The sequence below is a fragment of the Anser cygnoides genome, chromosome 1 (assembly GCF_040182565.1).
Source record: "Anser cygnoides isolate HZ-2024a breed goose chromosome 1, Taihu_goose_T2T_genome, whole genome shotgun sequence".
Lineage (NCBI taxonomy): Eukaryota > Metazoa > Chordata > Aves > Anseriformes > Anatidae > Anser > Anser cygnoides.
Genome location: NC_089873.1, coordinates 8,026,200 through 8,314,557, shown reverse-complemented (window position 1 = coordinate 8,314,557; position 288,358 = coordinate 8,026,200). Strand labels below are relative to the sequence as shown.

The window sequence follows — 288,358 nt, the reverse complement described above, 5'->3', positions numbered from 1 at the left end:
TGAAAAATAGAACTAGAAATGAAGATTAATCCACCAGAACGTAGATTCCTATATGTTTAGCTATAGTTAATTATTATGGCCAAAAACAGTACTGGACATGCCATTGACCAAATATGATTCAAAGTTATTTGACACCTATGTGACTGAAGAGAGTGTTATAAACACTGTAGCCACTTGGGACCAAATTAAGACTATTTCAATTAATTGTCTAGAGGATTGTTGATACCATACATGTTCCAGGTGTCCACTTATAGAATGGTGTACTAAATTCCAGTTGGATAGAATACCTGACATCCTGTCCTGAGTCAGCTGTCTTTCACCTCATACCTGTCATCTCTCCCCTCTTGTCAAAGGTATAAACCCTCTGCAGTAACACGTAATTGGCCTTGCGTACAGAAAAGCTATCCGAATAATTGTGAAACATCACAGGGGAGCCTGGATTCCCCATTTCTAGGTGTTAGGATGCACAGATGATGAGAATTGTGTTTTTCCCTTCAGTTCCCTAAGTTTCAGTGACCTAAAATGAGAATCAAGCCTCTGGATTCACAAATCAATTCAGAAACTGGGATTTGAGCAGATCTGATTTCTTTCTCACCATTTTTATCCTGAAATATTTGACTTAGAAACTGAAAAATTCTCCTTGCACTTTAATTTACATGTGTAATTCTGCTTTGCATTGCTGACTTACTCCTGCAGCTTCCTACTCATAACTTTAGCATTTGATTCTTTGATTGCTCAGGTGGCTCACTGTAACAGAGACTATCTTCATTTAGACCAGTAGAATCTTCTACTTCATAAAAAATAGATTATTCAATCAACAATCACTTATATTTACACTATAAGGATTTCTGAATATGTGATACACACTTTAACACAAACTTTGGCTCTGTCACTAGCATGAAACAAGTCAAAATAGATCAAAATAAAACAATTTAATTAATCTAAATCAATTTAAATACAAATTTGGATGAATTTTCTGTTCGATACTTATTTCCCTCGTTTTAGCCTGACAAAAAGCTTATGCTGACTGTCATTCTGTTGATGGATTTCTTGGAAAAATGGTTCAGCTGATAAGAAACCAGGGATGGCATCAATGGAAAGTCATCCCATGAACAGTGATTTTGATCAAAGGTATTACGTGCCTTAGGACTTTGGCAACAGATGAGGCATGACTGGAAGCTTGTATCTAGAGGAACGATTTTGAACACAGCTTCAGTTTTGCAATGCTCAGATTTTGCATTTTTAATTTAAGCCTTCTGAAAGTGGATTCTTTTATTTTGTTAATGAATTTTCTGAAAAGCAAGATCTTTTAGAAAGCACCTTAAAATCATCAGCCAAATTTGTAACCATCAAAGTTCTCAAAACTGTCTGTCCTCCATTATCAGAGTAGGTATTTCTTATTGCGTTTAAATTAACCATTTTTGCACAGATCTCCTAGAAGAACATTCAGAAGAAAACCTCCCTATGCCTTCAGAAAACTAAGATGTCATGTGGAGACGACAACTTCTGACTTTTTGACATTTAAGAGAAGACACATATTGCTCTCCTTTCCTCATTAGATATTTGAGAACGATTGAAAAACAAAAACAAAAAAACAAAGGTTAAGCTTGCCTTCACAGCACTATGTGTATGGAAGAGTTTCAAAAGCCACAGGAAGAGACAAAAAAAAAAAAAAAGGAAAAAAAAAAAAACAGGAAGATGAAAATACATTTCTTGCCTCAATGACATGAAAAAGAATCACACATTTAAAAATTCAGCAGTCCCTTTTTGATTCTTGGCCACAGTTTTCTGGTAACACTTCTATCAGTCACATTCATTTGAAGCATGTGGTGACACATATTGGAGATACGAAGACACAGTTTCGGCATTTGCAATTTCCCATCTTCAAAGTGCTTTTTGGTTTTATCATCAATCTGGAGAAAACCCTGTAGTGTGTGATACAGATTTTCTCCCTTTTTTATCCTTTATTTGTTACCATTATTTTATTTCGTTTCTCTCTCACCCAGAACCCTAATATTAATTTGTATCTATGACAGCTTTCAAGTTTTGCAGAACCAACATCAAATATCACCTCTAGTTAAGCCTTCATTAAACAAAAGTATCAACTGTTATATTTCAATAAAAAGGGAAAACTCAGGTAAACATTGCAACAAAAAGCTTCTGTACTTCACTCTTTAACCTGAATGGACCTGTACAAAATATAAAAGAATACAAGAGCTAAATTAGCATAATGTTGAGTCACCCCTATTGAGCTCCATTGGTTTAGAAAATAATTCACTTTTGAGTACCCATTAGTCTAAATAGATAATTGCAGGGAGAAGAAAAAAGACTACATGAAAAAAAAAATTATTAGAACTATGTGTGAGAGACCACTGGGGCAAGTCTAAAAAAACCTGAGCAATTAGTGGAGGATTGTTGTATGTCAGAAATGTGGGGAAAAAAAAAATACGTGTGGACAATAGATGTTTTGTTCATAAGTTCATTTTTATATATTGATTGAAATGGAAATTTAGACATTCTTCCAGAGCAAATATGCCAGTCTAGTTATTTATGAGTTGTTTCTCTTCATCCTGTTTCCCTCAAACAGAAAGTACCAGTACATATACTTGAAACAATTTTGCAGCATATTGGTATATAACTGACCATGCAATGACTTGCTACCTGGACCTGATCCAGAATCTCAGTAAAAAAAACTCCTAGAAAAGAATCCTTATCAGTGAAGGTCAGTGAAGTTTCACAGAGGTACGCAAAGACATTTGATCTCTGAAAAAGTATTTTCAGATGACATCATACAAACTTATCTCAGTAAACAGGGGAATTGGTTTGAAATCAGCAAATGAAATTTAATAAGAAATGAAAGATGCTACATATGAGAGAAGGAAATCCAGCACAGAAATAAAAATGACTGTGCTGCCACAAGGCAGTATCAAACCTGAAGGAACACAGGAAATAACAAACAGATTAGAAAACAAAATTTTAAAATGGAATATTGCAATGTGGGATGTATTATTAGAAGACTTGTATTTGATGCAAATGTTGTTCTTGTAAGGAATTAGAGTTTAAGAAAGGGTGTGACAGACATTAGAACATCTGAATGAGACTGGAAGAATATGAGAGGTTGAAGAAGCAAATCCTAAAGCAAGATTTTTAAAGAACTGGGCCTATTTAATCTAGAAAAGATTAAAGGAAAACATGATAACAATCTTCCAGTAGTTGTTGTTTTTTTTGTTTGTTTGTTTGTTGTTTTTTGGTAACAGCAAAGGGTGTTAAGAATGGAGTGATCAAATGTTCAGAGAGTTCAGTAGGAGTCAGAGAAGAAGTAATTGGTTTAATTTGCAGTGACAAAGATTTAGATTAGATACTAGGAAATACTTTCTAACTAAAAGTGTAAGGAAGCACTAGAACAGATTACCTAGACAAGTTGCAGAATTAACTTTCTTGGAGATCTTAAAGTAAATATCTGCTAGAGGTGGCCTAACTATATATTACTTGCTTTTTTCAGTACAGAGTATGGGTTTAAAAGGCCAATTAAGATCCATCCAAGCTTTACTTTTTAAAGACTTATGATAACTGAGATCATGAGTTATCCCCCTTTTTCTTAAAGGCTTATTAGAAAAGCTATCATACTTGGTTTTGTTTTGTTTATCTGTTTGTTTGTTTCATCAACCTTTATAGTTGCACAAAAAAAGCTTATGTCGTGTGACCCAAGAATTGATATTCAAGCTTCAGTTTGACTGAAGCAACCTCTGCTTGTACCTTTGCTTGGTGTGTTAGAACATTAAGTAGACGTTAGCATTAGCATGAACAGGGATTTTACAAATTCCCACAGAGACCCAACAGGCTGGCAGAAGTCAAGTATCTTTTGAGTCAGCAGGAAGCTACACATCAAGGCAGTATCATTCCTAAGACACAAGTACCTCCTGTAAAAGAGTTCTACCTTGTTTCATCTGACAGTGCTACCTGAATAGATGGGAATATGTTGTAGTGTCTTGTAGTTCACAGCAAGGAGAGCAGACAGAAAATGATCCCTGCTACACTGGCTAGGAATCCAGTTACCATTGCCAGGATCCTTTCTTGCTTGAGCAAAGCCTACCATCTGAAGAGGACAGGATGGTGAACCCAAATCATACCATCATCTTCAGCCCTTCTACTCCATGTGTACCACCTAGGCATAGAATGCACAAGCACCTCAATAGTAAAAAAAAATCTAGCCTTAAAATATCAAGAAAAGTACAATATATATATACATATACATACTCCATTTTTTAAAAAAAAATATTATTTCTAAATTCAGGAGCTTTAAATTTCAGTCCCTGAGGCGGTTCTGCTTTGGATACAGTTCCTATGAAAGTACATCAGATATCTGCTTGCCTGAATAATGGAGAATCTGACTTTTATTTTTTTTATTTTTCAGAATCAGAAGTTACATAATTTAAGAAAGCTTTGTATATGTTATGTGTCTCTTCTGCCTCTTCTGATTGTTTGCTTAATTAGGAATACTCTTAGAGTCCAATATCTGACTGCAGTGTGGCAAGGGCTGTAGTTCAGGTGGGGGCAGATGGTGAGAGCTGCCCTGGACCAGGGTGGGTCTTGCTTTAGATGCTCCACAAACTGCTGGGGACCTCTCCCTATGGTCCTTGGGGTAGGGGCACCCTGAGCCCCAGCAGCTGGGCCAGAGGGGCGAGGCTGCTTTCAGCACCCCTACAAGTGGTTCTAAAGAGAGACTTACTAAGGAGTAGGTGTCAAAGTCCAGTGATGGACTGACCCACCATTCCCTTCCTCCAGCACTTCAACTTTTTTCCTGATATGACCAAAACCCACCAGTATAGCACTGATGGGACTTTCACAGTACAACACAGGATTTGGCTTATGTCCAAGAAGCTCTCCAGCTCGTGATAGTGTTATAGATCATGCTATATCCCATTGAAGAGCTCCTAGGGCAGTTTGGAGAGCACAAGCAGACCACTAGGTCAATCATGACTTACATTTCATGACATGTGAATGATACTTACAGTTCATATGTCCTAATCAGAACTAGAAACTCATGTAGGATTACTTCATTTTTTATCATGGTCACTATTGGAGATTCCATCTATATTCAGCTGCTTCATAGGATTAGCGAAATTCATGACCAATGTTCTCCAAAATTCTCAGGGTCCCATCCTATACCTGTTAAGGGAGATTTCTGGCTGGGAGATTGCCACAAAAGGAATTATGCACTTCACTCACAAGAGAGAAGCAGCAGTATGTTTATTGATGAAAACAGTGATTTAGCAAAGCTTAATACTGAATAAGACTGACTTAATAACGTTCTAATAGTAAATGTGACATTAACAAGATTCATGATGGCAAGGTCACTTGATTATTTACTGCATAGAGGAGAAGATCAAACTAAAAGCATCAGGGAGACCCTCACATTGAGTCACGAGGTTCAGGATGGAGTCCCTTTTTCTGTCCAAAATCCAAGGAATCTGCATATGACCAGATCCTACGCCAATTCCAGACTTAACAGTTTATGCCTAATATGCACAATCAGCCCTTTACATCACTTAGCTAAGATTACAAGATTTCAGCATGCTTAGCAAATTACTTGCAAAGCTTCAACAAGCTAGCTGTTAGTCACTTACTGAGTATCTATTGCAGGTAAGGAATCTCTTGACATCGAGGAGTAACCTTGAGAGGCATCCCTACACAAGGAGAAGATTCTGGCATGCAGCCTGCTGCAGTAAAGGACTGCTCAATGAGCTCTGGGCTGTCCCCTATTTATGGGGTAAGATGATTAATTACTAATTACATTTGATTACATTACATTAAGATAATGTTTACAAATACCTGAGGTGTGGGAGACAGAGGGATTTGGCCAACCTCTTTTCAGTGGTTTGTGGGGACAGGGCAAGAGGCAATGGCACAAAATGGAGCCCAGGAAGTTCCGCCCCAACATGCGAAAGAACTTCTTCGCGGTGAGGGTGACGGAGCCCTGGGACAGGCTGCCCAGGGAGGTTGTGGAGTCTCCTTCTCTGGAGACATTCAAGGCCCGTCTGGACGCCTACCTGGGCAACCTGCTCTAGGGAACCTGCTTTGGCAGGGGGGTTGGACCTGATGATCTCTGGAGGTCCCTTCCAACCCCTACAATTCTGTGATTCTGTGGTTTGCATATCAGCCATATTTGGTTGGTACATGCTCTGTTAGCCCTTGGACTTACCTTCCCCGAGTCCACCTTGAGCCCAGTTTGGCTATCATGACCAGATGCATTCATCATGGTTGTCACCAATGGTTATTGACCAAGCAGGGTTATGGGCAAAATGTCCGGGGGGGGAGGGGGGGGAGGAACAGGGAGAGTGCACCACCACAGGGATTTTGCACATTATGCTACATACCCAACATGAGCACCAACATTTCACAGAGTGCAGTCACTGAGGTAAGCCTTGTGAAATGCTGATGTGCAGAGAAATATCCTCATTCATTCTTTTGTTACATCCAGCCTTCCAGCATCTCCTGGGTGTTGACAGCAACAATCAGCAGCCTCATTCATGTGATGCCTCTAATAAAGAATGTGTACAAATCGATCCAGAATAGAGAGAGAACTGTCAGACTCCTCTACAGACGAGGTTTACTAAATGTTGTGTAGACATAAATGGAGTTGTTTCTCTCCCTTCACCCCTCCTTGCTTTGCATTTTGCACATGGAGGAGACATGCTGTCATCTGTTAATAAGGATAACACCAACAGTATTTACAGTTAAGACACTGGGTCAAATTCTGCCTTATTTTATCTCTGGAGGAAATATCATTGTACATAGGTGCAAATGTTATATTGAACAGGGAAAAAAAAAAGTGAGGAAAAATATAAACCTGAGTATATCTTGTTTTCCTTCTGCATTTAGCTCCTGGAGTAATGTGAGTGAGTCTTCAACATTTGCGGTTGGTAGAGCTGCACATAATACAAGATTATTGGAATTACAGAAGCCTGAAGTGAGCTGTGGACCAGGGTCAATTTAGTAGCCAATACTCCGAAACTGGAACAATTTATCTTGGGCCTCATTAGAGCAAAGTGTGAACTCACAGATCTATAGACGTGATGGTTCTTTCATGCTGTGTTAATTGCAAAACACCTAATAGTTCACTGCTGGAAATCCATAACACATCGTAGGATTGAATGTTTCCACTGTGGATTTAGCTTTACCAATTGCGGTAAATAATGAAGTGACTGAGTTAAGGGGAAAAGACAACAACAACAACAACAAAAACCCACAGTGTCCAATGTATTTGCATTCTTCAGAGTTTCTTTTTACATGTTCATAAGATAATTATTTGACAAGAACATATGACTGCATTTTTCAGAGAAAAATGTTCTATATCATGAGAGTCATAGAAAAATGTATTCTGGGTCGTGTCCTAGACTCTCCTCAGAGACAAAACAAGCCACTGCCTTTCACTCTCGCTGGGTGACACCAATCGACACTGACATTTGGGATTGAGCACACTTGTCCTTCCATAGCCAAAACTTTTCTTCTAAGCCTTTTCTTCTAATCTGTATTTCCTCACCAATCAGTGGAAAGATGTAGACACTTCTTGAAGGCAACTCGTAGCAGTATAAGACAAATGAGTAAAAGACAGAAGATGAATCACTCTCTAGAGATCCTTCTCCCTCTCTCTACTCAGTGTAAAGAGAGCCAAGAGGACTGCTTTAGTTTAAACACTTTTCAAAGAGCTGAAATTAGATTTGGTGAATCCCACATTAAACCTCTGGTTTTCCCTCTCCTACAGACAGATCCATTATCTATGCAGAAGTTTTCTTTCAGTGGGGATTGTAGGAGTGAGTTTTTCGCAAACATTTTGACCAGATCTATTTTTTGTCCTAACATGCACATGCTTATGAGTTCTAGAAACAAAATTTATAGCTCCTACAAAAACCAGATCTACACACCAGTATAGGGTTTTTACATGACTCTCTTTATAGCCCATTATTTCAGACTTTTTTCTCTTTAACACCATTCTTTTTAGCTCATTTTTGTGAGGAAACTGTAATTAGCTGATTAGTAATTAGAGGCTTGGAGATAAGGTTAAAGAGTTGAGTTATATGTTTTCTGGCCCATATAAATTTCCTTTGACATTTATGAGGTAACTTCACTGTCCCTAGTCCTCAGCAGGAAAACAATTTTAAGAACGAATTATCCATGGGTAATCTTAGTCATAAAATATTAAGGGTTGTAAAGTTTAATAAACACAAGTTTAAATTGCAGTGCAAGTTTAATCACCACATAAATAAATAAATAAATTTGGTTAAACTTCTTTTTTTTCAGTTTAAATTTATGGTCTTTCTCCAAATTTGTGCCAGTGTTGATGATGGAGTGGTGTTCCTGATTAAATTTTGGCAGAGCTTTTAGCATTATTCTTTTGTGAAACTTAAATAAATAAATAAATAAATAAATAGAAAACAGCAAGAACAAAAAAGTGTTGAAAAGTGTTGTGACATTTTGATACATTTTACTTTTTTGGTTTTGTTTTGGCCTTGTCAGCTCATTTAACATTACACCTCCAAGCACCTTCTTCTTGTGATTCGGAGGTATTTTGGTGATCTCAGTTCTGTCCATGAGCTGGATACACCCCTGGTGAAAGGGGCAGAGGTTTTGGAGAGAGCTCCCTATGAATAGCAGGATAATCTTGTACTGGATACCTCCAAGAGTGCATTGGGGTTATGAGGGACATATTTTGGGGATAACACAAATTTTAACACATTTACCTCTTAAGGCAGGCCAGCAGAAAAGGAAGACAGGAAGGCAGAAAGGCAGGCAGGAAGAAGTGTCTCTCTATGGCACTAAGTAGTGTAGTATGCAGAAGAGATTTGTAGGGTGAAACTTTAAATGCTGCAGACCTTCCATTACTGTAGAGTCATTTTTGGGGACAGCATCTGGGATTAGTTCCCATCTGTTCCTGTGGACTGAACACCTACCAGTTGCTGAAGCACAATGAGTGTATTGAAACTAAAACACTGATGTAGACACATTTCATTCCAGAAAAGGAGAAAGCTTGGTTCCTTGTTGCTGGCTCAAGAAACATGGTGTTAGCAGAACCTTTCACATTTTGGAAAGCAAAATAGATCCTTTCTAGAGAGAGAACGCTGACGTGCAGGTGTGAGCTGTAAGTGTGATTGATCAATTGCAAGATGAAGATTGGCAATCAACATGGGCTGGAGGGTTATGGGGTGTTGGATGTTGTCTTTTCCCACTGTCAGACTGCTTTGTTGCTGCTAGCTGAGGAAAGATGCCTGGCTGGCACTGTATCATTTGGCTCCCACCTGTTTCTTTGCCCACCAAATGTCTCTTCAGTGCAGCTAGCACAGCAGTTTCCAGCAGCAGGACATGTCTTTGAGAAAATAAGAGCACACTTTCATTCAAACAAATTAATAGATACTGATGTCCTGAGGAAAACATTCTCAGTGTGAGAAAGGGCACAGCCAGCACGACAAATCTCCTGGAGGTGGGAGGGAAAAGGTTAAGGGCACAGCATAGTCTCCTTGTATATGAGGCAGTGTAACTTCTTGCCTTGGGGAATGCCACTGCTGGAAAGAGGGAGGAGGAAGAAAGAATATCTTAAGAGCTGTCTGCTTGTTTGCAGCTGGAGAGAAATATGGGAAGACTGAGGATACAATTGCTGCTTCGCCCTTTCCTGCTTAATTCCACATAATGGGATGTGCTCTTCTGTTTCTTATTTTGCTGTTGTGTTTAGAGTTTACTGCTCACAAAATACTTTCTGGTAGTGTATGTAGGAAACAGAGATAATTTGGGGGAAGATAAATCTCCCTTTCCTTCATTTTGTTCCAAACACTTGATTGAGTAGCAAAGCACTTGCTCTTTCAGCAGGGTGCTAACCCCAGTTCTTTAATTTTCTGTGCTTTTCAGTACTGGCAGAGAAAAGATTATTTTTTTGTGCTTAACCTGATTCTAGGATCAGGGATTAAGCAGACATTTTACTCCTTGTTCTTTAACAGCTTAATTCCAAACAGTGTAGAACAAGGTGAGTTCTTAGATGACTTTGAACATTTCTAATGTGCGGTGTTGATTCTTTTCAGACCAGACATATATACATATACATATATAATAAATAAGGGGAGGAGGAAGACTGAATGAAAAGCTGACAGGTTTGACAACATTTGCTTTTGTCAGACTGTGCTCACAGAGCTAACCTTGTTGCTGTGTTTTCACTAGCTGGGATTTGACACGAGACTACCACAGTTTGTAAGATGTCTTCTTCCGACTTTGCTTTTTCTTGGCTTTTCATTCCCCACCCTCACCCTCACATGACACTAGATAGCAACAACTATACAGGATCTCCTTTCCAGCTGGTGCATTGCATGCCACGATTACATAGTGTGTAACTAAGCCTCAGGTGTCAGGAAAGCCAGAAGGAAGAAGGTGGGTTTGGATGTTTGAACTTCCATGGGTTTTTTTTGCTACTGTAGAGAGAATCACCCTCTTGTAGAGGAAGAATGAGGAGGAAACCTCTTAAAAGCGTTTCCCAAGTATGCAAGCTGCATCTGCTTCCAGATGTCTTACAACTTTCCAGTGCCTTACAAATCTTGCAGGTTTACAAGGGCCACGGATAGAAACACATATCAGTGGGCGGTGGGATTTTTAATATAAAGCTCGTGTAGAAATGCCTTATACAGCAATTTCTTTCCAAGAAGAGATTCTAACTTATTCTGAGTTTAGCTGCTCATGCAGAAATAAATGTATGACAGAAGAAAGACTGCAGGTGGATTTGAATGACTAATGCATTGAGAAGTGTGAACATCGCTTTCCTTCTCACAGACTTGAAAGATGACACCCTGTAGTCCTCCTTACATGACTCACGGTGGTGTGTGAAAAGGAAGATGTTATACAAGCTCACCCATTAGGATCATGGACTTAAAGCAGTGAATTGGCTGCCGTATCCTCCAGTTCCTGTTGGAACAATGTAGACATGGGCTCGCTGATAGCTGGCATCCTTATTTTAGCATGTTCTTCCAGTAGCTGTTGAATAGCAAAAGGTAAATGCCTGCCCTCATTGGAGTCAGAGGCAAACCTCACCCTGAGAGCAATCCTAGCCCTCTTGAAATATTTCAGAATGCAAAGAAGCCAGGAAAATTGCAGAGACTGAAACTCTGCTGCCAGCTCAGGACTGTAGCAGAGAGGCATTTGGACCTTTCAAGTATATTCAAGCTTTGTAAAGGCTAATGGAAAAGGTCTCTTGTTTCCATGCTCTGTCTAGCATTTCCTCTGCCGATCAATAGTTCAAGACATAAACCTTTTGTAGACAATGTCTGTGGTCAGTGGCTGATAATCCCCTGTTGCAGCTGGGTTAGGTGATTATTGAATTCATGTAGCCACAGATATCCTAGGGGGGCAGTGAAATAGCATTAACCACTACAGTGGTAGGTTATTGGTGAGGTGAAAAAGCATAAACACTGAATTTTGTGTTAACTTCATAAAAACACAGGCATGAATAAGAAACCTGCAATTACGAAGGAAATGGAACACTGTGAATCACGATATAGGGGTTTGTCAACAAATTCACTCTAGATAATTCTTTGGTTATTGAGTCTTTTGACAACAATACAGAAATCTGGAGCTGAAATTAGAAAGCAGTTTTGTAGGCTTACTAGAAACCTCTGTCAGAGCTGAGTTGTATATTTGTCATGCGCTGAGTGTTTCAGTACAATTTAGGATGATCTTTCTTGTCTCATTTCAGTCTCTGACTGGCACTGTCCTGCTGAGACCACTCACACCAGTCTCCTGCTCTGCAGAAGGTGGCAGCAGTACCTACTTGTGTGATAATCCCTACTATGAACCAACTGGACAGGGAAGCACTGATAAACAAGACAAGCTCCACCATATGGCATCAAATACATTACTCCTCAAAACTGAATCAATATGCTGACTGTGAGACTCCTGTGGTCATAACTCCATCTCTGGTGTCCTCCTGAGTTTGTGAACAGCTCTGCACTATTGCAGCTGTTTGAGTTGGCTGGCTCCATTATCTTCTCTATGCTGTCACAGCAGACTGTCCTTGCAAGAGTGTTCAGATAACTGTCTCCATCCTAAGAGTTTTATTGGCAAGAAGGATGCACAGGAAACCTGAATAATTCATAAGAAAAGCTTCCAAAAATATGTTGCTTGGTTTGGGTCTACCCCCAGAAATTAAAATACTTTTTAAAGTGAAGAAATAAAAAAGTTTTCTTGGAAATGTTTCTGCAGTACCTTATGGCAGGTGACTCCCTTATTCTTTACAGTCCATTTCTGCTCTGCATACAATCTCTTTAGAGCAAACTGTGGCTCCCATGAGGCATCATAAACCTGTTCTCTTGGGGATTGTGCATTATGGGAGCTGACAGTCAACGATGCAGTCAGTCAGAAGCAGAGAAGACCCAGAGAAGAAGAGTACATTGCAATCATAACTGCCATAAAGGATTTTCACAATCAAAACATTTTGGTTTGACAATGAGCATGTTTTAGAGGCTATATCAAAATTATCCATGTAAAGTAGACACATTTTGTAAAGTATTTCTGTTAAATACTCATTTTTTTCCAAGGAAAAACAGATTCACTGGAGATTTTCTGGTCAGAAAAATACTGTATCAACACTGAAGACATTCTTAAACTGTCTGAGCATTTAATATGGAGAGAAAAAATTAAAAAAAAAATAATCATTGCCTTTTGCTCAAAATACCTTCTAAATCTAGCATGCAGAAGCAGCTTAATTTCACCCAAAGGCAGGTGGTTCAAGGACAGAGTTCATAAGTATTTGATAAAAACTGTTGGCTACAGAGAGGTAAGAGACTCAAAGTAGCTCCACCACCATGGTGAAAGGCACCTAAATGTCAAATTTTTACCCACTGTGAAAGAGAGTAGCTAGCAGTTGCAGTGCCCCTACTGTTCAAGCATTTATAATTTTGAAAAGTCAGTGCATGGCATCCAATTCACCCAGAAAACCTGTAGAGGAATCAGGAATGAGCTAGAAGCCCTATGAAATGCACAGGGGAAATTCTAAGGGCACAGATCCAAGGAAAATCAGGCTCCGTGTTCCCTGCTGTTACCAGAATGGACCATTCTTTCTCCATCACATTCACAGTTGGTAGCTTGATGTCAAGAATATTTTGCATGCTGGAATGAAGGATTAATAATCATGACACGTTTCTGATACTGTTGTTAATATGAGCATTTGTGTTATTAAATTTTTATGCCAAAGATATTAGACGTTGCAGGGCAGGAAAAGGAATCACACTAGGTCTACGTGGCAAGGTTTTGGTAGCAGGGGACTGCAGGGGTGGCCTCTGTGAGCAGAGCCCAGCAGCTGCCCCATGTCAGACCAGAGCGAGCTTCAGCCAGGAGTTGGAGGAGGAGCCCCAGTGGGGTGGAACAGTGGGGACGAACCCCACGTGGAGCAGGGGCAGAGAGCGACTGTGAAGGGGAGGCAGAGACGAAGCATTAGGGACTGACCACTGCCCCCATTCCCCATTCCCCTGCGCTGCTGTTGGGGAGGAAATAGAAGAGAGTGGAGGGAAGGTGTTTTTTTGCTTGCTTTTAGTTTCTCACTGCATTAGTCTGTTAGCAATAGTCAAAATGTTACATTAATTTCCATATACTGAGTCTGTTTTGCCCATGATGGTAACCAGTGAGTGATCTTCCTGTCCTTATCTCAACCCATGAGACTTTTCATCATAATTCCTCCTCCTGTTCTGTTGAGAAGGGGGAGTGAGAGAGCAGCACTGTGGAGCATAGCTAGCCATCAGTATGAAACTGCCACAGGAATAAATTACAACTTTCTTCCACTTTTTTGAAGTTTTAGAGATGCAAAGTCATGCATTGTGAATTCTTCATAGAAATGTCACTACTAGCCGTCTTCTGTTTTATTTCTAGAAGCAGCACTTATTTTCTGTGGCAGTAGCAGAATGAATATGTTAGCCAAGAATTTCCAAAGCAATGAGTCAGTTAAGATTGGCACTGAAGAGAGGACAGGGAGCAATAACTCCTTCCCCATTAGTACTACCTGGCTCAGCGTGCCTACTCCAAGCTACCTGACTGGGTAGCAATGCCAGCACACACATTACTCTCCTTCCTCATTTTACTCCCATATACAGTCCAGACATATCCATCTGACAGGTTTCCATTTTTAAGTTCCCTAGTCAATTAATTGGCACATTCCTTTAGACCTCTCAGCTCTGGCGTGCAAAGACTACGGTTATTTTTAGAAATCTGAACTGCTGCTTACCATGAGTAGAAAACTCACATTTTAAGAAAATCTGTCACAGTTGTTTTGTCTTCAAGAAAAGCATCACCAGAAACTAAAAGTTGTGTCTTTGCAGCCTTGTGTTTGCATTGTGTGGATCAACTGCAGAGTGGTCGAAAGCTCTGACATTTAATATGAAATTGGTAGGAACATTCAAAATAAGATGAGAGAATGGGACATTTCTTTAGCATCCTGGCAGAGAGGCTGTTCCTGGTGATGTGTTCAGAATTATCAGGAGTGTATCAGTGTTTCCTTATCTCCTTTCTCTCTGACCTCCATCTCAGGGAACATTTACCAACAGCATCTTTTAGGAATTTACCCCTTGAGATTATGGATATTTACTGGCCCAGAACCTCTGATGTGCTCAGACTCCAATTGTGCATTAAAAGAGGAAGACATTAGCCAGGTATGTCATTGCCTGGCAATCATATTGCCATAGTCACAGAGGAAACCAACATGGAATTATAATTCTAATCTAACAAGGGGCCAAATGCAAAATGCTCTCTCTTTCTCACCATATTGACATATCATTCCTTGCTTAATGAGTGAGGTAAAGGCTGCAGAAGAGGCTTTAGAAAGCTACAAAAAGGGGCGAATTGTATGGGTCACTTATTGTTTCTCCAAGTTTGTATCTGACCATAACTCCAGAGGAGAAGAAGCTGAGTTCCCAATAGTCCCATACTAACCAGGGATGAACCAGAATAAAACTGGAAATAGTATGGTTTCTACAGCTTCCCACTGTACTCAAAACCCTGCTTCTACACTGTACAGTGAATACAGACCTGAAGGAAGACTACAGATAGTCCTAAAATACATAAGGGAATGTATATATGTCTCATAAATACAGATACAAGAGACCTGGTAAGTCCTTGTCCTTCAGCTTCTACTGGGAATCATTTACTTAATTTTTGTTAGTTCTACAACATCAACAGAGCCTTGGAAGACAGAGAGGAAGTTTATGGCTCACATTTTAGCAGCATGGCAAGGGCTAAGAAGTGCTTCATCTCACACCTAGTCCTGCTGAAATTTCCCTGCCGATGAAGTAGAGATATTGCTCTATGTAACTGTGGAGGTTTTACCCAGCCTGAGAGCATCTGATCTGTAAATCAACAAGAAGTTAAATATGAAATTCACACAGATTTTTTTATGTTAACGTCTCCTTAGGCAAAAGATTACAGTTTTAGAAGCACCCAAGACTATACCTACACGACATAAAGCTGTACAGCATGAAGATACCTGAACAAGTGCTGAACAAACAAGCTTTATTATGGAGCTCTGTTGTGACTAATTAACACAGCTAGAAGTAGCTATATTAGTCCAGGCAAGCTGCCATGAAAACCTTCTATACTGCTTTTTGTATCCAAGCAAATTACTTTAGAACTACCTAAGGCATCTGGAATGCAATAGACTATAAGGGATGGAAGAACCTTAGTCTCACACATGATTAGAGATGCAAGGCTTCTAAAAGCCTAAGTCACCCCTGAACTCTATTTTAAAGTAGGGATAAGCTTTGGGGAACAGGTCACTTCAGGAAATTGGTCTCAATACAATCTTTATTTAGTAAATTCTTACTGTATTATCCACTAAAATTCTTCACTCATCTCGTCTGGTTTAGCTGTTAAAGAGTATGCAAAGAAATAAATTTTAACAAACCCAGAGAAAGGTGATTCTTTCATTTTAAAGGTTACTGGTATGATCAGCAACCGATTACTTTTTGTTTCATATAAAATGGGTTTATCTCCAACTTCTCTCTTCCAACAATGAATTTACAGTTGTTACCACACTCATGAGCAGAGGCCATAGTATACTTAGTTTTTTTGTTGTTCTTCTTAAAGGCAGCACTATTTCTCCCAACTTTTATCTTTCCAAGAAGCAAAGAAACCACCTCTTGTAATGGGCTGAAGAAGGTAACATTTCCTATTTCTGAAGCTTTAGTGACTGGAGAGTTCATGAACAGTCTTGGAGAAATGTTTATCTTCAAAAGTAGCTGAAACAATGCAAGTTGCTCAATGGATCTATATGTGGGACTATGCTAAGAAGATTATGCATTGAAGCTTACAAATATGACGAGCTGTTTTAGTAAAACAGAAGATATAAGAACTACTGAAGGAGGGGAAGGGATCTGTCTGTCTACTCTGCCAAGATGCTGTCAACCAACATTATCAATTGGTATTTCAAATCACAATATTTCAATTAAAGGACTAATCAGTACCCATACAGAGCTGTGTGAGACTGTCTTGACCTACAGTACTAATCACAGTCTGCAAGGAGTTCCCACAAGCCATTCAAGCCATGAGAACTCTGTTGTAATTGCAAGCAAAGGTGCTACAGATGACCAGTTGCTCGTTTCTGAAAAATGAATCTGTAGCTGCTGGGAGCTGATCCAAAACCCCCACTTAATTTGATAAAAGCTTTCCAGTGTTACTGCTATCACTTACTATTTCTGTTACTATAATGCATAGCAGTTGCATTCAAACCACTAATATAAGTGCCTGACTTAAACTTCCCAGCATGTTTCAGAGAACAGTGGTAGGTGGGTTTTGTTGTTGTTGTTTGTTTTTCTGGTTTTCTGGAGTTGACAGATCTAGCTGTTTGTCTAGTAAGTGATGACAAGACACAGCCAGCTACTAGAGGCATGTAGGATAGCTAGCATACATCTCTCCTAATTTTAAACATCTAGATAATTTTTATATTCAGAAAAGAAAAATAAAAGACCATTGATTCATCTTTATGTGCGCTTACAGCCTAGCAAGCCAACTGTGTCCTGAACTGCACCAACACAGCATGGGCAGCAGGGCAGGGAGGGGATTGTCCCCCTCTGCTCTGCTCTCGTCAGACCCCACCTGGAGCCTGCGTTCAGCTCTGGGGCCCAGCACAAGGACAGGGATGTATCAGAGCGAGTCCAGAGGAGGCCACGAGGATGATCAGAGGCTGCAGCCCCTCTGCTGTGGAGCCAGGCTGAGGGAGCTGGGGGTGTTCAGCCTGGAGAAGAGAAGGCTCCGGGGAGACCTCCCAGCGGCCTGCCAGGGCCTGAAGGGGCTGCAGGACAGCTGGGGAGGGACTCTGTGTCAGGGGGTGTGGTGGTAGGACAAGAGGAGTGGCTTTAAACTAAAAGAGGCGAGATTTCAATTAGCTGTAAGGAGGAAATTCTTCCCTCAGAGGGCGGTGAGGCCCTGGCCCAGGCTGCCCAGAGGAGCTGTGGCTGCCCCATCCCTGGCAGTGCCCAAGGCCAGGCTGGATGGGGCTTTGGGCAGCCTGGGCTGGGGGGAGGTGTCCCTGCCCATGGCAGGGAGTTGGAACTGGATGATCTTTAAGGTCCCTTCCAACCCAAAACATTCTATGATTGTATAATTCTATGATCTTACCTACCACAGAATTCTGTCTCAGGGTATGAACTGAATCCTATCCCCAAAAGTAAGCAGTCTACCTAACTTGGTAGGATGACTACTCTGCTTCTGGCTTTCCAGTACATTCAGTCATCTGACCCACCACAGTAGCTTTGATATCAGTGCTAGGTCTCTTTCTCATTATAGCGATAGGAAACCTAGTCACATACCATGATCTCAGTGTGATAAGTACTGTAAAGATGCTTATTAGTATGTAGTACAAAATGTAATGCATGAATCAGTAGATGGACAGGAGAATGTGAAGTAGCAGGAGATCCTATTAATTAGTATCATGGCATGTTGTCACAATACATGAGCAATGTAACTGCAGTCAACTTTTGTGTGCATCATGACAGAGGCCAATTTTAGGGATTGTAAGGTAGCTTTGCAGACATTCAGACATCACTTCCCAAATGCATCTTAACATTTTTCCAAGCATAAAGGCACTTGATCTACCAATCCTGCTCGTTCAGATCTCCAAGAACACCAAACTGAAAGCAGAAATTCCACTCATTTTGTTTGGGGCATATAGCAGTGAATGCTAGTTCATCTTACATGCAGCTCCGCTGTACAAAGTCTAGACAGCCAAACTATCCATGGAGCAGAAAGCAAGCCTGTTGGCAATACTGTTTTGAGAGTTTCTCACACTTTGTTCCTGCTTCTCTCTATATCCTGTCTTGGAGGTTGCTTCAGCATTTCTTGTGATGAACATTTTTGATAGTATCAGAAAATATAACTTTTAAGCAAGTAATGGACTGTTTTTTCTTTCATTTGTTCCCATTCTTCCCTTTTTTAACTCACAGGCCTCACCTCAGTTCAGAGAGGTCCCCTGACTTCATTAAATATGTTAACCTGGAAACAAGAAGACCCGCAGTTGATTCTCTGCTCCACCAGAACCTTCTTCTGTGACCTGAGGTGAGTTCTCTAATTTCTCTGAACCTCATTCTTCCCAACAGGTGATAACATCAACTTTTCTTTTTCTAAGACATGTATTATAATGTTAAACTTTATACTGAGTCTGAAACACATGGACATGTAAATGACCAGGTATGTATTCAGCAGTGTTAAAGAGGGCATTGACTAAACACTGGCACAGGCTGCCAAGGGAGGTTATGGAGTCTCCATCCATGGAGACATTCAGAATGGGCATGGTTCTGGGCAACCTGCACTAGGTGTCCCTGCTTGAGCATATGGATTGGACAAGATATCTCCAGAGGTTCCTTCCAACATCAACCACCCTGGGATCTCTGACCTCTCTAATTCAGGACATTTTCAGTTTTTTCTCTCTAAATAATTTAACATCATTATTTCTAAACAAGATAAGACTTAAGGTCCAAGGACTTTTTGCATGCCCCCAGCATTTGTGTGCCTCCCGAAGAGATATGTTTAACATAACATCACATCAGTTTGGAAAATTAGACAGGCTTCACAAGGTTTCTCTGCTCCAAAGCTGATGTAATATTTCAATTATTTCAGTCTAATAAAACCCTGTAAACATTGTTTCTTGGGTATCCATAGACCAGAATATTTACAACACCACTGTTATTACTTAACATTAGATATTGTAAGACTGTTGCCCATAAAGATGTTTCTGAGCCCTGAAACAAATCATTTGAATGTTTTAAAGTAAATATTTTATTTTTCTATTTACTCCAAAGCCATCGTTCAGGGAACAAAATGGCAGATTGATACAGAATTTGGAAGGGTTGAGCTGTATAATTTCACTGCTGATAAATAAATCATTTGTTCTCTAAATTACAGCATTTGTCATTGAATACTGATATTCTACAAACAGTTTGCTTTATGGCTCATGAAAGTGCTAAAAGAAATATCAATGCCTGCTTCTTTCCTGGATTTGTTTGACTTAAAGACTAGTGAGGGACTTGCAATATATTCAAGATCCAATATTTTTATTGTTACTATTTGCAACCACTTCTAATAAATTTCTCCTGAAGCTACTAATTTTGGAGAGGTTTTGTTTGCTTTGTTTTGTTTTGTTTTACTTTGAGATTGTTGTGATTTTTTTTCTTATTTTTTTTCTAGGAAGCTTGTTTGCAAGGTGTACTCTATTCACCTACCAACCTGAGTCGGAACTGAATCTCAGAGATGACACCAGTCTTATTTTTCTTAACTAAAAAGAAACATTAAGATGACACCTAACAGCAGCAGGACAGAGTTGAAGTAGACTATCATGATAAATACACATTTGCCAGCCAAGTAACAGTGAATATAGTGGTGTGTTTCCTCTTGACAAGTAATTTAGAAAAACTGGTATCTACTCTGAAAGATCTTGGTCCAAGATTTTAGTGGGTGTAAAGGAGCTTTTCTATAATGTTTAGTGGAGTGGTTAGGGCCTTTCAAGGAGCTGTCATGTTACTTTTGGATATTTTTTCCTCTCCCTAGACTTCATGTCCCAAGTACTTATTTCCTTGTAGCACCTCAGTAAATGTCATTTCTTGAGTATTTGCCCAAAGATATGCCTATGCAGTAGTGCTTGTTTCCAAGATAAAAACTGTGAAGGATAGCAAAAAGGATGCCCTCTAACATAATACAGGAGAAGGCAACACAGCCTGTTCCCGCAGTCAGATGAGTCTATATGTAACACAGCATGTTTGATTCTGCCTGTGTTTGGGTAGGAGTTTCCAGGCTGGACATCATAATCAAGTTTTAAGTGTTTGTGAATAACATTATTCCATTTATCGCCAAATAGCAGAGGGAGTGTGGAAAGAAAGCCGAGGCTATTTTCTCTGTAACCCACAGTGCCAGGAACGTATAAAACGCTTTAATGTCTAGGACTAGAGTTCCATTATAATCAGAAAACTACAGGTAATTCTTGTGAATAAGAGCTATGATTGCAAAAGACTTTCCTATTAACCAATCAATATTACAAGTCTCACTGACTTTTCCATAGCTAGTGATTTGTGTTTCCATACCATGCACCAAACTGTAGTTGCAATTTTTATGGCTGAGTGTGAAATTACAGACATTTTGAATGTGTTTTGACTTTGTTCATCAATACACATTATCCTGGATAATTATTTGGAAGGTATGAAGGATTCTAATATTGAAAAACATAAAGCAAACCTAATTTTGTTCTGGTGGGGCTTCTCCTGAGTTCTGCTACAAAAGAACTCACCGAAGTGCCACATTGCTAGTAATAGAAGAAAATAAATTGTTTCTGAACCAAAGATGCATTCAGCAATCACCGTATTATGTGCTAGTTGAAGTGCTAGCAGACAATAAAACATGACTCTAAACAATTGCTTCAGCCTTATCTTTCAGAAAATCATAAAGTCAAAATGCAGTTTCCTGCAAACAAATAGAGAATGCATTTATAGCGAAACATACCATTTAGTGAATAAGATGCACAGTCAGCCATAACCCCAACTAAGTACCAGACACCATTTGAAGTAAATCTGTGGGTTGCTTATAAGCATACTGAACCAAAATATTTAGGTTATCACTTGAAAGGGTCCCTCTGCTGAGATTCATCCATGAAAGTTGAAAGCCTAGAGGCTGTCCTGCAAATATGATTGTGTATCTATAAATATTCCAGCGTTTCCTGTAATTAGTGTTGCTTGATACTCCATGTTTTAGGATCTTTTATTAGTTGCTCATAACTTTACTAATCATTTTGATTAGGATTTTTTCCATGCTAATTCTCTGCAGGATGACTCAGAATTCACTTGTTTGAACCAAAACAGCTCTAAGATTTTCCTGACAATACTCCTGGTCAATATTAGAAAAAAAGTATAGGGAAAAATACGTTCATCTAGCTCTTGGTTTGTTGGGGGATTTTTTATTTATTTATTTATTTATTTATTTATTTATTTATTTAGATTAGTTGTTTGGCTGGTTTAGGTTTTGCTTTTCTGTTACTATTCTGAACCCCAAACTCATTATTGATTGTATGGAAGAGAAGCTTTCTTACTAACCTTTAGAAATATGTAAGCAATTGCTCTTGTCAGCAGAGATAATGATTAAATTTAATCCCAAATGCTGTATCCAGGCCCACCACATACTGACAGAGTTGTGTGTGTACGTGTAAATACACATGCACGTACACATCCAAACAAATACATTGCTGTATATATGCAAATGTTTTCTTCGGACTACATTCAGTAGAAGAAGCTTTGTCTGGAAAGATGCAGCTGCTACTTGCCATGGATTTGTTGATACACCAGAGCTCTTTGGCATTGCTCCACTGATGCAGAGGATCACAAATGCAGCTTAGACCAGTTTATAGCTGCTTTCCATCATCTGAGATGCACCACGCAGAAAGCTCATACCAGCAGATCTGGTCTTATCTTTATTTTCAGACATTTACAACCCTGCTCAGTCTGTCCTTTCTGTTGATTATCCTTATGTAAACGGTCTTTAGATTTTAGATGATGAGACAGATTTGCACAGTGATTTTTTCCTCTGGAGTACAAGTCTCCTTAGAACACTCCTAGGTGAAATTATCCTGCCCCACAAAATATTATAAAGCATTTTCAAATCAGTATTTTATTACTAAAAATTGGCATTTCTTCTGATAATTTCTAGGAGGAATTAACAGCAAACTCAGGAAAACTAGGTATGGTAATCATGAGGAAGAGCAGCATTAACTAAGTTTGGAGACTGAATGATAGCCTTCAGTCATCTAAGTTTGCACCTACATCATGAAAAATGTGGGATAGGTAATAGATATCTAAATGGAATCTGTGTAGCTCTTCACTTTGAGAATTACTAAGAGTTTGATTTATTAGCACACTGAGAGTATATTTGATAGAGAAAATTCTGCCTAAGCATTATTGTATGCAGCCTTAATGTCACCAGCCCACACTAATATCCAACAGCTGAATGAAACTCAGCTTTTGTATAATCTGAGAATTGCCAAAGTTTCAAAATAAGGAAATGCTAGATAATAAAAGATATTCACTTGGTATTCTTTATGACATTAAACTGTTTAGAACTTGAAATTCCAAGAACTGTGATTTAAGTCTCCCTATTCTATGAAATTTGAAGCAATGTTCTGTTTAAGGATTGAAATGATTATTGAAATGAATTGGTTGAAATGAAAAATTAGCATTTTCTATTGTTACATTGCTCTTTGCAGTTGAATGAATTCTCCTGTCCTTTGGATCAGTGTAAGTCAAAACTATCTCTGCAGATGTTGGTGTGCTATATGATGAGACTGAGACCAGAATCCAGTCAAGACAGGTTCAGACAACTACAACTGACCTATTAGTGAATCAGACTATGAAGCGTCTTGCTTTTTTTTTTTTTTTTTCCTCCAGTATCTTGTTCTCAATAAAATCTGGTATATTGATGGTAAAAATACCATTATCTATTTTGTTATCCTAAAGCTTAACAAAATGGTCATCAGACAGTTCAACTTTCATAGCTAATATCAGTTACGTGATCATAAAATCTAAACTCAGCGAAGAACTCAGGAAGCTAAAAGCCATACAAATTAACTTTGAGCAAACGCATAACAGTGCACTGTTCTGTCCATACCTTCATATTAAGTTACAGCAATTCAGAGACTTACATGCTGTGTAATTCAAACACTCATCCGATTCAAACATCTACAGAAAAGGAAAATTCAAAAAAAAAATCTCATATTTAAGAACATTGCAGTTGAAAGAGTTAGACCTAATTAGCACTAAGTATATATCATAAAGGTAGCTGAAGGGAATATGTTGACTTAGCGTTTATAATAGGTTCATCCCATACTGTACATCTTTCAGCTCCTCTCTTTTCAATTCCTTTAGGCTAATTGCTGTGCAAACATGCTGAAAGTCTTTGAGTAGCATTTCTAAATACGACTGCAACTTAATAATTTGCAGTCCAGTTTTACTACAAAACTTTGGGCCCAGCATTGGAACAGGTTTTAGTACTCGTTGAGTTCTAGAAATTTTGCCCCAGACATCCTGCTGTAACGTTGAAGCCTATAGAGCTGCATATGCCATCATTCCCAGAGTTTGTGACTTTTTTAGCTGCCAGCTTTTTTAAACCTTCCAGGTGGGCTGTACAGCTGAGTTATGGCTTGAAGCCACCAGACAGGCTCCCAGGGTCTGAGAGTCAGGAAAAAAAAAAAAAAAAACACTTCAGGTTTGACTAGGTTTGTGGCAACTGAGGTTTTCTGAAGTTCAGTCTAAAAGAAGTAATTCCATTCAAGTATTCCCAGGATCTCCAGAATCAACGCCCAAGGTCCTTGAAAGCCTTTGAGAGCTGCAGGTCTTGGGAGCCTTTGTGGAGACAGCACAAAATCTGACATTCTTGATCATTTTGCAGCTCCTACTACTGCTGTGCAAGTGACAAAATCATCAGGCAGATACCCTGTGTGCTTAGTCCCACCTCAAGTCTGACCAAGTCCTAAATAAGAAGAAAGACAAAAAACATGAAAACGGGAAAAAAAAAGTTACTTCTTCTGAAACTGAATTTCACTGGCTGCAGTACTTCCTAGTGGGACTGATGGCCTGAATCAGACCACTATGGAGGTGGTGTTTTACCCAGCAGACTAGAAACAGTATATGGAGATAAGAGAGATGTCCAAACTCAAATCCTTCTACTTCATGTATGCTGATCCCCATCCCCAAAGTAAGCTTTAAATGTCAATTCTGAGGCAAACAGGGACAGTCGTTCAGATGAGAATGGCTTTACCCATATAGGACAAAGACTCCTCCCAACTTTTTGTCTTCATCTCTGTCATCCTTTAATGTTCCCATGTTCAGTACTTTCGGAAGGAGGAATTCAGATCTCCCTTTCCTGATACTTCTTTCTTCTCTGCCTCCAAAAGTACAAACGTGATGGTTATATATATTCCTCATATGACAGCTGTATGTTTATTTGTCTTGGAGAGCAGTGGAATTTGAACCTAAACAGCCTATCTAAACCTCATGTGAATATAATCAAGTTATTGGGAAAATAAACACTGTCTCCTCTTGCTGTTTTTCTGTATATTGGGCATGTACGAGGACTGCTGCCACACTGTGCTAGGTGAGAGTGGGAGCTTTTCTCGTTACTGCAGGTGGTGCTTAGGCATGAAATTCAGTCACCTCCACAGCAATGTTTCACTGGTTTTGTATATGCTGAGTAGTACAATTGTATGTGTTTGCCAGACTCTTCTGCTACAACATTGAGATACCAATGACTTGAAATACCCACTGATTCAAGAACATGGGATTTTAAGGTTAATATTTTGGTCATAGATGTTAGAACATCTCATAATTTTGCATCTAGACACTTGCACCATTTTGGAAATTATCTTCTAGGTAGCCTAGTCCTACTGAAAGTCACTGTTTTTTTGTTTGTTTATCTTAAATGCTTCAATTACATTTAAAAATACTCTAGACTTCTAAATCACTCCAACTGGTCTAAAAAATTGTTGCGATCTATGAAGTATATGACGTGTATTTAAAAATGACAGTGTGGAAGATTATTCTGAAGCTATAAATCTGCCCAAGTTTCAGAAGCTAAGAGCATCGTTACTGACTAGCTAGATCGAATAAAATGTAAAGGCCTACTTTCTCCCACAAAAAATCAAGACACCTTCAAATCTAACTATTTCCAATTAATTCCAGCTATGTTATGTTAAGAATGAGGTTGGAAAGGAGACAAATCCCATATATACAGGTCAGTATTCGCTTGCAACATTTTGTCAAAATGAGAATGCTGGTTGTCACATGTAGTGTTAAATTTGAGCAAATATATTGATCATAGGACTGCAGTATAACCAGAATATGTTGATTTCCCCTGTGGAGAGGAGTTAGCTAGTACCGCAGAATTTGTCCTCTTAGTATAGAGATATGACAAATCTCTTCCTGGCAGCAATACTGTGAATAGTCAGAGAATCCATAGCTCAAGGAGATTACTTGGATTCAGAGAAGTCCCAGAAGGAGCCACGCGACTTCAAGGCATATGCTTGTGGCTTCACAGCTATAAGACAAAAGCCGATACCAGTCAGAGCTCATAGACAGCACTTACAGTATTTATTTGTTGAGCAGATAGATATTTCTGTATCTCTTCTCTTACAACTAGTATCAGATTTAATCAGTATAAGCATGAATGGCCTAATAAAACACTTCATGACACGTGGAGAATTGAGCAAAGTTATCTTAACAGAGATGTCAAAAGGTCATAAATGTGAAACAGGATTCATAAAATGGAACCAAAATCCTGCAGTAAGTAATATGTTTCTTTTCCAGTATCATAACAATCAGATTCTATGGCTGAGTATTCTACTTCTTTGTTTTGTACTCTAGGATTTCCATCTTCTAACCACACCCTCCTTATTCTGTTCCCCTGGTGTGTAATGCTCTAAATTCAATCTGGTTTTGTTCATTTTAACTATGTTGTAAGTCTGTAGAACTCCTTAATTTAATTGCTTTGCTGATGCTGCAGCCCTGGAATAATGGACCTTTACACACGAGCTGAGAGGAGCAGTCTGGTTCCATTAGACACACCAGCTCCCATTTGCCTCTTGTTTGCACCAGGCACCACTTAGAAGAAACAAACAAACAAACAACAACAACAAAAAAGAACTAGCAAATCACTTATTGAAAGATGTTTTCAGGTAGCTGAATCATCATTTTTACAAAATTCACATATTCTATTTGGAAAAAAAAAAGTATTCAGAACACTGAAATATTTTCATTTGGTGTTTCTACAATAACACAATATTACTTGGGAAGCAAGATTTATAAAAACAGGTACTAGTAGCAAAAGTGGAGCCTGTTTTCCCAGTTTTTGTGTATACCTCAACTACTGGCACATCCTTCAGCATCTGGAAAACCAAGGTCCAAAGATCTTACCTGTTTTGGAGTAAGGACCAGGATCTCTCTGGATCTTAATTTATACAACTCAGGCTTCAAACAAATTTGAGTTTTTGCTTCTTGGATAAAGATGTTCATTATTCTAAGCCAAGAGAAAACTGCTTCAGCACAACAAATAGCATCTAAATTTGCTTTCTCAATCTATTATTTTTTTAAATTATTTTTTCCTCTATCTTATTTTTGGCTGACCTACCCAGCCAGCTATTTGCACATTTCTAATTAGGACTAACTACAAGGAAGTCAGAGGGCAGAATGAAATGTGTTAAGTAAATTCAGTGAAGTTACTCCTGTTTAACACTGACATAAGTGAGAAGAAAATCAGGTACTCTGCTTTTAACACTTCTGTCATTTGCATCCATATATTAAAAAATTTCAAGTACTGATAGCCGGATCCCCTGTTTCTGTAACTCAGAAAAATCCACTGAGGCTTGCAAATTTGCAGGAGCTGTGATTCTGGCCCAACTATTTAAGCCAGTTATGCTATGCTATGGAGTCCTGTTTTCCCATGGTCATCACTTCTGACCAATTCCAGGAAGTGACGTGCTCAAACACCTGCACCAAGAACTGGCAGTGGCCATGCTTCTGATTGAAAAACAACATCTTGCTCCTGACCCTTCCATTCACCTTAAGTAGACATTATATCCTGAAATATTTGAATCTCTGGTTAAAATTTAGAGTGTGACCGTTCTTGCCGAATTCTCCATATTCAATGACAATTCTAAGAAGCCATGGTTTTACTGCGTCCTCTTTCTTACACTGTTTTGTTTTCAATGAAATCATTAGGAATTGGGTATAAAATATTCACACAGAGCTTTCTTAAATGAAACTTTCACTTTAATCTTAAAAGAAAGCATCTGTTTCTGTATATAACAGATATCACATACGCAGAGGATATATTTGGCATCCATGACTTTTTAAAGATGTATATGTGAAATACCTTCTCAAAAATAATTGTGGGCACAGAAAGGCTCACAATTCTCAAATAAAAGAAGTCATCCTTTTATAATTCACTTCCACTGCCTTTGCTGGGTACCCAGAAGACAGATTCTTCTCCAAATCCAGTTTCTGCTCAGTACAGCATAGGGAAAAAGCCATCATGGGGTAGTCACCAACTCTGTTATATATTATACTCATAATGTGAGAATCTCTTGTATGTCAGCAAGAATTAGACTCTAGTTTTGTTCCTCCATTTGAGCAAAGAAATGCCTGGAGATCTTTATGAGCTGGCATATCTGTTTCAGAACTTGCATTTTTAGTAATCTCTCCTCTCTGCACGGTTCCCAGTTCCACAGGGGATTTCAGTCCACTTAAAATAAGGGCAGCAGGATCAAGCCCCAGCTGAGGATGGGTAAGACTCTATTTTGGTCTTATGTGGATAGATGGCATGGGAGAATTGCAGTCCCCAATTTCAGGTAGATCTATGAACATATTCCTTCACCCAGGAAACCAAAAAAAGGAAGGAAAGACTAGCTATCAGCCTAAGCCAAGATGGATTACTCCTAGGGAAGAAACCTGAATGAAAAAATACTTTCAGACCAGGCATCCAAGATTTAAAGATTCGGGAGAGGAAAAGGCTCTCTTTTTACTAACCCACCTCAGCAAATGTCACATCTTAAGTGCTATGAAATATTGCTGTTGCTTAATGTTAAAGTTATTTCAACAGATCTTCTCCCACCATTTCAAATGGGGTTACTCCTAACTCAAAAACGGGGTAGATAAGGTCAAAATAAGGCCTGGTTTATTATATTTGTGTAAGTCCAGTCAGGATAAGTTCAGAGGTTCTCACTCCTTCTAAACATTTTTCTCCTTTTCAAATCATTTCCTCATATGCTTCGTAAACTCTCTTCTTCCAAGTTAGCAAACTGTTACTAGAATAACTATTATTATTGAGAAAAATAAAAAAAAAAGGAAAAAGAAAGTAGAAAAAAAAGAAAGAACATGTAGTTCAAAAACATAACTAATATATAAATAAATACTAGTCTAAATGAAGCAGACAGGTAAAGGCACTGTACCCAGACATAGCACTGGGAAGTGAATACAAATCATCCTTCCCAAGAACCACACTGATATGCACATCCTTAAAATATCTGTTACAGAGGCAGCACCATCAGATTTCCAAAAGTTAGAGCATGAAACTAGGTTTATTTTTATCTTTGTTATGGTTTGTTCTGCATCAACAACAACAAAAACTCTATTGACTTTACATTCTAAATGCAATAAACTGCTTTTATGAGAGATCAGTACCTCAACTTTACTTCTGCATTTGATCAGCCAGAGCAGCTGTTCATTATTTTGTGTATTTCAAGGCAGCAGAGATTATCACTTAAATAGACCTTAAAACTTGTGGTGGGGGGAGTAATCACCTCAGCTGTTGGGAAACAGATTTGTTTGCTCTCTTAAAATATTGTGAAATGTTTGAATGTTTCTTTGACAAATGTGCTGTTTTGACAGCTCACTCTATCACTTCAAATTAGTGTATAGGCAACAGTTATCACCCTTCTTCTGACTGGTCTGGAAGGTGTCAGAGGCTTGCAGGGAAAACCCAAATGTTTGTTTTACTAGAAGTCAAGACACCTTTCAGAGAGAACACTCAGTTAGGACTCCAAAATGCAGATGTTATTCCTGTGTGCTACTTTGCATGAGTCATGCAGGTCCAGCTATTTTAATGTACTGAAAAATTAAAAGAATTTTGGAGACCGTAAAGTTAAATCTCACTGAGCCCCATAACTCTCCAAAATAGGATAACTGTTTTCTTTAAAAGTTAGCTACAAATTTTGAACCGAAAATTCAATATCTTTTACTGATTGAAATTCCATGACTTCTTGTATGTAGGAACGCAAATTAGGTGATCACAATGGAAAATTCTGGGTGTGAAATCCGTTAATTTTAATTCCTGGAGAACTGGTTAGATACTGAGATCATTTCTTGTCTTCCTGGCCACGATATTAAAGAACATAAATGAATACAAATGCAAGTTTGCCATCAGGTGGGGCCAGGTACTGAAAATAAAGCCCTATTTCGTATGTGTTTTCAAAAGATAAGGGTCTGGCACATTCTGGCTCCAATGTTTCCTAAGGTCAGAGGTCTCCAGATGAGAATTTTCTGTTAATTTCCACTTCATGAAGGCTTAGAGTCCAATTTAAAACACTTGTTTAGAAATTGTGTTGATTGGAGACAATCTTGCTTCTGAATCTTACGGTCATCCAATTAAGTACAGAAACACCATTCACTGTTATTACAGAAGCCCTGTTGCCTGCTCGTGCTGTGCTGGCTGCATATGTATGCAAAAAGAGAAAGATAGTATCTACCCTGCTAATTTTCTAAAAACTGAGATCAGCTAAAGACAGCTGTTATGCAGAGAAATTAAGGGAAAAGCAGGCTGCTAAAGATAGACACCTTGTGAGATTTTTCAGCTGCACTTCTGTACAGGCACCTGAAGTATGTAAGGCTGAGCAAAATCAAAGAGACAAAAGTACTTTAAGCTAGTAGACTTGAAAATCTTGCTGGAATGTATACTTACCTTTAGGGGTCTGACCACCTTTAAAGATCTAGCGTAAGACCAGATCTGCAGCAGAACCAAACTCTATATGTCTCCTCTGTCACATCAAGTATCTTACCCACAGGACCATCAAAAAATGACTATAATAACAATATCTTCTTAAAGGATGTAATGAAAGTTCATGGAGAAATGGGAAAAATAAAGCTCTTATTATAAGACAAATCCTCACTAGTCACCTTCCTGGACCAGAAAGTCTAGAAGAAGCTACTCAGAAAATCATGTGGCAACATCCACGTGAGCAACATTCCTGGCTCTTATTAGCTGGAGACCAGAAATACTGTATTTGGTAGGTTTCCTTCTGACAGCTTCCTTGTTCCTGTCGGCAATCTGCCAGCTGATGAGAAGGGATAACACACTTGAGCCCACAGTGTGGTGTAATGAGGTGAAATCAACAAAGTTTAACACACATCTCTGTTTTCTTCTTCTCTTGATTACATAGTCAGGCAGAAGAGTTTGCAGATGTCCCACGTTGTGTACTAGCACAGTATGTATGGCAGGAAGGTCAGCAGAAAGTCCCTGCTGAAGCTTTGTTCTGACATAACTGACTGTCGAAGGTATAGGGAATCTCATCATAAGGAACATTATAAGTGAGACTAGGGAATGTATCACTGGGCAAAATAACCTTGGGGACTGCCCATCTTTCTGTCTCTTCTCCAAGTTTTTAAATCAAACACAGCCTTCTATTCCTGCCTGTGAGTAATATGTTAGGTTCTGTTTTAAAATATATTGAGTGTTTGTATTCGTGAGGGGACTGAAATTTGGTTGATGTAAATTATAAATCCTCCAGGAATGTTATTTGCTCTCCTTACTCACCAGTATATCTCTGAGCAGATTTCATGGTGCAGTTGCTTTCAGAGCTCTTTAATTTGCGTTCCACGAGTAGGATGCATCCTTCCATTCAGTGCATCCTCTAGGTTCAGTGTACCTTGAAAAGCCCAAGTCCATCCTAACATGCAATTCACTTCTCACCCTAGTAAGGTATTTAGCTATTTAAGTGCAATTTAAATTTCTGTATCATTTTGGAGTTGTCAGGTTAACTTGATCTGAAGAAATTGTGAGCTTGCAATGAAGTGTTAGTAGGTATCCTATAATTAATACCATTTCCTCAACACAGCAGTTGACAAAAATGGTTTTCCCTCAATGTCATTCTTATTTCCTCTTTTTTTTTTTTAATAAAAATCATTAATTCAGAACCTCATATCTGCATAATCCCTGGTGCATAGGATGCTAATTTGAAAATACCATGAATAAAACTTCTTTTGCCCATTTATTGGTTGGCTTGTTACATTAACAAGAAAACTGATAAGTTTAATTACTTTTATGAAAATGAAAGGAAACTATTATTATTTTGCTAAAGCACTAATGGTAGTGCCACTTTAAACTAAACTAGAGCATACCACAAGCTAAGTGACATGCTTCATAGGGAGCATATCAAACAATGGAAGAGAATTTTTATTTATTAGGACAACATTAGCATTTTATGGTACAGAGATTGATTACCCAACCCTGATTTGTTTGTTTCTTGCCTGCTACGAAGTGTTCTCCTTTAGGCCCTTGTATAATTCCCTATTTCCCAACAGCAATAGTGATTATTTGATTCAGTGATAGATTATGTAGCCTGTGTGTAATCAAGAGCTGGTAGCAATTACGTTCCAAATTTAAAGGCTTTTAAAAAGATGTTTACATGGTAGATTTAAAATAATATAGATTAAGTGTCACAGGGCTTCCCCCTGAGATGAAAGTGAGGGATTCTTGTTTGTGTTTTGATTTTATAAATAATCCAGTATCATGTATATCATGCACATTTTATTTATGAATTATTAAGGCAGCATCTCCCTTGTTAAAATCACAAAGTTCTTTTGCCCCAAAAAAACTGTCCAGGTGGGAATTAGGAAATAGCTCTGACTAGCGTATACTCCCAAGTAAATGTAACTCTTGTGTAATTCCATTGATTGTCTTAAGGGTTACTTTTGATTTCAAACCAGTAGAAGCTAGAGTGGGTTGTCAGTCACTCAGAACTCCATTGTTGCTCCACAAGAGATCAAGGAGGTGTTAGGAGGGATCAAAAGCATCACATTGAAGTTTCAAATAAATGTGAAGGTCATTTTGGATTTGGGTGATGAGTAGCAGCTGAGGCTTTAACTGTCTCTGAACAGTTTTAATGGCACAACTTTTCTAACGTACACATTAATTTAGTAGTTGGGAAACTTCAGGTTTAAAGATAGAGATGCAGCTTTTATCTTCTTATTATACTTCAAGTGATCAGGTTAAGCTTTGGGTATATTCACACACAGTCAACTAACATGATTTCACTTCTTTTGAAAAAAAGGCATAACATTTTATACAGCTGAAGATGAAGCCAGTGGTTAGGCCTCGGATAGATCTTTTTTCCCTTGATTGCCTGTGGTTTTGGGAGCAAAATTTCGAACACAAATCAGAAATATCCATCTCTTCCATCACTAACAGTACTGTAAAAGTTATTATTTTTAATTATTTATATCTCAGTGCTATCTTGCAGAGAGGTGGTAGGATTCTTCTTGACTCAGTGCAAGACTAGGGGACGCTGCAATATAGGGGAGCAAATCAGCTGCCTAAAGACAAGTTTCCATAGTATCCTGCCTGGCCTCTAGCTCCTGCTTCAAAAAGGTACTGGCCTTTCATAGGTACTGTGTCTTACGGGCATGCACGTAGCTCAGATATTCCAGGGTATCTCAAATGACACTCCATGACTGTGTTGAGGTAGCTGACATATCCCAGGCACCTACATTCAGGCCAGTTATCTAAATTCCCATACTGGTCAAAGGAGGTCAAATCAAAATCAAAATAGTCTATGAAGCCTAAGGAATGAATCTTTCCATTCTAAGTTCTGGAAAAGGTTAAAAAAAAAAAAAAAAACTTTCAGTAGCTTATCTCCTCCATATAAACAGACTGCACAGTCAGCTGTATCCATATCCATCCATGCAGTAAACACTTTAAGCTCCCACCCTTCCTGCCTGGGATGTTGCTGACTGTACATATAGTCAGTACCATCTCTGGTCATACAGTTCATCTCATGAGTGAAGGAGATGATGGAACATCACATTAATGGGTGCTTAGAAAAATAATAATTCAGGCTTTGGAATGAAACCTAGGAAGTACGGGTTCAGGTCCTAACTCTGTCAGAGGCTTTGCATGCAATCTCATCTAACAGAACAGGGATTATTCATACACAATTTTGGAGTCAAAAGTGTCAATAAACAATTTTACAGATAAACTGGTGTGCTGGTTTTTGCGTGCAGCCCTTTTTCTGCTGGGCAATGTGGTGAATAGCTGCCACTAAAAACCATTAACTGTAAATGAAGCAGAAGAAAAGACCAAGTAGAAATATTCTGTAATTTGATGTAGCACGGTTTGTAGTTGCAGCATGAGTGAAGGTGGTATGACCCCTCCATTCTATCATTAGGACCAAATAAAGATACTAAAATAAGATGAAGGAGTGCAATAACCTCCTCCTTACCTTATTTGTTGATTAGAAGTCACTTTAAGTTGCCTGGTTTGATTCCTTGCTCTCAGGCAATCCACAGAGAGTTGAATCACAAACTTACAAAGCTTAAGTGTAAAGTACTAGAGCTTGAAGGCACAAGACAAGTTAAGTTGGAACATCTTGGAATAGAAAAGAAAGGAAAACTCACCCCAGTTAATTTTGTAAGGTAATTGTTATCTGTACTTGTTTTTCTACATGGTCATAATATAATGCTTCACCCAGTAAGAGTTGTCATTTTAACATTACTTCTCTACACCATACCAAAATGCAAATATTAAATTACACTTCTCTGTCTGCTATGCTTGTTATCAGTGGTCTGGCTGATTACCAGTGTGAACTTACACAGTAGAGAAAATAAGCTCAATGCACTTCTTTCTGAGGAAAACACAATTGTTTGGGAAGATATCAGCTTGTAAATATGTTTTATGTGTATGAATTTATATTGTGCTTCAAAGGAGGACAGAACAGAGGAGGGAACAGAAAGGTCTCATCTTACTGTATTACTTTAGAGAAACAAGTTGCATAGAATTTTCAAATGTCATTAAGCAAAGCTTTGGGTATCCGATTGAGATACACTGGTTTATTAATCAAAAGGAATCACAGAATCACAGAATATCCCAAGTTGGAAGGGACCCACAAGGATCCAACGCACAATCCAACTCCTGGCTTCACACAGGACTGCCCGAAAATCAGGCCATGTGTCTGAGAGCATTGTCCAAACACTCCTTGAGCTCTGGCAGGCTCAGGGGCATGACCACTGCCCTGGGGACCCTGTCCCAGTGCCCGACCACCTCTGGGTGCAGAACCTTTCCCTAACCCCCAGCCTGACCCTCCCCTGTCCCAGCTCCATGCCGTTCCCTCGGGTCCTGTCGCTGTCCCCAGAGAGCAGAGCTCAGCGCCTGCCCCTCCGCTCCCCTCGTGAGGGAGCTGCAGGCCGCCATGAGGCCTCCCCTCGGCCTGCTCTGCTCTGGGCTGAACAAACCCAGGGCCCTCAGCCGCTCCTCATACATCCTCCCCTCTAGAGCATACACCACCTTTGTAGCCCTCCTTTGGCCACTCTCTAACAGTTTTATGTCCTTCTTATATTGTGGTGCCCAAAACCACACAGACTTCAAGGTGAGGCCACACCAGCACAGAGCAGAGTGGGACAGTCCTTTCCCTCAACTGGCTAGCAGTGCCATGCCTGAAGAACCTCAGGGTATGGTTGGCCCTCCTAGCTGCCAGGGCACACTGATGGCTCATGTTCAGCTTGCTGTCAACCAGGACCCCCAGGTCCCTCTCTGCAGGGCTGCTCTCCAGCCTCTCAGACCCCAGTCTGTACGTACAGACAGGGTTCCCCCTTCCCAGGTGCAGAATCCGGCACTTGCTCTTGTTCAACTTCATATTGTTGGTGATTGCCCAGCCATTGAATTTGTCAAGATCTCTTTGCAAGGCCTCTTTACTCTCAGGGGAATCAACAGATCCTCCTAATTTAGCATCATCTGCAAACTTACTTAGTATGCATCCAGATCATTTATAAAAACATTAAAGAGAACTGGCCTGAAAATGGAGCCCTGTGGAACCCCAGTAGTTACTGGCCACAAGCCTGATGTAACCCCACTTGCTATAATTCTTTGAACTCAACCTATCAGCCAGTTATTTACCCATCACATTATGTTTAGTTGTATGCTGGACATTTTGTCCAGGAGGATCCTTAGAGAAACAGTATTGAAGGCCTGCTGAAATCCAAAAAGCATCATCCAAATACATCCACTGAAAAAACAAAATAGATCAACTGTCTTCCCTTGGTCAACTAGGTGGGTAACCTTGTCATAAAAGGAAATTAATTTAGCTAAACAAGTCTTTCCCCTTGTGAACCTTTGTTGGCTATAACCAATAACTGCATTGTCTTTCAAGTGTTTTTCAATAACACTCAGAATAATCTTCCCTATAAGTATTGCAGACACTAAGACTGACAGGCCTGTAATTACCAGGATTTTCTTTCTTGCCCTTCTTGAAAACTGGGACGTTTGCCAACTTCTGGTTGACTGGAACCTCTCCAGATTCCCAAAACCACTGAAAAATAATTGAGAGAAATCTCATGATTACATCAGTGATCTCTTTGAGTACCCTGCGATGAATCCCATCAGGCCCCGTAGTCTTATATGTATCCAGCTGAAGCAGCAAATCCCACACAAGTTCAGAGTTGGCTAGGAGTTTATTGTTCCTCCACTCATGATCCTCTGTCTCAGGGCTCTGGGGGCCCCAGGGCCATCATCAGTGTTAAAGACAGAGGCAAAGAAGGCATTAAACATTTCTGGTTAGTCTAAGTCACTATTTGTGAGGTGATCTTCCTCATCAAATAACAGACCGGTGTTATCTCTGGTCCTTCTTTGGCTGTTAACAAAACAACAAAGCAAACAAACCCTTACTTTAGAGAAACAAGTTGCACAGAATTTTCAAATATCATTAAGTAAAGCTTTCAGTACCTGAGGATTGATTAATTACACTGGCTCATTAATCAAAAGGAAATGAGGTGTCACTTCAAAAGCAGTCCCATTTTTAAGTATTTGTGGTGTTACTGAAAATCTCACCACTCAAAAGCATGGGATGGGAAAAAAAATAAGAAGAAAAAAAGCTATTCCTCCACAGTCACATAAGAAAGAGCAATTGTTCCCAGCATCAAAACAAACTTCTGAGATCCTTTACTAAGTCCTGTTCTTCTACCTCCTTTTGTCTACAAGTAAATGTACCCTGGAAGAAGAGTGCTGATTTTAATACGCGCTTGGACAGAATGAATTGTTGCAGTGTAGTCTCTGTAAAAATGAGATAAAGAAACCTTGTGCAGGAGGAGAAGCATGAAGAGGTAAGGCTTAATGGAGAACAGAGAAGTATAACAAAAAGATATTATAGCAAACCTGTCAGCCTCAGGCTTTCCAAAATCGAGAAGCAAAACTCACACAATTTACGATTAAGAAATATTGGATTCCTTTGCAGTTGTTTCTTTGTGTTGGGACTGTTAAAGAGGACACCAAGGTCCAAGACATCTATTCAGGCACTGAAGTATGGTAACATCTGAAAATAAATGTAACAGCTATTCTAACTGGGAAGCTAGGCTTCCTATGCAGTCACTTGGAGCAATGAAGGTGACTCTGACAACTGACCCAGAGAATGAATATTATGCTGATAGTGGAGGTGCTACCCAAAAGAAGAAGAAGAAAAAAAAAAAGTCTAGATATGAATGATTATGTGGCATTTCTCTTCAGGTTGGATGCCTGACCAAGACTAACTCTCAGCAGTGTCTTCATTCAGAATTCAGCTGTGTTCAGACATTTCACACCTTAGATGTGGGACAATACATCATCCTGCTAAATGACGTTTCAGAGATGAAAAAGGCCCCAAAACAGACGACTTTATATCCAAACAGCTGGGAGCACTCAGTTACAAGGAAGCCACATCTGCTACTGCTCTGTTGGTTCTTTGGGGCAGGAAATATATTTTGATTTGATGACGAATAGGTCCCCAAAAGAACAGCTCAGGGCTACCAAGATATAGTTAATCTACAGAGTGAAGACAAATAATTTAATTATTTTTAAGAGAAATATGGCAAATGACTGACGCATAAAGAGATACACACTCAGGGAAAAATGTTTGGGGAATGAAGGGTGGAAACTCTTTAAAATCATGGTATTGAAAAGCCAATGAAACTGAAAAGGCAGTCATTAGAAAGGAGGGAGAGTCTGGTAGAGGCTGAGGGAATATGAAAGACCTGTACCAGAAGTAAAATGATGGATGAAGATAAAAAGGACAGGGCTTAACAATATGGCAAGTTCTCTAAAAGAATGCTCTGTATACCCTGTCTAAGACAAATTTTCCAGTACAAGGCCTGAAATATTCTCTTTACACTGCTTGTCTTTTGCTGATCTTATCATGATTTAATATATAATTATAATCTGTCAATAGGAAAGGTATATTACAGCTATTTTCCAGAAGAAGGTAGAAATATCATATCCCTGAACAGCATGAGCGAGCCCATTTTTATGAAGAGGGCCAGATCTGATTGCCTGTCTCTTGAAAGTTGCACCCATATAGGAAGCACTGGTGCATATGAGTAAACCTACAAATATGAGTGGCCCCACAGTGTGTCCTCTACATAAGCATTTGAAGGAATATAGAATTGTTACTGGGAATAGGAACCATTTCTCTTAATCTTACAGGGTAGTCACCTTCACTTGGGCTGGTTGCCTGAGTCAATGGAGAGGAAAAGGCATCTTCAGATATCAATTCACCTCATCCTAAGGTAGGCATATAATAAGCAAGTTCAGGATGGGTAGCTCACAGGAGTACATCTACATTATCAATATCTGTCTTTCATCAGATGAATCTTGCATATTCTGTCAGTGTCTTTAAAAAGAAGCTCACAAATGAGAGGTCCAAGGGGAAGTCATCAGCATTTCCCCTAAAAATGATGCAAGAGCTGCTGTCTCAATATCTGCAGGATTTCAGGTGCAGAACAAGCACATCACAAACTCCCTGTGACATGTTTTGTGTGTGGTAGGCTCTGAAGAAATGTATTTGCAAAAGGTCATGAGCATAGTAGGTTGGGATCATGCTTCACAGCTAAGGCAAGCAATGGTTAGGAAACCTAACCATTTCATTGGTGCCAGTATGGCTTAGTCATGAGGTGGGTGCTGGGTTGTTCCACACCATGCAGAAAAACTAAGGCAGGCTCCCAAGTTCCTTGCAGACCCACCAAAAACGAGGGCTTTAAAGGTGCAGTGAGATGGAGTTTCTATTAATACCAGGGCAATCTGAATTAGATAGCATCTTAATATGTCTTCATGCACTTAATTTCTATATGTGAATCTGATCTCCAAACCCCCCAAAATACCTAAAATAAATTTTCTTTCACTGGATAATGAAGGCATTGAACGCTGAAACACATAGAAATCTCCTATACTAAGTGGTAAGTCTTCTCAAAAAGCTGAAAACCTCATTCTCATGGTATAAACTTCCCTTCCACATTAAAAAGAGACATCAACTATGAAAACTGAAGGTTTTGGGGAGAAAAGTATATATTAAAAAAAACATAACTGGCCTAGAGTGTGTCCCGCTTTTGAGATGACTTGGGTTTTATCTTGCTGTGTTTGTTATGATTTTATTAGGAGCATCTTAGGGGTTTATGGTAATAGAATGTCTGAGAGCAATGGATTAAGAAACAGTGCAAGTGATAGACTGCAAAGTTCATTTTATATTCAGTCACCAAATGGCTTTGCAATACATCCCATTCATATCATATTGCAGGTCTGTACTTAATACAGTTATATATGCAGAAGTTTTTGCACTGTAGGAAATAACATAAGGTAAACAGAATTTGTTTACAAAAATGTGTCTTTACTGAAAGAATAGCTGTTAGCAACATTAAAATTTGAAAAACATGAATGCATCATTCAGGGCAAAACAGTATACTTGTCTGTTACAAAAATATTTGTTGCTCTGTCTCTAAGGCAAATAGCGCACAACTGTAAAATAGAAAACTTATGATCTGTTGGTTTTATCCCCGCCTTCAATGTTATTTCTTCACATTTGCTAAAGGAATGCTTTTACTTACATAGGAATGAATTTTAGGCTTAGTAACTTTTTATAAATCTTAAGATTAATACCATTCTTTTGTTTTGTTTTGCTTTGTTTTGCCACTTCTTTTAATTAGAATATGTAATTAAACTTTTTGCAGTCCAGACTTTTCAACTTCCAATTGGCACAAAAGGATTAAATACATGACAGTGACTGGGAAACTACTGTATAAATCAAGGTGAACCAGGTGTGTCCATTACTGTGGTCCTCTGCTGCCCCAAGTCAAAAAAAGCACTAGGGATTTTCTCTTCTTCCTTCCTTCCTTCCTTCCTTCCTTCCTTCCTTCCTTCCTTCCTTCCTTCCTTCCTTCCTTCCTTCCTTCCTTCCTTCCTTCCTTCCTTCCTTCCTTCCTTTCTTTCTTTCTTTCTTTTTCTTTCTTTCTTTCTTTCTTTCTTTCTTTCTTTTCTTTCTTTTTTCCTTCCTTCCTTCCTTCCTTCCTTCCTTCCTTCCTTCCTTCCTTCCTTCCTTCCTTCCTTCCTTCCTTCCTTTACTTCTTTCCTTCTTTCCTTCTTTCCTTCTTTCTTTCAATTTTTCTAATCCTCTCAGCTTCAGCGTCAGTATTAGTAACACTGCAAAGGAAGGGGATGATTTTGTGGCTGTGCTGTGGCCATGCCCCTGGACCCAGCCACGGTGCAGTCTCATGATGGGAAGAGAGGATGAGCATTGCTGCAGGGAGGCTGAAGACCTCCCCAACTACCTTACTACATTCATTCCCACCTGTGTCAGAGCTTACTTCAGGGTTCAGACACGGACATCAACTACAGCATTTACAGAGGTATACACCTAGTCAAATGCCCAGAGTGTTGCTCTGTTTCAGTTGGCCCCCAAGACTCGTTTTACAATTATCAGAGGAAAAAGGCAGTTTAAAAATGTGAATCATCTAACATCCTACATCTAAGAGATATGCCTAAAATTGCATCAATTATAGCGCTATAAAATATATAAATAAATAAAAGTGTTGTTTCTCTCCATTGACTATATAGTGGTCTGAAAGTGATTTGTCCTTTGTACCCACTACACCATAGGAGCTTCACAATCTTGAGGTCTAATTCTCAGCAAGTATAATTTAGAGCTAGTCTGTCAACTGGGATTCTGACCTTTTTCATTCCATCTCAGTTCCTCAGATTGTCACAGAATCACAGAATCATCTAGGTTGGAAGAGACCTCCAAGATCACTGAGTCCAACCTCTGACCTAACACTAACAAGTCCTCCGCTAAACCATATCACTAAGCTGTACATCGAAACGTCTTTTAAAGACCTCCAGGGATGGTGAATCAACCACTTAACATTATAATCTATGGCAAATCAAATCTTTCCTTTGCCTGTCTCATCTGCTTCACCAGTAGCAGGGATTTATTGCTGTGGCTTATGCAGCACCAACCTGACACAACTGCTCCTTGCCTTTGCCACACTCAGATGGGAGATGCCACACATGATTGGATACCTACATTTTCACATTGTGCTTCCTTATGTGATGCACTAATCACTTCAGAAGCCAAAAGCTGTGCTTCTCAGCACTGAAATTGTGATGCACTTTTTAGGAGCAGTGGAAAGGAAACTTGGAAAGGAAATGGAGTATTATCTTGACTGGCTTCAGCAGTACAAGCCAGTGTCTACACTGAGTACGCCAGTGCCTACTGAGAGGCTGTGATATCACTTATGGAGTTGCACTCATGTTTTGCAGCCTGTCCCTCTCCAGGGCCATGGAACTTGAAAAACAACGCTAATGCTTTAAAGCAATAGTATTTGTATGTTTTGACTGACAAGTATTTGTTGCAGTGACACCACATCTAAGCTAAGGTAACTATGCACCACATTTATGTAACATGCATTATGTATATATCTATAAATCATTTAACAATGCTTGTAATTACATAAGCTTGAGAACTATTATGAGCCTTAGCCAGGATTGTATCAGTTGAAGCTCTAACTTCAGCTTTGTCCTTCCAAATGCTTTTCTTCAAAAATAATGCTGTCTTTTTGACATACATTTCTACCTGGAGATATTCCAGTCTGCTGTAGAAGCATCGTCATATTCTTCAGAAATGACTTTTCTAAATGTCCTTGTGTTTATTTGCATTTATATATTTAACAAGTGTTTTATTACTTTGCGTGTGACTAGCAGGTTAGGAAACTCAGAGTTATTCTGACAGTCACCTCTCAACACAGGCCCATCTCAAGCACTTAGTAGGATGTGTTTGTATATGTGTGTGCAGGTAGTTGTAACTTACTGTTTACAATAAATAATGCCAGGTCTTTTGCAAGCACCTAGTTTCCTCTTTCTCTTGTTGAACAATGTCAATAAGACCCATGTTGTGCTGGAAAAGTGCTTTTTCTCTGCAGACATCCTTAAGCCTTTTTATTCATTAACATGCACAGGTTTCCTTCAGGTCTACCTAGCCTCAAGTAAAGGAAGTTAGCTGTAAGCTATAAAACCAGCTAAGCCAACTTCATCTTTCTACTGTAGTGCAAAAAAAAGACATATATTGATCTGTCTGGTGTAATAAGTTGAACTCTCTCTCTGCTGTCATAAAAACAATTCAGGAAATATGAAACAGGCACAGAAGAAGAGAAAGAAAAAAAAGTCTTTTTTACTGGTAGTGTAATATCTCTAACACTCTTAATGTTTATAAGTATGACCAGAAAGGTCAGGGAGTCAGAAATGAAATAGCCCATCCAAAGAATGAGCATTCTTTTGAGCAGGGTCAGCAAAGTATTTCCCATTTATTTCTCCGCAAGGCTCTCTACAATAAGCTTTGACAACATGATAACAGTTGATGAAGTAATCCCGTATCGCTGAACTGGTGGAAGAGGCAGATGGAAGCATACTTTGGGATTCTACTTAATTGACCTTAGGAGTCCTGGAATCCACCTCATACTCATACAAGTCACTTCAGGTACCATCCCATGACCACAAATATTCATGCCTGCAAAAATAGTTGTGAAATTCATCTTTACCATAGTTTATTTACATTTTCCTTCTTCTGTAGTGCGTGCCTGCTGGTCTTACAGATAGTACTTAAGTTATTATTTTAAGATGCTTAAAATCTTCAGTGTCATGCGCTAAGCCAAAAAATGTTCTAAGGTGCAAAAAACATAAAGGGAAATAGTATTTTTTTTCTTCTTTACTGCATCAGGTAAAAGCTGCTAGGGTTAAGAGGACAATAAATAGTCAAGACATAGAAGAAGCACTCAAGGATGGTAAGGCTATAAGAGGAAACTTAAATGAAGGTTTTGCATCAGTGTTCACCAAAGCCTTACTTTACAGGTGACGAGTCTGAGGAACTGTCTCAAATGCAGATGTCAAGAGCAGAGATATTAAAAATAATAATAATAATAATAATAAAATGAACAATAAAATGTCAGACCCAAGTGATAAAGAAATTGAGATATGAAACTTCTGACCTACTGCCCGTGGTCTGTAAGCTATTTCCTAAATCATCTCTGTTACCAAAGGAGTAGAGCATGTCAAGTGTTGTTTAAAAGCATTTTGGGGGTAATCTGAAGAAATACGGACCAATAAATATGTCTGTCAGACCAAAAAAGTGCTAAGGAAACTATGGCAAGGAATAGTATTAATTAATGTGCAGAATAATCTGTTGGGAATAGGTTCTTGATATGGAGACAGCCAAGTCTGAAGAGCACTTTGGAGCCCATAAGCAAAGAATACACTATTTGAATCTTTGCAACCTTTTTGACAAATCCCCTCGTGAAAGACTCTCAAGGATACTTAGCAATGACAAGAGTGCGTAGGAAGCAGTTGAAAATGAGGAAGCAAAGGATAGGAATTCATGTTAAATTTTCACCATAAAGGAAGACTCCCAGTGTGTTCCTCAATGTCTGTTTTGGGACCTAGACATAGTAACATGTCTAGGAAACATAGTCTGGAAAGATCTTGAAAATGATTGACTAATGAGAGATGACACTTGTTCATATAGAGAGGTGTTCAGAATAGTAAAAAGCCAGACTAACAGCTACAAGATACAAAAGAAGCTTACAATATTGACTGGCTGTACAATAAAATTGCAGATGAAAGTCATTGTCAGCGAAGGTAAAACAGTGCAGATGAGGAAAAAGTAACTCCAGCTATGCATATGATACAATGGACTCTAACTATTATTGCTTAGGATAGTTCTCTGAAAATGCCAGCTCAGCTGACAAAACGACAAAGAAGATGTTAGGAATTATTAGGAAGGAATGGGAAAGAGAGAAGAAGGAAGGAAGGAAGGAAGGAAGGAAGGAAGGAAGGAAGGAAGGAAGGAAGGAAGGAAGGAAGGAAGGAAGGAAGGAAGGAAGGAAGGAAGGAAGGAAGGAAGGAAGGAAGGAAGGAAGGAAGGAAGGAAGGAAGGAAGGAAGGAAGGAAGGAAGGAAGGAAGGAAGGAAGGAAGGAAGGAAGGAAGGAAGGAAGGAAGGAAGGAAGGAAGGAAGGAAGGAAGGAAGGAAGGAAGGAAGGAAGGAAGGAAGGAAGGAAGGAAGGAAGGAGGAAGGAAGGAAGGAAGGAAGGAAGGAAGGAAGGAAGGAAGGAAGGAAGGAAGGAAGGAAGGAAGGAAGGAAGGAAGGAAGGAAGGAAGGAAGGAAGGAAGGAAGGAAGGAAGGAAGGAAGGAAGGAAGGAAGGAAGGAAGGAAGGAAGGAAGGAAGGAAGGAAGGAAGGAAGGAGGAAAAAGAAAGGAAGAGGTGTTTCTTCTCCAATTCTTCTTCTACAGAGCCAGCTCTGTCAGGCCACTCTAACAGGAAGTCTGAGCAAAGCCCACCGTCTCTAGCATCTATCTGGAGGTGATTTCACCTTCCCTTATTATATGGGAAGCACGGAGGAAAGACCCATAGGTATATGTCCTTATGAAGTTTGAAAATAACATATCTTTGGAAAAGAGTTTGTAAAAGGCCAGTAAAAGAAAGAGCCACCAACCTCCTCCCCAGCCACCCTTACCTCAGGAATGAAGTAGAAGTGAATGGGGGAAAAAAAGTTCAAAAAAACACTTGAATGTTTTGCTGGATATTGTATTATTACTTCTATAATTGAGGGTATGAACAGTACACAGAATACAAGGCAGAGTCACAGAACAACGCAGAGAAATCAAACTGGTGACAAAGTCCTATTTCTTCAGGGTGCTGAATGTGTCGGGATTCTTTGCAAAAGAAAGAAGACTATTAAACCAATTAAAGAGTGTATCAACTTGCATATGCACAAGGGAGATGGATTAAGTTTCCACTATCAATGTTAATTCTCATATTTGCTAAATTTGGATTGCTTTACAACCTTAAGTTATTCTCCTAACCACATTTACTGGTGTGCAATTTAAATAGAAGTAGATGAAGAAAAACATACAGCTCCCTCAATTTGCATGTATTTCCTCTCTTTTTTAAATAAAAGAGGACAACAGAGTTCTGACTTTTTGTCAGGGAAAAAAAAAAAAAAAAAAGTGTTCAAAAAAAAGTTTTAAAACAACCCAAATGCTATTTTACTCATTACCTGCTCTATTATATTTTTGTGCTAGCAGCAGTTTTCCAAGTACAGGTACACCTTCCTTGTCGGAAAGTGTTTTGTCTTTGTTAATGGATAGTCAAGATCCTTAGCCTCTGATTTTTACTTTTTTTTTTTTTCCCAGTCTCATTTCCAGGAACTTCAGTCCTTTTATTTTAGCTTTCTAACTATGGACTCGCTGTTCCTTTCAGGAGTGCTAGTAAAATTAAATGGTTGAGAAAAAGAAAAAAAGAAAAAAAAAAGAAAGAAAAATAAAAGAAAAATAAATGCTATCAACAGATATCCCAGCCAAGACAAAATCCAAAATGTCTTTCAATAGACAAACACAATAAACTTCCTGTTTATAAATTTAGCCATTCATTTTTAACTAGTGGCAAAGAAGAATCTCAGCAGGACATTTAGACAGTAGTATATCCAGATGGATTCTCAGTGTGAAGGGTGTCTGAAATACACTCACCAACATAATAAAATCAAGGTTTTCAAGCTTGCAAAACAGTGGCACAGGGGCTGTGAGTAAATTTATTTTGCAGGAAGCCCATCTCTTGAGCTAATGGGAAAATGTAGATCTTTTGCCTTGCTCTGTATGTGGTAGGTCAGAGATATGATAGGATTATAAAGGAAATGGATCTGTGTGCCACAGTCCCTGACAGCACTGTGCTACATTTCTTGGCCCGTGCCCTAATTCAGAGTCACAAGCAATCCCTTCTACCAGCCAGTCGATGCTTTAAGTGGCTCACAGCTTGACAGCGTCGCATAACCCCCTAGGGGCAAAGCAAACTTGTCAATAATTCCTAAGCACCTTAAACAAAATATGTAAATGCAGTAATTCCTACAGAGAAGGGAGATGGGGGAAGGGAGAATGCTTCCAAAGACTGGAGATGCTGTTAGGGGATTTTGGGGTGGGGAGGAAGCAATAGTTTGAAGAAGCCAGATTGCTAACCGCTCAAATACTAATAAAGAAAATAATAATGCAGAGGAATGTAAAGGAGATTTATGTCAAAAGCAAAATGTGTAAGGTGATTCTGGTATCTGGTACCCTGTTACTCATGTGGTAGGAAAACGTATCAGGCAGGATTTTGTAGAATGGGATCGTCTGTCTGCATTAATTTAAAGAATATAATAGAGACTAGAACGTGCTACTGTGCCATGTCCTGTCCCGCTATGAGGAAGACCTCTGCTCCTTCTGGGAAAGGCTAGCATCCTCTCAAAAGTCAAATATTGCCTCCTATACCACAGAGATAAGGGAAGACTGAGGGAGGACGGTGGAACTTGGCTCCAGAGCAATGGACATCAGAGGTGGTTTGAAGCATGCTGCACATACCAGGCATACACCAGGCAGAGCCTGAGTTGTGCTCACCCCTGCACCTGTACAAACTTCTGTAGGATTTTGGCTTGGGAATGGCTGGGGTGTAAAAGTAGGATGTGTGCACTAGCATGGACCTGAACGCCCTTGCTGGCAGCAGATAAATGAGGACAACTGTCTAAAGTGTAGGAGGGAAGAAGGTAAGAAAGGCAGAGAAAGACTCTGAAAGAGACGGGAAATTTGGCTGGAGAAAAGGAAGCTGAGGAGAGGGATAGGTAGAGGCATTGATGGTCTTAGGATTTAGAGGAAAAAGGGATGATGCTGTTGCATTTACACAGATGATATGGAGCACAGCTTTCTGCCATGTGCAGGTTTTTTTTGGGTTGAGCCTTGTAGTCAGAGCTTCCTTTTGGCTGAAAAAGGCTCATGCTGCCCAAGAAGTGCCTGAGTAGGTCATTGCTTATTCTTAAGGCATGTTGGTGTCAGGCCAATACCCCAGAAAATAACAGGAAATAACAATGTCACATTAGCATGTCACATGCTAATCAGCTGCAAGAGGATAAGTGTTGTTGGTAGGAAATTACATGGGTGCTTTTAGCAGCATGCGTATTAACCTAAAATCCCTTCAAAACCACTTAACAATAAGAAAAGAAGATATTACATTTTGATGGCAAGCTTCATGATGAAGTTCATCCACCACCAGTGCAGTTAAATGAGAAGAAAGTGCATGTGTGTCCCAGGAAAAAAACTCACTAGATTGTCACTTCTTGGCACAGTGCATAACTGTCCATGGTGATCCATGAGGCCCTTAGGAACGACAGGGTGACCCTGCACACTTTTCATAACTGTGGATCTCCCCTTGGAATTACTAATTACAGTTAAATGTTCCTCTGAAAGCCTTGTGCTGTTGGGCTGTTCCTCTGCATTATGTCAGTGTCACCTACAATTGGCAGGGAGGGATGAGCCAGACAGTGTGGGGCTTTGAAGATCTCCACATCAGCCACCACAAGCTTGCTGCCCATGAATCTCCAGAGATGGAGACTGCCTTGGCCACAGTGTTGTGAAGATCCATTTGGATCCCTGTGGCTACCCAGAAATGGAAGAATAACTCGCCTCTTTCACCAAACCGGTGTTTTGCACCCTGGGATTGGCAGACTCTCAGGAGAACGCCAAATCTTTTCTAGCTGATGTGTGACCCCAAGCCACTCAGCTATGTCAGGCTTCATCTTGTAGAGATGACCACCACTGTCAGCTCAGGTTAACTGGCCACAGGATGGGATTATGCCCAGTCACACACAAAGGAAGCAGCTGCAGAGCTGTTGGAAATCAAGTAGCAGGGAGGAATTTGCCAGAAGAACTCATTGATCCGTGGCCCTATTCCCTGTCCATTTCTGTAAGGTCCCCAGAAAAGGAGGAAAGATCATAGATCTCATGAATTATTCAGGCAGGATGGGTCCAATCCATAGATCACTCACTGACTGTACATGCACACTTGCAATTTTCCTAAAGCATTGCTTTAGGCTTTAATCTGCAAATAACTTGAGCGTGTCTCAAAACAGCTGTTTATAGCAAGTTAGGGAACCCTACAAAGTGCTCTTCTGGAACAGTATCTTGCCATCAAATGTAAAATTGGAAAGTTCCCAGGTGTACAATCTTGAAACTCCTGCTGAAATTCCATTTAAGAAAGATACGCACCTGTTTAATTGTGGTGGTAGGCCTGTTAATTAATTACATTCAAGAGTTTTATAAAAACAAACTCTTCTGCTCATCAAACCTTCCTGTGAGCTCAGTATAATATGATGTGGTAACTCACTTTGAAAGGAATCTATCTTTTAAATTGCTAGAGCTATTATATCACTAAGAGGTAATTCACAAAAGCAAAATATCTCTATTTCAGAAACTTTTAATTCTGCTTTTACTTTATTCTGTCTGAAAGAAAATAAATAAATAAGTAGCATATTAAGACTCCTTCTCTGGATCCAGGTCAAAGACACTGAGGGCTGTTGATTATTTTCTCAGAGCTGTCCCTGGACAGACCTTACGCTGTCTGATTGCTGTGTCTGACCGTGGGTATATCTGCATTCAAGTGTATCGTAAGGTGCACAATTTAGCTTCAAGTGAGCAATTTGCCTAGTAACACCCAAGCACAGCTTATTAGAGCTCTGGATTGCCTTGCGTCGTACCGCTGTGTGTACTCATCTCAGTAACTGACTGTCTGAAAATACATGCTTAGTGTGGGACTGCATCTTCACAGCACCTTTTGCACATAGCAGGTGCCGTCCCCAGAAAGAACAGCAGCACAGATATTTTCCCTACAAAACATAAAGGTGGTTCTGCCCGTCATACACAGGAATAAGATCACCAGAATCTGTTTTGGGGATGACTGGTATAGATGCTCTGATGGATGAAAAGTGACCCCACTGTGCCAGGAGAACCAGCAGAGGAAGAGCACTGGCAGAAAGTAGAACTGAAACCCACGTGTCTTCACCTGCAGCTTGGCCAGCTGGGTGGGTTTACTCCCCTGCTTCTCAGTAGCCATAAATAAGATGGAAATGCAAGGGGTAGCAGCATTAGGGACTGTTACGAGACATTGCATAGCAGCAAGTATGGAAAAAGAATAAGCCATCTGTGCCAAGGATGCTTCTCGAAGCACAGACATGAGTGACCAGGTTGCCTTGCCCCTACAAAAGTTGCCTGCTGAAAATTTTACAGTATCTCTGAGCCAAATTCCACTTGGTGCCTATGGTGACCAATTTCATACACAGTGGGTTTTATATCCTATCCAACCAAAAAGTTACTTTCCTACTCACTTCGAGCCCTGACTACTGTGTACAAGACAATGCAGAATCAGATCCTCCTTTCCACTAGACTTTCCTGGCAATCAGCCTGCAAGAGTGTGAAAAAAAAAAAAAAAAAGAAAAAGAAAAAAAAAAGTATTGCAGACTTGTTTGTCACACTGTGCTGTGATTTAAAGGACAGGAGACTGATTTCCTACTTATTCCAGCTTGCCCTGATGTTACTGCAATGTCTTATGTACTTTTAATCCAATTTACAGTAGAGTAACCCTGAGAGGAACTGGACTACTTCATTTTGCTTCCAGCTTAACTTTGAAGTCCTTAATGAAACAGTTTAACATGCACATCTTAGCAAATGTCCTTGGCTTCCAAGAAAAATACTCTTATAAAATTAGCCAAGCAGCTGAAATGTAATGGGAAGATCACAAAAGTAAAGAGATGTTAAATAACTTAACACAAAAGATTAAAAACAAGAGATAGATTTTGTTGTTTTATTTCATCTTTCTTTGAATTGGCTTAATTTCTTACTGGAACTGGGGCTGCTGGAACAATAGTGGCCCCACGTGAGTTGCTGGATTGCAGCTCCTGACTGCAGTGCCTCTTTCTTTGTCTTACCTGAGCGCTCACGGTGAGCAAGTGGGGAGCTGGGCTGGGGGCAAGCCTGAGGGTGGGGGAAGCACTCCAGGAGAACTGGATGGGTTTTTTTCTCCCCGCTGAACATTCAGAGGTGAGAAATGCACCGTGTCCCGACAGAAGCTGTAACGGAGAGGGAGGTAGTGGGATTTTACAGACACCATCTCCATGCCACACTCTACCAGCAGGAAGCAGCTGCTCACCGTCCCCCCTAGCAGAGAATGAGCAGTGCAGCCACATCTCATTCCAGCGGTGAGTGCCCCATGCAGCAAGTCAATCCATCCACCCTCCCTGATGTTGCACTCACCTCGTGGTGTTTAATTCTCTCTTTAGGACCACGACCTCCCGTTAACATTTTGGGTGGTGTAACCCTTTGGTTTTCAAACTTATATACCACAAAACGTAGTTGTTTTTTTTTGTTTTGTTTTGTTTTGTTTTGTTTTGCTTTCGCATCCAGCTTTGCTGCACTCTGGAGTGCTCTTTCCCCAGGAACAATTTCTCTTTTGTCTTCCCTTATGGGAGCATTAGCAATAGAGAGAGAATATAGAGAGACAACATAGAGAATATAGATAATGCAAGTAGAATATGTAGGATATATGTTTCCTTATCTACCTATAAACAGATATGTTTGTATATTTGGATCTGTATGCATACAAATTATTCTTTTTTCTAGGAGGTGTAGAGCAGAAGCAAAGCTGGAAGAGGGGAGGCAGAGGACGGCGACACAGCACCCTGAGCTGCCTCGGCTCTCGCTTCTGCTCGCGGTCCCCTGCCCGCTCCCGGCTTTTTGAGGATGCGCCAAGGCGCAGTGCTGGGGCGCAGCATCCTCGGAGGGGCGGCACCCCCCGGCCACGTCCAATCAGGCGGCTGAGGGAAGGATGCTCGGGGCAGGGATGCAGGGTTGCCAGGCGACAGCAGCGTCCCCGTGTCTTTTCTCCCCCCCTCCTTTACCTCCTCCGTGTCGTCGTCCCCCCCCCCCCCCCCCCCTCCGGGACCCCACTGCTCTTCTGCCCGTGCCGTTAAACAGCCCCGCAGCATGGGGACGGCGGCGGGTCCCCTTCCAAGGGCTCCCTGCCACAGCCCCGCTCCCGGCCGTGCCAGGAGCAATAGGCAGCTCCCAAGTTAGACGTAGGAACGCAGTGAATGAATAAATGGTAGGGATAAGCCTCAGGCAGCCCCTCCGCAGAGCTACCGCACGCCCCGAGTGCCGGGAGAGGCAGCCTGCGAACGCCAGCCGGCTCTCCCTCCTTGTCTTTGCAACTCTAGGTCGCCTCCTAATTTAAAGCTTTGCGCCAATCCCCTTTGCCCGGGAAGGAGAGGAGATCTAGAAAGATGCCAGGCTGCGAAAGGGGACCCCAATTAGCAGCGCTGGTACCGGGCGCTGCCTGGCCAAGGAGAGGCAAAGTTGCTCGGAGGAACGGGAAGCGGGTGCTCCAGAGGAGAGGGGAAGGGAAGGGGACGATTACTTGGTGATCGTAGTGTCTCCCTCCCGTTGTCCCTCTCTCCTCCTCCTCCCTCCCAGCCTTACCCCCGACCGCTTAGGAGGCCTTGATGAGTTTCCATCGGGATCTGATCCAAAGTGGGGGGGAGAGACCGTGACTGTTCCCAGAGGAAGCAGCTCACGCAAGTTTGGGGGGTGAGACTCCCCGGTGGATGTTTAACGAGCACATCAGGAGGCCCGCGATGCCCGAGAGCAGCTGGAGACCCTCACCGGGACCCACCTTCACTGCACGGTAAGGAGCTGGGCACTGCTAGCCCACGTCCTGGTCCCTGCATCCCACATTCCGATCCCTGCATCCCACATCTCGGATCTCTGCATCCCAGTCCTCACATCCATCCCTGCATCCCGCATCCCAGTCCTCACAACCCTCACCTTGCATCCCGGGTCCCTGCATCCCGGGTCCCTGCAACCCGCACCCTGCATCCTGCTCTCCCGAGGAGATGCAGCCTCTGCCCGGAGGACTGCAGGCTGTGCAGCCACGGGGAAAAAAAAAAAAAAAAGTTTAGAGCGGCGTTTTGCAAAGAGGTTTGCTGATGGGAGCCAGGGGCCAGGAGAGGGTGGTTCTGGGGGGCTCAGGCTGTCACTCCTGTGGTGGGGAGGTAGGGTGCAGGGAGACCCCGGTGCTTCACAGCTGGATGGGGGGAGGTGGGCATAAAGGGGCTGGCTTGCCCTGGGCAAAGCAGCTGTGTCCAGATGTTGCCCAGAGGTACCTGCTCCCATAGAAGCAGGCTTTGGGGGTGAAGGGAGGAGATCTTAAGCATGCTGTCCTCTCCCGTTCCTTAAGCTGGGCTGGAAAGTGCCGAGCCAGCAGCTGGGAGAGCTGTGCTGGGTACCCAGCTTATCTCCCTGGATCTGCTGCTGGGAGAGAGGTGGGGAACCTTAAAGAAAGTGGAAGGGCTTTGCTCCTGCAGAGGTGTCTCCCAGGGACCCAGCTCACCCCAAGGTCCTAAAATTGGAAGGCTTCAAAAAGAAAGGAGAAAATTGCAGGGATCATAGAGTTAATGTAAATTCTCCTTCATATGTGCTTGTATATCTATCTGTCCATGTGAGTATGCATCTAGCTGTATAGGTATATGTGGGTGCTTCTAGAGTTGTTTGTGCTTATGTATGCACCTTGCCTATGTTCCCATGTCTCTGGATGTATGTTTGTGTATACCTATGCTTGTGTACGCTTAGGTGCATATAGGTGTATATGTGTATAGATTCATAGGAATGTGTGTTTATTCCTAGGTGATATTTATCTGTGTGTAGTCCTGTAGGTGTGTGGCTACATATATTTCACCTATGTGTGTGTGTCAGGCTCACATTTCTACAGAGATACACATGTGGGTGTGAGAAAGTGTATCTCCACGATAGCATGTAGGTAGGGTTTTGGGGAATGGAGGATATTTGGGAGACTTTTTCCCCCTATGTTATTTCAGTGCTTCCATGCTTAATGCATACATCCCTGTATTTCAGCAATCTTGATTAAAAAAGATAAAAACACAAGCAATTATAGAAAATCTAGTCATCTTACTGATACTGCATTGAACTATTGAACTGAGCTAAGGATTTGTTGCTAGTTTGTGAGTTCTTTGGCTTTTTCTTGGTTTATGTCACCTGCTGAAAATGTTTTTTGAGCATTTTTTAAATAATTAATTCAAGTTTTAAAAAAATCTATATTGGAAGACTGTGAAACAAAGCAGCCTGGGACACAGACTGGTACCTATTTCATCTTGCATAAGTATATGCCTCAGGTTGATTAAATATGCATGAAAACAATTTGAAAAGCACACAACCCACCTGATTAACTGCATATTTTAGGAGACCTTTTTTCGTTTTCTCCAAATACACCTAGATCATCATGACATCTTCTGCTGTTGTTTATGTAGATAAATGCAAGTAATACGAGAGAATGTAACTTCCTCAGTTACACTGGGAAAAAATGCACTTTAAGCCAGCTTTATTCACACTTAGGGTAAGGGAACGATTGTACTTTTGTAATGTTTCTGTTCACTCTTTGGGTGAAATCATTAACAATCCTTGCAAATCCTTCTTAATAAATGGCTTACCTAAGGAACAATGCAAGTTAATTTGTCCTCTGTTAGAATAATTCATACTCTAATTTCTGTAGCTCTTTTGCTTGTTGCTTTCTTTTGAGAATGACACCGTGCACCGTTGCTCTCTCTATTTCTAGAGTCTTGCATTGTGTATATAAAATGAAAAGTGCTTTAACATTGAAAATCCACCAGTTGTTTTACTGTTCTGTAAATTAAACAAAATTGCATTGTTATCAAGTACACTAAAATGAGAATTTCATCCCAGAGCTAAGACACTTCTGTAATTGCAATTGATCTTTGTCTGGGTGACTTGTACTGGTGACCTACTTATAAGCTTCTATGAATAAAGTAAGGCAAATGTTGACACCTCGTCTAAGAGTAGGATTCTAATTTTATCATTGAAGGAGTGAATGTAAAGCAAGATGCAGGGGTAAAATATCTTTCTGTATTCACCTGATGTTTTTATACTTAACTGAAAAGTAAGGAAGAAATTTAGTTAATTAGACTGGAAAGACAAAAGAAAAGAAATGCACTAGAAATAGTGGCATAATCCAATTCAGTGATAACTTAAGTAGAGCTGAATATGGAAATGAAAAAGGTGTAAGAAAGCATGCCAGCATTTAAATGAAGAGCTCTACAGATGTTTCGTGCAAATGCACTTCTGTCACAGAAGTGTCCCACAGAAAGTAAATTATCCTGAGCTTCACAGAGTCCCATGTAGAATACTGTAAGACCTGAGTGACCCGGTCCTCACTTATGCTGGGGTCAATCTGCATTTTTTCCTTTGAATCTGGTGGGCTAAATTCCCTAATAGGTGTACAGCCTGGTTTAGCAGTGTGATTTCAGAATCAAGCCTAAAGCTTTCATGGGGCACAAGATCCTCCCTAAGAGGATGCTGAACTTGCCACTAGCATCCTGCAGAAAGGACTTCACTCTGTTCAGTTTCAGAAAGCTCTTTCCCAAGCCCTGTAAAATGTTTGTCAGGATTTCTGCCGCTCATTTCTTACAACTTGTACTGTAGTTATTGATCAATTAGTATGAATTTTTTAAGTTGGTAAAACTGTAGGCATACTATCACACTTAGAATGCCACTGAACAACACAGAGACGTTTGACACGCTCCAGGATCAGAGAGCATTATAGTTGGTGTGTGAATAAGTGTAACTACAATCAGCTACATAAGCTCTCGTGAAGAAGATCATGCAATATTGAACAGCTTTTCTTTCTGCTTGCTGATATAAAACTGACAGTTGGTCTTAAGCAATCTAGAACTTAGTCTAGGTTAGAGATGATTATCTTCTCACTCTCCACTTTAGTGCAAAGAATAAGTTTGTACTTTTAACCCCTGCATTTGCAATGCAGCCAGAGACAAGGGTGAGCAGAAGGGTGATGCCACCCTGTCCCTGCACCCTGCACTGGATGTCCAGAGCCTGACGGTGGTGAAGATATGCTCCAAAGATGGAAGGAAAGGAGCGTAGTATTCAGCTGATGTCATCTTCCTACATCTCTGACTGTCACTGTCTCTGACTATGAACATTCAGCCAACTTTCACTGTGATAATCTAGCCCTAAACTGGAAGAAAAATCTGGCACATATTTCGTTTTATGAAAATACAAATTGGCTTGAAAATCATGAGTTTAATCTCAGTAGTAGGAGTAAAATGACAAAAAAAAAAATAGGAATTTCTCCTGAGTATAATGATGCCTGGAAACAGCCTCAGTGCAATTGTCAGATATTTCCACTGAGACAGAAATACAGTTCTTTGTTAGATGTGTTACGGAGATGTGTAACTGTTACGGATTAGTGCAATTTGTTCTTTTTTTCAAGTAAACCCAGAATCCAGTGGGTGACCTAAATGAATTTTCTGGTTTATCTATTGTCCAACAAGGTTCTCTAGTGTTTTGTTTCAGGGATGTTCATTTTTAACAACATACTCCAAGGAATATACTACCTAGCTGTGTTTCTAAAGCAATGCAGCAGATTTTCATATGGGGGTAAATCGCAATGAACCTATTAAAGTCAAAGAGAAGAGAATTTACTAGAGCTTTACCAAATTATACAAAAATAAAGGCTGTAGAACTATATTGCTTTCATCTCATATTGGCCCTCTCAAATACAAGATGATGTAGCTGGAACCATTATCATGCTATTGTTCATAGCTCTGCTGAGATTATGGGAGTGTTTAGGTAGTTAGTGATTGTACTGCTTTTGTAAGAACTTACGGGCTCCTTGCATAAATCAATAGGTTGTATCAAAAACCTATGTAGCAGTGTGGCAGCTTTTCCAAACCTTCTAAGACCCAACTTATCTACATGCATGGTTTTAACCCCAATTACAGAGGCAGCCTTCCCTCAGAGCACTTTACATCTAGCATGTGACTTGACCTTGATGGTACTGATGACCTTGACCTTGAAAGTCATTTTCAAAGGAATCCAAAGGAATACAGGGTGATGACCATGAATATAAACTATATTAAATATGCATCGAGGACAGAGTGTACAGAGAGCATGGATTATAAACACTTCAAAAATGAAATGGGAACTTGGGGAAGACTTTTGGTGGATGCTCTTAGACTCTGAAATGCTCCATTAGAAAGGTGAATAGAGAACAGTCATGAAGACCAAAAATATGTTTCAGGAAAATGGAAAGAGCTGTAGGAGACAAAATGGGAAAAAATAAAGAGAATAAAATAGCTTGATAGGAAAGGAAAGAAAGAGCAGTAAAGACACTCAGATGACTATTCAAGCTGAGAGAAAAGTAAATGGACTGGTAAGTCAGTTGTGGGCTGAGGAGATGTAAAAGCAGATGAAGGCGACAAAGAAGAAACTGACATTGATGAGATCAGAAATTACCCTGTGGTCCAAATAGCAGGACTAAAATATTGCGTGTGTTGTGGAACCAATAACTGCAAAATTTTGTAAGCAAAAAGATTGCATTCAGGCATATTGACTAAAGTAGGGAACAGCATTGGAGATGGTACGGCAAGCTAGTAGAGAAAATGTAAAACTGATTTATTTTTTTTTCCACAGTAATTTGAAGTCATAAGAGAGAAAGAAGATAAAGAAGCTAGGTGGAGAGGAGAAAGGTAAAAGATTTTTAAAGTCCATGATAACCAAGAAGTCTTACAAGGTATCAACATACAATGACCATAGGTGAACACACATCAACAAATCAGGATACCCTTGAGAGGAGGGAGGGGAAACACGTAGTCTTGTACAAGTTCTGGGTAAAATCCAGAGACAGTGCAATAAAAACAAAGGAAGTAAAAGCAGGTTGATGGGTCACTTAGGAAGTCAAGGAAAAAGTAGTCAGGGTCCAGAGAAAAACAAAGCAAGCACACCTGTGGGAGAATGAAGTCAAAAGCTCTTTGGGTGACCACAAAGTCAGTAAATTCATGGATCAGAACTGTGTTAGGAGAATTAGTGTGTTAAAGTTAAGGTGTCCATGAGAAGAAAGATGAAGGGCATTTGGACTTGATAATATTTGCAGGTCTGTTCTCAATGAACTATTATATTCTAATGAATAGAATAGAATAAAAATGAATAGTTAGCTTAGGCTACCTCCTTAAGCAATCTATGGAGTGTAGTATGGGACACCATTTGAAAAGGGCTTGGAAACCTTACAACCCCCTATTTCAACATCTAAATCAATTGCTAAATTGGCAGAAGTAAATTGCTACTAGAAGTTGCTTACAATAGTTACATCGTCACTGTCTGGGAGATAAGATTGTTTTAAGTCTGTTCCTAAATATTGTTTAATCAGTGGAGGGTGAAAAGATACAATATTCTGATTTTTTTTTACCCACCTGTGGCTTTTGTCAGGAGTAATTCAAGTGTAGCTCCCTGCTCCACCAATACCTAACTAACAGTAAGTGTGAGTAGATGCGGGAGCTGTTGGGGAACCCCCAATCTTCTGCTGTGGGAAGAAAGGGCACTGTGAGCCAGGTACACTCCTCTTCTCTGGTGAGGAATACAACCCTATGTAAAGCTAGTGTATGCCCTGAGAGGCTCCTAGATCATCACTGACCTTGCTGTCCTTGACTAATTTGCATAGGGTACACACAGCAGCTCCTGATCATTTCAATATTCAACTCACAGTGCTGGGATGGTTGCCATCTCTTTTATGTAACAGAGTTGTGGTTAGGGCTCCTTACACCCCATACTGGCTCCTGCTTGTATGGGCCACGTCTACCTGATGGGAAACTTGCAGTGGAACTTGAATGAACATTTCTACCTGTATGTTTTATAAAGCAGTTATGGCTGAGCTGTTTCCTGATCTGATACTTCCTGCCTAGCAATTTCTATGTAATTTTTTTATTATTATGTATTTATATTGTTATTATTAATTTTATTCATGGTGGTTGCATCAACCAGTGAAGAAATTATTAGGAAAGCATGAGAAGAAATTGCTCTGATAGCGTATGAAAATGTCACATATACATAACTGTGAGTTAAATATATAGTGAAGCTTAGCCGAAATTGGTTGTCCTGCTGTTAGGATCACACACCCAAAGAGATCTGACTTAAAGAAAAAAAAAAGAAAAGTAATTTCTGGGGATGTTTCCAGAACTCAGACTTTTTTTTTTCTTCTCGCTGCTTCTACATATTTTTTTGAGAAGAGAGGACAGATAAACAGACAAAATGATGGAAGCAGAGAGAAAAAAAAAAAGATATTGTGCAGTAAAACATAGAGAGTTCAGTTCTGAGGTGTTAACATAGTTTGGTTGCTTGGATCTGCTTACATGGTTAAAGAATGCCAAAAATTATCTTTACCTGTAAGAGTATATAAAAATTTGATATTTTATACAAAAACATAATTGATTCTGCTATGATGAGGCAGTTTTTAAAAAAATAAACAACACAAACAACAAAAAAACCTACTTCTTTATAACTTTTGGTGAGATTTTGTTTTTATTTGAGTAATTAGTGCTAGCAGCTAGGAAAACAGCCATAGACTTTCTGGCTTTTTGTCATAGACTTTCAATTGCATTTTTACTAGCGTTCAGTCAGTCAAAAAGACATTTTCACTGTATTTCAACTGACACCAAATTTGTTCCATTGTAAAAGATTTCAGATGTTTCAGTACACAACAGATGAAAACTTTTACCTGCTAACAGATGCTTTTTGCCAGTGTTCTAAACTTCTCCTTTTTAAAAGTAAAAAGGAAAAACAAAAACAAAACAAAACCAACAAACAACAGCAACAAAAAACCACCCTCTGATATCAGTGTAATAATACTGGAATAAAATTTAGCAAAGTGGTGTGAAAATAATATGCTGATGATTTGTACAGCACATTGTTTGCATAGACAGTAATGATGGGCTGGTTTTCCTCATTTTGAAATACTTGTCAAAAAATACTACCAGAAAATGACATTTTACTGGAAAATTTACAAAGTTTTATAGGAATCCTTTTATCATATTTTTCTAAATACTGTAAGAAAACCCTTGTCAAATCTACCCTTTGACTGTTTTCAGTGTATGCCTCCAAGCTCTCTTTTAATTGTGTTTGCTCACTTTCTTCCTTGCAGCCATCAGGGGTTTTAGAAGAGCCCTGACAATGACAATGATAAACAATAAGAACAACAGACAATGCATTTTCTAAAAAAGGCGCAAGCCCATCCTACATGGGACTGCTGCACTAGCCTGAGTTATCTGGCTACTCTCTTTGCTTTCAAAAGTTGAGAAAAGGGCAGTGGTTGCCTGTATGGGAATGGTATGTCAGCACAAAAGTCTGCTTCAGTCACTTCTTTATCTTACCATTATTACAGGGTACATTTACCTTGAAGAAGAGCATTTTCTTTCTACCCCAAAAATAAGCTGTCTGCCTTAAGGTCTTCATGGCAGGACAAAAGTGACTGCTGTTCTAGCAAAAGCAACATGCAGTCCGTGCCCTTTTTCATCCGTTTGCTTGTCAATGCGGCTGTCAATAAAGATCTATTTACATACGGCTAATCCCACAGTTGACTCATTAAGATGATTTTATGAGTGAAAAGGGATGATGATCTAATGGGATAGCTCCTGGAATACAAATAAAGCAAGATAACTTTCAGGGAATAATAATTTTTCTTACTGAAGTGGACTTTAAATCTCCAAGAAGAGAACAGCCCTGCTTTAAACAACCTTTTCTTTTTCACTCAGAAGTGATCTCAGATTAATTGTGCAGTTTAGCTGAACTTTGCTTTCCTTGGTATCCTAGGAGAAAAGCTCTGACAGACTGGGAATTTTAACTTGTTTGTAATGTAAACTCAGTATACTGGTGGTGCTTTTTAACACTCCAGAAACAGTTTGGAGGAAAAAGAAATAAATAAAAAAGCTTTGATCCTCTAAGCAAACAAAGTGGAGAGAAGGATGTTAAAAGAACCATCATTTGTGAAAGGCAGAGAAGGAAAATGTGGGAAAAGTGTCTTTATTTCAGCAGATTCAGAGACTATTTGAAAGGTTATTTGAAATATCAGGCACTTCACCAGCATTAGAGCCCTCTGATGAATAGGGAAATTTGATTTCTTTTCATTGTTTTATCAGCATTTTCAAGATTTCTGAAAACTATGAATTTATCAATGGTATCAGTCAACCTGATCAAGATTTTTCCCAGAAGCAGATACCCAGGATAAAGCTCAGGGGTGAAGTTTTAATGACTTGGGTATCGAGCTCAGATAAACACATTCCTAGTGGCATTATTCATTAGGATGAAAGGAAGCAGAATCTAGTCTGGAAGTAACGCCACCTCCTGGGAACTAGGGAACGACTCGACGCACAGATTTCTTGACCAAAGGGTGAAATGTGATTTGTGGCATTCAGACATAGCACTGGGAAGTGGTGTGACCCAGTAATGCCTTACGTGTGGGACACATTTCTGCTCCTTAAAATGTCACTGATCTTGGTATTTCGGGCAGTAGGTAAAGAGGTAGAGACAAGACTCCACAAACTCCTTTCAACCTGCCTATTTCACATTCATCAGTTTTAAGGAAGGAACAGACAAATAGCTCCTTTTAGACTGAGATACCTTAAATCAATGTCCAGGGAGCGGCTGCAAAGAGTAATGGAGTTTCTTAGTCCCTACGATTTCCTGGCAAGGGCACAAGGTCCCAATTAGAACCCACCCTGAACTGGTGCAGTATCCATTACAGTAGAAATGGATAGAAAAAAGTCTTTTTGATGTAAGCTTCTTCATTTTCAAAGACTTGTACATAATGTTCCATTTTCCTGAACAGAGGAAAATTTTACATTTATAGTTCCCCAGATGATGACATTGGTAGGGACTTCACCTAATACATCTCACCCTCCAAAAACAGCATAAACTAACTCTATGTCTTTCCCAACTGGTATTTGTTGAACCTTTCCCTTCAAATCTACAGCAAGAGAGATTTCACAGCCTTCTGCAATAGCACATGCCAGTGCTTCACTGTCGTTATGATCAGAAAGTCTCTAAAATTTAACTAAATCCCACTTTTTGCAACTGAGTCTGACACTCTTGTCCTGTCTGCCATGGAAATTGGAAGCAGTTTAGTGCTTTCCCTTCCACGCCAGCTTTTTACACAGCAAAGTGTTTGGGGCTTGGCTTTTAAAATTTCATTTATACAATGTTCCCCTCTCAGTCTTGCCTCTTGACTCAATGAAATAACTGCTTTTTTTTTTTTCGTTTTGTACTTTTTTTAAGAATCTTGTTATTCTTGTTTTTCTTTGGACCTTTTCCAGTTGCCCATTTGGATCCATACCCAAAAGATGAGTATATCTGATGAATGACTTGACTTCACTTGTCACGGACAGAACCTTCCTCAAAGAAATCCTCTGTGCCATTTCTTTGTTCTGTGCTCCAAGCCTTACTCCAGCCCACGTTTAGTCCGAAGAGCTCTCCAAATCTCTCAGGTTATAGTGATATTTTTGTTCTGTCATCTTCCAATTTGCTACATTTTTTCTTGACTGCTTCTGGTCATCTCTAGTTGACAGGCACATGTAACTCCAACCAAGCAATTTCCAGCCCTCACAACTACATTTACATTTCAGAAGAAAACTTAGACAGTTTGAACCACCTGGTCCTTTATCTTTGCCATAGGTATCTATATGGGCGATGGCTTCTTTTGGTGCAATCATTACTAAGCAGAGGGATGCTTAACTACTGCATTGTCTAGCACTAATGGTGTTTAGCATGCTTAGCATGAAGTGACAATCATGATCACTATCTGCATCTATGAGCTGATTGTCCACAAGTCAGAGACTAGATCCTCGGGAGCCTGAAACCTCCAGGTTTCATGGTCATCAGGGACTTTGTACTGCAGAAACCCAAGGAGAGGTTTAGTGATTATACAGGGATGTCTTTGCAGACATTTGTACCAGAGAAGCCGCCAAGCCAGCTCCAAGCATCAGAAATACCAATGAATGCTGAGCTGAATAATGGATACAAATATGGGATCAGTGTTTGTTTGGGTATTCCAACTGTAGACCCATGAAAAGGCAGAAGATGCTCATGCTTTCAGGATCATGACTATGGAGCAATGCATCACAAAGTCTCGCATGAGAAGTTCGACTTTGCTCCTGGCAAACCCACACAGAGATCATCTACATTAAGCCTGATGAGTGTGGCATTAGGCAAGAATCCAGAACCTCATGCCCCCTAGGCACACTTTCTGCCTCTTTTGTTTAATTTCTTTTCCGTTTTTAAGACTCAAACTTTACCCTGGCCAACCTAGAACATATCCCAAAATAGTCAGGACACAAAAAACATCACAGATGGAACTGCCACAGGCATTTGCCCCAAAGGCTCCTTAGAGAACCCTTTGCAGCTGTTAGGTTCACGTATATGAGAGTAGCTATTACTACCACCAAAAAATAAAAATAAAAATAAATAAAAATTAGAAATAATAACAACAACAAACTCAGAAAGGGGAAAAAAAAAAAGGAAGAAAAAGGGCGTTAAAAAAAATAAGCATTCACTCAAGTATCTGTAGCAATTCATGGAGCAACTTAACATTACAACAAAAATGTCCCCTCTAGCCTTCAAACCAATAAACATGATGTTTTAATATACCTCAGTAAATTAAAACACATTCACTCCATCTCATTAGTTCCTGGCTGTTAGTTTCCAAACCTTGAGTTCCCATTGAACAGGTAAGCAGCTGCTCTGAATGTCTAACTGGTGTGACTGTATCAGAGTGAAGCCACATTTATGCACAAGAGTAGTCCTTTTCCTCCACCCTCTGTCTAATCTAGTCATGCTGGGCATGCTAAATAAACACTGCATGGGTGCACTGAGCGAAGGGGAAAGTTGCTGTTCTTGTAAGAGAGAACTTAGTACAGTCTGGGATACAAAGACACACAGAGGTACATTCAGACAACCAGTACGATGCAACTCGATGCTCCTTCCCTCCACTGAAAATACACGGCTTCAGAGTTTAGCAATCCTGAAGATTTGTTTGATATGTTGTCTTTTGAACTTAGATCATTTTAATGAAGAACCTAAGATTCACTGTCTGATCATGGTCAGCAGAACCTCGCATCGTAATGCCATTGATTGATGGTCAAGCGTGTTCCTGAGGCCTTACGAAATAGCTTCCGTGTGAAAAGTCATTCATATTTAATCAATAGTAGCCATCTCATCCTATTTTGGAGTTCTGCAAGTTTTTTTTGCAGCACATTTTTAAAGCTCCAAGTAAAAGGTGCTCTAGCATGTCCCATTTTTGTCCATTCCCATTTATAATGTGGTTTCCATGCCAATGATTACAGTGTAATACTAATACCAGTAGTTTCAAAAACAAAAGCACATTTGAAATCATCCACGTTTATCTTTAGAGAGTAAAAGCTGCAAAAATAAATGGATCGAGGAGGATTAAATACTAGGCTAATTGTTCATTAGACAACCTAAGACCGATTAAATGTGTTAATCCATTTAATATTTTTTTCTATTTGTTTCCATTATTATCCCTGCCAAAATTCTTTTGCATGTATTAATTCACCTACATTTACTTATTAACAAAGGAATTTGCTTGAAATGCAGGTCTTGAATCCTATAGTCCTTTCTCAAGCAAAACTTCCGTGACAGCAGTAGCAGAAGGAATTCAAGATGTGATTGGAACTCTCTGTACTGATCTTTTCCTAAAATAAAATTTAAACTCTTTCAATAAGATTAACGTGAATGCATTCTCCATCTGTATTGATTCCATCTACTCTCAATGTTTAATTAAAATCCTTCTGCAAAATTATGCATAGTTCTATGTATTGTCCTACGAAAGTGCTCCTGATTGCCCCTGACCCAAAAGAATTGTTCTAAAATTCATTGCTGAGAGCTGGTTACTATTTTGTATTATTTTTACATTATTTTGATGTGTAATTGGCCATTTGCCAGATACGTGGAACTATTGGTACCTAACTTGATTATCATGTCTTCCAAGTTCAAGAAAAGAATGTTGGTGTGTTTTGTTTTCAGATCAGCTACACTTCAGGATTGCCAGAGTCAAATTCACAAAATAAATTCTGAAGAAAGGTAGACTCATCCTAAAATTACTCACGTAGGTAATACCACAAATAGGGGAAGATGAACAACAGGTCAGGTACCAGTTCAGTAGAAATAGATATAAAGCATATCAGATGCAGAGCATGACTCTATACCATATCATATTGTTGTGGAAAAGACAATTTTCCTACTGGTATGAATAAACAGGAATATTGTCTGCAAGATTTGGAATGTAAACATTATTCTTTACTCATGAATATTAGGGATACATTTGGAATATGGTGCCCATTCTTGAGCATTTTGTGTCAAGAAGAAATATAAAGAACAGAGACAGAGTCCAGAGAATGGCAAGAAAAAGAGTTAGAGGTGTGGAAAAATGGACTTATCATCTGTAAGTCACAGGCTGCTGTTGTCACACAGAAGACTAGGCCTCAGGAAAAGCTTTTAATGGTAAGGAGAGTGAAGTAACAGAATAAATTGATGGGGTGTCTAGGGAGTTCCTATCTCCAAAGGTGCTTAAAAACAAGTTAACCAAGACATGAGTTAGATAAGATTTAAGTAAAGTTGGTCCTTGTTTGGGTAGTAGAAAAGAAAGATCAGAAAGATCCTTCTTCTATAGGTGACCTGAACATCATCCAGGATTCCTGCTCCAGGATCTTACACAAGAACAATCCATATGGCAAATATCTATCTCCCTAACAAGCAAGCAAGCAAGCAAGCCTGTTCTGCTGGACAGAAGCAAGCTCTGTCATGAAGAGGCAGAGCATGCATGTATGCATACAACACATGCCTGGTCTGCTTAATTTGCACACAAACTCATTATGAGTGTTTATTCAGCCCCTGCTCTCCTCTAGAAGCAGCAGCATTCTGCATTATCTTCAGTATAGATGACAATCTAGTTTGTTATGTAAAGACCATTAGCTATCCCTAAGTCTTACTATAAGAACTGTGCAGAAGTGTACGTGTCTACAAAATCCAACATTAAATGAACTCTAATATTAGGAGAACAGACAAACAAGAAATAAAGGAACAACGCAACTTGCACTCTCAACTTTAAAGTCTAGCTTGCATAAGGTTTGATACTCTCATGTGTAGGCAATACACTATATAAGATCCTAAAGTAATGCATGTTATTGGAATATTTGCATAAGGAAATGAATGCAGTAAATCTATTGACGTCGTCAATGCAGAACTACTGTAACTCTAATGCTTTCTGCACTGCAGTGATGATTATGAAACTAGTAGGTATTTTATATTATTAACTCAAGGCAGCATCTTGTAATAAATACTCATAAAACATACTGGCAAATGCATGAACTGCAAAAACATAAGTAAGGAATTTTGATACGTTCTCTATCATGAATAAATTGTTAATACTGCTACCCAGTAATTATTTAATCAAAAGTATACTTAAGGAAATCCTGAAATTACTGAGAGATTTTAGTTGTTAGAAATAAGGGCCCTATCTTCATGTTAATTATTGAAGCAGGGTTAGAGTATATTTTAATAAAAGTATGAGACAGTACTGAAATTCAAATAACTCCTTGGAGGTTTTATGGTTCATACAAAATGCAAAGGAAATCAGAAAGAGGAGATTTTTCAAAATTAAAAAATCTTTCTTATAGAGAGATATAGAATTATATGTCTTCTTCTGAAAAGACATTATGTTTTGTCGTCAGTTTGTAAAATATGCATTATTCATATCATTGATAGAAAAGATATTTAGCCTAAATTACACTCTTTCTTTCCTACCCTGGAATTTTTCTTCTATTCAAAGTCTACTGTATCTTTCATTAGTTAAGTCCCCTCTGCATTGACCCTGGAGAATACTGAGATATTCATGAGATATTCTTTTTATTCATCCTAAATCAGGTGAACAATCAAAAAAAAAAATGATTTGTTATGCAGTATAAATAGTTCACGAACATATAAAAATTTAATTCAGGATTCAGCGGGTCAAATCCTAGACTGTGATAAATTAGCAACAAAGTCAATGCAGCTGCTCCACGTTACACCAACTGGCAATGCTGTTCAATTTGTCAGGTGTACTGCATTTCAATCATTTAATAGCTTCAAGAGATCAATAAGATCTGCAGTTTCAAGTTTTCAAATGTCAGCCTACTTGCTTTCCATACGCTTACACAAGCAGTAGGGAGGAATTAGCAGCAAAATCCTTGCATTACAATAAAGTGTTACCTTCATACATGCTCACAAGCCTGTTTAATTGGGACTGGATACTGCACTCTGACTCTTGACCTTGGTCATCACCAGTGGGAAGCTGCTGAGGAGTTGATAGCGTGAGAACATGAGTCACCAACATGTTATCCCAATCCCACAAGTGGTGTAAATCAATATAACTGCACTATTATAGATCCAAGGATAGAGACAGCTTGTAAATATGGGAAATATGGGGGTTGTGCAACAGAAATAAGGTTGGAAGAGACAACAGAAAATCATTCCATCTATCTCCTGCACCAAAGTAGAGTAGTGTATTATTTCTGGCAGAAGATTGATGAATATTTTCTGGAAAATTTCTGGTGGAGAAGACTCTACAACTTGTCCAGGCAAAATGTCCTAGTGTCACGTTATGTTTATGATCAGAAAGTTTTCCATAACATCTACCCATAACATTTATTTTTACAGTTAAAGTTAATTGCTTCTTAGTTAATGACTGCAGTCAAAGTTCTCCTTTCATCCCTATTAATTTCTCACCTCCTGAACTTGATGCAGCTTTGTTACAATCTCTTCTGGTCACATATGCGATGAAACTGAAACTGATGATATTATCTGGAAAACTGAGAGTTTCAGGCAGTTTTCTGAAACTGGACAACTTCTCATTTTGAATTTCCAGTCAGCTGAATCAGCCACTAAGCCATGAAACACTCATTGTCACTGGATCCTGAAAAGACTCAAAATAATGCTTATGCAAAAACAGAGTCCTAAGTGTGGTGTGGTTTTTTTTTGTTTTTGTTTGTTTTTTGTTTGCTTGTTTTTTTCTCACCAATTGCAGGGATATTCTGTTATGTCTTTTAGTATAAGAAATAAAAATCGGAGACCAAGACACATTTTAGACCACTTGTGCAATTAGTGCAGTGTGTTATAAGAATAAGCGTTCCAAAAGAAAGCACTTGATTCTCTGTTTTTTCTTTCTTTGTTTGTTTATTGGCACAATCATAGGTAGCTTAGTCCTTTCTGAAAGAGAGAAAAGAATTTGGTGGCTGTAGAACCAAATAATCTTGTGTGCTCCTTCATGAGATGATGAACTTTAGCCTGTGTGCTAAGTGCTTTTTAGATGGTACTGAATTCTAGCTGCGTGATGGTTCCAACTAATGATTAGCATGATTCATTGTTTTCTCTTATGCTCATTAAGGAAAATATTTAGATTTTATTAGAGTAAAGGACTCAATGTTTGTTGAAAGAAATAATAGTACTTGAAAAGAAAATTGAAAGGTAGTAAAAAGCTATTGCTGGTGAAAAGGGGGTGATAAAAAAGGTCTTGAGAATGACAGAAACATCTATTTTTCTCTGATAATCTTTTCTCTATGAATGGACTTTTCTGCTATGATCAATATAAGAAGAAGAAATGTAGTTAAATCCCTCAAATTGACTCAGATGATTTAACAGTCACTGTGCTTCCTAAATTGATTATTGAAAAGAAAAGCAATCAGCTCACATCCTTTCTTGAGTATACAGTTACTGGTAACACTTCATCCTCCTTGTTCATCGTTCTTCACTAAGGCTTGGCCTTGGTCCTCGAATAACCTCTTCTAGGTGGCCATGCTTGAGCTGGGGTTGGACCAGATGACCTCCAGAGGTCCCTTCCAACCTCAACCATTCTGTGATCCTGTAATACTTGGAGGCAGCTTCAGCTAAACCTCAGACTAGTGGGCATCTTTTCCTTAAGAGCTCTACAGTACTTTTCTGGCCCATGTTCGGCCTCCATTTGGTATCTGTGTCATTTTCTTCCTGCTGAGAGGAAGGGAATGACCTTTGCCTGCTTGATGGACATGGATATGTGCAGATTTTTCCACAGCTATGGTACCATTGCTGGTTGATAGGGCCAGCAATGCTTTAGGGCCTGAAACTCTTCCTCTGTTTAATCCTCTTATTTCATTGCAGAATCTAAGCACACAGCTTACTGACATCCTTCAGATGTTTTCAAAGCACTTGCCTATCACAAATTTTGTAGTAGCTTCCAGTCTATGGACAGATTGCTTACCCAGTTCTTTTCAGTCTCCACCATCTTCAGGAGCTGGTCCTCTCTAGTTCCTAGCACCCATGTCAACTTTCAGAGTGACATCCAGAAAAGAATACCTGAAACTACAAAACAGGCTTATTTTCTCAGCTCAGATACATTCCTCTGGAGTAAAACTACACTGTGCTGGGGGATATTTAGGCCTGTAGAGAGTACAATATGATCTGGATCTGTGCCTGGCACGTAGGCAGTTGTCTCCTTGTTCTTGCCCACAAGCTTCCCGCTGTCTGTAGTGCTGGGAACCTTGTGCCCTGAGCCCTTGGGGTCATGTATGACTCCAGCCCAGGCAAGTGTGTGGAGAGTGACTGTAAAGGCTCAGCTGATTGCACAACTATGCTAATTACTTTGCCTTTAGGTCTGAACTTCACGTCATTCAGTGTTCCTATGAATTCCTAACAGTTAAACAAATAGTTGCATTTCGTCTCAGATACTTCAGACCTACATCACATTAAAAGTTTTTCTAAGAAGTCAAGTGGTCCTTTCCACTTCAAAACAGATACATGTATTTATTTTTAATCCTTATGCTTGTGATTAATACCAACAATGAAGGTAATATTTCATTTGCTTCACAAACCACATAAAGACCAGAATTGCCTTAGTTCTACTCAGATATCTGGAAGAAGAAGCAGTCTCTTTCCACTGCCTCCTCTTTCATCAGGTTTTCAACTTTGTGAGGAAAAAAAAAAAAAATTTTTTTTTTATCTTTTTTTGTCTATAAACTGACTGTAAAGGGACATTTGAATAAGCAGATCAGATATAGGTACATATAACGTGGCTGTGTGACTAAAAGAATCCCACCTAAATGTCTGTTGCAGGATTCTTGCAGACCAGCCTCAGTTTTATCCATGTTTCTTGCATGACTGAAACTTCGGTCAGAGCCTGCTCTGTAACTGACCTTGTACAAATCGCCACATCAGCGAGAGGAAAACTTGGTGCTGCTGTTTTTTCTCTGGTCTTTGCTAGTTTGTCCTCCCTCATTTATTTCCACAGAAGACAGCTCTGCATCTCTTTCAAAAGGCAAATCTCTCTGCAATGCAAGATCCTCCGTAGGAGGAAGGCAAAGTGTGTCTGATACCCTAAGAAATTGTTTTTAGTATTTGGCGATGTTTATCCTGCAAAAGGAATTATCTCTCCCAGAATTCAGAGTTTGCCTTTCCACTGAGACTGAACTTTTACCACATGTGTAAGCAGCAGATTAATTAAGGTGTGGTGGTTTGGCCCAGCTCGACAGCTGAACTCCACAACTGCTCTCTCACTCCCCCTCCTAAAAAGGAAAGGGGGTGAAAATACGATGAAAAAAAAAAAAAAAGCGGGGGGGGCTCACAAGTTGAGATAAAGACAGGGAGATCACTCAACAATTATTGTCATAGGTAAAACAGACTCAGTATAGGTAGATTAAATTAATTTAATTAATTTATTGCCTACTACTAACAGATTAGAGCACTGAGAAACTAAAAGCAAACTAAAAACACCTACCCCCATCCACCCTCTTCTGTGTCCTCCCTCCAAGTGGCACAGGGGAATGGGGGCTGTGATCAGTCCCTGATGCTTCGTCACTGATGCTCCCTTCATGGTCACTCTGCCCCTGCTCCCCGTGGGGTCCCTCCCACGGGATGCCGTCCTGCCCAAACTGAGCCTGCGGGGGCTGCCCACAGGCAGCAGCTCTTCAAGAACTGCTCCCACATGGCTCCGTACCACAGGGTCCATCCCCCAGGAGCAAACTGCTCCAACCTGGGTCCCCCACGGGTGGCAGCCCCCCCAACCCCCCTGCTCCTGCCTGGGCTCCTCTCCACAGGCTGCAGCTCCGGCCCGGGGCCTGCTCCTGCGGGGGCTCTCCATGGGCCGCAGCCTCCTCCAGGCCACATCCACCTGCTCCACCAGGGGCTCCTCCACGGGCTGCAGCGTGGAGATCTGCTCCGTGTGGGACCCATGGGCTGCAGGGGGACAGCCTGCTCCACCGGGGGCCTCTCCACAGGCCGCAGGGGAACTGCTGCTGTGTCCCTGGAGCACCTCCTGCCCCCCTTCTGCACTGACCTTGGGGGCTGCAGGGCTGGTTCTCACTCTTCTCTCACAGCTGCTGTTGTGCAGCAATTTTTTTCACTTTCTTAAATCTTTTTTTCCGAAAGGCACAGCCAGTGTTGTTCCCTGGCTCAGTTCTGGCCAGCTGCAGGTCCCTTTTGGAGCTTGTCTGGAGCTGGCTCTGATCTGACATGGGGCAGCTGCTGGATTCTTCTCACAGAGGTCACCCCTGCAGCCCCCCATTACCAAAACTTGCCACATAAACCCAAAACATAAGGTCATGGGGATTTTCTACCATCTGAAACTTCTAAATAGATACAGTATGTTTCTTAAAGCATCATGAAAAGGATGTTACTAAAAGGATCACTCTATATGTCCATTGTTACACCTGTGCTTCCCTAAGTGTACACTGATGACCTCTGTCAGAGTCTGAATACTATCAGACATGGGCTTCATAGACGTTTGCTTTAACTTAGTCCAACGGTTCGTAAATTCTTAGTGATAAACTGTTAGATATGGAGTGGGAATTAATCCAGATAAGTCTTTTTGCTTGACTTATGCAAGCAATCAAGCTGTAAGGTCATTATGGCCTGTACGCCTTTAAAATCAGTAGGTCTCTGAATTACATATTCATAATCTTCAGGAATGACAAATTAAAACTGTGTTGAAGTGAGGAAAAAAATATTAGAAAACCTGGCAAGTATTCAAGCCTAGGCACACTGTTCGTCTTCATCTTGTTAATTTGAAAGATTATCATTTCAAAATTTTCTGAAAATACTAAATTATTCTTCCAATAACCTCACGCTGTCAACACTCTGGTCCAATATTAAAGTATGTAAATGTGAAAGCTCTTCTCAGTTTACATACCACGCATATGTGATAACTTTCATCTTAGTTATAATAAGGACTGAACTAGTGATTTACTAAGCCAAAAACTTAACATTCTTAAACTAAAACATTGCTTCCTGTTCATAAAGCTGAATTAGGCTCAGAGCTTCTGTGATTTGAGTGTGGAGGAGGTTACACTGCACAAATTAAAGCAAATACACTTCCCTCCAAGTGATGTTGTCAGAAAATGACTTCTGTGAGACTCAAGGTTTTCATATAGAGGCGTTTGCAGTATCATAAATACCTGTTCTTCCTCCTTGAGTCAGGAGATCCTGAGACCTCAGGACTCTTGTTTTCATTTTTGAACACAGATTCCCTGACAGGGTTCACCAGAGTTTAGTTTAGTTTAAATTCAGTGACTGGTGGGTTGAGTTCTTTCTTTTCTTTCTTTAGCCTTTGCTGTCTTCTCTGTTAGAAACTGTCATGCATTTGAAGCTCTCTGATAAAAGGCTATACATTGCCCCTTCTGCATAAAACAGCGTGAATCTGAGTCTTATAGACCCCAGGAGTAGATTCTCATGATTTCCCCCGTGTGCCCCTTTCTTCTTCTCAAAGCTACCTTTTATTATTCCTCCTCTGCTGCACTTCTCAATGTCTCTCATTCTAAGGTTGGCTCATCTAGAGCTAGCAGAAGTCTTTCTGGGGACTGTCAAGGCTTCGTGGAGATTCCCATGTACCATAATCTTGCAGAGGTTTCACCACCCACTTGATTTTCTCCTCTAAGCCAGCTAAACCCACAATGACAAAGTTATCAGCAGGATCAGGCCCGGGGCATTATAACATATATCATCTGCTAAATGTGTCTTCACCACAGTCAAAAATAGAATCACTTCCTTGGGTTTGGGTTAATATGGTTCATTTTTTACATATTCAAATTCTACCTCTTATTAGTTCAAAATGGTCCTTCTGACTAGCATAATACCTGGTAGAATACCTGGTAGCATAACCAGGTATTAGCAACAATCGCAAGTGAATTCCCTGCTGAACATGAAGAGGATGTGCAATCTTTCAGTCCTCGTGGACTGGGTTATAGTTGTATTTTAGGGTTCAAGTTTGTGGCTGACTTTTCCCCCTTTTAACTACTTTAACCTATGTTCTGTACTTGTATCAAGGGACTGTAATACATACACACACACCTTTCAATCAACATCTATATTAAGAGGGCAGACAACAATTTACATTACAGACAGCCACTGGACCTGCACTGGGACTGCACATAGCCCTGCCTCAGTAGTAGTGGTTCCCAGTACCAACTTTCATGGATGATGCTGTTGCACTGGTCGGTTTGATGATTTAATTTTCCTTCTCTGCGACTGCATTACCAAAATTGGAGTTTAGTATTAGCAGATTCCTGCTGTGTTTCGGAGTGTTCATTTTTGTTAACATCTTTACAACTGAAAATGTCTCTCCAGCATAAAGTTGAGGGATCTCTGCTGATTTTCACTGAATAATTTTTGAGTTACAGCACCACAAACAGCAGGAAAGCAGACCAACTTATCCTTTTGTATCCTTTGAATTCTCAAATCCACCAGTGCTAACTGTCTTGTGGTCACAGATGTATCTATATAGACCAAAGGAGCTGGTTCTGTACATAAAATTTTAATGTCTCATCAGGCTGCATATTTACTGCTTAAATCCATCAAAAATACTTACAGAACAGTGAAACAACTCTCGTCATGATTCATATATTACTAGGTCCAAACAGTTCCTAAACTGCTCCAGTCTAAAGTTAACAGTTTCAGAATAAATCCTGACTGTCAGTGGATGACTACTGGTACAGAACTCATGTCTAAAAATTATTCATTTCTAATATCAAGTTGTGTTTAAAATAGTGTGTAAATATTAGGCTAGACATTTCATGATACTGGACATCTCTCTTTCACAAATATGTCATACTCAACCAAATCAAGTCTGGGAGAACATTAAGGATTTTACTGATATTTTTAAAAAGAGGCAAGTGTAATGAATTGAAAGAGTTAAGGTCATATTTTCCACAATATACAGATGAACAAGCAGCTAAACATTATTAAGATGATGTCAAAGACTGTCATTTTGTAAAGCTTTATCTTTGGCTTGTACCATACATCTGAGCTCTGTGGTTCCAATGCCCCCATCTATGATTTACTCAAAGATACGGATTTTGCCTAATTGTTCCCACAGATCATAGGTTTCATCTGACCGATCAATGTTTTTCTTGTTTTGTTTTTTTTTTCTGGATGATTTGGCTTGGTTTGGATCAGTTGTGTGAGTTGAGAAATGCCACAGATATTAAGCAGAGCAGACAACCTTTGATCTCCTATCCACCTGTTAACTCTCCATTGGATATTTTACACAAATTCCTTGCACAGACCTGCCACAGAAACGAACAGCAGTTCAATGTGCAGAGCGAGTGAGGAGTACAGACAATGCCTTGCAGAAAGCTGGCTGTTGTTTGCTGTTGACAGGCTATTTTTAGCTCACAGACTGTTATTCCACTGAGCAAACTCAAGTCAGGTAAAAGAAAATGCACTTTGCAGGATTATCTGCATAGAGCACTGGATCAATCAGAATTCTCAATACCTTTAATGTGCTCATATTTTTAATACTTGGCTGGCGATGTCGTATCTGACATTGCTGTAGCAAATCTAACAGAACTCCTTCAATGGGCCAGTCATCCTGTTGTATAATAAAATATCCCCAAATTTACATTACGCTAAAATAGGTGCCATGGTAATCTAAAAACAGCCGGCTAGCAATTTGCAAAGGCTCCTGCTCTATTTATTGTTGCAATAAATAAAAAAAAAAAAGACAATCAGCACTTTCCCCTCTTTACCTGTCCCTCACCAGCCCCCAGCTTCTTTTCCCTGTCATCAAGGCTAATGATAGGATTTCAGGTCTCCCACTTCCCAGAGCGAAGAGCCATGACTCATGCACCAGGTTAGAGATTTAGGCCACAGTCTAAATCTCCAATTCCGAGTGATCAATTTAGCAAGTCTGACTTCAGTTCAACACTTTCTGTGCTACTTTCTTTGGGCAATGACAGTGTCAGCCTGTTGTCATCGAGCTTCTTTGCCTTTCAATCTTTCTTGACGTAAGTGTAGGTGGTCCTCCATCAACCAGGGTGTTTCCATTTAAATCAAAAAAAGGCCATGGGAATCTTGATCCTTTTTCTCTTGTGCTAAGAAATGTTACTTTTACACCAGTCATTGTCACTCTTTTTTCTCTTCACTAAACCGTTCCTATTGACCACTGTGGATGCAGATTCTGCTGTAAGTCTGTTGACTTTAGGGTTGCTTTTCTCATAAAAGCAGAAAAGCATGAATCTTAGGAAATCGGTTCTCATACCTAGGTGGATTCAGAGACCACTGTTTGAAAATTGTAATCTTAGTGTTGTTGAGAATTATCAAGCAAGCAAGCAAGAAGAAAGGAAAGCAGTCTTCCAAGCAAAGTTTCAGACAGATTTCTGACTAAGGCTTTGGAAGAGCAAACAGTGATATGGATTAAGAATTTTACTTCAATTAAGTGTTTTTACAGTGCTTTCTTTTTCATTATTTCATGTAAGCTCATTGAAGCGGGGGGGTTGCACTTTTGACTTCCTAGGAAAGCACCTCTCACCCCAGAATTTACCCAATTCATCTTTATGCTGTCTTTCCCAAATACAACATCAACACTATCTGTGCTAAAATACGTTCGTAGAAACGTATCCCACGATGATAATAAACCCTACATCTCCACAACACCTGACACATATGGTGTTCTGGTTTGTGACTGCTGGATGCGATGCCCTACGCACTTGTCCAGTTTATATTCCAAAGATGATGTCCAGCTCTTATTCTGTTGGCTTGTCGGACAAAGTGAAGCAGATCTCCCTCTTCATATTGGCATGACCACTTACCACTTCACTTCTTTTCAGTTCTTTTTGACATATTAAAGCAGAATGATAAACTGATCATGAGAGGACAAGGCTTCTCCCATTTGTTTGCCTGCTGGAAGATTTGTGTCAGCTATTCTCAAACCCCTATGTGATATTAGCTCACACGGCTAACTTCCCCTTAGGCTCATGCAGGTACACACAATGTTTACAAATATGATATATAGGTTTTTGAGCATCCTGAGCATTTTGAGCAGCTGGTATAACTGTGTCAGCCTGCTTCCAACATCTCATATCTGTCAGAAATTTTATAGTGCATCTAGCAAAATCTATCAGCTGCCTCCATTAAACAAATAAAAATGGTCTCATCTGCATGTCATCATACCAGAAACCACAAATAACTGCAATAATCCTAGTCATGCCATGGTGATCTTAGGTCAATTTTTAAAAAATGTCTCAGAGAAGGAGGAAGCTCCAAAGTGTAGCTGTTGGAAGGGTTAGATATCTTACCTGCATGAAATTAGACTTCTCCAGTTAGGGGAGAGGCAGAGTCCTCAGCTATCCTAATTTTAAATACTTCTGCTGGGAGGGGGGTGAACCTCTTTCCCCTAAGGTCCCTGCCTCTCTGCACTGATGAGAGAGGGAGCCCAGGTGGCATAGGTCATTAGGTTACAGTTCTTTGCATGATTAAAACTAAATGGAATTACGTTCACCCATTTTGCTTATATTTTTCACCTGTTGTAACAACTGGGAATAATTTGCCTAACCATCTTTCTTCTCAGTAGCAGTTTGGAGATCTTTTAGTGCTTCTAAGTTTCAGATTTTTAGCACAAACTACGATGTATATTACCAGGGAAAATATTATGATATAGCAGGGGCTTCACCACATGCTTCAGTTGTTTTTATACCCATTATTGCTGTGCCATCGTAATGCAATTTTCCTCAGACTCCCGTGTTATTAACCTGCATTCATCATTTATATTTCTCTCCCGAGGCTTGTTCTAAGACTCTATAGAAGAAGATAAACAAATTACAGATACAGGAATTAATTGTTGCCTCATTGGAGCACCCCAATCAAGGGATTTTAGGAACACTGGTTGAACTGAAGCAGCCTATAGACCATGCTGATGGGAATGGTAGGAATAAGGGTTGAACAGAAATGCAGAAAGGTATAAACAAATAAATACACATATTAGGGCAGATATGAAAATGCAAGCCAGAAAAAGTGACAAAATAACTGTAGACCTCCACGGAATGAGACTGTGCAAGCCAGATGTTAAATACTCCTTCCAGCAAGGTTTGTTCCCTGTTGCTCATGCAGCCTTTTCCACAAAATATGTCACCTCTGTCAAGCTCCTTAGAAAGCTCTGCCTCTTCTTTCTGTTTATCTCCCTGCCCACTTAGGATCAAGCATAGAAAACCCCGCTCCATCCAAAGGGAGAGGGGCCAAAGTGGCCTGAAACCCTCTTGGCAGCGCCTTTCTGGCCCCCAGCCCCAGCCCTGCCCCCGGACAGCTGCCAAAGGCTTGGCAGCACGGCCCTGGAGGAGGGCAAGGAGAGCGTGGGGAAAGGGAAGAAGGACCACAGTGGAAGACAGCATTAAAAGAACAATAGGTAGAGGAAGAAGAGGGACAGAAGAACAAAGCAAATTCAGAGAAATGTGAGGGCACATCAGAACGACTGTGTATATCAAAGAAGCATATGGTGCCTTGAGCCACAGGGGACCCGTGTTGTGCTACAGTGGGTAATGACACAGAGTGACAGACTGTACCTTTCCCTGAAAATCATGTGGTTGAAATGGATGAAATACTTCAGAGGGGAGAGGAATGATTGACGCAGTGTCCATGAGGAGCTCTGCATCGGAGCCACCAACAGCACCCGAGCTAGCTCCAGCCAGATGTGCTAGCTGCTGGGTACTGCTCTGGGAGCACGGCAAGATGCAGTGGGGAATGCCTGGGAAGGGGGAGATAGAAAACTGTGATGGGGCAGAAGGGTATAAAAAGGGCAAGGGAAGGATCCAAAGTTTGGCTCCAGGTTTGCTAGCCTGACCTCAGGCGTACACAGAGCCCATGAGAGGGTGAGAGCACAACTCAGTTCTTTGCTCAGAGCAAAAATAGCGACCGTGAAAGAAATGGGAAAGAGGCAGGCAGACAAAAGAGAAGAAAGCTGGTGAAGAAAGGAAAAGAACATGAAAACACTATCCTCAAAACCAAGGCAGACATGCCAGCCATAGTAATTTCTAGTGCAAATGCCCTGCCTCCACTGCAGCTCAGCAGGGATTTGACCACAGTAAATTTTAGGTGGCTGTGGGTTTTTTAGTTTTTCTTTTGTTTTTTTTTTTGTTTTGTTTTTTTTTTTGGGGGGGGGGAGGGGGCAGGTCTTTTTTGTGTAATAATAATAACGAAAAGGCTCAGTTTAATTCTGCAGGAGGAACATAAGGAGAAGTTTTGCATAGCGGTGACTGTGTTTTACTCTGTCTAAGGAAGAGATTTGTGGGTGGTTTCATGCAATTTCAGTGGTGCAGCTGATAATCCTACAAAACAATCTCTTCTGCTATGTTCTATGGTTGATTTTTTTAGCCACGGCTATCAATCAGATTGCTTTTCAAAGCAGGCAAGTGTCAGTGTCTCTGCTCTGTAGAGGCAGCGCAGCAGCACAGAGAGGAGAAACAACTTGCTGGGAGCTTTGGTGTTGATGTGCTGGCATGACAGACAGAGAAAGGCCTGCACCTCATTTAAAACCACCAGGCAGACTCCCGTGTGGCTTGACTGCTGTGTGGCCAGAAAAAAGGTGGTAATTTTTACATCAGTGAGCTGAAGCAGACTGTGGGAATCTATTTTCGACTGGAATAACTAACAGCATGGGTGGAATTCAGATTTTTTGGCTTGGTTCTGGTCATTCAGTGTATGATTAGGAAGAAGCATTTTGTGCTTTGGACAAGGATATCTAGAGCCTGAACTAGGTACTTCTTTGTTCATTTTTTTGTCCTAATGATAGAAATTAAATCTACACATAATAGCAGCAACAACAATAACCAGAAATTAGGAAGATATTTCCCCCACTTGTGAAAACACAACAGCCTCCACAAATTCTCTTGTAACATCCTCTGTAGTATCTTGTGTTGGCCTCTCTCTGAGACAAATTGCTGGTCAATATTGGACTTGGGTGCAGTCCTGCCTGCAAATGTCTGTGTTCCTAAATAATTTGAAATATTCCCACATACAGCTTCTAAGCCTGTATAGAGATGCCCAAGTAAATCATAATCTTCCCCTTCAAGAAATCTCACATTACATACTTTCTTGTATTCTAAAGAAAAATTCCTTTCAATGCTCTCTTCAAAGCACTTGTATTCTCAACAATGGTTTGTAATGTGCTTATCTTGGCCTTGCTTTCCCAGCTGAGAGGCACAGTTAATTACTACAGCCACAGAGCATTTGCAGCAGTGGTTCTTAAACACCCTGCTGTCCTCAAAGGTGTGCAATCGGTTCGTTCTTGAAATGGCCACCTCAAATAACAAAGTTGGTAGAGATGCTCCAAATGCATTGTTGATCTTACTACGGGATTACGTATCACCCTTCCTACTTCAAATTTCAGGTTTTTAAACCAGGGACACAAAAACAGAAGATGAAAACAGAGCACTTGAATCTGAATTCCATGGTCCCATCAGAAAATGTGCTACGAATGAAGGATAGATAAAGGAAAGCTATTTATTTAGAAACCAGGGGACAAGATTGGTGCATGGATGAAGTTGTTTATTTTCTTATCTCTTTAAATTCACATCAGTGTTCTTTCAATTTATTTTTTTTTTTTTGGAATAAAAAAGGGATACATGTGTGTATCTTGTGGAGCAGAAGGGAAACATCTATGTTCCTTGACTGGAACTGTTTCAGACAGACTACATAACAAATAATCAGCATGTGCACTTCACTGGGGAAAAATGCAGTGTCACAGGGCTCCAGCGAGCAGAATCCAGGATCTTAACCACAACATCTACACAGCTACTGGGAACAGATGTGGCTGGCTGTCTTTTGAGGGTCAGACACAGAGCACTTGCCCTGTATAAGAACCTGGACGATAATAAATCCAACCTTGCAAACAGTGCTGAACAGCCTGAGCTTTCAGATACCTCTGTGTGAATGATGAGGGAAAAATAAAGTCCACATAATCCACAATGTTAAGCAGAAACAGCCTTATGGTAATCCTTAAACTATGAATTTCCAGAAGCTGTTTTAAAAACAAATTTGTACCACTAAATGTTTCCCTGTTCTTGTATTTCATATGTTTTTGTACAATTTAAGGAATTATGTAAAATACAAAGGGAGAGGACGAAGAAAAACAACCAAGCCTCCAAGTCCCTTTAACAAGGCAGTGGAGAAAGCAATCAGCCAGATTCATCATCTCCCATTCGTCCAATTTACACTTGCTGTAGGGCTGACCCTTGTAGCAAAGAAATGCCTGGCAGCTATCGTCCAGTCACGTTAGGCATTACGTTCCCTCCCCACAGACCACCAGTGGCCAATACATTGATTTTACAATCAGTCCAAAAGCAACATCTTTAACACCACACTGGATTATTGCCCCAGCTCTGACTCAGGGAACATTTCCTCTAACTCCTGTGTTTTCCTTGGAGACTTCTCCATCTAAACACTGATCGAGCTCAACCTGCTTTAGCTTTTGAAATATGACAAGGTAATAAATCACATCTGGGGGAGAGCGGGGCATCTGTGTTACTGTGGTTTAGCAGGAAGCCTGCCATACAGTGCATTGACAGCTCTCCTCAGGCAGACGTGTGCATGTCCAAATTGTGCCCTGAGGCCAATAGGCAGGTTCCTTCCCGTGTTCACGAGCCCTGGGGATGATGGGGAAGGGACACAAGTGGCAGGGACACAGATGCAGCAACAGGTTTTCAAGATTAGCCTGGATGTCACAGACTTCCCAAACAGGCCTTCGGCCTGTAGACACCATCCTCCATGGATAAGGCCTCGGTGACCTGCCCCGCAATCCTGCAGGCTGGAGGCAAGTAAGCAGCAAAGCCTGATGCTCAGCAACACTGCAGAGCAGCAGCAGACAACCCCATGAAGCAGTTCCCATGTTCAAAGACACTCCAGCAGCTCCACCAGCTGCCCACCCCACGTAAGCCAGCATGTGTTGTGCTCCTCACAGCAGCTCTCAGACCACGACATTCATTGGGAAATAAGAAACTTTGGAGACTTGGAGCCAAACAGCAAGCCAGTGGGTGATCTTTAGAGACTTCTATCCTGCAGACAAGAAATACCAGGCAAAGTTGTGTCCTACAGCTGCTTCACTGCCAGGCTCATCGCAGCAGGGCCTGGGACTCGGTGTCTAGGTGGTGGGCCCTGCTCAGCAGGCCAGCTCTCTGCCACCAGGAGGAATCCTCTTCTAGGCATTTGCAGCCTGCACACAGCTGCTGCAAGTTTCAAGGGAAATCTGGCCCTCTGCTGCCAGCAGCAATTTGTGCACATTTGCAGGTGTGACATGTTTGCTTCACATGACCTCTGGGAAGGCAAAAGCATTGCCTGGAAAGTGTGTCAGTGATACCACTTAGCACTTAGATTTTTGACTTCAAAGTGTTCTACCAACATTAATGAAGTGAGCTTAAAAATTAGAGCTGAAAACACCCTAATAACATGGAAATGTTGCCCTGGAATGAGAATATAAACAAGAAGACAAGGATGCCATTATTAAAATGAAGAGGGTTTTTTCCTTTCCTTTCCTTTTTTTTTTTTTTTTTTTCTTAATGAGATGGTTTTGCCCAATCTATTTGAAATCTAGCTCATCTGTTAAGCTCAGCCCCCCCGGCCATTTTTTGATAGTACTGTGCTGTGAAATATAGCAATTTGGGATGTAAAATTTCAGCTCCTGTGACCCTGCTGGCCTGGGAGAATATAGTACTCCATTTAGAGAGATTTTAAATTACTTCACTTATAACTCCAGACTATTTTTCAAGCTATGTAAATGTACGGTACAGAGTCCCTCAAAGAAAGCTTCAGACCCTGCTTTGAAGCCCTGAGACTGAGAGACACAGCTGGGGTTTCTTCAGGAGCTTTGGACAGTCAGAGGTGCAGTTTTCATCAGAAAGCACCGTCAGGACACACATAACTGTGAGCAGAACAGATTGGTTTGAACAAAGCAGGCAAAATTGCCAAATACAGGCATCTCTTAAGCAAGACTCCCATTGCTTTTAATGGGGTTAGGGTTTTGCCTGCTAGAATGAATTCCCAGCTCTACGCTGAATTTGCTGTTATAGAAATCCCTTAATCTCTCTGTGGTCCCTTCCCTCTGTGCTCTTTGCTATCTCCTCATCTGCAGATAAGGATGATACTAATGTCTGCCTCCATGGGTGTTATGAAAACTAATTAACTGAGCTTTCAGGGAAACTTCAACAGAAAAGGCAAATTTCTCATGTGATGATGATGCAAATACATTCACGCGTATTTCCCCTCTGTAAAGAAGTAGATTTTGTGTGCATAGAGACACAGATATATATATAAACCCTACCTAACACCTGCCACACCTTTCTCTACATCAAGGCTCTTTTCTTTGCCTTATGTTTCTGTTACAATCCTGCTATTTTTAAATGCTGGGCTTTATTCCAAGGCAGTGTGGGAATGGCAGGTAGGTAGCTGTTAAAAAAAAATAAAAATAAAAATAAAAAAAGAATGAAGGAAGAAAAAAGGAAGGAAGGAAAGAAGGAAGGAAGGCAGGCAGGCAGGCAGAGCATTTCCCTTCTCTTTTTTAATATCATTTTTGTTCTATAACCATTGTCCCTGCCAGTCAAAAAAGCTGCTTGGTTTTTAATGAAAAATCTGAGCACCAACAAATTGCAACCCTCCTTTTCAACACAGACATGCCCTTTGAATTCAATTATGCCTCAGGCAATGCATTATAGCAGACACGCGATAAGTGACACCAAAATCTTACAACAAACACAGCAAAAAATCTCTCAGTGGGCAAAAATAACTCGGAGCCAGGTTTCCTCTTTGGGTACCAGCATCTGTCTGCTTTATCCCACCTGGGCCCCACTGATGCCAGGAGAGCTGAACCCTTTTTGAGCCCCCACGGGTCCCATCACTGCATGTCCCTTGGTCCCCTGCTCTGGAAGGCGTGCGGGACAACGTTAACCCTGAGGAAAGGTGGAGGACCTGCTCTGGGGCAGGGACGTTCCTGGTGGGGTCACTTGGAGCACCCAGCAGGAGCCGAGAGGAGCACGAAGGAAGCAGAGGAGTTTGGGAGGGCTCCTTTCCTCCCAGGGTAATTTCTCACAAGCTGTGTCAACTATCTGCAGTTAGACAAATACTTGAAATGTCAACATTTCCCATTTCGGTGGGGAGAGGCAGCACCCGTTACCTTTGGTTTTGTTGTCCTGGGAGCTGCAACAGCCAGTAAGAGGAGCCTGCCTGGGATTTTTCTGAATGTTTGCAGAAGAAAATTTCTTTGGAAAACAAACACACATGGCCCTGCTGTAACGCAGCACCGGGGTCAAGCTCTGTCCTTTTGCCTACTCCTGGATGCTAATATGGGATAATGCAGTGCCCCTGTGTTATTTTGAGCCTCTGTGGTGGCCAGTGACTCCCAAGCAGCAGCAACTCTGGCGGTGCACAGTGAATGCACCTGTGAATTACCTGGGTGCAAAGCATTTGTATGTATCAGGAGACAACAGTCAATGATGCCTTCTGGTTGCTGGCGGGCAAATATCAAGACAAATTCCATCTAACCTCGAAAGTCATACTGCTATAACCACAAAATGAAGCAATTGCGATCCTGCCTGGGAGACTCATTCTCTCAAAGTGGTTGCATTTGACCTGATCTCTGCCTTTCATCCCTTTTCTCTGCTGTACAGGTAGCTTGGCTCACTGGCTTTATAAGAGAAGAGAAATTTTCTCATTGTAAACCAGATATAGCTGTTCACATCTGAAAACCCTTGCTTATATCAGGGAACTGGTTCCTTTTAGTGTACAGCTGTCATAAGCTTCTGCAGCAACTGTTTTCATTGAAGTTTTAAAGGCGAGAGGCAGATAGTGCTTTACAGAAGAGAGGGCTGGGATGCGCAAACAAGTTATTGGGGTTTAATGTGTTTCTGTGCAGCAGCTGAGCCACACAAGCCAGCTGAGTTCACACCTTCAGCTTGTGGTAAACAGAGGATTTCAGCTACACACGTCACCACAACCTGCTAAGGTTTCTGGCCAGGTATTCACAATAAATCATTCACTTTCTTGAGCACAGCAACTCCATCACATAACCGAGTCCTCCAGATACTTAAAGGTTTAATTCCTTATTTCACCACTAGCTTGCCTTGCAACCAAGGGTCATACTACCTCTTTACGCTTCAAACTTCAGCTGTAAAATGGATGTAACAGGAATGCTCAGTCAAAAGGGTGTTGTAAAGGACAAATGCAATAAAGCCTGGGAGGTGTGGAGATATCCCGGACACCTCAGCTGGTCTGAGGGATGTTTTACACACACCTTTCTGCAAAGAGGAATAAGAATAGCCCTGCTTTGCTTTTGGTCGTTCACAGTGCTCCTCACTATTTATACAGCTGTGGAGCTGACAAATATTTTAGAGTCTTCTCTTTTGCTGCAGTAAATAGAAGTCAACAGGGCTGTGTTGCTCTATGGGAACCAAAGATCCAGCCCGCTACGCTGCTTGTTTTAATGAGAACCTGCAAGTCACAATTCTTGTACCAAAATATTTCTGATTATCTCCTTTGAAAGATGAAATTTTGGGAGCTGCTGTCATATATCCCACATAAACAATATGAAGATAACATCAAACATTTGAAAAATGTGCAAGTACACCAAATGGAAATCTGGTGATTTATCAGGCTTTAATCAGTTCAATATAATTCCATGAATTTTGCACCTGAAGGTCTCAGATTGCCGTCCCGGTTACCTGTACTAAAGCTCGCTTCTGGCAAACGATAATTAATTCTTAAATCTCAGAAGCGTCTGAGTTTCAGAGCTCCCAGAGCACATTTGTATGAAGATTAGACATTGTTTCTTTTCTCCTGTTCTCTTTGAAGTCTTCCCTTTAAAGATTGCAGCTTGCTGTTCAGGCTGCAGAGAGCTTCTCCTGACAGAGACCGCTTTTCCCTGCGCTCACGGAGGCTTTGGGTCTGACGCTGCGCTCCCTTACTCCACTGAAACATACAGAGAGATGCCAGCACCGCCTCGCTGCTGGCAGGGAGAAGAATCGAGCCCTTTGCCAAGCGCGTCAAGTGAATTGCTCACCCCCTGTGGGGGAAATTTACCACATAACAACGCAGTAATTGATATTGATGGTGCGCGTTGTTCGCATTTCATTTTTTCAGACGCTTGTTTTCAGGGTTGTGAGAAGTCGGGTTGCGGTGATCAAAGGTCGAAGCCTTAAGTTCCCTGTAAAACAAGTTCCTCGGGGCTATGCTTAATGTGAAAAGAAATTAGCGGTGAGATTTATAACAGGCACATAACTAAGCTAAAACAGACCAAAGAGGCTAAATTACAAGAGTGAGACACTTCTTATTTACATCCCTGTAAACTGTAAGCAATTGCTCTGATGCTAAACAAACGACCTCCTCCCTGGTTTTAGATGGAGTAGGAAGAATCTGGTCCATAACAAACGCAGCTGAACTCTGCTTTCACACCTTAGATGAACTTCTTACTTCTCTCTCTTCAAGCTCTGTTCTTCTTGATCTTGTCATGAAAGAATATTTTGCAGCTTCTTTTCTAATGGGAAAAAAAAAATTGTGCAGTCAAGGAGAAGTGTTTTTGTTTTTTTGTATTCTGGGGAACTTTTTTTTTAATGTCAGATCATTATAGGTGGAAGAAAGGAATGGAAAGGAAAGATTCCTATTATCCAGTTTTTGTTGTTGTTTATTATTATTATTATTTATTTTCCAGTTTCATACATAAAATAGAATAGTTCATTTGGAAGGGACCTACAAATATTATCTAGTCCAACTGCCTGACCTCTTCAGGACTAACCAGAAGTTAAAGTGTATCACTGAGGGCATTGTCCAAGTGCCTTCTGAACATGACAGGGATTAGGCAATAAACACCTCACTAGCAAATCTGTTCCAAATTTTGACCACCCTCACATTAAAGAAGTTTTTCCCAGTGTCCAGGCTGAGCCTCCCTGGCACAGCTTTGTGCTGTTCCTGTGTGTCCTATCATCAATTACCAGGGAAAGCAGCCAGCACCCCCCTCTCTGCTTCCCTTCCTCAGGAAGTTGTAGAGAGCAGAGAGGTCACCTCTTGGTCTTTTCTTCTCCAGACCTGAAACCCAAATGCCCTCAGCCTCTCCTCACAGCACGTGCATTCCTGCCCTGTACCAGCTTTGTTGCCCACCTCTGGATACTTTCAAGGACCTTAACATCCTCTTAATATTTTGGATAAACTACCCCCATTAGTGAGAAAAAAATAAAAATAAAAAATGAAATAGGCTGACACCTTTATAATTCAGAAATCATAAGGCTGATTCGATAACATATATAGCCGGGCTCCAGGGTCATAGTGTTAAACAGCACAACTTTGCACATATTCCCATGGCTGCCACTACTCTCAGCTGTGCTCCCTCAGTGGCCACTTACCCTCCATGACATCTGTGAGGAAGTCACTGCAGAGGTAAATAAAGGTTGCGCCATCCAGATGAATCCTTGTAGATTAAATTTCTACTCAATGTAATCACAGTAAAGTCCTAAAACACTGGGAAACAACAAGCAATGTTTTACAGTGTGGCCAAAACTGACACCTTACAGTCGGCATCAACAGGGTTTTAGCCAAATCACTGCAAGTCACTGCAGAAGCCTTCACAGTGACCTTACATGGCTCTATGTTCAGTGATACAAGTGGTGCTTAATTCACAAAGCGTCTTGCTCATTAGCAGATATCTTTAAAAGAATGTTATCATTAAATCTCTGTTAGATGCAAGGAAGTAGAAGTGCCAGACAATTGAAGTGCTTTGCTCAAGTCATCAGGACCAGTGATAGAATCCGCAGTGGAGCGTGGAGTCCTCACACATCCTATCTTTGAAACATCCCTTATGTTATATTGCTTCACAATTTACTTTCCTAACAGATCAAGTCTTTCTCAGTCCTTCTAAGCACTCTTGAGTGTTTGAGTGTATCATTTCATAACACACAACCTGGTGAAGAAAATCTTCCACCTCCTGTGAGTCTTTTTCTTTCCTTTTTTTTTTCCCCCCTCCCCAAAATTCAACACACAGACCTGAAATTTCTTGAAAATTATGGTCCAGGCACCACAACCCTCCACCACCCACCTTGAGCATGCACAGCACCATCCCATGGTGGCCCAGGGGCCACCGTCCAGATGAAAAAGAGCCAGGAGAGGAGGTTTATAGCTGAATGCCTTTGCCCAAGGGAAAGCAGGCCAAAGAATACAAAATGTCGGCAGAGGGCATGTTGCCCTTGATTGAGTGGAGAAGGGCCCCCGCTGGCTGGAAACCCAGAATTACAACAACAACAAGAAAATTAGTAAGGCTTGCCAGCTGGGGAGAGACATCTGGCTAGTGATCAGAGGGGCCTGTGAGTCAATTAATCCATCTCTGAGCTGGATTAGCACATTGAAACATGCTTCCCTTCACTGCTGCAGAGGGACCTGTTGAATGAGCTGTAAAGATGAATGGAACTAAAGAAATTTCATTTAGATAAAGAAAAATGGCTCTGAAGTAGCGGGTGGGTGGTTTTTACATGTGCTAAAAGAATTAAGCACAGCTCAGAGAATTTAGGGCATGGAGCAGCCATTTGGATATAAAAGCTCTTAAATTTAATATATGCTGATTTTAAAGTTAGTATCTAGATATCTTTCTGTTTTTTTTCATATTTGTAGCATACCCAGGATGGTAGATACTGCAAACAGAGATTAGGATAAATAACTCTTCCAGTCCATTCTTCCCCAGCTTTGTGTATTTCTGCAGGAGCTACTCCTGCTCTCTTTTGCTATTAAGAGGAAAGGCTGTTGCTCAAGGACATCATCCCACATTTAGCCCTGAAGAAACTGAGACTCAGTTTCCACCTTCTCTGTCTTTGCAGATCAGATCATGGTCTCCTGAGATGCTTTTCAGATCATCAGAGATCAGATCATCAGAGATAGGACTTGACGGAACCTCTTTGGTCACTGAGTTCAGTTCCTTCTGTCAAGAGCCATCGGGCCCTTAGCTCCCTCTTCAATTTTGACCTTTTTTTTTTTTTTTTTGGCTATTATTCCTGCTGTCAGAAGGCTTTTCCAAAACCTCATTCCTTTACTGTTTAGAATCTTCTTCATAATTTCTAATCTCTGTTTAATCAGACCCAGATAGTACTCACGTGTTCTTGTACCAGAAATATCTTTAAAGTCTGTTCTCCCTCCTGAGTAGTCAGCCCCCTGAGATGTAGAGAGGGCTATCAAAAACTTCAGCTTTTCTTTTACTTATCTAAATAACTGAAGCCACATTACTCTCCTCCCTTAAACCAGGCTCACCAGTCTCCTGATTATTGTACTTGCCTTTTTCTGCACCTATTCCTATTAGATTTTTTTTCATATTTATACACAGGTTATGCGCAAGCTTAAAATATCTTGTGCAATGGCACCAGCATCCCTTTGCATCTACAGAAAATACCCTCTCTGTCTATACCCAAGAATTTGCATTCATCGATTTCTTTGCTTCATGTACCCAGTCTCCTCTGTTGTTTTCAGCTAAGAAGCTTTCAGCTTGTGGAAAACATGAAGAATTTTTCTAGCACCTGGAAGATTAACACTGAAAGCCTCTTAGGAAGAGATGCATGACAGTGTTTTCATCCAGGAGAGGATGCCCAAGAACAATCTTGATGCAGCTATCAGCAAAGCAAATTCAGTACTACGATACAGAAGGCAAGATTGCTCCAGCAGAGGACTGTCTTTCTGTATTACTAATAAGCTAAACAGTGCCAGTGAAATGACCTAGATGATATAAGCTGGCTGCCCATACAGAAAAATTGGAATGGTCCATGGCATGGTTCTGATAACAGTCACTGAGTTCTCTTGGGATATTCACTGTCCTAAATAATTCCTAGACTTAGCTCAGGACTTGGCAAATGGTGGAGACCATTCACCACAAGTATTTTTCAATGTGGGCACCCTGTTTTAGTGGCTGAGAGAGGCTAGCTGTATGGGGATGCACCACTGTATGCCTACTGATCTCATTGCCTCAGAACTTCCCCAGATAAATTTAATTTATGAGACTAGACATAGTTATTGATGCTAGCGTACAGCTCCTCATCTGAAGGACCGATGGCACACAGTTCTGATCATCTGTATTCATGTCAGAGGAGCTCTAATGTTGCAACTATAGCTCTTAAGCACAGAGTGACAGAGCATCCACCTGAATGTGATCATCCATATCACTTAATTGCTAACAGAGGCCCTGGCCCTTGAGTTTTTGCCAAGAAAACTTTCCCAGGACAACTCCTGGAAAGGGGCTAGAGACAGCAGCGTTCACAACAGACTGCTGGGATGTGACCATCCAGTTCTGGAGTGCCAGAGATTTTGGCTGTAAGGGCACAGCACAGCTATGCCAGGTGACATCCTGTCCAGAGAATGGTTCCTGACCCATCCTATTTGCTAATATATTTGCAGTCAAACTAGATCAAATGCAGAAAAGGTCTATTTGGTTGTTCAAGGGAATGCAGAATTAATTCCATGAAAGAAGGTAAAAGAGATTTTGAATGCTTTTGAAAATTCCCCTTTATACTCAAAGACAGTTTTATGTACAGAAACTGTACATAGCCCCTGGGAATTTGGTCCTGGATTCCTTTAACTGGAACATCCCAAATGACTTCAGCTGTCACAGGCCATGTTATCTGAGAGACAGTGAGCTTTGACACAATATTCACCTTCAAACGGATGCATTGCTTCTCTGGGAGGCGATGACAATTGTTGAGCATTATTTCCTTCCCAATAAATATGAAAACTCCACAGGCAGCAGTCAAAAGAAATTTACTCTCCTTCAAGACATTTCATATGAATGCCATTCTTTCCTCTATCCCTCTGCTGTTTCCTGTCTCAAGGAGAGTGCCAACATGGATAAATTCAGGGCTTATCCCTCTGAAATATAAAGTGGCCTAGAGTAATGAAAGACCAAACCCACAAACATCTGTATATAACCAGGGTCATATCAGGTTTGCAGATATCCGGTCCCTGTTGCTACTGTGTCACTAAGTGTTCATCGCCAGCTATTGACTCTTATCCAAAACAGATGACGAGGGAAGGATTTGTTCTCTGGATGTTTGTATAAAGCCTAATGCAGTGAGTGTTTTGCCAGGTTAGGACTCCAACTTTAAGTTACATCAGGCTTAAACCACAGTATTTCTGATAGATTCAGGTATTTTGTCTGTGGAGTCAGGGAATGGCTGAGGAGCACCTACCTGCCTTTTCTTTAAGTGCAAAAGAAAGACTCAAACCTGGTCTCCAGTTTGGGACATATTCAGCTGCAGGCACTCCCACCAGTACAGAGCCAGTCTGGCCTCTTTTCTGAGAGTCCTGATTTTTGCTGTGTGTATGTGCAGTGACATGTTGCGCACTGTGAACCAGGAGCCAGTGACCTAGGAGTTTTGTTACAGGTACTTCTCAAACATGTTTATTTATCCTCTTTCATACTTACACTCAAAATTCTCAAATCAGTGCAGAACAAGCTAGCAGGAAGTGTTAAGCAACATATCAGAATGCAAAAAGAGTCTTCTCTTCCCAAACCACTAGCCACTATTATTAGCTAGCATCTCACACAAGCCTACAAACCCCAGGTGCCAAATATTTCCAATTTTTACAATTTTGAGATATCTGTATATTCCTCGATTCATTCATTTTGTGGTTGTGCTCAATCAGTGTATGTTCTAAGACCTTTTGAATAATAAATCACAAAAGCAATCTAGTAAAACAGGTGATCATAAATAGATATATATGCTTGAAAGCAAGATAGAAATTTAACAAGAAATACAAGGTAGATATGAATAGAACAACATCCGAGTTTATGAGCTTTTCTTTGCCTTTATAAATATAGCCCAGCTTAGCCTCACAGCCCATCACTGGGATGAAAGCACTCCAACTAGTCTCAAATCACCAGTGGGGAATATGGGACTTAGAGGGATGAAGAAATGTCCCTACAGTCACACTTGGTACAGAACCGTGAATTCAGCTGAGATTTCCTGCTCATCAGCTCATAAGTTAACAATGATGAGAGAAGAGAGTGAATTAGGACTGCTCTAGGAGCATGAAATAGCTCTAAATGTCCCTTGGCAGCCATCAGACTATCCATGTTCCTTCAGTACAGCACAGCAAGATGACCAAGGAAATATAAATACAATCGAGATCATTTTCACCCATCTACCCTCTGTCAGCTGTAACCATACAGGTGTTCACCCACAGCAATGGCCCTCTCAGAAATAGAAAGCCCCTTATTCAAGAAAGAAAGGCCAAAAAAAATGTTTCAAACCTACCTGCAAAATGTCCTGACCTTACACGCGTGTGTAAGGGGGGCTCGGTATTATAAAAATAAAGTGTTGTTAAAGCAGAGATTATTAGCTTGTTTACCACCATGTCCACATGAAACTGTGGGAATAATAAGGAAGTATTTAAAACAGATTGCCTGCCTCATTCAGATGTCTCAAGGAGCTGATCCAAAGTATTTTAATGACACCCAGGAACTCTAAAAGGCACTGGAGCAGGCCCATCAATTTATAGAGCTAGTAGGAGCCGAGCTGTTAGTGCCTTTGCATGACATCCTGTAAGAGAAAACGCTGGCATTTGGCTTACTCAGGAGAGATTTCACCATCTGTTATTTTAGAGAACCAATAATGAGAGAAAAAACAAATAAGCAAAAACCCCTAATGCTCTGTCACCATTTCAAATTTAGTGAGGTCTTAAAATATTCCTGCACAGGTAGAGAATTTTGCTGGAGGAGAATCAGCACAGCAACGGGCTCAATTACATCCAAGTTTCCTGTGTAAGATCTGTCAAGCAACTCCTATCCTTCCGTCTGTAAGTGAGTGTGAGTAATGGGTTTTATTTAAATTCATATGGCATTTACTACCTACACCCAGACAGATAATGGACAGACAGCAGAACAATGATCAGCAAGTGGCTATCATTTAATTCATGTTTTATTCTGCAGTTTGCCTGCCTTCATCTGTCTTCCCTTCTGAACGAGTAAGCACATTCCTATGAATTCACTGCAAGTTTTATATTTTCCAAGCAAAATCATGACAGTGATAAAAAGAATAATAATAAAAAAATCCCACTGTATTTTTTTCCAAAAGTATTTGCTTCCATACATACATGTTTATCTTTCTACAGTTGGATTTCTTATCCCCAAAGACACAGTCATCATCTGAACTTCCTAGGCAGCAAACATAACATTTAGGGACTCTATTTTCCTTATCAAAAACAATAGGCACTAAGCATGTTGATAAGGGCAGAACACCCTAAGAAATATTGAAATAATCTGTTGACTTGCTGCAGTTCTATTGATTTCAGAAACACAAAGAGAATGTGTTGAACAGGAGGAAAAAAACATTAAATAGCATCACGTGAATGCAGTAGTAAATCATCCTACATACTCTCATCACTGTCAGCTTCCTGCAGGAAGAAAATATGTGTTCAGCCCTAAAACTACCTCCTTTCAATATGAGTATCAGTACGCATTCATTTGCTCCAGCTATCTGAATTCCTTTGGGTTTAGTGGAGCTGTCAAAAACTTACAAGTGTGAATGCTGTTGTGTAAGTAAAATTAATGATTCTTTTTCTGCTTCCCATATTTTAAAGCTTTAAATGAATCCTATTGCTGGGGGAAAAGTCATGAAGAGCAGAGGGGGCTGTCAAAATGGAATTGTAAATCTTTCATCATTTAAATTCTTAGACCTGATTGACCTCACGACAGTGCTTCAGACCAGCGCTTCTCTTGGTGTTGTAAAGCAAGCAAACTGTCATTACCCAGGCTTGAATCCCACTTCACAATCTGTTAGAACCAGCTAGGGTATGAGGCTCAAGTGGAACGCTCCAGTCAAGCAAGTGAACATCAAAAAACAAACAAAAACGTTTACATTTGCAGAGGTATTACCCATATTTATAGTCTGCCCTTTGAGTGTGTGTAACTGCTGGAGCAAGGGAAGGTAATGTGAACATAGTTGTAAGGGTAATGTTCACAAGGTAATGTGAACAAGGCAATTATTACATAAAAGTGAAATATATGAACAGTGAATAGCAATAATAACTGGTGCTTGCCAGAATGGCGTGTGCTAAGGCTTTAGTTGATGCTTGTCATGATTTGGGGTCACAGATAGAGTTGTTTGGAGAGAGGGTTTCCTCGGTGCCCTGATAGCCCCTGCATATTAGGAACTGCACCTCGAGCTCTAGTCTGGCTTTTTTCAGGGCTCCGGGGAGGACTTTCCAGCAACCCTCTGCTTACAGCTGCAAGATGAAGGCTGTTTATAGAAAGCAATGTCAGCCTGCCAAGCACCACTGTCTACATGCTGTCTGTCTATGCCAGTGGCTCTGTCCCAGGGTAATTTAAACTCAACTCAACAGAGGTTATTGACACCCTCATATTTCAGCTTAGCCACCCTAAGCTCCCCCACAGGCATTAGAAAGGCTGTCCAGAAAGCACTTTGGAACAGAAGCCAAATCCAGGAGCTCTGAAAATCCTGTGAAGGAACCTACCTGTGCCCAGAAAGGAGAGGGAGCCCTGGGAAGATGGCTAGTTGTGTACTCATATATATACTATATATACTATATATATATATATACTATATACTATATATAGTATATAGCACATTACAAGCATTAATTCTTAGGACACATCCACAAAGTCAAAAAGTAATATTATCCCTGTTTTATATAGGCACAGAGAGGTGAGCCAAAGACAGAGTTGAGCCTGGAACCAAGTTTCCGAGCACTGTTTTACTTACTAGACTGGACCCCTTCCAAAGAAAGGAGGAGGAATTTGTATGTCACATTGGGAGCCAAAGCCCAAAGCCCGTAGAAAGATTCTCATAGATTTTAATGATTTGACTGCAAAAAATATGGGGTGTACATGAGCTTTCCTAAGAAATTTGGGGAAGTCAATCTTTAAAGGAGAGATTGTCACAAAGTCAGAAAATACTGAAGGGCACCTTCATAGAAAATGCCAGGATGTTCTCTTTCTCACAAAAGGAAAATGGATGTTCAGGGCACTTTTGTTCTGGTCTAACGTTGTAGAGCTCTCCCCTCTTGGTTCTGCTATGGCCTTTGCAATCACTACCCCAGTGGAATTCAGCATCTTTCTAGAAAAAAAAGAAAAAAGAAAAAAGAAAAAAGAAAAAAAAAAAACAGCTTTATGAAACATTGGTGAAGTGACCAAGGTGATGTGATTAAGTGAAACAACAACAACATTTGTAAAGAGCGATGGGAGATAAATCGCTGTTTCTGGGGAGAAAAAGAAACATGAGATAATGAAGACCTAAAAAAGAATCTCAGTACACAAAATAGTGTCTACTTTCCCCAACCATAGTGGCCTCATAACAGGAACCACTTCTTCCTACACTCCTGTACTGCAGATGGACATGGCTGTACTAAAGGTAACACCTCTCTGTCCCTAGCTCCTTGGTCTCTTCATTGTTCTTCAATGCCAGTGTTCCCTGAGAATTAGATCGTGGCACTGGAAAAGAAGTGCTTTTTTCCTTTGCTTCTTCTGCCATTGATTCACAGCCATGCTTTTTCTCCTCAGCTTCTCATTGTTAAAACATAAGGGATGGTACTTATCCTCAGCAATAAGGTGATTTTTAAGAAGTGAAGAAATAAAAAATATTATTGTTTATTAGTTCAGGTAGCGGAGCGGAGAGAACTGTCTAAAGCTCCTTAAAACAATATTTCTGAATGGAAGTGTTAGGTGTTTAATACGGAAGTAATGAAAGGAAAATGAGGTGTGTGGCAGCTTTCCTTCCATGTTGTCTTGCTGAGCCACCTGGGAAACTAGCAGTCCCCGAGTGAAAATCATGCCATTGCTTTAAACTCACAGCATGCACTGAAGCACAGCTAACGCTCTCCTGTAATTGTTTCCTGAATGTTGAAAGCAGCCAGAAAGCCCACATGCATGCATACTTATATATGCTCATTGCTACTCTTAGCCTGATGGAAATTTTATAAATTGCTTACCCTGTCTGAAACAGTATTGCTTGCAACCAAACATCAACACATTGATTTGAGCAAGAGATCTAGGAGTTGAAAATGGGTTATATGAAACAGCAGGCTTAACAGCTGAAAGCATCAAAGCTCCCAGCCTCCATGCTGACCAGCTGATGAGTTTTTAATTCCTTCTCTGTGGCTCCTGAGATGCAACAGACAAGCAGGGACAAATTTGGAAGCTACTCCTGTTGACCTTTATGTATTAATGGAGAAAATTTGCACCTTCTGCCAGAAATGGAAATAATCAGTTGGTGTACTTATATGGAGCTCTAACGGTCATTTAAACATGGTACATGTACTCATTTTGCAGATCTATTTTTCTCTTATTGAAGGTGTTTACAATGAGGACCCACCCACACTTGCTGCAGGGGACATCAACATGCATCTGTCAGAAATTATTTTTTCACTTGTATGTATGTCAGGTAAACTGTTGTCCCAGACAGTAAAAGCAGTTGTGTCCATATTCCTGAAGACAAGATCCAGTTCTATAACACCTGCACATATGAAAATCTCTTAGATCCTCTTCAGAGAAAGTCTTTCTTACTATACTTATTCTAATTCAATACGCTTTGTACTAGATCCATCAAATAAGAGAGGGAAGGAGGAAAGAATTTAATTTTTCCACTTGAAAAATTATAGATCTGTATTTCATTCCTCTCTCTTCCCACATTACACTCATGTTTAATTTAAGATATTAACTGGTTTTAAATAAGGTACTAAGATTCAGTTAAAGTACAAAATATTGTTATTCATTCAGGATGAATGAATTATTCTGAATATCTGGAATGAGAGAAGAAAATGATTTTAATGTTAACAATGGGCTAGATCCATAACAAAATAACTACAATGAAACAAAAGGAATGCTTCACCAGCTTCTAGTGAGTGTGATTACGTTCCTAGCTTAAAACAGGCTGTGGGTACAAGAGAACGCATATTTCAAGCCTATAATACTTCTGACTCAATGAACCAGAGGAGTCAGTCAAAGGTCTCATATTGACTCTAATGAACACTGAATCAGCAACAGATACAAATTCTTAAATTCAGCATAAAAAAATATGAGTTTTATCCCAACCTAAGAGACCCTTTCAGTGGTGCCTGTTCCTAAATTTGTCAAATGTTTCCATCACATGATTCTCTGAAGAGCGTGACTTGAATGGAAATGCAGGATGTGGTCTAAGTGAGGTTCAGTTTAAGGTGAGCTGAGAGTGGGCTGAGGGTGAGGTTTCAGACAGGGTTTATGTAAGAGTACTGTTGTTTTGTCATTTAAAAGTGTCTAGCAAGCTTTTATTCCAAAAGCAATTGCAGTTGCTTATGCTTTAAAACAGGGCACTGAGAGTGAGGACAAGAGGCATTTGATCAAGACTTTTGCTAAACCTCTGAGAATATCCTGAAGCTGGTCTGTTACCAGCCCTTCAAAAAAATCACTGCTTACATGTACTCAGGAAAACCCTCTTAAGGGCCCAGTAGCTAAAGACTTTAAAGAGTCTGTTCTCATTCAATGCACTTGAGCCTCTCAGCTCTTCTAGTGCCATCTAGAATAATCCCACACAACAGAGAAGGAGCCTGCATTGCTTCACAGTGCCTGCTTGGGACCACTTTGTCCATTCAAAGAATGACAAGAGCACAGAGGCAAAGTCAGGATTTCAGTGCAATTGGTGTTCTCAGCTACCAGCCGTACTGGGGGCGACAACCAGAAGGGTCATGTCTCTGTTGTCAATGTAATCAGGTAGATTGAAAGAAAAGGAAAAAAAAAAAAAAAAAAGGAAAGAAAGAAAAGGAACACCAAAAAAACATGCCACTGGAATGATAAGGGCACCCAGAGTGTCTTAGAATGGATGAATAGCTTGAGAGAAAAAGGCTGCAGAGACGAGGAGCAGAAAGACTTGAAAGAGGAGCCCAAGAGGATTATGACTGGGAACAAGGAGTGCAAAAAGGCTGAGAGCTGATGAAGGATGGAGCTGAGCAGTGATCAATGCAGGGAGCAGTTGACAGATTGAAGAAATGAAACTCTTAGCATCTGCAAATCTATTGTAAAAAGTAAACATCGTACATACAAGCCTCCTAGCTACAGGGTACCAAGTTAACTCACCGAGTTCGTGCTGGACAAACTTGGGCATGCTGTAAAGATAATAAGAGCATTTATCTGTCATGAATGTAAGCTTATAGATTGATAGATCATTTGATCTCTGTGACTCTATTATGGATTTGCCATTAGCTTTCATCTTTAGCCATGCTGACAGAATCAAAAAACATATTTATTACACTTGGTTGGTTTTAATTGACTCTGCATTTTCCGTGAGTACAGCTGGAATACAGATAAGCTGCAAAAGATACTGACAATCTTCCAGTTTATTCTGGTTTATTCATATTTTTCTAAAAAAAAACAAAACAAAAAAAAAAAAACAACCTGAAAAGCATATCACAGATGCATTCTTCTGTAAAAGCATTATGTAAGTTTTGAAGGAGAATAAACTAGCATTAGCCATACAAGAGAGAAATGTGCTGTGCAAAAAGAAAGAAAGAAAGAAAAAAAAAAAAAAAAAGCTTATCCTCTGGGCTCAACGAAAAAAACAGCTCAAAGCCAGCAAATCAATGATTTCAGAGTTCAGCTAAGACACTACCCACAGAGGGAATGGATTTGCAAAATGTGAATTCTTCCTATTTCAGATGGCTCTTATCACATTAGGGTGCTTTTCAGTATTAAGGCACACAGGAGTCTGATAGTATACAAATAATGTGACAGAGGGGCTGGTCTTTAGCTATATCAAAAAGGTAAATTTGCTGATTTGCTGAAGGGGGAATCCATCTTATCTGGACATCTTTGTTGTAGATGTCTGCATGTGAACTAGCTGTCTTGACTTAATGTGGATTAAATCAATATAGTCAACAGAGCGGAGGGTGTGATTCAGCCTAAAATGGATGCCAATATTTGATTAAACAAATTGCACGCCCAACTCTTTTGGCTACACTGACCTCACTGAATAAATGGGAATCTAATGAGTTCACTTGATGTAGAAAACTCCATTGGCTGGATCCACAGGACCTCTTCACTGTCAGAGGCACCCAGGTGCCATCCAGGTTCCTAAGGAGATACAGCTTATGCAATTACACTAATGGTCAATTCTAATAAAGTTTGAATGCTAGCCAGTTTCATCAAAAATGGTCAAAATGTAGACCTCAAAGATATTCATTTTTTACAGGTTTCCTTTTGAGGAAGGGAAGGTGGGTGAGTAAGAGAATCAGAACAAGATTAAAATCCCACTGAAAAAGAAAGGCTAGAGAGTGAGCTCAGCCACAATATCAGACACCTGAGAACCCTCCATGGAGAGAGCTACAGGAAAATAGACTTTCCATAAACCTCCTTTGGGGTATGTCACTGTTGTAACTTGTCTTACATCAGCTGGAAACTGCCAGACAATGTATCAGTCCTGGAAGTAAAATAAAATGCCCTGGCCTTATAGCACATCAGAAAGAAAAAACACAAGCTGAGACTCAGTGTAGCTTGGGTGTGAGCGAAATTCATGGAACCTTGGCTCTGATTTCAGTAAGCCTTGATTTCATACCTTGTAGCTTTGTTTTAGAGAGGAAAGCCTAACAGGAGAGGCACACGTAACAGTTTGGTAGGGTTTTCAAACCAGTGAGAAATCCTTAAGTCAGGCCAACAGACCATCTCTGGCACTTGTTACCTCCGCATGAGATAGCTTCACATTGCAGATGGAGGTGTCTGTTCTGCGACCCACTAGCATGGATTAAAAACTGCAGCCTGTGAGAAGACAAATGTGGGCTGTTTCTTACATAATTTGTTTGTTTTGTATTGGAGAGAGGTCATAGGATTAACCATTTCAGTACTGTCACCTGCTTTCACAGCGTTCATTCACCTTGAATGTAGGTTTTTCATTCCTGTGTGTAGCAGGAAAAGGCTGAGGATTTTGGCCACACTGATTCTGATTTCGTAAGAAAAACTACGCCAGCACCCTTCATGGCAGCTGGGTCGGAGACCTGAAGGGTTGCCAAACTGAGCCTGGTGGTCTTAGAAGCACACAGCATTGTCTGATTTAAAACTCTGTAACCTACAGTTCTCACCTGCAAACCACCGTGTAGCTTAAAGGTATAGGATTTTGCCAAAGCCCTAGAAAGCAAACAAATTTCAGTTTCCCCTTAAAATTGCTTCATTTTTCCATGCTTGCTCTCCTCCCACAATGCGCCTCTGCCCAGGCACCATTAATGAGACTCCCAAAATTTGTCCTGAGGTTCAGCAATGGCTTGACTACAAACCTGTTGCTGCACTAGTGCTGGAGCAGAGAAACTCCCAGGGCTCCCGTTTGCTTCCTGATTTCTCTCCTTGCTCCACCAAAGAGATCTCTGCAGCTCATCACCTGCAATGTAGGATTCTTCTCCTCTTACAGCTGTGGGGCTGGTGTAGGGTGGAGTGCCACAGCCCAAGCCTCCCTCCCTCCATTTGCTCCCCACACATCTGTACAAGGGGCAGAAGAAGGTCGCCTGCTCTCCTCTGCCATGTTCGTGCCCCATGAAGCAAGCTGTGGATTTAGAAGGATATGCCCTTGAGGGGAATGCAGTCTGCATCACAATCTGGCATGTACGATTCCTAACCTACTTTTTTTTTTTTTGTTGTTGTTGTTGTGTGCACCTGGCCTTGTGGTTTTCCAGCTCACATTTTTCAATCAGTGTTCGACAGAAGAATCTGGGGCAACTATCAGAGAACAGCATTCTTTGCGCTCCTGCTGCAGCATGGACAGTGCTGCTGATGTTCCTGCGGTCAGGAGAAATTTTGGCAGATGTGGAGCTTCTCCCTGATCAAAGCAAGGAAGTGCAAGGAAAGAAAAGAAATCCTCATGTCTGGTTCAGTTTTGTTAACAAATACATGGAGTGACTCTTGGCCGGTTCCTGAATTCTTTAATGAGATTATTATTCATTCATGCTGGCTTCAGTGAAATTTAGGATAAAAGTATTAATCTTAAATTGCAATAAGAACTGTAATAACAAAAGAGCTTGTTATTACAAGGCACCCAGGCCACACAGAAAGCAGAATATTCAGCACTGACCCTCCCAAAATAAATCAGATCTAACTCCTCCTGGAGTGAGAGAGGAGTACATCCCTAATGTGGACTGTATCTTTCAAGAAATAATAAACCTCTATCCAAAAAGAAATGCAAAAGAGTTTTAACTCTTCCTTGACCAAAACCCACCATGGGGTTTTCTGTAGTGGTGGCAGCACCTTCAGAGTGTATTTCAACCCACCCAGGACATGAACTGCCATTTGGAAGTTCCTGTCTTCCTCCACTGACTGTAAAGGAAACCAAACAGGAATCTCACTTTGTCTGCCTAAAATTAGATATGAAAATTTTTCTTCAGTGGAAAAAATTGGAAATTGTCTTATATCTTCTGGTGTTGATCCAGACACATCACCTTTCCAGTATAAAAATGAGAGGCACAACATCTGGAAGGTGAGTGGATCAAGCAAGGAGGCGGTTCTCCCCATGAAAAAATTAGAGGTGTTTTTCCTTGGTGACCTCCAGAACCTCATTTCAAAATTCTGAAGGTAGTTTGGTGGATGCGAACAGTTTTATGGGTTCAAAGGGCAGATGCACTTTTTCGCAGAAGGCAAATCTACTGACAGCTAATAAATCCAAAGAAATTACCCCCAGCACAGAAACCCTCTGAGCTGTAAATTGTTGGAGGTTGCGAGCATGTTCCTGGGAGGCAGCAATATGCACTTGTTCGATTTTTGCTGTCTTTCCTAGGCACCAGCTTTAACCACTGCCAGAGAAGCCTACAGGGAAGGTTCACTGTTCACAGTCCACCTACAAATTAAGATCTAGATTCTCTCTGCTGGTGCACTCATGTCTTCCTACAGAAACCAAGCAGGAGACACTGATTTGTGCAAACCACAGAAGTAGTGTCAATGCAGTAAAAGCTCGTTGTCCTGTAAACAGCCACTACAAGGTACAGAGGGCTTCAGTGGCTGTCCCACATCATGCAGCAGTCCGTATGGTGCCCGAAAACCTTTTTCGGGTCCTAGTCAGTTTGGCATTCTTGTACACTAGTTCTCTGACTAGAGTTTTGACTTGGATGAGTCAGGATGATAGAGTTTTGACTCTGACTAGGATTTCCCAAGGACTTTTTATGTAGAAGGATCTCATTAGCCAAAATGTCTCCTCCTGAATGGTTTTAAACAATTAACATGATTCTTTGAAAGAGTAAAGGATGAGTAGGGATATTTTCATCTGGCCTTTTGTAAGATGTTGCCATACATGAGAACAGAGGTCAATTTTAGTCAGGTTTAGGAAGAAGCAAATAAAGGATTGAATTACCAGCTATCTCCTAAATTCACCAGAAATTCTTAAAATTATTCATGTTGGCTCCTCCTCTGCTCTATCAACCGTACAATTCTCATGTCTGAGATTTGGCACCACAGAGAAGATCCTCACAAGAAGTGTCACAGACACAAGGTGTGCTTTGTCCTGCAGCACAGCTGGTCCCTTCACCAGCTACCAGGCATGCTGGTGGAGAACACTAATAAAATTTGAGAAACACTACGTAGGGTCTGTGTCTTTCCCTGCCTTCATTACCAAGGAGTTCCCCCCTCACACTTTCCTACCATTAAGTATTTTGGCAAAGGTATTGAGGACCTGCCTGATATGCCAACAAACTCAGTTCTGTTGCTGATCGGATGGCTGAAATGCCATTTACTGCCTGTGCACAGAAGAATAAAGACAAAGCCAGGGCTAGAGAAAGCTGTTCTTGTGCTGCACTGAACTGAGGGTGCCAGACCACAGGTGGCAAGGTCCTCAGGGTGTCCTGGAACAAATGGTGGTTAGATCCATGGTGGGCCATAAATCTGTGGTTGCACATAGCACACTGCTGTATCTCACCATTTATAATTTGTGCTAAGTGCCCCTATACATTTTGAATTAAACAGTTGTTGCCATAGCAATAGCCATTTACAGTGAGAGAAGGCAGCAAGCGTGTTGGGGACGTGAGGATCTGATCTGGCTCTTCACATAAAAATATATATGTATGTATATCTTTTGTTGTGAAGCCACATGAAAGGACCAAGCAAATGGCTTATGTGAGGTCTGAGGGATGGACAGAGGAGAGGGAAAGAGGAGCAGCTCAATGCAGTCTGGAGGTGTTTTGTCCAGGGTGCACTTTTACCTATGAGCTGGGTCAGAAAAGGAAAAAAGCCTGCATAATATTGACATTATATTTGGTCTCGTGCCAGCAGAAGTCACTCCCTTAGTCAGCATGAGGCATGTTTGTTACCGCTTTTGTGGGATATAACTTTCCAGAAACAGGAAAAATTGGCTTTCGTGGGTTTATTTTCATTTTTATAAAAATAAGAATTAAAAAATATACTGCTAGCTCTTTAGTAGGAAATGCTTTTCAGCAATCTACTCCTTGTTTATATTAGATTATTTGCCAAGGCACAGGCTGCCAAAAAGTCAATCAATAATGCAGGTATTGTATTACTGCATTTCAGGTCATCTTCTAAGATTTTTCTTTGCTGCTAGCACTAGCATTTCTGATGGCTCTGATTAGAACTCCTATCTTTTTATTTTTGCTTTAAGACACCTCTTTGTAAAGTGAGAAAACTTTATGAAAATTCATAGAGCTTATATACCCATAAAAAAACAGTTAGGACAAAGTGCAGCCCGCGTACCTGAGCATGTTTCACTGGGGACTTTGGCACAGTTTAGTCTCCCTCTGACTAAATCTGGCTAATAAGTGGAGATAAGTGTCATTCTCCCTTGACCAGCAAGTGCAGGCAGTGCCTGAAGTTAAATGTTTTGGGGATTCTCAGCCTAAGCATGAGCAGCATTAAGTGGTGCAGAAGAGCAGGCAGTTTGCATCACTGGCTGGGAACCAAATTCTGTCAAAGTCTCAGATTAATCTGCTTGTGGATGGTCTTTTTAAAATCCATATATTCATACCAGAGCATCCAAGTTTGAAAAATATAGCCATAAACCTACTGTGGCATAACTTCTCTGCCCATGAGACGAGACAGGGTCATGGATCAGAATTAAATGCTATTGGGTTCCCGTAAGTGTACACGATTTAGGATTTGAAAATAATTTGAGCTCAAAAGAGAGAAATAAAAGTGAATGTCTAAGCACAGTTCTGTGTTGTTGCTTGTTTCTCAGTAAAAAAGAAACCACCAGACCCTGTTCCCTCTCGGTGACATTACCTGCTTCTAAGGGCAAGTCAAGTGAATGGCAGCTCTGAGAGACTGAGGATATTTTTTCCATCAAGCTCCCAGTGGTACTTTCTGGCAGAGACAAGGCAATCTCACACCTTTCTTTGTTGACTGGGGAATAAAAACACAAAGCAGAACTCTTAAGTCTTCAGAACCCATAGGTTTCTGTAGTTTACTGATCTACAACAGCTGTGAATCAAGTTCACTAAAATTTTTAGAACAATCCAGTTCCTCACAATAGCTGAATGAAGCTTTTGTTTCCAGTAAACTTCTGTGACATTTGTGATTAAAATTATAAAGCAAGTAAGCACAATTCACAATCAATTATGTTTTATTAATGTTTTTTTAATACACGCCACAGCCCAGTAATCATGAAGCTGCTCAACAGTGTTGTTCTGAAATCAGCTAATAGCAGGATGTAATTTGCAGCAGTCTCTGTTCACTTACAAAACACTTGCTCCGTTAATTGTGATTTCACACTCCACTGAATGCTGTAGCCTGGAGGTAACATTTATGCGATGGACGAGTTACCAGTCTGGGCTCTGGTGCCTTCATATGAGGGGGAAGGGATGAGGGGGAAGGGATCATTTAGAGAGAGGCTACTGTTGTTAAATTTTTAATCCTTTCATTCTGAAAAAAAAAAAAAAAAAACTAACATAACACACCCCACACACAACACACACATCAGCAGCAAAAAAAGCTACAATCCGCTGCTAAACTCTTCAATTCTTTCCTTTCCTCATAAACCTGAACAGAGTCTTTCACCATTTTGATCCTTTTCTACTGTTCTTTGATTTTATCAAGAGCATAACAAAACATACGACCAGCAGGTGAGACCCTATTCATGTAATCCTCCCAAAGCAAGTATCTGAGTTTTCATTAAAAATATTTCTGTGGCCTTTGAAAGTCTCCGGAGACATCCAGAGACATGTGTTTCTTAACAGGGTCCCGAAGTCAGAATAATCAGGAGATTCTCCTGAGGGAGGTCAAAGGTGCCTAAAATGTTGCCATATGCTAAGTGTGCAAGTTAGGCAGATTGATTCTCATCAGTAAATGGTTGGTGGTGGTGAGACAGAGCGCAGCACTGAACAGCCACGGGCAAGGCAACAGCTCCTGCTCTGAAGAGCTCCCAGTGCGTGTGTCAGAGGGAGAAATATTGCCTGATCTGACAAAGGGGAGAAACCGTCTTGGAAAATTCACAGCTGAGTGTTTTGTACTGCTGTGGCAATCACGGACACATAGCTCAGGTCAGACAGCGTTGGGATCACCAACCTCGGAAGGCTTTTCTTTGACTTGGGACCAAGTCACGGGTGGGTGAGGATGAGCCATGGAGGCGGCTTGGCCTACTTGCGGCCTTCGCCTTCGCTGTACCAGGAAAGTTTCTCCTGACCTGATGGTGAGGTGGAGTGTACTGGACCATATCTGAATGCAGCTACCTGGGGCTCCAGGCCAGGATTAGGTCCCACTGTCACCTTAGGTGACAGCAAAAATCATCCCTCATGCAGGTAAAGAGAAAGAGTACAGACAACTTTACCAGGCCTGCATGACTAACCCTGGCAGTGCTAGCAGCCAAACTGAATCTCAACAGAAGCACTAGTGAGAAAGGACTCTGCCCTCCACATATGCAGAGGTTCAGCTGTATTTTGGCCCCGCTGCCACAATGTGATGGAAATGTCTTGGCAGAGGAGCGATGAGAGTGAAATCTGGCAGCTCGTACCGATGCCATTCGGAGGGAGCCAAGAACGCGCAGGCAGAGCACATCAGCTGGAGATGCTCGCTGAGAGATATGGGCCCTGGAAAAACTCTGCAGATGTTCCGGAGTGATGACAGGCGGTTAGGAGCACAGGACAGAAATGAGCTCTGTGAGGGCAGGGTAAAAAAAAAAAAAGGAAGGAAAAAAAAAAGTCATGGTTAAGAATCAAGTGAGAGAGAAAGGCTACACACTTGTCCAGAGACTAAATGCACAGGTACCCCTTAAGCAGACATTAACTTCACCAGCTAAGCTTCGCTTTCATCAAGCACAGGTATTTAAGCTCCTCTTACTAAAAGCTACATCGAAAGACATGATGCTGAATGGTTCACAACAACTCTACATTTGTGCCATACATTTATTAACTCTCTCACCCAGCCTTTGTCATTGCTGACCTTAGCATGGTGATGGCATCCCCGCAGCACCCAGCAGGAATAATTGCCGTGACATCTACAGGTCACTGAAGTCAGCTGCTCCTTTGTCCCCAAAGTCTTTGTATTCCCACTTTTCCTATTCCATGTGTTTCTGGGACCCCACAGGAAGACTGAGTCTAAAGTCGAATAACACACAATCAATAAGCAGACAGCACTTGTCTGTTCATCGCTGTCTCTGCTGATGTGCTTTCAGCTGTCGCCAATGCCTGGAAGAAATAAGCAGATGGATAAAAAGCAGTAGGATTCAGCTCAATCCAAAAAAGACAGACGGGAAGATGGTGGGACTTGCAAAGGTCTAACCCTGCATTACATCAAGATTATTACACCACAAATTGTCCAGATGGTGCAAAGCCTCAGGCTCATGGCTGGGCTTCCCAATACACTTGAATATACTTATTGTCAAAGTACTGAAGAAACTCAGACGAGTTAGGAGACTGGATGGCCTGACCCAGATCTCTAGCTGTGGGGGTCTGCTTACTACAGCTCTGTCTTCTGAGACCAAATTCACTATGAAGGGCTCAGCCAGTGCCAAATGCATTCACTTGATTTAATAAGAAGCAAAGACCCATATTTCCACATCACATTAATGTCCTGTAATCTCCACTGGCTCCTTGTTCCTCGCTAGGCTAAATTAATAGGTCCTGTTGTAATCTACAGAGTCCTCTAATATCTAGAAACTTCAAGAATATCACATCAGAGACATTTGTTTTCCTGTGAACTGAATATTTTAAATTCTATTTTTGAAACGGGATGAATATGCCATAGATTTCTGAGGCAAGGGCTGGGCATCTGTTGTATGTTGACATTGTAGAAACCATAAAGCATCTCTTGTTGATGCTAACACAGCACAAACAGTAATGCGGTGTTCTGATTTCTTTTTCACTTTTTCTCTAACATAACAGAATATAAATTTGTATTTTAAGAGGAATAATCTCCTTCTACACTGACATTTTAAGTCCTGCTTTGGATGTCATTCTTTATATCGAAATCACCCCCCAAAATTTTAAGGTTTATCATATAGATCAGCAACAATTCTACAATATGCCATGCATGGTATAAACTAGTATCGCTTGTGTATTTACAGTACTGGCAGTGGTAATTGTATTAATTAATGTTTTTCAAGCACGGATCTCCAAGTTGAAATGCAAGGAACAAAATCACCTAGCTATAAAGCCATTTTTATCATTTTTTTTTCTCAAGGAAATAAAATAAAATAAATAAATAAATATAGATATAACAGCCAGAAAGTGGAAATCACTTTGATTTATTTTCAGCAAATTTATGCGTCAGCACCTGATTAACATTTCATGAAGGAAATATCTTCATTTTCATGGAAGAAATTTACTTGTTTTCTCTATCTCACTATCCTTTCTGCAACTTTTTTTCCTCTTCTTTTTGCTTCCTGATTCAAGCTATCAAATTTCAGCCAGCCAGAATCAGGATGTGAGCAATTTGTGTACCTGGCACATATCTGCCACTGTAAGCCTTGGGTTCCTTTAAAAATATTATTTTTTTCCAGAGGTGATGACACCCCTAATTATAATTGGTAAGGAGACTCAATCTTTTCTATCACTCTTTTCCGATGAAATGAGACATCTTATCTTTCAGAGCAGTTCTCATCAGGCGTTAAGGTCAAGTTCTGGCAGAGCACATATAAATGTGCCAAATGTGTTGGATGAGCAATGCTGCTGTGCAAGTTATCCATGATCTCCGGGAGAAAGACATCGTGGCGTTTAACTTGTTGTGTCAGTCCTTAAAGACACACCAGAATTTTGAGACAGAATTGGAATAGTTTTAGAAATGTGCTTCCCTAGGCTGAGATTTGTAGGGCACAGCAAGGGCTGAGGGAAAGATATGTGTCCTTTGGGGTGCCCTTGGAGACAGATATATTGATGGAACTACTAGCTTCAGTGTTATAATGTGCAACAAGAGCACAGGCATGGGGAGCCTCCCCTGTGACCTTCCACCGGGCATAGCCCTCCTCTAAAGAAAGTTTATTAAGGGTGATAGGTGATACCAAGTTGACATATGGCTCCAGCACCACAATATCACATTATAGTCCTGAATAATGCAGTAAAAATCCACAACTGCCAAGAGAGAGCCACCCACAATAAATCTAAACATAATCTTCTCCAGCACCCACTTCAGCTCTTGTTGCATCCTTTCTCAGGAAGACGGGTAAACAGATAAGCCTTGCAAAACACTGCAAGGGGGAAAAAATGTGGGACAATTTAGATAGCACAGGGTAGGGATGAGGAAAAAAAAAACATCCAGAATTTTAGCCCATTCATGGAGACTGACACATTTGCTAGTTAGTTAATGGCATAAAAAGCAGGTAGGAGATCTGAGGTGCAATCAGTAAAGTTTCTTGTCCTGTCCTTAGCCTTATAAGTGGAGAACTGGAAAGTCTACAGCTGTTGGATAGCCTGCCAATGCCAGGCATTGGTACTGATATGGTGGAAGGTGTCAGAAAATTTGTCACCGCTCTATGAACAATCATACTCCACTTACAAGTCATCAGGCTAAACGAAAGATGGAATTGCATTTCTTTTCAGAGTTTGACACTTAGAAAAATAGACTGCAGTGCCCAAGGCACTAAGCCTAACAAGGATTCACTCCTGAACTGATAGCACAGGTGGATCTGCTCTCTGAGCTCAAAGCAAAAAGCCTGCAGAAGACCAGAACTGTCGTGTGGATATAGCCCTGGAAGAAAGCCACAAAAGAGATTTTGTTTTGTAGATGATATCGCTGGGATACTGAACGTGGAAAACCCAGACATCCTTTTTCTCATTCTTGTTGCTTTCATGGAAAGAAGTATGTGCACATCTATAGTAAATAAGCAAACTGGCACCCAGTGCTGAATTTGTGCAATCAGCTTTTTACAAGCACGGAAATAGTATGAGAAAAAAAAAAAAAAAAAAGAGAGAGAGAGAGAGAGAGAGAATATTACAGACCAAGAGACAAGCTTATTTTCAACAAAAGCCACACAGCTGCTTTCTTAACACAAGTGAGTCAGTTTTTCTGAGGGAAGTGCTGACAGAGTCCCCCAAGAGCAGATGTCACTCTCCCCTGGGGACCTTTGTGGTGGAAAGAGAAGGGGCTCCAAAGGCAGAGTGCCCAGTGAAGGTAGGTGTCTCACAAGCCGAGTGCTGCTGGCTGAAATTCATGTGGGGAAGTGCTGGCAGAAGCTTGCTGATCCAGACATAGAAACCTTTCTCTTCCCGCCTGTTTCTGTTTATTTTTCATTTTGATATTTGGATTGCTTCTACGCCTAGGCTTTACATCTATTTCCACCAGGGATCCACAGTCTATTGGGCTGTACGTATTTTTAATAATTTTGATATTAAGGGAACACCTAGAACAACATAACCCTGCCCACAGCTGGAGTTAAAACATTAAACACAAATGATAAATGAGAGAATTGCAGTATGATCAACAGGCACTCCTTTATGAAATGTTAACCTGCCATCCCCAAAGCATGCTTTTAGAGGGCTGTTATTGCAAAGCCCAGCTGGTATTGTCAGTGTGGTGAAATGGCAAGGGTCAGCTCAGGGTGCTAACTGAGTAGCATAGTTCAGGGCAGGAATATGACCTGTATTAGCCTGGAATAGGTACAAAATGTCTGTATATACATTTGTGAATTATGCAAGCTGCAGAGAAGGCATGTGGGAGGTGCATGCCAGAGAGAAAAGGAGAGAAACTGCGATGCTAGCCCATCTTTGCGAGCTGCTTTAAAATAACCTCCCTTCTTCACATCAAGCTGTCTGTTCGGTGTCACCATAGTGACTCCACTCACCGGCCACCCAAATCTCGCGTCTTCCTTCAGGTGTCACCCCAACAAGAAACCATTGCCCCTGGAAGCACCACTCCTTGAGAGCCCCGAGGGGAAGCCCCCTGAACCAAGCAGCCTTTGCACTAACGCTTCCACTCCCTGACCCACATACAACAGCTTTGCTCTTCTACAGGATGCTGCAATGCCTCTACACAGGCAGCAGGACGCAGGCTACCAAGCCTGCAGAAAGAGAGAAACATATCTGGTGCTCAGCACAGCGTTCTTGGTAACTGCCTCCTGTTTATAAATGAAGAATTTAAACACATAAGACAGGATGATCATGTTTTCCTGGAAAGCAGGATGCTGCCTGTGTGGTGTCTTCCTACAGTGTCAAGACAGAGTAGTTTGTTTTGATTGTAGAGATTCTTTCAGATTAAAGAAAAAAAGGTGAAAGTCCCTGGCTTGTATGTCTGGTGTAGATCTTCACAGGCATTGCCAAGCAGAAGGCTAAGGTGGCAGACCCCACCCATGGGCACCAAGCGGCGTGTCCCCAGCTAGAGCAGGATCCTGGGGCTGAGCCATCCCTGTTCTCCAGGCCCCGTGGGCTTCCCACTACCTCCTCCCTTCCCATCCCTGGCCATCTTCAGCATTCCTCAACACAAAGTGTCAAGGAAACAGAGAAATGGTCATGCCTATTCCCAGCTCTCAGCTTCTCCAGTTGCTCCTTGACTTCTGCTGGGAATAATCCTCTGCTCTGCCATGATTTATGCATTTCCCTCAGCAGGGCAAGCTTCATTGGTAAAATATAGAAAATATAGAAATCCTTTGCATTATCTGTAGGGAAAACCATTTCTCCAAACCATAGCAGCATTCATTTCATATACACCCTCTTTATGTGCAATGTACAAACATTTTGAGATCCCTTTCTAATATTTACCACTGACTTACCTGAAACACAGACCCCTCAGACACAAATATGATGCAAGCTGAATGGTGACACCATTTGAATCAACTAGCACCTATGAAGGAAGCAGGGGGATGAAAACAACCTCGTTGTCATTCATGGTAAATCCGTGCTCTAGGCATGTCTTTGAGAGGTTTTAGAATACCTTATAGGTTTTCCAGGAACCATGGGGTGCAGGGCACTCAAAATCATGTTTTTCAATGCCTAAAGGGAAGCAGAGCCCTTTTCAAAGTTTGATAGTGATTGTGAGTGCCAATCAAATGAAAATCTGGACTTAGACTCTTCTGAGAATCTCATTTCATCTTTCTGTGCCTCTTTTTCCCCAAGTGTTAAACAGGGAAAAATATTTTATGAGTGTTGCAAGGATAAATATATGAATATTTGCTGAGATACAGTGATGATAGAAGCTACAGAAGTAAATAGGATGAATATTACAAGGGAAAAAAAAAATAAAAAGGTCTGTTTTTATCCATATGGTGTATTAATGACTGAGAACAGTGGAAGTTGGTCCAACTGAATTATTAAGCACACAAAAAAGTATATGACAAATGTTACCCTTTTGTCTGTTAATTATTTGCAATTGGATATTGTCACCATGTTTATATGTCCTGTATACGCTTGAATATTATTTGACAAATTATAGTACTGTCTGAAACAGAAATGACTACTGAACACAGTTACTTCATTACTCCTCCTAACATTACAGAGAAAAGATATTTTCTTAAATTGGTTAATAAACCACATGTGATCAGCAATCTGGCTTGCTTATAGATCACTGGGAGATGATGAAGCTTGTTTTCTATTGATATATCACTTATTTCTGAACGGAAAAAGCTGCTGAGACAACCTGCAGCTCAGACTACACACATATTACAAGGATTGGAGAGAAAGACCTTTAATTGTGCATATGACACCTTTAAGAGAGAACTTTGTTGGAGTAAATATGAATAAAACACAATCTTTCACACAATTTGGTACAGCAACATTGAAATTGTACCTGGATAAACAATTGCCTTGGAATAAGCTTGCTCATCCACCATTCACTGTTAAATCTTAATTGTTGCTTATTTCAATTCTTTTGTGTTAAACATTTCTAAATTATAAATAGCCATGCAAGTGTTATAGTAATATATATTCTGCTAATAAAAAGGTAAGTACAGAAATAAATTATTAAAGTGATCTATTTAGATATTACCATACCTGATGTATCTGAGGAGTTGGAGCCACATTGACATATTTGAAGAGATATTGACAAGGAGTCCTGAGATAAATCATGCATCTATATTGCATAAATAGAATTTCTGTATGAGTTACAGAATTGTTGCAAAATTATCTTCACTCTAAAGCTTGATTTTTCTCCTTTTAGGGTCATTGGCAAAATATCTCGACCTTAGTGAGAGTAAAATTATATCCTAAGTACATACATCACTGCTCTGTTCTCCCTGTGATCCAAGCACTGATCTGTGATTAACATTAAAGAGAGCAAGTCCAGCTGTAGGCATTTTCATGCCCTAAGCAAGCATCAAGTACAAGATTCCTCCTTGTCATGTCTCCTCTTTTTCTCTTTCATCTCTTTTTTTTTTTTTCTTTTTTGACTTAATTTGCTTGCAAGAAATTCTTTTGTGCCTTAAGGAGGGATGATTTTGTGATTAAGGCATTTGATGAAGATTCAGGTTCAATTTCCAGGCCTTCCACATAATAATTAGCCTTGGTAGGTCACTTAGTACAGTGCCTTGCAGAACTACAATGCTAGTAACAAAAACGGACCACAAACCATTCTCTGTTGCTGAGACAAACCAGCATTAAAGGGACAAAAGTCTGTGGCCACATCCAAACTGTTCATTGGGAATGGTGTCTGGTCTCTGCTTGCCCATGTAGCATATCCAGGCAGCATTTAGAAAAGTGCTGGTTGACCTGAGTCAAACCCCTGCCAGGGAGCATGCTGACGGTATAATGGCACAACATGGCTTTGTTTGTCTGTCTAATATACAGCCCTCATTTCCCACCTGGTAAAACAGGGCTTCTCCTGTGTTTCAGACAACTCGTGCAGCCCAAAAATAGAGGTGAAACCACAAGAGGAGGATTTCTTCCACCCTCTCATTGCTCAAGCAGGCTGGTAAAGGAGGGCAGGGCAGGTGGACTTCAGCCAGAGACTTTTGATCTGAAGGCCAAGTGCTGAGCACAGCAAAAGCTACCAGCAAGGAGATAGGAGATAGCACTGTGGCAGTGCTATAGCTGAAGGAATTGTAAGTAGAGTACAATCAACAATAAATAAATAAATAAATAAATAAACAACGGAGAGAGAGAGAAAAAAGAAAAAAAAAAACTAAGGGAAATCTAGGAGCAGCTGAGCAACTGAAGATACAGTGAATAATAATGCATAAGACTCTGAGTCCAGAAGAGAGAGAGGATGAAATAAGAGGGCATGAGAAAAATACCAAGTGTGGTCTCTGTCTTTCTAAAATATAAAACATTGTTGAGCGGTGGTCAACATCAGATATATCACCCCATGTGCCTGTGGTCTTTGTGCATGGCTGTCATAGTAGATGCTTAGTCTGCAATCATTTATGGAGTGTGGAATAAGGTGCTGTATGAGAGCACAAGACAAATATATTTCTTATCACCTGTGCTGTCCAGCATTCCCTTAACATTGCTCTTGAATGGTTTATTAATAAAGGTTTTGTAACAGCTCACTTCTCCTTTCGCCTTTTCTAATTACTTTCGTCTCTTCTTTAGAGGTGCACTGAAAAGTCTTGCTGGCTTGTTCTTCACTGGCTTGTGGGACAGTGCTTCAACTTTGGCAATGGACCAGAAGGACTGAAGAGCACTTTTGCTCCCACCCATGTTTCTCAGAGTTGCTAAAACAAGACCAGCGAAGATGTTCACCAGACTCCAAGTCCTTGCGCTAGCTTTGTTTTCCAAAGGAGTTTTCCTTTCCCTAAGTGACCACAGCTTTGTAAGGAAGGAAATCAAGATAGAAGGAGACCTGGTCTTAGGTGGCTTATTCCCAATCAACGAAAAAGGCACCGGGATAGAAGAATGTGGGAGAATCAATGAAGACCGAGGCATACAGCGCTTGGAGGCCATGCTGTTTGCCATTGATGAAATCAACAGAGACAACTACTTACTGCCAGGAATTAAGCTTGGAGTCCACATCTTGGACACGTGTTCCAGGGATACATATGCCTTAGAACAGTCTTTGGAGTTTGTCAGGGCATCTTTGACTAAAGTGGACGAAACAGAGTATATGTGCCCAGATGGCTCGTACGCCATTCAAGAGAATTTACCTTTACTCATTGCAGGAGTCATAGGTGGTTCCTACAGCAGCGTCTCCATACAGGTAAGACCCAGTAGCCCTATCAGGTGAGAATCTTTTATCTGCCATTACTGTGAGAGAATTTCTGCTTATATAGGATGGACAAAAATCAAGTCTTAGATCAATCAGTTTACCCTAGGGTTCAATATAGCGTATAATCCTTTACTGAATTTGTTTTAGTTTGATTTATTCTTTAAAACACTTGCTGTAGTTCAGCTGCAGAACATCTCTGCCAGCTGCTCACTTCCTCTAGTCATGATGAATCCTGAGAGCATTTGAAGTTTCCACAAGTCTTAGTATTTATTTTGAACTTTGGATTTCATGAGACTTCTACAAACCTATGCTTAGATCTCTGCTTTCATATCAATAATAAATAATAACATCTATATTTCTGGGTATATGTATGCCTGTCATGCTATGTTTACATGCTATTTGTCATGTAAACAGTAGAGATTTAAAATGAAAGAAGAAATCTTTGTCTTACTTCCAGGGTGTAATAAAGCAAAAAAGGCACACTAGCCAGAAACTAGAATTACACCTGACCCAAGGGATTACAAGCATTTACCATCTAATTAAGCACACTGAAGCCAGTGAAAATTATTCTGCTGACTTCAACAAGCGAGGTCTCAAATATCGCATGCAGAAAATACAGTTTCTGAATGGATTCTAAATTTGCTCTCTTTCATTTAGTTTTCATATACTGTTCATATGAAGAAAGATTTTGCCAGGAAATGTTGCCTGTCAGAGTCCAGTGCAAGCACTGTCAGAAGTCCAGAACAGAAGGCAGATGCCCTCAGTATTTCTTGCTTCCTTCTTCTGGCACATTGTGCATAAGCATGGATTTGTTTCAACAGATCACTTTTTTTTCTCTTTTTTGATATAGTGCATGTCTTGTCTATGTAGCCACATAAGGGAACGAGTGGGCAAATGGTTACCCATACCACAGGAGAATAGCTTTGGCAGAGAAAAAGCTCAGCCATCTCTCAGAGAGGTGGTTTTGTCCTACCATGGACCAGCTGGGGCGGCAGGGAAGTATCCATCAGAAGTTATGTGGGTATGATCACTTTAAGTGAACAAGTTCCAGGTCTGGAAAAGACATCTGAAGCAGAGAAATGATAGCTACAAAATCTTGAGTAACAAAGAGTGTTAAGGAAATCATTATTCATTGTGTCTTCCAGTCAGACAAAGGGTACATCAAGTGAAAGCAGCAAATGGTAGGCTATTGTGAATGCTAAATGGTAGGCTATTGTGAATGCTAAAAATTAACCTAGTTTAAGAAGCGACAAGGAAAAAACAGGACATTCTGTGTAGATACCACCCTTGGCTCATCAGTTCCCAGAAATGCAAGTATCTCAATGCTGGTAAACTATTTTGAGGAAGAAATATTATATATTTGCCTGATCCCACTGGCGGAGAGGCAGTAGTGACTTCACTGTACCTTTGGTCTGGCTGTTTGCAGTCAGCCTGTTTTTCAGTCCTCTCTAAATTCAAGCATGTCCAAAGGACATAAAGTAGCCTAAAAGACATATCCATAGAAGTATTTACCATGGAGGGAACAGTACAAGCATTTCCTTCCCTCCCAGACACCCTGAGGCAGTCACACCATGCTCCTAAAATGTCCTAGGGCTTCTTCTACAACATCTGTCAGTCTGCCCCTTTGAAGCCAGTCTCTGACTGACGCAAGATTAAATCCATATGTGAAGAGGCAGATTGGATGCAATACACATTGAATATATTATACGTACCAATATCTCAAATTCCAAAAGCTTGGGGTTGGAGCAGCTGTCAGATGGAAATCTGAAGTCCTGATAAGAGATTCTCTCATTTTGTATGTGTGAAAAATGGCAATAAAACTGTATGCATATCTGTATATGCACCCAATTTTCAAAAATTATGAATAATGATGAAACAATAGGAATATCTAAGAGTACTCTATACATAGTTTCCCTTTAGTTGCCAACAGTTGTTCAAACATAAGATCTTTCTCACACAGCTCTTCAGAAAAAAATAATAGGTTCACAAATCATGTCGTGTGTCATTGAGTCTATTTTCCAGCTAGAAAAGAACTACTCAGTAGATTACTTCCCCTTGACATAATTAGGTTAGCCGTTCTCCAGTCTACCTCTTCTAGCTTTCCTCTAGATTTCAAATTATCTAGAAAATATTTAATAAAGACATTAATTCCTTCTGCTCATATAGCTAAGATAGATAGTTGTAGCTTCTTTCTCAAAAGAAAATCTCTTTCGAGAAAAAGGGGCACTGCAGGCTCAAGTCTGAAGACATAAGAACTTCAGAGCACTAAAACCAAACATTTTGGTGCCACGCCAGAAGAAGAGGCTGTCAAATTTGCAAAGACTGTCACCTGTACACCGTAGCTGCAGCAGCAGCTGGAATCCTTTCCCTGCTGAAAGTGAGAGCACTTCGGTAGGAGCAGGTACGAGGCTGAGCACCCCCTGGGCCCCTGCTTCCAAACAGCCCTCGGGGTGCTGGGGGCTTTCCCATGGAGCCCTGACAAGTGTTTCTCTTTTGCCTGAGAGCTATAACCAGCATAAAGTCCACAGCACAGTTTCTCAGCCTTAAAATAAACCATGCTGAGCCCTTAAGACAAGAAATTATTTTTTTTTTTTCTTTTTTTTTTCCTCCTATGAATTTGTCATTATATTTCAATACGTCCTCTTCACCTCCATTCACCTTCCCTCTCCAGATTTCTGTCCGGACAGCTGTCTGGCAAATCACCTCATGATGCTCCTGCTGTCAGATTTCTGCTTCTTTCATTATCCTTCCACCAAGGAAAGAAGAATTTGCTGGTAAATCAGCAACGAACACCTTCCCCACTGAGTCAGTGTGCACGATAGGCACTTTTTGCAGAGAGAAAATCAAGAGAATGCAGAATGCTTAATTATTTTCTGGTCAGACTAGGCTATTATCGTTAATGACGATCTGGATAATTAGTTTTTAGATGGTGTGTTTAAATTAGCAGAGGGCCCAATCTGCACAGCATTTGATCCCTCAAAACCCAAGTCTAGATTCTCAGTCAGTGGAAAAGCATATTTAAAAAGTTTTTTCATGATAAAAAATTCTGACTGGAACTGATTCTGGGATCAGAAGGTGAATTCTCCAAAGTTTGGAGGACTTTATTTTGGGATAGTGGTTTTCCAGCCAAGCCAGATTGTCCACTGTCTCCTAGTTTACAACACAAATGTCAAACATATTTTCCTTGGGGAAGTTTAATGACATTGTAAAAAGGATAAGAAAAAAGCATTGCTCATTTGCATAGAGGAGCACCTGCACAGATAATCCAAATGCCATGTTTAAAATACTCAGATCAGCTCTGTCAGGAATAAGCCTGTGTAAGCAGGAATATGACTATTCAAGTGCTGGATTTGCTCACCCATTATTTTCTCTGTTTCCGAAAACTAGACCCATCTTCTGAAAGTGAAGATTGGGCTGCATTCCCTGCAGCCAGCTCTCTTAAAAAATGTAAGACATTATTTTAGGTGGACTGGGCTTTGTATTTCTATATCCACAATATCCATGTTGATGTAGGGCTCTAGCCCTATGTAAAGTTTTCTTTATGTTACTGACCCACAAGATCTCTAGACGACAGTCATGGAAGGTTATTTCCAATTTAGAGCCTCATCCAGAAAAAATGCAGAGTACAAACCATTGTCCACATGACTTCTCTTGAATTCCTCTCTGTGTCTCAACTAAACCATAGCAACAAACATTGGAGAAGGTTTAAAGTTACACTACTGCTATGACAAAAGCTAAGGTCTCTCTAAGTGAGTGACCATCTGGTGTGGAATTTGGCGTATGTACTCACTTACTGGCAATCTTTTCCTGGCTGTCATTTCTCTTTAGTCACACAAGTTGGCCAAGGGCTTGTTGAGCCTGAAAACTAACCACCTACATTTTCCGTTCTCCAGGAATTAACCATCTTCCATCCACAGAGCCTAAACAACAGCCTGTGATTTCCATGCCCACTGAAACAAACGCAAAATCCTCTTAGAAGGACTACATGCAAGGAGACGCTGTAAAATAAGTGGTCCTGCCCCCCTGCAATAGGGATACCCCATAGAGAAATGGACAAGATACAAGTGTGAGGGGCTGTCGGGGTTCACCAAGGCATAGAGCACAAGCACAGAGCATAAATGCCATTTGTGTTGTGCTGTGTAGAAGAGTTTTGCATTGAACTGTGCAACAGCCTCAGGTAATTTTGGGGTTTATAACATTAACCAGATCCTTACTGAAAGGTCTATTCTGTGAGATGGGCCATCTGCCACTAATATTTAGTTACATATGTTCTTTCTGACTTCTTGGACTTCAAGTTCCTTCCCCCTTTCATCTCAGTTCTTTGCCTCCCTCCTCTACCCCACAGCCAGGTCCTTGCTGTTTGTTCCTCTCTTTGTTTCTGTTCCACATTCAGAAGCTGAGCATCCACTAGGTTGAGGTTTTCAAAGTGCCCAAACAGCATAGGACACGTGTTTCCTAAAGGCTTCAAAGAAATCTAGGTATACCTCCTTCTGGCTGGTTTCTTTGAAAATCTCAAGCTAACTGATGCTTTTGCAGTTTGGTTTGCTTGTTTGTTTGGGATTTTTTTTTTTCCTTCTCTGTGAGCATTTTCTCTTCTTGCCACATGGAAATTATATGATTTTACAGGGGTGGGTAGCCATCCCCTGAGCTCACAGGTAAGGAGAAGGGAGCCCTATCGTGTTCCAAGTGAGAAAGGATGTAACTACAAGAGAAACTGTCCAAGAATAGGAACTAGCTAGGGACATCTTGGCACCACCCACACTCATTCTGTCCCTTCTAATGAGGACTTATGCAGTAGTTAATGAGTCTGAAACAACCATATTTATCAATGATGGCTCTTTTAACTTCAGGAACTATTTCATGCTTTTAGAACCGTCAACTGCAGTTTTATTCCTTTTTTTCAAAGCCTGTCAGCAGGCGTAAACGTGGCATGGGTCACTCGTAGTCAGATTTAGGAAGTCTCAGAGTAGGAGTCTCACTCCCCATGCACAAAGCAAGGTCTTCTGCACAGGTCTCTTCTCAGTGTGCTGGCTTAGCTCTAAGCTTATACTTCGCTTCAACAATTAATGCTGCATGGAGACAGAGTGCATACGTGGGAGTTCATTGTGCTGTCCCCTGCAGAAAAAACAACAACAACATTAAAAAGATTTCCAAACAATTCTGCTCTCAGAGTATGACATTTCTCTGCATGTCCTTTTTGGTTTAGTTTTGATTACACAGGATATGCATATAAAAAGAAATTGCTGGCTCCTACACAGAAATCCTAGATATCATTCTGTCAGAGTTCTCCCAGTTTCTGGTGTTTCATTTCATAGATGTGAGTATTTCACTGTTCAAACAGTGCTTCTCTAGATGTGACAGCTATTGAGTCCTCTACAAATACTGAGCTACATTTTTCCATCTTTCTTGGCAAAATTTTCAGGAGAAGAGCTAGGCTGAAAATACTGCTTTCTTCTCCCCTCTCCTGTTAATCAATTTATATATACATATGTTTGGTAATTTTTTTTTCCTGAGTTATTTATTATTTGGAAGGACAACACAAACACAAATAAACAGCTCTCTTGACACCAAAAAGAGAGAAAGCTGATGAAAATTACTGCCTCAGTCCTGCAACGTGCCAGAAGATTACACAAAGTACAAGCTGGGCTGGCACTCCTAAATAAGTTCAATGCTTTTGGCATAGTTCCTGTCTACTGACCTCAGCAGGGTGAGCTCCCAGGCTGTTATGCTAAAGGAGATCACCACCTTGTCTGTCCTCTATCTAGTGCTGAAAATCTGCGCATCGAGTTGCACCTGCAATGTTTTTTTAGCTGCTGGGATCCCCTTCCTGGGTGTCATAGCCTGTTAGAGCATGTTGTGGTACTGTGTGCGCTGCCCACACTTAGCACAAGAAGGAAATAGGACTATGAAATGCTTTAGCAAGGCTTAAAAAGTTTTGATGTGGATGCGTCACACCATCCCCAAGGTGAGAGCCATATCTTTGAGCCTACTGAATCCCGAAAGGACAGGAAAAGTTGTGGTAGAGGCCATGAACATTAACCTTTCCTTGCAGCAATTCAGGTATGGTGAGAAATGGGCTAATTCAGGTAATCCAGGAGGATATGAAGTGGGGACATGGTTTAGTGATGGGACTCGGCAGGTCAGGCTGATAGTTGGACTCAATGATGTTGAAGGACTTTTCCAACCTAGATGTCTATGATCTCTTCAGTACCATTCATATTTATTGTTGACAGTGCAATCTGTCAGCGAGGCTTGCTGTGTACTTGGCTGTACCTAGAGAAACACAGCCAGTAGATAGATGGAAATTATTATTCCCTTTTGTTCACATTAGATGATATCTGGAATACTATGACTAACTTTTGGTCCCTCAATAAGAGAAAGATTTAATAAATAAGGGAGGATGAGGGGAAGGAGAGTCTGAAGCACATATGCTACAAAAAAAAAATAAATAAATAAATAAAAAGAGGGAACTAGGTGTGTTTAGCCTGGAGAAGAGAAGGCTTTTAGGGAACCTGATATCAGCCTTTATGTAAGTAAGGGTTGGTCCTCAAGAAAACAAAGCCTATTACTGAGTCTTACTGGGTCTTTACCGAGATGCGTGTCAAGAAGATGGAAGAAAATGGTTATAAATTGAAAGAAAAGATGTTTTAACTAGACATAAAATTCACAAGAGAGGAGCTAGGAGTATGGGGAGTGTATAAATGTATTTCTGTGTCCAGTTCTGGGCTCCCCGGTACAAAAAGACGGGGATCTCCTGGAAAGAGTCCAGCAGAGAGCCACAAAGATGATGCGGGGCCTGGAAAGGCTGAGAGACCTGGGTCTGTTCAGCCTGGAGAAGAGAAGACTGAGAGGGGATCTCATCAATGTTTACAAATACCTGAGGTGTGGGAGACAGAGGGATTTGGCCAACTCTTTTCAGTGGTTTGTGAGGACAGGACAAGGGGCAGTGGCCACAAAATGGAGCCCAGAAAGTTCCACACCACCATGCAAAAGAACTTCTTCACGGTGAGGGTGACAGAGCCCTGGGACAGGCTGCCCAGGGAGGTTGTGGAGTCTCCTTCTCTGGAGATATTCAAGGCCCGTCTGGACGCCTACCTGGGCAGCCTGCTCTGGGGAACCTGCTTTGGCAGGGGGGTTGGACCCGATGATCTCTGGAGGTCCCTTGCAACCCCTACAATTCTGTGATTCGGTGATAAAGGCCAGTGTAGGCAGTTGACTAGATAGAGGTACATGGTTTATTTTTGCACTAGGTTTATGCCCACCACTTATCATACAACCACTCTTCAGCCCATTCAGAAACAATGGTCCCCTCCTGCCTTTCTAGAATTGCACTTTCTGCTTTCATTTGGGTGATATATTTTTTGAAAAAAGGGAAAATTCAGATAAGATAAAAAATATTTACATTTTAATAAATGTTTTAGCTATAGTTTGACCTGCAACTGCCCAAAGAATAAAATAAAGTAAAATAAAATAAAATAAAATGATAAAATAAAATAAAATAAAATAAAATAAAATAAAATAGAATAAAATAGAATAAAATAGAATAAAATAGAATAAAATAAAATAAAATAAAATAAATAAAATAAAATAAAATAAAATAAAATAAAATAAAATAAAATAAAATAAAATAAAATAAAATAATAAAATAAATAAAAAGCACTCTAATTACCATAATTTAGAAATTAGATGCAATAAACACTCGCAGCAGTACACATTTCTTCAAAGCAGGAGATCAGCTCATGGGTTACAGCAATGATCTAGCCATTAGCAAATCCTTGAGACATGGCTTTGCCATGCTCTCACTGTAGGAAACTGGGCCAGCAACTTATCCTCAGGAATACAAAGATTTCTGGGGGGAAACCAAAGGCAGTAACTGAATCTCTGCCGTCTGTCTTTTAGGACAGATTGCAGCTTACTGGGACAGGGATTTCTCCAGTTTCTCAGTGGAGACAGTCCTCCTTTACCTCTCTCCCATTCTGCTCAGCAGCCTAATTTACTGTCTGTTCAAAACAACCACAGCAGTACTTCTCTGTCTCATAGGAGTTCTGTGAAATGAGATTCATTAAGCCATGTTAAGTACCATGAGATTCTCACATGGAAAATGTTTCAGAAGTGCAGAGCACTGTGATGTAACAAGGGCACTCCTCTGTCCAACCAGTGTGTGATGCACACTTGTGTATTGTGTCAAAGAAACCTTATCTGTTCTCACATTTATGAGATTTTTTTCTTTTTTCCAAAGTGTATTATGTGTTCCTCAAACCTACACACATTCAAGCAGCCCATGTAGCAGTCTCTGGGCTGTTAAGACGATGGGGATTTTTAACCAGAAACAATGGAATAAATCTTATTACCGGAAAAAAAAAAAAAAAAAAAAGAAAAAAAAAAAAAAGGTCCTACACAGGATAGGCAAAGTGCTCGATGAGATTCAACAAATCTCCTTCAAAAAATCAGAAGACAAACCAAGGTTTCTGATACACATGGATGTTACCTACCTGATGCCATCTATCATCAGGACTATGGAATGGCTGGAAATACGCTGGGAAACCAGATTCATGTGCTTGAGTGCTGTACCTAATTCACTGCCCCTTGCAGGCAGTTATCATGAAGCCATATTCAGTGCTATAAAATACACTGACAATTTACCATGATATAGATGCGGCTCCAACACAGCCTGTTCCTACCAAAGGACATGGATCCCACTGGACTTTCTGCCCTGCACATGTTGGGCAGTTCCTTATGACAGCTGGTTGAACAACCATATTTGCTTGGGAAGTGGATGTATTAACACAGGAGAGCATCCATATTAATAAATCCAGCAGCATGATAACATAAAGTTTTCCCATCACTCTGGAAGCTGACTGTATCAGCATGCTTTGTTCACAGCAATCTGCACAAATCAGTTGCTTTAAGATTGCAGCTACAGAGATCCAGCCTTATTTTCAAAGGTGCTAAGCATCTGCAAAACCCACCAGTTTTTCAACAGCAATATATATATTATACACATATATATGAAAGCTACTATTGCTTACTTAAATGCCAACGCATGCATTTCATGCACCATGGGTTGATTAAATTGCTGCCTGGAGGTTTGCCAAAATTGATTATTTCACTTAACAAAAGCTAGATGTGCACTGCAGTTCTGTAACACGCAACCCGAGGCAACGTGGAGCTACAGGGTAGGTATGCCTGCAGTGGTTCAGGCTTAGTACAGGTAATTCTAGTTCATATTATGCTGTCCTGTACTACAACGATACTCTGCAGAATAGACATAGCCTTAGGCATCAGCTCTCCTCTGAACCTGTTGCCTCTGTCTTTATCTTGCTAGTCATTTTATCTGGGTGTGATTTTTCAGAATCAGAAGTTCAGATCAGCATGGAAATGGCTGGAAAGGTGGGACCGTTCTGGAACTGGCTGCGTCACCAAAAAACCTGTGACCAAGGCTCTTTTGAAAAATCAGTCCTTAAAATCAAAATGTTAAAATATTGCAGGGAAAAAAAAAATATCAAAATTTCCAGAGGAGTTTCTTGATCTGAATTAATACCAGATACAGCTTACCTGAGCTCCATCATCAGTTGTAGCTCTGGGTCACTATCCTCTGTGATTAATCAGGCTCTTTATTTTATTTATTTTTTATTTGGCTAAGAACCTACTATCCAGACAGCCCTAAAGAGCATTGCAGCAAACAACATTGCATTAGGAAAGCTTACTTCTCCCTGTAGCACAGGAAGCAGAATTGCAAGCAGTATGCAGTGGCCCTGAAAGTATAATGACCTTCATGGCACACAGCCTCATATGAAATCAGGAAGTAGTTCTGTTTCCCTGTATTGGGGTAGTTTTGTTGTGTGAACTAAACTAAACTAACTAATAAATAAATAATAATAAATAAAAATAGAAAAACTGCTATCTTTTTTAGGACTATCTTTTCGGGGGTGCTGAAGGCTTATACACACTAAATAACACCACTTTAGGTAGAAAATTGAATTCTTTTTTAGACAAATTGGGGGAAAAAACTGCAGAATGATATGTGTGCGTATCCTTGTTATGGTCTAGCTCAAATAAAATAATCCCTGCTAGAATAAACTGAGACAAGAATAGCAATACCAGCCCACACAGTTCTGCAAGAAATGTTCTGGAATAGCTACACTGAGGACATTCTTATCACCAAATCAAAGTGCTCTTTTTGAGTTAGCTGATGTGAACATGTGAATATATGGATGCAATCAAAAGTTACAGAGCCACAGAGGCTGAATGATGCTCCCAGACCATCCATTGCACCCTGGTGACAAAACAAGACTCTCAGCCCAACCCATTGCTTTATGTCTGTTAGTTTAAATGACCACAATGAAAATCAAATCCCTCGGTTCCAGGAAAAAAAAAGACAAAAAGAAAAAAAAAAAAAGCATTTTAATGCATGTTACCATTTGGCAGGGTGGTTAGGAATGCAACAGCTGTTTTCTGAAGGACAGTAACTTGTTCAGCCACAACATTTCCCAGCCGTGTACCTACACCCTTAGGCAACACCACAGGGCATTATCCCAAGCTTCCCATCAGGACACACCATCCAAGCAGTATAGACAAGGCTTTACTTTCATTTAAACTAAATCAAACTACTCCCAGATGTCTTTTTTACCACGGCATGGCTCAGCTCCCCACATACAGACATCTAGAGACCTAAGACGCCAGCTTCTTGCTGGTGTCCCAGAAGGACAGAAGGACAGAGTGTGCCTAGGTCCCATGTTTCAGACAGCCCAGGGGGTTGTGGAAGTCACCAGGCACATATGGAAAGGCAGCAGATGCTGGTCCAGACAGCACCAGGGTTCAGTGGGAATCTAAGCCACAGCAAGAGGTTGGCTGGTTCAGTGTCTGCATTAAAGAAAAGAAAATCTAACTCCATAAAATCCCAAGAGATATGGGTCACTGAAAAGCAATAAAATTATTTGGGTTGTTTTTACCATTGTCTGTGTTGCTACTGACGCATTAGTCTTTAAAAATTGTCTTGTTTCATAAACTTTTTTCACAAAAAAAAAAAAAAAGTCCTTTGCCTTTGAATTCTGTAGTCTGTGGTCAGGGAAATATTTGGGGGAAAAGTGAAAAATTAAATGATTGGGCAATTTTTAATGCTTCCTTTCAGAATCTCAAGTATACTATTGCTTTTCAAATGATTTTGTCAGGCTGTACTCCAAAATTAGCTTTAAATTTAATTTACTGGACACAATTTCCATGCACCGAGAGCAGACCTCCAAAATCTTCCCTTTGTCATTTAAGAAGCAAATATAGGGAAAAAATGCCACAGCTTTTTTTCATTAATTTCCAGGGGCTTGAGTGCTATGAGAATAACAAAGTAGATCTGGGAATGGTTAAACAAGGGACATATAAAAAAGAATAATTTGGACGATATAAATTACACAAGGGCAATTAGAGATTTTTAGAAGGTTTTATTATTTGTGAAAAACCGTTGATGACACTGTGCAGCTCAAGAAGAGTACTAGCATGCAAGATATTTGCCATCTCAGGAGGACAGCAGTCAGAACAGTTCAGAAATCAGGGTTAAAAAAAAAGTAAGTAGGAGAAGTGGGTACTGTGAATAAGTGAGGTCAGAAAACTCTGTGAAAGAGGAGGCTTGTACATGTGTATCTGTGATATTTGCATAAAATTTGCATATTTTACGGGCATCTGGTTATCAACTACCTTGACTCTTGGAGAAGAAGAACCACATTATGAAGAGGAAAACGCACGCAAATCCCCAGACCTTAGTAAAGAGCACAGGATGAGCCTGAATATATCAGCCATTTTTGTTAAATTCTCTGTTGGTTAAAACAGACTCAGTTTGACAGAAGTAAAATAGCCATTGTAGTCCCAGAAGGATTCTGGGAATTAGGTGGGCAGCAGAACAGCTATTCTGCACATCCACAGTGCACTGCTCTCACTGGAGAATGTTATCAACATCCTCTATCAGCATCCTTAATCTTTGATTGTCCCAACACCTCTTATTAAAAACCACTATTTTCTGCCTTTCCCTAGATTTTTCTATATGTTTTTATAAATATCACCTTTAAAATTCCATGTTCTTGTCCTTCCTTCCAGGTGGCAAATTTGCTCAGACTCTTCCAGATCCCCCAGATAAGCTATGCCTCCACCAGTGCCAAGCTGAGCGACAAATCCCGCTACGACTATTTCGCACGGACGGTGCCGCCCGACTTCTACCAAGCAAAAGCCATGGCTGAGATCCTGCGGTTCTTCAACTGGACCTATGTGTCAACGGTTGCCTCGGAAGGAGACTACGGGGAGACAGGGATCGAAGCCTTCGAGCAGGAAGCTCGCCTCCGCAACATCTGCATTGCCACCTCCGAGAAAGTGGGACGGTCCAACATCAGGAAATCCTACGACGGCGTGATCAGAGAGTTGCTCCAGAAGCCCAATGCCAGAGTGGTGGTGCTCTTCATGCGAGGCGATGACTCTCGGGAGCTCATTGCAGCTGCCAACCGCTTCAACGTTTCCTTTACTTGGATTGCCAGCGATGGATGGGGAGCACAAGAGAGTATTGTCAAAGGTAATGAGCACATAGCTTCTGGGGCAATAACCCTGGAACTTGCTTCCCATCCAGTTAAAGAGTTTGACAGGTATTTCCAAAGCCTCAGTCCTTACAATAACAGGCGTAACCCCTGGTTCAAGGACTTCTGGGAGCAAAAATTCCAGTGTAATCTCCAGAACCGAAAACCACATAAAAAGACTTGTGACAAGCACTTCACCATCAACAGTTCCAATTATGAGCAAGAATCCAAGATCATGTTTGTTGTGAATGCTGTGTACGCGATGGCCCATGCATTGCATAAAATGCAGCGGACTCTGTGTCCAAACACCACCAAGCTCTGTGATGCCATGAAGCATCTGGATGGCAAGAAGCTGTACAAAGATTACCTCTTGAAAGTGAACTTTACAGGTAATAACTACGCTTTCAGTACGTACAGAATGTCATTGTAATTAATGAAATGTTCATTGGTCACAGTAAAAGCCAGCTGAATTCCCAGTAGCCCCTAATATCAGAGTTCAAGCCAGGGCCATATCCAGTCAGGACCACTCCTGTCACAGGAGAGAAAGAGAGATAGGGAGCATGATGAGGACCCTAAAAAAAGAAAATAGGTTTCTTGCAGCTTCCAGCAGAAGGAAGAGGTGGAGGTGGTAACAGCTGGTCTTGGAAACGTTACTCTCCATCCTCTACACTTCTGTACACCAACCTCCGTTTCATTCATAGCCAATTTGGCTTTTTCTAGGCATGTCTGCAGGCCAGTGACCATTTCACCACCTGCTAAGCTGGGCAACAGCCTGCTATGCCTATGCCAAGAGTTGGCCTTCTCTTCCTCATTTGTTATGAGAATTTACATAATAGTTGACCAATGTCCTTGCAACAGTAAAACAACAATTCCTGCCATAGAATCAGATCATTATAAAATATTTAAGTATGTGGGACAGAGCCATTACCTATGTTATAGATCTCCATGGTCTTTAAGCTTTATGACCAAGTACATAAAGCTAGATTAAAGGTTCACAGGTGAGTTGTGGAGAGGGATTGGGTGATCTGGTAATGATGTTTCAAAACCCTCATTTGAGTGTTGCATGCAAGGCACAGCAACAACTGGCCCAAACAATATGATGCTTATGTTTTGTCTACTCCTAAAGACTGCTATATGAGAAAGAATAGTTGCATACCATCTCATATATAGATGCATAGCCAATGTACATATACCATGTGAAGTACTGTAAATGTATTTCATTCATTTATTAACTTCATGTGTCAAAGAATACAGCAAGGGACAATCTTTTAGACCTTAGACTAAGGAATAGTCTTTAGACTAAAGAATCAACCTTTTAGACCTTATGGAAAATAAGTAACCACAATTTCTCCTCCCCTTCCATACCACACAATACATAGGAAATATTTTCTTATTTGCTTACATTTATCCTCAAAGATACTTGAATGTCCTGAAGTTGCTGAAACAAAAGGGATTTAGGAGCACCACAATTTACAGGAGCTAGGTACTAGCAGATTGATTAGAAGGGATGGCAGTGGTGAGCAATGCCTCAGCAGTTCTGCCCCTGCCAGAGACAATTAGGATAGTAGCAGCCTACCCATTCAGTACATTCAGTCAATTAAGTAACTTAAATGTTTATAATTTTGAAACATTCTCTGGCATTTTAGTGAGTTTAAATGCATACCTTCTTAAAAGAGTTAAGCTTTAGTCTGTTGCTAAACAATCTTGGTTACAGTACATAATTGCTTATAATTTTTCTGTCATGCACTTCTTTAACACCCAAGAATTCTCCCACTCAGCATTTAGAAATAAAGTCAAAATATCTACATCCATGTTTGTGATTGACCAAAACTCCAGGCAAAAATTCATTTATATGCAGTCAGAAATTTTCATTTTAATTTTGACTAAAATATATTTTATACTTCTTATGAATTAGAAGTTGAAGCTGTCCAAGCTAAATAAAGAATAACAATAATTCAAAATCTATCATTTTGCAACTTTGGAAACAGAAGACTATTTGGAATCAAGTGAAATATTTTAAAAGTCAACATGGAAGTCTTTGAAACTCTGAAGAGCTTTGGTTTCTATTAATTTTCATATCCAAATTAAAATGTTAAAATCCCAGTGAGTTATTTTCTAATGACCCTGTTCCATATGTATTATTGCTAGCTTAGAACATGGTTTGCTCATCTCCTTTTTCTATCAGTGCTCACATTATAATGTGAATCCATGTTTTTAATGTCTGCAGTTTTTGAAACCAGATGACTGATTTTCAAGTAGTGAAAGAATCAGCAAGTTTCCAAAGACTTCTTTTCAGTAAGGAGTGAAATTTCAATCCACACAAGTTTTGTCATTAATTTCCATGATACCAAGAATTCACCTTTGCTCTTTTCTGGTTGAAGAAAGTCTCTGGGTGTGTCGTTAACGCAATTTCAGGATCCTCCTGCATGCTACATTTGGTCAACGATCAAATGATCAGTGCAGAAAGAGGATGGCATGGATGCTACCAGCCCCATCAGCTACACTACAACCAAATAAGATTGCAGTTTTTCTCACTTCTTTAAAACAGGTTAATGCACACCCACCACAAGGAATCAGGCAATAAACAGAACAAAAGTGATAACCGTGTTTGCTCACCCACAAATAACTATTTAAGAAATGTCTCCTGTGCTGAAAACAACAGGTACAGATAAGATGAGCCTCACATGCATAAACCTGCAGCAGGTATCACCTTGCAACTTAACATGACAATACCTGACATTTAAGAGTCACTGAATATGTTCTTGCATCCCAATGTGATGGTGCATTTCAAACACACTGGTCTGGGCAAATGACAGGTTGCAATTATATGATTGGTGTGAGACTGTGCAATTTTAGACACTTTTTAACCTTCCACACTTTAACTAGTTTTAGTCATTCTCCAATTATAAGTTTTGGTGAGGATCAGCACTCACAGAGGGAGATTCGGCCCACATGAAATATGATTTGCCCCTATATCTCTTTCAACTGACTACAGAAGGAGCTTAGAGCAACTGAGATTCCCACTTACTGTTTAGCTGAAAGCCTGAGGTAAGCCTCTCAGGCACAGCAATAATGGGATCTGTAGAGGAATACTCAGCATCAGCTAATAGCTGATTGGAGAATAGGACTGGTCAGGAGCTGTGCACTCCCATGCCACTGCTACCACTGACATGCTGTGTGACAGGTATTTCACGAATATCTCTGGGGTCCTACTTATTTCTTCCTTTTCCTTAAATTGAAATAACTCCACGGAACTGAAATGTGGCACAAAGCCACGCTGAGATTTCATTCCTTGTTGTTTGTAAGATATACTCAGCACTTATTTTTCTTGCAAGTCAATAAGATGCATGTGACAAATACGAGATCCTGAATATTTTCTGTAATTTATTATTATACAGATGTATATTATTATTATACAGCCGTAATTTATTATTATACAGCTTATTTTCCATATAAACTGTGTATGCCCAATCCCCAGTTCCCGCAGCAGGACCTGAGAACACAAAGCCCAGCCCATGGATAAACATACTCACTCCTTCTCTGCCTGTTTGGACTTTCAAAGAGATGTAGGCTGGTTTATCTACTTGATCTTCCTATGCTCTTTGTTCCCTCCTAAGGGCACAAGTGCAGCACTTGATGTTCTGAATCATGATGCTCTTCTGCCGATAGAGAGATGCTGGTTCAAGAGGCTGTTAGCTTGTATTACCAGAACAACAAAGAAGTGCTGAACAAAAGCAAAGGGCTCCACAGGAGAGAGCACGGAGTAAACTCAAATTCTCACAGGTGCCCAGACACTTCTTGGTGGAGAGGAGTGTACAGGGAGCTCTTGAGAGGTCTGTGATCCAGGGATGAGCACCAAAACAAGGCAGAGCTCCAAGCATCTAGAAATCCCCTTCCCTCTGAGAGATGGGGAGGCATAAGCAGAAACCAGCTCCACTAATTTCTTTAACTCCTTTAAGCCACCAGAATGAAACAGAAAAGCAGTATTATCATTGCCCACAGCTACTATAGTGAACCTCAGTATTTGACACGTGCCAGGACATGGAACATTAGCACAGGCAGTGCGAAAGAAGTGTCACTGCTTAGGAAAAAGGGACAGGGAGCTGTATAGATGTGCTCTGCCTGTTGCTCCTGGTCTAGCTGCTCCTCCAGGACAAAGGCTACATGGTCAAACCTTGCTCATATCAGGCAACATCCTCTCCTGTGGGTAACCAGAATGATCACTTAAAATGAGAAAAGTGTTGTAAAAGTCAGGTCTGATTTGTCCCCTTTCACCCACTGGACTTTATGACAATTTTTTTATTCCTGCCTGACCCTACATTTCTCTGTGAGGTTTATTTTCTTCTCTGCCTCCCCACTCACATACAAATGTCATGAAATTGAAGCACAAATTTGCCTTCTTGTTTTCTCTTCAACACTTCTGACTTTTGTGGTGAGAAAATACTTTCACAGGCCATTTCTCTGGTAATCCTTCCACTTAAATAGGAAAGAGCTTAAAAGTCATGTTCTGCAACAGGCAGACATCACCTTACTTCTGAGCACAAGGACACTGCAAAGGTCCCTGCTCTGGGATTTAGGCTTAAATATGTCCTGTCAGAAGTCAACTCTGAAGCTCGGTGTCCTACAAGGCTTGCATGGAGTACAGATGAACAAATGATATGAATGCAGTTACATATGCACAAACTTTAAAGGCCAGGTGCATGTTTACAGCACAGAATACCCACTGATAGACACACAGACTAAAGCTAGAGCACAATCCCAGACTCTGCAGCAGACAGCCCTGCTGCTCCATCATCTCGCCCAAGGAGCTCTGCTCATCAGGTCAGATCCCCTTTGCCTCTCACACTCAGTCAGTCAGTCCATGTGGATCTGCTGTTTTCTTTTTGCTAATTTACTCCTCCAAGAGGAATCTGTGCAGAAATCTTTTGCTTAACTCTTCCTAAAGCTTTCAATATGTGTATATATTCATATATAAATATGCATTTGTTTATATACATGTGTATTAAAATGCATATATATTTATGTATGCGTACTGTAGACTCGTAATTTATAGAAGCATAAAGTTGAAGAATAAATCAGGTTGGAAGGGACCTCAGGAGGTCTTTAGTCCAGCCTCCCTCTAAAAACAAGGTTGATTGAAAGATCAGACCAAATTGCTCAGGACTTTACAGATGTAAACTGGCTGAAAATAAAATTTAAACATTTTGCCAGGGAAACATTTAATCCTCTAGCTTGGACAATCACAATGGCAAACAATCAGATTTGCACTCCACATGCCTTCTGTGTCATGCACCGTAGCATGTAAGCTGTGTACTTGGTGAACTGCCAGCAGGATGCAGACATTGCCACCTCTAGGGCACAACTCCCAAATAAAACTTCCATTATAATTTCTCTTGCTATGACAGTAGGTCTGCAGCCTACCTGTTAATGGTGTCAGTAGTCAGAGACCATCATAAAATGTGGTCTGTTCATGATTTCATTTGGTGCCACTTAACACGAATTGGCCTGAGTGAGCAGGAGCAGAAGTGGAATTCTGCTCTCGCCTCCTGAGACGAGCTCCAGCAGCAGAGGCTGAGGTGTGCCAGGTCATTGCTTCCCAAGCACAAGGTATTTCTGCCTCCTGCCACCACTCTGCTGTCAGACCTGGGCACTGAGCTCCCATGGACAAGAAGATGGGAAATGCAGTGTTGGCAAGGTGCAGAGCAGCAATAACTTGTTACAGTCCTCAGGAAGACTGGGAGGATGTTGCCTTTGGCCTTCACCCAGCTGGGTGTCGTTCCTGGAAAGTCTGCAGAAGCCACAGTCCAGCATTGGCCACAGGATTCTTATAGCAGCATATTTAGGTGAAGGTGCCTTGACATCCCTAAAATAACAAGCAGTTCTCCATTTTGGTTTCTTCTAATCCAATATTTATAAAAGCCACCAGTTCAGCTGAACTATGAAAAAAAAAAATGAACGAGAAGTTAACTAGCCCCTGCTTTGCATGCAACTTATAGTCAGCTTTGTTCATATTATTGAAGTAGCCTTCAGGCATCTTATAAATCTATAGGATGCCCAGGTGTGTAAATGAGAATCAGATTAAACATCCTGTGCTTATAGAGGAATGCATGACTGAAAACTGAGCAGTGCTTTTCTTTCAGATCACACATTTGAGAGACAGAAGGCTCAGTAACCTAATTTCTCTAAATCACAGACTTTATGTGTTTGCCTGCTGTCTCTTTTATAATAGTTATTATTTCATCTTTTGTTTCACTGGAAAATGCCATATGAGTCCCAAGCACCTGGTCCTCGCACAGCAAAAGTGCTCGGAGGAGCAGGAGGGCTCAGGCTCAGGCAGCCTTTTCATCCCCCGGCCAAACACACTCACTTTTCCAGTCCCACATGTCTCTCCACAGCCCTGGAAATACCATAGGATTATGATATTATTCTTCATACAGATTTGCCTGTGCAAGAATTCACATGTTCAAGCTGTCAGGGCTGCTTCTTATGACCTGGAAGAGCGAGGTATCACGTGAGAAAAAAGTCTGGTTCAGGATTCCTGCTCCTTACATTTTAAAACCTAATTTGGCTCTGAAAAGCCCAGAGGATGACCACATTCTGTTGTTACCTCCTATAGAAGAGTACTTTAAGACTTCCAGAGGTAATCTCAGTTAGTATTACTCTCATGGTGAGGTGCTGTTGTAGTGGCTAGAAAAGGCAGGGGCTGCACTCAGAACATGACAATGACAGTATTAAAGAGGATGAGGACAAGGACAAGGACATAAGTAAATTGCATAGGGACACAACAGGACAATGTGACACACTGGAAACACAGACTGCTCTTTTGGGCAATCCAGGTGTGTCCTGGACTTCCACAGTCCCAGACAAAAAGGTCTTTTCAAAAGATGATGCAGAAGACCACAGAAAGTCACAAACTCAGATGACTAGTCCCAAAAATAACTAAATGTTACATTATTTTTTTACTAAAAGTCTATTTTTGACAGTTAATAATTGTGCTAGAAAGGCAGAATTGAAAGCATCTTGTACAGAAAAATATTTTTTCTCCTACAATAACTTAATATCACTTCTTTCCTGGAAGACTTTTGCTTCACCTGTTAGAGTACATTACAAAGATATTCTGAGGCTCAACTGACTAAATGGGATCTGGTACCAAACCAGCACAGCTATATTAATGTGACACTAACCTTCAGAGTAGCCTGGTGCTGCAATCTAGACATAGATCCTGAATCCAACATCACTTTCACAGAGCACATTTCCAGGTAAAACTGCCACAACCTGACTGCTGTACTTGTCCTCGTTAAACTACAGCCCAGATGAGCACGTAAATCTATTCTGGCTTTCTGCAAAGCCTGAGCTATTCACCTCAAGCTTGTCTCTGCCTATTTCCAACTCAGTACAGAAATAATTGGCTTAGTGATACAGTCATGTTTCTTTGTCTGCAAGATTGAATCATTTAAAAAGGGAGAAAAGAACTCAACCCAACCCCAAAACATTCCTTGTGCGTTGTTTTGGGATTTTGTTGCACTAACACATATTTTTTTCTCAAAAATTTATATCTACCCTTTCCCTTTGTGTAAATGATCTAGTGAATCAAAAGAACTACTTAGTTTCAGAGGAATGACTGAAGGGATTTGCAGATCCTAACACAAATTTACCTTTCTTATTCATGCAAATATTTTTACAAAAAAAAAAAAAAATCACTCAGGCCAATATATCCCACCTACCTTCTAAAACTGAATTCTTAAAAGCAACCAGCTCTGCACTTTCGTGGGGCTGAAACTCCTTTTCTGTAAGAACACTCTTCACAAACTGACCTTCCACATGATTCCCATCAACTGCAAACTCGATGGAGCTGGCAGAGAAATGTGTTCAAGGGTCACTTTCTTTCATTTCCTCATCTGTTAGATCCACATTTCTAAACACCTCTAAAAGCGTTTCAGAGAATGTCTGCTTTGGCATCACTGCAATATTTATGGGTATTTTGTTAGCAGATACAGGATATAATGTAAAAAGATATTTCATTGCTATTATCTGGGTGAGTCATTTCCTTGTGTTTTCTTCTTCCTGCCATGAAAACACATTTTGTCTGAGGATGTAACAAGTGAATACAAAGAATGCTAAAATTCTTCAAGGCAGCAGGAATAACACACATATTCATGCACAGAGGTATCAGAGCAGAGAAGCTTCTAAAAAATTGGCCACAAAACCCCAGCTGGAGCATGGCTCAGTCACAGAAGACATCCTTTGACTCATTTTCTCACCTCTCGCTCCAGCCACAGAGCAGTAAGTCAAAAGCAATTCAGCTGTTCACCATAGGGATGCAAAGGGGTTCAGTGGTAAGCCACAGTGGTGATTTCTCCAGATATAAGTCTTTAATCTTGAGGCATATAAATCATAAACTAAGATCATTAAGTTGTCTTGTAGGGTCTACGCACCCAAATTCACTAATTCTTCAGTCCATAAGAACAGCACAGAGCCAGAAGCAGTGGTGATGTGAAGAGTGGCTGCCAACACCCAGTAAATAGAAAGCAGAGGTTTGTGTGCCTCCCACTCTGAAGGACCCATCCACCCCAGTCTTACATCCACTTTTCATTTCCTACAGTTTTGCTTTTCTCATTACAAGCCCGTCTTTCTACTTGCCAATTCATGAATCATCTCATCTTAGTCTAATGGCACATATATATCTATCATTTTCCCTGCTGAAAAAATTCAAAAGTACTTCTGAAAGCTGAGAGACACTCTCTAAATGTGTATATGCTATCAGTCCTCAGTTCAACAGAGGTTTCATGCTGTACATTTTCCTATTTGCTGCTACACACAGATTCCAGACAATTTGCTGGACAACAGAATAAGCTAATGCAGCAATTCCTTTGTACATATGAAATATTTACCACTTCTGTGGCTGAAATGTGAATCTCAGCTAAGACACATTAGTCTTAGCCAGGGAAAGAAAAGCTCTGTGCTCAGAGGAAACAGGGAATCTGTTAGTGCGAGAAAACTGGGTGAAGCACAGCCCTGAACAAAGTCTTCACACAGAATGTGTCCCAGAAATCCCGTGTAATCCTGCAGCTGAGAGTGTACGGACTTTTGGGGTGGAAAGTGATTTGTGTTAGCTGCATCTGATGTCACTTTTGACTCCGTGCCACACTATCAACCACACTCTCATATGGGAAGGTTGCATCAGGAGACAGACATGCTCACTTACTTTTCTTTAAAATTCTAATTTACTTAACCAAATTAGTATTACTTCATGTATGATTGCTGATTTTGTATTAGCGAAATGTAGTAAACAGAAAATCCAAAAGCAGCAATCTTTTCCTACAGAAGGGGAGGAGAGAATCTCCTAGTTTTCAGTAGCAACACTGGTGAGTTGGGGCATCCATGACCAGGAGGTGGTCCCAAGAGATAGAGTAATTCTTCTCTCCATTTTTCCTTTGCTCCCTTTCTTCCAGAAGACTTTAAAGTCCTTGTAACTTCTTGTTTTCTTCTTTGTCTTTTCACCATACACAGGATGTTTTGCATATGCTGTATATATGTTCTTCTTTCTCTTGATTATCCTAAAAAAAAATCCTGTCTTGTTTCCAAGCTTGAATTCATTTAGTGAGCAGCAACAGATCCTTTCTGTGTGTACATCTGGAGCCTCAGGCATCTACCTGTTCTTCAGCTACAGAATTCTCCTACTCTCTTCCTTTGGGAAAACTTTCTTTGTGATTCTTTACCTTTTACAGTTAATCTTAAATTTACTACAAAACATTAGAAAATGCTTGATCGTATGCAAATGTAGCTGGGCATGCTGAACTCTTCCAGTCTAGGCAGCAATGACATAGCTGCTTGCACCAGCAGAAAGTTGGGCTCTTGTGATCCCTTCCAATGTTCCATTGATGTAAGTAACCATACATTATGTGGCCCTCATGCTCTTGAGGATGAAAGATATGGCAACAAGCAAATTTTACCTACAGAATCTCCAAAAGTTGATTTTTTTTCCATGGCATTTATGTATGGCCCTGATGGATGGAGCAGCTGATCGTTGCTCCAAATCTTGATGTCAGTTCAGTAGATTTTTCCAGTGGGTGATGATAGACCTCCACCAGACAGTGGCAAATTAGACACTGTTATGAAACTGCGATTGGGAACTGATTAAAAAATAATAATTAAAAAAAAAAGTACTGAAAAAACTATGCTAAACTTCCTCTGTTACATTTACACACATATTTGAATAAATAGATAATGACTACTAACTGAAAGTCCAGTCCAGTAACTGACAGAATAATTAAAAAAAAAAAAATCTTAAAGGTTCTTTAGAAAGGAAAATATCTCAAGTCAGATGAGGGTTTGAGGCAGTGCTGTTAGTATTCTTTCTAGATCTCGGAAACGCTTTATCAGTCTAAGCCTATCAATGTGTCTCTGCTTCAACCATTAAACAGGCAAATAAATCAACATTTTCTTTTTACATTTTCCCCTGAGGTCCAGAGATTGCTGTTGCTGAACTGATTCAGTGGAGCAAAACATTAGCAAAAATGATTCTGTGCTCTCAGTTTTATCTTTTCTTCCTGAAAGCAGAAGAATTTGCAAGTATTAATAGGACATGCAGCTTGCATGTTGTAGGGTAATGCACATCAGTGAACACTGATGATGCAGGGATAGGTGATGTGGTTCCTGCATAGCTGGTGTGTGATATGCATGAATAACATCAAAATCCAGGTGTTCTTATCCTTTATCTCCCTATCTTTACTGAAATTCATTGTTTTGAGCACCCGCTTTCACATCTAGATTGGCTGACTCAGCATTTGTTCATTCATGAGACACACTCTGCTGAATGCTGACTTAACCTGTCATTTTTATTAGATGTGCATTTCTAGTTATTGCTTTATTATATGGAAATCAGGAAAAAGAAAAATCCAGAATCAAATTTTACAAAGGGAGATAAATCACATTTGATGTACATAGGGGGCTTAACCAAAAGCATTACTTGGATGATTTCTCCATCACTGGCCAAAATTCAGCTCAGCCAGCTTTCATATCTTCCTTAACATATCTAGTTTTTTGACCTAATAAGAGAAATATCAATGGAGAAAGCTCCCCACTTTCCTAATGGTAACTCAGTTTAGCCAGAGCTCGCCTTTGGAAGTGCCTATTTCTCCCCACTGATTCTAGGAGAGTTTCTCTGTAAAACTACACATACAATGTAAACATCCTGATTAAGTTTAAATTAAATAAATATAAGCCACTTTTTTCACATGCATATTACATTCACAGAGAAATATCTGATCTTCTGCAGAATCTTAACCATAGGATGCATGAAACATTTACATTTCCAGCTGAACTCCAAGTTTTCTTTGTTGGTCTTCCACCAGATGTGCCAAATGTTATACCTGAGCCGCATAACATATCTGAGCATAAAGGTTGCTATTTGTGTTTTACTATAGCATTGTTTCTTTATTCAAGCTTTGAAAAATTCTACCACTCCTTTATTTCCACAAAAGGTTCAATAAATTTGAGCTTCAGTTATTTCGAAAAGATGCTCTCCTTAGAATTCACTGCTTCATGGTTTTATCTTCCTACTGGAAATACAATTTCATTTGGCAAATTGCCTCATTATTAGCAATTTGTAGGGTGATTGCTGAGAGTTTTCAGCAGCTTTTTAACAAAAATAATAGCATAGAGCCATAAGATTTGTAGGAAGAGGCAATACTCTTATTAGACTGCCCACATAGCTGTAAAAAAAAAAAAAAAAAAAAAAACTTTTGGCATACTGTGTCTTTGTTGTGTCTTGTCTTGCATCTTCATCAGGGCCTTGTGTTTCCAAACTATATATTTTTAAAGAAGCAAACAAAAAGCTATAAGCAATCACTTTGCAAATAGATAGCAATGAGGCATTTTGCAAAGTGAAATTGTGTTTCCAAAAAGGAAATAAAAACCTGATATACTGAAGTCCAAGCAGAGTTGTTCCTTCAAAATATTTGCTCAAATTTATTGCTCAAATTTATTGAGCAATTTTTCTGATGACCTAATGGAGTTACCTTGTGGCTGAAAGCTTGTGCATTTCTTCCATCTATAGACTGGTCTAATGAAAAAACACTGCCTTTTATTACAAGCTTGAAATTTCTTGAATTTTAGACCATCATATCTACAGCATTACTACTACTAAACACAATTATAGCATTATAAGTAATTAAATTTATGTCAACCAACCTGATTTGGGAGTGTTTTCTTATCACGTCAATTAGGAAATAACTGCCAGAGGGTCTATTTCAAGGTTCATTTGGTTCTGATCTCTAAGGGCAAAATATCTAGCTGAATTATTCAGAGCACTGTCTAGAAGCACCTCCCTAATCCTCAAATCCCCACAGAGGAGTGAATGTTTTAACCACCTTCCTTTAATATTTTAAAAACTGAATCTATTCATGTTTCCTTCAGGCTGATAAAGAAGGACAAAAAAAATTTGTTAGCTATTCAACACTTCCTTATCCACCAGCTACTGTATGCAATCTGGGGGGTGCAATTAGCATGTTACAGAATGGTTCCTCCAAAACCAGTAAGATTCATGTCCCTGTAACTTAACCAAATACCTCAGTTTGTCCAAAAGCAAGTGAATTTAAAATAAATAAATAAATAAAAATGCAGCCTCAAACTCCTCCAGCCACACCAGAGAGTCACTGAGAAGCAAAGTGTAAGGTACATCACAACTTCCCATTGCTCAGGTTAAATGAGAATGTCCTTCACCCAAAAGTCCACATCAAGCACAGGGAACTCCTAACCCCTAGAATGTAGAAAGTCTCAACCAAAATCTCAAGGTCTGAATGCAATGTTAATGTTCTAGTAAGTGCCAGATAACTGCCAGGGCATTTCAAAAGGTACCAGAGGCCAGCCCAGAACTTGTGGTTCCAGCTCCCAAGCTTTTGTTCTGTCACCCTAACAATGGTCATAATTCTTCATAATGGGATTGGGTTCCCCTTGCTTATGTTTACAAAATAACTAGTTGGCCTGAGGGAGGAGTTAGACAGTTTAAAGTCATGGTTTAATTTCCTCTGTAATTACAAGTTGATTGCTAGTATAAATTACCCTGCATGCATTTTGCCTCTCGTGCCAGCCATTTCCTAAAGTGGATAATCTTAAATTAAAAATTAAAAGAGTGGTATCAATCAAAAGGCATTGCTATGTTGGAATCTCAAAATTCATTCATATCAGTTATCAACCAAGTACACATAAGGAAAAAAAAAAAAAAAACAGCTTGGATGTTGTTGTTTTTTTGTTTTGTTTTGTTTTTCAAATTCTTGATTTATTTTCTAGTTTCTAATGCAACTTTAACGAAAGAACTTCAAGAAATTTTAATTTCAGGGGATATATTTTGTATTTTTAATGGAGAAATATAATGGTTGTTAAGTATTCATAAGTTTTTGCCTTCCGTATCTCAAAACAGTGAAACACAAATCCTTTAATTAAGCAGAAATCCCCTTTTTAATTCTCTAAAAAACAAGAGTGATTTACTAATGAAAAACATCTCCTCGATGAAGGGTTGTAACTTAACATCAAATTCATTTTCCCTGAGACTTAAGGACAAAATCTTATGCCCAAGAGCTGCACAAGCAAGGGGACAACACATACCTGAAACTGTAAAGCATTACACTTGGGGGAAGTGTTTCCTAAGAAAGGTAGCTAGGGAATTTCACCTTTAGCCAAACTGAGGAGAATGACAAGGTAAATGAATTCCTCTAATCTTTCAGACCCTTCTTAGTTTCTTTTGCCAGTCTCCACTTTACTTTTCTCCTGGACTGTTCTCTCTGATAGTCCCCGCAGCAGTCACAGCAGCCTGTGGGGATAGCTTGCAGGAGATACATCTTCCCACGTACTTTGCGGAGAGCTCATACAAGCTGCTGTCACTTGGCTCGACCAGCTGTAGGCCTTTCTGGTCCAACTGACTGGGTGATATTCATCTCACCCTACTCACTCAACCCAACGTCTCACCTGGACACCTTTACTGTGGGTGTATCTGAACTAGTCACTCTCATTATGGTTTGCAGGAAAAAATAATAATAATCATTAAAAAAAAAAAAATGGTACAGTTCAGCTGACTCTAGATGAACCCTAGAAATACCTCACTTTTCTAGGATAGGAGCTTGGGATACCTAATTCATGTGAAGATATCTGAGTGGTAGACCTTTGCAACTAGTACCGGAGAAACATTTCTGTGTCTGACTACTGCAAACCCTAGGAGGGTCTATGATGTGTTAGAAGTCCCTACAGCAAGTGATTTTCTAGCCCGAGGGAGGAACCATAGAGCTGAATGGAAAACAGGTAGACATAGAAAGGAAAATTACATTTGTAGAAGACTAACCAGGGGTGGTTGTAACCAGCTGCAATCCTGTGCCCCTCTCACAAAATTTCCTGACATTGTCCATGTCTCTACACATTTTCATGTACCAGACCACTCCATCCTGCCTAAGCTGTTTCTGAGTAAAGCTGAGCCAAGAGATAAGGCATCCAAATGCTTACGCATCTTTTTTTTTTGAATAAGAAGAATCAATACTACCCATGACCCAAACACATCCAGAAATAATGGTGTGGAGGTTATAAGTGACTGCTCGTCTGTGTGAAAGCTGATATTTTAAGCCCATTCATTCATTATTAATTGCGGAGAGGTACAACCCAGTGACACCTCACTCTGAGTATTCCTTACACTAACTTTCCAATTGCCAAATTTCAGTGTCTGTCCTGCCAATCAGGTGTGAAACCAGCTGCATTATGCTGAGGTAGAAACAGGAGTGGGCGGATCAGGTCTCCATTACTCGGTCTGAATGTTCAGCCAAGAAGGAATAAGTCACTTTGACCTCAGCAAACAACATCTAGCTAAAATTAAAAGAAAATTAAAAGATATATGGATTCCTGTGGTCCTTTGTGATACTTTTCAAGATAAGGCATCATACATGCAGATGAGTCTGTTGAACAAACACACCATATCCTGTTGTTATATTATTACTATGTTTTTTTTTTTCTTACAGTGTTTTAATAAGGCATTGCCCAGGATATGCAACAGGAAGGGGCAGAGAGCAACAAAGCTATTTTTCCATTGAATACATAAATGCCTTGTTTTGCTGTATTAAGTCAGAAGTTCAGAGTTTTTGCAGCACTTTCTAGTGAGAGTGAAAAGATTTTACTCAACTTTCCAGAAACTCCCATCTGTTCCCTCTTTACATTTGCACTTGTTTTTAATCCCACTATCTCCTTAAAGTCTATTGGCTGAAAGTCTTTGGGGCCAACAGGCTGTTGAAGAAGGTGCCTTTGGTGCACAAAATATTCCTTCCTACATTTCTTTCCGTACCTTGTGAAATCCCACAGCTTTGCAAGCTGCCGAGCTGAAAAACTGCAGAGCCTTCATCAAGCCTTGTTATTAATGAATTGCCTCCTAGCTACTGAGCTGTGCCTCTGATCTGTACCTTGCTTTGAAAGGATGCACTCTGCAAGCACGGAACAGATGCGTGTTTTATCGGCTATGAAAGATGTTCTCAGATGTAGGCATACATGTCTTCGTTCTACCAGGAAGCGTTACAGATGTTATTTTCTATAAGACAACATCTATACACTCAGCTCTGTGCCAGACACATGCAAGAGTCTGTATGCAAAACATCCTTCCTGGCCCTAAGACGTCGCTGGCAAACAAAGCTCTGTCTGATTCCAAACCCATTAAGATGACGCTCATTTCTTCCTAGGCTGCCCTGTCCCTCAACAGTTTCCTTGTGCCTAATTAGGATTTAAACTGCTTTGTTTTTTTTCACCTACTCATCCCTGGTTGAAAGATCCTGAAGTATTTTTCACCTAACTGACACATTCTGCATTGCAACTGGCACAAATGACTGCATTCGGATACATTTCAGAAAAGATTTCCCATACTGCCTCTTAAAACAATGTTTTACTCAATAATTAAATTAATCCTCCCTTCAAACTTTCCTTCCGAATTATTTCTTGTCACCAAGAGCTGTACAGCATAGACATGAAAAATTATAAAGGTTTCCAAATGAAAGTGACTGACTTGCTTCTAACTGCACATAAGCAAAAACATAATGATTTTATACTCGTGAGTTATGTGATAGAAAAGATGATCCCAACGTAGGAAGATAGAAATGAAATTATATAATTTACTATATAAAAGCTATGCCATGTTCTTATCCATACCTGAAACTGAAATAGTCATAAAGCTGCACAGTCTTTCCTCTGTTATTTGAACCTGAAGGAGTTTTGTCCCCCACTTCTATAATTGCATCCTTCTCCTCTGATAGGATTTCTTCACTGAGCCGACAGATGTGGGCTGCCTGCACCACGGCTCCATAGGTTTCTGTCTTCTGCACTATGTGTACCCTTTTCTCCTGTTCTCATAAATGTCACTGCTCTTATACCTTCATTGCAAAACTGCTGCAAGCTGGAGTACAAAGCATTGCTGGTTTACCTTTAAGTCATTTTTAATTACCCTTTCTTTTCCCTGATAACTTCTTTTATAGAATTTCTCCTGGATAACTTGTTTTACTTAAGGATAATTCACTTCAAGAAGTGCATGGGGAGGAGATGACTCCAAGATACTGCTCAAAGGAGTTGAAGCTTGTATTGTCAATCAGATAGTATGGATAGACCCAGAGGGTCTTGCCTCTAATCTCCCAAGGGAAGAAAACAAAACACCTTAGCCAGAACTCTGAAAAAGTTCTGGCAGAAATGTCTGTTTTAAATATCACAGGTTTACTTACAAAACTGAAATCTAGCTATGAAAAAAATCTCAGAGTGATATGTGACATAGCCTTGACATTTCATCTCTGGGAAGATTATCTGCTAATACACACAAAAAATATTCTTTTAACCTAGAAAATAAAATCTTATTTTCTTATGGATTTGTATTCTTGCATATAAACATCTTATTTTTATTATAATCTTTAGATCCACTTTTCTGAAAACATGTCTTTTTGGAAGAGGTGTTACAGGATCTAGAATATGTTGATAAATATCAGTTAAAATGCCTGAGTGATTTTACATAAAATCAGTAGGTATATTAATTGCTGCCACCCAGTGGGCTCATTTGTATGCTTTGGTTCACCATAATATAATTTAATACATCGTTGTTTGGGTAAATGACTTCATCCTCTCCATTTGAGAGAGTGCCATTTATTTTCCTCTATCAGCAGCCACTAAAAATGAATGTTTCCAGCTACAAGCTGTGGTTGATCTAAAACAAATTGTCCTACAAAAATCTTTTCATCGTATTTCTAGTGTGGAAACAGCCTCATGGAAAGTGAAATATATGGGAGCTTCAAGCTAACTGTATGTGAGATTACCTGCTTTGCCTTCTGGACCTACCTGCAAAATCCAAGGCAAATACTTAGTTCTGTATAAATGACAAATACTCTAGCAGAGTTACCTGCAGCTCCACTGGTTCCAGCAGAAGTCACCACTTCTCAGCACACCTCAGGACGTGGCCTGTGTGACACCGAAGTGAATAAATTGGCTCTTAAAACTGGGCTGCTGTGTTAACAATTTCTACAATCTATATAAGTGTTATGAATAATGAAATAAGACAGTGGCAATGACAACACATTATTGAAGAGCTGTTAAGTGCTGCATTATGATTTCATTTAATGCTGCTTTTGGCTGAGAGAGCTTGCGTGCCTATGTGTGAGGAGGAGGAGGGACTGAAGGGAGGCTGCTTAGTATTCTTCTTGTTGACCTATATTTTTAATTTAGCTACTTGTTTAATTTAGAGCATGTTATTTCCAGGAGGACTGGCCATTTGGAGGAGTATTATGCTGTCCTTAATTTTTATGTACTCAGAGGTCTTGTTGGGCAAGACTGTGGTACAACTTGACGCCAAGAGTGAAGAAAAAGAGAGAGAAAAAAAAGTCCACTTACATATTCCTGGGTTACCCAGACTTATTTTGTAATCCTGCAAACCAAGGCTGTCCACCACTGCAGTGGATACAGGTGAGGGGGCAAAATGCAACAGAGAGCAGGGATAAGAACTGGAACTTAAAGTCTTGAGTCTTGGCTCAAAAACAGAAGACTATACATAGAAATAAATTATTTTCCTACCTTGCCCTAAGGTAAAAAGAAGGTTGAGGAAGAAGCACGCTTCCAGATATAGCTCCTGGGGAGGTCCAGCTTGTGTATGAACCCTCTAACCAGGGCTTCTGTGCCAAAAAATCACTGTCCCTTTTGCTGACTTTAGTGGGAGTGCCGCAAAGTAAGGTAATGCTCTGTAGGAGAAAAAGGTGAAAGAATTTGGCCTTAGTGGTTTACAGAAGCTAAATAAATCTACTGCAACAAATCCAGAGTATCTGGAGGTTGAAATGGAGGAATATATTACATCCATATACAATATTGCTGGTGCTCAAGCACAGCATGGGCACAGATGCAGGGAAAAAGATTTATTCCAGCAATGACAGTGGAACCACTTCTGTAACCAAAGACACTGGGAATGAAATCACATTTATTGCTCATCAATGGCAAAAAAAACACAACACCCTTTTGCTTCCTGCCTATAAAGCCATTCACCTTTGATGCTACAGAAAACGACCAATAAATCACATGGTAAATGCAATTTCCTCCTACATTTTTAATAATTCTTCATTCCCTGCATGAACCTCAGCTGGAGGAGAAATAAAAACTCTCCAGAGCTTACCAGTTGGAAGTGTTACAATATTGACTTCCCACAGAAGGTCACAGATCTAGCTTGTGTTTTTTTAACCTATTCCCAAAACAAGATATAAGACCAAAGCAGCACATGCTGGGATGTTCAGACCAGACAAGAAATGAAAAAGATGGGAAAACTGAAGCAAAGTAGAAGGGATTCTTGAATTCATACAACATAGGGAGAAGTTAAGAAGACATAATAAGAAATTGTTGAGGACTTCATAGTTACTTCATCATCATCATCACTAATACACTATTCAACTTCATTTCAAACTGTTGGTCTAAAAACTGATGTTTATGGATCTGACCATTTAATATTTCTTATTCTATGATAGCTGAATTTCACCAAATAACTCTGAGACTGAGTTAGAAGCAGACCTCTTTGTTTCAAGAAATAATGTGAAAGGTCATGATTGTGCATGCTGGGGGGAAAACATTGGATAATTTATTTGTACCCAATAAAAAGATAAGTACGTTGATAATCTAACATAACTCTCCACATGCACAACTATTTCTCATTCAATCAAGTGAAATAGAGTTCTATTATTTGAGTTCTCTGTTTCTTCCAAGTTCAAACAATGCAAAAAAAAAAATCTGACAGATACAGACTTCTTGCCTTACCTGTTGGCAGTTGAGTTGGACTCTGTAAGCAGCCTGGTGGCTATGCTTCCCAAAGAGATGAAAAAGGTCAGCTGCTGTTTTGACACTAATATTATCTTTTTTTTTTTTTTCTTTTCTCATTTTTTTCCTTCACAGCTCCATTCAACCCTCCCAACGCTGCAGACAGTATGGTCAAATTTGATGCCTACGGAGATGGGATAGGCCGATACAACGTGTTCAACTTCCAGTACACTGGAGACAGATACTCCTACGTGAAGGTTGGTCACTGGGCAGAAACCTTGTCACTTGAGGTGGACTCCATCCACTGGTCGAGGAGCTCTGTCCCTGTCTCGCAGTGCAGTGACCCCTGTGCTCCTAATGAGATGAAGAATATGCAACCAGGAGACGTTTGCTGCTGGATTTGCATTCCCTGTGAAACATACGAGTACCTGGCTGATGAATTCACCTGTGCAGACTGCGGGCCAGGAAAATGGCCCACAGCTGACCTGACTGGCTGCTATGACCTACCAGAAGACTACATCAAGTGGGAAGATGCTTGGGCAATAGGTCCTGTTACCATTGCATGCCTGGGCTTTATCTGTACTTTTATGGTCATTGCAGTGTTTATCAAGCACAACAATACCCCCCTTGTCAAAGCCTCTGGCCGTGAACTATGCTACATACTGCTCTTTGGGGTCTTCCTGTCATACAGCATGACTTTCTTCTTCATAGCCAAGCCTTCTCCAGCTATCTGCACCCTGCGTCGTCTGGGGCTAGGAAGTTCTTTTGCTGTCTGCTACTCTGCCCTCCTGACAAAAACAAACTGCATAGCCAGAATATTTGATGGTGTTAAGAACGGTGCCCAAAGGCCTAAGTTCATCAGCCCCAGCTCTCAGGTCTTCATATGCCTGAGTCTCATTTTGGTACAGATTGTGGTGGTGTCTGTGTGGCTCATCTTGGAGGCCCCTGGCACCAGGAGGTACACTCTTCCTGAGAAGAGAGAGACTGTCATATTGAAATGCAATGTTAAAGATTCCAGTATGTTAATCTCCTTAACATATGATGTAATCCTCGTAGTTTTATGCACTGTGTATGCCTTCAAAACAAGGAAATGCCCAGAGAACTTCAACGAAGCCAAGTTTATCGGTTTCACAATGTATACAACGTGCATCATTTGGCTGGCCTTTCTCCCCATATTTTATGTGACATCCAGTGACTACAGAGTAAGTCTTTGGATATGTGTTTCCATAAATCATGTACACCACTTTAGAGGACCCTGTCATCATTCATTCACTAATAGTTTCTCTCAACATCCTTTGTCCCCTGGATCCCTCGCAAACAAACTCTGTTTCGATGTTAATGACCACCCAAGAGTATTACAAAATTTTAGCTTATTTCTAAGAAAGATGGTCTCATTTTGAACTGTGTATGTATGGCTGGAGATGGAAGTGATTAGTACTATCAGTCTGATTGTGATAGAGACATAACATAGGAATTAAATATTCATACTAGTACATCAGTATGTGGAGCTATAGTCTTACCAGAAAAAAACAAGATCACAAGCTAGAGTGAGTCATAATGAGTTATTTGGTGCAGGTGGCCCTTAAATTAAAAACTGAAGCAACTAGTCCCCTTCTTTTTTTGTTGTTGTTTTGTTTTGTTTTGTGTTTTTAATTTCTAACAGATTTTATGCTTTAATATAGAACTTTTTAGTTTCTCTCCACTTTGTAGAAGATAAAACACATACCTCACTGAGCAGAAAATATTGGTCAGACTTCACCAACAACCTTAAAAAATACTAAATTGTTTAAATTGTCACATATTCGTGCAAAGCTTCAGGTTCAATAAGATTGTATTTTTGGACAGAAGGAAATTGTCTCAGAAAAAGATTCTGATCTGCTCCACTGGAAATCTCACAGTTATTATGATGTGAGAAGTGACTGATGGAGTTGGGCCTTACAACAAATTATGCTGAATTAATTCAACTTTCTGCCCAGAAGGGTAGGAGACTAACTTAGGGTGCAATTATTAACAGTAGTATGTACAAGAAATAGCATGTAAAACTGGAGACTTAATAATGTCACTTAACATGCTTTTAGTGTGACCATCCTGAACCAGTATATTTAGTACTATTTTTCTCAGCTTAGGAAAGGTACTGAAAACCTCGAGAAAACAAGGGTAGATAACAAACGACCACAGTAAGACACGCAGAGTGACAGTAAAAGAGCTAAATATATTTAGTCTAGACAAGAGTAAACCCAGGGAGACGTGATCATAGACTATAAATAATTTCAAGGCAACAAAAAGAGAGAAAAGAATTATTCAGTCTCAGGAGAAGTTAGAATGGAGAGTAATGACTTGAAGCTAATGAAGGAAAAGTTTAAGGTGGGCACTGGGGAAAAGCTCCTGACACTCAAAGTAATCAGAAAGATAGACACAGAAGGAGGGTAATATTGGTGCAGACTGTCACACAAGTGGGCAGCACAGGCACTAATGGTCAAGAGGAGAATGATGATTGTTCAAGCAATATTTTTAGCCTCGTCTCCTGAGTGGGATTTTTCAGCAGCACCCATGGGGATTTAATTTAAATAAAAAGTTCCAAATAAGCCAACTTGAGTCCTACTGAGATAACAGAAAATTGACACCTTTTTGATACTTTCATGACATGTCAGGAACTTTTTGAAAATCCCATTCCATATGCCTACATTTTTGGCTTTCCTTTGAAAATCTCTTGTTTACTTTCCATGAAGTATCACATGTAGACTACAAATCAACCTGTGCCATCCTAACGTATACTGATACTGGTGGCATCACTAATGACCAGTCTTAGAAACATAATATTAGCAAAGAAAAAAATAAACGCTGACTGGCTTGAGATTCATTACTAGGACTCACCCTTCTGAAAAAAAGGGGGAGAACTCCTAGAAACGTATCCTGAGATTTGGCGTTGGCCTCACTGTAGTTCAAAAATAACAAAAAAATAGATAGATAGATAGATAGATAGATAGATAGATAGATAGATAGATAGATAGATATAGTACTAATCCCTACCAGTAATGATGTGGAAATGTCCCTGCATGAACCCTGTATGAGAAGCACCAGACAGCATGTTAGATGTGCTGGGATGGCATACATCTTTCTGTCTTACAGATCTACCCACCAGACAGTCCTGCTATTTAGCTAAGGCCTCCTCTACTTTGAGAAGGGTTTATGGTATAGCTGTGTTTTTTATTTCTAGACTAAGCTTGCTTATATTTTCAAGACCAATATTCTTTTTTCCCTGAATAAAATAAATTTTACCAGCAAATGAAATTCTGAGGGAAGAGTTTACAGTTGAACTCATGGTGATTCAATCATGAGGTCAGCTTTGGGATTTTTCCACACAAAATTTGTCTTCCCATAAGCACCGAGGTTGGAGAGGACCTCTCAAGATCATTTCAACCAACCTTCCCTGCTCAGAGCAGAGTTACCTTCAATGGGTTGCTCAGGACTGTGGCCAGTCAGGTGTTGAATATCTCCAAGGATGAAGACTCCACAGCCTCTGTGGGCAATCTGTACCAACGTTTGACCATCCTCATAGTTCCTTATGTTTAAACAGAATTTCCCTTATTTCATTTTGTGCCAATGGCCTTATGTCCTGTCACTGGGCACTACTGGGAAGGGTCTGGCTCCCTCTTCTTTTCTCCCACCATGAGGTACATACACACACCGATAAGATCCATCTCAGCCTTCTCTTCTCTGAGGCTGAGCAACCCCATCTCACTAGTGTCTCACTAGCATTGAGAAGAGGGAAAGGAATGCTTCCCTTGACCTGCTGCCAACACTCTGCCTAATGCAGCCCAGGAGGCCATTGACCTACCCAGAGCTGCAAGGGCACTTTGCTTGTTCATGATCAGCTTGCTGTCCACCACAGTCCTCAGGACCTCCTCTGCAAAGCTGCTTTCCAGTTAGTTGGCTCGCAGTTCATACTGGTACATGGGGTTATTCCGCTCAAGCTGCAGGACTCTGCTTTTCACTCCAATGAACTTCATGAGTTTCCTACCAGCCCATTTCTCCAGCTTGCTGAGGTCCTACTGAATCACAGCTATCTCATGTATCAACCACTCCTCCCAGTTCTGTTTCATTTCCAAGCTTATTGAGGGTGCACTCGCACTCTGTCCCATCATCCCAGCTGTTAAGGAAGGTGCTAAGCTGCATTGGCCCTGGTATCATCCCCTTGGGTATGACACTAGTGACTGACCTCTGGCTGGATTTTGTGCCACCGATCAATAGCCTTTGAGCCAGCAGCCCAGTCAGTTTTCAGTCCACCTCATTGCCCGCTTTTCCAGTTCTTCCTTCGTCAGCTTGTCAATGAGGAAGTTATGGGAGACATTGACAACTACCAGCTACTTTCTCATCACCCACACTGCCAGTCATTTTGCTGTAGAAGGAGATCAGGTTGGTTAAGCAGAAATCCTCCACCTTCTGCGGGGAAGAAGACCACCTCCCAGTCTTCCCCAGTCCTCCCCAGGCATCCCTGCAGCTCCAGCACTGCAGAGCTGCATCCTCCCCCAGGAGCTCAGTCTGGTTTGAGCCCTCTGACGTGCCAGGTTTAGTTGTCCCAGCTGGGGACCATGCCCTGTGGCACATCACCATCACTCAGCACACAAATATAGCCTTCAGCATCATTTCTAACCCTCTTCTGTGCACACTTCTGCATGCTGCTGAACCAGTTAGCTGCTCAGCTCTTACAGAGGGCTCCTCCCAGCACCTGCAACACAAGTGCCCAACCCTCCTGGGGCACAAACTCCAGCACTCTTTGATCAAGGGCAGCTGACAGCTCCTTAGGAGCTGCTGGAGGTTGGTAGAAGTCACAGCTTCCTACAAGGATCCTTTTCCCAGCAGCAGCAGCAAGACACCCTGATGTTCCTTGGAGACTTCCCAAGAATCCCTCAATGATCCCAGAACTAGTTCCCAGAAAGTCCCAGAAGCAGAACCCAGAAACTGCTGCATTTGGTGGCTGCACTCTCAGAAATTTAAATGAGAGCTTCTGGAAAAGATTGATGCTATTGATTTTTATGCAGCAGTCCACACTGATTTCATTGAGGCGTTATCCTTCAGAATCAAAGATACAAAGAAACCTGATGTGACTGATAAGCACACATATTTCACAGCTGCTCCAATACTTAGCACACCTGAGGGATTTTTTTTTTTCAACCAATTACCTCAGACAAAACCTAAAGAAATGCAGATACACAGGAAGGGAAAAGTCTGGGAGTTAGATTGGTTATAATGAAATCGTGTGTCAGAAGTTTCTATTGTATAGACAGTTTCTCCCTGCATTTTCTTCACTTTCTCACTCCCCTGCCTGGGAGATCCTGGCTGCTCTAGCAGGATTTCCTTGGCTCTGCCAGCACTGGGGTCTGTGGGGCCAGGTTACACCTGGAGCCTCTGAATGACACAGGTTAAAAGACACCCTGGGGGGACTATTTTTATCCCAAACCATTTCATTGATCAGGTGTGTAATTGTGTCCGCACAGCTGAGCTGCTCCCGAAGGCACAGACCATATCTTGAAAATACTGGATGGATGTTTGTTTTATTAGAAAACTCCTAGTCCTATTTTACCCGTACAGTGCCTGGTTCAAGACCTGCTCAGACGTGACGGCAGAGGCCTGGGGACCAAACACAGACTGGTGACCTAGAAAGTGCAATTGGGAATGTTAAGGTGTCCCTTTCTCTTGCTGTCCCTATAGGGTCTTCCATGATCCCTCCCCTCATGAGACCCGAGCATCCTTTCATTATACCTGCCACATCCACCTTTGGTGATTATTAATTATATGTGATTATTAATTATATGATCACACAAATTATACTCACTGCTGACAACACACTTGGTGCTCTGTGGATATATAAAGCAACAAAGTCCATTCGCTACTCCAATTTTCATTTTGCAACAACTATTTCTGACGAGGAGACGTGAGAAGCATTCCCATGGAAGAAGGCTAATCTCCAAGGACTGCAGGAGTGTAACTAAGGCAAAACGAGTCATGGATGTATGATCATTCAAATTAAGCAGTAGAGTTTATGGCAGTTTAATTCAACATCTTAATTAAGGAATCTGCTTGGAAGAAAAGAATATAAACTGAAAATGAGGCAGTAAACTGGCACCTAGTTGTGAAAAAAGGAAGATAGACAGTGACAGAAAAGCTATGCTAACAAATGGCCCACGACAACTACTCCAAAATCCTGTAGCCTTCCAAACAATTCATTTCTCAGCCCAAGGGTTCCTGACTCAAAGTCAGGGCACCTTTCAGGGTCAGCCTGGCAAATGTCACCAGTTCTTAGGCTTACTCAAATTCATACCTACATCTCAGTAAGGGATTGATCAGGTTCTCTGATTAGGATGGAAACTGGAGGATAAAAGGGTTTCAAATGGATGTTTCTCATGAAGCATCAAATGTTACCCCACGTGAAGCACTGTGCCTGCAGCCTGGTTTCCAGTGTAGCTGGCTTTGCCCAGTTGTAGCATTACAGGCTTTACAGAGGACTTCCTGATCAAGTTAGGAATCAGGGGTATGGGGGTAAAAGAAAGAGACTGTTCTCACTCTTGTGCTTAGCTGAGGGAGAGCACACTTGGTCATTGATAATATGCAGAGACACAGAGCACCACCAGCACCACGCAGCTCTGTTGTACAATCCTAGGATTGCGGAAGATAGGGATGAAACAGATGTCCGAGCCAGCCTGTACCAGTGCTGATTGTGATTCCTACTGTTGTATGATGATGATGCTTCTAACACTCTGTATCTCCGAGCTTTCCGCACTGAAACCTGGCCCTTTGCCCCCGCTCTCTCCCAGGTGCAGACCACCACCATGTGCATCTCCGTGAGTCTGAGCGGCTTCGTTGTGCTGGGCTGTCTGTTCGCGCCCAAGGTGCACATCATCCTTTTCCAGCCCCAGAAGAATGTGGTCACGCACAGACTGCACCTCAACAGATTCAGCGTCAGTGGGACCGGGACCACTTACTCCCAGTGTAAGTAGCAAAACTGCTGCCTTTCTGTAAGGATCTGGGGTTGCAGTGGCTTGGGGTAAAGGCAGAGGATGCTTTTTTACCAGCAACAAAAAGTCTTTTGTAGGCAGGGCTGTGTACCCCATGGAAGCATCTGTTTGTGTCTGAAGAGAAAAACTCCTCCTCCTCCCATGGGAATGAGCTCGGAGCCTGATCTAAAGCTTACTGAAGCCAGCAGAGAGCTTGCAGCGGGCTCTGACTCCAGCCTGTTCAGCACAAAGCAAGGAGGCCCCATTGCTTGCTGTCACCGTCACTCTGGCAGCAGCACCAGGAACAGATTACCCTGGAGTATTCCCATCAAAATGACACCCTGACAGGACCCGGGCCACAATGCAGCTCTCTCTCGATGCTTTTTATCACCTGACTTAAAAAGGAAAAGCTCCAATTCTGCAGCAAGCGCGTACGAGGGATGCCAGAAACCATTTCTGTATGCTGAGTGTGAGCAACACCCTTTGTAAATGCCACAGAAGGGAAAAGCAACTGGTGCTGTGCTGCAAGGAGAGCTCACCTGCTCGGCCTCCCTCCTTCCCTGTGCCTTCATCCCAAGCAGATTCACGTCTGTGATTTTATGAGGCTGTCGCTCTTCTTCTGGGTGTGTTCTTCAGAGATTTGTAGGGTTTAAAAAAAATAGGTCACATATATGTGTTTTTTTTCCTTGTCAAACTTAACAAGGCAAGGATGGGAGCACACAGCACCTTGTTCACAGAGCTCTGCAGACAGCATGCCGAACCTGGAGAGCTGGTTGAAAAACACACTGCAGCTAGAGAGAGGCGAGGTATAAGAGAGAGAAGAAAGTGGGGATGCACAGAGCAAGGCTTGCCAGGAAGTTCACGCTAACCTAGCCTCAGGCTTTTGAGTGTGACTTAAATTTCAAAATTTTCTAGAAATATTTGGTATAACAAGCTTCAGACAGAATGTGGAAGGAGCTATAGACCCCACAGTGTGTCAGATGGGCAGGGATGAGGAGGTAAAGGGAACCCAGCCATCCCCGCCTCTCCCTTCCCAAACCACGCTGTGCCAGGCATGCCCGGAGTCCCTTAACAAGAGATAGCAGCCATGTGGCCCTGCACGTCCTCCATCTCATCCAGCCCAGGCTCCAGAAACTAAATTTATTTACTATTTCTGAAAAATTAAATAGAGATGAAATGACCCTAAGTGTCCCAAGTGCAGAGCACTCCCAAAGGGCCTGGACTTGCAAGACCCACAGTTTCCCAAAAACCTTTAGAAGTTTGGCCCTCTGACAAAATGGTAAGTCTCGTGTGATTATTTTTGTCCCTTACGGATTTTGTAAAGATTTTTTTTTTCTGACATATATATATATTTAATTCCCTCATATTATTAAGTAAGTCAGAAACCATTTTGATTCATGGACAATTTTGCACAGGACTGCATTTTGGAATTTGATTTTTTTTATTATGGCAATGGCTGGATAATATGGGTATGTATGTGTGCATGCATGCAACTGAGAGATCCTCAGTGCATACCTCTAGATTAAGAGCTCACTTTTTCAAGTTTGTAAACATCTTTAAGACATTAATGGAAGTATAAAGATCAAGCCTTAAAAACTGTTGCACTCACACTTTTCCATTTATTTAAGTTTTTAATGCATTTTTTTTTTAACTGTGTAGTCACTCATAAACCTCCAAAACTATTGTCTTCCAAATGGATTCTAATCCATACCACGGCCCTTTCCATGCCTGTTACGAGCCTACTTCTATCTGCACCCTGTTCATCACTGGGTACATTCCTTCATCGGCAGCAGGAGGAGAGTGAGACAACATCAATAACCACACAGCATCTATTCAAAAAAAAAAAAAAGGAATCTGAAATATTCCTCTCATCAGTCCCAGAGCTGTCAGCTTGTTTTTCCTTTGGTCTTGATGGTGTTTTCATCAGTCAGAAACTGCTTAATATAAGGCTGATCAAAATTAGCTCCAGGGCATTCTGGCGTCAGCAACGTCCAAACAGCCAGTTCTTGTTCATTATCAGAGCTTCAGAGAACAGGAGGTTCCCCTACACCCTTATGCAGCTCAGTTGCCTGAACGGGTAGTGTGTTTCTTACCCCCATGGCCTCCCATCTCTGCTGGCTAGGGGCTGCCACCACCTCCTCGCTCTATCAGTCATTAATGCCATGAGCTGAGGGGGCCACGAACAGCAAGTGACTCGCTGAGACTTTTAAGGAGTAGGATGTATGTGTACGTAGGTACATGACACGCTCTGAAATGTTTATTTATATCCATACACATTTATTTGGATCTGGAATTTCACCTTTGGCAGAGCACAAATTCTGCTTCCCCCATCCAGAGTTTTGCCCAGTTTTCCTGGGGACTGCTTTATGGGGCACAGGAAAGGCGTTTCCATAAGGTAGGAGATCAGCACTCATAAACCTTCCTAGAGAACTCAGGGCTGATTTAAGCACCTACATGGTGGGGGCTGAGCTTTTACAGCCAGAAGGTGTCATTACCTCCATTTATGTCCCCGTGGAGAGCTGCATGCAGACATCAGCTCCTCCGGGTGTCCTCCACAGGGGTCAGAAGAAGAACTGAAACTACTGTTTACAGCCAAGCTGGTAAATTTTCTCTCTCATAACTTCTTTGCCCAGCCCTAGCTCCAAACGAGCATTAATATATGGCTTTTATACATAATTAACTCACAGCTGTCCAGTTGTGAACATGAGTAGAGGAAGTTGCACACAGCAAGTTCGAGTCTGCCTGACTGTATAGGTATGGTGCAAGGTGCCTACGGTGGTGCTGAGCTCTTGTGGTTTTGCTCTGAGTCTTTTTCTTGGATTATCTAATCAAAATTGAAGGACTTCTGGAAAAGAGGAGATCAAAAGAGAACAACTTTTTACTTGGGCAGATAGTGATAGGACAAGGGGGAATGGCTTTAAACTAAAAGAGGGGAGATTCAGATTAGATATAGGGAGAAAATTTTTCAAATTCTTTACCCAGAGGGCGGTGAGGCCCTGGCCCAGGCTGCCCAGAGGAGCTGTGGCTGCCCCATCCCTGGCAGTGCCCAAGGCCAGGCTGGATGGGGCTGGGGGCAGCCTGGGCTGGGGGGAGGTGTCCCTGCCCATGGCAGGGGGTGGCACTGGGGGGGCTTTGAGGTCCCTTCCAACCCAAACCAGTCTGGGATTCTATGAAAAGCATGAACTGCAGGCACATCAAGACTTCTGGTCTTGTCTTACATCTCTGCATGGCCTGAACACAAGGCAAAATGGAGTTGAGGTGTCCCTAGCAGGTTCACCGATCTTTCAGGAGACCCCTCACTTGCTACGTGGCATGAAGCTCAGAACTCTATAGTGCCAGTGCTTAAGATGGCCAAGGTTTGTAAGGAAAAGTAAAATCTTTTGTTCAGACAACTGAGAGAGCTGGACACTCAGTGTGAACCCTTTACTCCACCCGGCAGAGTTAATACCTGCCTCCCGGCACTACAAGAGAAGTGCTTTCACATGCTGTGAAGAAAGCCTGGGGACTGAAAAATCAAGGCCATTTGTTCCTCGCCTACCACCATATTTCTCCGTCCAGTTTTGGCATCCTCCTGACCCACTTACCGTGCTATTCATACTCTTTAGTGGGCTGGACTTCAAAGAACCCCTGAAGCTAAAAAAGTTCTGGGTGGGCGACTGATGTTGACAGAAGCTAAATGCTTTTGCCTGTAGTCGTATTGGAGAAGAACTAGGGTTTGAAACAAGTCTCCTAAGTAGTACGGATTTTTCTGTTTGCCTACAGTAAGTGGTAATAAAAGTAACAATAAGAAAAACTTCAGGTCAGTGAACTGCCAGAATACCTCCAGTTAAAAACTGAATATAGACCCTGACAGCTAATTATCATAAAATCCTGGACTTGATGTCCTGTCCCCTTCTACCTACAGATTTCAGCATAGATACAAGTTGTGAAAGATGAAATTCCATCTACCTACTTCAGAGCCAGGGCTCATTCTTGCTTCTTCTGCTTATTAGGGGCATGCCCCACCCTCTGAGTAACAGATTAGTCCAGGGGTGCCTCTAAATTTGTCGTGTAAAAGCAGTTCTATTTTCCATGAAATATTTACTCCATCGATGAAAGAATTAGAAATAGGAGCTTATTTGAAGAAATAATGATCTATTCTGAAAACGATGCTGAGAGTATTTAGAGAACCAGTCTGCAACCAAGACTGCAGCCAGCACCAGTTTTGGAAGAGTGAGCATGCCCTTGTCAGCTACATAAATTGCTTTTTACACTGGATGATTGAGTTTACTAAGTCATTGCTTGCTGTGTGTTTTCTTTGATGAAGGCATCACATTTCTCGGGGTCACTGTTATCATTAACCTAATGTATCTTTCAAAAAACAGCTTTAAGGTGCTGTAAGCAGAGATGTCACAGAGCATCAGAAAACACACTCCTGATGCCCAGTGGATAATTTTTACAAAGATGGACAAACCAGCTTGCTTTTGAATTAAAAACCACCTGCCTTTGGCAGAATGGTAATATATCCTACAGTCAAAATACAACTACATTTAGAAACAGATTCTGCTACTCAGATTCAATTGTCATATCACTGAAGCAATGAAAATTTGTTGAAAAAAAGCATTAGGCAATATAGATAGATAAGGGAAACAGAATTTAGCCCTTACCTCTGGATGCACATTGGATCCTGATCCAGAGATCCTAGAAATCAAGGGGATTATGGCCACAAAACATTCTGGAACTAAGTGAGAAATAATTATGCTTTCAAATTCAGGTATTCAAAATTTTCTTTATTCCATCCAATATGCACATAGAATTTTTTTGTTGTTGTTCTTATTAAAAAATAGATTAACACACAGCCCTAATGTGTAGAGGTGGATTCTCTCCTGGATTTAAAAATGTATATGTTTTATTTCAGGAATGTAGGATCAGACCTTATAATTTCGTGCCAAGAAGAAATGAAAAATCCACAGGCTCACGTTTTACTCTACAAAGACACCTTTGCACCACTCAAGCTACATTAGCTCACATTACCATGCAACATGCTGTAATGTGAGACCCGGTGGCCCAGAATCATCAAAAAAAAAAGGAAAACAAAAAAAAAAAATTCATGCATCTTATTCAGACACTTCTTAGTGAAGCTTAATCACCCTAAGCTCTCTCAACACTCAGCAGAGAGGAATCAGGTTCCTCCAGAGGGTGCCTCAGCCTCAGATCTGAATTACCTCGCAGAGGTGCAAGCACACCTCCAGCAGCCCCACGGCTGACACAGTCACCTCTGCCCATGACTTGTCATGGTCATCTTGGTTAAATTGGGTGAGATGGTCCAGATGGTCCAGATCCTAATCCTATGCGTTGTGACTCTCTGTCGCCCCCAAAGTCAGTTGATTTGCTCCTCTCTTTCTCTTTCAGCATCTGCTAGTATGTACGTACCGACCGTCTGCAATGGAAGGGAAGTCCTGGACTCCACCACCTCATCTCTGTGATTGTGACTTGCGGTTCAGTTCTTGAGTTTTTAGACTGTTAGGCAAATTTTTGCACATGTTGTGCACTCCAGAAACACCAGAAGACAAAAGAAAACAAAACAAGACTAGTACCTTTTTTTAGAAACAGTGTAATAAATTATTTTTGAGGATTGTACAGTATATAGTGATGTTCTGGAACTTTTTAGACTGATTTTAGCCCTTCTGTTGTTAACGGTTGTAAGGGACATGTAAATAGCCATGGTTCACAACGTGCATAGTCCTGCAGTAAGGGAGTGATTTGTTGCAAGCACAGTTGCAATGTTAGGTGACTTCTTTCCTACGAAATTTTTTTGTAGCTCCTTGTTGTAATTAACTTAGACTGCATTTCTATGTTGTATATTACAGTTACCTTACGTGTAACAGGTTGGTTTTCTCAGCACAAAACAGCAGTATTAATGTAAAGGCACCAATAATAAAGAGATAAAAGTTTTTCAGCATGGTTTCATTTTTGTTTCTTCCTCCCTCAAGGTCATCACGCACCTGAGGGGTCCTCCCTAAACACCAAGGGAGGTAGAAAGGATAAAAAGCCTGCAGTTTAAGCATGTATGTGTACACTTAGGTGTGTATGAGTGTGTGCCTGTGTTACTAAATCCACTGCACATAATCTGTGCTTGTGATGGATGCTTTGTCAGGGCCAAGTACAAATTTCCTCTCCTTAAAAACATATAATAAAAAAGCACATTATTAAAGCATCTCAAGTGCTTCTCTTGTTTTTAAAATGCAGGATAATTTCCAAAAGTGAAAATGTCTAATTGCATCTCAATGAGGTATTAGCAAAAAAAAAAAAAAAATTGATTACTGGTTCACCCATTTGGCATGATTTAAATCCGTCGTGCACAAAGTAGACTGGTAGCATATAAAAAGCAGAGAGATTTTAGGTTAGGTTGGCAAAGAGAGAGAAGAAAATCTGTCAGAAAATTAGCTAAGACTGTTTTATACCTCCAGCCAAAACAAAGCTGGTTCCGTTTGCCTGCATCACCGGTGCCGTGAAAGGTAATTGGAGCGCTACGGAGACCAAAAAAAGTTACAAAAGAGAAATGTAGGAGACATTTGCACATGTCTCTGGGGTGACCTTTGCATTCAAACCAAACAATTCAAGACACACACACACACACAGTGGCTACTGAGAGGACTGCAAAACAGGCTTAAAGTCTGGCTTTTGTAGCTGCTCTCTGCAAGCCACACTCACTCTATTGAAACAATCTGAAATCCTCCATTCTGCTGGGTCCAATAAGTCATTAAAGAAACAAACACACCTTTGATTAATGTGTCTGGGCATATTTACCTAAGGGCTTGTTCCCGTTGATCTCATTCCAGCTAAGGTCAATAGCAAAAGTCGCATTGACTTCAAAGGCAACACCACTCAGGCTTGAAAGGCAGAGACTAGAGATACATGGTGTTGGATGCAGAAGTTCTCTGGAGCCCAATTCTCCTTTATTTTCAGAGGTTTTTACACATTTCTGGAACGGTGCAAGTCTTAAGGGCTGACCCAGCAAAGGAAATAGTCATTACTTTGAATGCAAAAATTAAACACAGAGGTTCTTAAAATTCCTACTCACAGGTAGATGAATAATTCTTTTGCATACCCATGTGTTCACCAGTGAGGATGTCTTGGGCAGTGGCATTCATGGAAGTTTTGTATGCTCTTTTTTAGACTAAGAGGCAGTTCACAGTATGGCAAAAGGTCAAAGCGTCTGATCATAATGTGCTTGCATCAACATCATCTTTATGAGCATCTTAAAAATGCACAAGGCAGAGAGAATTTCTTCTCAGGTTTTATGGGAAGCAACAATCAGGGTCAGATCTACTTCACCTAACACCCACTGCCTACAATATAGATAATTACCTATGAGACAGTCAACCTCCCTTTGTGGACAGAAGTGGGCACAAGTCCCCTAACTTACCTTGGATTGCTACCTTAGACTGAGATAAATCTCTCTAAGCAAGGTCTAACACAGCTAGTTCAGATCACAAAATTTACACCAAAAATAAAGGCATTGTGTCAGATGAACCGCACCCCTAAAATCTAAATTGGCATCACTGAAGCTAATTTATAGCAGGTGAGGATCTTATTGTCCCTGAGTTTTCATTCATTTCGATAGCACTATTGAGAAAATGACCTAATGTCTGTGTCAGAACACGTTATGAATACTAAGGGGGTTTGAAACCCACTTGCTTGTGGGTTTTTCACACACACACACACACACACACACACACACACACACACACACAAAAGAAAAAGCACATGGCCTTCTGGAGTTCCAGCCCCATTTAATGTTCCAGGTTTTCCTGTATTTCACTTGGTTTGTTTTTTGAAAGCTTTTTACAGCTTTCTGTTGGATGTCCACAGTTGCAGGTTATGTGATATTGCCTGATGCTTCAAGTAATCCAATTTCAAAACACAGGGGAAAAAAAAGGAAAATATCAAAGTCTGGCAAAACCTTTGCACACTGCACTGGCATCAAAATCTCCTGAGAAAGGGCAATTTTATTTTTATTATTGCTGTTATTGTTATTATTATTGTTTTTATTATTGTTTTTATTATTGTTATTGTTTCTGTTGTTTCATGCCATCATTTGAGTTTGTCTATTTTAAACAATATCCATTTTTTGTTTCCATTTATATAAAACCTCATTTTATAGTATAAAACCCTTTTGGTCTCTTTAGTGCTCCCATCATAGAATCTCAGAATGGTTTGGGTCGGAAGGGACCTGCCCTGGTTCCTTACAGGGCCCACGGGATCCCCAGGCACCCTGGCTCTGAGCAGGGGGAAATGCTGGGGATGAGAGCGAGGCTTAACCCAGTGTCCGTGGTGCCTATGGAGGCTGCAGACAAGTTTCATTTTTCATTCAAAAGACAAAATCTTACAGCACCTTAGCTCACGGATACAAATCATAAAGGTCTGTGCAGAAATGGCTGTGAATAGCTGATCATGTTGTAGTTATTGCTTGAACAGAGAAATAAGACCAAAAAAAAAAATCATCGCAGGTCGATCTGAAGTAAAGAGATTTGTTTTTGGTGGTGGTGGTGGTGTTCTTTTTTTATTATTATTATTTGGTAGGAGAGGTGTTTCTTTTAAAGTCCTGACTGAAGCTTGAAAACAAAAACAAAATCCACTGTAGTAAAACAAAACATTTTATTTTGTCTTCAAGTGATTGTAATTCCTAAACTAATTGGAAACAACAGGTTTTAGTCATAATCAAAGAAATTCCAAAAGGAATTCCAAAAGTCTTTTCAAATTGAAAAACTCTAATACCTGTTTCAAAATGATCAAATCCTACTTTAAAAATATGTTCTCCTTGAACAACCCAAAAATCAGTGCAAAATGTCCAGCAGATATTCATAGAATCATAGAATATCCCGAGTTGGAAGGGACCCATACGGATCATCAAGTCCAACTCCTGACACCACACAGGTCTGCCCAAAAATTCAGACCGTGTGACTAAGTGCACAGTGCAATCGCTTCTTAAATTCAGACCAGCTTGGTGCAGTGACTGCTTCCCTGGGGAGCCTGTTCCAGTGTGCGACCACATTCTTGTGAAGAACCTCTTCCTGATGTCCAGCCTAAACTTCCCCTGCCTCAGCTTGACACCATTACCACGGGTCCTATCACTGGTGATTAAGGAGAATAGGTCGGCGCTTGCCCCTCCACTCGCCCTCCTGAGGAAGCTGTAGAACGCGATGAGGCCCCCCTCAGCCTCCTCTTCTCCAGGCTGAACAGGCCCAGTGACCTCAGCCACTCCTCATACGTCTTCCCCTCTAGGCCCTTCACCATCTTCGTCACCCTCCTCTGGACACTCTCCAACAGCTTACTGTCCTTGTTGTACTGTGGTGCCCAGAACTGCACACAGTACTCGAGGTGAGGCCACACCAGCGCAGAGCAGAGCGGGACAATCACTTCCCTCGACCGACTAGCAATGCCGTGCCTGATGCACCCCAGGAACATATTAGTTCCACCTAGAAGTCTGAGCTCTGGTTAAAAACTTTTCTGATGCAACCCTTCACACAATTAGTACACTTAGAGAAAGGGAGCCCAAAATAACCCCAAAGCTTATCAGGCTGATTTCCATGATGTCCTTCCCTACTCGTTAGCATTTACAGTTAGCAAGAAGAAAGGCTGACGTTATATATCCAGAGCCACCACAAAGCTTCTCAGCAACACAGGCAAAAACTCAGTTTTGTCACTGCAAGGAGAAAATAGGCCAAAGCCAGCCTGGGCTGTTCTGAGTGGTATGAAATGACATTTTCATAGCGAGAGACCCCCCTCTCCTTCCTTTTCCCACCTGTTATTGCTGAGTGTGACACCCCATGGCATGGAATATCCTTTGGTCAGTTTAGGTCAGCTGCCCTGGTGATGTCTCCTCCCCACCTCTTGCCCACCCCCAGCCTGCTGGCTCTGCGGGGTTTGGGAAATTAACTCCATCCCAGCCAGACCCACAACCTCACTGGCTTTTAGGTGCTGTTAGCGCACCAGACAGTTCACAGGACTTTAGAGATTTCTTCCTGATGAGGTCCAACGTTATATACACCCAAACATGGTGGCAGCTGATGACCAAGTCACTTTTCATGCATCCCTCTTCCCTGCTACACATACCCAGTGTGGGCAGAGCCAACCAGGTGTCTGGGGATGTCACCATCTGTAGTGACACACACCCTATATTTTAGATGATCCTGACCTGGCAATTTTTATTTCTGTTCCTATCTCCTTGCACTTTTGCCAATGAAGCACTGTTCCCACGCATTTCAAAGCAACAAGAAATAGAAACAAGGGATTCTGTGAAAGATGTATACAAGGGGAAAGACAGACAGAATACCACCAAAGATAAGCAGAACTTCCCGAGTTTTCTCTTAAGGTTATCGTTACCTAGAACACCAATTGAAGTCCTTCATGCTTCATGACACAGACCAATCAGTGGCATTCCTTGCTTTGGAAGAAATGCATTTGTCATTGGCACATCAGCACCCACCGTAGCTGCTTTTACTCTGGCATTGAAGCATATGTTGTGGCCACTGCTGGAGCAGTCAACAAATGTTGGCTCCTAAATGGCAACATCTTCTTCTATCTTGCCTGCTTACAGTCAAGTATCTCCATTATCTGGCAGGACAGGCCAAAAAAAAAATAAAAATAAATAAATAAATAAATAAATAAAAAATAACTAAAAAAAAAAAACACTAAAAACTTTCTCCTTTAATAATGAAGGATCCCAAAACTGCTTAAAGAGTAAATCCTCTCTTTGAACAAAGATGACAGCTCCTTGAAGCTACTCAATAACTTTTCATTGTGGCTCTAAGACACTTAATTTTCCCAAAACCTAGACTCTAAATCAATCGTGTTATATATTACAAACATCAACCAACTTAATCAGAACCAAGTTAGAATACATTCTTTGCACATTTTCCCCCCAGCAAGTGCTGTCACAGCTAAGACAATAACATTCTGTTTAATTTGCCAATAATTTATACAGCAAAACCACTAAAATGTGCTTAATCCTTGAAGAGATTCAGTTGCTTGACTCCAGATTTCAAAGAAAAGCATGCAAATGCAGCAATAAAATGCATTCCGTTTAATCAACTGAACGCATAACAGACTGATTCACATTGTTTTATGGCATCAAATAACAGTTTCTGATGTGATTCCATGTGGGAGAAACGGGGGAGGTTTCTGCAAGTATATTTTGGCAGGGTACTAGGAGAGGTCCCAGACAGCTGATTTCTTAGTGAAGTGTTAAAGGTTTCCAAAATTTAACTCTCATAGGAAAATAAAAACTTCTCCTCCCTACTATGTCTTTAACAGAAAGAAAAGACCGCAAAAATCAGCTAAGTATGCCAGTTTTAACTCACTTAATTGCTAGAAAATGTAATTTCCTTATTTTAAGGTAAATACAATATTTGCTTTTATCCCAATATGTTAGTACTGCACCAGATAAGCTATTAGATTGCCAGGAAAAAAAAAAAAAGAACAATATCAGGACAAACCATTTGGAAGCAGAGCTGAGAAGGGTCATCCAGCAAAGTCTATCGGAGCTGACAAAAATTGACACTTTTTATTTCAGTCAGAAAATAAAAGGGAAAGGGAAGGGAACCAAACAAACCCTCTGTGGTTTTAAGTAAAATGAAATATAGTTCAGAATAATTAAGGCATTTTTACAGTACAGAGATATGAAGGAAGAAATGTTATTCTAGAGAATGAACTGCAATGTGTCTGGGAAAACATATGGAGAGAGAAGGGGAAAACATTAAAAGAGATGTAGACACATTCAATTTGGTGACAGCAAAAAGTTCTAGCCACAACTGCAAGCTGGCAATGCTCAGAAAAGGTTGTAGTTCCACCAAAACACCTCAAGTCCAAAATTTCAAATATATTTTCACTTTATTTTATGAATGCCCATCAGATATATATCTTTGATGCTACAGCACACTGGTTGAATAAAAATCAACGACATAAAAACCCTCTTCATAAAAGATCCAAGAAGTGAAGTCCCAAAGCCATAACCATTTACTCCGTGAGCATATCATCTCTGACAACCATATATAAATGACATCATGACGACAAACACAATGTACAATAATAAGTGTGCAATGATACAAAATATACAAAAAGGAATGTGTATTTAATATACATTCAACAATACCCCATAAAAATCTTTGTTGGGAAAGTGAAGTGCCTTTTCAAGAACAACAAAAAATGTACACCACTTCTGTAAAGATGCCTGAAGTATCTTCCATCAAAAGAGTAAAGCCCGTGTTCTGTGACAGGAGATATAAAAAAGATGAGCTGAATTTTCCCTAAAGAAACAAAAAAAAAAAATCTAAACTTCATAAATTTTTCGTCCACATCAGTAGTATAATAAAATATTCGGAGTGCAGAAAATTCAGTTTAATTTAAATTTTACTTAATAGGGCCTTCTTTTATAGATAGATGTAGCTCAGTCATATAAAACAAAAAAATCTCTATTCCTTATTGTAAAAAGACCATTTCTGACCATGTGTCTCTTCTGGCTTTGATGCATTCCACAATTCACATAATTTTACAGGAACAGAAATACGAGTCTGACCGGAGGTCAGCATAAGATGGGTTCCTCATTTTCTCCAGGCTCTATACAAGTCTTGTATATTTTTTCCTAAATATTTTTTGCCTAATTTTCAGATTCCTTCGAGTCTGACTTCAGCGGGAATTTCAGGAAATGATTAGGGTGGGCATTATGAAGATCTCGTGCTTACAATGTGGCTGACTTTATGAAGTCCACCTAGCCTCCAGTTTTCAGGGCAACATGTTGTGCCCTCCTTTCCAAGCAGGTACTTGCAATGACAGCAGAAAGCATTTAGATGCTGAGCTGCATAAGTGCACAAGCCATGCTCAGCTCCCCTGGGCATTCATCCTCATTCCTTGCCCAGGTCCAGAAGCAGAGGTGGCTGAGTATTTCTAATAAGCCCCTTAGCTGATAAAGCTGATCCCTGATCTCCAAAAGTAGAGATTCTTGCCTTACTTCCAGAGTTCAGCCTTTGCTGGCTTGCAGTCTATGGGAAGGTGTCATATTGGCAGCCCAAGGGAGGGGAGTGAAACTGCCACCAACCTCTCTTAAAAGGAGAAGCTTCCACAGAGAGCGCTGAGTGCCACTTCCACTGTAGATACCATTTTCCTTGTCTTTATAGAGCTTGAGCCTGCTATTGCCTGTAAACTCATGGGCCCAGATCTGCAATTTATACTACATCAGCTAACACATTTATATTCAGTGGAATCAGGTTTTACTCCGATCCTGATTGCCATGAATTAGGCATCAGAATGGGTTCAACTTGCAGGTGCAAAACCATGCCTCTTGTATCAGAGGCCAATGCAGACCATCAAGCCCTTCAAAACATTAAAATCAAAAGCATTCTCCAGAGTTCAACACTCACCTGAGGCTCATTCCCAGTACCTTTCACAATTTTCATTTCAAGAAAGACTCACAGTTATGCTACTAAAGGACAATACACAACATTTGCAGGAGGTTTCAAGCCTCTCTGAAAATCATTCTTATGAATACGTGGAGAAGGAATGATAGGAAATGAAAGGTACCTATAAATCACATGGCATGCCTGAGCAATGCCCAGGTGAATGCAAAAAATCACGTTATTTGCAGTATGTATATCTCTTCCTGAGTTGAATTTCATTCCCAGTATGGAATCCAAGCATCTGCTTTCTTTTTTGGCAAGGTACTCAATCGCGTGATAAGGCAATCCAATTTTCTGGTTTGCTTTCTGTCTTCTTTCTTCCTAAATGGCTGAGCATTTCTCACCGAGATCAACACTACAATGTGTGCCAGAACATGTTTAAAATATGGTCCTGTAAAAATAGAAATCAGGTTTGTTTCTTTGAAGGCAGCATTAATTATTCATATATTCTGGGATCTTGAAGATTTCAGTTGAACAGATTCAAAGTGATCGTCTTTTTCCTGCAATGGAAAAAACAGGTTACAGTCAATTGGGATTCCTCAAATTCACTCCACCAGTTGTTACAGACACTTGTCTTAATATCTCCAGAGCAGCTTTTGCCAAAGACTTCACTTCACTTCTACCACAGTAACTAAGAGTACAGTTTGACCTTTTCATTATTATTTAATAAAACTACTCATTATGAAAAAGAAATAATGCAAAATTGTCAAAATTCTGTGAAGAAAGCCAAGAAAAAAGCCAAGAAGAGAAAGAGAAAATTTTTCATGGTACTTACTTCAGAGGGTGCAGGGAAGGTTTGCATTACATACTCATAGTATACAACAGATAGCCAGAGCTGGGGAGTTGCAAGATAGCCATACGTATCCTTATAATTTCTTAGTAATTTGTTCACTACATTGAAGAAAATGTTTAGAGCAAGGCCTGTGAATGTGAACACCACTACCCTACTCCTGGATGTCCATCCCTACTCCTCCTCGGGAAGACCCACAGGAGAAAATGTCTACAAATCCTCTGGATCTAAAAATCAGGGCTGGATTTTGCCTTCTGTTTTTCCTGCTAAGTGACAGTCCAGCCCATCTGCCCAGCAGGTATCAGGGTGTGAAGTGTGGACATACGCATTACTGCATGTACGAACAACCCAACAGCCCACACAGGAGCTATCAAAGAGCCCTAACAAAACTACTCACTCGGAAATGCTGGCTCTTGCTTCGTGTACCCACCATTTATACTTGTTGATGTATGCAAACATTCTGGAAAATATGTTAAGCTCACGATCTGGTCTTTAAAGCAGTCTCCATCAGAGATCAGGACAGCCTGATGCAGATGTGAGAATGAGCAGGGGAGAAAATTGTCCTACGCTTGCCTACAGCGGAGAACATATTTCTTCTTCTGAAGGACCTGGAATTGTTATGCTGGAGACAATAGATGGAACTAGAACAGCTTCCAACCTGAAGCAGTTTCATAATTCTTTAATTTCTATATTCTCATTAAAAATAATAGTTGTTTCTTTCTATATTACAGGCCTAGACCTGAATTCCTTGGGTACTCAAAGCCATTAATAGCTTCCTGAGATGTTTTTCCTCAAAGAAATGCCATTGCCTGAAGCTCGAACATATAGTTAGGATGCTTCAAATTTTTCTTTCTCTCTCAGTTTACATTTCTCCTCTTTTTCTCCACTGTTTCCTCTACGTATTTTTTCTATATTTTACATGCAAATGCAGCAGGAGATGAATTTCCTCAGCTTTTGCACAAATGAAAAATGATGCCTATAACGTTTGTTTTGGAGAAATATATATTAAATTCCAGTTATCTGCAGGGATAGAGGACACAGATTTCAGTAAGCTAATGAGGTACTTTAAGCCGAGTTTGCCAGCTATGATTATCTAGCAGGAAAAAAGGAACCAGCTTAGAAATATCTGACAGGCTGGTTTAAAAAGGAGAGAATACTCAGGGAGCCTGCTACAATGGATACAGAAACTTTAAAAAACTGTTTTTGAGTCCAAATAGGCATTCAAGTGGTCTGAATGCTAAAGTACTAAAGCTTACTTTAAAGAAAAAAAAACACTTCTCCCATGCTATCGTCTCTATACTTCTAATCAGGCAGAAGCCAGTGGTTGGTGCTGCAAATGGAGTCAGCAAAGCTTTTACAGTTATCAGGCGTACAGCAAAACACGACCTTCACCAGCAGCACTGGTCATTACACTCAGCTACAGCCAGCCAAGCCATTTCATGCACACAAAAAAATATCGTCAGTGTTTCAAAGTCATTCTCTTCCTGTAGGATTCAAAATGGAATCAACTTCCATTTTTGTAAATTTGATGTGATTTCATTTTATTTACATTTTCAATATTCTTAGCATTATATTCTGCTCCTTTCCACAAGAAATTATATTGATTTTGGAAGACAACTATTCAGGCTGGGAGCAAGAGGAAGTTCTGCAAATTAGCTGTGTAACTGTACCACCCTAGGAGAGAGATCTGGGGAACAGGTAGTATGGAAAGAGGAAAGCAGTCTGACAAAAAAAAAAAAAATAAGAGAACAAAGAGAAGGGAAAAATGGGGAAAAGAGACACAAAGGTTTTGTTACATTGCACTCAATCACAGAAAGGAAATAATGAACACTCAAAATTCTCAAAATTCAAACAAACAAAGAAGTGACTTCTCAAAAGATTTCATTATTATTAGTGAAGGGACCTTCTTATTTTGAAACAACCCTCTTTGGCAAAACTGTTTGAAAGAGAAAATGTCAGTAACCTTTATCCTGGTCATAATAGATGCCCCAGCTCGACTGCCTTAAAGACAATAACAGCTTTCCCATTGACTGCAAGGCATTTGGAATAAAGACCAGAGTGCTTGTGGGATCTACCATGACAGTCCTCTGTTGCTCCCCTGAGGGACACTGAAAGGACATCAAAGTATTCAGACATATAACAACACTGCATCATGTGCTGCAGAAAAAATGCTTAGTGCTGCTGCTGTCCACTGAAACAGAGGAGGTTGCTGCACTGGGGGACGGGTTTTGGCTGATGCCTCTCTTCATCTGAATCGTATAATGCTGAAAATTATGGTTCTCAAGGCAGCCATGAGGCCAGCCCAGGTGAGTGGCAGGCAGCTGGCTAGTGGCTATGTTCCCAATATTAATTTTCTTTATCTGTAACGGCTGTTTTTGCCTCAGTGGAGGAATCTGGTAGGAATCAAGGAAGAGGGGCTCCCCCTGCCACTGACCGCTCTTTTTAGGCATGACCCATACAGTAAAGAACACTGTGGAAAGCTCTCTGCAGAAGAGGGAGTGTTTCCTCAATGCCCCACAGGATTTATCATTATTCCTCCTGTGGATTTCAGCAGATCGACTATGGACTGGGTGACATGTGCATGGGAGGCTGCACAAAGCACTGTGCAAATTAGCATCGCAGCCTCATCACATCCAGTAATAAATAATGGTAATAATTATTTTTAGTATTAATGGTAGTAATTAGTACTTACCTTTGTTGCCAAGGATTTGAGCTTCCCCAGCAGTGACTGCTTATTTGAATATACTATTTCTTCTTCATTATCTTCTCCTTCCATTATAGCACAACTGTCAGCAGCTGGCAGCTCACACTCTTTTGAGTTCGCTGTCATCACTAATTTGGAATATTTATACTCCAGCCTGGAGATATAAAGCCAGACAGGTATTGTTTTTTTTTTTATGAATGTCCCGTATTTAAAGTTTTTGTAATTTAGATTATCTGAAGGCCTTCCAGATAGTTACTTCTGAGGTAATTACTAGGAATTGGATACTTTTCAATCATTAAAAATGCATAACCAGAAGAGTATTAACAATACATTCAGTACCTGCTCTCCAGATTAGCTCTCTAACTTTAGAAGTCTCTAGAAAAAATCCATGTTTTTTCCAAAAGACCGAGAGTGGGTATGTCAGAGTTTCCAAATTGTAGAATACGCGAGAGGACTTCCTGAGGCAACAGCAGCTCTTACTTCAGACCGTGTCAGGATCTACTTCACAACCCTGTCCAAAAGGCTTTGGGGTGAGAAAAGGTGTGTAACAGTGTGAGGTGGGGACCACAATGCTGGCACCCAGGTTTGCTGAAGCTGGATACAGCAGGGGGAGATGAAATACTGTGGAGGTGGAGTCATAGTTTGAAGGTTTCTGGCATGAGGACATGTTCAGGATGCAGAAGACAAGAATGGGGAACAGACGGTATGTTCAGTCTGACAGACAGGGATCTTTTTGTGTACCAGACATATCCTGCCCAAATAGACCTAAGCAATATACAGTCAGGAATCCTATTTCAACCCCACTGAAAGGTATGAAATAGACTGAAGAGAGATCCTTTCGGTCTTCAGACTTTGAGAAAGCCGTGTTGCTTCAGGACCTAAAGTCAACCTCAAAATCTCAGGGGTTAAAAAGACAGATCCTGTTGGGAAATCATCCCATAACAAATTATTGTATATTCCTTGCGAGCATTTTTGACAGCCATTGTTGGCACAAGAAATCTCATCTTGGTGGATTAACTGATCCAACACAGCATTTTTCATCAACATTGTCAGAAGTTCAGATCCATGAAATGTCTTTCTGTACAACACATCAAATTTACTTTTATATGCAACACAATTTGCAGTACTTACTTCTGGTTCTTCTTCCAAAAATAGCAGGTCAAGGCTATGAGCAAAACGGCTGTGAAAGCACCAACACCAGCTCCAACCTTTAGCCAAAAATCCACCGTTTCACAAGTGCTGGTTCTTTTCTCTGGCAAGGGAACCCCTTTAATGCAATGCTTTGGCTCATTCCATACATACAAGGTTTCCTTTCAAGCAGAAAGCGTAGAATAAACAAAAAGTGAGTTGTTTATAGAAACTATTCAGAGTTGAAGAAAACAAGCATGTTTTAGGTTAGACGTCTTTTCAATAAAAACAAACCAAAGCCTGTACTTCAGGTTTTCAGATTCTACGTGCAGTCATATTTGTCTGCTCTATTGTCCCCTTGGCTGTGACTGCAGGTTCAGACATGATAAAAGGGTTTCCTCTTCTTTATTGATCTTCGCCTGACACAGTTTGGTTTGGACAGGGATTATGAATTGGTTGTGCCTGCTTTGGAGATGTTTATCAACAGTTCTGAAACAGTGAAAGGACTTCCAAATATTTGACCAGGGAAGGCAGTAGCAAAAAAGTTGCAAACAAAGTAGAATGAATTTCTAAACCGAAATTCTGAACCCTTCCCTAGTCTGCCCTGATGTTTATGGCTGTTTAGGGATTGAAGTCCTTTGGGCACTCCATCCTATACAAACAGCTGTCTGCACATATGAATGAATCCAGAGTTTAGCTCCCTACATGTACAGGCACAACCCAACTCTCCTCCAGAAACCATACTGCTTTTGCAGTATGTGCTATGGGTGCAAATACCCCTGAGTCTCAACACAGCTCCTGACTGATATAGGGCTTGCAGCCAGCCAGCTCAGAGTGTGCACTGAGATTCCCCAACTCTACCTGCACTTAACATGTCCACCTACGCACCGAATTTCAACAGCATCCAAGTTTTACCCAAATGAACCCATGTGACTTGGACCTGGGGGTGCTGTACCTGAAATCCTTTTTTACAGGCTCCCTCAATCTCATGGTAGTCTTGCTCCGTGCACAGAGGGCAAGCTTCTGCACTTTCCCACATGAAGTAGAAAGTGCACCCATCACAGGTGCCAGCAGGGCATGAGCTAGGAGGAGAGAGAAGCTTAATTATCACTTATGAAACGTTCTGGAGTTTGCATCCTCACTCCATATTGTGCTGCTGAAGACTGGTAGTGGTAAGTACAATAAATGGGTAAACATCCACCATGTCAGCAGATGGAAAAATCTGGGGGAAGAATTTTTCCATTTAAAAAGTGCTGTCACAAGTGAAAACAGATGTTGGACTGTCAAAGGTCTAAAGAAACAGTTCAGAGTTCCTGGCAGTGAGTGCTACCTACACACCTAAAATGAAGAGAAGAAAAAGAAGCAAGCCTTGGAGACCAGCAGTACTACTCCACTGTTTCACCATCAAGAGTTAGAGCAGTGTGCCTCTCTCACTATTCTCCTGCACTGGGTGATTGTTCCACATGAATGCTACAAAGCAGTTCCTGCTGTTGTTACAATGATGTCTGGGTGATGTCACCCACATGGAATGTACTTGTCCTGTCACGGTTAATTACTAGAAGGATGTTCACCAGTTAATGAAGAGGTAACAGCTTCTCTTAGTCTAAGAAAGACTAATGGAACTATTATGTATTCAGCCGGCAGAACAAAGTTGTGCTGGCAATGCCAGGACTTTCACGCAGCTTTTGCTCATGACAACCGCATCAGTTCTAACAGCAGCAGTGACCAAAAGTCCCTGCACAAAATTGGGTTGTGTAAATGTGAAATGTACCCATACAGAAAAATTGACTTAATTTTTTCTTAAATCGACTTTTTCCTGTGTCATCTGGAAAGCTGTTATCCTGATTTGAAGGATTGAAAAGTCCACAGAGCTAAAAGCTAGAAGAGAATAATTGATAACTATGCTCTCTGGACTATGGAATATTGCTTTGCTGCATATGACAAGAGCATTGACAGACCTTTCTCCTCTTTCACCTCTTTTGTCTTATGCTGCAACTTCACATGATACTAAACAGTGTCTGGAGGATCAATGAGTTACATGCAATATTATACGACATTTATCAGGTACCTCAGTGTTTGAAAACGTCTGACTTCTGAGCTAATCAAAGGGGGACTAGGAAGGAAGAAGTCAACAAGAAATGAGATACAGTATGTCATATCATCTATGTGCTGTTTCTACCTATCCTCATGCTGTTAAAAGCAAGGTAGGTTACTCCTCTCACCACAGGTGAGTTATCTATCACAGCTCACATCATGAGCTACCTACAACATCTCTTTCCACAGAGTTTAAATTGCAGATGGTCTGAAGGGACACAATAGGCACACAGGTCCCCAGAACAAGGCCTTCACCTGTAAGAAATGAGTGAGACCTCCTGGCGGGTTGATGAGGGAGACAGCACTTTTCATTGCTGTTGAGTAAAGTCATTAATGAATTTTGTAAAGGTTGCCTGAGGCACTACTAGGATACAAATACTTAAATACCTGGGCACAGAAAGTTCTCCTTGGTCCGGTTTGTTGGGGTTGCATCTCATTGTCACAACAGTTGCACGACCATTTTCACAGGAGGTTGTCACTGTTGAAGACCTAATATGAAACAAGAGGAAGAATGTGCAGTCAGAAATATGTTTCCACTACAGAAAAAGTGCTCTGAGATGCCACTCAGGGAGCTGCTCAGTTTGAATTCCACCGAGCCAAGGAATAAACCTGCCCAGAAAACAGGATAGAAAAACAGAATTGCTGGCACTGTGTATGGTGAGTAACTTGGATGGAGGGCTTATGATGTCTCAGTCTTTGCCCAGAAACTTAAGAATCACCCTGTCCTGAAACAGCAGAAGGCAAAGAGTATTCAAAAACTGCACCTTATTCCAGCAAGACAAACACTGTAAGCCAAATTAACGATATGCTCAAAGTAGGGTCACTACTGTGGGGTTCAGTCTGCAGAATCAGACACTTAAATTTAAATGTTTACTTGTGCATGAAGTGTTGATATCAAAATTGGTATAGACAATTAAAAACTATCACTGAAGCCAACACAGAGAGCCAATCAGTACAACAGAAGTAGGTATGTGCCTTAGGATAACCTGAATTGTCCCATAGCTCTGGAGACTGAACTTAGAAACTCAGTTCACATGCAGACACCAGCATGTAGGCATCTTAATTGAGGTGATATTTGAGCTAATTATTATCCAAACTGAGATATTCTTGATATGGAGGAAAGTGAAGAATAGGAAAAGCATACTAACAACTTTGCAGATTGGAACAATTCTTTTTAACATTGTTCAGATCATTTTTATAACATAAACTAATAACAAATTAATGTAAAAGAAAATGGACAATGGACATATCAAAGTCATATATGAGAATGTATGGAAAATAACATGACATTGGAAGTGGCACTTAGTTGAATCAAAGTTCTGATATCACTGTCTGTCCACACATCAAGTGTAATTTAGATTTGAGTAAACAGTGTTGGCTGATTTCAAAAGATGTTCTTCAATATGCCAATCATTATCAGCCAGATAGTGATTAAAGTGAGAAAGGTTAAGGGTGGATTAAAGATCTTCCCTCACAACTTTAGTTTCCTTTAAACAAATGAAAGTCGAGGTATTAGTAATCAGTATTTTTTACCTACTTGTAAAAGAAATGCACATCAGGTACTTTGCTTGGAGAAGGAGGAAACAAGTCTGTCTTGATGCTGATATTTTCCAGTGTTGTTTCAACAGTAGCTCCTAAAATTTGAGAAAAATATAAAAATAAAAGGAACAAGCTAGGAATGGATTTCTGAGGGGTTCATGTGTAATATTTTCTCAGTGTGCAAAGTATGTTTTTCACATAATAGCATTTCATGACTTTATTATACATTGTACATTTTCCTTTATTCTAACTGAACTTTGCAGACTTGTATGTTCCTCATACTGTCTGATTTCCTCCTACAGACAAAACAAAATAAAAATTAATAAAATAACACCAATGTAAATTAATTATACTCTTTTGTCTGAATTTAAGTTTACCAGAAGATACTACAGAATCATAAAATAACTCAGGTTGGGAAAGGACCTCTGGAGATCATGTGACCAACCAACTGCTCAAAGCATATGCCTTGCTTACAATGCTCGTACGTATAACTCTTAACACATCATAATCATAACACCCCGAGCAATCTGTAGTATTGCAGTGGAAAAAAAAATGCAATGACAAAATTCAGAAGTATTATGGATTCATAGAGAAGCCTTGATGGCAAATTTTGGATAAAATGACAGGCTGATGTGTAGAATAACACAGGTCTGCATGAATTTTGGAGGAGAGCTGAGAAAGAGGAAAATTCAGGTAACCCAATTTCTCGCATATCTTTTCAATCCCAGGAACCGGAGAACAGAAAATATTGGTGCTGCATTGCAACATTTCAGAAAGAGGGACATGTACAAATGGGACAGACTGCATCCTCCTGGTGAGGTGAACGATTGCTAGAACTGGAATAGAAGCAAAGTGGTAGCAGCCAGCAACTGATGGGAAGATGGGCAAGGCAAACAGTTTTCGTCTTGTTCTTGCAACAGGTCAGACAACCTGGCTGCATTCTCAGGGCAAGTAAGAGCCAGTGATCATGGAAGCACAGGGATCGATGAGCCCATTAACATTCCTGAGGTGGTCATGCAGAGGATGCTTGCAGAGCATCATAGCAACACAGAACAAAAATGAGCTGTGTTGCAGCAGCCATCAGGAACATGCAAAGAAAGACATCAGGTTATTGTGAAGGGGCTTCCATTATGAGAACACACACAGGAATCACTTTGATGATCACTTCTTCTCATCAAAGACATTGCATCTAACAGAGTAACTTAAATTTGGATCTCAACTCAACAGACAGATATTCGTTACTCACTATACTGGAAGATGATAGCTCCTAGGGACCTTAATATATTCAACAGAGGCAATGAGAGAATATTCCCATTCGATATGCAGAACTGCACAGTTGGCATCCTTAAGTGCCATTTCCCAAAAATAAGAACACTAGAAGCAAAATCAAGTGTGGGAAAAAAAATGTTATTCCTTGGAAGATATTAATTAGATAGCTAAAAAGCCACAATGACTCTCTCAAGAATGACGATAGTTTTGACTAAGAGTCCACCTTGGATCCGAATAGCAGTAAAGAAGCAATTTAAATAAAAACATTGGCACAAGTTTAATGGAGGGGGAATAGAGAATCAAATAAAACTCTATTTAAATCAAAAGTTATGAGTTACAGAAATATGATAATGGATGCTAAAGACTTCAGGGAAAAGCTTGTGTTTGGCAGCACTAGAAAAATTGTAAGTCTGAGGCTTTTTTAGAAATACTAGAAATAAAATATACCTTATGGATGGGAAAGGCAAACTTCAAGCACTTTAAAATGTAACCACTGTAGTAAAGAAAAAACAGCAGAAGATCTTGATATTTTTTCTCTGTATTAAGAAAAAATCAGGACTGCCTGCTCGCTTTCCAAGACAATGATTGAACACCTCATTCTTTCAATCCTCTAGCAAGAGAGGATTTTCTTATCTACTGGGGATACACACTTATAAACTAGCAAACTCATACCTATCAGTGACCAGGCTAATGGGATCTCCCACCTACAGATATTTGTCCTTAATAGAGCATTTAACGATAGTGAAATACCAGAAGACTGATAGAGAGGGAATATGGTGTAGAAATCCAGAAAGGACAAAACTGAACCAGATGATGAAGTGGCCAACAAATATGATGTGGCAAATTAAAAGAAATGGGAAGTGGAAGATGTGTTATAGTTAATGGATTGATACATAATAAGTACCAGTCAACATGAATTTATGGAGAACAGCTCCTGTTGAACAAATCTGATTTCATTCCTTGAGTGCTGATGAATTTGGTTGCTAAAGAAAATTATGTAAATTTATCAAGTATTTCACTAATTACCACAAAATTCTAATTAAAGAGTTACTAGTGTGATACCAATTAAGAACACACTCTGGATTAAAAAATATTTAACTAACCAATTATAAAATTATCTGGCCATGGCAAATTGTCATCAAATGTTGTACGACTCCAGACTTCTCTAGGCAATGACCTTGGAGTCCCAAAATGCAAGATGATCATCAGTGATATGCATGTAACTATATAATCACTATTGGTAAAGCATAGAAAAGACAAAGATGAAGAGGAACAGGAATACAATACAGAGCAACTTCATTCACTTGGTAAGCTGGTCCCACTGAAACTAAACATAATGAATGGAGCCAGGTACTACGTGGGATGAAGGCCAGTCCTGAAGAAGATCTAGAAAAAAGATCTAGAAAAAGAAAAAGATCTAGATCATCTGAAAAGATCTAGAGCGGACAACAAAACCAAGAAGACATCATGAAATCCCATGAGTTTGGAAGGGCTCAGATGTTCAATCCCTGCAGGTAAATGCACACGTGAAAGTGATTTTCATTCTCTTTATTGTGAATTAAATGCTGGAACGGTATTTCAGTCTGATGCCACACTTTAAGAAAAGGTAATGACAAGTTATAGAGGTTGCAGAAAAAGCCTCAAAAAGTACTCAGATGTTTGAGAGAAATACATGATAGCAAGAGATTTGACAAACTTGGTGTGCTTCGTTTATGAGAAAAGTAGGCAAGACAGGGTGTGATGAGCAGGTGTGAAGAACCAAGTGTACAAAATATTTCTCCAGGAAGGAAAAAGTGGCTGTGAAATGAAGGAAAAATAACAAGAAAAAAGTGCTGAAAACTGATGCCAAGCAAACTCAAACAGGAAACAAAGCTGCTTTAAAATAAAATATAGAGATAGTGTTTGGCCAGTGAGGGAAAAAAAAGAAAAAAAAAAAAAGAAATACCAACAACTATGGAAAAGCTTTTATTTCTGGCACTCTTAAAAGTCCAGGTTGAATGCTCTTCCAAAGACGTGCTTTTGTCAAACACAAGTTTCTGGGCTCAATGCCAGAGAGCAAGTACAAACACTCTGTGCCTGAAATGGATAGGTGAACAGACTAAATGACTTCATTGTCTGATCTGGCCTTAGACTCTGGGAACTTGTGAGCCAGAACAATGCGAGACGTAATGGGGTGCACTGCCCCATGCTGCTCTAAGCCTCCTCTTTCCTCACCTAATTATGTCCCAGCACCAGCTTCTTCTTCTGAAATTGCCTAGTGGGGACTTGGCATGGGCAGAAACGCTTGGACTAATGGGACTACTAGAGTGACTGGTCTTACCCTACATAAGTTGGGCAGGAAACATGAAAGAAAATGAGTTCTTTTTAGTTACATTCTCCAGATTTTTGTGCTGAAATTCTATGCACCATGGGACCCACAAGACGAAACTTGGGAAGAGTGATTAATACAGGCAAGGAAAACAAAGGATGGGGGTGAGCCCTTACTCTTCTGCTAGTGCCATCAGCTGAACTGAACCAGCATTAAAAGCAATGGCATTTGTCAAGATCTGCTTCACAGTTCAGAAACAAATTCTGACCCTGGGACTGAATCTTGGCTGCTCCCTACCCTGCCCCCATGGTAATGCAGCACTGTTGAGCTGAGAAGGATTTACTTTGCAGTCCTAAATATATCAGAGAGCATCCCTGACAAGTTTCCTCTCTAAAATACATCCACCTGTCCCTTTGTCTGGTATCGTCAAGCATTAGTCTACAACACAAATGGTTCTGGTAACCCTATCTTGGGGCTGGTGCTGTTCAATAACTTTATCAATGACATAGACAATGGGATCGAGGGCACCCTCTGCAAGTTTGCTGATAACACCAAGCTGAGCAGTGCAGTTGATACAACAAAAAGAAGGGATGCCATCCAAAGGGATCCAGACAAGCTTGAGAAGTGGGACCATGTGAACTTAATGAGGTTCAACAAGTCAAAGTGCAAGGTGCTGCACCTGGGTCAGGGCAATTCCAGACATGAGCACAGACTGGGAGAAGAACTCATTGAGAGCAGCCCTGCAGAGAGAGACTTCGGGGTTTTGGTGGATGAGGAGCTCAACATGAGTCAGCAGTGCGCACTGGCAGCCCAGAAGGCCAACTGCGTCCTGGGCTGCATCAACGGAGGTGAGGCCAGCAGGTGGAGGGAGGGGATTGTGCCCCTCTGCTCTGCCTTGTGAGGCCTCACTTGGAGTGATGCATCCACTGGGGTCTGGAGCCCCCAGCACAAGAAAGACGTGGACCTGTTAGAGTGGGTCCAGAGGAGGCCACAAAGATGATCAGAGGGCTGGAGCAACTCTCCTCTGAAGACAGGCTGAGAGAGATGGGGGTGTTCAACCTGAAGAAGAGAAGACTCTGGGGAGACCTCATTTCAGCCTTTTAGTATTTAAAGGGGACTTAAAAAAAGATGGAGAGCAAGTTTTTACACAGGCAGATAGGGATAGACAAGGGGAAATAGTTTTAAACTAAAAGACGGGAGACTTAGATTGGATGTTTGTAGGAAATTCTTTACTCTGAGGGCGGTGAGGCCCTGGCCCAGGCTGCCCAGAGGAGCTGTGGCTGCCCCATCCCTGGCAGTGCCCAAGGCCAGGCTGGATGGGGCTGGGGGCAGCCTGGGCTGGGGGGAGGTGTCCCTGCCCATGGCAGGGGAGATGGAACCGGGTGATCTTTAAGGCCCATTCTCACCCAAGCCATTCTATGATTCTATAATTATATTCTACAGGACTTCAAAATACAGACATCTGCTCCATGTCAGGTGCATCCTAAACATACATCAGGTACATCTTCAACACAGGAGAAGGATGAGAGGGATATATGTGATAGCTTTCTTTCCCAGGTTTTGGGAGCCAAGATACCATAACAAACAGTAGGCTTCCCGCAGAAAGTCCCTGAGTATGTGGTCCTGGTGCACATTCAGTTTTCAGGGACTAAAAAGTCTCATTTCAAGTGGTTTGTTTTGTTGGTTTTTTTCTGTTTGTTTGTTCTCTTCTGTGACCTAGAGCATTCACTTGCAGCAACATGCAAAAGACAAAGCACGTACCTAAGAACCTGTCAGCAAGGCTGTTGGACTGCAGAGCCAGGGCCGTTCGGAAACCCTTGCTGTCTGAAGGAATGATGGTGGACTGACAGACAAAAGCTCCCACAAAGTTGGAAAAATCTTCTGATTCTGCAACCATGTCCTTCAGAGTAACATCTGTGATATTGTCAGTGCAAATAGCCATCTTTTTTCCCTGCAGACAATCAGGAAAAATGGGGAAGCTGTTGGTTGCTGATAGGATGTGGAGAAGTTTGGGAGAAATTGCAAACTTCCTGATTGCAAACTGTATGAGCTTCATTCATGTGTTTTAGAAACAACTTGATGTTTCTATCATGAGAGAAACAAATTGCAGCATTAAACTGTGCCATTGTGAAGGCTCCGATTAAAGCCTCGTATAGACTCAGGAACAAGATGTCACCTCTGCTATATGTCTTATCAAAAACCTGTGTACAAAGCACTTCTCTCTGTTTATCTTGACAGCACAGTGCTTGCAGAGCATAATAAAATGGCTTGGGAAAAAAACAAAACAAAACATATTGCCTGTAAAAAATATACTGTAGAATACCTCTTTATTTGAGGTTTAAACCAGATAAAATATTCTCAAAGCATGAATACGTGAAAAACATAAACTGATACATAGCCTTCAAGGCTGCATTAATGTCACATGTCAAGACCAATGTTAGAATTTCAGAACAGCAGCAGTGAAAGGCAAATCAGCAAATTCAGCAGGCCTGACCCTCCAAAATGCCAAGCACACAGACTTGGTGCTATGGTTGACAGTACTGTAGTACCAGGGAAAAATGTTTGGGAAACGAAGACCAGATCCACAGGGGAGTATCTTTGTGGATCTATTTGTCACCAGCTCTAATTCAGGTCGGTAAGTATGTATTTAAGCCACAAAGAATGGAAAACTCTGTAAAGAAATATGACTACTGATTTTCCTCAACTCATGAAAACCCTTTGGTATATGGAAAAGAGACTTCAGAACTTTACAGGGACAAACATTAACGTAAACTGCATGCACTGGCTTTCATGGGGTAATACCCATCACTGCTACTGCTCCAAAATGTCAATTTATGTATGTGACAATACGCTCTGGTACCCTCCAAGTCCCAGGGAAAACCCTGACTCAGGGAAACAGGCTGTAATATGCCACAGAAGCAGCAGAAACTGTTCTCATTCATGGACTAAACACGTTTTTCCACGACTTCAACAGCAACATCTCCAGCCAAGTCACAAACAAAGAAACATGGAAAGTAGTCAGACACTGAAAGACTCATGCTCTTCGTTTGAATCCCTTGGTGAAAGCACAAAAAGATCAAGGTTGTGACCCACGTGACCGAAAGCACGAGAACTGAGAAAGGGCAAGGATGTGACCGTGCTTTCAATTCTGAGGGTTACTTATGCCTTAAGCCCTGTCACCTCTGTGCTGGCACATCACATACCTGCTTATGGCCATCTGACTGGGGACAAGATCCAGAGGAAAGCATTTGTACAGTGATGCTGAGAGCTCAGCTGTTGGGGGAGCCCAGTTCCTGTCTCAGTGTGATTCCCCCCAGCCTTCAATGCCCACAGAGCTCACCTCATTGCCACACAAGCTGATGTTAAAGAAGTGGAAGAACTTGGTCCCACGGGAGGTGAAGCTGGGCCCGCTCATTAACGAGCCCACCTGGCTGAGGTTGCTAAAATCATAATTCAGGCTCTGGTTATCCTTGAAGTATGACACCGTGCAGTCACTGAAGCAGGCAGAGTGGTCCTTCAGAGGAGGAGAGGAATACATTAAAGAGAAGTTATGAACCAGCAGCAAACCGTACAGTCAGCAACTGGGAGTTAAAGCAAGAAGGCGCAGACAGGACTGCTTTCCTTGTTAAGGATGGAGGGGGATTTGTCCTGTTTCTGTGATTCACCTTTCCCCTGGGAAAATTCCCATTCTGGTTTCAGTCCCTTGCAAGCACATCTCAGAAGGGCTTTGATGTTCCTAAGCCTTGACTTTCTGCTGTCCAAGAAAATGCAGAGTTTCTTGCTTTGTTTTGTTGTGGGTGCTTTTAGGATCCCAATGTCCCAGCTTAAAACCCTGTAGACAGACCAGAACCATGGCCTCACTTACACTTGCATCTTGCAAAGGAAACCCAAAAATTAGAGCTCAAGAAACAGGGACAGGATATGAACCCAGCTGGAGACAGGAAGAACATGAATGAAATTGAGCTGTTCTTCAAGCCCCTGTGCAGTTCCTTGCCAAAGCATACTGCATGTGATAAACATTTATCGAGGTTTAAGGACAAGTTCTTACAAGACAAATTTGTTACAGGTTTCTAAAGGCACAGAAACATCATCAAGCTGGGGAGGTCCCTGAGTTTAAACCAGCAAGAGTCTGTTACAGTTTTAGATGAAAGTAACGTATATGTTTGCCTTGTTCTTACGCTGTCCCAATGCAGCTTCTTGAAAGCTTCTTGGACCATTTTTTTGAGCCAGTGTAGTCAATTTTATCTTGTTATCGCATGTGTACAAACCTAAGTTAGACTACGGGCATATCTGGAAGAATGGAGTTGGTTATAATCACAATGCCGTGCTAACAAAGCACATACCTGTAGGAAAGCAGTCAAACTGCCCCTTTGAGTGCTTATATTCCAACCCACCCATCACTCTGAGACAATCACAGCTTCTGTACCTTGTTGCTCTTGCTGCCAGGCCCGCATGGGATGCAGGCCTCCCTGCCATAGACCTGGTGGATGGACAGGAAGGTGTTGGCCGGACACTCCTTGCACTGGCTGGTCTCCTTCTCGATGTAGTGTCCCGGCGGGCAGGGCACGCAGGATGAGCCCGACTGCTCGGAGCCTAGCGCACAGGCCCGGCAAGAAGAGGAGACTCCATCCACCGCGTTGGTCACCGTGATGGAGTAGATCTTTGCCATGTCATTGATGAACTGCCTGCTCTGGAATGAGAGCCAAAGAAACCACGGTGGTTCCATCATACCATTGCACGTGGGCATTGACTTATGCATGCAGCTGCCTTTCAGTGTGGGTGGTTTATCCACAGCTGCCTCCCAAGTGACACTGTATGGTGACAGCCACTCACCCCTTACAAGCAGCTTGTGGGTTTTGAGGGAAGGCAAGTGCTCTGACAGTGAGTGACCAAGGAAAGCTGCGCTGTAAAGCCCTGCGTGTAAAGAAATACTTACATCTTGGCCCTCGTTTATTCTCTGAAATGCCCAGGTAAACGTGAAGGAAGCATTTTTGGAGATGATGTGAGTGTAGGATTGTTTCTCTTTACTTCTTTCCCATGACTCCACCACATTCGTATTTTTTCGATTAATATCCTATAAAACAGGCATAATAAAATTTAAAAATAAAAAAATAAAGTGGGGTCATACGATAATAAACATTACTGTTTTATAACATAGTAATTAATATAAATATAAAGGACTTTACAATTGCATTTAATGCTTAATAAAGGAGCAAACATATTCATCCTGCTTTCCATCACTGGCAATTTTTCAGTTGAGAATGGGTGTCTATTCAAAAAGATGCTCTTATTCCCACAACAGTTAATTTTAAAGTCCTATGGCAGATCATAAACATTATGAGGACAGATTCAGCACAATGGTTCTTTCAGATTTCAAATTCTGTTCACGTATAAAACACATGGGTACCAGTGTACAGAGAAGGGAAGGTTAAAATTCGAAGTTGTAGCTTCTATCATCTTTGGATATCCAGTCTGCTGGTGTCTTTAGTGAAACTGCATCAATATTTGTGCGAGAAAAAAATGTTCAGTCTATCTTTGTGTTTCTTATTCTCCACCAGCTGTAAATGGTCTGGTGGAAGATGGAGTAGATTTCATTAAATTACCACTAAATACAAAAAAGCACCAGCTTCACACTGCAATGGAAGGGGCAAGGGAGTGGTCAGACATTCAGTTACCTTTCTCAGCTGATGGACAACGAAAGTGAAAACAATGGCACTTTGTTTTCACAGACAAATGTCTGCTGTACTACAGATTCTCCAGGTCACCGACAGGATCAAGACTAAATTTCCAAAGTTGCCTTCTCCCATCCCTCTGCCCTATTCCTTGACTTGTGACGCTTTTGAACTTCTGGAGGAAAACCTGACCGCACAAGAGCCACTGAGAGTTTAACAGGGGAAGTTCGGCTCTTTGCTGTCAAATGATGTCTTTTAAAATAAACAGACAACCAAGAATGGCTCACAATTCAAGCGGTGGAGGAATTCTGCTAGGTCATTAATTAAATCCTTTCTGCAAGGGCACCGCAGATACTAAAATAATGTCATGCTTAATCTTAGTCACGATAAACCAAGTGCAACTAATCACGCCAATGTAGAGGTATTAAAGTGACATGTGGAATACCAGGCTCAGTCGTCAGTCATGGAGAGAGAGGTCTCACTTACCGCCATAAAGTACAGCACACAATCTGCTGAACAGATGGTCTCAAAAATAAAAGTAATCCGTCCTAGTTCTGACCCAGTTGCTCCTGTCACTGATGTCGGTGGTCTATTTAACAGAGACAGAATGAAACATTTACAAGGTGCTCTCCAGACATGCAGCAGTCAATCCTCCCAATTGCTTTTTGTACAGCAGAGAAACCACTGAAATCCTGTCACATAAAACCTGCCCTTGCAGAACCACAGAGACCAGGTCTGCACAGCAGCTCTGCACTGGGTATTGGGCACAGCAGGATTATTTTTAATGGTTTGACTTCTTTATGGTACAGTTCCCACCCTACAATCAATACCCAAATTGGAAAGTATCAGTAGGGAATCTTATCACTTAAATGTGTTACACAGGAGTAGCTTTAAGTGATTTGCACTGATTCATTTGCATCTCCATTTCACCGCTAGAAGATGCATTCAGGAGTTTCATGCAAACCATGAAATATTCAGAGTGCCCCCTTGCTAACTATTAAACACTTAAAAATACCCTTGACTCCCCCAAGCACTCAGCAGCAGGGACCACTTTGGAGAATCCCCTGTGACTACAGCAGAGCAATACTAGGAAACACCTGCAATGGAAATGACTGCAGCTTAGAAATGACTGCAGTGGAGCAATGCTGGGACACGCTGAGCTTTCCATGGATATGTCCCTTGCTTCTCTTTTATTTTCATTGTTCTTTGGCCATACTGTGAAATAAAAAAACAGAGTTTGCTCATCTGATATAAGAAGTCACAACTCCACTCAGCTGAGGTACAGCAAAGAGAAGGTGAGGTGCATTTTGCCATACCTTATTTGTCTTAATCATAGAATCATAGAATCACCTAGGTTGGAAAAGACCTTCAAGATCATCAAGTCCAACAATCAATGTGACCTACTGAGTCCCATCACTAAACCACGTCCCTCAGTACCACGTCCATATGTCTCTTAAATACATCCAGGGATGGAGACTTCACCATGTCCCCGGGCAGCCTATTCCAATGCTTGACCACCCTCTTTATGAAGAAATTCTTCCTAACATCCAATCCAAACCTTTCCTGGAGCAACTTGAAGCCATTGCATCATGTCTTATCGTTTGTCAGATGAGAAAAGAGACCAACACCCTCCTTGCTGCAACCTTTTTGCAGGTAGTTGGAGACAGCAATGAGGTCTCCCCTTCAGCCTCCTCTTCTCCAGTTTAAACAACCCCAGTTCCCTCAGTCACTTCTTATAACTCATTTTCTAGTCCTTTTGTCAGCTCTGTTGCTCTTCCCTGCACATGATCAAGCAACTCTATTTCCTTCTCATATTGAGGGTCCCAAAACAGAACACAATATTCGAGGTATAATATAAATGAAATAACGTAATAACAATAAATTAACAATAAAATAATAATATTTGATACCTGGTCTGAGCTAGGAGTCTAATCTCACTCTTTTGAAAAAGAAGAGACACAAGCACAAGGTAATTCATCCTATCTGAGGGTCCCGGAGAGGTGGGATGTCCTGTTTTCCCAAGGTTCCTGCATCTCTCCACTGGCTCTAGGGGAAGCACTGACTGTACAGGCTGTCTAGAGCTGCAGTGTAAAGTCACATGGGACCCATATCCACCCCATGGCATGCTTAAGGTGGTTAATTTGGGATGATTTAGAAACAGAGGGATAGGAATATCTTTTCTCAGTTTCCAGACAAGCGACCAGCTGGCATCTCAGACTCAAGCAAACAGTGCTAAAAAACCAAAGTCATACAAAATTGTCTGCTTCTATGGAATGACTGGAGACACAGGAGTAAATCTAAGTTCCCTCTTGTCTCTCATTCATGACATGTTTCGTGGTATAAATGCCATCCAGAGGGACCTTGACAGGTTTGAGGTGAGCCTGTGTGAACCTCGTGAGGTACAACAAGGCCAAGTGCAAGGTCCTGCAGCTCGTCGGGGCAATCCAAAACCCAAATCCAGGCTGGGCAGAGAATGAATGGAGAGCAGCCCTGAGGAGAAGGACCTAGGGGTGGTGATGGATGAGAAACTCAATATGAGCCAGCAATGTTCGCCTGCAGCCCAGAAAGCCAACCGTGTGCTGGGCTGCACCAACACAGCGTGGGCAGCAGGGCAGGGAGGGGACTGTCCCCCTCTGCTCTGCTCTCGTCAGACCCCGCCTGGAGCCTGCGTTCAGCTCTGGGGCCCAGCACAAGGACAGGGATGTATCAGAGCGAGTCCAGAGGAGGCCACGAGGATGATCAGAGGCTGCAGCCCCTCTGCTGTGGAGCCAGGCCGAGGGAGCTGGGGGTGTTCAGCCTGGAGAAGAGAAGGCTCCGGGGAGACCTCCCAGCGGCCTGCCAGGGCCTGAAGGGGCTGCAGGAAAGCTGGGATGGACTCTGTGTCAGGGGGTGTGGTGGTAGGACAAGAGGAGTGGCTATAAACTAAAAGAGGGTAGGTTTAGATTAGATATAAGGAAGAAATTCTTCACTGTGAGGGTGGTGAGGCCCTGGCCCAGGCTGCCCAGAGGAGCTGTGGCTGCCCCATCCCTGGCAGTGCCCAAGGCCAGGCTGGATGGGGCTTTGGGCAGCCTGGGCTGGGGGGAGGTGTCCCTGCCCATGGCAGGGGGTGGCACTGGGGCGGCTTTGAGGTCCCTTCCAACCCCAACCATGCTGTGATTCTATGATCTTTACACTTCAGAAAGGAAATTTATTTTCATTCTGGAGGTAATGTGAACTAGGTGTAAGAGGCAGAGGTAAATGAGAAATAAATGGGAAAAATCCTGTTCCTTACTTAAATCCTGGGATGTGCAGGTTCAAGATAAGGTAGTCATTATCAGAGCCTCCTGCCCCACTCTGGATGTGGTCACCAGCCACCTCCCAACCTTCACAGGACAAAAAAACAACAGGTTTTCAAGAAATTGATGGTTCCTTGGTCATACAGCAAAAAAATATCCTGTGTTACCATATGTTTTTAAACAGTTCAGTGCATTACTACCAGATGTCTGGTATAAGCTGTAGAATAGTATAATAATGCTTTTGAAAGAAAAAAAAATAGTAACTGTATTAATTGCTGACTTCATAGGCAAATGGCAGCTTGGAATCATTTGAAATTGCCTAACGTGTGCTGATCATCCCATCAGAAGGGACGATCCATCTGATCTCTTCCAGCTTTAAAACCGATCAGTCAATCAATCTGTGCATTAAATGTGAAGCATGTACTTCAGTGCACCTCTCTAAATGTAAAATTCAAAGCTTGAGTTACATCAGCCTGACAGGGCAGATCAGATGGAGGGAAATCTCTCAGCGAAGGCTGAAGGTGAGAGAAGTCCTGAATGGGACCATTTTCACAAGTAAGCTGTGACTGCTCTCTGCTGCTATCTTAGTACATGTGCAGAGAGAAAGCTCTGAGAGCTGAATGAACAAAGACCACAAACTTTAATTAAGTTTTCAGAAAGAGTTATGTGTGTCTTTGAAAGTTATAGTTATCACAAAACATGAACAGAGAGAAATTAGAGAGAAGTCAAACTGTTTTTATCAATAGGGATATTCAGATGCATCAAAGTATATGGTGGGATGTCTTTAGCTGAGGCGACTTCATGTAAGCTGCATCTCCTGCCCTCTTCTGGTATAAAACATGTTTTATTTCCTCTTTGTGATATCTAATGACACTGCTTCCTGCAGGAATTGTCAAGCCTGGTACAATAAAAGAAAAGAGGGGGAAACTCTTTGTGATTCACAGCAAAGAGCATGTTCATTTTGATGAGTGCTCCATCACAACAGCGACCAGCACAGGAGAAAGACATGCATGTAACAGTACAGGGAGTTGGCTCACCATTCATCCCGTCACACTTTGAGTTGCCGACGTTAAAGCAAGAAGTCTTCATGTTGCTTGGCAGGATGTTCCACCACTTGTACTCAAAGCCAAGAGCTGGTTCAGTCCCAGCAGGGCAGGCTCTGCACTCTACAGTGAGAAAGGGCATGAAAAGGAAATCACACAATGAAACTACATCTCAAATAATGAACAAAGAATATAATTCATTTATTTATAATTAAATAGCTGAAGACATATCAGGACCAGAAGAGTAGAAATGAGACCAGCATTTTATAAATTGCAGATCATAACTTTACTGTAAGTGAACTGCAACTGATCTCTCAAGCTGTATTTCCTTTTTAGTGGCTTCATTTCAAAAGTTGACCATACTGGTAAATGCAAGTCCCCACAAAATTCTGTAGGTGACCACTGGGTCAACATACCTCAGAACCAATGAAACAGAATTTAGGCTAGAAAACGTTGGCAGAGTACTCATCTGACAGTGCTTGAAATGAGATTTGCACAGGGAAGAGCTTGGCTTGGACAGAAATATGGATGAAAAAGAATTACTGACTGTAAAAGTTCTGATTCCCTTCTCAGAAACCATTAAATTTCCCCCTAGGATGTTTATGCCAGCCAAGAAATGCATCCAGAACACAGCAGGTCAATGTAGAGTAGCAATCCCTGATAAGAAAAGACTTCAGAGGGAAAACAGATATTCAATACTCTCTCTCCAATGGTATTTACTAAGAGTTTTATGCCAAATGAACTCCAGCTTATGATGATGCGTCATTAAATTCAGCCGCATGCAAACAGACAACTGTTTCTGGGGACGCAAGCAATTTTTTGTGGGCTCTTACCCTGTGTACCATCTGAAAACGTGCCCTGTGGGCAAGGAGTACAGGAAGACGAGGCATTGCTGTAAAAGCCAGGATTGCAGGGTGGACAGTCCTTCCTCTCTCCAGAAGGAGGTAGAGTCAATGCATCAGGGAGATCCTCTCTGCAGATCTTGGGTTCAATCCATTTGTACATGATCTGAGTCTGGAAGGAGAAGACACTGAGCTCACATGATGTGTTAGGCAGCTTTAGGGCTAGATGCACCAATCAAAGTCTCCTTTGTATATGAAATGAGCGTATTCCCAACATTTTATGCCAAACACGGACCTTGCACAACAGGACAACAGAAGTGACTGGGTTCACAGGCAATTCAGGATGTCAGGTCTTAAAGAGCAAAGCAAAAATAAGAAGCTTAAAACAACTACTACAGTTCATTACTATTTATCGAATGGATTTTCCCATGAAAATATTTCTGATGAACACCAGATTAGGAATTCTAACAACTCCATAAACAATCTCTGCATTTTGACCATACTAACCTTACATATAACTTCTCCACTATAAAATCCCTTTATCTGAAAGGTGTCTGTTAGCAGAGAACGTCACAAGCTTTGCATTTTCTCCACACTGGCCTATTCTTTGCAAAGAACTGAAGTTCTCACTGGTCATTTCCACCTACTGAGCAAATGCCAAGAACACACAGGAACAGTCCCAACTCTCCTCCAGTCCCCCCACATTACATTTATGAACACAAACGTGAGTCCGTCCTTAACGTTACCATATACAGAGGTATTGCCTTTCCACCATCACCTCTCTTGGAGGTAACACGAGTCTTCTGACTTTAGGAAGAGGCTGCGATGGATCACCCACAGAGTCGAGTTTCAAATTTTCATCTGACTTTAGGCGTATCCCTCAAGGGGTTTCATATCTCAAAATGAAAATTAGCTGAGCTTCAGAGAAATCCAATTGGTAAGACTTTAACCTGGCCAGAGCTCCTGCTCTGGATCCTTCCACCCTTTGGTCCCAGAAGTGCAACTGGGAGCCCTTGAGACCAGAGGCATGAGTACAGAGCTTGGTGGGGGAGATTTTACTTCATGAATTTGATCCTTGCTGTCAGGGCCCTGAGCATATGGCCTTGCCACCCTGGGTGTTGAGCAGCTTGTGCTCAAGGCTAGCCCTCTGATAACACAGACCTGTTCAAGAATTATTGACCAGCTTTAAAACTGTTCAAAAAAATTAAAAAAAAATAAAAAATAAAAGCTGGAAGAAGACTCAGCATGGGCTCCTGGGAGCTGCATTTAAGCTGAGGATATTATCAGCGGTCTCTGCCTGAGCTTGCAACCATGCCTGTGCCAGGCCATGTACCCTGCTGATCCAGATCCTGACCATGCCTTGTGGATTTGATGTTCCAGCTTGACGTTTGTCCTGCCTCATCACTATGGATTTATTTGGCAGCATTGACTGAATCTGGCTGCTGGTGCTGGATCTGCATTGATCACTTTGCTCAGGTACAATGGGTCTGCTCCTTCTCTCAGAGTGACATCTCTCTCTGCACACTTTGCTGTACTCCTCAGCTCCCATCTCCTCGACCCTTGTTGATCAGCCTACCCTTGCTGTTCCCAAACACTTGCAGGATTTTCTGGAGTATTGCTGTCTACTTTAGCAGCATCAAGGGTACACAGCATTTAAAATAAAAAGGATCAGAAGCCAGCAAAGTACCTGTGTGGTTGCCCAGAGCTCAGACACACCATACACACTCATCAAGTAATCCTACTGTGGCTGAGCAGAGAGAAAGGGGTCAGAGAGTGCCCACAGCTACACAAGTGAGGGTTTCTAAGACCGGGGCTGAAGCAACCAGCCTGGGATTTTTAAAGCAGAAGATGAGTGAAAATCAATAGGAGTCAAGTGCTTAGATCTCCCAAAGCCACTTCTACACATGAAGTGGGGACAGCAGGAGGCAGACAACAATCTGAAGTCCAGTGAAAAACCTGTCTGATTTTAGTAAGTCATGGATCAATACACCTTTAGGCTGGTGCTTTTCAGCCACTGTTCACCTGCAGATTGGCTGCAGAGTCAGGTCCTCCGATTGGACTGCATCAGTTGGAGAAAAGGCCGGGGAGCACCGCAAACCTTAACTGATTTCCAGAGATGCCAAGCACCAAGCAGACCTGAATATTCAGCCAGTACCTGTGCATTAATGACATGTTCTTATTCCAACCAGAACATTCGGTACCTGGGGGTGTAGGAGTGAATACTGCTGCTAATTCCTCAAGTCATTGCAAGAAGTTAACAGAATCAGCAAGACAAGAACAGGTTGTAGAGCCTGCTAGCTCTGGGACTAAATTCACTGATGCTCTCCTTATTAAAGCACGCTACCTCTCAGTTGCATTTTGGAACCAGATGACCAAGAGATCTCAAAATAGTCCACCCTGCCAGCAAGTTTTAGGCTAGCAACTCATTGGTGCTATGGATTTTGTCTACTTGCTGTCCCATCCAGATCTAAGAGAGATAGGAAAGGGAAGAAAAGAGGCAAAACAGGCCTGACCACATGCCCATCCACCTCTGAGCTTCACATCCCAGTAAGTGGGAGTTTCTTCACCAAATTCCACCATCTGACTGCTGCAACAAAGGGCAGGAGAGCTCCAAATCCAGGCTGCTCCACCCGGAGATCCTCCTGTGAGAGACTCAGTAGACCTAAGACCCCTGAGTGAAACAATCCATTGAGAGGTCAGGCTTTTGGGGGCATGAGACAAGCACATTATCTGCAATTAGGCTCTGCTGCAGTACATGAGCACTCCCAGGCTATGTCTATACCGTTATTTAAAAAGGTTGTAGACTCTTCTTTTACACTAAAACCAAGGGGCATGGCACATACCAAACACTCTTCCACCCAAAATTGGTGTGGTCACATCCAGAGCTCCTGTGCCTTGCCAGCACATGAATTATGCCTGGGCATTGCTGGGACAGGGCACATTGGCACACGCCAAACGTTTGCCAGGAAAGATTTCTCAGAACAGTAAGGTCTATTCTGGGACGGCACTTCGGCCTGTGCTCCAACGCTGATTTTTTGTATGAGCACAGAGGCAACACCAGGGATCCAGTCAGACCAATCACAAATGCAAGGAGCTTTGCATTTTACCACAACATTTTTTAAAGCAGACCCAAGACAAGCAGATGTTTATAGATGGATAAATGCTGGAGAGAAAGCAACTAAAGGACATGCCCACAGCTCAGAGAGATTCAGTTCTGGAAGCAAAGTGGGAAAGTAATTGGGAAAGAAATTCCGAACAAACCTTGTTTTCAAATCAAGATACCACAGAAAGCTCAAAGAGCTTATAAATAATCTCACACTTTCTACTTACTTTTCCTTCTTTATCACATGGGGTGTGGATCTGGAAAAAGTCTTTGCTTGTGCATGGAGGACGCTCTATACATGCACTGGATCCCTCATCTAAAAAGAAAGTGTGAGGAACAGGATGTTAAACTATCTGATGATCACTGGAAACAACTGTAATAAGCTTGAAATCTGGTGAGCAAAGTGAGTCAGCAGAAAAACACAAAAACAGAATGAAAAATTAAACTTTTAAATGGGGCTAACATGTACCTTCTTCTCAACTGCAGGGGAAACAAGGAAAATACCATTTTTATTATACTTATAATACAAGTATTATAAAATAATATACATAATATAAATAATATAATATATTATATATAATATAATATATATTGTAATATATAATGATATATAATATATAATAATGTATTATGTTATATATAATATATATTATATATTATATAATATATTATACAATCTAATATAATATATAAAATATGTAATATATGATATATAAAAATATAATAATATAATAATATAATATAAAATAAAAAACAAGGCTTATACTGTCATTGTGACATTCAGTGAGCCATTATAACCAGAGTCACCCTAACCCTTCATCTTCAAGCAGTAATTTTTGTAGGTTGTCCAAGCGTAGAAATATTTCCTTACTGATAGAGAATGAAAACACTCTGACCCATTAGAAAATCCCTTACAAAACTGGCCGAATTTTTCCTTTCACCAGATATTTTTGCAAAATTCCTATTCCCATTATGAGCACAGGCACAGATTCCCCAAGCATTTTCTGTGAACTGTGAGAGCAGGTGCTATGGCTGGTAACTGATTCTTCAAGAACTTTCATATTAAACTGTTGCAAGAAAGAAAACTGAGGACGTTTTGACCATTAAGAATGGCTATTGCCCATGCTGTGTCATGATCACCAGCTAACGACAGCTGGGAATACAAAGGACTTAAGGCACTAGAGATGCACCACATCTTCCAACCACAGAAGACGCAGGGATGGGACAGGAGAAGACTTGGGAATTAGATTCCTAGAAACACGAGTGTGAAGGCAGTGGTGAAGCAAATCCAGGAACTGCCAACCAATACCACAAATTACCACAAGAGGGCACAACACGACTGTTGTTTTCCTTCAGAAGATGTGTTCTTAGACTTCGAAAAAAGATCTCCGTTCCTTTGTGTCAGCATATGTGTCCTTGGCCAAGATTGTGTGTGGCCCATTATGTATAATGTGCCTGCAGGTTTGGGGCAACCCCATCTTCATTTCCACTTTTCATATCAACTGGAGACTAAACTTCATTTTTGGATAAAATAATTCTCACACCTGCACACAGAACCATGTGTTTCTTATGACCTTATGTACTCAGACTCTCCTGGGTTTGTTTATCCTATTTGATTTATGTACCTGCATAATAGATTTCTTCTTTACATTTGATGCACTCTTTAGCTCCTTTCTCAGAATAAGTATTTCTTGGACACTCTTGGCAGCCAGATGAGCCTGGTTTGTCGCTGAAGGTTCCAGGCTTGCATGGGAAGCATTCAGATGTATATGCAACTCCTGTAAGGTAAATTGCAGGTAAAACACCGAAATACAGAGAGGTATGCTCCATTACTACTGCCAGCCTCCTTGTCTGGGAAAACCATCCAGCTGGATAGCACAGATTAAAAATCACAGACTTTCACCAATTTAAACACTCTGGTTTTACTCATTCTTGATTAATCTTTGCTCAATGCAGGTCTGACCTGTGAAAGTACCTTATATAGCAATCCAAGCTTGATTACACTTAGAAAGGGACCAAAAGAGCAATCGAAGATTAAATAAATTCATTAAGTAGTAATTTAACTACCATTGTTATGATAAATATGTCTATTTTTCACTGGTGAGAGGCTTACCAATAAACATGGTCTCCCTATATAACACATTACAGATAACTTGTTGCTTTCCTCTCTTTACGTGCTAACCCAGTCTTCTCCACTAGATGGCATTATTTACCAGCTGAATTATTTTTTCAGCCTTTTCCCTGACAAATTTTGATGCTCCTTTTGTGCTTTAGAAGAGAAGAAAGGCAGGAGAGACAAGGGGACTGAAAAAGCCACTTCGGTGTTGATAGCACACCAGTAGAAAGAGCACTTTACAAACACTATGACAGAAGAGTGACATAACACCTAAAAGGCAAGTATCTCTTACCTTCAATTGTGATGTTTTTCACCAGAACTGGTTTTACCACCTTGGACCCCATGAGAATCCCTGTTGTCCTCCAGTATAATATATTACTACCTGATTTCAAAGTTACCTGCAACAATATGCATGACAGTTAGCAGGCATCCCCTCACCAAGGAATTATTTCTTACTTACATGACTCGGATTTTTTGCACCCAAGCAACAATCCTGGCTTTTCCTGAGCTGCTTAGGGAGTCAAGAAGTAATGGGGAGACACCCAGGCAGGTGCTGTACAGACATCTCTGAAGAGTGCCAAAGTGGGTGTAATAAAAAACGTGTTTGACACCCCAGTTTAATGGGAAAAACACCAAAGCTGCTTTTGAACTTGTAAACAGAACTAGGAAAATCTGTTCCTGCCTTTATCCAGCTACCCCTGGCACTCAGGAGTGTTTACCTCTAGCTGAATATTCAAATATAGTTTGTTTTTAAAGCCTTGAGATACACTTTTATAAACAAACTCAAAGGGGACAAAGATTTGAAAATCCAGGCTCCCAAGCGAGTTTTGTATATAGGCAAAGCTTTAAAAATCAAGCTTTGCCTAACAATACAATTTCATGAACACTAAGCCAGTACAAACCATGGATGTCCCAAGCCACAGCCCCATCCCTCCTGCTCGTTCCTGACCCTCAACAACAAAGGAGGCACAGGAAACCACCCAGCTTCCAGCTGCTTTGACTTACTTGTCTTCACAGCGTGGTTCAGCAAGCAGCTGCACGAGCCCGGGTGGTGGGTTGGTGGCACCGTGGCCAGAACAAGCAGGAGGAGGAAGGCAGGACTACTTTCAGTAGTGTGATGGTGCCTGCTGACTTCAACTCGCCTATATTACTACAGCGTCATTCTACCCACTAACAGCAGCAGGTTTACCAAGACCCTGCTTGGCCTACAAAGCTGTACCATATCTACTAGTACAAGATGCTCTCTGCCAACACAGCAATGCTGGCCTGAAGGTGCTCTGTCTTTGTATAACTACCCTTACACAAGAAGAGGGATAAACTCTGCCAGTATAAGGGTCCAGCATATAAAGCAGTGCTGAGCAGCCCTAGCAGGGCTATAGTTTTTGTTCATCTAGGATAAAGAGTCCAAAAATTCAGCGAAGTAGAGACACAGCTCATACTGTCCCCCACTCCCCAGACAACTACAATCCAGGGAAGCACTGAGAGCTGGGTTACTGCAGGCAACAGCAGAAGTGGGACCACATTGATTCAAACTTCACCATTGTCCATGGTGTAGAGATACCTAACATTAGCTGTGGTGCAGCAGGACTAGCATGCTGAAAGCAGAGGCTGCAGCAACTGGAAGGCTGGGGCCAGAGAAGCTGGCATGACTACATTTGCAGAACAGATAAAAGCCTCAAGGAGAGACAGAACAGCCATCACACCTGGCTCACATTTATATTTCAGCCAGGCATGCAAACAACCTTCATATCAGTGGACTTGCACTTGCACATCCTGGACAATGAGCTCAAATGGCACCATCTCCCATGCAGACGCAGTCTACTTCTTTTGGTTCACCCACGTCAATGGTCTGGCCTCAGATCTGCCTCTCAGTCCGTGCTAGTCACCCCTTCTGACACTGCTCTCCTGCCTCCCAATGTGACTCGTGCAGGGCTTGCACCTGAGCTAGCAGGCGCTGCCAACCAGAGCTGGCTCGGGAACACAGTTTGTCCTCCAGGAAGATAAGCAGACAATGGAAAACAGAGAGCAGGCTGCTCTCTATGCCAATAAAAACCTTTTTATTCTGGCATAATGTCATCTATGCTGGGCCTTTGCTGGCATGGCTCTGGGAATTTGGGTATGATGGCCTAGTGGAAAACAGGCGTCAGCATGAGCTAATAAGCCTACACGTGGTCTGTGCACCGAACAAGCTCAGCTGGCTGGGCTACCGGCCAGGGAAAGGGCTGCTGCTCCCAACGTGGACACACTTATGTTTGCCACAGGAGCCACCCTGGTGCTGCTAGCTTGCTTTTTAACAGGGCAAGTTCAAAAGCACAAGCTGGGTGCATGCACTTGGGAATAAAACGCCAGTCCCGCCTGCCTGCACATCACACACATGCCCACCATTCGCAGCCTTGGCTGAGTGACAGGGAATAATCTCATGGCCTCACAAACAACTGTTGTAGAAGACTGCAATTACAGTCATGCCGAGTGATTGTGGCATGGGGATTTGCACGAATCTGTTTAGCCTTGTAAAGCACTCAATTCAGGGAAATCAATAGAAAATTTTGCATCTATATCATTTGCTTTGGGATCAGCCCCCTAGAGATCTTGGTAGCTTTGCCCATATTGCCAGCAAGCTGTGCTTCTTCACATGCATTCACAGGATATGATCCCTGTTTGTTCAGAGGAAGTCACAGGCATTTATAAATTGAAGGAAAAAAAAAAAAAAAGAAATAAAAAATTTTGCACACTTACAGAATGAGAGCCCCATTCCCCGTTGTCTGTCAGCTTCACCCACTTGTCTGCCGTAGACTCCATCTCTTTGCACTGGTCATTTTGTATCTGTTAGTTAAAACACAAGATAGTGATCACAAACAGATGCATCTCTCTGTCAGCATAATGACTGCTGGCAGGGAATGATAAGATTCAGCTTTGTTCCTGTTGTCTACATATTTAGGATGGCAGCTGCCTTATTTGTGGGGGCAAAAAAGAAAGAAAAAAAAAAAGAAAAAAAAACTTTCAAAACCTGCTAGCAGCTTACAGTGCCTCTGATGACAGCAATCCTGATGCAGATGAAAAAAAGAGCAGGAGGAGCAGATCTCAACTTTGTCTTCTCATTGTCTGGTTAGATTTGGATGCTGAGCGTCTTGACGTGGCTGCTTCCTCCTTCTCCCAAGCCCACAAGACCCAGTTCTCTTAAAACTGGAGGCCCTGAGCCCCCAGATCAGGGGGGGAGATAGGAGTGGACAGCCCAAGGCTAGAAGACAAGCTGCTTTCTCCAACATGCTTTCAGGTGCAGCCAATATATACTACCTCTTTGGCTCCCTGCCTCCTGACCTCAGAGATGAGAGTGATGTTCTCCGGAGAAAGAGTATGTGCCATGGGGTCTGTCCTGGCAGAGGTACAAGGCCAGTTGTCCCTTGGCCAGGCCCAGTACAGCTCTACAGCTTCTCCTTACAGCAGGGTTTGACACTTGGCCTCAGAGCTTTCCACTCTTTTCTTCTCCTAGCTGTCTTCTCTGAAGATATAGTACCAATTCCCTTTGATGTATGGGTTCAATTACTCAGACTTTATTCCAACAGGGAGAAAGGCCATTTCAATGCTTTGCACTGCAATTCAGAACACCTGGGGTCAAGTCTCTTCCTGAAAGTTGCTCGACATCCTATCTGAAATAAGTCATGTAACCCCACATCTTCCAGAGCACCTGCACACTTAATTCCTACCCAGACCTACAGCCCGGGGGGGAAGAGGGGAGAAGAAGCACCTAAATAGGAGGCAGATCCCTGATTACCTTGTACAATCTCAGCCTCAACACCTTTGTGTCTGACTTCCTATCTGGAAAATGGTAATAAGATATTCTGTTCTCACAAGATGCAAAATGATTCAATATGTAAAAAGAGTTTGGGAAGGGCAATAAGGAAGGGCAGAATCAATGGGTATCTAACAAGAAGCATCCACACTTCCTTCCACCATTTGAGAACATCTTGCTTGGCCTCAGACCAGTAGTGCAGGCACCTGTGCCTGGCAAAACTCAAAACGTCACCGTTTCCTGGCAATTTGCAATCCACTGCCACTGAAATGCCACTATCCAAAGTTTCATAGAAACATAGAATAGTTTGGGTTGGAAGGGACCGTAGAGATCATCTAGTTCCAACCCTACTTTCCCCAACAACAGCTACTCTAGTCAACCTGTGCCAGGGCCTTACCACCCTCTGAGTAAAGAACCTCTTCCTTATATCGAATCTAAATCTACCCTCTTTTAGTTTAAAGCCATTCCCCCTTGTCCTATCACCACACCCCCTGACACAGAGTCCATCCCAGCTCTCCTGCAGCCCCTTCAGGCCCTGGCAGGCCGCTGGGAGGTCTCCCCGGAGCCTTCTCTTCTCCAGGCTGAACACCCCCAGCTCCCTCAGCCTGGCTCCACAGCAGAGGGGCTCCAGCCTCTGATCATCCTCGTGGCCTCCTCTGGACTCGCTCTGATACATCCCTGTCCTTGTGCTGGGCCCCAGAGCTGAACGCAGGCTCCAGGCGGGGTCTGACGAGAGCAGAGCAGAGGGGGACAGTCCCCTCCCTGCCCTGCTGCCCACGCTGTGTTGGTGCAGCCCAGCACACGGTTGGCTTTCTGGGCTGCAGGCGCACATTGCCGGCTCGTGTTGAGCTTCTCCTTAACCCACTTCCCCTTAAGAGTTCCTCTCTATCCATTCATCACCCAGCCTGGATTTGGGTTTGGGATTGCCCAGAACCAGGTGCAGGACCTTGCGCTCAGCCTTGTTAAACCCCATGAGGTTCACACAGGCCCACCTCTCAGGCCTGTCAAGGTCTCTCTGCATGGTATCCCTTCTTCCAATTCATTCCATCCCTTAAGGATGATCAAAATCATCCTTAGATATATTTAAGTACAAAGACATGCTAAGGAAAAACAAACAAATAAATAAATAAATAGGGCTTTTAGAGGAGTGCTAAATATGTAATACTGAGAACTACTGAGAGTTATTTATTTGGGCATTTCTATAAAGGTTATACAGGGCCGCACCACTCACTGATTCTTGAGAAGGGAATGACAAATTTAAGGAGGTGAATCACTGGGACACGGATAAAAATGATAATCAAAGAGCCATTTTCAAATCTAGCACTCACAGAAAAAAATATATTCGCTCCTTTGCGGGAGCAGATCAGTCATCCAGTAAAGCAACTGGAGCTAGGATTCATGATCCTGTTACATTCATCTGACAGCAGAAAGCATATTTGCTGCTTTCACCCTCTGAAGAAGGTGGAAGTGTCTAATACAAAACTGAAATGGCTATATAATATTACCCGCACTGTCTGTTATCTAAGTGCGATAGATTGCAATGATGTAGCATTAGGATGGTGCTTCCAATGCATTGTTTTTATTTTCTTTTCTCATCCTTACTAAGGATAAGGACACTTTGCACTTTTGTCAGAGCTTCAAGAAGCTTTTACCAACACCAGCTAAGACCTCACACTCCTGTGTGATAGCCTGAGCAGTGCTTTTCAGACAAAAAGCAGAGCTCGCCAGACGGGGAGAGAAGCGGTAACAGAGACTGAAGATTTCCAGTCCTCTCCTGTCCTGAGCTGCCCTCCCATTAAGTCACTCTCTGTCCCAAACAGCAGGTCCAACACTGCCAGGAAAAGCAATGCAGCTCTTGGTCGGAACTTCCAAAGCATCTCAGCAGCTTGGGGAACCTACACTGCACTGCAGAGCCCAGTGCTGGGAACCCCCCAGCTCTCTGGACCCCAACCAATCCATCCACAAGGGCAGAACCAGGCTGCCTTTCTCATTTGGGTCCCATCTGATCAGATCATTTCAGTAATGTGGATCCAGCGTGGTGTAAGCCCAGCCAGGCTCCTCCCATCCAGAGCTATGTAAAAGGAGGAAAAAGCTGAGTTTGGTGTTCTTTTCTGGATTGAAATTTTACGCTGTATGGTTGGATTCATCATATAAAAGGCCTTACAAAAAATTCAAAGAAGATGTTGTTGTCAATATACTGGTATTCAAAGAAGACAGAACCGGATTTCTTCAGGTGCACGGCGTAGATGAGAGAAACTGTACAATCATCCCTGTTCGACTCTATGTAATTCCCTCGGGGCGTCCACGAAGAGCTGATGAATGTAAACAAAACAAACCTCAGCTCAGATCACAGGCACCAAGGAAACATTTCTTACAGCACAATACAAAAAAGTATTATTTAATAAAGAACCCAGAATCCCACAGTAGCTAAAATGCAGTGGATTTGTTCCTGGGTTCCCATTTATTTTTCACTTTAAAATAATATTTGTCATTAAATCTGTTCATGGGAAGAGATATGGTACTAGAAATTTAGAGCCCCAGCCTACTCAGTAAAGGTTTGTAATCAATAGGTCCAACATATTTTCAGTCATATCCAGAAACAGCCTCCTGCATCCACCATCAGTCTCTAAATAGGCTGTGAAAGTAACTTTTAGCCACATTTACTATACCATGACCCGAGAGCTTTCCAGCTACAAATAAGCACAGATCCAAGCTGGTCTTAGACTCACTAGCTGCTGATGAGTCCATGGAGACTATGAAGACAGCAAAGAAATGGCTAAAAATGTTGCTTCCCAGCAACTCTTGCTTGCCATTACTATGGCTGTTTGCCCTCTGGAGAGCTTAGGTAAATCATTAAGCTGGCTTTGTGCAGCTGGGAGGTACAAGGTAACCACAGTGGGGCTTTACAGTGTCTGCAGCACTCTCTGTACCTATCCTTCCTGCTGCATTGTGTGGTTTTACACAGATTTTCACTTCTGATAGAGAAATATTTCCCTCTGTGTTTATGGAGCTGAGCTTTGCCTAATGCCATTGCCTTTGCCAAAGCCCAAATTTTGAAGACCCTGTTCCAAAGAGTCCACACCACTTCACTTGTGGATCAAGGATGTTCTATAGCATAAATATAATTTAAATCACTCCCCAAAATCATGCAAGGCAGATCCCTTCGCTGGCTCGGCTGCAGGAGCCCTGTCCATGCCAACAACCCACCTCCAACCACACACACACTGCTGAGCAAAGACCTGTAGCAAATGGGTGCAGGAGCTCTTCTTAAGCTGCCTCAAAGTTCACCCAAAGCAAGGTAACCCAGATGCACACAGCACTTCTTACTTGTTGCAGCTGTCAGCTTTATTCTCAGCCGAGCCAACTGCTGTGTCCATGAAAGTCGCCACGTTGGAGAATCCTGCTGGCAGCTCGTCCCACTCATCAAACTTGATCCCGCTGCCCAGCGAGTAGGTCCCCTCGGCACATTTGCTGCACACCTGGTTCTTCATCTCCAGGTACTCGCCAGAGGCACAGGAGAAAGCTGGGGAGACAGACATTTCCAATGTATTAATGGAAGAAATTAATCCCAATGAATTTCCATTAATTTTTTGCCATTTCATTAATTAAGAATGAACTGACACTAACAGGAACCAAACGGGAATGTCCAAACCCCAGGAACACAACAGCTGAACTCCCAGCATGGTTTGTGAAATTCATATGTTCCCCAGTGCCTGTTTTCTCACCGACGTGGTGGCACTGAAACCAAATCTCAGATGAGGGTTCCTGATTCGCAGCTTGTCTGCATTGTCAAAACAAGATTTAGAAATGAAACCTCTACCCACAAACTGTGCTCAGAAGCAATTTGTGAAAATGAGGGCTTGTAATACAGTTCCCCTCACTCTCACTCACCTGTTATACCTTGAACTCAATTAAAATTACCGGCACCTGAGAGAGCAGACTCACATTACCCACCTGTACTATGAAGAGTACACAGTGCTACACCGACTGTAATGTAACCATACAAACCTTGGGTGAAATCTGCAGACCTAATCCAAAGCTCTCTCCACATTTCTCTTTTAATGGACTGCCTAAAAATCATTGCACATCTCTTCTGATAGACCAGGTAGTCTTGGGAAAGACCACCAATGAGCCTGTGTCTAGCAAATGAGGTTGACTGGGGTGCTGTTAGCATGCTGAGAAAATAAACACTGGCTTCCAGCATAGAAAAGAGGAGTTAAATGTATGTAACTAGGGGAAGTATAATTTAGAAGATAGATACACGAAGTGATAATCCTGCTTTCCCACAGCCCTGTGCTGCATCTCACCCTCTCCGAGACTCAATGCCCTGGATGGAAACCAAATGAGCACTTTCCAAAGCACTTTCCAATATCTCTTGGGTGGTTGGAGGGTTTATAAACTTAACTATGCCACTCAACCCAAGTAGAACACAGAGCGAAGCGCACAACTCACATCCCAAGAAATGCTGGGAATTTTCACTGAAAGTTTCACACGTGCCACGCTGTGCAGTGACAGATATTCCATAAACTCACTTTGAGAGACAGAAACTCACAGTCTGAGAAGCTGTGGGACGAGATCAGACTGCTAGCCAAAGCAGTGAAACCGGCCCAGAACAGCTGACGCCAGCTCAAGTCCCACCATATGTGGTTTTATAGATGTGCTGATGTTTATCTAACTGCAGAAAAACTTGTTTGACAGTAAGAATTTTGAGAAAGATGTGGCTGCGTAACAGCAATTTCCACCCGAACCCAACCTGCAGCTCAGGCTCCCATTTGTGAGCCCGCTCCCACAGCATTTCTTTGTGTAATTGCCCTTGACAGGCAGCACCGGAATGCAGATAAAAGGTCCCTTTTGAAGGAAGGCTCTGCCAAAGGGTCATTATCCCCTCTTGGTCATATCGACATACTCTCAACGTGAACCAGTGGAAGTCAAGTCAACAGACCTATTCTTCGAACCCCATCGCTCGCTGGTGACGCACCAAGACTGAAAGTGGACAGGATGGGTGCTGGGGGGATGTACACAAGGAAATCCTGCTGCAGTGGGAGCACAGCTTTCTTCAGCCACCCAGAGACAAGCCATGAGCACTTCCCCATGTGCCTGCCTGAATCGAGACCACAGACAGTTCAGCTTTTCACCTTAAATGTGTAAACTTACTGTTTTGGCAAAGCTGATAAATCCTGCCTTGTTTTTTTTCTTGAAGGTTGTGGAGAGAAACCATCGGGAAGGGAAATAAAAAAGCGAGCTCCATCCTGACATTCAAATCCTTTAACAGCTCCGACGTTGTTTTTAAGAAAGTTAAATAGCAAGAAACGGAGAGTGCTGCTTAACCACACGTTCCAGATTTGTGAATTTCGAATAAGGAGTCAGTAACCGAGAAAATTTTGCTGCCATAATGAAGGCGCAGCAGGCAGCAGAGCCTCCTCTTCAAACTGAGCGAGGTTGAGCAGAGATTATTGCTTTAACTGGACTGGCATCTTTTAACTCCTTGCAGCCTGATCATTTTAGAGAGAGAAAAAAAAGGGTACAAGAGATCAAACAAGCTGCCACAGAGGGCACTGCCATCCGTCACTCACCTTCCGTGGGAGGGATGAGCCTTTTTAGGTGGGAAATTACCTTTTTTCTCTTTTCTAAGAATCCTGTTTCAAAGGGAGCAGCACTTCCCATCAAAACACATACATCTGCAAGCAGACTAGCTCTGAGCATGCCAGCTGCTTGCCAGGTTCAATTTGGGGCTGAATGTGGCTAATGGCAACACAAGCTACTTTCGACATTGGAACAGATGCCTCGTTTGGGCTCCTTCCAGGTGGTGGGGAGTGGCTGGAGGGGGACAGGGAGGAACGACCACGATTGCTGGGATGGTTTCCTCTCCTGGTGTTGCACAGCTTGCTCTTCCAGCAACAGGGGAGCCCAAAAGCCAGGCCAAAATTTCACCAATGCAAGCAACATCAATCCAGGTGTTTGTCCCAGCTGGAGACGGGCAGGCTGTGGCCATGCCCAGAGGGACCCCGTAGAGCAGATGTCCCTCACGATGTGCCAGGAGACACCTGCCAGGGGACAGGGCTCAGACAGATGATCCATCCCAGGACACTGGCGCTGTGCCTTGCTCGTGGCTGCTCTGTCTCATTACAGACCCAGCAACCCCTTGTCCGCAGAAATGGTTGGCAATATCACAGCACCGCTGTGTTTGTGGGGGTGACACGGGCAAGCCGCTGTCAATGGGAAGGACAGCACCATCAAATAGGAAATTAAGTTGCGAGTTGAAGTTACAGGAGTCTACATCGTATATTTTGGGTGTCTGTTCTCACTGGTCACCCCTTTCGCTTCATGCTCCCAAGGGAAAATTAATCCCCCTGCTTAGAAGTAGCCATTGCAAACACCACCTGCCCCTGACCCCAGAAACCATTTGATTAAGCATTCAATAATTCATTTTTGCAGAAAACATCCTTATTGAATAGTTCCCCTTGTGTGTGTGCTGTTTTGAAAACATAACTAGGGCTGCTGAATCACGTAGGCAGTTCTGAAACCCTTTTCCAGAACTATTGATCAGGTTCAGACATCACTGTTCTAAAGCATATTTTTGTTCTCCCTCTCCGACTGCAAACCATCCTATTACACCTTCCAAGCATCAGCTTGGGTGCTACACACCAGCTTACACAAGTTGTGAAGACCAAATTCGATCTTCTGTCTCTGTGAAAAAAAAATGGGAAACACCTTAAAAGGTTTTGTTGTGGTTTGTACAGGGAACCAGTCTCGGTGACAAAAGGTGCTGCAATGTACAGACACTGCCACGTGCAGCCACACACACTCATACGTGCATGCAATAAAGCTGACACAGATTCACTTCATAAAAAATTAATGAGAGCTACAGGGCTAATACCCTACCAAAAGCATTGTATGAGTCTTGTCAAACAGACCTCATTTCATTCTTTAAAAGGATTACAAGCCACCTGATAAAGGTGACTGAGCGGATGTAATAGACTTCAGCTTTCCAAGACAATTAACTACGTTTGGCGTGTCATTTTGACAAAAGAAGGCAGCACCACACAATACCAGTAAAGCACATCTTAATTGGATTAAGAACTGCCTGAGAGACAGATCTCAAATGGAGCTGTCAGTGGGTGGGAGATCACCACCAAGCAGGGAGGATGGGGGCAGTTCTGCCTCCCTGTGGCACTAAGTCACATTTTTATCAATAATCTGCAGGCAAACAGGAAAAGAACAGTATTAAAAGGGGGTGAGAGACTGCATGGTAAACCTGAAGGCAGCGCAAGCGATTCAGATCTGTTGGCAGTCCTGAGCAAAGTCAGTGTGTTTTAATGAAGTCGATGGTGAAGGTAGGCCACTGAGGGCAAGGAGCTCCAGCCCTGCCTGCAGAAGGCACGAACACGTCCCAAAAAGCAGAAACCTGAAGGTTGGAGTGGATCTGCCATTCATCAAGAGCTTTCACTGTCATGACGTGCAAAAAGGAGCTAATGAGATCTGTGGATATATTCAGAGGTGGAGGTAGAGATGTGTAGGATGAAATGTGTGTATTACAGACAATAGGGCTGCTCTGATATTAAATATGGTTCTGCTTCTGCATTTTTAAGAGGTCATTGCAAAAAAAAAAAAAATAAAAAATAAAAAATAAAAGTAGGACTTTGAATACTTTCAAGATTAGGGATAATGTGCCTTGCAGTGAGAGATTTGAACTGCTTAGTCTGTTTAGTTTATCAGGAAAGACTGAGAGTCAACAATAAATGTACAAGTAACTCCACGGGGAGAAAATATGGGATCCCACTGACTCTTTAATCAAGCAGGGGACTGCATAAGAAGAGCTACCTCTTGGAAGCTGAAGCCAGACACATCCAAATTGGAAATAACATGCACACGTTTAATAGCAAGGATGACTGATCACTGGAACAATCTGTGGTGGCATGTGATGGACCCTCTGTCTCTCAAGTGCTTTATACCATAACCGGACACCATATGGAAGAAAAGCTCATGCCAAATACAAATTATCAGCCTCACCATCGGCCTAACTGAATGCATTTTAATGACCTGGGAGGTCAAACTAGCGAAAATAATTAATCTCCCTCCTCTTAAACTCTGTGAGAAGAGCGATGTTATCTTACCTCCCTCCTGGGGTACACCATCAGCATGGGGCGTCCTGAAACAGGAGCCCTGCCCACTGCATAGCCGCTTCCAAGAGTGCCTGTAATACATTGCTTTTCAGATCCGATAGCACATTACAATCGCTTTGCAGACGTGGAAACAGCTCCCTGGAGGGCAAAACAAACCATAAGTGGGCTTGCCTCACTTGATCTTTGACTGCAAGGGTCACGTGCTGCCTTTTAGCACAGCTCTGGCCCTCCCGGTGATTTCAATGGGCTAGCGCCAAAGTTGCTTGGCACATTTCTGTTCTAGTGACTGATTTTAACACTCTCACCTTGCCTAACCTCCTGATGCTGGTTAGGAGAGGCTCATCACTGAGCAGGGCTGGACTAACAAGCGTAGATCCTCACGCATATATTACTGCTCATCTCCTTCTGAGGTCTGAAACCAGCTTCTGTAGTGTTTGCTCACATCAGATATCTCTCAGATATTGCTGTCCTATGAGGGGAGTATTTGGGATTTCACCAGAAGGTAAATCAAAGCTGCCTCGATGCCCTGCATCCTCCAATACCAAACCCACAACCTATTCAATTGCTTTCCTCCCTTATGCTGACTTGGCCCCTGTCTTACACCTTCCCTCAGCTGGTTTCACATCCCACACCACTCGTGCCCACTAATTCTCCCTCTATTGGTCTTCTCAGTAGGCATTTACCTCCAGACATTTCTCATTAGTGATACCTAAAATTATTTCTGCTCTTCTGTCCATTTTGAACGTTCATTCTGTTCGTGTGCATCTTTCCTTGCTCCCTGGCTCTCAAAAAATAAATAAATAAATAAATAAAAAAGACACAGGATTGGATTTTGCCAGATTATAAAATTAGAAGGGGTAAAAATTAAGTGATTCTACTTACACTAGTGAAAGTATACAGGAAAGATAGCCTCAAACATTGGCTTTCCAACTCTCTCTCTCTCCATTCCTTTGTTGTGCATTCAGAGTCCCTGCAACATTGTCACTTCCTGCAGGCAGGCTCTGAGCTGATTTATATCTTACTCTCCCATGGGCAAAAACCGTATCTCAGAAAGGCGATATGAGGTTGGCAGCATCACGCAGTTGTCCCTCTGAACAGCTGCTGGGTTCAACAGATGCATGCCACAAACCTAGACGGGAAGACGTGGCCAAGGACAAGTACATCGAGCCATCTGTTCAGTGATACCCTGGGACATCAGGGTCTACATGACATGGCACCAAGGACCAACCAAAATGTGGGATGAAGAGAAAAAAAGAAAAAACAAAAAAAAAAAAAAAAAAAAAGTCAAAGGAAGAGAGGAACTCATTGCTTTATTATTAATGTTTCCTATAATCTCAGCCAGCTTCAGAATGTCTTCCGTGAATAATTTATACGAGGCTTCTCCAATAGACTGTGAATAATTGATGTTCGTTTTCTTCAGTCATTATATCCCAATGTGTTATCAGGAACCAGACTGAATCTTAATTTAAGGAAAAAGTCTGTCAAGCCTGTTTGGACTTGAAATGCAATCACACTGAAAGGTAAGCTTACCTGGACAAGAGTAACTTCCATGGAAGAGACCCTTCCTTTTCTTGAGAGCAAATATTTTCTCCTTTTATCCAAGAAATGACAAAATAAACCAACACTTTTTCTGGTTCACCTCTTTGACAGGAACAGTACAATTTTCCCCAGCTGGTCTGGCATATTTTATTTTATATTTCATTTCATCATTTAAGAAGAGATTGGACTGTGCACTTAGTCACATGGTCTAAACTTTTGGGCAGACCTGTGCGGTGCCAGGAGTTGGACTTGATGATCCCTGTGGGTCCCTTCCAACTCGGGATATTCTATGATTCTATGATTTTTATTATCACTTTTATTTCATCAGATGGGCACTGAAAGCTGTGGTTTTGGAACTGGAATATTCAGCAAATTCATGAAGGAAGTGGGACACAGAGTGACAGACAGATATTACCAAAAGGTTACCATGCACAGTTGCTGCCCGGGACACAACAGCCATTGTAATGGCTCAGAGCTGGAGATGTCAGGGAGCACAGTAGGAAATGTGTTGTAAGGTGAGTGAGTAGCTCTCCAGTCCCTAGTGGGCTCGTTTCCATTGCTCACAAAGTGCAACTGGCTTCTAGTGACTTTTGAGTTGCCTTTTGCACTGGGCTGGCAAACATGACCGAGGTCTTACAGGAGACTCTTGTCCTGATGCAGCAACTGGAGAAAGGACAGGAAATCCTAAGGAATCTCAAGTGACCCAAAACAGCCGTGTCTGAGCAATTTCATTGAGCTTGAGGTATCCACTGACTGGATTGCAACTGGACCTCAAATATCAACTTCGGATGAAAACACTCAGCTACCTCCATCCTGTTCAGCTGATGTGATAAAATCGTCGTCGTGATCACGTCTCTCTGCTTGCCTCTCATCCTTCTACAAAGCCATAGCAAACCTCAAGGTCTTGCCAGCTTCTTTCCAGTTGGAAGAGGACTCAGAGGAAGCTGTGTTTAACTTATTTAATTGCGTTGTGTACACAAGTAGGGCAAAGAAATCATCAAAGGACACTAAGGCCAATCTTTCTCTTGTAAGTCTCAATCCACACACCAACGCACAATTCTCAGTAACACTTCCCTGGGAATTAAACTCTGTGGGTTCAGAGCAAACTCTTCTGATTTTTTAAATATTTACCTAAAAAGATCTATGCTTCAAAAAGCCAACGGCGACTTTTTCTCAAAAGACACTGTATTCCTCATGCACAGAGGAAAAAGTCTGGAGCAATTTCTTGTAAAATTGCATTATCTCCCTGGACAACAATACGCATTAGGAAAACATCCAGGCAGGAAATGCCAAGGTAAAATGTAGCCTCATGCCTCAGCCCAGGTGAGAGCCCTCATGCCATCAATAGGATGTACCTAGCTGGCTCAGGTTAGAAACATTAGCTCATTAATAGTGTTGCTGCAAGAGGAATGGAAGTACACATCTGTAGGAGTGCTTTGCTAAATCACAGCCTTTCAGCTCTGGCTCTCAAACTGCCAGGCACACCACTGCCAGCTCAACATCTTTGCTTCTTGGCAGCCTTGTATTAATTCCTCGGTTTCACAGCAGTCCTCAGAGCAGTGTCTGCTGCTGTATGATGGTCCCCTCCTCGTTGCACTCTAGTGTGAAAGCATCTCTTGTTCCTTTCAGGAAAAAAAAAAAAAAAAGAAAAAAAAAAAAAAAAAACCAGAAAAACTTTCCTAGAAATATGAAAAAAGCTCAGATAAAATTGAGTTGCCCAGTCCTGCAGTCCATATGCACAAAGGTGCCCCTCTATATGACCACGACAATGAAATCTATTTCTTGCGCATCTTGCTGTTCATGCCAGAGCTGGCTGCAGAGCCAGAATTACATACTATTTTTTTCTCTCTGACATTTTTAATTACTAGGTAGAACATAACAGAAGGGCCGAATCTACAGCAAATTGAAAAATGCTCAGATTCCCTCAATTTTATTCCCACTATGAATCCTTTTTTTTGGTATTCAAGTTTGAGAGCAACTTTCCCTATGTGAGGAAAAATACATGCTGACCAGCAGCTTCATGGGACTCACATGACTATTCAGCTGAGAGGGGAAAATGGAAGGTGTTAGTCAAAAGGAAGGAGAAGGTCAGAATATACCATTAGAGGACACAATCTCAAAGATGGAAGAATGAAAGGAGAGAACTTCTGAATAGACTTCTTGAACATTGCCTCAAAGCAGTACTTTCCTACAGCCCACGATACCCAATGGCATCTGTCACCTTGTGTAAGTATCTACGTGCATATGCCCGATCTAAATGACGTGGTTAAACACAAGCAGCCATCAATAATAGCTTGATCTCATTGTTTCTTCCAAGGTGAATACCCAAAGCAGCAATGTCTGAAAAAAATATTAGTACCTGAAGGTTGCTAGACAAGATTTAGTCCTTTCAAGCCATGAGAAAAAAAATAGATACATGCCAAGTCCTCAGAGCTATGCTGATATCACCATATTTGCTCTTTTCAATTGAAACAAAGAAATCCCAGTTATTTCAAAGCCCTTTAACAAGACCAGAAAATAACCCTCAGTGAATGTCAAATAAAAAGGGGAAAAAAAAAACCTCCCTGATTATGTGTTAGGATTTACCCGTTTGCTTCAAGAGCCATAATCCTGGACTTCTCTAAGCCTTAAATAAATGTCACTGTTTAATAAATAGCAGTACTCACAGGCAGATATTTGTATGTACATTCACATCTACAGGTGCTGAGGCCCTGGCCCAGGCTGCCCAGAGGAGCTGTGGCTGCCCCATCCCTGGCAGTGCCCAAGGCCAGGCTGGATGGGGCTTTGGGCAGCCTGGGCTGGGGGGAGGTGTCCCTGCCCATGGCAGGGGGTGGCACTGGGGGGGCTTTGAGGTCCTTTCAGACCCAAACCATTCTCTGATTTTATGATGTACATGTGCAATAATGTAAACATGAAAGAAACTACTAAAACTGCTATTCTCAAGGCTTCTTCAGCCAAATTTCTAAATTCTAGGTAAAAACTCTGGAAGAACAAATTATTTAGCATGAAGACTAAAAAGAATTTGCCTGAATACAAGCACTAGTTGACAATGAACAGATATAAACTGACACTTTCCATCAGAAGGCTGTAGCACAAGCACACAGGTATTGTCAGATGTTTAACATTATTTTATATTCCCCATCTACACAGGTATGTATGTGCATACATACATATGTACTGTCTTATAAAATTTGTATATGCCCAATGACTTCAAGGGAATTAGGATCAGACCCACTCCTTTCTAGCTCAAGTTACCCTATTTTATCAGAGACAGAGAGGATATCAAACTCAAAAGGTTTCTATTCAAGTTTAAACTTCTGTTTGTTTTCCACTGCAGAAGCAGAACGGTAAAATCAAAACTCCTGTGGATCACTTCAATTGCCTTAAAGCGTTATAAAACCTGCAAGTCTTAAAAAGGTCACTTGCCTTAATTGTGTCTAAGGTACACAGTAATTAGCAAAAAGATCTATATCTCCTCCTGTGGTTTCCTAGGAGCAGATTATACAAGTTTGAATAAACTCAACAAACACAGCTCAGTAACAATAAATCGGGACAAATTTTGCTCTCAGGACCCAGTATAGTCCCTTGTAAATAAGGATGCTGTATTTTCCGGAGTCAGTGGAGCTTTCCACAGTTACCATTTGGTGCATGCTCACACACCTTGCCTTACAACTGAAGCACGTTTCTGATTTCCAGGAAGTTTCTCCTGCATTAGTAGTACCAGGTAGAGGTGGAATTTGCTAAGCATAACCATTAATAGCTCCATATTATCAGAGTTTTTGTGCCTCTTTTGTTAAGAAAACTTTCTAATTATAGATGGCATTTGGATGCTGACTCTGACAGGGACCTTACCAGTCCTTTTTTCCCTTGAACATGGTAAATTCATCTCCTTTTGAAATTGTTTTGTTAATTATACTCAGTAAAGTTTTGTTATTAATTATGCAAATAGCGCCACTAAAATTAACAGATATTTATGAGATAAGGTGCAAGCTCATTTGTTTAGGCTGACAAAAAAAACCAACATGCAAACAAATAAAAATACTCTCATCATTCTATGCAATAAGAGAGTTAATATTAAAAGGAATTTGAGGTCAAAATGTGAACCCGTTGAGCCCTTTTTGTTGATGAAAACAGCTCTGAAGAGTGAAACAGTGCCTCTGTGCACAGCAAGGGCACGCTCTGAACCAGATATTTGGGTTGTGCTGGAGTGAAGGGAGATAAAGAGAGGAAGGGAGAGAGACAAGGAAAGAAGGAAGGCTCTGTGCTCAGACCTTTAATCTGAGTGTAAAACACACAGCATGTGGTCAGGCTGGTGGAAGAGCCCGACTGCGGCCGCCAAAACACACTGTAGCATAGTGTCAGCAGGAGCACGATGCTAAATCCTGCTCCTACCATCAGGCCCCAGAAGGTTCCCGTTAAACACCACATACAGCCCACACACCGAAATAAAGGGCTTTCAAAGACACCAGCCATAGGGGGGTTCAGGCTTAGCCTCAAGAGCAAACTGCTCACATCCACTGCCCGTAAATATTTTCCATTGAAAAAGCCAAGTATACTGCCCTGATGGCAGTGATCCTTATCAGCTAAATTCCTTTCCTGCTATCAGGCTTGTGAGGAGATTAGAGCGAGACCTGTGGTAATTAAAAATGAACGAGACCAAATGAGTTAAGCACGCTGCTGATTGTCAAGAAGTAATGGAGTGATTCAGGCAGTCTGGATCCCACTGATGGAGGCTCTGCCTGCCACCTCCCCCAGCTCCATCCTCCGTGTGTGTACCAGACCTCCAAAAAGCCCTCAGTAAGCACCTGGAGAGGACATCTTAAACATGAAGCAGAGGAGAGCCATGAAGAGAAGCTTTAGGAGTAATAAACGTTGCCTTTTTCCTAGCCAAGATCCTCGCTGCACATTTCATGCGTCTCTCTCCAGGATTTCTTGCAACTGTGATGTGCCGGTGTCAGGAGCATGACTCATCTCTGAGCAAACATGAGCATGAAGGAAAGAAAGAGCAAAACGAGGCCATTGAGGAGCATTGGCCAAGCAGTCATGGCCATTCCTGAAGGTAACACAGGCCGACACCAACGTGGGGACTGAAAGTGGTGCTTGCTGCAGCCCCACAAGGCAAGGAGATCAGAAGGAGTGGCAGGAATGAACTGTAGAAAGGTCATGTTGTCCCAGCGCATTGGAATTGAGCTTCTGTCCTGCAGAGCTGCTTCTGCACCATCACTCCCACATCTGGGTCACGGGGCAGCAGCACTTCCTGCAGCATCAAAAATACCTGCCCTGTGAGGTTCCTTCTTTCCTCCTGCCTCCAATCTGCGTAGGAAAGATGAGGAGGGGAGCGTGGCAGGAAGGGATGGTGGGTCTTTATGCTGCTCTGTGCTCATGGCAAGGAAAAGGCAAAAATATCCTTCATCTTATACCCAGATTATAAAGCAGTCAAAATATGACAGTCCTTCCTACTCTGAACCCTGTGACTAATTCTCAGAGGGATCAGTCTTCTCTGCAGGTAAGCTCGGTTGATGATATTTTTGAAAACCCAAAAAAGGTCTCAATCCTGACATGTTTTGGAGACTACAGCCATGCCAGGAAATGCTGGCAGTCGCTCTCAGTGGGTCACCGTCCGCTGTGCTTTGCAGGTCAGCATACGCTTCAAAACGCAGCAGAGCATGGAGATACCCAACCTAATTTTAAATGGGTTCACTTGAATGAAAAGGAGGAAAACACAACATCCTGAAAATGAGCACATCTTGAGACACCAACCGAGCTCCGTGCCACAGTTAGATTGCCCCAGATACGTGAAGCACCTGAGCTAATACATTTTTAGCAATCTCAAGTGTCTTTGCACTCCACTGGAGACCGCAGTCTAGACATATTTACAGAGATGATTGGAGATGTTTAACATATTGTGAAATTATCTTTCCAATTCCTAGTTCAGGCACAATTTAAACAGAACGACTGCTGAGCGTTTGGAAGCTGGAGAGGTTCACGCAGTATTCTCGGGATCCAAAATTTAATGACAGCCTGCAAGTCACTTCTGTTTTCAGGGAGGAGTAAAGATCAATAGCAGATATTCTCAAGCGGCAGACATTTCCAAATAGATGAAAACAACCGCAAACAAAACATCATGAAGTCAGCAGCAGTGGCAGATGTGTTCCAAAAAAACACATTCTCACCCAGATTCTTCCGTATCCACTGTGTCCTAGCTGCCAGCAGGGACCACTGAGGGCTTTGCCAACCTCCAGGAGACAAAAAAAGCTCTCAGAACTCATGCTGCTATACAGCTGCAAGGCTCTTTTAAGAGCAGAGACACAGTTGGCTCAGCTATATCTTAGGACTACTGGAACCCAGTCATGCCTTCTAAAGATAACAGGTCTCCAAAGCTGGAAGTCACCCCATTTGTGGTGATGGTACTGTGGTCCACAGCTCTGTAGGCTGAAGGACTGAAAGAGAAACGTTAAGGGAGTTCGGGACTCTACCAAACATCAGGAGGAATCCCAATGTCAGGGTGCTCTGGCATAGGGTAGGATCTACAAGATGGAGCAGAATCTAAAGTGTAGAATGGACAGAAAGACTCATCTCAAAGCATGTGCCAAACTGATGGTATTTCTCAGTAGTCCTTGGGATGAAAACACTAGGCCTATGAGAAAACATTTGGATATTTTGCTGTAAAATCCACCATGTTAGCCAAATCCAATGTAAGGGATGTAATGTAAGTCCAATGTAAGTCCCAGCGCACTCTGACAGTGACTGACTGCTACCGACAGAATCATGTTTTCAGCCTGAAGGATTGGCTGCTCTTAAAGCAAGAGGTGAAAGACTAAGAGATGTGAAATCTAAAATGACTTTTCCAATCAGAATATAGCCAGACATTTCCTAAAGCCAGATAATATACTACAGGGAAAAAAAAAAAAAAAAAAGGCCTACATTAACTCTGCTGCACTCCCAAGAGCCCAGATAGCTGACATCTGAAGGATTCAATAAAAAAAAAAAAAAAAAGTCATCTATCCAATTGCTTCTCAAAGCAGTTGAATTGCCATGGGACTTAAAAGCACAGTACAAGGAGGAGAGGCATCTACTGAGATGAGTTTTCCAGTGAATTTAACAGAATCCTGTGTTTTGTATGTAATATCACAGCCAACCTACTGGGCAAAGCTTTCCTCTTGTCTAACAGGGTGCCAGAAATGGAGAAGCTGTTGTTATAAAATAGTTGAATTTCCCTTGGAAGTGATTTAAGACCAGGAAGGCATGGAAATAAGAGGAGAAGCAACGGGGTAAGTGTGCCATTTGTTGAAATCTGTACCAGAAAGCTGAGGAGAATGTAATGCTGCTGGACCTTAAACCATTTATCACAAGGTTTACAAAGAAATAGTGTGCATCAGAAAAAACGAGTTATGCCCAGGTACCTGAGAGTACACCAAAAGTGGTTGTGCATCAGAAGGGATAATGCTATCTGCTCCTTTAAAGTGCAGACAGCAAAAAGTAAGAGGCTTGAAGTACAAGGGAGACTCGACAGCAGGAAAAAAAAATAATAATAACAGGAGGGAAAATTAATAGGACAAAATATATAAGCAAGTATCTGGAGAGCTTGTGGGCTCTTTATCATCAGAGGTCCCTGGAAACAGCCCAGCAAACATCAGCCACAAATTATAAAGTCACAACTATTATAGCCATTTGAGCTAGGCCATAAATTAGGGGAACACCTGAGGTGCTTTCCAGTCCCATAGTTCTGTAATCGAATATCCTGCAGGTTTACATAGATCACACATGTAAAACCCCAGAAACAAAACGCAAGCACCAGGAATGACACAGGCAGCTTTTCAGCTGATGCTTGCAGGTAGTCAGAAATCTTCCCATGGTCAACGCTGCTATAGGAAACATTTATGTGCCGTATGCTGGAGCATGTGCTGTAATGAAATGAACAATAAACCTTTACAGGAGGAGAGTCAGAAGTGAATAAAAAGTCATCTCTTCTACTGTAGTACTGAAAGGACACAGCCATCATTCCTTCCGTTTGTCAGATACAATGATTCATAGCCCCTGCTAGAAATTACTGAGAAAATAAAGCACTGCTAGAATCTGTGGTGAACAGAATTGCTAGAGCAAGCAAGCGTGATGGGAAGGAGTATTCAGCCTGGGAATGCTGCAAAACAGCGAGGAAACAGTTCAAATGTGCTTGTAGAGCAGCAGTTTGCTTATGACCCCAGATGCCAAAAAGAAAAAAAAACAAAAAGGATCAAGTTCTATGAGAATACTCTGAGTTGTTAAAATATATAAATAAAATGCAAAAGCTTCATCATGAAAATAACACAGGACGATAAGACATTTACTATTAGTTATGGCGTTAGCTTATCATCAGTTAAATAATGCAGGTGATGAAAGCATGGACACCATGCAGAAGTAATTTGGCCACTGCTCATCACCATTTTGGCCAGTACTAGAACTGAACTGGAGAGCTGCAGAACATTACAGAACATGAGAGGGGATCTTAAGTGTGGTAGACAGGGGGATTTGGCCAACCTCTTTTCAGCGGTCTGTAGGGACAGGACAAGGGGCAATGGCCACAAGATGGAGCCCAGGAAGTTCCGCCCCAACATGCGAAAGAACTTCTTCGCAGTGAGTGTGACGGAGCCCTGGGACAGGCTGCCCAGGGAGGTTGTGGGGTCTCCTTCTCTGGAGATATTCAAGGCCCGTCTGGACGCCTACCTGGGCAGCCTGCTCTAGGGAACCTGCTTTGGCAGGGGGGTTGGACCCGATGATCTTTCAAGGTCCCTTCCAACCCCTACAATTCAGTGACTGTGATTACGGCAGCTCAAGACAAGCAACCACAACTGTTCAAGAGGTATTGCGATAGATGTGGCTTGTCTGTGAATTACCACACGGGGGTACCTGCAGCAGGTATTGACGAGTTTTACAACTCTGCTGCAAAGACAGTCCCTGCTCCATAGCTCCAAGAGACAAGGAGAGGGGCTGGAAGGGGATACACGAGAGACTCAGAAAGGAAGGACAACTCAGGGACACTTGGGACATTGGTGAAAGAACTAGGAAGAACCATATCACCTGCATCTCAAAGCCCTTCCATGGGACTTTGTTGTCGTCAGTGCCACACAGGGTAAATAGCACAAACACACAGAAATGGTCTGTAAAATGGAAAGTGACATACTGCATTCCTTCCCTTTCACGGGGTCGGGTAGTCCAGAGCACTCCACCGACGGATTCGGGACCGCCACCCTCCATCTGGAGCCACTGCTGTCGCACTCTGTGTACTCGAAGTGATAATCTGTCTGCAAGCAATTACAAAGAGTTTCAGTTTCATCATAACATTTGCATATTAAGCACATTAATCAAGACCAGGATTAGCAAACTCGGATATAATTAAACCAGAAAGGAAGTAGCTGCCGTGGAACATACTGTGCAGCACTGCCGCTGCTTTGATGATCACCGTGGATCATCACAGAGCAAGCACAAAGCGTGCCCAGAGCTGCGCTGCACAAATGTAAGGCAGAGGGGGTGGGATTTGCAAAAGCACTTGAGAGAGGAGACACAAATTCCAACAGAATTTTGTTTCCTAGTCTCTTAGAGCAGGATTGATCCCAAACCTCTAGCCATCAGTGTATCCGACCTACAGACACCTATCCTAACCTACGCTGCCCTAGAAGCATGTCCTCTGTGCACACAAGGATTACCTGGGGGCAATCTTTTCCTGTTCCTCCTATGACTCCTTGCAGCAGTGGCATGCCACGTGGTGGAGCACAGAGCAGAAGAAAGGGAATTAAATGGATAAGGGTACTTCCATGCTGACTCTGGTATAGATTAGTGCATCCCTGCAAATATTCAGCTGACTCACAAGAAGACTTTCAATTCTCATTTACTTACAGAAAACCAAACCATACTGAGATTAATATTTCTCCTATTGTTACCAGAGTTCTCCAGAGATATTTGGGTGTTAATAAAGTCCTACCTAAACATCAATAAAGCCTTTGATATTTAGCATCCAACTGCAAGTAATATTCTGATTGCTCTGGAATTAATATCTTTATGGTTCAATAAAAGTCTTTGTGGCTCAACTTATGGGTTAGAAACCTAACTAACAGCACACTGGAAACAAAAAATAGTTGGCTCAGAAATAAAGCAAAGCATAAGAAGATAGGATAAAACCTGCAGCCGTACGTGAAATATGATATACTGCACTCTGAACACCCTGAATATACTCAATTAAAATTTGCATTTTCCCTTTTTCATCTCATTATACAATCTTCAAGGAACAGAAAAAAATAGTCCTTAATCATTTTGGTACTGAAATCTGCCTATAAAGCAACCAGAATATATATGCAACATATCTGTAATAGATCCATCTCCTAGTTCATATCACATAAGAAAAAAATATCTATTAAATTAAATGTGCAAGCCTGGAGTAAAGCAATGCAAAGGATATTTGCATTCTGAACCTGACACATGTTCAGACCTCTTTCTTTTTTCTATTTCATATCAGGTCAACTAAATTACAGAGAGCAGTTTGGTATCAACAATCCAGGTTGCTCTCAGAGCCACCCTCTGAAAATGCACTTTGTGGATGTCTCCCCAGCATGCTATCCCTTTGCAGCCAGGAAGGGGCTCTCAGAAGTGATGCAGCTAGCAAGGATGCATGGCACAGTGCAAAAACATCCCCTCTAATGGTATCTGAATGTAGATATATCACCTTAGAGTTGAAGCTCAGGACAGCAGCAAAATTATACGTAAAAATGTTGTTCTGCTCTCTTTCCAAATTCAGGCAGAAGAGTCAGGTCTCAATCTCTCCCCTACTTCCACGGACATCTCTCCAGCTTTAACCAGCCAGGTGAGGTTTCCAGGGGAGACGTACCCAAAACACGTCCTTCCCTGTGACCACCCCTGTGTGTGAGTCTCAAGGCTCACAAGGTAAGTTATGCAGCACAGCCTTGCTCTTAAACAAGCTCTTCCCATTGCCTTTGCCTACTACTTGCTTATTTCCTTTGTGGAAGAGATGGATTTTTTTAAAAAAACTTGTTTTCTAGCTGACTTTCAACTCAACTTTATGTCTGAAAACCACTCCATGGATTTTGCCATTCTTTTGCCAGGTGAATACATCTACATGAAGTTCAGGTTCAACTAAAAGATAGAGCATTTTGAGTTGCTTTAGCAGCCATGGTGACACCACCCTCAGCACCCAAAGTAGCTCAGATACATCCCTACGAGCTGAAAGCACGCCTTGGCTGCAGCAGACACGTCCTCAAAGCCAATGTGACGTAGGTGAGCACTGGAAATCTCCCACTAACAGTGGCTTACCGGGCTCAGGGTTTCTAATCTGCCTCAGCAATCGGAGCTTCCAAATATAGCAGGTTGGTAGAGGAGGCCTCTCAGCGTCATGGGGCGCTACAGCTCCTTTGCATCTCACTGAAAAGCACAGTTTCACTCTGCTGGGATTTCTTCTCCTCCCTGATTGAGAAATTTCTTTACCCACCACTTCTCAGGAATGAATTTCACAGCAAATCTGCTGCCAGATGTTATCTGCTGCCAGCTATTACTCTGTTTTTGCTTTCAACGTGTTTGGGTTTTTTTTTCCCACTATCATCCAGATATACAGTATCTTTAAATTTGGCCATGGGCCTGTTTAATTTTAACAAGTCTGACTGCTTTATTACTTTTCTGGGCTTGGCCTTAATAATCTAAACATGTCCCTCCCCCAGTTCAGCTGTTATTTCCTATTACATTTCCTATTTTGTTGCTTAAAGTTCCTGGGATTTGGCAAAACTGGTTTGAATTTCAGTCCCAAAGTGTACATTTTCATAGGAAAATGTCTCTCAGAACTGACAAACAACGTCCCATATGGGGTTTAAAAAAAAAAAAAGATAATTTTCTAAATGGAAAATTGACGCTCTTCCAAGAAGCTGCTCAGAATCAATGTGTAGTCCTCAGCATTAAATTTCAAATGAAAGGTTAATAGTAACCTGAAAAGGGCCTCCAAAAATAGACAAGAACATTTGTTTTACTCTGTGCTGTATTTTGCCTCATTGTTCTTGGAAAATTAGTGAAATCACACATGCACTTGTATGAAAAGCTGTTAGAAAAGACTCTGATGTACATATGCTCCCTTTGAAGGACACTGCCTCCCAAAAAAATGCCGTCGTGCATGCACATGACGTGAAAGGGATGGTGAACTGGTCACAGCTCTGCCAGAGGGAGAAAAAATAGCAGAATTGGTCCAGCGTGCTCTGTTCATAAAGCATCAATACCAAATCGATGGTTGAGCCTGCCACCCTCACGTGCTTCCCATGCAAAAGCCCTGCAGCCAGGGCACCCACACCTCCTGCCCTGCAGGCACAGCTCCATGGCCCTGCTCTGGCCACCAGACCCACTGGTGTATTGGGTTTACATGGCAGGGTTTTGATAGCTGCTGGTGTACCACAGCGGAGCAGATCTCCGCGCTGCAGCCCGTGGAGGAGCCCCCGGTGGAGCAGGTGGATGTGGCCTGGAGGAGGCTGCGGCCCATGGAGAGCCCCCGCAGGAGCAGGCCCCGGGCCGGAGCTGCAGCCCGTGGAGAGGAGCCCACGCAGGAGCAGGGGGTCTGGGGGGAGCTGCCACCCATGGGGGACCCGTGCTGGAGCAGTTTGCTCCTGGGGGATGGACCCCGTGGTACGGAGCCGTATGGGAGCAGTTCTTGAAGAGCTGCTGCCTGTGGGCAGCCCCCACAGGCTCAGTTCGGGAAGGATGGCATCCTGTGGGAGGGACCCCACGGGGAGCAGGGGCAGAGAGGGACCGTGAAGGAGCAGCGAAACAAAGCATCAGGGACTGACCGCAGCCCCCATTCCCCTGCGCCACTTGGAGGGAGCAGGTGGAAGAGGGTGGTTGGGGGAAGGTGGTTTTCATCTGCTTTTAGTTTCTCACTGCTCTAGCCTGTTAATAATAGGCAATAAATTACTTTAATCTCCCTACGCTGAGTTTGTTTTGCCTGTGATGGTAATTGTTGAGTGATCTCCCTGTCCTTATCTCAACCCTTGAGCCCTTTCCATCGTATATCCTCCCCCTTTCCCTGTGAGGAGGGGGAGTAAGAGAGCGGTTGTTGTGGATCTCAGCTGCCCAGCTGGGTCAAACCACCACTGACCTGGTGCACATGGTGCTCCATATCTCCAGAGCAGGCCTCTATGTGTGAGCTAGTCACCTCATGGTCCTTTACAACAGCTGACAGACAGGCATTGCTACCATCTCTTTTCAAAAAGTAAAGGCCTATTTCAGGGTCTCTCTGAAACTCTGGAAGTATCGTTTTCCTCTACTTTAACTGAAGAGCTTTCTCCTGAAGAAACCCCTGTAGAACTGAGCTTTCTCCATGACAAGGAGAAACAGCCACCTCAATATATTCCTGTTCTTCTGCCCCAATTTTCTAATTCCCTCCTTTCAGCTAGACGGGAGCTGCCCTATTGCCTTTCCCACTTAATCAGAACTGAAGGGCAGAGAGGGCACAAACCCTTACAACCAGTTCCTGATGCACTGAACATTTGATCCGGGTAGGAACAATGGATGAAGACCAGGAGCAATAAACATTTACCTTCTCTGTTATGAATTATAATAGCAAGTGTGTCTTTGCAATTTAATATCTTGCTCTGCTCGTGTTGTTCTCCAACCACAGATGTCAACAAACCAAAAAAAAAAAAAAAAGCAGCTTCTACCATACCTGCCAAATATTACTAAACAATAGTTGTCAGATCTGTCACTTATTCCTTCCCTGAACTTGCACTGCTTGTTCCACTGATACTTTTGCTTAACCCGATTAACTGCACACAATGCTATTAAAAGATATTGTTTGCCAAAAGGAGCACCTGTAATCTTTACAGACCCATGTGCTACCTATATTTATATGTACAATAGGGATTAGCCACGTCTTTAAAAAAAAAAAAAAAAAGGGCAAGAAAACAGCAACATCACACAAATAAAAGCCTCTTTAAGGAAAGAATGAATTCAGCAGGAGATAAGATGGGAGCCCGACCCCATCGAGTGCGCTTGCGATCCCCCCAGACTAATCACAGTGAAGAGGAGACAACACTTTCACTTTCCTTGTACTCCAGGACATGATATCCCAAGGGATACAGAAGCATGTCTCTCTCTGCCTGCTGGGTTGGAGCAGATACCACGGCTGTGCTTCCCCACATTTGGCCTCCATAACGTTAACACATTCAGGGACCAAGCACTCAACACTTTGAGACTACTCTAGTGTTTCAAGGGCTGCCCATCACTCACCTGTCCTAATTCAGGCTTTGAAAGAGGAGATACAAATTCCCATTTCTTATTAGTTTAGGGCATCTAGCCCATCCTCCTCTTTTACTGCACTCCTTATTTCTAATTATTTCCTCTGGCATCAAAGAGTATTCCTGCCCCCCTCCCATGCTCCTATCATCCCGAGGCCATCAGTGAGCAGCACACCCTCCATCAGCAGGGCTCTGCCTCACCTCTCATTTGGAGTTAATGCCCAGCTCTAAGCTTCTCCTGAATGTATAAACATTCCTCCTTAATCTCCTCTGACATTACTTATATTAGTGCTTTTTAGCTGAAAACTTGAGCTGGGCTTTTAATTATTTCCAACTTTATTCCTAAATCCCCAAATTCCTCAAGTCATTTCTGTATATTCTCGTCACACTTCTCTTTCTGGACTCCCAATTTATTTGTGGCTTTCTTGGCAGTGAGAAACCCAACCCTAATTGCATTACTTAGAACCCCACAAGGCAGCTGCAGATATTCAGACTTTCTGAAAATCAGCTTATTTGCATCTTGAGCCTAATTCAAACACCAGGTTTCAACCACCAGAAGCACAGGTTGAAACGCTGCCAAAGCCATCTGCAAAGTAACGATTAACTGAAGAGGTTTACTGAATTAAAGCCAAAATTCAGCAAAAATATATCATCAATATTTGTGAGGAATCGGAATAAATGACATTTTAGGTGAGTTTGTATGTAACTTGTTTAAACATAATTTCCAGGATTCTTATGCAAAATCATTAAAACAAATGGCCAGTGATCAGAGTGAGCTGCAGCAGGCAGACCTTTGAAGAACGGTAGGGTTCAGGGAGCCGTGAGCAGCTCCATCAGCAGAAGGAGGACAAAGACAACCCTTGTCAATGTTTAGAAACAAACAGCTGATATAAAAGTGTTTGGATGAATATTGTGTCCATGAGAAAGGTACTGAGCTCTCACACGAAGCAGGTCAAAGGACTTGTCTTGCCCTTGGCCAACTGATGCCACCAGAGAAAGGAGGTGCTTCCAGTACATCTCAGATGTCCGGCATCTAGCAGGGCACACACTGTACTTGTTTCTCCCTCCAGAGCTGGAGGAGCTAGCTGGCCTAGCTTAGACACAGATATTTCCACACAAGCGTCTGAGGTTAGGTGAGACAAGTCCTTTCCTCTGTGCCTCTGTGCCCAGCTGTGACATGCTGGGCTGCCATTTCAGTCCTGAATGTAGAGGTGCAGCCTCTGACCAACCCCTCAGTCCCACCCCTTAACAGAGCCTCCTAGAAATGCTTACCACAGAACTAACGTGATATTACTTTTGCAGAGCTTCAAAGCAAGAGATAGCAGGGCTGGAAGGGTACTTCCAAAGCCATTTAGTCCATCTTCTTGTCCCCATACACAAGCCATTCCTGACATAAGGTTTCCTAACCTCTCAGAGAACCTCCAGTGATGGATGTTAATTAACTTCCCAGAGTAAAGCTCACAAATACCACATAGATAAAACGATGCTAATGCACCTGGGCCATTCATCAGGCAGCTAATGAAACGGTTATCATCATCAAGGACGTTGAGCACAAGAGCTAGGAGCAAGATATAGGGGAGAAGGGTTTATTTACTGATATATATATATATATACACTGATACTATATATATACTGATATATATATATATATTACTTTTTACAGCCCAGAAGGCTGGCAGTACCATTAAACACTTAAACACACTCAGAGAGTGTGGCTGGCCGCTCCAGGAAACTTCATTTACTACCCCATGCAGATGGTTTGTTAAGGACAGTGCATTCCCACACAACACAGCATCACCAGGACAGAACTTCACAGCTGTACTTTGAGCAGCGTCTCCTCATGGCTTTCAACCACCCTCACTCTCACAGAAACCAGTGGAGGTTTCACCAGCCTCAGCGTGCACCAGGCAGGGTCAGACACTATCATCTTTCAGCAGAGATGGTGTGTTCTTCACTCTGACATTTCTTCAGCCTTTGCCAAATCCCTTTCAGCAGCAGTTCAGTAACGAGTAGGAGTTTTTATTATCATTATCTCATTTATCCTTTCAGTGACCATTTGCAGTCTGAAAAGGTCAGGTCAGCCAGCAGCCCTTTGATTGAAAAATTTATTTTCCTTTTAGACAAAGCTTCACAAGCAAGCTGTGTGCAGCACCGGCCCAGCCATCTTTGAAAACATCTGGGATTATTTATTTTTGCAACCTGGAGAGACAAGTAATTCATAGTAAAACAGTGGTTCTTTCATCCAGGGCCTCATCTGTTGCCCAGTTAAGTCAATAAAAGATATCCATTGACTTCAAAGGACAACGGGATGAGCCACAGTCGACCAGCTCAAGTACTCATAACCCTAAGCATTAAATAGCAGGTGATGGGCATTGCCATCTTTGCAAGTAAAACTCAAGAAAAAGCAAACCATTTGCTTTTTAATAATAGGATAATTTTAAGATTATCCCATTGCATTTCACAGGTGGGGATACCAAATACAGAATTCTAGAGGTTGGTGCAAAATGGCCCTGGAAAAGGTTAGTTTCAGCCAGACGAGCTCTGTGGAGGCTTCTCCAGTGAGAGCTTAATAACAGTAATGGGAACAGAGTAGTTTGCCTCCCCCAGCCCAGGTTTCTCCTCCTCCCTTGTGCCAGCACTACCACTTGTGCTTAGAAGAAACCAATCCATCAGAAAGTCATTCTTTTTCACCAGCTCTCACTCAGAACAGCTCCCTCAACCCATTCATCACATGGTTGTGTGAGTGCTACTGCAAGCACAGAGCAGGAAGTGGCAATGGGTGGCCAAGGTGGAAAGACGAAAAGAGAAAGAGCAGCAGAGGAAACATCTCCCAGACACACAACTGCGTGTCATCTGTGACTCCTTTATTCCTACCAACGTGAAACCTCATTTCCTCACACCTCTTCTGTGAGAGGTGGCTGCCCTGCCACCTGCTCCTACACATGACTGCAGATCTTATTCCTCAAGAAGCAAACACCCTGGTCCCAGCCACCGGGAAGGAAATTGCAAAAGCCACAGAGCAGTCTAATGAATATGGAAATTAAAACATTCTCTAAGTATACACATTCCCACAGCCACTCAACAGAATTTCCAAATTCTGTTTCCAAATTTCCTGGTTCATAGCAACAAAACTTTACAAATCTTCATCAAAAAGAGACTTGTTAATGCCAATCAGGCCATAAAAATAACGTGTTAAAGAGTAAAATCATATTTCAACTGCATCTTTGGTGGAACACTCACTCCTTTTTTTTCCACCTTCTTTACATAAAGTAACTCCCAGGAAAACCTTCATCAAGAAACTCAGACATGATATATGAGTTTGTAAGGCATCGTAAGGCTTAAAATACTTGTTTCCTAATGGAGAAAGTACGAGTTAAACATTCCCACCCTGTTCCAATTCCTGCCCATATCTTGGATCATTCAGCAGTGCAGGGGTGAGGGCTGTAGACACGCCTCAGATAAGGCAGGTGAGATGAAAGTAGCAAGTGACACCTTCAGTGAATGCTAGGACAACTAAGCCTTGGCAAACAGGAGGATTAAGGCCCTTTTATAAAGCATAGACTGGTTAATTTGTACCAGAGGCATGGGTCCTCCTCCTTGATCAACTGCTGGCTTGCTGTGGAGTCTCAGAGAAGTTCCCTCACCAGCCTGCCCCACAAGTAGAATCTCACTTTGCATGTCTGGAGATGGCACACTTCTCTGCAGATGTTCTGGGGAGTCAGACCATATTTTTGAGTGCCTTACTTAATGTCAAATTATAAAATAAATCAGGAGTGGCATCCAGGAACTGGGTCGTTAAACAGATACTGCTTCTTACTCTACCAGGTAATAGCAAAAATGCAACACTTCTAAATTAACTAATATATTGCCACGGCATTTCATCCACTGTCTGCATAGCTTCAGACGAACAAAAGGCTTGGAGCATTTATTTTCTTTACATTTTAGGCTCTATAATAGGCCAGTTTCAGGAGCCTTGAACAGGACACCTCTGTCAAATCAGAGCTTGTGAAACCCACAGGTTAATAACCTGTCCCTGTCACTCTGACAGGTGATGCCATGTATGAGAGCTGCCAAACACCCACCGAAAAGGGCATAAATTGTCAAACAGAATAGACAGAAAGCAGCAAAAGCATCCCCCTCTTTCACCACCAACATATCTCTGTCATCGTCTGACACAAGAAGCCACCTCTGTAGGCTGAAGGGATGTTCCCCACAGCTGTTCGCTTTTGGGCTCCACTGCCCAGGACTATGAAAAACCGTGCTGGTTTACCCATGAAATAAACCATGGTTTTACAATGCGACGTCAGTCAAGAAAGAGTAGATCAAGGATCAGAGAAAACATTTGAGCCCTACTCTCAGGTAGGACCTGCAGACGCAGGACTGGATCAAGGAGTTCCAACTTCTCATAGGAAAACTTTGTGTAGCATCCGTCCCTACGTGTCCTACAACGTCACCAAACTTTTCAGCTGGAAGCTAACCTCCTCAAGGGTGACACAACTTTCTTGGGTCACGAATAAATTTAAACGATGGCGTGAAACTGCCTGGCGTGTTTCCAGCAGCAGGGGTAGAAGAGAAAAGAGAGAGACGCGTTCGATACTCAGAGCTTCCGCTGGGAGGAAAATCCGCTAGACATGATCAATTAATTCGTTGTAATAAAGAGCGCTGTAACCTGCTATCGATCATTTTTGTCCTAGGCTTTGCATCTGATGGATTTCTAATATACGCGTGTGCCAGGGGACTGGAAGGAATACTACTCAGTGAGTCTTTTAATTGGCTTTTTTAACTGTAAACCATCAGATTATTTTGTTAACAAGCCGGGGACGTGTTAACGATCTGATGGCATTAAATTTAGGGCTGTTGTTTAGGTAGGGCCTCCAAGGTGCACTAAATGCGAACAGATAAATAAACAGCCACCTTTAACTAGCGTGTGGGCACACACACACACTGATGTGCATTTTCATACACACACAAACACAAACTCACACGAGGGTGATTCTGTCTCCATCCAACTCACAGGCTCCGGCTCTCCTGTGCTGACAAAGCTGAGCAGATCTCTGCTGCCTCCAGTAAAGCTACACTGATTCATGCCAGCAGAGACTCGAGATTCTTGTTTATCTCTTCACAGGAAGACAAAAGGTCATTAAAGATAACGCGGAGGTCTCAGGTGAAGCACACTGCTGCTCCGCAGGACTCCCCAAACACACAGCCACAACTGCAGCTTTTTGTCTCTGCTTTCAAACCCGTCCAGCAATGCCAGCTAATTAGGTGCTGCAGAAGTAACTTTCATCTTCCACCTGTGTGCTGATGACTAATTACATTCACAAAGCAGTTCCAAGCACGCCAGTAAATCCCACCATGGACTAGCATCGGGAGACCCTTTAGCAGACAGACAGGATGGGATTGTCCCCACAAGGAAGCGGTCAGCAAGGCTGGAAGAGCATGGACCTGACGTCTTTCCCTGTCTTGGAATTAGAAATAAATAAATAAGTAAAAATACTTTAAGGCAGAAATTGCTCCTTCCATGAGGCAACAGCTTGCTCCAGCTGGGGTCACGGGCACACACATGATGGGGTCCTACTGTGGTTCCTCGAGATCTGTGGCATAGGCATGTCAAGGCAATGCCCACAGTGCTCTGGAGGAGGGCTGTAGTGAAATTCTGCCTTCTTGGCTTGCTCACATGCACTGAAACCCCACAGCAAAGTCCACGGCTGGATTCCCTCCCAGGCTGTGACAAACCCATTTCCCTTATTCCCTCCTTCCCCAGATGCTTCTGTGCTGTGTTACATATCACTGAAGCGCTAGGGCTCTGGGAAGAATATTAACATTAAATATAAATATAGGCACTACAACCAAAGCCATCTGTTCTTTTCTCTTGGTTACAAATCTTTTCTCCTCATCCTGCACTACCCCAGCCTCGCGCTTCCCTCCTGCAGCCTCTGCTGGGGCTGTCTCTGCAGCATCCCGACAAATATGAACATCTTTCCGAAATGGGAACACAAACCTGGTGTCTCCAATTACCTCTGCCCAGGGATTGGGATCAGCCTGATGAGGGATTACCAACAGCAAGGAAACCGGTTTCTGTGCCCGTAAGGTCTGCAGGGCTGGATGTGGAGCACCCTGATGGATGTGGAGGGGGAAACGCATCGCCCCGCAATGCAACCGCCCGCTCACAGCGCTCAGCGCTCCAGTCTGTGCTTAACCTCAGCCTTTTGGTAAGATAAAAGGTGTGCTTCAAGCGTGTGCTGCTCTGAATTCGGGTGGTTGCCAGCAGAAGAACGCCTGAACCTGGCCTGAGAAAAGTGCAGGTCTCTGGGGAGCTGACAGGGATTTAGGTGCCCGAGAACCACAGGAGGACAGGAACGTAACTCAGGACAGAGCAGAAAGGCATTAGACCTGCATGGTAAACTGGGAGCCAAGGAATCAAGGAGCGACCTAAGGCTCTTCCCCTTCATTTAAGACGGTGACCTAAAGCTCCAGCTCAAACAGCTGCAGTAATACTTCCCTGCATAATCGCTTTTCCCTCTTTCACTATTTCTCTTTCATATTCCCACGCAAAACTCCCAGGGGAGAAGGTCACAAAAAGATTTGGACAGTTTTCAGCAAGCAGAGCAGGATGAACAATTTTACAAGTACTTCCCTGGGCTGCTGACAACTTTTTTCCCTCCCTCTCCACCTTCGAGACACCGATGGTTTTCCAGCCTCATGCCCTTGCCAAGGAGACCCAGCTCAGCCCCCTGCAGGTGCCAGCCCTCCCACCTTGTCCCTTGCTGCCACCCCTACGCAGGGGGGCCGAGCTGCTGGGACCTGCCCTGGGCAGGAACAATAGCGCAGGAAAACTGCTCAGTTCCTCTCCACGTAGCACGGAGGAAGAGAGCCGAAATGCAGCCCTCAGAAAACAAAAGTTCAATCAGTCAAGGTTTTAAATAGAAACAAGCCTGCGCCGACTGCTGCAACAGAGCGCAGGAGAAGCTGCACGGGTCTGACCGCATGCAGAGCTAAAGCAGGCACATTTTTATTCCTGGGGCTGCAGAATTTGCATCCAATTCCTTTTAAATTTATCAGGTGTTTTCCCTGCATAAGGAAGTAAATAAGCATTATTTATTCTGAATCATTAAACTCCTTGCTTTATAAGGATTTACAGGGCTGAAGGCTCGGTCTCGCAGCACTGTTCCAGGCCACCAGTGATGGATGCTCAGACTCGACCTCTTCACATTGTCCCGTGGGACAGCTGGGGAAGGAGCTGCAGGGCCAGCACCTCAATGCTAAAACAGACAGAAATCAACCCAAAAAGTACCAGAGGCAGAATTCAAAGCAAGGCTAAAATCACAAGGAAAGAGCAAACCTACCTCTCTCCCCATAACCGGAGCATCACATCAGGGCACGATGAAAGACTGAAATATGTGCTTGAGTCAGTCTCCAGCAAGCAAAGGTTTTGTAAGCCTGCTTGAAGTTCAGCAGGTGAGCTCCTGACCGACACACTGCACACACGTTCATGTTCCCCCAGCCTGCTGCAAATTCCTGTCCTAAGCAACATCTGGCTGCAGGGGCTCCTCTTCACACCCTAACTTGAAAAAGTGAAATTCTGAAGTGGTGGCCATGCCATGCCCAAATATTCATTCATTTGAATGAGTGAGTACAGTATTGACATCAATATCCACAGCTTCTGAGACATTAAATGAAAAAAATATGAAAAATCTTATAATTCAATGATTAATGTACTTCTGCTTTCTCATGATACAGAATACCAAGGCATGTTTTGGGATATCTGCTGTATTTATCCTCATAGCACCTTCCTGGGGAAGAGGAGTGTTGTTATCCCCAGTTTGACACTGCACAGGAGCTCAGGCCCAGGATGTTTAGGCCCATATTTGCAAAAGGTATTTAAAAGCCTTGCTCCTTAGCCAGGTACCACTTGTCACTACAGCTGAGCTCCCGACCAGCTCTGAGGGATGCCCCAAGTGCTGGGATGAGGTGGCACATGGGAAAATTGAATGCAGGTCTCCTGAGGGTCTAAAGACGGAATTAATCTCCTCCTTAAGAGCATCCTAAATCTGTAGTGTGGAAGAGAGGGGCTTCCACAGCTGGAGGAAACCTCATGGAGTAGCCCCTGCTATGGCAATCCCAACCAGCACCTTAGCAGAGCTCCACGAAGGAGCAAGCCAGGAGCACTTGGCCCCGTTTCTGCAGCTCTGCAAAGCTTTCCTGATCATCCATTTGTCATCTCGCCAAGGGAAGTTCATCACATAAAACAAGGGGCATGTGCTTCTCCAGCCAACTCGGCAGATAGCACATGGGTTTCCACACCATCTTCCCATCACGGGGTTCTTTGCAAGCATTGGAGTATTAAGCAAGATTCAATGGTCAAGGGCAGGTAGGAATGAAGCACTGTTATACGGGCATCACATGTTTGTAAGTGGGCAACCAAATACCTTCTTAATTGACTCTGAAAATCAGAATTAAGCAGAGGTATAATATGTTCATGTTTCCATTTTTTTCCACAAACTACCAATTTCAAGTGTATCGAATCCACCCTTATTTGGGAGTCTGAAAGTTTGTAGTTTTCTTTTAAAGGAGCCTAAATGGCTCCTGTCACAGCCCAGGAAGGGAGGCAGGGCCTCCTGGGGACAGCACACCTCACCTCAGATAGGTCTCTGCCATCCGAGGTTCCTTAGGGTGAAACCACTCTGGATGCCAAAGTCATTCACTATGAAGACTAGAAGGAGGGAGGGAGGGAGGAAAGAGGTTGTGTTTTTTGTTTGGTTGGGTTGTTTTAGTCGAAAATCAAAGAATAATATTTCAGATATACCATTTCAACAGGAGATTGTTTCCCATCTAAAAGCATGCTTGTCGAAATGGATTCGAAAACATTACTTTTAATGTGAGCTGCCAAATGCAGAGGTAACCCCAACTGAGAGCTTTCAGGGAGATTCCATGGATGGAGCAGCCCGAGCCCTGCCAGGTCACACAAAGCCACCTTCCACATGCCTTTCTTTGTGCAGTGTGGGTGGTTTTTTGTGCAACTTTGTCATACCTGTGCACAACTTGTCAAACACCAAACACCAGCCTGCCCAGTGCTTGGTGTGCCCTGCCATAACTCAGTGCTCATAATGAGTTGCCAACACTAATTGATTAATTGATTAAGCAAATCAATACACAAGTACACGCCATTAGGCATGGAGATAAATAATTATAAATCCACCACCACTGGCCAAGTATTTTTATGGAGTGAAAGAATCACAGAATCATTCAGGTTGGAACTGACCTTCAGGATCATTGAGTCCAACCATCAGCTTCACCTACCGAGTGCCATCACTAAACCATGTCCCTAAGCACCATGTCCACACATCTCATAAATACCTCCAGGGATGGGGACTCCACCACTTCCCTTGCAGCCCATTCCAGTGCTTGACCACCCTCTCACAAAGAAATTCTTCCTAATATCCCACCTAAACCTCCCCTGATGCAACTTGAGACTTTTGTTTTTGCTGTGGTTTTTTGTTTTGGTTTGTTTTTTTGTACAAATACATAAGTATGGGGCAAAAGAGCAAAAGTCCTATGCCAGCAGGCTACTTCAAAGGGAGTGAGGTTGCTTCCTTTTTCAAAGCAGTATTTCCCCTCTCCTGCATTGTTGTTTTGTATGAGAGACACTCGTGCAAAGCAAAGTGTTACAGCCAAGTTTCATATCCCAGGAAAACTGTTGTTTCTGATGGAAAACACCAGCTAGTAGTGAACTACAGCTGCTCTGTCAGGAGCCATTACGATGAAGGATTACGAGCACAGGCCATCTGCCCGAGATTGGGGCTTTGCTTTGCTTTTTTTTTTCCCTTTCGCTGTGCGATGCTGCGGCAAATTACAATGAAATTAAAGGCATGAACAGTCGATCCCTTCGAGGCTGAGCTGCCCTGGGAGCACAGCCATCCCCACCCACAGGACAGGCAGCTGGAAATAAAAAAGCAACTTGACCTGCTGCTCTACGGACAATGATTCAGCGCAACACAACCCGAGCGGCCGACACGTTCTCGATAAAAACACGTAAACGCTGCCAAACAGAAAGGCGGGCTAAATCAATAGCCGTGATCTGCACCAAATTAATTCCAAATCCCTTTCGCTGTTCATGTACATTACCAGTGATTCACAGAGACAGCCTCAAAGAAAGAAGCGTCTCCGCGTTATTAGGCAGCAAAACGTTAGGTGCTGGGAGCCATCGCAGGCAGACAGGTGATGGCATCACCCATTTAATTGGCCCTCGTGGATAAAAATGCACATGAGGATTGGCATGGTACTCACATGCTTTGAGTGTTTTTAAGGAAGAAAAAGCAATTCCAGGTGCAATACCAGGTGCAAATTAAATTTTGGTTTTGTTTTTTTCTTTAACTCCTCCAAGCATATGCCACCCGAATCATAAACTAATTGATCTTAGGTGTTGGCAGATAGAAGGAGAAAGCAGGCTTTTGGAGAGCTTCCTCGCCCATGGGAAACTCAGCACAAGGTCCTACCTTGGGTCAGCGTGGAGAAGCTCACAGCCCACAAGGCATAGCCGAGTGCCCAGCTGAATCACAGAATCACCTAGGTTGGAAAAGACCTTGAAGATCATCAACCCGACCTACTGAGTGCCATCACTAAACCATGTCCCTAAGCACCACGTCCACATGTCTATTAAATACCTCCAGGGATGGAGACTCCACCACTTCCCTGGGCTTCCAATGCTTGATCACCCTCTCCATGGAAAAATTCTTCCTAATATCCAATCTAAACCTCCCCTGGTGCAACCTGAGACCTCACATCCTATCACTTGAGAAGAAAGACCGACAGCCTCCTTGCTGCAACCTCCTTTCAGGTAGCTGTAGATATTTAGGATATGCCCACTCCCAGATGCTTCACCTGCCTGGGTCCTGTAGCTGTAACAGGGCTCCCCAGGGGGGAAACCATCTGAAGACAGCCCACGTGGTGCAGAAGGTGAATTCACAGCTGTTTGGCAACCAAGAAGAAAGCAGTGCACTTGGGAAAAGCAGGTAAAACTCGTACATTGGGGGTTGTGTATTGGTGTACGGGTAGGATGGTGTGAAGGCTTGGAGGGGAAAGTGAATTGGGAGGCTGTACATACAGCCAAAGGGGAAGAAGTTGCCCCCCAGAGCTGTGTTTGTGGTCACAAAGAGGACTGCAGGGTTGTACAGGCTCTCTAAGGAAAGCGTGCTGGCACATCTGCTCCCCAGCTGGGATGCTTGACTTGTAATTGCTTGTGTCTGGCACTCGTGGTTTTAATACAGCCCTAACTGGGTGGCTCAGGGAGGAAAATGTCTGCTCTAATTGGAAAATCTGAAAAGTACAAAGGTACAAAGGTTCTCTAGTACTTGCGTGCAAGCCAAATTTGTCCTTTTACCTAACAGAATCCCACATATAATTCTTACTGTTACAAATGGTCTCATTATTCAATATTGCAGTTCACAGAACCATAAGCCTTTCATCCCGAGGAAAAAAAAAAAAAAAAAAAAAAAAGTGCTCTTTATAAGTGTGTTCAGTCACATTTAACTAGCCTTCCCCTGAAGTCCCAATGAGCCCGAGTGGAAATGAATGTGAGCCCAAATAGCTAAAAAATTATTTTTATGAAAGAAATTTGGGCAGTGAAGAGGGAGAGCCACAGATTTATTGGCATATCAAACCACACTAAAAGTCAGAGGACTCGCAATGTTCTTAGCCCCTGGTGCTCAGGTCGGGTGGTAGGTGCAGAAAGATGGGGCAGGTGGGTCAGTGCCCCCTGTTTTAAAAAACTCGAATTTCCAGCAATTAATTTCATTTTCCGAAGTGAAGACAGAGACAGGTCTAACTGAAGGCTATGATACATAAGGAAAAGACTAAAAACAGTGGATTTGGTGGTCTCAGCAGCTTTGGGGGCCTCGTCTCTAGGTGAATAATGTACTTTCCTCTGCAGAAGGCCGTGAGTTTCTAAAGAAAACTCTCCTGGATTTAGACCACGCTTTCCTGAATAGCCAGACATGTGAGAGAGAAAGACTTGTCTTAGGAAGGATTAACTCCTCAGGCCAAACAAGCTTTAACACATGACTAAGGATTCTCTGAAGATTTATGCAGCCAGGAAAGGAAAAAGAAGAAAAATAAATAAATAAATAAAAGAGGCTTTTGCAGGCCAGTAGGCACTGCGGCTGAATTAGGTCTGCCTAATGCTCGGCTAAAATCTGTAGCCTCAGCCTCAGGCATTCGTTTTCTGTTAAATAGATTATATTCAGCACAAACACAGCACATTTGTAAGCTTAATGCTAAGAGGCTATAGATGAAAAGGCAGAAAATAAATTGTTCTGGGAAGAGGAGCCAGGGGAAAGCTATAGGAAAAACAACTGGTTGTAAAGTCAAGAGGGGAAGCACTTTGTGTGTACCAGAGCCAATGACCACCCCTCAGGGAACATCTCCTTACTCAGCAAATACACCCAGGTTACACAGACCCACTCCTGTTCTCCTACAAGGTGGGGGACACGGTGATGGGCTGGGGAGGTGCACCACTGCCAAGATGCTCCAGACCACAGCGGGGCACGGTTCTTATCCAGGAGGACCTCATCTGGAGCTAGACCCTGGCAGAAGCTCTGGATCAGGAAGGTGTTCATGGACAGGAACCAACAAGGATTTTCTGGGTGATAATTGCTGCTTGGAAAAGAAAAATTGCTGCTTGCATTGGTTCACTGAGATATTTTGTGGAAAATGGCCACATTTTGGTAAACTTCTCCAACTGAACCATTTTAGAAAATCAGCATTGTCTCCATGTCCTCCTTAGTCATTTAATATATAGATTATCCACTTTTTCACTCATATTTGTAGAGAATATTTTAAAATCCAAGTAGATAAACTCTTAACATCTAATATTTTCCAAGTTTTTCACTTTTTAGTTCAAAAATGAAACTCTACATCCGTAATGAACTGGACAGTGCTTCTTCTGAGCTTTTAATGTTTTTGTTGAGCAGGGCAAGAGCTGGCTCCAGAGAAGTTCAGCTCTTAAAATCCAAATCCACTAAGTCAGTAACTATATTTCGACCAATGCACTCAGGATGAAACCTTATAATACACCAAACTGTCTGGACTTTCACAGTGTAAAAGAGAGCTGCACTCTTTAAAAGCTGGACCTCCTAAAGGGCACCTGGGATTCGATCCACCATCCTTCCTGCCAGTGGGAATTTGGCACTTCTATAAATTAGCATGAAAAAAATGCAATGTTTGATGATCTCTCATCAAAGACTGGTTTGCAAAACCTGTGTTATGTGTACCTCAAGCGTCTGGAAGAGTCCTCTGCTTTGCTGGAGAAGCAGCTCATGGTTTGCTATTTTCTGTCTGACCGCGTTTGCCGCATCGGTGTTTCTGGAGTCGTAAAAAAGCCAAAGTGAGCAGAGCAAAGCTGACAGCACTACCCCTGCTCTGTGAGCGTGTATATCCACTGTGGATGCTGCCTCAGAGAAATTAAGTGGGAGAAGGAAAAATCTTTCTTAAAAGGAGAGCTGTCTACACAGCAGTAAATATTGTAAAAGTAGATGTGAGCAGGACAAACCACCCAGCCCAGATTTCAGCTTTTGGGCTTTTGAGAGAGCTGGGGTCGGAGAAAAAGCAGAGCAGCCTGCACTGAGAATTGACAGTCAGCCTGCTGACAGGGAAATAGGTAATTAAAGCTGCCTGTATCCATCACTTTGGTGCTCTGTATCCCAGCAACCCGCAGCAGAGATTACGGTTACAGCATCACAGCGTTGGAGCGGCTCGGACACACTGTGCCCATTTTCCATGTGCCGGGGGAGGTTAAGGTTGGATATTAGGAAGAATTTCTTCATGGAGAGGGTGGTCAAGCATTGGAATGGGCTGCCCAGGGAAGTGGTGGAGTCCCCATCCCTGGAGGTATTTAAGAGATGTGTGGACGTGGTGCTTAGGGACATGGTTTAGTGATGGGACTCGGTAGGTCAGGCTGGTGGTTGGACTTGATGTTCTCGAAGGTCAGTTCCAACCTAAATGATGCTATGATTCACTCACACAGCAGTGTCATTCCTCACAAGTCCCCTGGTTGGCATCCATTAATGTCAACAGCAGTTTATGTGACCATATGGGGACCAAGATGTAGCCTCAGGGATCATCGGCTGTAAAATGATGATAGGTTGGCAAAGGTTGTCCAAGCATTTACAGCAACCCCTAACACCAACAGCATCAGGGAGCTGGCTTCAGGTGCAAAAAGGAAAGGGACAGATCTGCTGTAACTCTGTGAAGCTGAGCATGTTCCTGCTCCTCCCAAGTGTTCGTGGTACCTCTGGTCATCATGTTTAAACCCACAGAGAGGGGTCTAGCAGGTACCAATGGTAGCAAGCAGCAAATTCAACATCATATGTGCTGTTTCTGCCAGCATGCAGGACTGACCTTCCCTTGTGCTCTGGCCGTGTTGACCAATGTCTCTGCCACCACATCCTGCTGCTCAGCTATGCCTACTGTGGGGTCTTGCATGGTCCCCCTGGATCAGGGACGTGGCTAGTGTATCGTAACACGGTGGAGAAAGGGACTGTACGCCAAGAAATCAGAAGTCCTGCCATGTCACAGTCTCCCTTCCTTCCCAAAACCTACAGCAGCCTTCTTCCCAGTGAGACATAGAGCAAAGACTTTGTGTTTGTGGCACTAGTAAGAGAAGTGGGACCTATATCTCACCAGTGGGACCTATATCTCCCCACCTCACCCTCACAACAAGAAAACCTTCTGGGGCAGGAACTACCTCCAAGGGGCATCACACAGCTGGGGCAAGAGGGGTGAAGAGGAGGAGAAGCAGCTCCACCCTCATTCACAGCTCCTAAAACACCCTGGTGAAAAGGTTTAATAGCGACATAATCTTCAGTGATTTCACAGCATTTTTATGCTATGCAAATTACAGAAAATGTCAGGTCTATCATCCAACCTAATTCCTATGTCTAGCTGGGAATACACAGCATGAGCAGACCCATAAGGAAAGGCTGAAGAAGAGGTTTATTACAGCTTCAAACTGCTCATACATCCTCATAATTTTAATGTATTTTACTCCTAGAGCATCTCATGGCACTGCTGCAAAGCCGGCTATAAAAAGAGCAGCGCTGTGTTTCCACTGTGCAGAAGCTATGACACAGCTACAGAAACGAGAGCACAGGCTGTACGTGAGAGATAGAGGGCAGGGAGGACACGGAGCAGTCCCAGCAACCCCTGAAATTAGTGGAAAAACTCTCTTCAAAACACTTTGAATCTACCCTCCTGTTGCATAAGTTGAGGGTTATTTGCATTCCAGATTTTTTAAAAAAAATTAAAACCTAAAAATATTTGCTTCAGAGCTTGGAATCATCCTGAAGTTCAACTGAGGAGAGCTTTCTCCTATCAGCTTCAATGCTTTCCAGGATTGCCACACTGCAGCTTGTAAATATCTATGAATTTCCAGGCTCTTGGTCCAACTTGGCTTCACTTGTGGTTTCTTATCAGTTTCCTGTTAGTAGTAACAGTTTCCTTCCTTGGATTTCCCTAATGTGATTTTTTTAATTCCCAAATATGATTCCATGCACAAATGATAATTCTGCTAATTTAGTTTGACTTTATTTAAGCCGTGTAAAATTTGAAGAGGGAGAAAATTATAAATCCAATATAATTACCAACTTGCTGCATGTCAGACTTGAGATCTTATTTAGACTGGTCAAAGTGTTCTCCAAAACAAGGATCAACTGTTTACTGAGATCAGGGGTATCTACAGATAACACACTTGCACATTAAAATCTACAAAACTCTGAAAAAACAAGGAGAGCTTCCAATATATTGCATAGCTTCTCTACAAATGTAGAGGTTTCATCACAAAGCTAGAAACAACTTTTCCTTTAAATCTTTAGAATTACCACCACGTTATCCTTGCAGCAGAACAGAATTCGGTTGCCAATATTTTTCTCTCTCTATCTTTGTTGCCTGTTTTCTTGTTCTTTAAACAAACGGCTTGCTCTATTTTGATAGCTCCTATCTGCAGTAACAGTCTGTGAAATGACCCCTGGTGCATTTACATCAAACCTCACAAAGCGAAATCTCTGCTCCAAAGAACAAGCGGTGAAAAATGTTCAGTGAAAACCACAAGGATTTCTACAATTCTCTTGATTAAAAGAAATTTCTTTGGTCCAAAGTCACCCTGCTACGTTTTTGCTGTATCTACAACTTATTACAGTGTTTTTTTTTCCCAGAACATGCATTCGTCAAAGAAAACCACTGTCAGTCAAACTCCGTAGCAAAATGCAATTTAATTTACACCATGGAAGTCAATGGAGCTTCTTTACAATTTGATCCCATGGCACAGTTTAAAGAAAAGAGGGGGGAAAATCCAGGCATAGGCTTATGAGCAGCAGAAACCTTCCCCAGCTTCCCTCAGGACTGATTCTCAAGGTTAATCGGTCTGTTATGTACAGAGGACTCGCAGAGGAGCTGGCTTTTTATCTCTGCAAAGTTCAGCTCATAAAATCATCTCTAAACCCAGCTATGCTATAGCAGGGGAGAAGGAACAAGCCGGTAGACAAAGGAGCTAACAGAAGGATTATAAGGAGACAGAAGAAATAAGAACAGAGATGCAGGCCAAAGGGAAGGTCCTCACTGCTGAGGAGGAGGGAAGGGGTAGCCTTAACTGTAAGAAATACATTATAAAGGAGAAATGTATTAGCTGTTATGTTCCACATTTGCGGATTAGACTGGACACAGACAACATTGCAGCATGGTTATGCAAAGTCAGAAGGACAGCTGACATTTCTGGTTGGCCTCATCGTACACTACTGAATTTTACATTGATCTATTTTTCCTCCAACGGGATTTTTTTTTTTTTTTTAAGCTTTTCTCACTGTTTCTAGGCTGTGGACAAAGGCTGCAGGAAGAACAAATCTGCCTACAAGACACTACACCCTCACAGGAGCTCGAGTTTGTTCCCCTGATGAATTTAATGATCCAGACACCTAAGCACCTCCTTTAATTGGCTCTTCATCTTCACTATTGTGAGAGGCAGACTCATTAAAGCCTTCGTGGCTTCAGCCCCTGGCAGGAGCTGTATGTCAGGAGGGGACAAAGCTTTCAGCCCTGGGGCTGCCTTAGTACGTGGGCTGCCATCAGAGCTGGACCGAAATGGGCACGTCATCCCTGGACCCCATGGCGCCTACAGGTGCTCTGATAAAGTGACATGAAAAAGACTTAAAAGCAGCATCAAGTTTGTTTCGATATTTACACCTGCATTTGCAAAGGTCTTTAAAAGACAGCAGTTCAACCAGCACTGCTCCTGATGACACTTGGGTTGGATTTAGAAAGTCAGAATCAGTTGCAACTTCTTTAAATTCACCTCGAATTTAAATTTAATTTTGAATTGAATTGAGTATGAATTAAATTTGAATTTGAATTGATTTTTTTTCCCTAAGTCATAGAATCATAGAATATCCCAAGTTGGAAGAGACCCATACGGATCATCAAGTCCAACTCCTGGCACCGCACAGGTCTACCCAAAATTTTAGACCATGTGACTAAGTGCACAGTGCAATCGCTTCTTAAATTCAGACAGGCTTGGTGCAGTGACTGCACCAAGTCATTTATTTATACCCTTCATTGCATTTGATTTTTTTCCCTAAGCCATCTATTTACACCCCTCATCACTGGTATCTTTATTATTTCTTCAGTAAAAGCCACCAGGAGAAAGACCAGAACTTTCTGTCCCCAGACTGATCTCTTTCACTGTGCTACATGACAGATTTAGCCTGCTGCGCTGTCAGTTTGTATCCTTGGATCTCTTTGAATGTTCCTTATTTCCAGGTTTCTGCTTTCCACCGAAATGGTCTTTTGGATTATTTTCGCTACAGATACTTGAATTATTCATTGGAAGTCATTTTTTCTAGTTAATATAACGGTCGCTTCTCTAAGAAGTCATTAGAAAGTCATTTTTTATTATTGTTTGATATCAGATGATGTGCAGGAACCAAGGCATTTCGGGAGCATTCTCACTTGCAGTTACTCAGTACGGCACTCCAGCACATGTCTGAATTTCAAAGGATCCCAGACTGGTTTGGGTTGGAAGGGACCTGAAAGCCCCCCCAGTGCCACCCCCTGCCATGGGCAGGGACACCTCCCCCCAGCCCAGGCTGCCCAAAGCCCCATCCAGCCTGGCCTTGGGCACTGCCAGGGATGGGGCAGCCACAGCTCCTCTGGGCAGCCTGGGACAGGGCCTTGCTGCCCTCAGAGCGAAGAATTTCCTCCTAATATCTAATCTAAATATAAATTTCCACCCATTTAGACCAAAAATGTATTCTTCCAGTAGCCAGCCCAGCCTGTGAACTAAGCATCTATCTGTATTCTGATGGATCAGGGGCCAGGATTTGTATGTACACTATCACCAGCCCTGGTACATGTCGTGTATGATCCTTTCCAGAAGAGATGACACTCTTAAAATGAAAGATTATCAAGCATGAACACAGACAAAAAGCTTTCTAAACATCCAGTTACAGCCTGTGGAAGGAGCGTAAGAAAGCACTGATTTCCCGTTGCAAGGCTGGCCCAAAGTTTGCCAGCACTGGCTCTGTCTCAGCCTGAGTAAAGCACTGCAACTCTGCTGATAGGACACATCCAGTACGTTTGCTGCCTATGGCCAACGCTTTCTTTTGCATAGAAACAAGGAAGAGTTTCATGTGGTTCTTGTTTGTGTATACCCGAAATCCCAAACCAAAAATAGAGCAAACACTGAGGATGTGAAAATAATTCATGGATGCTGTGTCACTAAGAAGTAATCAAATGCCAATCAAATCCTGACAATCAAACATCTCCATGCCAGGAATTATCCCTTTTTCCTCTGTTTCATACATTTACTGGTTTAGTACCATTTACGAAGTTTCTCAGGGTAGCTGAAACTTCCTCTTACCAAAGGCAACGTGAAATAGAAATGCTTTTTTGCTCCATGCTCATGTTGCCCTGCTATGAATCTCTGTCTGGATGTGTCACTGCTTTGTTTACAGCTCCTTGGCCACTTATCCATCTACGCGATAGGATCCAAAACACAGGCTCCATTTGTTTTATGAGCGGGTTTTCGATGCAATCCGACAGCGAGTGCTTTATCGCAGGCCAGACTTAAACAACATGAGCTGTAGTCACCCCCATCTCCTGATTTGTCTCTATCAGAGAAAGCAATGAAATTTGTCTGACATCATTTGTTCCAGTGAAATCCGTGGTTTCGCTATTAGCTAGATAATGATTTTCTCTCCTCCATTATTTGTTACACTGTTTTAGTCAGGGTTATGGGCCAGTGATATCCAAGGCTATATTTTTTCTTTTTTTTATATATTCTTTCTTTTTTTTTTGGAAAAAAATGGTAAAGCATTTTTTCCCATTTCTCAGAATTTCCCTGACTCATTATTGTACTGAACCCTTTATATACATAAATTCAGTGTTTGTTTTCTAGATTTAAATCATCCTTCCAATTATTTTACAAGCTCGAAACCACCCTCTAATTATTTTCCATGCCGGTATTTCACAGGTTGGTATCTCTCCATCATAAATTACTTAAGACATGATCAGTAATGGAGTTATTGTAAGGTGAACATTATTCTCTGTCTGTAAAAGCTCTCTCCATTTCCTTGATATATTTTGGCCAACATCACTGCCCAACATCACCTATTTTACATAATACACACATTTCATCACTTTTGTTTGCTGTTTTTCCCCTATTAGTCAGAGATGCCTCTTTAGATCTTCATCTGGTTGTTTACCTTTCCCACTGCAGATATTTTTAACCTCGTGCTTCTGTTATACCATTGCTCTTATTATTTGGTTCTTTTTCCGAAGAGCTCCAGATAGCTGGTCCATGATATTTTATGAAAAAAACTTCCATCTTTTTACCACCACTGGACTTTTCCAGCTCCTCCCCAGTTTCCCAAGAAGAGCACAAGTGTCCCTGCAGAGAAATCCCTGATGTAGCCCCCGGAGCCAGCCCAGCTGTGCAGAGCTGGGCACCTGCAGCAGGAGGTCCCAGCCCCACAGAGCACCCTGACCGTGCTCAGGAACCCCCCGATCATGACCTGCTCCAGGCTCAGAAGTCCTATTTTGCTATGTTCAATCTTTGTTTTCTTTTACTGGACCTTTTTCCAAGCATTGCTGGGTACACATCTCATAGGACAGCATCTTTCCAGTGCTATGTTGCAACACGCCATACCAAAATGTCTACTGAAATAGGTCACTAGAGAAAAAGACAACAGCAAAAGACAACAGCAGCACAGCCGAGGCTGCAGACTCACTTCCAGCCATTCCCACCCTGATCCTGACAGTGGAAAATGCATTGCAACTTGAAGAAAATTCATGTGCAGCTGTCTGGTAAATTGGGCACCATTGCTATCTCTTGAACTGGATGGCTTGCTTGGCCCTGGTTTTCCTTTTAGATGCCTGTACATAACAGCTTCACTATATCCTGGTCCATTTTTACCATTTTAACCTGCTAAAGAACCTATGACTTGTGAAACCAGGGGAATAAGGCTGTCATATCCACCAGAGGCTTGGTCACTGGCTGACAAATGAAGAGGGCAGAGATTATTATTCATGGCAGGAATGTACACGGCTTCCAGGCTAATGGGGACTTTTTCTGTCTGACATCTAACCAAATCCAGAGAAAAATATAATGGGAATTTTGGACGGAGACAATGTCTTGAGTCATGTTTCGTACAGTGATGAAGCTACTGAGCAGTGACGATTGCCCACAAGACTGTCTATTCAGTAAATCTGAGCAGTGTCTTTCTCTTAGAAGCAGTAACCTTCATTTAGTGACACTCACTTCGTTAAGGACGTACAGAGCCAGGCTTAATGACTAATGGCCTCTATTCAAGCAAGTCATCCCAGTGACTTCAGTCAAACTGCCCACGTGAGCCAGAGGTGCCAAAAACCAACATTTCTTATCAAATGATGCTTTCAAACATATTAACCTTACTGCAGCTCTTCTTTAAAAAAGAAAAAAAAAAAAAAAAAGATAAAGAATTGACTGATGGTGAAACTGGGTTGTCTAGCAAAGGCTGACAACCTGTGGATTCCCCTTGGCCACAGAAAAGAATGGGAAGCCACATGGTAAGGCCTGCCTATAACACGGGTGGGTCTGAGCACCCCCAGGTTAATATCAGTGGCCTTTCCCAGGTGTTATGGCCCCCAGGTGACATCAAACACTAAAAGCAGCTTCTTTTTGGAAAGTGCCCTGCTCGGGTGTCTCTGTCACGGAACCAGAGGTTGGACCATCCACAGCATCCCCCCTCCCACTGCCCTGCTGCCTGCAGAAAGGGAACAGACACCAAATCCCAAAGAGGCAGCTGCCTTTTCCACAAATCAAGCAGTGTTTTTCTTAGGGTCTGTAGAGCTAGCAGGACTAACCCTTACCCATGTTTCCCTCCTTGATCCTCCTACCAGAGACTGTTGAAAAATTGTGCGTGTACCCTTGCTTTTCTCTGCAACACCATGCAATAAGATGCAGGAAGAACATGCTCAACCCCACACCCATTCAGCAATTGAATTTGCTGTTGAGAATTTAATTATGGATAGCAATCAGCGCAGCCAAATGGGATGTGACTAGATGTAAAATAGGAGTAAGAGTGAAGCATAGGCAGTATGTAGCAGTGTGTCTCTTCCTACACACTGTGCTTCATGTGCATCCCCAATTGAAGTGCTTTATAAAGTACAAGGATGACATTGTGCCACACAAAAAGGATGCACTTTAATTATCTACAAATGACCACTTGGATTCACCAAAAGTAATGTTGCTTTTTTTTTTTCATTTTTTGTTACAGAATTTCGTGCAGCACACTAGTTTTAACATGTTTTTGCTAATTAAAATGTATGAACATTTTCTAAGCACACATTACCCTTTAAGTACAAGAGTACGTTTCTATTTCCAGCAAAGATCATTTTACCTTGACATTTCTAATTAAACGAAAAACATTGCTCGTAGATAAATAATAAATGAGCGTGCAGATGCTCTTTTCTGCACGGCAGAAGGGAAGAGGGAATTACTCATGAATACATACCCAAATGAAACTCCTAGACCCGTCCACAATGTGCACATCTGGGTACAATAACAACTAGGGATTCAATGACTCACTTTCCACCCACTTTTCTCCAATATCCCATCTAATCAATTGTATATTTTAATTTTCCTTTCTGAGCAGTCCTGCAATGAGTAAGTATGACCAAAACGTGCACCTAAGAACAAACACTGTTGCTCTTTCAGCCATAGGTAGCTTTAGAAGTCAACTTAGATTGCACATTAGCTATATAGCTATATGCTTTTCCTTGAACGTGGGAAACTGCTGTAAGTGATCAGAGATATTGCCATCATGTCACCAGCTCGATTACTCATAATCGTATAGGAGAGTGAGTCAGGACTGCGACTCTCTATTAAACGTCTTGGGAGGGGGCTAAAGATAACTGACTTATAAACATCCTGAGTTTCAGTCTTAGTGATTTCACAGCACAGACTTTACGCTTCAGCTTTGCATCAGGAAAAGACGTGTTCATTAATGCTTAGAGCAAGCACTGGGAATAGAGCTTACAGTTTCTGATCCTCCTTCTGCCACCAGCTTGAGCTGTTGTGGGGCTTTGAGAGAATCACTGGGCCACCCACCTAAATCTCTGCATCTTTAAGTGCCTAAAAGCATTTTTTTTAAAGTCCTTTTCTACAGGGCATAGGTATTGCAAGATACAAGCGTTCATGCACCCATAGGTTTGTTAATGTCTTAGTATGCCAATGGCCAAGGGCTGCAGCACATGGTGTTATACCTCACTTCTGAAAATACGGAAACATCCAATGCAAGGTGCAATTATTTATAGGCTGCTTGACTTCCTGACAGTGATGCAGGCTTCATCCCCATTCGCTAGTCAGAGAAGACAAGAAGGGGCAAAACTTAACCCAGAGAGGCTGTGGGGTCTTCTCCTTGGTTATCTTCAAAAGCCACCTGAGCATGGTCCTGGGCAGCCTTCTCTGGGTGGCCCTGCCTGTAGGACCAGATGGACCCACAGGTCCCTTCCAACCTCAGCCAGTCTGTGATTCCATGAACCCATGCACTTCTGATGGGTAAATTCGGCCGCAGACCCCAATTCTCCCAGTTGCAGCAGGATCTTGCGTTCCCCTGGGTACCCAACAGCTGGAATCGACCCTGCTGCTCTCCAAATCACATCAGCATCTCCCAGACGGAGCCAGCTCCTGCTCCAGCAGGTGAACATCGACCCATCAGCATCAACAGGAGCTGGAGCAACGCAGAAAATGACACAATATCCTTCTAAAGGAAAATTAATGCGGAGAAGCCTTGCTCCAAAGAAACGTTAGTGATAAAGTGCTAACACAAAGCAGTGTTATTTAACAACGTTTCATTTAGCCTTACTGATTGGAAGGCTGGTAAGGCAGCAATTTAGGATTAGTCACAAAAGGGCATAATTAAAATTTCACTATGGATTCATCGAAGTATCCAAAGCACTTCTTATCTGAACGTTCATTCTTGTTGGGATTACAGAGCTCAACGCTCCTATCAGTAATTCCAGCTCCTACTTAACTCACCCAGACAGGGCCAGCATTTATATGGGACTTTGCCTAAGTCTTTTCTCTCCTCCTTGGCCATGCCAGCATGGGGGAAGGGAGGGAACACTTAAGCACTGTCGTATCTCCTCAAAATGATTAGCTCAAAGACCTGGAGACTGATTCAAAAGGCAATATCCAATAATGCAGACCCATCATTAGGTCTCCAGTTTCAGTAGCACGTCACTTAATCCTAAAGGCAAAATAACAACAATCTGCCAACAATTTCCCCTGTCATTTTATTTTTATTACCGGGGATTCTTTTCCAGTAACAGATGAGGACCAGGCTTCACAACTGCTAAATCCCTCCTCTGCTCTAGGAAAAAAAAAAAAAGAAAAAAAAAAAGGCAAATACTGTGCAACCTGCGTAGAAGGCTGAGAAACTTTTCTGAAAATGTCACTTTTCCTCTTTTGTAGAATTAGTGGAAGAAATCCTACCAGACCAAAACAGCAAGGGGAAATAACGGCTTTAACACTGAAGTTGCCCAAAGGCAGGAAAATGATGCCCAATTTTAGAGGGGAAGCATTGGAGATAAATCAGTGAAATAATAACTAGAAATGAAGAACCTTTAGACCGTCAGCATCTCTTTAAAAGCCCAGCTAACTAATCCCCTAACGAAGAGATGCAAGGTACAAAGTTGTCACCTCTCCCTTTAGCTGTAGGGTTTGGGAAACAGTGGGGTTCTTTTACAGCAGATATTTCAAACATCTTCCCATCCAAGCAAGGTGCTTAGGTAGCCCCAAGCGCACAAACCCTCATGTGCTTTGCTTTCCTATGCCCATGCAGCAATGGGGCTGCCCAGACCCTGGGGACAAAACTGCTCCTCCATGGCTCAGAGCTGCTGATGGTGCCCAGGGCATGGGTACACCCCTGGGCAAGAAGAACCAGAGCACCCAGGGTGGTGGGGAGACACCATCCATCAGGGCCTGGCACTGGGATAACGTTAACCATGGGGCCAGTTGCAGGGCTGAAGCTGAAAATCAGCCATGCAAGGCAATGCGACCAAAACTGAAGTTTTGAGGAAATTTGTGTTATCCAGGACTTCCCTAGCAACTCCACGAGGGTTTATTTTCCTCACTGTATCTCTGAAGGTGGAAATTAAAATCTATTTGAATTGAAAAGAAAGAAACTCTGAAAGAATTCCGAATTTGTACTAAACACAGCTGAGATCCCATTAGAAGTTATTCAAGGTTTTGATCAAATAAAAATAACATGGTAATAATATTTTAACAGGAGGCAAGCTCCTGCGAAAATTCAAACTTGCTGTAAGAGGCTTGCTTTTGAATTCCAAGCCAAAAATTGTACCTCCTGGCTCACATCTGGCAGTTCAATGCAGGCAGGTCAAATAAAAGGAGGGGGGATGCTGTTCTCAGTCGCATCGCTTTCAGAGAACCCCAATTCTAAGGCCCAGCTTTATATCTCCATCTCAGGCTCTCGCCTGGGTGCGGACTTTCAGTCTATAGTTTTGGAAACCTTAAGGAAATACTATAACAAACAGATGAAAAAAACAAGGATAAAACTTTCAGAGACCAAGTTAAGCCCACACTCATTTCAATCAGTAGCAGCAATCCATCCCACCCATTTCAATGGAAACTAAACCAGACCAACATCAAAGCCTTTGTAAAACTCTTCCCCCTCTTCTCCCCAGAATTTGGGACATCGTTTTTTTCCATCATTAAAAAATTCACCATAATTAAGCCAAATAAAATGTCCTGAGGAAATTCTGAAACTTCTTCTGACAATGCGCAAGAAGACGGCAGCTGGAATGGGATAGGGACCTAGGCTGGTACCTCTTTCCGTCAGATTTCCCTGTGGTACAGGAGGTAACAGGTACAGGAGCCCTGTAATACCAGGTGGCATCAGCTAAACCCAGAAGCATGGAAACATCGTTATGCTGGGGCTGTAATGGCCACTTCTCAGAACTGTGCACAAAATTGGAAGAATTGTTTATGAACTGTATCTGGATACACAAAAAGCAGTAATTATTTTTAGTCTGTAAAATAAAGCTAGAAGAAATCTGCTTTGCTACAGAGCCCTTGCAAGAAAATATCTGTAGTTTATTGTGAGGCACTGGAGCATTGCCAGATGAGGCTCCCATGTGTGTACCACAGACAGGCAAGAACTGGTCCCCCACACAGCCTACAATTGCTTAAGACTTTTCTCCAATAGCACCGAAACTCATTGATTTTTTTTTAAATGAATTTTGAACTCTACTCAGTGAATATTGGACAGCAGCAATTATATGGATTCTCCTTTCACATAAACAACAAGTGCTTTCTGCTCTGATTCCAAAACATCTTTCGGATGCCACTGGGGGAAATGAGCACAGTTGTACTCCCCATACCTCCGAACTCACTCTTTTTCCCACCTACAGCCTGACCAGCTCATCTAATCCGTCCTTTCCCTGCATCACTGTCGGTCAGCCAACACACCCCTCACACCTCTCAGCCCATCAGGGAGAGGGGACTTCTCATGGTGAGAAGATGCCCTTCCCAGCCAGTACAGCTAGCAAGCCCCAACCTTGTCACAAGCCTTTCTAAAATAACTTGTGCCTTGAAATCCAGCAGCATTCACTGGGTTCATACAAACTTTACGAGCAGGAGAACATAAGGAGCTGCCTAGTTAAGAGAACTGCATGACTAACAGCCTATTTAGATAATGCAATTGATTTTATATACATGTAATTTAGTTAATAGAGTAACTGTATACAATTTGGGAGGGAATGGATGGGCAAACTAAATGATAATCAGCCCATCCGGCCTCCAGCCAGCCAGTCTTCAGGACGAGGGAGCAATTCAAATGGGCTCCACTGCTCAGCTCATCCCCCCTTTCCCCACAGCCCCCACTCCTGCCAAGCAGTGATGTACCCAGTTCTCACTGTCAGCATCTCACCACAATTTTAATTATTGTTCTCCCCAGTCCCTGGATTACCTCTAATATTTTGCTAAGCTTTGCTAACCTGAGATGTGTCAATTCACTTTTCAGGATACCCAATGTATTTCTGACATACTCTCATCCAGCTATCATGCCTAAACCACTCGGGGTTTTGCTTGTCCTGATCCAGACAACCTTTCTCCAAGGGTTTTGTGGTCTAGATAGCACATTGGATTTGACTGTGAGGCCAGATTTTACACTTTCTGGCCTTAAATCACAACTGCTTGGGAGGGGGTCAGCTACTTTGACACAGGCATCGTCTTCGGCACAGAGCAAATAAATTGGTGCAATCATTTTGTCACAGTTCTCCCACAAAACTCTTTAAAATGTTTTAACCTTCGTAAAACAATGCTGAATGCAATAAGCCAGAGTCAGACTTTACTTGTAATAGACTTGTCAGCAGTACATTGGCTTACTACAGCGTAGCAGCGTGTTATCTTCTGTCTCTACGAACTGTAACACAGCCTTTCATCCCTATAAAGCTCTACAAATATTAAAAGAGCCCAAAGGAGAGTTCAGAGTCTTCCGTCTTGAAAATTAACCTCCATGAAAATGAATTCACTGTTCTAAGTCCCACTCAGACATTATACACTTCCAAGACATGACTTCCCCCAGCTCTCTAACTGCCACAATCATTGCTAGATGAACCCCAGCAGAAGAGGGATGGATCCATCTTATTTAATTTTATACGTTTACAAGGCATGACTTGTTGTCAACAAGCACACAAGGAGAGAGTACTTAGTATGGGATAGGTGGGATAGAGCTCAGAGACTCTTCCCTCTTGCGACACCCAATTTTCCTACACTGCCTGTAGCAGAGACGTAAAGGTCTAATACTGAAAGTGATATTTATACCAAGACCAATGTCAACAGAAAGGTGGAGAATGCCAAGCTCCTCCTGGCAATAGGAAGGACATTTCCAATTTTAATTTTCCTCTTATATTTACAGCCAAATAAATACTCACAAAGTGAACTCACAAAGGAAGAATGGCTGCTATTACTACTAAGCAATACATGTCAACTGTCCTTCGCTATTCACAACAGGAAAATCTTACAGTTTAAGGGTTATCCACGAAGGGTTTATTGTTTTGTTTTGTTTTAAGAGAGCCTCACTCACTACAAGCAAATCAATGCACATGTAATAGTATTTGAAGTTTAATAAATACACACAGATCTTGATGCATGGCTAAATTTCTTCAGTGACACTTTCACTATCTCAGTTAGTAAATCTGTGATTATTTCACAGTACCCCACTGCTTCACATCATTTTCCTTCCACACAGCAAGAATCAGCTTCTCCAGGAGTTATCAGATCCCACTGTTTCCAGACCAGAGATACCACATTTTCTTGAAGTTATCTCTTTTAAAACAGAAAGCCCTGTTCCAATGTTCAAAACAACTATTTTTAAAAGTATATTTTTTTCACTTGTTCTTGGTTTGTGACAACAGGTCTTCAGGTGACTGCATGTGCAAGTTTTTGGTGGAGAACAAGGTCACAGTGGTACCGGGCACACCTTTGCCTCAAGGCAAAAAGACCGATCCCTTCAATGCCGTGCCAAAGTAGGATCTCAGGGCTTAAACCTGAAATACAGAAGTCAGTGAAAAATTCCCACCAGCTTGAAAGATGCATTAGGCTTAAGGAAAAAAAATGTCAGGTTCAATGATATTATTCATGATCCCATGCAGCCCCGTCAAAAATAGAATTAATGGGCTACAGCCTTTAACTATCAATATTTAATCATCCTATCCACAGCTCAAGTACTTGCCTTTGTAACTGCTGATAAGCTATTCTATATCCACTCTTTGATATCAATGAAAAAAGGAAAAAAGAGGTGTAGCGCCTCATTATTTTGATTTGATAATATTTTCATTCACCCACTGTCCTAAATTTCTAGGTTGAAAAGTGAAGAAAACTCACAAAATCCTCACATTTTGTTGTTTAAATATTGCTATTCAACAGCCACATCACAAAGCAAACAACCAGCCTTGCAGAGGGAATCATCCTACATTGACTCCATGTGCCGCGTTTGCAAGGAGTTTCCAAACCCTGCTCCAGCCAAGAGCTGCAGGTGATGTCCACGCTGCCTACTGACGGCTCTTCCAAGCCCACCCATCTGATGACATTCGTTTGTCTTCCCCAACAGCAAGGAAAGCTTTGGGTAGTGGTAGAAGGTTCTCCCCAAAGCACTATGAGATGCCAGGTGCCCCTCACCCACTCTCTGCAGATCAACTTCCAGGCATGTCAGCAGAGATCCACTGACACAAGGCGACTTCCACACCCAAACCAGCTTTTGTTTTCAGTAAAGTACATTGTAGTGCCTATTAAACACAAACATCAACTATACGGTATGTCTCATGGAAACATTGCGTGCATATGGACACTATATAAAGCCACCTACACAATCCCAGTACAGCATACTCTAATTCACACACATTGGCACAGTGTAATAAACCAAAGCACTCTCCAAGAACAAGATTCGCGTTTCACAGCAAATATGGTTAGGCTTTTTATTCAGAGCTATGGAGTTATTACAGTTGGGAAGGCCTGACAGTATCAAAGTTGATCACAGGTCTAATTATAACTTTTAATATGCTGGATTTTATTCATTCCTCCTCCTTTCCAACCTTGATGTTTTATCCCCAGCTATTCATGGCTTAAGACTCATAAGTGAAAGAGAAGCTCCTATTTTTTAAGTATATATGCTGCTGACTGTTGCCTGTTCAGAAGGTAATTTGCATACAAAGAGTTTAGGGTATTTAACGGCCCACAAACAAATCCCAAGAAAGCCATTACCTATGGTACCTGCAGAATCACATCAAATATCTTAAAGCCACAGGGAAACTCGCTGAGCTTCTGTTTGTGAAGGAGTCAAGGCCATCAGGAGGCTCCAGACCTGAGACACCAACCAGATGAGTCAACTGCTTCAAGACAAGCAGGTTTTGGCCCCCAGCATCAAGGGAAACCTGCTCAGGAGGTCTCCATTCCATAGACCTACAAGCTTTCCCCAGGCCACCCTTGAAAATTCAGCTTTCCATTCTCCCAGACTATTTTTTCCTTTTCATTTCTGCCCCTCTCCCCTCTTCTGCATGCTTGCATGAATGTTGTGCCCAATTACAGCAGTTCCTTCAGCACCAGCCAAATGAACATGCTTCTTGTCATGTCTTCTCACAACCTTTCTTTATCAGATGTAAGATAAGATGCTAAATTTGGGCCCTTTTTGATCTTCTCAAAATAAAGGACATGGTGAAATCCCCACCTCGGGCAGTCCTGAGAAGGTGTAAAGTCAACAAACTAGAAGTAAACTGTATATAAAACAGTTGAGTGGGGTAAAACACTTTACCTCAGAGAGGACCTAGGCTGATAATTTCAATGGGAAAAATATCTCTATGCTCATGAAAAAAATAAGACAGGAGCAAACATTAAAGAAAATATTACAGTATACTTATCTATGAGGCTCCCCCAATCTAAGTGAAACATTTAGGGCAACAGAAGCACTTTTGGTCATGTGTAAGTACATCCTAGAGCCTGTGCAACTTCTTCCATATGGTCACTACATCACTGAGCCATGGCTCTAAACCAGGTTTCACTTCTGGAGTTACAGGAGAATAAATCTTCAAGGATTCAGTTCACAAACTATCGCCGAACCGCCCGTCTCATCCTGGCAGGGTTTACGGCAGGTTCATGTGGAGCAGTAATCCAATTTTACAAGTCGTCCACTTTAATCCAAAGAGGACCTGAACTATGGCCAGATTTAATCATCTGAGGAATCAAGGGGTCCCGTTTCATTGCATTTCCTCTCCAGTAACAGAGTCCCACAGCAGCATCCTGTCCAATCTGCTACACAAATTAAATTTTAAAAAGCATATGAAAGGACATCACAAGTAGCCTGATAAAGTCAACTGAATGTACACAGCACAAAAGAAGTATTTTTATAAAAACCCACAAAAGACAGCATGAAACTACCACCAAACTGACTTAACATTTAAATATTTTTAAACATCAGTAAATGCATTTTTTTTAACACTGCACCTAAAGTTAAGTCTTCGGTTTAATGGAAACAAAAGGTTTTAATTCAGTAATATATCTCAGTTATGTCAGAGTACTGTCTCTCTGCAATTTGCAGAATTCCCTGACCTTAATACAGCACAGTATTTCAGCATAAACTTCATGTTAAATAATTAAAAAAAAAAAAAAAAAAAAAAAAAAAACTTTGGTGGAATTATTCATGTGCTTAAAAACAGGCATATAAGTGTTTTGCAGAGCTCCAGCTCGCCCTTCTGCTGTTGGTTATCAGTTCCTGTCAGGTGTGGGGGGTTTTCACAGTGCATTAGGTAGCAGGAAAATATTAGAAAAAGAACAACATTGTTATTAGAGGGAAGTCAGGGTTATGCTCCCTCATCTAATCTTGTAGCATTTTTATGCCCTGTCACCTCCTCTACAATCTCCTACCAATTGCATTCACTTCACATTTCCTTTTCTCCTTTGAGAGCTGACATTATATGGGAAAACATCAGGTAGCTCTCTGGCTTGGGCAGGGCAGGAGCAGGGTACAGCCATGAGAAGCCCAGCCCTCATTTCCTTGTCATTATTTACACAGTTTTGTGTACTTTTGGTGTGTTCCTCACTCAGGACATGTGGACGGGTAGGTCTGGCTCACTTCTGTGCTCAGTTTTTTGCTTTTAGACGCCGACTCCCTCAAAGGCTGAGCTTTAGGTACAGGGATAGGCTGAAAGGAACCTTCAACGTGGATGGGATTGTGCCAGTATTAGCCCAATACAAGGGATCTCCACCAGTATATACAATCCCTAAAAGACGAGGGATAAGAGCTAGAGAATTAATCGCTTCTGTGACTAATGATTTTGCACTACAAGTGAAACTCACGTAATTGCAATAGAAACAGTATTTAAGCAAAGTAGTTGCATTGACAGCAAACCTGTTTCTAACCAGGACTTTTAACTGTTGTACGTATATGCAGTATTACAAACCAAGGATTCCGATAAGGAAGAAAGGGTACGCTTCTTTTGCAGAGCCTAATTAATTCTTGGGGAAAGAAAAAATATAAATATTTTTATTGAGTTTTATTGCCAAAGCTGTATTTACTTGTATGAAGATCATGACCAGATTCTGCTTTTTAGAAACATGAATTTCACCAGGAGCCTTTGGGGAATAGGGGAATGCAAAACCAAAACCAGTTCTCTTCCCTGATTAGTTGGTTTTCAGTGTACTCTTTGCTGCCAATTTCACACAGCATTTTATTTGTTTGCTGACCAGATGGCTGCATATTTTCAAACAGGGGAAAAGAAAAAAAGAAGGAAAAAAATAAAAAAAAAAAGCAATCCGCAGCAAATAAGACATCTATTAGTTGAAACTCCATCAATCCCAGAAGGCAAAAGCAGGGACTGGGAGAATGAAGAACCACCCAGTGTAGAAGACCAGGTTTATGACCAGCTAATGAACCTGAAGGTGCACAAGTCCATGGGACCTGACGAGATACATCCATGGGTCCTGAGGGAACTAGCAGATGTATTTTCTAAGCCACTCTCCACCATATTTGAGAAGTCGTGGCAGCCCGATGAAGTTCCCACTGACTGGAACAGGGGAAATATAACCCCCATTTTTAAAAAGGAAAAAAAGGAAGACACAGGGAACTACAGGACAGTCGGTCTTACCCCTGTGCCTGGCAAGATAGTGGAGCAGATCCTCCTGGAAACTATGCTAAGGCATGTAGAAAATAAGGAGGTGACTGGGGACAGCTAGCAGGGCTTCACTAAGGGCAGATCAAGCCTGACATATCTGCTGGCCTTCTACGATGGGGTTACAGCATTGAGGGATAGGGGAAGAGCAACTAATATCATTTACCTGGACTTGTGCAAAGCATTTGACATTGTCCCACATGATATCCTTGACTCTAAACTGGAGACTTGGATTTGATGGGTAGACCACTTGGTGGGTAAGGAACTGGCTGCACGGTCGCACTCAAAGAGTTGTGGTCAGCAGCTCAGTGCCCAGGTGGAGATCAGCGACGAGTGGTGTTCCTCAGGGGCAGTACTGGGACTGGCACTGTTTAACATCTTTGTCAGTGACATGGACAGTGGGATCAGGTGCACCCTCACGAGGCTGGCCAACAACACTGAGCTGTGTGGTGTGGTCGACACGCAGGAGGGAAGGGATGGCATCCAGAGGGACCTGGGCAGGCCTGAGACGTGGGCCTGTGCAAGCCTCGTGAGGTTCTTGTCAGAACCCTTGTAACATTTTGTTTCAATAAAATATTAAATTTTAAATCTCAGAAAATGGAAGAACTCATTTTACAAATAAAGGGCTAGAGACTTATATTCAGTGATGAGTATGTTGACAAAAACAGCGCCACAAGGATGATCAGAGGCTGGAGCCCCTCTGCTGTGGAGCCAAGCTGAGGGAGCTGGGGGTGTTCAGCCTGGAGAAGAGAAGGCTCCGGGGAGACCTCCCAGCGGCCTGCCAGGGCCTGGAGGGGCTGCAGCAGAGCTGGGGAGGGACTCTGTGTCAGGGGGTGTGGTGGTAGGACAGGGGGGAATGGCTATAAACTAAAAGAGGGTAGGTTTAGATTAGCTATAAAGAGAAAATTCTTCCTTCCTAGGGTGGTGAGGCCCTGGTGCAGGCTGCCCAGAGGAGCTGTGGCTGCCCCATCCCTGGCAGTGCCCAAGGCCAGGCTGGATGGGGCTTTGGGCAGCCTGGGCTGGGGGGAGGTGTCCCTGCCCATGGCAGGGGGTGGCACTGGGTGGGCTTTGAGATCCCTTCCAGCCCAAACCAGTTTATGATTCTATGATACTGAACTTTGGGAATACTGAATGTTTTAATGAATATCCCAGTTTTGCCCCCCAGAAAATTAAAAAAGACAAAAACAAGACTGATGGCACCTGTAGCATCGGAGGGAGCTCACGTCTGGGAGGTCAGGAACTTCTGCCTGACTTGCAACCACTTGTCCCAGAAAAGGACTATGCCCTTTGTGAGTGCTTTACTGCATTACATGTCTGAAATTACCCCCTTCGTTGAACAAAGCAAGATCTTAAATCACAGCCTGACAAGAAAAAATACATAGCTGTGTACTTTTATGAGGAAATCTCATCCAATATTTCCCTCTTGGGTTACCTCCAACCCCCAGAGTACGTTTCCACTGGAAGAATAACTAATAAATAAAACCCACGACAAGCTAACTGCCCAAGGCTGCCTGAGCTAAGCCAGCAATGGAGAAAAAGCAGCTCAGGTTTAACATGGCCATCGGCTGCATTCGGCTCCTAGCCTCTTCCTTGTATTCACGCTGCTAACCCCAGTCAAATTGACCTTCAGTAGTGGGGTCCAGCCAAGAGCTGCTCAGTGCACACTTCTTCTGATGCGCAGACTTACCCACAGGGCTAAGGCATCTATAAATGCAAATTCATTAGCATTTCCAGCAGCCAGATGGTGCCTGGAGCTCCAAGCTTCCCTCTCATGCAAGACCAAGGCTGGGGCTGAGATGCGAGGCGGGGGTGACAGCAGTAGGCACAACTTGGGCTGCAGCACAATTAAATCCCCTTCAAGGGGCAGGATCACGCGTTATCGCTGCGGCCGGATCAGTCAAATAAATCAGCAGTGACTCACCAGCCCCCAGAGCAGAGGAAAGGCAGGACAAGGAAGAGATTACAGTTGTGCTCAAGCACGATTTCTGAGCTGTCCCTTGCTATTGACTGTGCCCGCAAGATATGATCTAGTCTACAACATTAAGAAATGCATTCGTAGTTGGTTTTCCTGCCCGGGTAACACAGTCAGCCTGTAATCATGCACTCTGTAAGCAATCAAATTCAACACCCTCCTTTTCACACGAGGAAAATAAATCCAAATACAGGTCTAGCCCATTTGACAAACAGCCCCAAGAAATCACAATCCGATCATTACATGCAAGCTTACAGTTTTAATCCTGTATATATCATAAACAAAAATTTACACTGGCAGGAACTTGGTGTTAATTATTCCTCAGATAGGAAGAGACACCGCTGTGTGATAACACCCCTTCGGAGGAAGCTGCCATAAGGCAAAACAATAAAACTCTGCTCACAAATAGTTCCCCAGAACTAAGGACCAAGGCTGTGCTCCTGCTGTGTTTCCATTTTAATTCAGTCATTCACAGGCAAAGATTTAGGTTCCTTCTCCAGTGTAATTAGGCCGTTGTGGAGACCTAGCTGCACCACTGTGATATCCTGGCTTTATCAAAACACGCTTGCCCCTGCAGCTTGCAAGCAACCTTGGAGCTTGTATAACAGCTACTGTAATTCAGTTACAGCAGAGATTGATTCTACCGATGGGTCTAGATTCACTTTATTTTACTTTAGATAACTAAAAGTTGGGTGTCTACTTGACATCCCTCAGTAGTCAATAGAAAAAGATGGGCACATTCAGCAGAAAAATCACACCAACCTTACAGGATGGGAAAAATTAGTCTTGAAGGGTGATTATCGCTTTTGGCAATTAGACATTTAGGTCAGCCTAGGTACATAACTTCTGCAGTTAAAAGTGAGATAAGTCCTGTTCATGGTATGAAATGCTGGCTCTGCCCAGTGCTTGGCTGTGCCCAGGACCCCGGGACCTCATGCTTGGACTATGCATGGGTCACTAGAGCAAGTTTTCTGTCTCCACTGATTTTCTGCTGTCCTGAAGAACTATGAGGGTGCTACATGCCCTCCTAATGTGCTAGGTACTCAAGTAGCTCGACTCAGTTAGTCATCCCATGGTAAAATTGCCTCCACTCACCTTTACTGTCTGAAATATCTCCACAATCTATTGAATCACACACAGACTCATTCACACAAGCATTTGGCCATGAGGCACAGGTGGTTTGAAGATGTAACTGTCCTCCTCTCCAGTCACAGTGCTTGAAATACCAGGCTGGCGATATTGCAGCCCAGTGAAATAAAACACTGTCATGAAACTTGGCATACGTGTGGCAGGTCCTGGGGTAGACATGAGGACTTCTGCTGGAAAACTGATGAGGAAGTCGGACACAATGCCGTTTACCCACTGCACCAGTTACCGTGGGCCAAAACCATGCTAGAGAACATGCTAACCAAACACAAGGCCTGCCATATTTAACAGGACAGAAGCTGCCTGTGAAAGCAGGATATCGCCTAAATAATTTACTTTTATTTCCCATATGTCTGGCTCCTAATGAGGTGCCGCTGGGTCTCCATCTGACTCTACAGTGTAAACACTGAAGGTGAGTAATGGCAAAGTTTGTTAACCAAATTGTGCTTTCAGTACCAGCCACATAAAGCCTTCCGAAACCTTGAGTCAAGCATCATTGCCTATGCCCCATAAAATCCATGCAACTTATTCAAGTGCCACAGTATCTTAAAGCATGATGCAACTTAGCTCCAGTTCATTTAACTTTTCACATTTTCCAACTTCTCTCTGCAATCCTGAGTGGAAGCAGACTTACCTTCCTCCCTTCCCCTAATGAAAACTATGATTCCTGCATAAGCACACAGCGGGCTTTGCAGAAATATTTTCCCTCATTTCCTAAAGCAGTTCAGGAGATTAGCAGGTCAGTATCACAATGGACAATGCTGCAAAACAGCTTTCTTTTTAAATTTAAAAGCTGGAACTAAAAATTAGATGGCTCTTCAGAGAAGCCAGCAAACATGTAAGCAGCGTTGGCATTGAGTGCAGTTAAAAATACTGCAAAACTAAAGGAGAGGGGAATTGATTCCTTTTCACTTTGTGGCTCTTCTTAGCTAAAGTGAATGGGAATCTGACCATCAATTACAGCTGTTTCAGTAAGGAGGTAGGGCTGAAGGCTGAATTATTTGTGATGCCTGGTCTGTGCATCCCTATAAGGATCCCTCAACACTAATGGGACATGTTGCTTTGGTGCAGGATTGAGCAACACCTTTAGACCCCCTTCCTCTTTCCATGCAAAGGCTAACATAGAGCTCACTGGGCTTCCAGCCAAAAAAAGAAAGGAGAATTCAGAGTCCTGGTGACTCCTATATTCAGCATCCAAAACCATCGTTAATCGACAGAGTCACCCTGTCTGCTCTTCAGTTGGCCGGGGTTCAGGTGTTATTTGAGCAGCTCTAGGGAAGACGGCCGTTACCTTACTAACCAGGACACTTGACATTAGTCACGAGGCAAGACAAGCTGCTCATCAGCAGGTCTGCAGGGCGGATGCTTGCCAAGAAAGGTGCAGTGCTAAGAGCTGAATCATTTCTCCACTCCAATTCTACTGAGCAGCCTCCCAGCATCCCTGAAATGCACATCGGGTCACATTCCCTTCATGCAAGCATTAATCCTGCTGTAAAGGAGGCTGATTAGGGTTCCTGTTTCTTTCCTTCAAAGAAATGTCTGATTATTTCTTTTTTAAATTGGATGAAATAAGACCAAACAAAAGAGAGAAGAAAAGAACTGTCTTGGGAAATCTTTCTTCTTCTTCATTTGCTTTAAGGAACCACAGTGCTGGGGATTAAAAGGAGCCAACCAGAAACAAGCAGCATTTGATCAGCACTGTTGACTTGCCAGCAGGAGGGAGCCATGGATATAAAAGCCTGTGAAAAAAACATAAGCCATCATTTTCCGACGCACATCTCTCAAAAGGCACGGCTCTACCCTTGCATGTTTTTTAAACCCAACCAGTCCATATGAGGATTCTCCTTTGAGAAACTTCAGAGAGCAAGAACAAAACCAGAAGGATTTCATATGCTGCAAGAAGCACTACAGGAAATTAACACTTTGAGAGTCAACAACTGAGGTCTAAATCACCTCTACCCTTCAGTTTGCTACTGGGAGTCGCCACTTCACAGTATTTTCATTTTCTGGGAGTGTACGTTCACTGTACACACTGATTCCTCTACTATTAAACATCTATTGTACTTAATCAACCCAGCAGCAGTTATGTTAATGGCAGCTTCAGGTTTTGCACTCCCTGTTGCTTCTTTCTTGAGCTTGGTTATCCAATATATTTCAATTTCCTGACTTTATTTGCTACAACGAAAATATTTCTAAGCAAGCTCAGGATAGTTCCAAACTCAGAGGAAAAGCTCATCCTTTCCCCAAAGCAGTTCCTTTTTTTTCATCCAATTAGATTATAAGATTAGCATTAGTAACCCACAATGGCAATTACTGAATAGAAAACAGATGTTTTGGCTGTGTCTACCCTGGTAAATAGAAGAAGGCCAGGGATTTGCACAGTGTCATGGACTGGCTCCCCCTGCTTACGTGAATCTCTTCTCCTGATGGGAGAAGGTTGGGTGTAGACTTTTACCTAGTTCCAAACACCATGATACTGTAGATCATCCTGGAAAATATTTGTACCTCTAAGATGGAAGGAAATCTAAACAAACAAAAGCTGAGCTTCCTAGCATTTTCAGCACCAAATAATGAAGTTCCTATCTTTTTTTTTTTTTTGTAGGCACTTTCCAAATATCTTCAAATATCACCATAAACCATTTCTATTGCGTGCTGTGCTCCTTGACCCTAAAACATGAGGGGCTAATGCTAAACCAAGTGGTTGAGTGATTTGCCTTTTCTTTGTAGCAGTAAAAAATAGTTTGTCAAAGAAATCTTCTAGTTGGGAACAGCCCAACATTTGAAATAATTTTTTTTTCATTGAAAGCATGCCTTATAGCCAACAAATATCCCTTTCCTGAAGGCAGAACACACAACTCCACAATGGAGGACAACAGTCCAGTTCTTCTACACCTATATCTCATTTTCTTCTTGTTCCTCCACCAGAAAATAGTCTCCTTGCCATGATCTCAGTGTAAATCCAGAACATGACCACAGTTTTGTATTCCACAGCCAAAACAAGAGAGGACCAGCCTTGTGCCTGGTGAGTCCTAAAGGCCCACTGGGGACTCAACACTGAGTCATCCCTGCCGTTCATCCAGCTAAAAACTCATCTTTTTCCCTCCCTCCTCCTTTTTTTTTTTTTTTTTTAAATTTTTTGGCAGTTTCATTTTCAGCCGAATCATCATTTGCTCTGACTCATTGCTGGGGTCACCAGCACCAACACAGGGGAGCCTGCAGCTCAGCTGCACTCGTCATCTTCAATCACCTTAAATCGGCTGTGAGCCCTTGTACCAAGCATACAGAGATTACTGCCTGGCACTATTTATAAAACTGAGCATCACAAAGCTTTTGAAACAAGGTTATTATTAGATTTGGTTGATGATTTGTAAACTGAAAGTATTCATTAAAAAAAAGAAGAAGAAGAAGAAGAAGAAGAAGAAGAAGAAGAAGAGGTTGTCAAGAAAAGGGTTTTTGACCATTTCACTTCTTTATACAGATTTTCACATTCAAAAGACTGAAAACCAAAAAGGTTTTTATTACCACCAACCAAAACCTAAACAGATTTTCAGGCCAAGAGTAATAGCTAAAATGCTAACAACGGGGAGTGGGAGAGACTCTCTTTTCTGGGCAGACAGAAGAGTCAGGAAAGACACGGCCGTGCTGGATGTCAGCCCAGCACCTTTGCAGTAGCAGCCCCTGGAAAGACCATGACAACTCTGGGGGACGTGTGGGACCTGTTCCCTGACACCCCTCAAACACTGTTTGTTTCTTACCTCAAGCATGAGGGGTTCAGGCTGCCTTTCTTCTTACTACTCCTGATCTATTCTCCACTTTAAGTTTTTTCTACTTAACTTGGGCTCACTGCTTCCTTCAACAGGTGTTGATAGTGACTTATGCATATGTATAGCATATGCATGTGTAGCATATGCACGTGTAGTGTTCCCCTGACACAGGGAAAGCCTACTCTAATTGCATCTCCCCATTGTCCACAGAGTGAGCCCTTCAAGTCCTGATGTGATAACCTCTGGCTCTACCCCGTGGTTGTTACAGTCAGTGGTAGCCCTGTCAATGGCTTAGACGAGCACGGGGTCAGACGTGGAGGCAAGGGCAGATCCAGTATTTCTGATACTGGAAATCCTTCAGCAGCAGATCCTCAGCCAGCATAAATCAATGTACAGCACGGCCAAAGCTTTCCCAGCTGATGCCCAGTGGAAAATGTGGCCCAGGTGGGGAGTGCATCTGCCCAAATCAACATGCAACACAAATCTCTGCACACACCCCTCCCAGCACCCAGGACTCCCAACACAACGTTGTGCATGGGTGTGTCAGGAATACCAGCAGAGCTCATGTCCCCACTCACCATCTCTAAAGCTACAAAAGCTTGGAGATGAGAGACGAAGGGAGACGAAGAAGGGAGACGAAGAAGGGAGACGAAGAAGGGAGACGAAGAAGGGAGACGAAGAAGGGAGACCAAGAAGGGAGACCAAGAAGGGAGACCAAGAAGGGAGACCAAGAAGGGAGACCAAGAAGGGAGACCAAGAAGGGAGACCAAGAAGGGAGACCAAGAAGGGAGACCAAGAAGGGAGACCAAGAAGGGAGACCAAGAAGGGAGACCAAGAAGGGAGACCAAGAAGGGAGACCAAGAAGGGAGACCAAGAAGGGAGACCAAGAGAGATCTCAGGCTTCTGTACAGAAGGTAAATACTCATCCTGAATGATCAAGTAGAGCTTGATGGTGGAAGTAGTGCAATCTTTTCTTGGTTTAATGTCTACTAATCTTTCGAGTTTATGGTCTGTTATTGCATCTTCTATTGTACCTAATTTTCTTATTCTCGAGTCATTATGACCACAGCTCACTTTCCATTTTTCAAACTACCATCTCAGGTTTCAAATTCAGACACGGCGCTTGTTTCTCCTGTGCTTCCCCCCACCTCCTGCCTTGGTCTGTCTACATGCTATGGCAGTGATGCTTTCTGCTGGGGTACCTAGGCCTTGGTATCTGCCTTCTCACCTTTTATGCACGTGTTTCCACTCCATCGACTTTATTGTCAGCAGTTTTATAGCACGGTTATTGCTTTTCTTTCCTCATCTTTATGACCCTCCATCACAGTGGCAAATGGAAGCTGTCCATTTCTCATTTAATCTCAAAGACACAAGGCTGCATAAGAAGAGGTGATAAAATTAATATGAACTGTCTAGGAATCTTCCCACGGCTTCTTCTGCTGAATAGGAATTGCTCATAAATTAGGAGCCTGAGACCCTTTAGGGTGTTTAGAAATCAGGGAATACAACACCAGGTCACCCCACCAGCTGGCACAGATAGCTCCTACTTTGCTGCCAAAATAGCCAATGCAGATGCTTCAGAGAAAGGGACAAGGATAACAAGAAGGGACAGTGACAGAACCTACTGGGAAAAAAGTCCTTCCTAAATGTCTAGTGATGAGCTAATCCCTTCAGAGTCTTCAAGGCCAGCAGAGACTAAATCCCAGAGACAAAGAAGTTCCATAGGCTGTTTACAGCTACATGAAAATAAAAACATATCCTTTTAATAGTAATAACATTTAGCTTTACAAAGGCACAGAGAGCCTTTTTAGTTCTACCTTATCCTGAAGACTTGCACCTCTTTAGCTTTCTCTACCCCTTGCATTAACAAATGTTTTTCTTTTTCTCCCTCCTTTGAGTTATTCCCCTCTTACCTCAACAGCATCTCCCTCTGCTTTGATCACCACACGTTTATTAACATATTATAGCACAAACACAATTATTCGCAGTTCCCGAGCACTAATGATAAGGCGCAAGAACACTCTTACATGTTTTATCTCTCTCTCTCTCTTTAAAATCACTCATCCAACTTATTTCGCCATCACCCATAGGATGCTGTCCCTGCAGGGCCCCCCATTATGACCCCAGCCCTTTTCCCAGGTAGGTACAGTTCTCTTACAACAGAGCAGTGCCTAAGACACTCGGATTCCTTCTGGCAGATGTTCCTGTTTTTCCTGCTAGCCTATCTTTGGTGACAGGTGTGCTGACTTTATCTAGCTCTGTTACATAACATCCTTCCAAGACTGACACGTATCTCCTCTCCATCCTTAATATGGAAAGACAGAGTTTCACCTCGCTTCCCAAACTGCTTATCTTAGTACCTATTATCTTGATTTAACATACTAATATACTTAAAATACCTCATACTTAACTTAGGTACGTCCCATTTTTTAACCTTTTCTCATCATGAAAATGGACATTATTTCAACATCGTTAATCCATGGCACCTGACCCAGTTTCTCTCTCCTTAAGATTTCCTTGGCTGTGTCTTGCAAGTGATTTCATGAAAGATTTTTTCATTGTCCAAATAAATTATTTCTATCGCTTCTATCTTCTCCAGAAATATCCCAGCAGACTAGTACAAAAATACTTTCTCATATAGAAGGCATTTAGCATTACCTTTTCTACTCATTCATTTTATAATCCTGTACCTGGTTTGCCTGCCATCATAGTAGGCAGGTAAACCATCCAATACAGCAGCTTCACATTTATTACACTCATCAAAATTATATGTGTCCGCTCTCACCCTGCACACTGACTTAGAGTCAAAGAGGGTATATGAGAGAAAACATTTTTGCTAGCAGCTCAGATACTTCTTATCTCTCTTTGCAAACAATTTGGCTGAATGGGAAGTAGAAGAGTCATTTTTTTTTGCAAAAACAACAGAGGGAAAGGAATGATTAAATGAGAAATGATCCATTTAGGCTGAGTATCAGCCAAAATGTCCTAAAAGAAAAATGCATTCAGATTTGGGAGAGCCTCTAAGGAGAAGCCAGCGAAGACTCATTCAATTGGAAAGTTTAGAGAAAGCATCAGGCAGGCAGCGGAACACGAGGCGTAATAAAAACACACCCTGCGGTGGCAGGGGGATGGGCACGAATATCTCATCATTCCCATCATAATAGCTGAACACGTACTCAATGCCAGTGAAAAACACGGGTGTCATCAACTCCCCGTGAAGTCAGAATTTATGCAACACGTGAAACGTTTGTATCAGTATCCCATTCATTGCTGGCACGAGCAGAAAGAAGTCACCGAGCAGTTATTCTCATCCTAATCGAGTCACCAGCTGGCCAGAAGCACAGGATACAGCAGCGGGTCGGGCTCCCCAGCTCCTGCACCCCACAGGGACCCCAATCATCCAAGCCCAGTCTGCCTCCAGCTCTTGGGGTCGCACCCAGCCCATCTTCGGACGAGCTGCCAGCACCACAGAGCTCAGGGTACAAATGGGCATCACCACCGGGGATGAACACTGGTATGCCAGAAGCTCGTGGCTACATCAATGTGCTCCATGAAAACCACCCACGGGAACATCCATTCTCGCTGCTCGCACATTTGGTTTGCAGCACAGACATACCCTTCCCAAACGCAGCGTGCTGAACTACTTCTGGCCCCGACGAAAGAAAGCAATGTCAAAAAGGTTTCTGGAAAGTGACATTGCGACACGTGATTATCGTTACTATCTGTGTTATCGGAGCACCGCGGAGCCTCAGGCACAGCCGGAGATCCCGCTGCTGCAAATGCTGTACCAGCGTGGAAATCTCACAGACTGGCAAACAGGCATATTTCTTATAGCACAGAGGAGAAAGAAAAACGAGCTGTCAAAGAAAGGGGTGAAAAAAAAAGTGCAGCTAAAGGCAAGATCCCCTGTAGATTCACAATGAACTACCTGCCAGAGCATTAAGCCCTGTGCTTCTCATGCCTTTTGGGTACAAGCCAGTAAGTCTTCCCCGCGTCTTCAAAGGGCTGTAATAATGTTACAGGCAGCGCTTTTTCATCGCGAGTCTGCTCAGCCCAGAGTCAATCACAACAGGAGAAGTTGTGATTTTGAAGGCAATACACCCAGATCGCTCAAATAAGGCCAAATTACAACAAAAAGTTTGGAGACCGACACATGACAGCCAGGCATTAGCTGTGTTTTACATGAACCACCAGCTTTGTTCTTCCCTTTTGCAAATCAGCTGCTCTGCCAGCCTGGTTCTTTGCAAGCTGTTTTTATTTTTTTTTTTTTAAATCAACCCAGACACGTTTGCAATTATATTCCCTGGGATATATGGTTGCATGGGTGCACACACACACACACCAGCACAAGTTACGTGCAGCTCTTTCACCACATGAGCGAGGGAAGTCTCTGTCTCAAAGGGTACATAGGTGAAAATTTAAGGCAAAACAACATTGTCCATCCTTCTGAAAAGGAGGGAAAAGCACTCAGGTCCAGATCCAAAGGGGCACGGAAATGGGGCCCCAGCAGAGAAATTGCAAAGCTCAAAATACCAGCTGCACCCCTCGGGTACCCCTGCTGAGACTGAGCTGTCGCCTTTAACCTTCTGCAGAGCTTCAGTCTCCGAGCGAAGAGGTAGGATGAGAGCAGCCCTCACGGGGCCTGCTTTCCTTCACCAGCTGCGAAGGCAGACAGGTGATATAAAGCAGATGGCTCCATAACCCCCCTTCTCTCAGGATGGCCGACGTTTAGCAGAAACACACCCCAAACAGGCACCGATTCGGGCATCCCACATTTCCCCGTACTGCGAGACTTCCCACACTAACCTAACCCCGAGCCCTCCCAGTGAGGGTTTGCTGCTTGGAAGGCAAAAAGTAGACATCTGAGAGCCAAAGAGGGAATATTCCCGATGCTGGGGATGCCCTCCCTCCCCACAGGGAGGAGACAGGGGCTTCTGCACCTCCAGCTGAGGTCCTAGGGTGCGATAGCCCCCAAGCACGGATCAGGACCCTCTCTGGGGATATACATCTATTTCTTATTAAATATTGCAGCCCCAGTAGGCGAGGAAGCTCCGTGAGCACCCCCGGAGAGGTAGAAGAAGGGGACCGATCGCTGCCAACCACCTCACAGGTTTCTGCTTCTCTACAGCCACCAAGCGCAGTTCGGGAAGGTGGCACGCAGCCCCCACACCCAGATTTAATGCACGGGAACGGCTCGGTTGCTCTTGAAAAGCAGCAGAGAGGGTCTCCCCGCACGCAGGGATGAGGACGCAAACCCTGGAGCAGACAGGGGCAGCCTCGGTCCCCTCCATCGAGGCTTGTCCTGGGCTGAGCACCCCAGACCCGCAGCCCCCAGCCCCACGGCTGTGTCCCTCCTCGGTCGGGTTTGTACGGCAGGAGAGAGGCAGAAAGTTTCTCTGCCCTTATCACACGCGTGGCTCAGCCTAGGACACCCCCGGGTGACACATTTTGGGGGGGGGGGGGGGGGGGGGGGGGGGGGGGGACAGCTTGACCCCCCCACCCATCCCCTTTTGCACTGATTCAGGGCAGTGTTTAGAAAAGCAGCGAGCACCACCCGTGTCCCTCTGGCGTGGGGGGGGGGGGGCGGGGGGGGGGGGGTCTCGGCTATTTCCACGCAGGGGAAGGGAGCAGCAATGATTTTGGGGGGGGTCAGACCGGCAGCCAAAGGGGCAGCTCCAAAAGGGGAGCCCCTTTACTGTGGGGGGTGGGCTCAGCTGCTCGGGGGGGTCCCGTCTCCTTCTATCATCCCAAAGGGTAGCCCTGGGGGGGGGGGGGACAGCCATCCCCATCCACACCCCCAGCCCCGGGGTGCCACCTTATCTACGGGCAAATCCCCAGCCCGAGGGGGGGGGAAAAAAAATGAGGAGTGAAAAAAAAAAAAAAAAAAAAAAAAAAAAATCCCAAATCTCACCTCTTGGCAAGGCGGCAGCTGCAGGGCGGCAGCCTGGCAGCCCAGCAGCCAGCAGCACAGCCAGGCGGTGCCCCCGCACCCCCGCTCCGCTCCGAGCCTCCGCATCCTTCGGCTCCGCATCCTTCGGCTGCTGGAGGGGGGGGGGGGGGGAGTCACCGTCCCCGCTCCCTGCCGGACACCTCCTGCCTGCCCCTGCCTCTGCGAGGGGCTGGCCCTGGCCCTGAGCCCCCCCTGCAGCGGGGCATAACCCCTGGGGAAAGGGGGGGGAGGGAAAGGGGGGGGGCGCGGCGCTGGCACGGGTGGCAGCGGCCCCGCCGGCCGCCGGCTGCCGGCTGGAGGCACCGCCAGAGCCCGGAGGAGGGGCCCGGAGGAGGAGGGGAGGAGGAGGAGGAGGAGGAGGAGGAGGAGGAGGAGGAAGGCAGGCGAGCAGCCAACCAGGCAGCCAGCGCAGGCGCATGCTGCCGAGGCTCAGCCAGCCCAGGAGCTGGGCGCTTGCATCCCCCCCCCCGGGTTGTACCTTCCCCGACCCCAAAAGGGTCTGGGGGGGAGCGGCGCTGCTGGGGGAAATCCCCCCCCCTGCCCTGCTCTCGGCTGCTCCGCTCCCACCCCCGCGTGCCGGGGGAGAGCTGGCACCCGGCTCCCTGCTCCTTGGGTCCTTGCACCGCCCGGGCACCCCCCGGAGGTGGGATCCCCCCCAGCTGGGATGCGAGGGGGATCTGCAGGTAGGATGCAGGGGGGAACTCCAGGAAGGATAAAGGGGATCTCCAGCTGGATGCAGGGGGGATCTCCAGGTAGGATACAGCGGGGATCTCCAGCTGGATGCAGGGGGGGGTCTCCAGGTAGGGTGCAGGGGGGATCTCCGGCTGGATGCACAACAGATCGCTCCCCTGCCCGCCGCCGTGTGACAGTGACCCTTCTCCACAGGACGGGAGAGGAGCAGCTCATTCACAGCCTGACCCAAATGCACCCCCAGAATGACGCCGACTTCTCCCTCTCTGGCTGTATTTCATCCCGGGGTTTGTCTCCCCTTCCCCAGCAAAGCCCACCTACTCATTCCTGACGAAGTGCTTTGGTGCTTCAGGCACTGCCGCTCACCCTGCCTGGCATCGCTCCCTGCCCCTTTCCATCTCCTACACAACCAGCAACACCCAGCGCGGCCACAGAGCGCCCCACGTCACCAGCACAGCGTGTTCCTGGCCCTATTGATCCACCTTTTCTAACTCCAATACATAATGCTTTTTTTCTTTTTTTTTTTTTTGTATTTCTAATTTGTTGAGTGACTTTTTTTTTTTTTTTTGGCGATTTTACTGCAATTCCTGCTCACTGTGATCCAGGTTTGACTCAGCCTTTATTCATCTCTGGAAGGGAGATCAGGAGGAGAGGAGCGGAGTCAGATTTTGACCGCGCTGTGTGACCCCTCTGCCTGGCTGGTGTCATCACTGTGACTCCATGCTCACACAAAAACAGTTTCATTAAATCTTTGCTTGCCATCTGAGGACCTTGCCGGAGCAGCCTGGAGGGAGCTCAGTCTTGCTCTGCGAACATCAAGTTTGAAATTTCCTTTTGTTCTCAGCACTGGGTGGGCTTTGAGGTCCCTTCCAACCCGTTTGAATAGGGTCTATTCAAACAGACCCTATTTGAATAGGGTCTGAAATGCCTGTGAGGTTAAATTCTGAAATTACCTGAAGGGAGCGTGGCAAAAACCCTGCAGTACCCAGTAGGCATGAAGCCTGAAAATAAATAAATAAGTAAATGGGAGCAGGGAACAAAAAAAATAATAATAATAATAATAAAGGATACTCTTATAAAAATTAATCAGCTTAGACAGACATATACAAATGAGGCAGAGGGAAGCAGTGCAGGATTTGGGAAGCATCATGTAACTATAACTGAAAAAAAGTAACATGCATGCAGTAGCAGAGTTAAAGGATTTTTATGTCTACTAAAAGCACATAGCAGTAAGTGACTCTGGCAGCTCTTAGACCTGTATCTGGAATCTTGACCTAGTATTTTGATTCAAGTGAGAGGATGCAAAAGCAATTCAGAAGAATCGCACAGTCTGGGTTACAAACAACTGCCCTGCCCTTCTACTTCTAAGTATAAAAGGAAAAAATAAAATAAAAAATTTTTAAAAAAAAAAGAAAAAAGGAGAAAAAAAAAAGGAAGAAAGCTATGTAGTAATAATTTATAGTGCAACCACTGTGAGCTTTGTTTCAAGCTCCATCTCCAGAGCTCCCTGTGCTTTATTGTGCCTCTCCATACATCTGGTGGTTAAGGATGCTCTTAAAAGTGCACCTTCATACTGCGCTCAGAAAAAAAAACTGACAGCTTTTAAGCATTGAGAACCCAGGTTTGTAAGTGGCTCTTCCTGCCATCAGTGCAATGTTCGAGTTAATCATGGACTTTGGTGTTTGCAGAGCTCAGGCCATGGGCTCCCCCAGCCGCCAGCGGGCCGGGGCAGAGGCGCAGCCGTATGTCGCTGCTGTTAATGACACCCAGCGAAAGGGAAATCTTGGGGGCTGCCAGCTCCCGTTTGGCTGACAGCAATTAGTAACTGCACTCGGGATTAGTCAGGCCCGTAGGCTGACATTGCCTTGCGTGGGATTACATGGTAGAGGAAAGGAAACTGTTAACCCTTTTTCACTTTTTTTCTGTTTCTGAAAACTCCTTACCTGCCCTCAGGTGGCTTCCCATGAGACACAGGACCCCATTCCATGGCTCCTTCCCAAGTCTGATGAGAAATTTCAAACATGTTTTAAACCTTTGAAACCTGCTTTAAATGGTACCCTGAAGTGTCCAGAGCTGCAAGCGATAGCAGCACTCTTCCGACATGTTTTAATCACGTATTTGGGAGGAGCTGAATGTCTTTTCTCTCCGTTATCTGTCTAGCTAGCTCAGACATGAACACCTACACATCGTCAGATGAATCCCACCATAGATATTTTTCTTCTGCCTAGGGTGCTCTTTGGATGAGGTTCATGTCCTCCAGCTGTGGGTGTCTGTTACGACGTACGTGTCTGGCCAGCTTATACAGCACCCCCCAGCCCTGCTTGCATCCGAACCAGAGAAGAGCACAGCGAGATGGACCTAGTAGAGCACAGCGTGCTTACGCGGCTACATGACCTGGGCTGTGCAGGCTTCATCACGTAGCTGTAGCATACTTATGTAAACCCACACCTCCAAAACCCTGGCAAAAGGCTGGCTTTTTGCTAAAGAAAAGTCAGGATCGGCTTATACTGCCTTCTCGTAGTTCTCACTCCCGTACGTAACGCTCAGCACTTATCCCTTCCCCTCCTTTTTTAATATCCTTGTTTCCAAATGCTGTATTTTCAACTCTTCTCCCTAGAGATGCTTAGAGCGTCTGTCTTTTCCAGCAAACTTCATCTTTTGGATCCCCTTTAAACCTCTGAGAGCCCTCCAGTCGTTCATCCTTCCTCACTGCAACTTAAGTTGAATTTTCCTGTAAATCTTACTCACGGCTTGGCATTAGAAGAATTCCTTTAATACATACAATTTAATATTGGGTGTGCAAAGGTTAGGCATGAAAGATCCAAAGCACTTGATGCTGTTTGAATCTATGGACCTGGAGAGAGATGTTAGAGAGCTAAGCTGCCTTGCTTGAATCTGAATCACAAGAAATTCAGCAATAAGAGTGGAATTGCTCTGCTTTTGAGATATCAATATGATTTGACAGCTCCTTCTTTGCTTTCCAGACTAAGGGGAAAATACGCATTTTCAGTTTTTAAACATACAGGCCGGGTGATTATTTTTTTTTCCCCTGGTGCATGTAGAATAAAAAGCAGCAACCACTGCATTAAAATCAGCGAGCGTGTTTGCTTTGAGTACGGAGGAACAGCGCCGGTAAATATTTCCAAGATAACTGCTGATAGACAGCAGGATCAGCTTCCGACCCCGTTCGCTGTTGCCATTAGAGTTTCTCAGCCATCCATCCACGGCTGCCTTTTCCCAGCAGAGCTATTTATCTGCTCGCGGGTCGCAGGAGTGTTTTGAGTAATGATGGCTCCCTTGACTTCGCGTGCAGAGCCGAGCCTCGTTAGGTGGCACCGGGGGACCCGGCTCGGCGTGGTTATGCCCAGCGAGGACACACAGCCTGGGGGTTGTGAGCCACCTGAAAAGTAATGCGGCTCTGTTTATAGAGGCGCAAACTGCTAGAGAGCTAAAAATCTGTGTGCTTTGGCTGTGGTCACTTGGTGTGTGAAGTAAGTTAGGGTGAATGACACTGAATAAATAACTTTTTGCGGTAAAGAAGGGTTATTTGGGCTAGTCCTGCAGCCCTTTCTATGGCGATGCTGGGAATATTGAGGCTGATCATCTTCGTTTTAGGGTAGTAAGGGCTCTGCAGGTGCATGGCCTTGATTCTGGGAAAGAGTTGAAGGCAGAGCAGCCTCTACGCAGCGCTGTAACCCTGCCCAAAGGGTCCCCACGCTACCCATCATCTCCAGCCACCATTTGTCCCTCACATCCTCACAGAAGCATCAGGGCCCACCATCCCGTGATGTGGTAGAGAAAACTCCATCTCCCACCCACCCCACCAGAGGCACCTCTCATCTCCAGGAAAAAAAAAAAATTAAATTAAATTAAATGTCATGAAGCTTTCACATAGTGTGAAAAAGGAAGGAATAGGGGCCCATCTTTTCCATTAACTAACTTGAGCTTGATGAAGGTTTTTGTGATTAAAAAGGCGAATTTTCAAGGGTCTTCTCAAAGGTCTTTGTGCTCCCGAATCAATGACGACATTTCCTTGCTCTTCGAAAGCTTCACAGAAAGCAATGCCCATCACTGGGAGCCATAGTGAGCCAACATTAAAATGCTTTGAAAGTCCCACCTGCTCGATAAATAGGAACTTCTGTAGATATGACATAGTTTATTACCGCATTGTCACTGCGGTCGGCAGCCAAATTAATTGCACTGACACTGCCAGTAGTGTTGACACGCACAAAGGCAGCAAACAACTGTAACTCGGTATTAACATCGGTATTGATTTTCTGCTCCCGGGAGAGCCTTTGTAAACTTTCAAAGAACAGTTTTTTTCCAAATAAAAAGTACCCAACTAAATGTCAAAGACTGTAACGGAGTCATTTCAGTAGAAGGCAGAGATGTGATTTATGATGTGGAGAGCCCAATTCTGATCTCACGCATGTGGGTGTGAAATTGCGCTGACCCTACACCAGCATGCTGCCAAAACTGGTCTTTATGGTGACTCCAAAGGCATGTCATGATCGAGCAGCCTGATCTACCCCATCATGTTGACCTACAAGTTGACTTGAAGTCCCAGTTATATTTGGGAGGCTTCAGCTAGAAGGAGCCACGCGTGCTCCATCATTAACACCTGGTTCCCAGTGCTGCAAAGCATCCTTCTGTGGGTAAGGATCCACAGATGCTAAAGCAGAGCATGGTGTTAGGTGGTGTGGCAGATACAGCAGGCAGATCTGAAAGTGCACAGCGCTGTTAGCAGCTCTGTCAGTGTCTGGGAGGGTTTTGTCTCCATCAGCAGCAGCGATAAATGCCATGAAATGTGTGCACTAAGGCAAAGCCTTGGTAATGACCTCTTCTTCTGTCTGTCAGTTATTGCAATTAGATGAGCACATCTGACTGTCACATGCATCGAGCACTGGGGAATTTATTTCATCCTACCACTGCTACAGCCGCCGTGCAGGTTTTTGCACAGTTTGTGCGAGTCACGGGGTATTTACGCAGCGCATTGGGCCCAGTTATGTTGAATTTCTGAAAACAATCCCTGCATCCATTCATTCAGGTGCTGCAGGCGGATGGATGCCTGCATGTTCAAAAATAAAGACACCATCGCTGGGCTTCCTGCAGGAGGGACCAGATGTGTACCTACCACCACAGCCCTGTCCCCACCTCCAGGAGACGCCTGAGTCAATCCCAGATGCTCTGCACATGGTTTGTTGACAAACTGTCTTAACCAGACGCTCTGAGTCCTACAGCTTAAAGCATATTATGGCCTCTTTAGGAGTATGAAGCTGTTTCACTCTCAGGGAACATGGCAGTATTTGAACACCAAATATACCTTTGACTGCATCTGTTTGCCTTTCCACCTCCCTGAGACAAAAAGTCTCTGCTTGGTTTGTCCCACAAAGTACTGATTGCTCTGTCAGCTCCTTTAAATTCAGTAACACACCACAGTCTTCAAAATACACACATGGAAATTTGCAATTCAAGGGGTGAAGTGATTTCTTGCACTATAAATAGCCTATATCATTAACATATTAGTTCTAAAGTGGCATTAGGCTAAGTAGAATACTTGTAATTTTAATCTCTTAATTGTTCTCTTACAGATTTGCTTTTCTCTTTACTGTTTTTCTTGGTGTGAGATTTCCCCCTTCTTTAAACTGCTGCTTAACTTATTACCTTACCCAAAGATATACTTTCCCCAAAGTCTCTCCCAATGCACTCTTTGCATACAAATTCACTTGAAACAACTCTTTTTCAAATGAAAAGGCTGTGTGGCACTCTCGTTCACCTTAAATCCTGATTTCTGGTAGAGATTCAGCTTCATTACCAGCCCCCTGGTTATGACTCAGCCTTTGAGATGCTAGGAAGAGAAGGAGTCAGGCAGAAGGACTTAGGCATTTTTCTGCCACCTGATTTTGGTCAAAAAAGTGCAGTATCTAACAAGTGAAGCTGGAGTCCATGTCTCCTTGATCCAAGTCTCTACAGGACCACAGATGCTCATGCTGGAGCATGTGGGGGCTTGTACTTGGTACTTGGGTGCTCATTCCTAGACCTGCCCAAGGAGAGACCCGAGCAGGTCTCTGGCACCAGGAGCCTGGGCCTGCCAGAAGCTCCACAGGGCTCAGCCTGGCCTCCAGGTCCATGAGAAGGACCAGGCACTTCAGGATGGAAATTAGGAGAGATTTCTTCTCAAAAAGAGCAGTCAGGCATTGGAATGGGTTGCCCAGGAGGTGGTGGAGTCACCGTCCCTGGGGGTGTTCAAGGAAAGGTTGGACGTGGTGCTTGGGGACATGGTTTAGTGGGTGACATTGGTGGCAGGGGGGTGGTTGGACCAGGCGATCTTGGAGGGCTTTTCCAACCCTAATGATTCTGTGATTCTGTGATTCTAAGTCAGCCAGCACATGGCCATCCCCACCAGAAAAGAGGTCAGAGTTGTGCCTCTGTTTTACTCTCATTTCATTACTCGATTAGGGTTTAAAAGGTTTTTTTAAACCCCTTGTGAGGCCATGTATTAACTCACCCCTAGATACCACTGAGTATCAGTGAAGGTGAGAGCAAGGGGAATCTCTGGTACCTCTGGCTTTAAAAAATACAAACATTAGCATCATCAGAAACCCACAGACTTGCAAGAGACCAGACTGAATTTGAAATTAACCTTGCGGAGTGAATAGTGTGTTTGAATTAATCTCTAAAAACGTGCTTTGCCAGTGAGGTATGGAAAATGTCAGCCTGAAGTTAAAAGCTTTGTCAAAGCAATCTCTGTTTTAAAGCTCAGAGTGACCCTTGATATTTATCAAGGTAATGAAAACACTACAAGCATTTTCAAAAGCTGATGGGAGGTTCTGCTCAACTCACAAACAGTAATAACGAGGTGTTTTTGCGGTGGCTGGACGATTCACTTCTCTATCACTTCCCAACAGGCAGGGACAAATCCTGCAGGCTGATGGTTCTTATTTCCTAGCAAATTTCTGCTAAATGTCAGTGTTAATTAAATATATACATGTATTTTATTTGTATATATTTATATAATATAAATATTTATTTTTATTTTTATTTAATTAATATATATATACTATATAGCATATACCTATACATATGTTATGATTTTTTTTCTTTTTTTCTTTTCTTTTTTTTAATAAACACATAGAAATGTCATCAGCTTGACTTGAGGGACATCTTTGGGTATACATGCTTTTAACATCAGTTCCTTAAAAATTACCCTCTGCTCTTCTGACCGAAGTGGCCCGATAAGTAGCGGTGACCCATCCGACCCCCAAATGCTCCAGACGATCTGGCAGGCTAAAGATGTTTTAAGCACCGAGGATGACAGAGGTGACTCAGCCCTCGTCCTGCTGTGTCACCAAGGATGTCACACCCACGTCACAGGCGCTGAGCTGGCCGGCTGAAGGCACAGGCTGCTGCTGTACGGGGAACCCATCGGTGCCTGAGGCTGATGACGATGGCTCTTTGGCGTGCCGAGCATGATGCAAGCACAGGAGAAAAGAATTTGTGAAGCCAAACCACAAAGTCAGAAATAGCAGATGAGGAAAGGGTGATTTCTTTCCAAATGCAACACTTTCTTATCTAGCCAGCTGGATTAGACTGCCAAGTGCTTTCCCTGTCTTCTCCCCAGGAAATCTCAGGAAAACATTCAACCCCCACTGGAAAGGAAACAAGGAAAACCAACCCCATGGCACTGAGCTCGATAGAAAGACAAGATAAAAGATTTTGTTGGCACTTGTGTAAGACAAACTGCATCATTCATCCTGCCCCAGTTGCAGCTGGGCTCTTTTAAGCTGTCCTCAATAACTACCTGGATATCTACAGATGAAGACTCAGCTTCCCAAAAGGCTGCTCTCTGCAGGTATTCCTTTGCACGTCTCCAGCGAACTCCATCAGACACAGGTGAGTGGGATGTCAATGAAATATCAACCAAAAGTCAGGTATCCAGAGGCAGTGGAAGCACAACAGGGTCAAAAATCCTCCAAATCCTCAGGGTTTAACGTAGCACAAAGAGAGCTCACAGCCACTGTGAAGTCAGATGCCACGTTTTGCAACCCCACAAGCTTGGGGTTTTGCGCTAATGGACTGTCAGCCTGGATCAGGCCAGCCAGACAGGACCTTTTCCACCTGTAATACATTCACCACATAGTGCTCAGGCATCCCATCCCTACCATAAGATAGATAACTCTAAATCTAATAATGGATTTCTCATTTTGCGCTTTAGCAAGTGATGCTCATTTCATTCTTACCTTAAATCCTCCTTGATCATTTCAGGGAGATCTGCAAAAATTCTTGGCAGAGCGTCGCCCAAGGAAGAGCACTAGTAAAACAAAGCCAGCTTGCTGTGCCAAGCATCCCGAAGCAGTGTCAGGAGTCCCCAAAAGCTGGCGCTGGCAGAGCTGCTGCGAAGCTGGCAGCTGAGTTTATGGAGAAGGGACTCTCATCAGCAAGTGTTAACCAAACCTGCTGTGATATTCAACAAGGCCTCGGGGGGAGAGATTTTGGGGTCTCTACACAGTTATAACATTGAGTTTATAACAGATATTTACTATGAGAGCTAAGAACATGAGTGTTTTGTACCAGCCACAGCTTTGATTGAACAAGATGGTGGGATGATTGTGACACATCGAGTTATCTAAGGATTTTGTCCCATTACGCCGATTTGCTAAAAATAGGCTAAAGCTCTCGATGATTTTTAAGGTGGAGCAGCCTGAATATCTAACGTTTCAGAGCCATCTGCTGCACATTTGGATTCATACGGCTTATTTCAGACATCTGCACTAAAAAATTGGATGAATGATGTCCGATAGATACCTATTTGTCTCCACTGGCTAGCAGAGTCTGGCAGCTAGCTGAAATGCAGGAGTCTGTGCTGTAGATGCACGCTTGCTCAGGTGAATCCCAAACTAGTGTTAGCTTCAGAGGCTAACTGAAAGTCACTGACGTTGCTATTACCACTTGTTTTACTAGGCACTAACCCTACAAACTCCTACAGGGCCTTCAGATGACTGAGCCCCTATCAAGACTGCCGTTCTCACCAAGTCCAAACCCAAGGCTGTTTCTCCAAGTCAGGGTCCGCCAGGCAGTCCAAACTGCAAAAGCTGCCTCTTTCCCCACAATAAAACTGAATTTTAAATGCTTTATATGTTTTTAACAGTGCTTTCATTTTTTGGCCAGAAAACAATCAATTTATTTTGAACAGAAATTCACAACCATCATGTACAATGATATTAAACTAATGTGCCCCGTTGACGTGATGCCATTATGCAGCATAACCGAAAGCCGAACCCTTGCTAATCTTAGAAAGACAGGTCTGGGAGTGATCTCCAGAGCACGGGATCCTCATCCACATTCCACGCACTGACACTCAGCCTCGTGCAGTGATCCTGGGAGCTGCTTTTATGAAGATCATTATCTTTCTTAACCTCTATGCAAAATTCATAGAAACAGAGAGCGTCGAGAGCCAGGATTCACTTTACATCTGATATGATAATAGTCTGACACTCCTGAAGTCCTTATTATTCCATACAGCAAAAAAGAAAAAGGTTCAGTTTTCATTTAGATTTAGAGCAGGCGAGGCAAATCCTGGCTTACAGAATTAGTCCCGCCTGCTCAATTCACAAAATCTCCCCCGGAGCTTCCACTTTTGTCACCCAAAGAATTTCTGTCTTTAATCGCACCGGTCTGAGAGTCACCTCGCAGATCTGCAGAGGCAGGGAGCTGCCCTGGATTGCCTCAGAGAGCAGCTTTGGGCAGGGAATGCCATGGATTGCTTCCTTAGTCTGCATTGTAACCCTGGAGCATATGTTCCTCTGGAAAGTAAAGGAGAGGCAGACCTGTAGACTTACAAAGTTGTTGAGTTGCAATTCCACCGCAGTGGCAAAGAATATATAAAGCAGAAGCAGAACCGGTGTGGAGGGAGCAATGTAGCTCCTGTCATTGTTTGATAAAAAAAGAGTGATTTTCAAGAGAAAAATACAGAAGCATTGATTGCAGGCCTCTTCTCAGCCACCTAATGGCATGGGCAGAGTTTTTGGGTGAAGCCCCACCGTAATTTTTACAGGAGAATTGAGTTTATTATAATTTTGGGGTTAATTTCAGGTGACCATTACAATTATAAGAGAGAGGACTTCATCATGACCCTCATATCTGGGATCTGCTTCCTAGATAATTGCTGTCTGTGGTGATGCTTAAGAACAGCCATGATTTCCTGCTCCAATTTTATTATAAGGGGAACATTGCTGGACCTAAAGACAGAAATTGCACGAAATCTGTTTGAATGCTGGTGTTTTAATCACAGGGAATCAGGTGTATCCAAGTTCTGGTTTGGAAGGTGCAATGAAGAGGGATACAGAGATGGATGACTTACCACAGTAGGAAGAGTTCTGTTAATCAAGCTATATTATTTTTTTTCTTTTTAGGAATTACATAAGAATTCATATGAATAGTATTTCTCCTAGATAAAAACAGAAATGCAAGCACTCTCGGTGCTTTCACACAGTAAAATACCATCTGTTTCCATTTAAGAAATCCATGATAATGGAACCCAAAACACTTTGATCAGATGTTTAATGTGACTTTAAGTGTTCTGAATTAGTATTCCAGATCAGCCTTGCAAAAAGTTGTCAGCTCCAAAATTGTTTCTCAGTTCCTTCTCATAGCAATTGAGAAAGAAAAAAAAAATATTTCATTCTCTGAGAACAATAAAAAAGAAACTTCCCCACAAATCTGATGAGCTTGTTACTAGCACAGAAGAAAACCCTGAAGTGTACTCAGAGTGTACTCAGTCATAAACATCAGATTTGGGTCAGATCCAGTGAAATGGCTTTTACTCTGAGCCATATACTTAAGGAGCATTTAAGAATCTCTTCTTATAGACTGCAAATGGGAAATTAATATCCCAGCACAGTAAGACTGCAAAATGAATACCCTACAAAATGAAGACCGAGTAGAAAGTTAAAACGACAGAAGAACGACAAAAAAGATTAGGAGCCTCAGATCCAATTTCATGCATTTCAGAAGAAATGGCCATGCCTGACTGCAGAAGCACTGCTGTGACTCTGCAGGAATCTCTTCAGCCCTCGTAGGATTCAGCCAGGGGAATGGAGAACAAAATCTGGTGTTGCTTGAGGCCGGGTCAGGATATTAGACATGCTCGGGGTTAACTCTGAAAGCTGAGACAGGACTCGAGCAGGGAAGGAGGGTGAGGCAGCCCTCCATGAAGGAGCTGAATTTGGAGGGGAGCAGCTCCAGAAACCAAAAGGCTGAGAGCTGCAACTAGGAGCCAAGGTAGGCCCAGACCGGTGGTCACACCAGCAGGGCTGAAAACCAGCTTGTGGCAAGGGTAGGGAACAGGAGACACCTTAAAGAAGTCATCGTCGTTAGGTGAGGACTCAGCTGGAACTTGGTTTGGGTGATGTCCACCTTCCTGAGTGTCACCAGCACATGCTGTTGTCCTTGGGTTGATGTCGTGGCCCAACGGTTCCCTTCTGGGCCTTATCAGGGGTGTCTAAGCTTCTCTTGGTCTTCAAGATGGGAAGTCTCTGTACAGTGTGGGCAGGAATGTGGTCCAGTTTTCTAAAACAAGAGGATTTTCTTGACCTCTCTAGCCCTTTCATAAGAAAAACAGATACTTTCTTGGATTTAAATCTTCTATGGCCTGCCTTTTCTTCATGGTCAACGCTGGTGGTCAGAGAGGTAACAGCAAGGGTTCTGTGAAACATTGGCCAGAGTGAAAAAACCTTGGGCAAATGACAATGGCTGATGACAGTTCTCACTTTGGATGGTGAAGGGGCCAGGAACAGCAGTTTGATGCCCTGAGGGAATTGGGGATTTGTTGTTGTATTTAGCTTTCTTCTGGTATGCTCTCAATATTGACAAATTTGACTTAGGGTCTCCATTATTGCAGAAATGTTTGCTGTTTCCTAGGACACCTAAGGAAGTAAGAGATAAAAAAAAATTGTCAAAATCCGTTACTTGTACCCCCAAAACAACAGAACAATGGGTGGAAAAGCTAACAAAAATTGCAGAATACCAAAAGGTATTCCAGAGCAAACCATGGTACAAGTTTCCTTGTCATCTTGTTTATCTCAAAACTAATGGCACAGTACATGTATGCCCTGTTGAAAGTACGCATTAAAAATGGCAGTTTGTATGTGTTCACATTTCCCAGTATATATAAAAATATATTAAAACTGTAGTGTAACATAGAAGCCTGCAAAATCTTTGTCCCTTTCCATAAAAGTAATGAGTTCTCCTCTATTATTGTCAAAACCAGCTTTTTTTCCTTTGGTAAGCCCTGTAAATTTTTGTTATATGTATTTATCATCTGAAATTCAAAAGGGCTTCAGAAAACACATCCTGAATTACCAAAATTCTGCGTTCCCAAAACTTTAACATTCAGTTTTCATATATTTTCCTGTAGTTGTCTGGAAAATCAAGAGTTAAAATCAAATGATTGTGCCCTACTCAACTCTGGGACAAATAAACCTTTTAAAGGAAAAGAGCAGTTAATACAATTTATTCCCTTTACCCAGACAGAGCAGGTTAAGGAAAAGCTACACTAAATTCATTTTCTGGATGAGCTACAGCGAAAAGCAATGCTATGTGGTTTTGCATAGGATTTGTTAACCTTTATTAAGTAATAATTGAAATCAGATGACTTTAGATAATTCAGGCAATGTTATTTTAAAAGCATGTGGATACACGTACGTTTTAAATCGTCGAACACATTACAAATCCTGCCCTTTTGCCTAACGAGTCCCTGTGCGTGCCAAGGAAGGAATGGCCTCTCCATTAGGTTACAATGGAAACAAGACCCCCAGCTCTTGCCTTCAAACCTCATCTCCACACCCACACCATTTCCACTCCAAATATAGGCATTTTTGGTCATAACCATGAACGTGATGCTCATACTCTAGCAAAGGCCAAAAAAAAAGTTTTCTGAACCATCTGGCTGCTAGGGCGGTTGATGCTCACGTAGCAAAATATCGCGTGTCAGACCAGCTGAGGTTTGCTCTGATTCTTTGTTCCTGTCGCCCTGAATTTTCACACTGGGCACTCTTTGTTGCCCTGTCTGAAGCTGGTTTGTTCAGAAACAACAATTACACCAGGTGAGTGTAGCTCCTGGGCTTAAAAACTTTGTACATTCACAAAGACAAATAAGCTGATCAGATGCAATCATGATGAAATTTGTAAGAATGTCATCTTTAATTCCTGTGACATGTACTTCTGGGGTTTCTGATACACTGAACACCTTCCCCTAAAGGCATCGGGGAGCAAATGGAAAATGTTGAGGTTATTTCAGTCTGGAAATGATTGGAGCCTCATGAAGACTAACTCAGGCTTCTCGTTTGTGCCAAGCTGAAGAATCATTTCGGGACCTGCCTAATAAATCACTCACATCACCTTTTTTTTTTTTTTAGAAATTCATGGGGATGGTTTGCAATTATAATCGGTAAGAAGCTAAATTTCTGGCAAGGTTTGCACTGAAATAACTAATTCCTTTTCACAAAACACTGAGAGGCATCCAGAACCACAGAGGAGTGAAGCTAAAAGGCTGCACAGTGTATTGCCGACAGAGCCAGAGGTGAATGCAGGAGAGAGGAAAGGTGAGAGGAGGAACTCCCTCTTCAGTTCCTCATTTCTTTTTATCTTTCACTTTGGATGCCCAAAAAAAATCAATGCGAGCGATGTTGGGAAGCAGGCAGTGCAGAATTGTCCTCTTTGACCTTTGTGTGTGTTATTCTGGTGCTCCTAACTGCGTGAGCTTTCCCCAGTTGGCAAATTAAAGCCTGAGCCATTCACCCCTCTGGGAATAAAGCTCAAAGCTGAATACCAGGCTGGCAACAGCAGCACACTAGGCATGACATTTATGTTGGGTGTGAAGGCTAATTTGTGTAGAGGGAGCATCTGCTCCAAAAGCCCGGCTCTGTTCCTTGTAGCACTGACGATGGGAGCTGGGCGATTTGGTCCTGTGCAGATGCAGCCTGAAGCACATCGGTGCTGGCTCCATGGACAACCCACAGCTTCCTCCAGGCCAGCTCTCTGCCATCCCCTTGAGGTTAGTGGAGCTGCACAATGCTGAAAATGAGCCTCTGTTGCAAGTCCTGAAGAATCCTACCTGTCTTGCTCCTGCAGAGTCTTAGTTAAGTGTAATCACATTGATTGCATTGGAGACGTCCTCGTTTAAAATCAAAAGAATTTAACTGTGTGCCCGTGTGTTTTTCTGCAGGGCTGATTTTAAAATTTCGCAGAGCTGAAGTAGGTCTGGTCATGTCAACTCAGGCTCTCAGAGATCTTCTAAAGGCAGAAACAGAGATTATATTAACATTTTGACCTCTTAACACATCCCAATAGCATTAAAACACCCATGAAAGTTGAACACAAAAAGAGAGTGAGTTTTCTTCCACTTATCCAACATTGTTCCTTCAGATATGTCGGGGCTCTTGCAGGATCCAGATGCCTCCTACTCAAAGGTCAGATCTGAACACAAACCTGTATTTTTCTCCCCCCATTTTTCCCTCCCCCCTCCTTCTTTCCTCCTAAATTGCTAATACACTAAATGGGCCGTAAACACCTGGACTATAAATGAGCACTCACTTCAGGGTTTGCTGGAGAATCAAGCTATTTTGTCTCCTAGCAATAGACTGACAATACAGCTTTATATACATATATACACTTATATTTATATATATAGCCAGTCCTGAATGCAGGATTGGAGTACATCCTTTACAAGTTTGCTGATGATGCTAAACTGGGAGGTGGTGTTGACCCCCTGGAGGGACAAGAGACCTTGCAGAGGGATTTAGATAGTTGGGAGCACTGGGCAATCAGCAATTGCATGAAGTTCAACAAAGGTAAATGTGGGGTTCTGCACCTGGGATGGAGTAACGCTGGACACAGGGACACACACTGGGAGCCGAGAGGCTGGAGAGCAGCTCCAGCTGTGAGGATGGTGGTCACACACTGGGACAGGCTTCCTAGCGAGGTGGCTGATGCCCCGTGCCCGTCAGTGGTCAGGAGGCATCTGGACAATGCCCCCCATGATACGCTTTAACTTTTGGTTAGCCCTGAGGTGGTCAGGCGGTTGGACGAGGTGATATCTGAAGGTCCCTTCCAGCTGAACTATTCTGTCCCCGTGTTGTCTGTGCCTTGATGGTCGGCAGCGTGAGGCACAACACCAGCTACCAGAGCAAGTATCGGTGAGAAGTGGGTGTCATGTCCCTAAATCTCATCAGTATTCAGAGCTATTGCTGGCTAGGAGAGCATTTTTTAATGCCTGAAAATGTGGAAGTTGAGGGAAGGTGATGCTTTACCATGAAGGTAGCTTGCAGCACTCCATGACCATCCTTGCCCTGGCTTCACGAGGAAAGATGTAGTAGATAGAAATCCCTTGCTGGGTACGTGCCCTGGAAATGGAAACCTCAGCCAGCAGGTAAGAGTGGGCCGGGCCAGGACTGTCTGTGACTTGCAAAGGAAACAGGCAACTGCATGAGAGTTTGTCAGGGCAGAAGTCAGCAGGGTTTGTACAACACAACGCAAAATAGAGGCTTTACGGTTGCTTCTTTCCCACTTCTTTTTCTTGACCGTTTCACGCATTTGTGAAAGGCTACATTAGTGCATCAAGCTATGCAGATATTAACTATGTGTCCGCTTGAGAGAAGTACTGGCTTGACACATTCTAGGAAATGCACGCTTTGGAGGCAGGAGCCCGGCTCTTCAGGAGATTAATTCCTTAATCAAGATGATAACCATTTTGTTCAAGGCATGGGAGCTGCAGTGCTGGGTGTCCCCCATTCCCCATCCTTCACGGCTGTAATAAACGTACGTGTGATGGTTTCTGAATTTCCACAGAATAGTTACAGTGTGAGGCTGTCGGCTCAGCCACAGGCAGACATTTACTGAGGCTGTGAAATGGTGGAAACAAAATGGAGGCACCTAAGATCCCTATCACATCTGCAAATGAAAAAAAAAAAAAAAAAAACCAACAAAAAATAGACTTATAATTAATATAAATTAGTCTGAAGAGTGCATCTTGCAGCAAGAGAAAAAAGATGCCCCTTTTCCCCCATTTATTCAAAGAAAGTTAGAAGGTGTTTCCTTAACAGCCCGTATAACATAAATATTTTGGACTCAATGTGGTTCTTCCCCCCGAAAAGAAAAAAAAAAAAAGGCATCCAGCTGGAGCTGATGCTAAATAATCTCACACTAAAAATAAGATAAGGCACGGAAAGGTGACAGGAAAGGTGAGTCATGGAACAGCATGTGGAGAGTTGTGTGGATTGTGTGTTACCAGAAATCTTTAAATCACGGCCGGATGTTATTCCAAAAGGTCTGCTAGGGCTGAAACAGAATTCCCCAGAAATTGCTGGGTGGAAGGTGAGGGCTTGTGTCATGCATGAGAGGAGTTACAGGCAACAGCGGACTCTTCTCTTCTAATTAAAATCTGATTTTGTGATACCTCTGCTTAAAGTAGGCATGGATGCATGATGGTACTGCTCCCAACTGGAACGTGGGGTCTCCAGGGCACATTCATAGACTGCCATCGAGCAGAAGATGATGCTCAGAGCACCATTCGCCCCTTCAGAATGGCTCGAACAAAAAACCTGCTAAAAAGGGTTGTTTTCAGCCCGCTGCATGTTACAGTGGATGTCTGCCTACATCCAAGTCATATGCTGAGAGAGTTTTTCTCCCTGCCTGACTCTCCAGCCACAGGGGGAAGGGGAAGGCCATAAAACCTCCACTGCAGGTGTAACAGGAAAAGGGCAAACAAGAGCCAAAGCAAACAGCAGCTGGCTCGGCAATGATGAATTTCAGGTAGTGCTCACAAACAACAGGCTGGAACCATGGATGCTAACAGAGCGGGAGCAAAGGTCAAATCTTACTTTTTAGCTACCTGGTTTGATTCAAAATAACAAATACAACAGAAGTTTGGTCCAAAAAAATAAAAAATAAATAAAATAAAAATCCTCAGATCCTCACCCATGCAGGACTCGTGCCTGCAAACAAGCTGGCCATGAAAAGGCACCAAATAGACCCAAATCACTGTTGATCATGCTAATCAAGCTCCCTGTTTTGTAGCATTCCCTGGTCTGTTTGTTCACGTCCACCCACTGTCTTTTCTTTGATAAAGAGATCATAGACTCTTGGGTGCAAAAAGCATCTTTGTATTCTTTCTTTGTGCTCTGGGCCACACGACGGGGTTCTGGTCTTGGCTGTGATACTTTGGATCCATGCAAACAGCTGTAAATAAGAAATAATATTTCATCCTTAATCTCTAACACGTGCTGAGCCCCTGCAAATAAATAGAACTTGCACTGGTACCCCACCAGTGATGTCTGGGGAGGAGATTCAGCAGTTATCCAGTCTCCAGTTATCAATCATTCAGCAGTTATCCATCCTCGTTATTTATTTCTTTGTTTGCCTGTGCAGTATCCTGAACACCGACAGCCTGGAAATATTTATTTCCATCATGTGATATTTGGAGCCTGTTGTCAGCCTGACTTCTGCACCGCGCAGCAAGCTCATTTGTGCAAAGGTGGAGGAAAAAACCCTCAGGCTAGCCAAGAACCTTGTATTAAATGGGTTTGTTTGGGCTGGGGGATGCATCCTTGTGTCCGAACCTCCTTGAAATGGGCTGCTTCCAAGGCAGAGAAATCTCTGGCTGACCAGATTATTTAATTGCTCAGAAAAAGTGGAAAATATCTCATGGGAGAAACTGAGAATCATGCCAGGAGCCAGCAGTCAGGGGGCCTGGGGCTCTCGGGAGGTAGGCAGAGGTCCGGGTCGGGATCAAGCCTGGAGCACACCTTCTCCTGCAACTGTTATTTCTGCTCTGTCTGTGCCACTGGGAACTGCTGCTTCTGAAACCCCTAGGCAAGCACAGCTGGAGCTGTAAATCCAGCTTCCTCTGCTCTGATAAGGTTTGCGTTTCCCAAATTGTGATGGACAAATGGTCAACACGCAGTAACCCACATGCCATTCAGTCTGGAAAATGATATCAATCTGGCAGTGGCTGTCTAAGTAGCCGTGCTAGAAGACAAAATTAAAGAAAGAATTTCAAATTCAATGAACAAATTAATACAGATGTTTGCCAGTGAGGTATTTTGGGGCCATTACATCAATGTTAATCAAACTTCACAGCATTTTGGGACAATAGATAATGTTATTCTTATCTCAGAAATGGAAAACTTGCCAAACTCACAATAAAGAGGTGGTAAAAAACATTAATCTATAACAGTGCTTGCACCAGAGCTTAAAATTTGCCTTTAGGTGGAACTGAACTGTGCTATAAAACCCTGTCATGAAACTAAAAGCCTGTACAGGAGCCCAAACTGGAACATGTCACACCATGAGAACAGCTGTGCCACAGGTGTTGCTCCAGAGGCAAATCTATTTTAAAAAGCTCAGAATTTTCCTTATCAGGGAAAGACTTTGAGTATTGATAATAATAATAATTTTAATCATATTTTTATGTTTACAGTTATGTTACTGAAAAGAAAACCAGAAATTTTTGTTTCAAAACTTCTTTAGTGTGTGATCAAATCCCCCCCAAAAATGTCACCCATAATGGCTTTATCACATTTTTATTTTTATTAAGAAAAGCTTCATTTTTGTAAAAGGGTGAATCGAAATTTGAGTAGTGCTTATTCTTGACCAGGATGAGTGACCCTACTCCTATACCTCACCTCTTCCCATATGGCAACAGTCGGGGATTTCTTACATCCAGCCGTGGGATGTAATGCATTCACGTAAAGCTGTTCAAATTGAAAGGTAATAATTATTTGCCATGAGAAAATGGAAACCAGAGAAAGTTCTGAGGAAATCCATCTCTCATATATGCTGCTGGCTGTTACTGTCATTTCGAAATGTTTTTGCATTATTTTTTTTCTCTTTGTGATAAATATGTTAATCTGGACTCACCTTTTCCTCACGGCCAGAGCACAAATCAGACCTTTTGTTGTTGTTGCTGTTAATTTACCGAGAAGTTAATTCTCTCTGTCACTTTTTTTTGAGAATAAGCAATGTGATGAAGTTCTATAGAAAATTTCTGGGAAAGCACATCATGCTTTTGTCACTTCTTCAGTGCTATTTTCACATCTCTCCCAGCTCTTCAAGCGCATAATGGAGCTATTACGCACCGCACCGCGAGGATAAAGAATAGCTGCACAGAAAAGGCTGAATTTAGCTGGCAGGCTCCCTGAAGGTCACAGAGCTGGGGACTTGGCACAGTTTCCCACAGTACTCGGGCATGCACCTTATCCTGCTGAACCTAGGCAGGAGTCACATCCAAACTCCCTGATCTGGATGCTAGCAAGTCTGGGTGAAGGCTGGATGTGGATAAAGTCCCCGCAAGCGGCCTTTTCTGCCTCTCAGCCTTGACCTCAGCTACGAGCAGCCTCCAATTTAGGAAATATTCAGAGCTGAGTGGGGAGCACTTCGGAAATATGCACCTGAAACTTAATTTTTAATGTTGGAGTCTGACTTTCTTGCTGCATGTAAACAGTGTCCTAAAGCTAAGGCAATTCCATCAGCCTGAAAAAGCAGGATAGAACAGGCTGGATCCTCCCTAACATCAATTAGAAGGGCTTCTATGGCTGAATCATCATTACAAAGGGAAAGGCAGGGGAAAAAGGCAAGACCTGGTGTGCATCAGACCTGGAAATCAGAGTGGCCTGGCTCACAGATGCTGCTACAGCAGGCTGCAGGCAGCTCTGGGATTAAAGGCACAGCATAAAAAGGCAAAAAAGGTAGAAAAACCCAAAATAACAAATTAAGCCACAAATTTCAGCCACTTCTCTGCATATATATCAGAAATATTTATCTGTTCTTTTATTGAAAAAAAAAAAAAAAACTTGAGTCCTTGCTGTACATTGCAATGTACTTCTCTTGGCTTTGTTTCCATATTTTCCATTTTCTCCTCACGGCTACATGTGATGTCTAATGCACACTACAGCAATACGTGAATTATTGAAAGCTGTCAATTCAAGAGGGCTGAGATGCTTTAAAATACCTGAAAAGGCTGATGTGAGATCTAAAATCTTTTCAGCCACGCATTCGGTTTGGGTATTTTTCTAGGTGTTTTCATATGTGTAACCAGAACTGACTTTTTTTTTCTTAAAGAATTAGGAGTTGCTAGGCTTCCTGATCACAGGGCTGTTTGCCATAGCTGTCCGAGACATAATGAATGATATTCCTCAGTGATTTGCAAAGAAAAGTCTGAAAAGGATTTGACGTAATTGTGGAAGGACCTGAAATTCAGCCTCTTAAAATGCTACAAAATGCTCCCTGGATTTCAATGGGTCTGAAGAGAGTCCTAAATACTCAAATATTACCTATAAAAAAAAAAAAAAACAAGTATGGCACTGACTCCCAAAGTATATGTTCCTGACATAAATTCACAGAACCTGTCATGCTTGAAGTTAAGAATACACTTACGTATTTACATGCTGTGAATCCTGAGAGTTGATATTTTCAATTTCCCAGCAGGACTGTGCCGAAAAAAGTGAAGTCCCTGCAGATGTTGAGTGCACGTGCTTCCTTCATATGGATGGTCACATTGTGCTAGAGGTAAGAATATGAAAGAAGCAGATCTCAAGACTGCAATCTTAACATTGACTACTTTCAGCTTTCTTTCCAAACTATCTGATTGATGACAGAAGTTTTTAATTGGCTTACTAGTCATTTGAGGGGAAAAAATGCTATTTTTTATTCGTTTTTCTTCTTGTCATTCCTGCTGCAGAGATGCCTTTCTTTCTCGAGCATAGATTTTTCTGATCCCTGCTAACATGCCTCACCAGCTGCAGAGAGAAAAAAGAATTTCTTACTCGGATAACTCAAAATCACCTGTTAGAGGCAGGCCAGATGTCCTTTCACTGCTCATTAGACTGATGGCTAAAACTGCTTTTTTAATGATGTAATGACTCATTGTCTGCTGGTAGCTTTGCCTTGGTATCAGTGTTTGAAAAGGCTGTTTCCAAATTTCAGAAACATTTTGGATTTAATGAAAGGAGCTGGAAATACGGGGGCTGCTAGCTGAAATATCCCCTCCAAATCCCTTGTTATCACTGAATCACCTCTGCCATCACCTGCACCTCCTTCCCCTGCATCTTTCTCCTTCTAGATGATGAGTTACACTGAAAGGTGCCCTGCCAGCAGCCACAGGCTTGCCTTTGGGCAGCTCGCACAGGCTTGCAAGCCATACTCCATCCATAGGATATATTCTTCCCTTTGACCCACAACATCTTTCTTCAGAGTGCAGACTTAATTTGAGAACAAATTCATCTCAAAAACAAGTGAGCAAATGAGAAGAGAAATTATATCAGGAACCAGGATGCAGGTTGCAGTATAGCACTCGCTGCTACAATAAAGGAAAGCAACCATATGTTTGTGAGAGTAGTATTTTTTGCTTTATTTTAATTCTGGTTTGCTTGAGATGGTTGGAACACTTTTACAATAGAGTTAAGGGATTGAATACCATATCTGAAGTGTAAATCCTGCTCAGTTCACTATTAAGAGTGGTTCTATTGGCCAACTCCATCAGTTTTGACTGAAAATCTGTTAAAATCTCTGGACAGATTCTGAGGAGGGTCTGCCAGGTGGGAGAAATCCACCTCTAGAGCAATGTACATAGGGAGGGTGTGACCCACCTGGCAGGAAAAAAAATAAAGATGTAATGAAAAGATCTTTCAGATGCATTCAAATCCCTAGCAGGCTCACTCCTTCCTGCTCATAAATTTGGAGGATAATGTGTCTCAGTCCTCGAGAGAGAAACTGCCACTATCAAAATTATTGTAACGAAGAAACTCGTAGTACCACAAACCAGTTTCATACCTGAGGCAAAGTCTTCTGCTTGGACACGATCTGATTTCCACCGCAGACAGCACGCTGACATTTGCTAATGGATTAGCACGTCGTCCCACACCGCATCAAATTCACCGCAGGGGGAACCTCCGGCCCCACACTTCTGGCTGCTATTTGGTGCCAACGGGACTCGCATAAACGCTGCAGATGTGTCAGCCCGAGGTGAGACGCTGTGTTTGGAAACGTCTTGTAGAGGGGACAGCTGCCCTGTAACTCAGGCTTGGAGGTGGGAGAGAGAACCTCAGCCAAGGGAAAAATCTGGAGGATAAAGTGTAAGATTTGTTAGCTTGGGCCCTTTACGAGGAGGTTGTGAGCTAAGTCCTGCAGCCCTTCCTTGGGGATCTCTTTGCCACACTCGCCCCGTGCCCTAAACGCTGGGAAGGCATTTTAGCTTCTGCACAGCACCTGCTCCGAGAGCTGGCTGGTGACTTTCATCACGACCACGTGAGGTCCCAAGTTGCTAAGTCCATAAATCATCGAGCTAAAACAGCGAAGCAAACCTTATACGACCAGAGTGCTCCATGGGGAAGCAGCTGTGTACCCCTCTGCAGGTACAGATGGGGCTGGGAACCAGAGGACAACCTGTGATGAGGACAATCCTCAGGCCGTGTCACCTAGCTGACAGAGATAAAAGCAGGGAACATGGTTGGCGTGCCCACCATGCCTTCAGTGAGCAGATCCATACAGCTCTTTTCCCCTCACAGGGCTAAAGCAGCCCGGAGGTTGCTACCAGCAACCAAGCTGGATAAACCAGAGCCCCAGGAGTGAGGAATTCCTCTGGTAGCTTCAAGTCATTTGCACAGCCCTTTACCTGAGCTGAGGGATCACCGCAGGAGCACAACCAAAGGGCAGGACCGAGACGTATTAAAA

General features: G+C 42.2%; 2 protein-coding genes and 3 long non-coding RNA genes across 12 annotated transcripts; 1 reads left to right on the top strand and 4 right to left on the bottom strand.

Moving 5' to 3' along the window:
• The first annotated feature begins 50,944 nt into the window (after nt 1–50,944).
• Nucleotides 50,945–156,813, top strand: GRM3 (glutamate metabotropic receptor 3). Of its 6 annotated transcripts, none has more exons than XM_013180447.3 (8): nt 50,945–51,114; nt 55,950–56,005; nt 90,285–90,383; nt 111,435–112,038; nt 124,132–124,987; nt 144,021–145,087; nt 150,701–150,875; nt 156,272–156,813. In XM_013180447.3, the coding sequence occupies exons 4-8, from the start codon at nt 111,541–111,543 to the stop codon at nt 156,343–156,345; spliced, it is 2,670 nt and encodes an 889-aa protein (XP_013035901.2). In that variant the 5' UTR covers nt 50,945–51,114; nt 55,950–56,005; nt 90,285–90,383; nt 111,435–111,540; the 3' UTR covers nt 156,346–156,813. The 6 variants fall into 6 exon arrangements, with proteins under 6 accessions (XP_013035901.2, XP_013035900.2, XP_047918559.1 ...); XM_013180446.3 differs by having other exon boundaries at nt 90,285–90,393; XM_048062602.2 differs by lacking the exon at nt 55,950–56,005.
• On the bottom strand, nt 82,312–89,024 carry LOC106035554 (uncharacterized). Its single transcript, XR_001206849.3, has 3 exons — nt 85,654–89,024; nt 84,965–85,079; nt 82,312–84,102 (listed from the first exon to the last, which is right to left on the bottom strand). It is a non-coding gene; the product is annotated as an uncharacterized lncRNA (long non-coding RNA).
• A 5,596-nt stretch (nt 156,814–162,409) lies between the features above and the next one.
• On the bottom strand, nt 162,410–265,236 carry ELAPOR2 (endosome-lysosome associated apoptosis and autophagy regulator family member 2). Of its 3 annotated transcripts, XM_066980883.1 has the most exons (22): nt 264,905–265,236; nt 214,812–214,932; nt 199,317–199,512; nt 198,154–198,301; nt 194,936–195,022; nt 192,492–192,597; nt 191,709–191,861; nt 190,311–190,399; nt 186,972–187,152; nt 186,133–186,261; nt 185,092–185,182; nt 182,307–182,409; nt 181,085–181,222; nt 180,575–180,838; nt 179,489–179,662; nt 177,910–178,099; nt 172,570–172,666; nt 171,420–171,521; nt 169,894–170,020; nt 168,942–169,120; nt 167,799–167,964; nt 162,410–164,816 (listed from the first exon to the last, which is right to left on the bottom strand). In XM_066980883.1, the coding sequence occupies exons 1-22, from the start codon at nt 265,022–265,024 to the stop codon at nt 164,757–164,759; spliced, it is 3,021 nt and encodes a 1,006-aa protein (XP_066836984.1). In that variant the 5' UTR covers nt 265,025–265,236; the 3' UTR covers nt 162,410–164,756. The 3 variants fall into 3 exon arrangements, with proteins under 3 accessions (XP_066836984.1, XP_066837038.1, XP_066837102.1); XM_066980937.1 differs by lacking the exons at nt 214,812–214,932; nt 264,905–265,236 and adding an exon at nt 204,104–204,122; XM_066981001.1 differs by lacking the exons at nt 214,812–214,932; nt 264,905–265,236 and adding an exon at nt 199,617–199,635.
• Nucleotides 265,237–277,308: 12,072 nt separating this feature from the next.
• Nucleotides 277,309–281,067, bottom strand: LOC125182645 (uncharacterized). The gene is made up of 3 exons (XR_007162802.2): nt 280,942–281,067; nt 279,747–279,925; nt 277,309–277,557 (listed from the first exon to the last, which is right to left on the bottom strand). It is a non-coding gene; the product is annotated as an uncharacterized lncRNA (long non-coding RNA).
• Nucleotides 281,068–286,063: 4,996 nt separating this feature from the next.
• On the bottom strand, nt 286,064–287,601 carry LOC106035526 (uncharacterized). The gene is made up of 3 exons (XR_001206836.3): nt 287,459–287,601; nt 286,304–286,425; nt 286,064–286,189 (listed from the first exon to the last, which is right to left on the bottom strand). It is a non-coding gene; the product is annotated as an uncharacterized lncRNA (long non-coding RNA).
• Between the last annotated feature and the right edge of the window lie 757 nt (nt 287,602–288,358).

Bases quoted from the DNA above. Each gene is read 5' to 3' on its own strand.
- GRM3 (XM_013180450.3), top strand. From the start codon at position 111,541: ATGTTTCTCAGAGTTGCTAAAACAAGACCAGCGAAGATGTTCACCAGA. The intron at 124,988-144,020 runs GTAATAACTACG...TTTCCTTCACAG, and splicing joins CTTGAAAGTGAACTTTACAG to CTCCATTCAACCCTCCCAAC. The intron at 145,088-150,700 runs GTAAGTCTTTGG...GCTCTCTCCCAG, and splicing joins TGACATCCAGTGACTACAGA to GTGCAGACCACCACCATGTG.
- ELAPOR2 (XM_066980883.1), bottom strand. From the start codon at position 265,024: ATGCGGAGCCGAAGGATGCGGAGGCTCGGAGCGGAGCGGGGGTGCGGG. The intron at 214,933-264,904 runs GTGAGATTTGGG...AATTGCTTGCAG, and splicing joins AGCTGCCGCCTTGCCAAGAG to ACAGATTATCACTTCGAGTA. The intron at 199,513-214,811 runs GTATGTCACTTT...CTGTCTCCCCAG, and splicing joins CGTGAAAGGGAAGGAATGCA to CTTTCTCCTGTGCCTCTGGC.